The sequence below is a fragment of the Trichomycterus rosablanca genome, chromosome 6 (genome assembly GCF_030014385.1).
Source record: "Trichomycterus rosablanca isolate fTriRos1 chromosome 6, fTriRos1.hap1, whole genome shotgun sequence".
Taxonomy (NCBI): domain Eukaryota; kingdom Metazoa; phylum Chordata; class Actinopteri; order Siluriformes; family Trichomycteridae; genus Trichomycterus; species Trichomycterus rosablanca.
Genome location: NC_085993.1, coordinates 13,362,690 through 13,610,363, shown reverse-complemented (window position 1 = coordinate 13,610,363; position 247,674 = coordinate 13,362,690). Strand labels below are relative to the sequence as shown.

Here is a 247,674-nt window from a genome sequence, read left to right as displayed (position 1 = left end):
GCATAAATATAACCGGGCATTCAACAATAAGAACAAACTTTGAAGAGTCAAACATGACGGTGCTACTGTGATTATGTTGGGATGTTGAGCTGCTTTATGGCCTGGTCAACTTCCCATAATTGACATAATGTGGTAATTTGCTCTGTCCTAAAATGCTCTGAAGTAGCCTGTCACTGTCATTAGCTGTTCAAAACTCAAGTCCACCACTGACTGGGTTTTGGCTCAGTCTAAAAAGTCCTAGATTGTATCAGATTAAGATAATGTCTTATGACCTTAAACAAGTGGGTCATCATTTGTATGTAGTGTTTTTTGTTTTCTCATGTTCTCCTTGTTCTATATTATCTTTTGTTTTAGGACTATTAAAAGGACTATTATTAAAAGAATAATTATTAATAATTTTATTAAGGGAATCAGGTGGGGGGGGGGGGGGGTATTTTACTGCACTGTAAGAGCAGATCAGGTCATAATAATTATCTGATTATTTGTGTGCTTGTGAACCCACTCAAAACAATGTGTGACGTACATTTGTTACAGGTGGTAAAAAAGATTGTGGCAGGTGACTTACACAGAGTGTAATATTTAAGGAACTTTAAAAGACACAATTTTGAGAACCTTATTACTTGTTTCGATACAGTTGAATACAGTCAATTCTTATCACATGTCCAGTGAAAACATATGAAAATGCATTTTCTAGATTTGCAGGAATTACTTATTTTTGAACGTTGCACGTTACATGTTCATATCAAATTGGTGTGGAATTATATTATAGGCTTAAAGCCTTGGCTTACAATTGCAAATGTAATGCCTGTCAAATGTAACAAGTACTGGTAAAGAGGTCCACGATAGATGACAGCACACATTCATATGCGCACGTTTGTGTACTCAGCTTGACTGGAATTTCACACTGGAGCTGGAACAAAGCCCCAAAGGAAGGAAGACAAGTGTTGCTGTGGCAGTAGGAAGAGAGGAGATTGGACTAAAGCAAGAAGTGTGGGTGATCTTCAACACAATGGACCTCCTGGTGCCCTGAGCATTCACACACACTCATACACACACACGCACAGTCACTCACACCAAGCTTTCTGGTGCTGTGTGACAGCTGGGCTCATTGGTTCTTCAGAGGTTCTGTTACACACCACACAGAAAGAATTGTCACACAAACAAGAACTCTGTTTACTGTTTGTGTCTCACTTTGACCTCAAACCATACTCTAACTAGAAAGAAAACTTTATATGCAGAAAAAATATGTTGATAGCTTTTTGTGGCTCGCCTTCTCTTTTTCAAGTTCCATAACAATCAGATAGCAGGATGCAAATATGTAAGAATTCAGTCAGCAAGGCACAAATATTTAAGAAGATTCAAGACTGAGGTTTTAGAACCAACACAACTATGCATAACTATACATCTGCATTAAACTAGACCACAGATGATGATTATAATAATGATAAAAAATTATGTATCACTGTGAGTGTGTGGATCCTGGACTCATAAACCCAGCTGTCAGTGGCTTCACCTCCCACAAACATGCACTGCATCAGAAACACTTGACACACAAACAGGAAAGCCTGTTTATTGTTTGCCTTCTCACTTTGACCTCAAGCAGTGCTCAAGTTGGGTGGTGTTTTATTAAAAGAAACCCTTCCATCTTTAAAAATAACACCAATTCACTTGAACCCTAACAGACAAAAGGACAACGTTTTCCAGTGCCTGGGACAGAGGCATGTTTACCACTGGGTCACATTATCTTTTCTTTTATTAAAATTTTTAAATTGTTTAAAAACCAAAGATGTTGCAGTTTTGCAGGTGGAATTTTGACCCATTCTTGCTGTATACAAGACTTGAGCTGCTCAACAGTTGTGTCTGATTCTCTTCTTTATAAATTTTTAATAAGACACAGATCAGACCTGCAGGCAGGCCGGTCAAGCACACACACTCAATAAAGCCATTTTGTTGTAACTCATGCAGAATGAGGCCTGACATTGTTCTGCTGAATTAGACATGAAATTCCTGGAAAAAGATGTTATATGTCATATAACGGCAGCAGGTCTCTCCAAAATAGCAATATAAGCCTCCGTATCAATGGTTTGCACATATATGCAGATCACCCATGCCATCACAGATGCTGGTTTTAGCTTTTCATTGATAATAGTCTGGATGGAATTTTTCATCTTTGGCACACAGAATCCGATGTCCACAGCACACGTTGCCTTTGTCTGTCGGTCCATCTCAGATGACTTTGGACTCAGAGGTTATGCACATTCAGCAGCTGTTGGCCTTTATTCACTAGGATATCCCTTGACTCCCTGAATCTTTTCATTACATTATGAACAGTATATGATAAAAGACCCAAATTCTTTACAATCTCACACTAAAAAACAGTGTCTTTGAATTGACTGACAATTCTCTGTTGAACTTTGATACTTGGTGGATGCTCGTTTTTTTACTCAGTTTTGATGAACTCACCTATTACCACCTGTTACCAACTGCTAACTGTGGAACCTTCCAAAGCAGTGTTACTTGTATAACCTTAGTAGTATTTTTGCCTTTGTCCCAAATTTTCATGTGTGCTGCAGGCGTCTAATTCTATTGTTTTTATATTTACAGAATACATTAAGGTTTGTCAGTAACAGCACTAAGTATGTTTTCTTTGTACTTTAGTCACTTAAATAAAAGTTAAAGTGATTTAACAAATTTTAGCTTTTAGTGTGTAATATATATATATATATATATATATACGTATATATATATATATATATATATATATACGTATATGCAGATAGATCGGCTGGTTCTATTCTCCCCGTCTGTGAGGGTTCCCCCTGGGTGCTCTGGTTTCCTCCCACAAAGACATGCAGTCAGGTTACAAAAATAAAAAGGTAACACTGCTAATAAAGGATATGACCAGCTTTTGTCTCTGCAACAGCATTTTTCTTTTTGGAATGCTGTTCTACAAGTTAAGCACTATATGCGATTTGTTCAACCTTTTTTAAAAAGAAAATCTTCCAGTTCTTTGAGGGATAAAGAAGGTGGAGATCCTTGCAGTGTGTGCTACAGATTTTCCCACAAAGATACAATGCTTTACAAGAATAACAGGTGAAAAAATAAAAATAAAATTGAAGTGGCATGCAAAATGTAACCAGTCAGCACAAAAGGTAATTCTAGTGCTATGCATTTATGCTTGGTTAAAAAACAGCTACAACAGGTACAAAAAAAGGACCAAATTAAAATGTTGAAATAAGCCAAAGCATGTGTCCTGTCTAAATTTTGCCTTATTTTTTCAATGAAACGCAGAATTTTAAGTTTTAAGAAGAAAAAATTTTAAAGATATATAAACCAAATAAACATTTTGATACAAACAATTTGCTTAAACAATCATGACATGCCTCTAGACTGAAAACATATTTATTTTCTCAGGCTTTTGATTAGTATAGACAAAGGCGCAGAGCTTGGGGGTTCTTGGTCATAGAAACTTGTGGTGATCAGGGATGTTGGGTTGCTGTCGTTCTGCCTCTCTTGTCCAATCACTCCGGTTTGGGTAGGAGAGGTGGGCGCTGATGTCCTGTGAAAGCCTTCATGACCTTGTTACCTGCTCGCTCTCCCTTTTAGTTATGCTGTAATAATTAGGGCTGCCGGAGTCTAAAACTCTCTGTAAAACTGTTTTACTCAACTAGCATTGTACATTATTAACTACATTCTTTGTTGTTTTACTCCAAAGGCGTTCTGATGGAAACCTGTTCACCCGCCGAGGTTAAGGATTAAAGTCGAGACTGCCGTGACAACTATGCTGCTCCTGCCGGATGTGACTGGTCTGGAGTAATTGCACCAAGAATGACAAGAAATCACTACAGACATTATTGAAGACTACAGCGAAGAACAACTCTATTATTATTTATCTATTTATTACCAGTTATAAATTTTAGATCATTTAATTCTGTGTTCGTATGCTCTGTGTAAATCGTGTATTTATTTAAAGTATCCTCCTGGCCACCGAAGAAGGATGGGCCCTGCTGAGTCTGGTTCCTCTCAAGGTTTCTTCCTGTAATTTTCAGGGAGTTTTTCCTTGCCACAGTTGCCCTCGGCTTGCTCAACAGGGGTTTTTTGTATCTGTTGGTCCTGGATTTTGTAAAGTTGCTTTGAGACAATGTCTATTGTAAAAAGCGCTATATAAATAAAGTTGACTTGACTTGACTTGACTTAAACATTACTGACCAACAGTACATAGTACCACTGATGCTTATGCCAATTTAGATCCTCAAAAAGGCCAGCAGTACTTTTGATCCAAGCTCTGTAAATGCTTTTGTCCACTTTATTGGTAACAGTGTATCATACAGAGTATACACATAAGCATTAGTGGATACAGTGGGATGATTTAGGGGAATTAGATTTACTGATATGAAAAATTACGTATGTTATTAAGACTGTGCTAGTGCAGTTTTCTGTGATTTATTAAGGTAGCTTAAGTCTTAAAGTCCCATTTAGATTTCAATTAAACTTAATATTAGTTACTGCTGAGGTACCTAAACTTGAATTAATAATGGAAACCAGCTGTTAATAAGTTTACGTATATATGCATAATACGTATAATGTTGCAGTAAGGCAACTAAAATGTGTTTATCAAGATCTGAAAAAATCCTTTTGGGGTATTTTCAATGTAAGGGCACTACTGCTTTTGGGGTGCTGGGATGCTGGGATGCTGGGTTTAAATCTCAGCAGTGCTATCCGCCAGTTGGATGTCGACATACAGACGACACTGGCTAGGTCTGGATTTTCAAGGCCAGGATAAAATGGTGATAAACACGTGAAAATGAAATGCCATTCTCTTTGTAGTCAATAGTAGATTATTTAAGATTTGCCTTGATAGCCAGGTTTATGGCTATATTGTTTTCTAATGTTTGTTTAAGCTGGGTCTAAAGTGTTCAATTAAAACAGACCTGGCATTTCCTTTATTACAGCCATCATATTAATCATTATACTCTATTTTCATTATCTGTAGTTAGATTGTCCCAACAATAAACTATAAAAGAAGCCACATACAGGCACAGGCAGTGAGAAACACAGCACCGTTTCCTTTTATTCTTTCTGATGAGTCCTAACACTTCCAAGTGTTAAGTACAACCTGAAGTCATGTCACCTGTTGAAGTTTCGGATGATTCTGCTTTTGTTGGTCGTGTGGGGCCTGGCAGGAGAGACATGGTGGACAGCTGAATGGTGTGGAGAGAACCACCTGTAGATTAGCATGAAAAAGACAGAGAAGATGGTGGTGAACTTCAGTAGGAAGAGGATCTCACCTACTCCTGTCTGATTTCACACAAGAGACGCAACTACACTGAAGTATCTGATCTTATATTGGAAATAAACCAAAATCAAACTAGGCAATTTACAGAAAGGTTCGGATCTGATTCTATTCTGTGCATGTTTTAGGTTCTTAAGAGTTTCTTATGATTCATACGGAGTACTGTGTTTTGTTTTGTACTTTTTTATTGATTCTAATTGGGTTGAACAGCCAAGAGGAACAGTGTTCAAAAGTATGATGTTTACAAAATCAGTATATCCACCCCCTTCATAAGTCCAAACAGGAAAGGTATAGATAGTCATTTTTTGCTTATAAACTTTATTAATAAATTAAGTCTGGGCTTAGACCACATATTACCACATTGTCTTGAAATTATTATTTGTTTGTGTCTAGTATGTGTTAAACAGTTTATTAATAAGACTTAACAGACAGCTTCTTCAGTCATTTCTTTATTCTGATCAGGTTTGTATTGAGTTCAAAGGTCTTCCCTGAATACTGGGTGCATGGTGTACAGAGTGAATTACATATTTGCTAATTTACTCACTAAGTCTGTAAGTTCTTCTAGCTCTAAACAGACCAATAGGTAGTCTGACTACTCTAGATTACCCCTAGGTGTATATGCATTTATTAGCAAAATCAAGTAAATGGGCAACCTAATCCTAATCAAGTAAATGGGCAACACGGTGGTGCAATGGGTAGCGCTGTCACCTCACAGCAAGAAAGGCCTGGGTTTGATTTCCTGGCCCAAGTGGGTTTCCTCTGGGTGCTCCAGTTTCCTCCCACAAGTCCAAATACCTGCAGCCAGGTCAACTGCTGTCACTAAAATTGTGTGTGTATGTGTGTGTGTGTCTGCTCTGTGATGGACTGTCAACCTGGCTGGAGTGTTTCCTGCCTTTTGCCCAATGAATTGGACCCACCATGATACTGACAAGGATAAAAACACAAAATGAATTAATGAATAATCAAGTAATCAAATTATTTATTTAAATAAATACATTTAAATGGATTAATGTGGTTAAATAAAAATAGGTTTTGCACGCCATTTTTATAAATACTATTTATGCATTTTTTACTTTCTTGTATTTGTATTCAATTACACAGTTGTATCTTTTCTCAGTGCGGCAGACCGCTACCATACCTAGAACATATTCCCTCCGCCACACATGCAGTTTCCAACCGCTTTTTTTTTACCTGCATAGGACAGTATCGTGTACAAAGAGTCATGCACTGCACTCCATTATTCCTCATCTCTGTGCAGGCACTCTCAATCAGCCAGCAGAGGCCGCAATAGCAGAAGTAATAAGGAATCTTTGATCACCTCTCCCAACAGACATAGCCAAACATGTCAGTGTAAGCACCTGGCTGGTCATTGGCACAGCTGAGAATGAAAAGTCTGTAGCAAGACCTGAATATGGCAGTTCTCAGATGTTCAGGATCTGCCATAAAGAATGGAAAAAATTCAGGTGTGTGCTTTTGGAGCTCTTTTAAAGAGACTGATAGGTTCTTTCTTACTTCCCTGACCAAGGCCTTTCTTGTCCAGAAATTTAGCCAGACAGTAACAATGTTTTTTTTTTTTTTATTATCTATCCCCCCTATCTATTTTCTTCCCTATTCTAGTCGTGTCCAATTACCCTGATTGCGTCCTCTATACTGGTTCGACCCTTCACCGCTGACTGAGGACGCCTCTCATCTGACTTGCGCCCCCTCCGGTACGCAATCAGTACAGACTGCATTTTTTACCTGCACGAGTCGAGTTCATACACTAATGGACGCTGTGTACAAAGGGTCACACCCCATCAGCATTATTCCTCAGCCCTGTGCAGGCGCCATCAGTCAGCCAGCAGGGGCCGCAGTTGTACCAGTTATGAGGACCTATGATCCGACTCTCTACCCTCTAACCCTGAACAGCAGTCAATCGTTGTTCATGCTGCCGCCCAACCCAATGTTCATAAGAAAAAGCACTTAATTTAAATATGGAACAACAATAATATAAATTGAATGATAAAGTGGACCCAGCTTAAACAGAACAATATTTAAACACCATGTTTTGCATTATTTATAAGTAACATCGGATTTGGCAAAAGCTGACCAATAAAAATAAGAAACCCATACGAGAATAACCATAGTTGTCACATTTTAACTGCAATAAAGTCTTACCGAGTAGAACGTTTCTTAACATGACAATAGTTCTAACTTCATTGGAGATAAATGCGAGATACAGAACCACTAGATGGCGCAATTTCTCTAAATCCATTTTTATATCGGCCACAAACAGCTTGCCTGCTTTATCTCAAAAAGTCTGGAATCTATCTGGAAAAAAACTTCTTCCATTATATTTAAACAGAGTGCACATTATGGCCAAGAGTATGTGGACACCTCTTCTAACTACATACAATTGATTATATACTTATAACTTTTTGACAACAGTTTAAGAAGGTTCATTTCCTGTTTCAGGATGACTATGTACTATGTCCTTGTGCATGCAATGTGATAGGCTATACAAAGACATGGTTCGGTGTGTGGATGAGCTCGTACACCAAAATCTTGTAGAAAGGCTGCTCAGAAAAGTGCAGCCTTTTATAGGCGTATGGAATCTGCAATAATAATAATACAAGCATTGAAATGAAAGGTGGGTAGTAGTACATGCGACGTTTTCTCACGTAAATTCTACTCGTTAGGATCGCTTTAACTGTCGGCACCTTTAAGACAACAGTTAACTTTTACTCTGTTCTTAATTAACCTGCCTAGTAAATGGTAGCACAGTGCAGGTCACCAAATGAATGATTGGTATTAAGGTTTTTAAAATGTTGTTTTACAACATTAGATCAAAGACTCATGGACTACCCTCCATTATTCCTCATCTTTCCTCATCATCACAGAGGCCGCAATAGCAGTGTGTAGTATATGATAGTATATAGTATGTTGGTGTGTAGTATGGTAGGGTAGTATGTTGGTGTGTAGTATCCTATTTCAAATAAAGCCTGCTGTTCACAGGGAAAGTAATGATCTCTGTTTACCCTCTCTAGTGGAGTCAGATGGACTAACTAAACAAAGTTAAAAATTACATTGAAACACATTGTTGATGGCATTTTCAAACTTGTAATACTGTAACTGAACTCATTAATAAACCCAATATACGCCGCCGCAATCACATTTTATTGATTCAAAGACATAAAGTAAATGAATTTCTCAATTCAGTGTAAAACGAAACTACACGCGGCTGTGCTGGACCACTGGATTGGACTGCAGCAAGTGTGGCGCGCGCTGTCACGTGACCACGCACGCGGAAGCTCCTGTCACAGAGCTGCCACTCTGCAGTCGGCACGCTGTGCACTAAAGTACAGGTAAGATTGCTTTGAAGTTCTCTCACATTTATTCTTATTTTTAGTATGTTTGTATTGTTGCTCATACATGGGTTACTAACTCTTTTAAGTTTTATTTTATACATTAAAGTGAACTTGTAGTAAAGTAGAGCTGCTGTAAGTGTAAAACTGCTCTTCTCTGCATTGCTGTATGACTGCAGGACGATTATCTCATCAGTGTTGTTTTATAAGCTGATAGTTACTGATAGAGAAGAAACTTACTAATGATACTTTATGATGGAGTTATAAAAAAGAACAAAGATTATGCAGTGCTTTATAGCAGTGCTGTTGGTATATCTTTCAGGTAGCGAGTCAGCCAGTGGATATTGTACTTTATTTTACATTCACAGATGAAATGGGTTCGAATGCTGATAAGTCCCCACCTCAGAACTAGACACCATAAATACAGTTGCTTTGTCATTATACTGACATGTAGATGCTAAAACTGAGAAATCAATTCAAAATGTACAGAGGATATTGACTTTAAGTTACTTAGTTGAACCAGACCAATCTCAGTTAACTGGTGGATGTTTTGATGAGCCAATTGGACAAGATCCAACTAACAAATTATTTATTTTGTCCATCAGCATATTACATGTGCAAAATTATATTTGGTCGGTATCATGACAGACTTAAGTATTAAACATGTCTGATTGCAGCTATTGGAACTATGTGCCTTGATCGTAAAATGGAAGAATCCTGCAAAACACCCCAGGAAACATAATATTTATGATAAATAACTTCAATACATTCTTAGTCAAGTTGTAAAAAGTTATTTATAAGAATATTTATACTAATACAGTTCAATACTGTATAACTCTAAGATTAGTTAAATTGGTTATAGCTAACACACTTGTTAGAACTAGAATGTCCTGTTTTAACAAAGTATTCTATATAGTACTTTTTACTGTAGAATATTTATATTGTTTAGTAACACCGGGCAACATGGCCTCACAGCAAGAAGGACCTGGGCTTCGAATACCTGGACAGCCAGTGTCCTTTCTGTGTGGAAAGGCTTTGCCAGTTTCTTCCCACAAGTCTAAAGACATACACTCAGGAAAATAGGAGCTACTAGAAATCGCCCTAAGTTTGAGTCTGTGTGTGTGTGTGTGTGTTAGCCTTGTGATAGACTGATGACTTGTCCAGGGTGTTTACTGCCTTTTGCCGAATGAATTAGACCCACTGCAACCCTGATCACGATAAAACGCTGGTTAAACAGATAATAAAGGAATGAATGAATTCTGTATTGCAATAAAAGACAACAGTGTAATTGCAATGCTTGCAAAAATACTTAGTTCATTTTCATTTTGTTCATATTTATATAAAAGAAAAGAAAAGATATTAAGTGTAACTATGAAGTGGATATATATCCTAAAGCATAGTGATAATAAAACAAGGAATTGCATATTTGTTTGCTCTCAATGTATACTGACCTTTCTGATGTACAATTGCATCATCTCCCAAAAAGACATTTACCGTATCTGACGTAGTGCTTTGGTTAACTAAAGTTCGGAGAAGTTGTTGGCTAAGCTCATAGGCTATCTAAAAATTGTTGGCTTAACCTTTTTTATCTACACTTCATCCATCTGGACAGTGTTGATCATTAACCTGAGCTTCTTCTATGATCTACATGACAGTGGTATTGAAATTCAGATTCATCCAACAATTAGTATCTTAGTTAGACTAAAGACTGTTGATCTTACTAAACTATTGCCAAACTAAAGTTGATAGTTTTTAGACAGTACTTAGGCAATCAATGGGTATGTGTTAGAGACTTAGACTATGGGCATATTCTATTTTTGTGACACTTATTTGTTCTAGATTTTTAGGAAAAGCTTAATGTGACCAAAAACAACCTGAGTAAACACAAAATACAATATTTATACATTATCTTTTCATTTGTTACAGGAAGAATGTTTTCCAACTCCCAGACCTGTGTCAAAAGTAATTGTCCCCCTAGTTACTAAGTTAATTGATAATTGAAATTTTAAAAAGTTATTAAAATAGTCATTTCTGCACATGATTCATCAGTTGAAGCTCAATGTCAAACATCTAATTTACATGTCTTTGGGCTGTGGGAGGAAATGGAGCATCTGGAGGAAACCCACACAGACACAGAGAGAACATGCAAACTCTACACAGAAGGGACCTGGACCGTTCTATCTGGGAATCGAACCCAGATTAGTCAGTTTAAAACAGATTAACAGAACATCAGTTTTTGTTTGTTTAAGGTGTTCACTTTATTTTGGGATGCCAGATGAAACTAGGTACAAGGAACATTTACCACTAAGTTACCGTGTTTGCTCTTTTTATAGTGTATTGCATTTGTGCATAATGTGTTCATGAACTTTCCTTTTTGTTCTGTTTATCCATTGCATATCTTAATATGTTATGCTTTACATATATTATAAAAACATTATTCTATATGTTTTATTATTTAGTTTATTGGGTTATATAAAACCATAAAAACTATATGAATGTTCACGAATATATAATTTGGAAACAGCCATGGCCAATATCCCCCTGCTATCCCATAATAACAGGCTGAATAGGTACCTGCTCTGAAATTATGTTAGCTGCCTTTTATCACAGATAACAGCTTTGATTGCATGTTTATGTTTTTAATGGCGTGGCACAGATAGTCGAGTGGAGTCCTGGTCCATCCTTTCCTCCAGTCCTTCACAGTGAGAAGTTTTGCATGTTCTTCCCATAACTATGTGATTTTTCTTGGAGTACTCCAGTTTCTTTCCACCTTTAAAAAATAAACAGGAGGATTATTGGCTACTTTATATTGCCCACAAGTATGAATAGGTGTAAACAGGGGGATGTGCTGTGCCCTGTAATAAGTTGACATCCTGTCCAGGGTGTGTTCCAGCCCTGTGCCAGGTGTTTCTGGATGGTGCCATATCTAGCATAACACTAGCCGTTAGTAAATTAATTTTTTTCTACCATAAATGACTGCCTGTTCAGAGGTCAGAGTCTCTGGATGTAGGTAACAGTGCTTTGAGTTCTATGCAAAAAAAAATTTGTGAACACATTTTGTTATTTTCAGAAGGTGTTACTAACATTTTTATTCTGTTTTATTGTGCAGGCTTTGCTAAAACCATGTGGAGGACAACCTGGTGTTTGCTTCTTCTGGCCACGACATGTAGGCAAAGCGACCAAACCAAAGTCAGTGAGGATTCTCAAAGCCCAGGGCACATCTCTGTGGTTATCGTGGGTAGCACAGGTGACCTAGCCAAAAAATACCTTTGGCATGGATTTTTCCATCTTTATGCTAGTCAGGTAGACAAAGGCTACACCTTCTCGTTCTATGGAGGGGGTCTTTCCCCGGCTGAGAATGGTACTCAGCTGCTGTTTGAGATCCTGAAGGGACTGAAGTGTCCATCAGAACTCACTGCAGAGCGCTGTGCACTGGTTAAGGAACAGTTCCTGCGTCTATCACAGTACCTGCAGCTAAAGAGCAAGGAGGACTATGAGAAGCTCAGTGAGCAGATCCAGCAGCAGTTGAAGCAGGAAGGAATGACTGAAGCAGGAAGGTTGTTTTACATGTCTGTTCCAGCCTTTGCCTACGCTGACATAGCAGATAAGATCAACAGCACTTGTCGGCCCCCGGCAGGAGCCTGGCTCAGAGTTGTTCTGGAGAAGCCGTTTGGCCACGATTTCAGCAGTGCCCAGCTCCTCGCTAGTCAACTGGCCAGTTTTCTAAAAGAGAAGGAGATGTACAGGATTGATCACTACTTAGGAAAGCAGGTCACTATGAAATATGTTTTGTTATATGCTATAAGTTCTATTATATTTATTCAGATTTTTAGATTTTTATTTACTATTAAATTCTACTAGCACACCAGAGCTGACATCACAACCTGGTGAGTTCGAATCTCGGCTCTGCTACCGGTGCCTATATGGGTAATTGGAGTTGATTGAAAGGAAAACTGAGGGAAAATGCAAAGAAATAAATCTGTAAACTAGCTTTGTGCTTAGCTTTTGGGTAAACAGCTAAGTCATAACAAAGTCTGCACATCGAGCTATCAGACATACATGGTACCAGTTGCTTCAACAGTTTTGTTTATAGACATATTCACCTTTACAAAACATCACATTATATAATGTACCCCCCCATAGTCATATTCGATTACCCAATCACATTTTGCTTCTGCTGACCTCCTCTCTTTTTTTTTTAGTTCATGCATTTTACCCATTTTTCCCAAATTAGCACAGTCAATTTGTCTTCAGCTGTTGGAGACTCCGGTCTTATCCAAGGACGGTATATTCGCCTGCCTCACGCTCCCTCCAACGCATGCGCAGTACACCGACCCCTTTTTTATTCGCCCACACATTTGGTGAATTTGCGCCAGTATTCGCAGTATGATTCAGTATGAGGCCAGTATTCGCCTGCTCCACTTCTTGTACAGGTGCCTTGGGCTACTAACCAAGTTCCTTACACAGCGTTGAAGACCCCACTCACATTAGTCTGGTCTTTAACCCTCCCAGCAGACTTCAAATGGCCAATTGTCACCTACAGGCACTGCCAATTATGCCTGCAAGATGGTGCCCACCCGACCGGTAGCAGAGCTGAGGTTCGAACTCGGGAGTTCAGAATCTCAGCGCTGGTGTGCTAGCGAAATATCCTGCTGTGCCACCTGGGCACCCCTGACCTCCACTCTTGACCGAGAACTGCGATTAACGCCCTCTCTGACGTGTGCAGTAGCTCATTGTTTCTTTTCACCTGCATGAGGCGAGTTTAGGGGCTCAGTATTGTGCACAGTCACACACTGATCTCCATTATCTCTCATCTTTGTGCAGGCAGCATAAAGCAGCCAGCAGAGGTTGTAATTGCAGCAGTTATGAGGAATTTCCTTTTGGCAATCTCACCCGCGGATGAGCCAATCATTGTTGGTATAGGTGTCTGGCCTGTCAATAACAGAGCTGAGATTCGAACTCACGATTCGAGATGTCAGCTTGCACCACCCAAATGTCCCAAAACAAATTTACTGCTAAATTGCTTAAAATGTCTAATGTTTATACTTTTTTTAATGTAGATAATTGTGTTCACAGTTCCGTCTTTGTTCACATCCTATCCTGTCCTATTTACAATATAAATGTGGTTTTCTGTTTACAGGTCGTCTCCCAGATGCTACCATTCAGAAAAAAGAATCATAAACTTCTGGATCCCATTTGGAACAAGAACCACATTGAAAGAATAGAGATTGTGGTGAAAGAAACGCTGGATTGCAAAGGTTGGGTTGTACATCAGATCTACTACCACAACTTCTTTAAACTGGCTGCATTGTACAGTATAAATGCAAAACTGTCTTATTTACACTCTTATAGCACAAGTTAAGTGTGAATAAAGTAGTCAAGGAAGTGAAAATATTAATGAAAGGGAGCATGAAGGTCATAAAGTAGTACACTGAACACATATGGAGTGTAATAGAAGCATCACGGCTGTCAACAAGCTGCATCTCAAATTTCATAAAACATAATTTTATAAAGTAATGCAGTTGCTTTACTACTTGAACTGATACTGATAATCATTAGCTACTGATTTCCACTGTCGTTTTGCCTATAAGGCAAATTCATTACCCACATTTTCTGTGCAGCTTACTTGCATGACTAAATGCCAAGCATAGCGGTAATGGTTAGCACACCGAAAAGTCTAGTCTGGTATAGTTTGTGTTTGGGCTAAAACCTCATAGTGTCCACAAACTCTTAAAAACAATGTCGGTGCATTGTTCTGCCATCTAGGGATGATGTCACCTTTAGAAACGTTGAAGTTTATGGAAAATGTACTTTACCTAGAACCCAAAGTTTAACTGGTTTCCATTCTTTTGGTTTATATTAAATGAGCAGGGTTTTACAGACAACTAAAGCAATGTGCTTTTTTTGTGCTTGCATTTTACAGGCCGGATCCAGTTTTATGATCAATACGGAGTCATCAGAGACATGCTCCAGAACCACCTCACAGAAATCATGACTCTTTTAATGATGAATATACCTGATAAACTCTCCAACAGTAACAGTATCCTTCAAAACAAGCTGAAGGTCTTCGATTGGCTTGAGCCGCTTGACAGAAACAGTGTGGTTATAGGTCAGTACCTGGATTATACTGCAGAGGTCCAGAAGGAACTTAACAAAACTAAGGATCACTTCAGCTTCACCCCTACTTTTGCTGGTGAGTTTATCTCCACTGTTTATCTGTGACAAGTGTTTCATTATCATCTACTTTATATATACAGAAAAGTACATTTTAGGAGTTTTCCAAAGAATTTACAAGGAGTTTTTATTACATTTCACATCTTTAAAGCTGCTGACTGGAAGACTTAAGACTTTGGGATTGTAGAAACCCTATTTGGATAGGATAGCACTTCTGAACATAATCCTCCCTGGCATGGATTATTCTGAAGGCTTTGGTTGCTGAGAGTTCAAAGGCAAAGCTCTGTGTCCCAATCTGCATGCTACACACTAAATAGCTATTAAAATAATAACTACTTCTTTACTACTTACGCATTCTCTTTGATAATGTAGTATGTAATACGGATGCAGAATATATATTCCAAACTAACTGCTTTTTTTATTTGCCATAATTAGATGACAATGTTACAAATGACTAGGTGAGGACAAACTGTTCTCCAATATAAGCTTCAGTTAAATTTAGTTATGTTAACCACCTACTTAGGTCTATTTTGAACACCTGAACATTCAAGAGAAGTAAATGCACGATCGGAGGTGCTTTCCTTTTTATTATGCACATATTGTACATATTGTAAATGTTATCACCTGTTGTCATTATTTTAGTCTAGGGTCTATAGTATTACAGAAGTACTGTGAAAATGAAAGTAATCCTTCCTCAAATATTAAAAAGGAGGGTTTCAGTTTCACCAATGTCATCTGCTTTGTATGTAGCATAATAGGTAATGTATGACTGGTCAAAAAAAAAGGACTAGACAGAGTGGGGCAGTGGACTGGCAAATGAATTTATGACTTGTCCACCCCTACCAAATTAGGCTGGGTTAGTTTAATTATCAAATATCAAATGAAACGGTTTATTGCAGATTGCCATTAAAATCGTAGTTCTGGCACCCAGGTGGTGCAGCGAGATATTCCGCTAGCACACCAGCACCGAGATTCTGAACTCCTTGGTTCGAAACTCGGCATTGAGAGGGCATAATTGGCAGTGCCTGCAGGGAGGGATGACCGGAATATGTAGACAGGGTCTTCAAATTCTGTGTAAGGTCCCTGATTGGCGGATAGAGGCGCCTGTGTAGAGTGCATGGGTGGAAAAGGGTTCCGTTAAGGGCTGCGCGCGGGTCGGGGGATGTGTGAGCAGCAATATACCCTCTTTAACTGCAAAAAAATCTGGGATCCCAAGCAGCAGAAGACAAATTGACTATGCTAAATTATATAATAATTATAATTATATAATAATCCTAGTTCTAAAGTTGTCTGTACATATTTGTGCTTTCAGGTGTGGTCATCACTGGTGACTCTCCCCAATACGATGGCATTCCCATATTCATGTCATCGGGTAAAATGCTCGAAGAACGTGTTGGATATGCTCGCATTGTTTTTAAAAATGATATATTTTGCCTTCAGGACTACAACAGCATCCATTGCAAGCCCAAACAGATTGTATTCTATCTGGGGCATGGAGAACTCCAGCAGCCTGCAATTCTTGTCAGCAAAAACTTGTTTAAACCAGCTCTGGTACACAGTGATTGGAAAGAAGTTACTGAGCATAAAGACCTTTCTGTGCTGGGGTCACCACTCTCCGACTATTACGTCCAGTCTCCAGTAGTGACGACAGAGGCTTATTACACACTCATTTCTAATATATTCCATGCACGTAAGGACAGCTTCATCAGCACCGAGAACCTCATGGCATCATGGGCTTTCTGGACACCACTGTTAGAAAGCCTGTTCAGGGCTGTTCCTCGGTTTTACCCTGGTGGAAATGCCAACGGTGACCTATTAAACTTCAAGCTGCAAGGTCGGAAGGTTGCTTTCATTAGTGAGGAGGAGGTTAATGTGATTCAGCAAAGTCCAGAGGAGAACTTTCAGGTCATGCAAGGGAAGTTCCGCAGCGCTGAAATGGTGTCGGCCTGGTCCAAGGAGCTGGTGGAACGCTTGGCCTCCGACCTGCTTAACATAGCGGAGGAGGTCGTTCAGAGTGAAGGTCAGTTCCATCTGGCCTTGTCAGGTGGCTCCAGTCCCATTTCACTGTTTCTTGAGCTGGCTTCGCACCACTATACCTTTCCATGGAGTCAGACTCATGTATGGCTGGCTGATGAACGCTGCGTGCCACCAACTGAGATGGACTCGAACTTTAATTCCATTTACAGCCATTTGCTGCAGCATATCCGCATTCCTTACTTCAACATCCATCCTATGCCAGTGCAGCTCAACCAGCGCTTGTGTGTAGAGGAAGATGGAGGCGCACTGATTTATGAAAAGGAAATAAGCAGACTGGTTAACGGCTCCAGGTTCCATTATATACTGCTAGGTGTAGGTGAGGATGGCCACACTGCTTCACTGTTCCAGGACACGAAACTGGACGATAGTGAGGAAAGACTGGTGACCTTGACCGAAAGTCCAGTTAAACCCCACCAGCGTATGAGCCTTACTTTCAGTGCCATTAACAAAGCAAACAGGGTTGGTATTTTAGTGATGGGGAAGAGAAAACACGAGCTTGTTGTTCAGCTCAGTAGAATTAAGGGTAAAACAGAAAGGTACCCAGTCACAAGTGTACAGCCAAAAAATGGAACTCTAACATGGTATTTAGATTATGATGCACTTTTAGGATGAAAAGGATGCTAGGCTGGAAATTAGGAAATATTTCAAATGATTGATTTAAAGAAAAATTTATATAAACACACACAAGGAAAACATTGGGGGCAAGACACGAGTACTCTGGACAGGGTGGCAGTCTATCACAGGGCTTCAGCCATCCGCCCAACAGACATAGCCATTCATGTCTGTTTAGATGCCTGGCCGGCTGATAGCACTGCTGAGATCTGAACCCCGACCTCAGCAGCAGTGGGCTAGCATAACAGACCACTGAGCCTCTCAAGTACCCCCCCTATACATACACACACACACATTTATCAGATTTCAGGGATGTTTTGTAGCTGTTCGGTTAGGTTGCAAGGGAAATTTACTGTGAATTTGTAAATTAAATAGTCTTTTTTGCACTTAATTACTAAAAAGATTAAAGAAATATAATTTTTTAAAATAAAGTTGGGTACAATATATGCTGTATTTAGGTTAAAAAGGTTATAAAAGGTTATTTCTGCCTTATAAGATTGGTAGTGGCACCCAGAAATGACACAGAAGTGTGGCATATACTTTAGCACTATGAGCTTATTACTATACTGTAATAGCTCAATCATTCACACACACTGTATGGTTAAAATATATGTTCACACCCATTCTATAGTAACAGGTGTATGAAGTCAATTACATAAAATTAATTTTATGCAGGCCGCTTAGGTGGCGCAGCGGTAAAACGCGCTAGCACACCAGAGCTGACATTTTGAACTTGTCGATTCGAAACTCAGCTCTGCCATCTGGCTGGCTGGGCGGCTGCACGAACAACAATTGGCTTGTTGATGCAGTTATGACCTCTGCTGGCTGATTGACCTGCACAGAGTCGAGGGATAATGCGTTGATCAGGGTGTGGCTCTCTGGACACAAAGCTTAACTCGCCTTGTGCAGGTGAAAAAATGCAATTGGATATGACTAGATTGGGAGGAAATTGCAAAAAAATAAAATAAAATAAAAATAATACATTTTATGCTTCCAACTCCTTTTTAACCAGGTGTGTGCACAAAGTGAAGTCCATACAGTCATTTTTTGAGTTAACTGTGACCTGTGGTGCTAATGTGCTGGTGTGTAGATGCTTGAGGGCCTAGACAGTTTGACACATTTGCTGGGACCATGATGTCTGGTCATCAGTCCATGAACTGAAGTTCAATTATAAGAAGAAGCAACAAATGCAGCTAAAGATTAAGGTAGGAATTACTTTTTCACAGAGGGCCAGTTGGTTTTGAATGTATCATTGTTTTTTTTTTTATTGTTTTTTTTAACTTATAATTACATACTTTTTGTTAATATTTGGATATTTGGAGTTAAAATCTGTTTGTACATTTGGAGATGTATGTACTTGGAACATATGAAATAACAAAAACAAAAGTGGTTGATTATTGTTGGTTACCCTTGATTACAGTTGTAGCTAAAGGTAGGTTTCTGGCAGCACTGCCTTGGCTTTAAAGGCAAACATTCCAAACATGCCCATAATGTAGCAGGTATATTCAAGATACATTCCTTAGAAAAAGTGCCTTATCATTGCTGGTTTTGTTACTCGTGTTTAAGGACCTGTTTACACCACACAAATGCCTTAATGTTTTCATTAATTAAATGATAAACTATCCAATTTATTTTAAACCTGAGAGTAAAAATAAATCTTTGTTGACAACTTGGGTGAGAAGGGAGAAAGTTTAAATGTTTGAATGTTGTGGTTTAAATGTTACACAGATGACTATCCATTACAGTGGTGCAAAATATGAAAAAGGAAAAATAAATTTTATATGAATGAGTGATATTGTTATCTGTGTATTAATATGTGTGTTATTCGTGATTGTATTCATTAATTTACCTTTACTAACAACAATGTACTGGTCAAGATCACAAAAGTAAGCACTGCTTTATGAGCATGTTATCACACCCTGCCTCACATTTAGGGTCAATGCACGTGCCTCTATATTTAAGGAGATTGGAGGAAACCAGCGTGCAGATGAAACTGAGTAACAGATTGAACCTCTCGACCTTCATTTTAGTAGTTTAAAATCTTAACCTGTGTGTCTGAATTTATAGCACTCCAGGTTCCCCATCACACTCAGCGTATGATGCCCTGTCTAGGGTCTATTTTTGTGCTGTGCTTAGAATCAGAATCAGTCTTTATTGGCCAAGTATGCTCACACATACAAGGAATTAGTTTTGGGTTACACAGATGCTCACAGTGTGCGAAAAATACAATAAAGACATTCATATCACACACAACTCACTCTTTCTGTACCACACACATTCACACCTGTAAACATTAGCATGTGCAATTCACATTATTGGATAAAAGGTGCAGTTTTTGTGCAATAGGAACTATAGAAAGTTGTGTGTCATTGTATACATTAAATAGGTAATTTGTCGAAATGTCAAGAGGATTAACAGTTCTGTAGTGTTCAAAAGTTAATTAGCATAATGTATTGTGGAAAAAAGCTTCTGTGTAGCCTGGTCGTTCTACAAGTGTTCATGGGATAGATAGACTTTGGACCCATAAACTCTGATCAGGACCAGGATCGGTTAGTTTTGTCATTGATATAAATATTTTGTATTTGCTTTAATATGTAGCATATGCAGCGTGAGGCATTAATTTATTCTTGCGCCCAGGGTGTCTACAGGAAATCCACGCAGGTATAGAGGCAACATGCTAAATTCATCAGTCTGTGACTAAATTTGCGGATTGAACTAAGGTGCCCAAGGTCCTGATGCTTTGCGGGGACCTCACTACCTTCTAGCCACCAGTGCCACCCCAGTATAAAAAAATATATATACATTAAACTTAAAATTTAACAACGTAGGTATTAGTACCTACATATATTATTAAATATGTATTACATTTACATTTTTGTCATTTAGCAGACGATTTTATCCAAAGCAACTTAAAGTATACAGTCCAAGCAAATGAGGGTTAAGGGCCTTGCTCAAGGGCCCAACAGTGGCAACCTGGCAGTGGTGGGGTTTGAACCAGCAACCTTCTGCTTACTAGTCCAGTACCTTAACCGCTAGGCTACAACTGCCCCTGCAAATATGTATTAATCAGTTTTATATTTAGATAAAGTAAATCATACAGACTGACAAGAAAAGAGGTGGGGTAATTTCCTCATAAATACAAACAATACTCTGTGTTCTAGTCACTGTGTTCTGGTAACTCCTGTTTCGTAACAACTGAATGGATTAATTCTGGCTAAGTGGCTATGAATAGTATTTCACTTCCTTCCCTGCATATGGTCAGTACTGTAACAAAATACCCTCAGTAACAGGAGCCAACCAAGCTCAGCTAAATATCCATCTGAAGCTTACTGGGGATCTTTAAATAATAGATGGTTTTGTATGTGAGACAAACAGTAGTTCACTCACCAGCCTAGAGGCATGCTGCTTCTCTGAACCAGTTTGGATGCATTCTGTAGATCATCCAGAGGAATCCTCTTACTGTGAAGAACACTATGTGAAGACCAGGTTATTACAATTAGTAAATTCACAAACAATAAAAGAATAAATCATGCAAACTGAAACATAACAATACACTAAAATGTCTTCAAAACATGCAACCCAATGTATTATGGTCTATTCACTATTTTAAAATATCCATACACTTAATATTCCCTATGGTGTGCAGTCTGTATTCACACATTCCTGCTCACAGACCAGCGAAACAACTAACAGTTTAGAGCTAAAATACTGTAACTACAACTAAAGATGTAAATAAAACTAAATAACAAATGTTTCTACACAATGCTGTTTTACTGCAATACACAAAATGGAACAAATGTTGTTAAAAAATATCCAAATACATTTATTTTATTTTTGCTCCTGTATTTAAGGATCGCAAAAGCGGATCATTCTGGTCCACACAGCCGATTTGACAGTTTTTAGGCCAAATGTCTTTCCTGACGAAACCATCCTTATTATGTCTGGGCTTGGGACTGGCACTGAGAGCACAGCAACAGGTGCACCTCCAAATAGTTAGGCTGTTCAGCCATTCCCCTTAATCTCAGACAAAGCCAATTATGTCTGTGTAGATGCCCGAAGAGCCGACAGCAGTTTATTAGTAAGCTAGTCTGATTTTTGGGACAGTGGTAACCTAGTGGGTAGAGCTTTGGTCTAGCAATCGGAAGATTCTAGATTCAAATCCGGCTCTGCCATGCAGCCACTGTTGGGCCCTTGAGCAAAGCCCTTAACCCTGTCTGCTCCAATTGTACCGCACAATGGCTGACCCCAGCTTCCAAACAAGCTGGGATATGTGGAAAAAGAATTCAGGTGTACTGTATATGTGTATATGTATATATGAAAAATAATAAATGGTCTATTTCTATTTTACATCTGTACCACCAGAGTGCCCACATCCGAAAACACAATATAAATAAATAAAAAATAAAAAAGTAACATTGGTATAGACATGTACAAGTTTAAGATATATAATAAGTTTAATTTAATAAAAAGTTCCCATATGCCTTATCCAATTTAAATATTTGCAAGCAAAGTGAATTTAAATTACTAAGAAGTGACATACTGCTTTAAATACATTTGTCTTTTTTAATGGTTTAATGAGAATTAAACTGGTTTCAGCTAATTTACCTGTTGATATAATGCAAGCCCATGAAAATACCATTGAAACCAGATACAGCTCTGGAGTGGTCTTCTCCTAAAACACATCATCTTTATTATTTCTAAATACAAACCTCTATTAAGGCAGTGGGTAGAAGTAACTGCTACATGTTTGAACTGTTGAGTCATGTAATTTACTTACACACTGGTGGGCAGTGAAGGTCAGGAAGATGGTACAAAGTCCCTGGGTAAATGAAAGCACTCCAAATGTGTGGTAAGCTGCCCTGATACTCTTGGGCACAGGGTCAGTGAGAGTAAGAGTCACAGCTAACCCTTTAACAGAGACAGAAAGTATCACCATAAACATGCATATTTAATATTCATTAAGTAGTATTATTTACGTAACAGAGAATGACTACCTGTAGCCATAAAGGAGAACACGATAATGGCTATAAGATTGTTCAGAAGTGGCTTTTCACAGAAGCGGGAAGACTTGGGTCTGGCAACATGCAAAGAAATGTGCAGTTACTAACAATAGTTTGTGAAAAATTGTCTTACTCCTACCTAATCATGAGTCATAATATTGTAAATATCTTAATATCATCACTTTTATACCATAAATACACATTTAGTAACTGGCTTGACATTTAAATGTATTTATTAAACATGTTATTCCTCTGTTTAATAATGTGTTTCTTTTATTAACTGGAGTGGCTGCCACACAGCAACACTGGACCTGAGAACCTGTGTTTGATCCTGACCTCCAGTCACTGACTGTAAGGAGTTTTTCATGTTTTTCCATTGGCCATCTAGGTTACCTTTAGATACTTACATTTCCTGAGGTGGATAACGATGTGCTGTATAACTATTTGACTAGGTGACCAACCGTTCCTCTTTAAATAAAGTTAAGGGTTATAAATGCTGTATCACTTGCCTTGTCAATACATAGATCTGGGGTGTCAGGAAAAGCACCACGAAGATAAAAAGAACAATTTGACTGCAAGTTAAGATGAGATATACAAATATTTAAATATTTCATGTTAGTTGAAAGAACATACAAAAATTCATTTAGCATCATGTATCAATTGTATGTGTTTTGTAAGCAGAGTATTTCAAAATCCTTCCAGTTCAGCATCTTACAATCGTAGCCTTTGGTCTGGTGGAAGCCGCCTGCTGCTTTGAAAAGCTGCATGAACCAAAAAGTGATGAAACATTTCTTTTGCAAGCTGAGAAAAGCTGTAGAGACACAGAAGGTCATACATGTAGAAGGTCCTACATTAAATGACATCATTAAAAGAACAAATTAATGAAGGTGAAATAAGAAAAATAGTAATTCCACCCACCAGAGAGAAGTGCAGTTTTTCTTGTGAAGTAAAATGTAAGCCGTTTCACACGAGCACTGCAGGATTGCACCATCCAGTGGACAGACTGAACACTACACAGCAAAATATTCACTGTTATTCACTGGTAGCTGAATCAATCGGGTCTATGTTAATGCAAACAATATAGCCAAAAGTATGTGGACATTTGAACGTGACATTTATTCAAAAACAGTCACCAGTCTTTGCACAAAATTGCTACTGGAAATTTGTATCTATTCAGTCAAACAAGCATTCATAATGTCAGGCACTGATGTTAATCGAGGCTTACAGTCTAAGTCCCAGTTTATTTTTGTGTAGGCCACTAGAGATTTTCTACACCAAACAGTGTCTTTTTTTTGCACCTTTTACCAATGGATGTGACAGAAACACCTGAACTTAATAATGAGAATGGTTGTTCACATACTTTTGGCCAGATAGTGTACATAAATTAGTTAAAAAGGCACATATTAATAATTTATTGTGTTTGTAATCTTTAAATTACACAATGAAAACAGTGTAGAAATGTACACAATAAACTGTAATAAGACATGCATTTATCCATTCACTGTAACTGATCCAGAATATATCCAAAAAACTAAAATACAAAAATACAAATGGTCGGTGTTGCAGCAGGTTTTTATTAGCACTGGTACTTTGGGACTAAAGTTGGGACTTTATCTAATACAGCTAACAATAAATTTGGTATTTTATTATCTGGTTGGACAACTGGAATCAAATGTAGCTTCCACTTTGTTGGTATAAAAACCTGCAGCCAATCCAGCCTGTGTGAATATGATTGAACATCCCTGTCCTGCATGGTATGCCTCTCCATCACTTAGTATAAGGATAAGTGTAAAATAACTTGCATAACTGCTAAAGCAGTAAGGTTGGTGTTGGGTCAGCGGTTCAGGTACTAGACTAATTGTAAGGTCACGGGTTCAAGCCTGGTTCAACAGCCAGCTTGCCACTGTTTGTCAAGGTCCGTCCTCAATTGCTTGGACTGTATTTGGTCACATTATAAGTCGTTATAAATGTGTTTAAATATATGATTAATATCTAAACTTGTGGTTGGAACAACGTCATGATCATCTGGTTTTGTCTGATGGGATGTAGTCTATGCCAGTGGTTCTCAACCAGGGAGCCTAGAGCGGGGATCTGTTGCATTTGATTAAGAACAGTAAAAAAGAATGACACTTGATGGGACAGGAAAATCAATCGGATATTTGTATATTAAAGATTCCTTGTGATAATCTATTTCAATCTATTTTAAAGTGCCTATAGCCTACGTCATTAACCTGTTAACCCACTACATCAACCAAATTAAAAAATACCAAGATTATATACCTTCATCATTGATTCAGCAAATTTCACATAAACAAGAAAACAATAACTTTTGTTATCTTTGCTGTGACATGCTCACCGGTGGCCGATTTAGTTCTGCTGCGACCAAAGACAACCGACAAAAAAAGTCGATGTGAGTGCAGCTGCGAGCCTCCTCTAAAACCCAACAATAGGTGAAAGGCAGATGATGATGTAAAACTAACCCTCAATTATGTGCCAAACCCATTGATAACTTTCCATATAAGTTGGCTATTGTTTTTTTTTTTACTGCCAGCACTGTTGTGTCACAATATTGGTACTGTGTATCAAGACTATTTTGTCAAAGAGATGGTGAGTTGATTTAAAAAAGCTAAACATTTAGCAATACAATAACTGCATACCTTAAACAGTTCAACTTGCACACATTGTATTTTCGGTCCACAGCCAAACCCATTGTTCCTCCCCAAACATCCTTGAAAAAAGGGACCTGAAAGTATTTATATATAGTTGCAATTAGCAGCACAATGGCCCAACCAGTTATTTAAAACAGACATTGTGTAGAAGGGGTCACCCCTGCCCCAAATTACTACATACCAAGCACAGGACTGAAATATGACACATTACATCTGTGCCCTTTTACACACTTAAATTAGCTTAAATTCCAGCTGGTGGGTCCGTAAGTGTGCAGATACTGAAACAGCTTCTGACTGTTCACAGTGAATCTCAAGAATGCCAGCCAATTATAATGGAACATGGGACATTGTGGAAAATGAGAACTTTGAAGCGTACATGGTTGCTCTTGGTGAGTAGGATAATTTAAATATTTGTATGGAACACAGACATAAACAAAGCAGTATATATTTTTAAAAGAAATGATCACAGTCTTATAGTCTTATAGTAACATATCCGCAAAACAAATCAGTTTAGAAAAATACATTTAGTAAATACATTTAGTAATTTTACACAGAAGACCAAAGGATTGTTCTTAATCTAAGATGATTTTTTGGACAAGGTGACAATCACAGTGAACAAACACTTAATTACTTAAACACAAGCCCAGTTAATAGTAGCCAACCCTTTTCCTGCTTGTTTGTAGTAATCTGTAATAAGGCAGTATTGATTACAGTTTTTAATAGGTTAGAATCATCTGATTTTAGTTTTTATTATTATTATTATTATTATTGTTAGTGTCCATTACATTTACTGTTTTAAACCTATTTACATTCTTGTACTTAAATTCAGTTTGGTAGTGTTGTAAGTCTTTCTTCTTTTAACCACGATAACCATAAATAGTATTTTAGGACTTTAGTGGCACCATGGAGAGAGTAACAGGTGGTGTGAATGTTGCACAGCTCCAAGATCCCTGCATTCAAATCTCATTTTTGGTTACTGTACATGTCTGTTGTGATTATAATTTGCCTTTAGGTGTAGATAAGTAAAAGAGTAGATATGTGATGCCCTGCAGTCAATATACTTCTCCTTACTCGTGTTATTAAAGATGAATAAATCATCACAAAAACCAAATGTGTTTTTTCCACTTAAATACAGGGATTGACTTTGCTACACGAAAAATAGCTGGGGTGTTAAAGCCACAGAAAGTGATTGAGCAAGATGGAGACTCTTTCAACATCAGAACTCTGACCAGCTTTAGGAATTACTCATGCGTATTTAAAGTTGGTGAACAGTTCGAGGAGGTTACCAAAGGTCTGGACAACAGAAAATGCCAGGTCGGTGCACAAACATACACATTAACACACTATGAGAGGGATAATTTATGCAGAATAATACTTCGCTTAGTATGTTTTGTTTTATATCCAACAAGTTCCATAGAAACATCATAAATATCAGGATCTAAATGTATATTTTTCAGTTGTCGGAACATGTGATTTGAAAATAAATCATCTGTCTTTATGCTGTCTCATAGTAGTAGGCTGGTTAACTGCTAAGAATTTAGGTTAGCTTATGTTTGTCAGAGCAATTTATTTACCAGCAGCCAAATCTTAACTTAAACAAGCTCAACACTGCAATGCGTAACACTAGTCATACAGTCCTGACCTAACTACTCACACAAAATATTTTCATTAATATAAAACTATATAAAATATTTCATAAAATGTAATTTTATTCATGTAATGATACACATCTGATTCACTGTCAGCTAGCTAGTGAAAAATAGTAAGCCTGCAGTCTAGCCTTTATACTAGCATGAGTGAGGTTTCAGGATCAGTTGTGACACCAGTGATAATTTTATTGTTCATTTGCAGACGGTGGTGAACTGGGACGGTAATAAGCTTGTGTGTGTACAAAAAGGAGAAAAGAAAAACAGGGGATGGACTCACTGGATAGAGGGAGATACTCTCTACCTGGTATATTCATATTTCTAACTTAAAACAATGTTGCAGTGATTTTATACAGTTCACTTACCTGTTTTGTATCTTTATTCTTTTAGGAGCTCAGATGTGAAGACCAAATCTGCAAGCAAACCTATAAAAGAACAGCTTAATGTGAATTCTGTTTAGACATGTTCGAGTTTTGGACCTAAACTAGCAATTATTGTGATTAATATTTTGTTATAGAATACATTTTTATCACATGCATACTGTTTTATAATGACAAATATTTTGTAACAATACTGTAAGGTTTTACAGTGAAGACCAAATAAATTACACTATTCGAGTGCAAACAAATGTCTAACATTAACCATTATGTTTTCTCATTGTTCAAAGCACTCCAAACATTGAAGAGAATTATTATTAACACTATTAACACATCTAGTGTATATGTCAGAAAAAATGTGTGGTATGGGTGATACAAGTACAACACTTAGTCACATGCATTTTTGTGTCAAAGTCTATTATTTAAACACATGACGTCACATTACTCTACAATACATCACTTGTATCTATGTATCTGTGTATCTGTCTGTCTGTCTGTCTGTCTGTCTGTCTGTCTGTCTGTCTGTCTATCTATCTATCTATCTATCTATCTATCTATCTATCTATCTATCTATCTATCTATCTGGTAAAATATGTTACGGAAATAAATAAATAAATGAAATATCAGATGGTGTTACAGATAAGGCAAATAAAAACTACTAACAAAGTTGGTGTTTTAATGCATTTTGTGAATAAATATTTTTAAATTACTATTCCGAAAGACTTGAAACATTTTTAAATCTCAATTTTTAGTAACCCTTGTCCTATTTAAAGGTGCACAGGTCATAACCTTTGAAAACAAAGTTCTCTTCATGTTTGAGTTTGCGCCGGATGGTTTCCTCCAATCTGCGTCCAACAAGTAAATGGCATCTTATCAATGGTGTAGTTACTGTTTTAGGGTGGCATAGGCATGCTCTCACCAACAGCCTGTAGGAATTTCCAGCAGTGTTTCAGACTGTGTGTAAATCCCACACACGATGAGTGTACTTTATGGTTTCAGGGTACAGTATGTCCATTATCTGATCTTAGAGTAGTATGAGATTTTGGAATTGGCCTGAATCTGTTCAGCCGATGGGAGCCTGAAGAAGTTTGACTCCTCATCAGCAGAGGACGCTGCTTTCATTACTCAGTAACAGAGCTGCTCCAAACTAACGCCTCGTTTCGCGCAATTTTTAACCATCTGATCGTAAAAGTGCTGCTAGTTTCGTTTTCTAATCTAAATCTAAAGTAGTTACTTGTATAAGAAGCTGAGAACGCTTATAAAGATCACAATGGATGAGGATGAAGCGAATATACAGGTAAGAACATCACCGACCGGCTGGAGTAGCTGCAGCACTTCCACATGAAAGTTTATTTTGTTGTTTTTCTCTTCGCCTCTAACAGCTAACAGCTTTTAACTGATTGTGGAACTTAAAAACACTTTAATGCTTCAACTTTTTTTTCCTGAACACGATAACGCAGTGTCAGTTTGTTTCTTACACGTCTCCATTATACATGTCTCTATTATACAACGGATAGTTCCGGTCCTAAAATCTGATTGGCTGAGCCGCGTTGGAAGCCTTTGTAAAATCCCCCAATATACGCACACCTATGACCACCTCACATCATTCCATATTAATACGCCACTGAAAAGAAAAAGTACAAACTTGTTTGAACACTATTTGAAGTCATGTACTATACATGGAAATGTCCAGATTAATATAAACAGTAATCCTAATCATTAAGCGGGTGTTTCGTCCAAGAAATAGTGTAATAGTGTTTGTGGAGGAATGTTTATTGCGAATGTTATGTTAGCCCTGATGTTGCCTAGCAACACTGTTAACGGACTACCTGATTTCGCGGAAGAATGCTTTTTGTAAGTGTTTTTGTAAATAAAAACATTTATAAATTGAACATTGTTGTATTTTATTATATTTTATGTTCACCGCCGTTTTATAAAAGCAATAAGCCACTCGAGACCGTGCGTTACTGCTATGATAAAAATTGCGAGTCTCGAGTGGCTTATTGCTTTATTTTATTATTATTTTTTCTATTACACGTTATTGTGTTTGCAACAACAAGAAAAGTGGTGTCACTAATCCTGGAAATGTCCTATCTGCAATTAAAACCCTTATTTGTTTAATTTCAAGTTTTATTAAAGTTACAAACCAATATTAACCCGCTGTGACTTAAATAATTCAAACTCAAACCAAAACATTCTAAAATATGAATGATAGTTTTACTATTGAAACCTTATTGTAGACCTCTGTATCCATTAGCTATAATAAACACTGTTATTGTAGTAATCCATTAAAGCTCATATGGTTGACATTCCTGGAAATTGTTTTTATAGAAAACAATAAAGAAAGTCATAAAATCTTATTACTAATAGGTTAAATGGCAGAAATATCCAGTACAAATGGGTTATGGTAGTATAATAGTGGGTTGTTTATTCAACCCCAAGGATTTCTGTTTTGGGTTCCTTTGCCTTCTTTATCAGAAATTGTTTAGGGGTTAAATCCTTAAAATTACATTTTCATATTAGAAAATAGCCAAACATTTAATTTTCTCTTCAAGAAGCCAAAACCTGGTGTAATAACAGTTGTGACCTGTGAAGACCTGGACTCCACAAGACATCTAAGGAGTCCTGTGGTATCTTGTACCTGAAAGGATCCAGTAGTCGTAAGGGTAATCGTCCAACAGTGCATCCTAGTGCCATCACTTATGTGGGTAAATGATGCGCATGTGCACGACTGACCATGTGATATTAGAAAAAACAGGATCAACAGCATCAGAGCAGTTGACCATCTTCTATTGCCCCACGGTTCAGTGCTGATGCCTGCATTAGCATTGTGCTATTGGCAGCTGACAGGAGTTTGACTGGTCTGCGACTTTATAGACCCATACTCAAAAAGGTTTAATGCACAGTGTTGTGACCAGTGTTAAAATTATCTGCAATTTGAGCCCATCTGTTGGTCCATTCCAGACGCCACAGCCTTTATGTCCAGTCTTGGCTGCCTGTTGGTGGTTAGTGGATCGTCCTTCCTCAAACCACTGTTGTGGTACTCGCCACAGTGGCCTGTGAGCACAAGTTACTGTTTGAAAGAGAATTCAGTCATCTGGCAAAAATGATTTGGCCCTTATAACAGGCTGTAATCACAAAGGTTTTTATGTCTGATCTGATCTGCTATATTCAACTCAAGAACCACAGATTACTACCATCAGCCTAACATTAAATATATCCCTGAACATCACATGCACAATTGCTAAAAGATGCCATGCACATTTTAAGGGGTGGTTTGAATGTTTTGGCACATCTGTGTATGTTTATATCATCCATAAAGAAACAAAAACCTACATTAACTCTAACTGTACCATAACCATTTGTTTAGCATGGTAGTTTATTTCTGTTGTTTTCTCTATGTTGTGGTCACTTTCACCTCCATACTGTGATTTTTCATGCATTGTTGTTTTATTGTTTCAGAGACTGAAGGCTGCTGTGCACTACACAGTTGGAAAACTTTGTGAAAGCACAGCGGCAGAGTGCGAGAAACAGATAAGTCGACAGGCTATAGCTGCAATTGCTGAAACCACGTTTCGACAATGTGGTACGATTGATTTGTCTTTGTAGTCACAGGTTTGGCATTAATATAAATTTGTTTAACATATGAATCACTTTGTTTTTGAATTGCAGAAATATTTGCCAAAGATCTAGAAGCTTTCGCAAAGTAAGTTTTACAGCAGTTTTTCCTCAGTCCCTAACTTATTGTAGCTGTGCACCTTGGGTTGCCAAGTAAAAAACTATCCAATAAAAACTGCTATAACAGCCTCTGATACAGTCCTTCATTTATTGTCATGTGTATAAATGGTAAATACATGCTTACTACATTGGCTTTAAAAGCCGAACAGTATCAAATACTCGTAAATAGTAGCTAACCTTGTTTGTTTTTTACCGAATGTGTCTTGAGTACAAAGGCTATACAGGTCCTTCTCAAATAATTAGCATATTGTGATAAAGTTCATTATTTTCCATAATGTAATGATAAAAATTAAACTTTCATATATTTTAGATTCATTGCACACCAACTGAAATATTTCAGGTCTTTTATTGTTTTAATACTGATGATTTTGGCATACAGCTCATGAAAACCCAAAATTCCTATCTCAAAAAATTAGCATATCATGAAAAGGTTCTCTAAACGAGCTATTAACCTAATCATCTGAATCAACGAATTAACTCTAAACACCTGCAAAAGATTCCTGAGGCTTTTAAAAACTCCCAGCCTGGTTCATTACTCAAAACTGCAATCATGGGTAAGACTGCCGACCTGACTGCTGTCCAGAAGGCCATCATTGACACCCTCAAGCAAGAGGGTAAGACACAGAAAGAAATTTCTGAACGAATAGGCTGTTCCCAGAGTGCTGTATCAAGGCACCTCAGTGGGAAGTCTGTGGGAAGGAAAAAGTGTGGCAGAAAACGCTGCACAACGAGAAGAGGTGACCGGACCCTGAGGAAGATTGTGGAGAAGGGCCGATTCCAGACCTTGGGGGACCTGCGGAAGCAGTGGACTGAGTCTGGAGTAGAAACATCCAGAGCCACCGTGCACAGGCGTGTGCAGGAAATGGGCTACAGGTGCCGCATTCCCCAGGTCAAGCCACTTTTGAACCAGAAACAGCGGCAGAAGCGCCTGACCTGGGCTACAGAGAAGCAGCACTGGACTGTTGCTCAGTGGTCCAAAGTACTGTTTTCGGATGAAAGCAAATTTTGCATGTCATTCGGAAATCAAGGTGCCAGAGTCTGGAGGAAGACTGGGGAGAAGGAAATGCCAAAATGCCTGAAGTCCAGTGTCAAGTACCCACAGTCAGTGATGGTCTGGGGTGCCATGTCAGCTGCTGGTGTTGGTCCACTGTGTTTTATCAAGGGCAGGGTCAATGCAGCTAGCTATCAGGAGATTTTGGAGCACTTCATGCTTCCATCTGCTGAAAAGCTTTATGGAGATGAAGATTTCATTTTTCAGCACGACCTGGCACCTGCTCACAGTGCCAAAACCACTGGTGAATGGTTTACTGACCATGGTATTACTGTGCTCAATTGGCCTGACAACTCTCCTGACCTGAACCCCATAGAGAATCTGTGGGATATTGTGAAGAGAAAGTTGAGAGACACAAGACCCAACACTCTGGATGAGCTTAAGGCCGCTATCGAAGCATCCTGGGCCTCCATAACACCTCAGCAGTGCCACAGGCTGATTGCCTCCATGCCACGCCGCATTGAAGCAGTCATTTCTGCAAAAGGATTCCCGACCAAGTATTGAGTGCATAACTGAACATAATTATTTGATGGTTGACTTTTTTTGTATTAAAAACACTTTTCTTTTATTGGTCGGATGAAATATGCTAATTTTTTGAGATAGGAATTTTGGGTTTTCATGAGCTGTATGCCAAAATCATCAGTATTAAAACAATAAAAGACCTGAAATATTTCAGTTGGTGTGCAATGAATCTAAAATATATGAAAGTTAAATTTTTATCATTACATTATGGAAAATAATGAACTTTATCACAATATGCTAATTTTTTGAGAAGGACCTGTATACATATCTGTACACATCCATGCTGGATACAGTAGGTAGTCAGACCCCTTGGGTTTACACACTTTTAACTGTTTTGTAGATTTGATTTTAGTGGATATAATTGCCTTTTTACCCATTAATCTATACTTATTTACACATAATAAGTGAAAACATGTTTTAATAGTAATTAATTAAGTCAGAAACTTAAATCTCAGACCCCTAATCCAACACTTTGTAGAAGCCCCTTTGGGAGCAATTTACAGCTTACAAGCTTTACATGACTGGATTCTGGCTTTTTGTTTTGTACCCAACCTGTGGTGCCACAGACAAACTGTACACACAGAAATGCAGTTTCTGTTCATAACATTTAATTAAGGCTGGCTTACTCCAGGTTTAGGATGGGAAAACCACACGGAAATGATTGCATCTTGACAGACCTACACTAACTAAACTTTTGAATGTTACATTTTTTTCTAGACATGCGAAACGACACACAGTCACCACTGATGACGTCAAACTTTTGGCAAGAAGGAGCACAGCACTGGTATGATACCTAAACTATACCTTTTTTTTTAGTCAGAAAGAACTCCAATTACTGACTGACTCATCAAGGCACATTTTATATATTTGTACATGCAAACATGTCAGTGTGGTCGTTTCTTTACTAGTCAAGCTACATCGAGCAAAAAAGTGAAGAACTGGCTACAAACAACCAGGAGCTAAAGGAGAAAAGAAAGAAGAATGCCACCAAGAGAAAAAGCAAAGACATGGAGGGTAATGAAGCAGAGGTGCAGACAATGGAAAATGATAACTAATTAATGTAGCCATGGTAATATTGTCGAACAGGTCAAAATTATGGATTTTGGACAATGCAATATGACAGACTATTTTTTTTTTTTGTGAAGAACAGTTGCATTTTTCCAACAAGTCTTTCAATGAATTACTCACAGACATGCATCGTTTTTAAATTTTATTGTAATATAGAACTTCCAAAACACTCACTGCCTGTAAGAAATTAACTTTTAAACATTGTGACTTTGTTGACATACTTGGATAATACAACTGAAATTGTGGTCTGTTATTAACAACTTTCACAGTGTTGACCAATAATTCATCAAAAAAGACTTATTGTAATGTATTGTAATGTATAAAACACTGGTTAAATAAATGTGCACCAGATCACTATTTCTGGAACTTTAACAAGCCGCATTTCATTTATGTGGAACATGAACATAAAGGTGGTGGTTGTTAGCTACATTCTACAATACATTCTACTGTATTTCTGTTACCGGAGACGCTAATGATGAAAAGGGAAACCAGACACTCCTCCATCTTCCTCCATCCCCAAACGGACTTTCCACCTGGGGGTTCAGATGCAACCCGCTGCCAGCCATTTTCCAGGCCCCTAAATGTGTGAAGTCAGTTAGTTTTCTGCTTTCTTTTGCAATTTTAACACGAGGTAAAATCCAGTATAAAAAACACATAGCTATTCAAACTGTTTTATTGGAGCACTCCCTTCTTTTTACAAGCCATATAAAATGTCTGAAAACATTCAATAAACATTATTCAGAAGGATTCATTCCACAAACATTCACAGCACTCAACATACAGGTCACACTTACACATCACTTGTTCTCCCCCCTCAGGGTCCACTGAAGATGTCATCCACATTAAGTTCACACTCACGGGTCAAGTTACAAGGAAAAGCACACACACCATACGGCATTCAGATCAGTTTATAGAAGCAAGACAGGTATTCATCAAAACATTCTAATAGCTACTCAAAACACATCAGTATACTATAAGAGAAAAGCAAAATGGGCAGCCTTAGGGGGAGAAAAAAACCAAACAAACAGATGTTTAGGTACAGGTATGCTAAATGTCCATTTTTCAGCTTGTGTATAGGTGAAGCTGGGAAGTGTCAACAACTTTCATTCGCACACACAAAAGCCATCCACTGCAGTCACATCTGAGCTCTTATCGAACTCGCATCAGTCTTTTTCATGTTTGCTTCCACACCTTTCTTTCTCAGTTCGCTCACTCGCAGCTTTCTCACTCCACCACCACCAATCGCACTCCATTGTTGTTAAAAATGTTCAGTTTTTCTTAGCAGTTCTTGTCAATCAGAAAAAAGTTGTTTTCTTTCTTTTTTAAAAAAAAGAGACACCCACCATGTCAATGAGCTGAGCGATGAGAGCTTTTAGACATGAGGAACAAGGTGAATATGATCTCAGCCACACAGTGCTGCCACAGAGGGCCTTCTTTCCAGGCAAAACCTACAGATGGCAACTGCAGAAGAGATGTCAATGCAGGTTTTTAAATGCATCTCACAGCAAATAAAATATGTACTCAAAAAGTTGTAGTTTCAACAAGATTCTTACCAATGCAAGATTGTAAAAGTGTGCTTTGTAGAAGTACAAATTTGATGGTCTGTAAAACATGCTTTTTAGTGACCACAAATTATAATGCATGCATTTTCAAGAATCCAGTTAAAATAGCTTTTCTCCCCACTCCCAATCAACCAATACAATGAGTAAAAAAAAAACAAAAGCTGATGTTTGTGTAATAATCCACCCTGTTCAAACACTACAGTCAATCTCTTGCTCAAAGATAGAAAAAATTAGCTTTTCCCCACACTTCTTATTTTCTCCTACTCCCAATTCCAAAATGCACAAAAGCTAAAGTCCTTCAGAAAATACTTACCAAACACACACAGAACACCAACAGTTCAAACACAACAACCCCACAACTTACATACCCCACCCTGAAGACTTGGACTCCATACCAGAGCCAAAGCCTGAGTTAAAGCCACTCCCACCACTAGCCGAGTTAGCACCCCAACCCAGTGCGGCTGAGTTGGCACTGTAATTGCTGTTTGCAGAGCTGTACTGTGCCTGGTCGCGACCCGGGGTTGTTGCGCTCGTGCTCGATCCAGACGAAGCTGACTGACCCTGCTGCGCCAACATTCCCATCATGCCCCAGCTGCTCTGCAGGGCAGCCTGTGCAGCAGCCATCATGGCCGGGTTCAGGTTGAAGTTGCCGAAGTTGCCCAGGCTGCTGGAGGTGCTGCGAGTGGTGGTGCTGCTGCTGCTGCTTCCGAATGCCTGAGCACCGAAACCATTCCCGAAGCGGGCCCGGTCCATCATCTGGCTTCTGGCACTGTGCTTAGGCTCAGCATTGGAGATGTGCACACTCACTCCCTTAATGATTAGGTCCTCCCCACAAAGAGAACTGGCAATCTGCACAAGAAGGGAGATGGAACACAGAACCATAAGGTTTAGTTGACAAAGACTAAGCATGACTTTTTAAAGGTAGACTGAAGGGGACAATAGCTGCTTGAAATTCTAAATCTAAATTCTGGGAAAGAAAGTGACGTGTGTGTGTGTGTTATGGTCGATTTCTTTTTAGACAAGACTGATTATGTACATGAACACTGAGACCAAACTGTGCTTAAGCCAGTCATAAAGACTGACAATATGCATGACTTGTCAACATAGTCAACCAGATCTCTGTAATTGTCTGACATTAGCTTGTGAGATACTGATCCAAGAGTCACTATAAATTAGATTGAGAACAGTTCAACCTCACATGTGCCATTAGACTGACCTGTTCTTTTATTGAACCATCACCTACCTGGTCATCAGCAAAGGTAACAAAAGCAAAAGCACGGAAAGGCTTGGGGATGAAGACGTCTGTGACCTCTCCGTACTGCATGAAGAACTGGCGCAGGTCATCGGCAGTAATGTCCTCAGTGCAGCGACCAACAAACACCTTTCTGCTTCTCATGGGCTCATCAGGACCCTGCTGTCAGACATGTGGAATAATGTGCTCACATTTCCTTATGTATTAAATTTCTATGCATTTCTATGTAAATAATATAAAGCAGTTCTGCTTAGTAAGTGTACTCTATTAAGCTAGCCCACCACTGCTGAAAACAGGGTTCAAATTTCAGTGGTGTTATCAGCTGTCCAGGAGTCTACACACATGATTGGCTATGTCTAAACTAGGGAGAGTGGTGTCTATTGGCTACACCCTGTCCAGGGTATTCCTTGTGCTAAACTGCCACAACGGTAACCAGGATAAAGTGTTTAACAAAAATAAAATGGGAAAAAAGTTCTGTCCAGTTGATTTAACATAAGCAGCACCAAATGTTAGCAGAAATTTCAAAATTTCATTATCTGTGTTTTCTCTGTTAAAACTCTAAACAACTGCAAACTTGGGCTCAAAAATATAATCCTAGACAACATAAACAGGTTAATTATATGAATATCATAACCTTATCATATGAAAAAATAAAGTTATCTCCAAGCTGACCCTGGTGCACTGGTTAATATAAAAGTTTTTACTATAGCGACTGGGGTGGAAATATCTGGAGAAGTGCATCCTTAAATTTTAAAATGTGCAACTGTCAAGCTGGGCTGAATTGTTTACATTCCTCAAGCCACATTCCAGACATGCACCCACTAACCCTTTGCTCAGCTACAATCGCTGCAACTCAGAAATACAAATGAAATACAAATCCACTCATCTGCCAAATGGCTAGTTTTGTACTACTGTTATCGGGGAAACATTAACTATTTAATAAAGCAACCTCCAAAAAGTTACTGACCTTTGAGTTGGGTAGTTTGCAGTCACACCACCTCCCATCAATCATGTGACGTTGGGATATCACTTTAGTCTGCGTTTCCCAATCAGCAAATCTGACGAAGCCAAAGCCCTTTGAGTTTCCGGTCTTTGCATCACGCTTCACCTGTGAGGGAAGGAAAGCAAATAATATATATATTTATATATATGAACCTTTATGAATGCAAGTTCACTGTTCACATAACACTTGACTAGCAGACAGGCAGTGCATAATTTAAAGAGTTAACATAAAATATTTACCTGAACCATGATGACTTCTCCAAAGGTTGCAAAGTACTCTTTAAGATCCTGTTCTGTAGTTTTCCATGGCAGGCCCAACACAATCAGATCAGATGTCTTCTGATCCCCTCTCTTCATCTTTGCTGATGAGGCATCTATCTCATCCATCTTACGTTTATTGTCCGGAAGGACAGATTCTATAAAATGAGAACACAGGAAAATAAGGTTTAAATGTGTGACAGTCTAGCCATTGGGAAGTGCAATTGTCAGTGCGCTCACAGTGCTGGTCCCAAGCCTGGATAAAAGCAGGAGGGTTGCACCAAAAGGGAATCCAGTGTAAAAACGTGCCAGTTCTACATTAACGCTATACCGATTTCTATTAATAAAGCATAAAGAATGGTTGATATGAAACTCAGTGAATTTTTTTTTTTATATTTTAATGTCAAGTATTGGTTAACTGCCGACTAATGACATGATGTTAATGGTTTTAAAAAACTGCTTCCCTAAAATATTTAACAGTTATAAAAAATTTAAAGCTATAATATTTAGTGTTTTAATGAATTTACAGTATGGCGCTACCAGCAAAATGTCACTAAATACTACAGGACACCTACAAGCTCGCATTGTATTTGGAAACAATTGTTTGAATAAAGGCAGCTTCTAAATGTATTAAATATAAATGTAAAACAGGTTTGCTGCATGGTTTAAAAAGTCACAGATATATTTAGCTACAAGGTGGATGATCTTAAGTGGTGAACTGCAACTGATTTGTGCTACACTTTGGGTAAACGTTCCTAAAAACAAAGGTAGGTGTACTAGTGCACTTACACTACAGAAAAAGAGAACCTGACAATAAAAATGACTAGTATACTGATTATTTAAGGTGATGTGGGTACAAACCTTTGGGGTAATTGACCACAAAGACCAGGTTGCCCCAGCCATTCTCAGGCGCGTGCAACACACCGTCCACCAGGCGCACACCGCGCATGCACTGAGAGATCGGGCTCCGGTAGCGTAGGCCGCAAGCGCCCGGGAACTGAGCGGCTACTGTAGAAAGCAACACGGTACCATCATCCTCGGAGGGAATCTCCATCGGCTCTTCGTTCTCCTCCTCAGCCACCCGAATGTACATGTCCGCCATGTCTGCTCCTTTACTCTATATCAACAGCTAGTCGCGAGTTTCCAAACCTTAGCTAGTTAGCAACCTTAGCTTAACTAGCAACCTTGCTAATAACGCAATCCTTAAAAAAAAAAAAACTTAAGAGTACTCTTTCCAAAATATATACAGTATAAACCGTTGTAGTAAAAACACGCTGGTTTTGTACTCTGGGTGTTAAAAACGCCTGCAATACTGAATAAAGGAGTTCAGCTTCTTGCTATTCCTTTGTTAGCTTCGTGTCCAAACGTGCCGCTCAAAAATGAATGAAACAAACCTAGCAGCTGTTTCAAACTAACGGCTCAAATAACGTCCAACTAACACCACCAACTATATGTAGTAACGGTAAATACACAAACTTAATATTATCTTAATACTTATCCATTTTATATCATTCACAAGGTTTACTTTATATTTCCATCCACCTCGCGCTTGTTGTTGAGAATGGCATTACCGAAGTCATACGGGAAATACGTCATCAGAGGACCAGCTCATTACAGAAACGGGGTGGGGGGGGCGGGGGGTTAAACCAAAATCGTCTACGCCTACTGCATACTGCACTCAGTATATACTGCATACTGCACTCAGTATACACTGCATACTACAATTAGTATAAACTGTATAATACAATTAGTATATACTGCATACTGCACTCAGTATATACTGCATACTACAATTAGTATAAACTGTATAATACAATTAGTATATACTGCATACTGCACTCAGTATATACTGCATACTGCACTCAGTATACACTGCATACTACAATTAGTATAAACTGTATAATACAATTAGTATATACTGCATACTGCACTCAGTATATACTGCATACTGCACTCAGTATACACTGCATACTACAATTAGTATAAACTGTATAATACAATTAGTATATACTGCATACTGCACTCAGTATATACTGCATACTGCACTCAGTATACACTGCATACTACAATTAGTATAAACTGTATAATACAATTAGTATATACTGCATACTGCACTCAGTATATACTGCATACTGCACTCAGTATATACTGCATACTACAATTAGTATATACTGTATACTGCTCTCAGTATATACTGTAAGTAAGTAAAGTAAGTAAAATTTATTTATATAGCACTTTTCACAGATAAGAATCACAAAGTGCTTTACAAAAACATTGCATGACAAAATATACACACACATCTACATAATAAAACACAAGATAAAATAAATTTAACAATAATAATAATAAATAAATAAAATAAAATAGATAAATGAATAAATAAAAAAATAATTCATTCAACATTATACAAATGCCTGCTTGAAAAGATAAGTCTTTAGTTTTTTTTTTTTTTTTTTTTTTTTTTTTTTAAGAATCTACAGAATCTGCAGATCTTAAAAAGTTAATAATAATAATAATTATTATAATGCATTTTATTTATAGGATATTGAACAATCAAGTAAATTACTTGTAGGATAGTTTGAATAAGTGAGTCTTTAGGTGTGATTTAAAGGTGGAGAGGAAATCAATAGTTGATTTAAACGAAGAGTAAGCAGGAACAGATGCTGTGGAATCCTACATTTCTCTCTAAAGAGAATCGCGGTACCCCCTCCTCATCCTGTGACACGAGCTTCTTAGATGTAAACAATCTCAGGTGAAGTGCACTGATTCAGCTGGGAGAAATCAGCAGGTTGTTGCGATGTCTCCGTCAGGCAAAGGAAGTCCATGATCTTTCAGGATATCATAAACCAGAGGACCCTTGCCGAATAGCGAACGGATGTTAAGTAATCCAAAGCGGAGTTTCATGATAGTCAACCCAGCCAGCACATCACCAGTGCCATCAAACCCGAAACTCCCACGAGATCCCACGAGGGAGGAACGCGATATCCCGATGCAAGCACAAAGCCGAAGGTGGCCCGCGGGAGGGAAGCCGGAATCGGAGTCCAAGCAATTCCATTGCTGCACACAGCAATCGGCGTCCGCATCTTTCAAAATTATCCAGCACACGCCAGCCATCCAGTACCCAACAGACGCTGAGACCATCCGACAAAAAAGAAACAGAGCAACAGGAGCGGCGACAAACACAAAAAGACGAAAGCAAAAGAAAATGACAAAAATACAACAAAACACAGCAAAACATGACAAAAATACAACAAAACACAGCAAAACATGACAAAATACAGCAACGGCAGCGGCAGCCAAATGCGCCAGCGTTCACCATCACCCAACTACTGTGATCATATGTATACTACAATTAGTATATACTGCATACTACAATTAGTATATACTGCATACTACAATTAGTATACACTGCATACTACAATTAGTATATACTGTATACTGCACTCAGTATATACTGTATACTACAATTAGTATATACTGTATACTACAATTAGTATATACTGCATACTACAATTAGTATATACTGCATACTGCACTCAGTATACACTGCATACTACAATTAGTATATACTGTATACTGCACTCAGTATATACTGTATACTACAATTAGTATATACTGTATACTACAATTAGTATATACTGCATACTACAATTAGTATATACTGCATACTGCACTCAGTATACACTGCATACTACAATTAGTATATACTGTATACTACAATTAGTATATACTGCATACTACAATTAGTATATACTGCATACTGCACTCAGTATACACTGCATACTACAATTAGTATATACTGTATACTGCACTCAGTATATACTGTATACTACAATTAGTATATACTGTATACTACAATTAGTATATACTGCATACTACAATTAGTATATACTGCATACTGCACTCAGTATATACTGTATACTGCACTAAGTATATACTGTATACTGCACTCAGTAGACATTGTATACTGCACTCAGTATATACTGTACTCTGCACTCAATATATACTGTATACCGCTCTCAGTATATACTGTTCTCATTATATACTAGGGTAACCATACGTCCCCTTTTTCCCGAACATGTCCTCTTTTTTGGACCTAAAAAATGCGTCCAACCAAGATTCCTAAATCACCAAAAATGTTCAGGATTCGACACCTTCTGTCGAAAAAAAAAGTTACTGATAGACTATTTTATTAGTTATTATTATTGTTTAGGGCTTAACACTGAATTGAAAGACTGTCTAACCATAAATACATTTGTTAGTTGTATTGTTAAAAAGCAGCTGTTTGTTTATTTAAGTTCAATAACATAGTTGCATGGTTATTGATGCATTTGTTAAATACTTAAACCTCTACTTTATACACATTGCCATGGTGGCACCAATTACATGAAATTACCAATCCAACGAGGCCACATAACACCCCGAACCCCACCTGGACTAAACCTTCCACCCTTTGCAGGTGTCCGTCTGACCCATGCTGCCATCCTGCCAAGTGTCCTCTTTTTTGAAAACCAAAATATGGTCACCCTAGATACTGCATACTGGTTCCGTAGTAGTATGTCGTGTAGTTTCAAGTACAAATTCGAACCTTACGAGTGGCTTATCGAAGCTGGCCCCGTTGCATGACGGGATGCTGCACCCCAATAATAGAGCTCTGGCCGTGTACTAGAAGTTTTGGCCGGAGTAGCACGTCACATCCTGTATACTGCATACTGGTTTGGGGCCCTACAGTACGCGAGTAGTATGTAGTAGGCTATTTCGATCACAGCGTGTATCTTTAATGTAATGCTGTCTGACTAAACTAACACATTAAAACATCATTTTATTTAATAAACAGAACATACAATAAAAAATATTCACAACATAAATCGCATAAATAAGTGTTTATAACAATTGCTGCATTATTCTTTAGCTCTTTGTTGCCATCTAGTGATAACAATGCCACATAGAAAAGGAAACGGCTTTATGTTCTGTATCAATCAATATTGGGGTGGGGACTTAGGGTTGCCTAATAATACAATTTTATGCATTGCAAGTTTATTATATAATTACAATAGTGTGGCAAATTTGAGTATGAATCGATCAAAAACCTAATTAATAATCACAGTCAGACCCTTGCTTGTGAGATGTATTCAAAGCATCTAACACTTTTTTTTTTTTAATTTGTGGATATGTCTGTTATGTTGAGTTGTAAAATATCTGAACATCTGTGCATACTGATTGAGTCAGCTTTAGATACTGTATTTGATTTATATGTGTACTTGTGATAGTTGCAAAGTAGCTTACTATGAAATAATGACATTTTAATAGTAAAAAAAACAGTAAAATTAATAGTTTTAGGCACCTTTCCAATTGGTCAAAATATACTGTAAATTATTTACAATGTATGCACACAATAGGTAAAAAAGACCAAAATAACAGACCAAAAATAGTAGCCAGCTTTGTGTTGTTTGGTCAGTTAATATGACTCTGCTTAGGTTTCTAATATCCCTGCTTTGAGACAAAAAACAGACACTTTTATGATCAATATATTTATATATTTTACAAAACAATAAAAATTCTACTAATAACATATATTCACAGTCGCTGTTATGATACCACATTAAAATTTATATAAGTTACACCCGGTGTACAAAATGATGAGTCCTGGAGAACTAGCACAGTCTGTCCATTTCCTATTCAACCACACCTATTAGCTGTGACTAATCTGTAAAGCGCTATTTATATTGTTTAATCAGAAAAATTAACAAATTTAGCCAACCAGACATAACTCGGTGCATGCCCCTGGTGTGTTTCTTCCTTACTCATACTAGTCTGGTTTGACTTCTATCATAGGTGGAATCCCAAATGGTTTCCTACATTCTGCTCTGTGCACTACATAGGTTACAACATGATGACTTTCACACCTTAACTGGTGCACTTTGTAGCTATACAAGAAGTCATTTAGAATTCTGCTGGCCAGATTTTAACTATATTTATTTAATATAACTATTTATTAATATTCCATTTATTCACTCACTAATCCATTCATATCTGGTCACTGGTCAGGGTCACAGTAAGCCTTTTACCATACAAAAACACTGGGTGCTAGGCAGAAAAGCACCATGTACGTACATGGCTTTCAATCTACTGCAGGGAAACACGCCCCTCACTCACATTCACTCACTCACTCACATCTATTTACTCACACTCTCACATTTATCCTCTCATTCACTCACTCACACTTACCCTCTCACTCACATTCACTCACTCACATTCACTTACCCTCTCACTCACTCATACTCACCCTCTCACTCACTCTCACTCACTCACTCACACTCACCCTCTCACTTACTCACTCACTCTCATTCACTCACTCACTCACCAACTTAAGGGCAGCTTAGAGCAGCCAATGTACCTTCTGTGTGTTTGTAAAGAAGGTGGGAGGTACAGAAGCCAGATATATTTTTTTAGACAGTGACCCAGACTAGGGTTAAACCCAGGTCTCCAGGACCCATTTTGCTATAATGCAGTATATCATCTGTGCCACCATGACCCCACTACATTAGCATCTGCTCCGGCTCTCCAGGACTGTTGCTGTGCACCCCTAAATAAGACTGAAAATGGCATTTCTATAACATATAAATAAAACCAACGTTAATACAGTAATTTCTAGCATGAAAGGTTCATCATGGCAGGTAATAAGTTGAACATAAGAAGCTTTATTGAAAACATCTTGCATGTGTGATGCAGCTATCTATGTGCTAATGTGTTATCTCGATGTTGACCTGTAGTTGACTTCAGTCGAGAAGCAGTGTTGATCACCCTCCTAGTAGAACTAAAGAGCTAGTGAGCAAAGCTCAACAGTCAGAACAGGTAGAAATCAACGTGCATCAGGCAGTAACACTGACAGTTTAGTGCAAGGTAGACAGCTGCAGTTTGTTCTGTGTTTGTGTCTGTTGAAATAGAGGTGACACCCAGCAGGATAACAAAAAGCAGCAAAAATAAATATCAAAAGAATTTTTATCAGTATACAAAATGTCTCGATTTTATTTTTCATTTCACCATTGAGTGTGGCAAAAATAAAGGCCTCAAGGAAAGTCTGCCAATGAGCTTGTCTGTTCTTGGTTTGCAAAGTCCTTAAACCAGGGACTCCATGCTTTCAGCTGCATTGGCTTTGTCTGTTTTTGAAATCTTCCCATTTTTGTCCATATAGCGATACTGAAGTCCAGTGTCTTTACTTCTGACCAAGCTGAGCATTGCTTTGTAAAGATACTGATAATGCTCCTGAAAAAGAGGCAGAGAAACAAAGATTATTCATCAATTTATTTTTAATAACGTCTTTATATTGAAAACAATTGTGGTGGGTCTGGTGTCACCCTAATGTAATAGTGGGAAATTACTCACAGGGGCATATAGCAGCCAATTCACTGTTTGTATGTTTCTATAAGATGAGAGGAAACCAAAGAACCCCCAAAAACATCTGGACATAAGAAGATCACGTCGAACTCCTTTCAGAAGGGCATGCTTTTAGATTTCTTCCTTTGGGTTCTTCAGTCTTATCAACCATTAACGGTTATTTATTTATTTATTAGGATTTTAACTAGGGCTGTTGTTAACATGATTAATGCGTTAAATTAATCGAGATTAAAATGTTTAATCAAACGATTTTTTTGGGCTATGATGTACTACTTTAAACATGCATCACTGTAGTAATTTGTGCTGCTTTAACACAGCAACATTGTGTTTATACTGTATAATGATAACACGGGTCTTTTTCCAGTTTGCCTTCGTGAGTTACAAATTAAAAATGTGCATAACTTCAAATTTTGCTTAGTTATTTTTGCAGTTGATTAATTGCGATTAATTTGGTTCTTTAATCGTGATTAATCTCGATTAAAAATTTTAATCGTGTGACAGCCCTAATTTATTTATTAGGATTTTTCAACGACGAATCTTTGGTTTGATTGATCACACAACACAAAAGTTTAGTTTAGTCATTTACTGAATTTTTAAAAACAGAAAAGGCAATCCCAGTCTCTACGTGGCCACGGGTAGTTTTCCCTGTCTCAGCGAGTGAAAAAGGAGAACTGACCCCGAGCAGAATGCATGATCTTTTATCAGTTAGCCCTTTCTTGGTTCAGGGGAGAGCGGAATTTATTATGATATACGGAGATGTTTTTCACAATCTGCAATTGCCTCTAGTGGCCTTGATAGTTAAGCAATCACCACGTACCAAAAACTATGGTTGTGGAACATTGTGTGCATTCAGCACGTACAGCTACTATCTTTTGTCACTCTCTGTCACGGTCAATCAGAGCCTAAAAGTAGAGGGTATTATTTTAATTTCCCAACAACTATAATTTTAATTTCTTAACAATTCACTATTATTTTAATTTCCTAACAGATTTTAACGTCATGTTTTACACTTTGGTTACATTCATGACAGAAACGGTAGTTACCCGTTACACATGATTCATCAGTTCACAAGTTTAATGTCAAACACAGTCATGGACAATTTTGTATCTTCAATTCACCTCACTTGCATGTCTTTGGACTGTGGGAGGAAACCCACACAGACACGGGGAGAACATGCAAACTCCACACGGAAAGGACCTGGACCGCCCCACCTGGGGATCCACCCTTTTTGCTGTGAGGTGACAGTGCTATCCACTGAGCCACTGTGCCGCTCCAACCATTAAAGGAGAAGACCCAGTGTTGTTATTTGGCAAAGGAGGGTGGCACATTAAGATTAGATAAAAGGTAAGATTAAACTTATTGTAAGATTTAAGAAATTAATATTTATATAAGCTTTAAAAATTACTTTTATCTAAGAGACCATAATTATGGAGCGGCCTGTAAATATCTGTCTGGCATGCAAATGTCAAATCAATGTAAATGCACAACATTAAATAATTCTTACAATGTCCGTGAAAACCCCAGGTCGCATGAGGTTGATCATCTTGGCCACCTGGTAGACGTCCAAAGCATTTTCATTCTCCAGCTGATGACACAGGGTGATGAGAGCACACAGCATTCCTGAAGAAACTGCACCGAACCTGGAGAACAAAAGCAAGGGAGTCAAGAACTGAACATGTTTAGAAGCAATAATCACTTTAAATATTAAAATATTACTTAAAGTTACTTCTAGAAACTTCTAGTGTGGTCACTATGGTGATGCAAATGGTAGCTGTCAACTATTCTCAAATGCCAATTTTTCAAATGTCAATGATTCTCAGCTGTCAACCTCTCTCAGTTGACAATCACCTGTGCATTCTATCCCTCTGCGCTGCCTAGTTTGGCTGGTAGATGGGGCACAGAGGCACAGTTGCATGTGATCTGTCAATCTCTCCTTATTGACAGTCACCTGCCCTCATAGGCGATAAGTTGCTTCAGGTGGAAGGTTTCCTATATCATGGCTCTCTGTCTTCTTCTTTTCTCTGCACACTTGCATTTCTCGGAGGCTGTGGAGTCAAACAGCTTCGTCACTGATGAGTGTTGTCGGCATTTTGTTGATTGTTAGAGGTAGGTGGTTTGTGTTTTGTCTTTGTCCAGCTTGACGTTTAGAGAAGCAGGGTTGTTGAAATCTTGAAGAAACGTTTTTACCCATGGTGATTTTATTTTCAGTCTTCCTCGTTTATTATGTGAGTAGCAAAACTCCCAGTGTCCTGGATATGAAGTATCACTACAAACTTGATTAAAGTCAGCCTGATGCATTGCAAAATGTTAAGTGGTAATTCCAACTGAACACAAGTCAAAGAACTGTTTTTAAATTAAACGGGGCTTCACGGTGGCTTGGTGGGTAGAACTGTCGCCTCACAGCAAGAAGGTCCTTGGTTTGATTCCCAGGTGGCGCGATCCGGGTCCTTTCTGTGTGGAGTCTGCATGTTCTCCCCGTGTCTGTGTGGGTTTCCTCTGGGTGCTCCGGTTTCCTCTCACAGTCCAAAGACATGCAAGTGAGATGAAATGGAGATACAAAATTGTCCATGACTGTGTTTGACATTAAACTTGTAAACTGATGAATCTTGTGTAATGAGTAACTACCGTTTCTGTCATTAATGTAACCAAAGTGTAAAACATAACGTTAAAATCCTAATCATCCATTTTAATTGAACACCCCATTTTCTGACACTTCTCTCTAGAGAACATGCAGACACGTACTCGTCATGTACAACAGTGGGACCGTCTCTGCTTATGGCCTCCTCTTTAATGATATTGATGAGCTCCAGTGTGTGGCTCACAGGAGCACTGAGGTCAGGCCAGTTTGGACACTGGAAATGCCGAACCTCAAGCACATAGTCATCCTAAAAATACAGAAAAAACACAGCCCATAAACCACTGTCAGGAAGATGTTTTCCATTTAAATTTTAGCTTTATTAAACAACCGTTCTCTTTAAAGTCCATAATAAATATTTGAGCGATAAATTAACAATTGTTAACCAGATACAGTATATACCAATACAATGAAGTTTTTTTTTATTTAAACATGCTCATAGCAGGGTTTGAATTTGCACAGGTTGACAGTTCTAGTAGCATTTCACTATTTTTAGAAAAAACAGACTGGTATTGGAATAATGCAGAGGTAGAGTAAGTAACAGAAAGTTTGACAGCACACACATCTAAAACATCTGTAACCGTGTGTCACTTTCGAAACTAAATTTACACTTACATTAACATTTTCAGTATTTAGCAGACGTATCAGACATGCTTCCTTATGCCAAGTTCACACTACACGACTTTCCAAGTCGTCAGATTGCTGTACAGTTCACACTTCACAACTGGATCTATTGTAATCGGGAGTCTTTCAAGTCGGTGTGTATTTTACACTACACGACAGATCGGCAATAGGGGGTTTGACAATACACGATCTATCACCAATTGGAATCGCAGGCGAGCTTCTCTGGTCTCCCAAACTACGTTTTGTCATGAAAACAAATGCAAGAAGTGACGAGAGGTTTAATGATACCACGTCCAAAAATGCACGTCAACAAGTAGTGAGCATTCAAAGTTTGTGCGCTGATGTGCAGCGTAAAATCAAGGAGAATTAATAAATGAATCTGAGTGGATTTGGCTACGCGAGCAGCATGGATTGTTCTATAGTGAGGTGGAGGTTAATAAATATTTTTTGCAGTGCAACATTGGTGTTATGTTTTGTCAAAAACGATAAGGTCAGAAATATTGTAAAACTTGTGTGTGTGCCTGCCGATGTATTCTGATATAAACTATATTATGCCCCTGTCCCACCATTTTACAACTCCTCCCCTGTGTTTCCCACTCACACCGTATCTTGCGTTCTCACTGGCTGTTCGACATAGCACTCATTGCCAGTTGGGCGACTCAGATCCAGATATTTGACATGCTAGATATCTCTCTTCAATCGCCATGCACTCGGCGAGCTGCTCGGATGGAGTTGTTGAGTAGTTCACACATAGCGATTGAGAGCCGACTTTCGATCACCAAGCAAACACCGAGTTGCTCCCGAGCCAGCAAATCTAGCGCAGACCAGTCGGCGAGCGAAAATCAAGGCAAAAATTGTGTAGTGTGAACTAGGCATTAGTAAACATTTACTTACTCTAGCTAAATTAGACAACACCCATGCTTTCTGCACAGGCGCCTCTATCTGCTAACCAGGGTCCTTACACAGCGTTTAAAGACCCCACCAGTGTTAATTTCGTTGACGAATGATTTTCGTCATAGTTTTCGTCAACGAACCTTTTTTTCATGACGAAGACGAGACGATGACTAAATAAAAACTACAAAAAAAGATAAAAACTATGACGAAATAACGACACTTTCGTCAACGAATAAAAACGAGACGAAAATGTTTGGCAGGGACGACATCCAATCAGAACTGATTTAGTTTTGTGGAAGGTAGGGACAAGTTAGGAAGAGATCCAATCAGAACTACTTTAGCGTATGTGGAGGGGCGGGACAAGCCGGGTAGCCATCCAATCAGTACTAATCTTTTGCAGTACCGCGTTAAGTGCACACTCGCACAAGTTTGATCTAAACCCGTGAAGACCAGACTAGCCTGTGAACTTTCTTTACGCATGGAACTAGGTTAACTCCACGATGTCAACAGGGAGAAAGAGGAGAGTCGATATCTGGACACATTTCTCATTTCACGTCGTAAAAAAACAAGACGATGTGTAAACCATGTGGGGCGATCTAGGGTAAAAACACAACACATCTGAAACATCTGGCACCGCTGGCAGTATAATGGCAACATAATGTCACAGCTGCTTTTATGGTACTCAGTTTTATAAAGAATGTAATATGCAATTTGTTATGAACAATGCATATATTTTTCAGGCAGAGCAGGCTTACTGGTCATTAATATTTTGTTATTGTTATGCTCAATAAGCAAGGTCAGTTAAATAAAGATGTTTGAAATAAGTTAAATCTGGTTTTGTGTGTATTGCACATTCAAACATTAATAATATTCCATAACTGGTTAAAAATGTTTCATTTTGTGTAAGTGTATATAATGACTTAAATAATTTAAGGGAAGTGATAAAAAAGCATTTACATTTTACACCCTTTACATTTATTTTAGGGCGGCACGGTGGCTAAGTGGGTTGCGCTGTCGCCTCACAGCAAGAAGGTCCTGGGTTGGAACCTCAGGTGGGGCGGTCCGGGTCCTTTCTGTGTGGAGTTTGCATGTTCTCCCCGTGTCTGCGTGAGTTTCCTCCGGGTGCTCCGGTTTCCTCCCACAGTCCAAAGACGTGCAAGTGAGGTGAATTGAAGATACTAAATTTGTCCATGACTGTTCGATATAAACTTGTGTAATGAATAACTACCGTTCCTGTCATGAATGTAACATGAATGTAATGTGTAAAAACATGACGTTAAAATCCTAATAAACAAACAAATATGTATTTTAGTCGACTGAATCGACTGTAGATTTAGTCGACTATATTCTTATGATAATTAGTCGACTAAAACTAGACTAAAACTAAAACAATTCAGATGACTAAATTATGACTAAAACTAAATTACATTTTAGTCAAAAGACTATGACTAAAACTAAATCAAAATTTGCTGTCAAAATTAACACTGGACCCCACCCACTATATCAGCAGACACGGTGGCTAATTAATGTCTGCTGCATGCACTGCCAATTGTGCCCACTAGTGGGTACCCTGCCGACCAGTGGCAGAGCCGAGACTTGAACCGAGATGTTCAGAATCTCAGTGCTGGTATGCCAGTGGAATATCCCGCTGCGCCACCGGGGCGCCAGGACAGCCAATTATTAACCGAAAAGTTAATATGGGTGTTGAAAAACTTGTGTGTGTTGTGTTACTCTTAAGTTTCCTTTATGTAATAGAATTTTTTTTTATAGTGTAAAATCATTTAGTGTAACAAACAGACGATAACAATCAGAAGAAACAATTACTTATTCACAGCACTGTATAACATCCCTACGTCTTCTTTATTTGTTAATGAATAAATCCTATTTGTTTTGGTGTACAGAGGCCTTAAGTATGATACAGGTGCTTAAACTGATAAAGGTGTATAACATACCTGTGTAGCCTCCAGGATGAAGTCATGGATGATGAGCTGCTCTTCATTAGACAGACACAGTTTATTAGTGTTGATGAGTGTGACGGTGAACGCCACACAGTTCATGGCCTGTTCTCTGCTCGGCCAATACACAAACTCATCCTCTGTCTGCGGGAACAAACAAGCCATATTAGCAATCACAATGCAGTATTCTTGAGACTGTAGATGTAGTGTAAACAATGCATCCTGTTTTATTTAAAAGGCCGTATATGCAGTCTGCATTTAGTAGTATGAACATGACTTGAAGCTTAGTGCTAAGATGAATATACATATGAGGGTAATCAGACATGCACTACAGAAACTGAACCCTGCATACAGCATTCCACCAAATATTTCTAATACTGACTGCATTAGACACTTTTACTACATATGTCAAGTTTAGTTCAAGACAATTTCAATGAAATAAAACCAAATAAAAAATACTAAAATTACAGAAATAAAAATGTTATTTTTTTAGTGTTAAATTTTTTTATAAAAATTTAATAAATAAATATCTTAATTTTTGCGCACTTTCCTGCATATTTGAGTTTTTTTCAAATAAAACATTACAAAATATTACAATAAAAGTAATTCTACTTTTTCCTATCTGATTTGAAAGCATGCAGTTTTGTTAATGGAAAAACAGAAAGAAAAAGAAAAAAATATGCAGTGAGTGTTAGGGGTTTGAAAGCAGCTACAATAACCTGACAACATTGCTAATGTCTGTTATATTCACCCCTTTTATGGACTATTGTGATTTCTATTCTGTTATACAAAAGTCATTTATTTTTAATGAACTGGCAATTAACAAAACTGAAGCAAATAAGTAAATCTGAAATATCTACTAAAAGATATGTAAAAAAATATGATACTAATTGTTCCTTATGTAAAACATTAACTTTCTAACCCTAACTCTCTCTACTTACTAGACTAAGGTTGTCCGGCAGCATGACAATGACTTGAGCGTTGTGGTCCCAGATCATCCTCCAAAAGTCCATAGTTGTATGGGGCAAGGGATGCTGGGTAATAATGAACTCATTGCTCCTGTAGTAACCCTGTAATGGATTAAACCAGAATATCATTTAATTGGGTTAGAATACACAAAATACATAAATGATATTGTAAAGTGTTTGTACCGTTATGTAAGAAGCGTTTATGTAGTCTGTGCTCTTTGTTCCACGGAGAGGAGAGAGTGTGACTCGAGCTTGCTCCGCTGTGCAAAGAAAATCTGATTTATTACACTGAAAAAAAAAAAAACTGCTGCAAAGTTTGCAAGGTATATTAAGTTACGGTGAATAGTAACTTATAAAGCAACTTGGATGATACAAGTGGCTTTTGTTCTATATAAGATATTTGTCACGTCTGTTAAATAAAAATGTTTGTAATTTTAGACTTTAGTTTTAGAACACAGGTCTTTGTAACTTCTAGTTTACCTAAAACATTGGTCTGGGATTTGATTCCCCATATCTGAACACTATATGTCGCCACGAATACTCATCAAACAAATAGATTGGTTAAATTTTCACAACAACTCTCTTTGTCAGGGTTTACAGTGCATGTATAAGCTTATGTGTTAAAGTTAAATGCTGTATAATGATATACTGGAGCAGTGTGATTTCCACTATTACACCAAGTACACAGAGGTTAATGAATAGCTATTTTGGTACAGCACTCCAGACAGTTTAAATGCCATATAGTCTGCCTCTGCATGCAGTGATGAATGCACAGTTTGGAATTGTTCCTTATTGAACTGACCATTGGATTGTATTTTTGGCTTTCATCATTGAGGTGACCTGTCCAGTGTGTCCGTGAACTTTCACAAACTGCAAAATCTGAATCATTAACATACCTTTATGCCGCCAAAATAGGTCAGATTTTTGGCATGGTGGCACTTGACACCCATAGTCTCCCCAGAGCCATTCTTGATAATGACTAGGTGACTTTCATTACATTTGATCTTATTTGTGGCTTTTGCGGGAACGGTGGCTAAGTGGGTAGCACTGCCGCCTCACAGCAAAAAGGTCCTGGGTTCGATCCCCAGGTGGGGCAGTCTGGGTTCTTTCTGTGTGGAGTTTGCATGTTCTCCCCATGTCCGCGTGGGTTTCCTCCGGGTGCTCCGGTTTCCTCCCACAATGAGTAACTACCGTTTCCTGTCATGAATGTAACCAAAAGTGTAAGACGTGACGTTAAAATCCTAATAAACTAATAACCAAACATTTGTGGCTTTGTAATTTTTTTAAATGCATTCTAAATATATTACACTTTTATACAACAGGTAGTTCCGACCTTACAATCTGATTGGTTGAGGAGCGTTCTAAACGTGCTGATATTCGTGATAACAGCACGGTCTTTTCACACCACAACTGTCAACTCCGCTGACGCGTTGCCATTAACGACAAGCTTCATGCACACAAACACACACGCAGGCGACACAGACTTTATTTCCCGGTCGCGTTTTAAATCCGTTATCTGATACACAATCTAGCGCACTGTGTAGGGAACATAACCAATTGTCTAATTCACTATCTAGTGCACTATGTAGGGAACATATATCCATGATCTGATACACAATCTAGTGCACTATGTAGGGAACATTAATGTGTTTGTAACACGAACAGTTAGTTAAGCCCAGTTAGCAGCTCCTAGTAGTTCTGTTTTCATCCATAGCCTTTGATGTGTGCGAGAGGTTTTTTTATTTCTTTTTTTCCCTTCGGAGGTTCTTGCCTTCTTCTTCTTGTTGTTCTTACCTCCCTGAAATGAGTTTTTGCAACTTGGGATGTCTGCTTTGTAGTGTTAAACTTTATATTCGTTGTGGAACTACTTTTTGGCGGAAGGTATTGTCAATATTAAAGCATATTTAATATGAAATTCAGGGCTTCTTTGATTTATTTTCTTTCTTTATTTTGTAAAAACTGTTGTATAAAAGCAATAGAACACTCAAGGTTGTGATGTTATTCGCGAAAACACACTCCCTCTCGTGTTCTATTGCTTAAGTGTATTTTAATGGAACACTACCAAATTTGTTAAGGACAGTGTATTCATTATTCAGCCAACAATACAACAATACAATACATTTTTCATTACAACCCTGTAATGCTGTTAAAATAATAACAAACTATGACTCTTCCATGATTTTCAAGTGTACAACTTTATAATGATGTCATTAACGTTTAGGGTCATTAAAACTCACAAGGCACCACTGAAGAGTTGCGGTTCTTCTCTTTGTTGCAGTCTTTCTGAGCAGTGAAACAGTCCTGAGCATTACCCTGCATTAACATCTGAGGAAATATCAAAACTGACCATCAGGGGGAGCAACCTAACAATAAACTGAGCAAAGACTCACAGTCGTGACAATGTAAGGACCTTGTACACATAAAAGCTATGATTAATTTAGCTGTGATTGACACAGCTTTGTGTCGGGATAAACTATTTCACACATGAATAACACTGTTAATAACATGTTAACATGAATAACACTTTGTTTCACAAAGCTTTTTGTTCGGTGTTTAACTGCCGATTACTGAATTGATTTACTTGAAATTGACTAACAAAATGATTCCTCATACTAGGCTATAAGCAGTTAGCATGTTAATGTTTAAATATTTGCCCACGTTTTTAAACTGGTCATGTTTTGGCTTTTATTTATACATGAACTAACCTGATATTTACTCGGCAATTGTACTAGGTCTCAACCCTATAAGTTACCTTTTTAGTTTACTGACTGGTTTGTTTTATAAACCTATGTGTTAAACAGCCAGTAAAACCCAGTTAGGTGTGCATCTGTGCCAAGTACCATACAGTAACAATTCTGAAATGCTGTTCTTTTAAAATAGTGTTATAAAGCAAGATATACAACAGGTAGTTCTGACCACACACATTTCTTTTTATCATTCCATTTATTTAGTAATAGTAAAAGTTCTCCAAGTTTATTTTTGAATAACAATTTACACCTACAACCGTCAGTGCCTTTAATAAACACTGTGTACTTAATAAACAAGTATACCAATTCACATCTATACGCTATAATACCTAGTTTTATAATTATGAGTATCTCATTAGTTTTGTAGCTAGTTCACTATGTATTATTTCACTTTATTATTATTATTATTATTATCATCGTCATTATTATTACTTTTATGTAAGGTAAGCTTATATCCTATAGGACAAGACTATATTAATAAAGTGTATATCAAAAAATATTGAAACAAAAAGAAAATCAGCATTAGCACGGCATTCATTTATTTATTTAAGTAGTTACGTATTTATGTGACCACATTTCTGGCATAGAAAACTGTTTATTTTAAATACAGATATTTTAAACAGGGGCAGCACAGGGTGCAGTGGGTAGCATTGTCACAGCATAATACGCCTGGGTTTGATATCCCAAGGTTTTCTTTGTGTGTAGTTTGCATGTTCTCCCTGTGTTTGTGTGGGTTTCCTCTCGGTGCTCTGGTTTCCTCCCACAAATCCAAAGACATGCAGCCAGGTTATTTAGAGCTACTAGAAATTGCCCTAAATATGAGTGTATGTGCATGTGTGTTTGCCCTGTGATGGACGGCCGACCTGTCCAGAATGTTTCCTACTAAATACCCTGACCAGCTGTATTTACTTTAGAAAATAGAGCTTTATATCTCAAGTTGTACACATAGATCTGTTATCATTTCTTGTTATAACACAACAGACCCAAAACTATCATCCAAGTGTGAATCATTTTAAGCACAGTTGTGCTTTGAATCAGGAACTAAATTCAGGAACTGTTTTATTTTGCCCCCATTTTAATTTTTATCAATTTTGTTCCAGTGTTAGTGGTTGTTAATTCTTAATGTTGCCTGGCAGCTAGTAAGATGGGAAGTTAGAATGAATTCCATTATGAAGTGGTTATCAGCAGATCATTATGAAGATAATAAGTACAAGAATACCCACTATGCTGATTTACAATTTAGTGTGTTCACTTATTTGTAATACACTATTAAGGACATTTAAACTGTTGGGGTAATTGCATCTTATATCTGCTTTTTGTTGACTAGTGATAATCATGAACACAAGCAGTGTGCATTACCCTGCTTGCAGAACAATAACCAGGCATTTTCGGGGCTCCTTAAGCCCAAACACCCCCCACACACACTTTATCTTAGTGTTAAACCAAACAACTATTTCATTCTTTTTCATCTTTAGGATAACGTGTTCACTAGTTATTTTTAATTAAGTAAATTGACATGTTTCCACATGATTGATTCATAGATCAGGGTTTTTCTACATATAGTTCTACATTTATATAGTCCCCCTATATAAATTTCATAGCAGGAAGGCTCGGTATAGCCCCCTTTTTAGCACTGTCCTGGTTCCACCTATATAAGACAACACAGCAACTCCTACTTTTTATCTGTTTAACAACTGCATTACAGTAGCCAGCAGCTGGTGCAGAGTCTAAAGATATTTGTTTGACATTGATTAGCTCAGTTTAATTCTACTGGCTAGAGCTGTTTAATTATTTCATACATGTAAACAGTACAACAAAATTCTTTCTTCGCATATTCCAGCTCATTTGGAGGCTGGGGTCAGAGCGCAGGGTCAGCCATTGTACGGCGCCCCTGAGCAGAGAGGGTTAAGGACCTTGTTCAAGGGTCCAACAATGGCAGCATGGCAGAGCTGGGATTCAAAACTCTCAACCTTTTAACTGATTTTCCAAAGCTCAACCCAATATTATTATTCATAAGCATACCTCTAATTGCACCTGCACTTTATTGGGACTTTGTTTACTTAAACCTAAGCTGCTAATCCACTACCTCAGACCTGTCTATGCACCTTGCCTTGTCTATGCACATTGTCTATGCACCTTTATTTATGCACCTTTGTTTTTTTTTGTCTTTTGTCTTGCACTATTGTCTTTCGTTGTCTACACTGGAGATGTAACCTGACTGTGTTTCGTTATACAACCCTGTAATGTATAATGACAATAAAGTTGAATTGAATTATTATTTTATATTATTATTATTATTGCTAGTATTGCTATCATTATTATTATAGTTGTTAATAATTGTTATATTATGTATTTTATTATTATTATTATAGTTGTAGTTATAATTGTTATATTATGTATTATATTATTGTTATATTATTATTGTTGCTATTAGTATTATAATTATTATTATATATTATTATTGTTATTATATTATTATTATTAGTATTATAATAATTATTATTATCATTATAGCTTATTATTATTATTATTATTATTATTATTATTATCATGTTACAATTATTATCATTACAGGTATTGTTATTATTGTATTGAATTATTATTAATATTATTGTTTATTTTTGGTTCTTTATGTTGTTTATTTTGAAGCTACACTGTGGTGCAGCTAGTGACTGTCATGCTCCCTGGGTTCAATCCTTAGATAAGGACACTGCCTGTAAGGAGCTTTGTATGTTCTTCAAATGTCTGTGTACCCTTCCTATTGGTACTTTGGTTTCCTCCTACATCCCATAGTGTGAATGAGTGAGTGGTGAGTGAGTGAAGTTGATGTGTTGTCCTGCACTGTACTGTGTGCGTCCAGTGTTTCCGGATGGTACAGGGTGTACCACAGCTCTGACCAGGTTTAGAAGCTTAGTAAAGTTGAATGAATTAATTTATTTTTAATATAAATAAAAGTTATTTTGATGAGTGCCAGAGGGAAGTGTGTTACCTTAAACTGTTTCTCCAGGTGGGTAGTGCCATTAGAGCTCGGTGTGAGGATGCTCTTCACATAACTGTGCAGCTGCTGAACGGGGACCTCTGTAATTTTACTAAACACAGCCTCCATTAAAGCATCATGAATAAACACATACTGCTCCTGTAGAACACACACACACACAGACAACAAAAGACCTTTAAGACAAGGTTGTCAGCAATATTAACCTGGGCGTTGTTGACTTTCTAATTTGACTCGATTTAGAACAATTCAAATAATTTAAACAGTTTTTCTTAACACACATAATTGCTTAAAAAAGCCATTCTCTGGTCTTGTGATGTCTTAATGCCCACACATCCAAGGACAGGTCTGCACACACACACAGAATTCTCTCCCAGCATACTAACCTCTGTCTGCACAAGGTAGTTGCGCTGGGTACGGATGTGTTTGAGAAAGCCCAACACATTGATTGTGCCTTTCTCCTTTATCTGCTGAAGCATGCTGTCAATTACGATATACGTGCCTGTCCTCCCCACTCCGGCACTACACAAAAAATTAGAGAGTAAGAAAAGCAACACAGAGAAGAGAAAATTCACACTCTTACATACTGACTTCGCATTAAAACATCTTATATTTCCAGAGTACACAGTACCTGCAGTGCACAAGCACAGGGCCAGAGTTTGGAGCCACAGCTGCAGAAGATCTGGAGATAAATGTGAGCACTGGTAATGTGTACTCAGGCACGCCCATATCTGGCCACTGTGTGTAGTGGTACTGGACAACTATTCTTTCATTCTGTCTTCCCCTTTGCCCCTGGGAGAAAGAGAAAAGAAAATAAGGACAATTGAGTGACCGTAACTTAATAGATAGACAGACAGACAGACAGACATACAGATAGATAGATAGATAGATAGATAGACAGACAGACAGACAGACAGACAGACAGACAGACAGACAGATAGATAGATAGATAGATAGATAGACAGTTAGATAGATAGATAGATAGATAGATAGATAGATAGATAGATAGATAGATAGATATAGATAGATAGACAGATAGACAGTTAGATAGATAGATAGATAGATAGATAGATAGATAGATAGATAGATAGATAGATAGATAGATAGATAGATAGATAGATAGATAGATAGATCGACAGACAGACCGATAGATACTTTATTTATCCCAGGGTAAATTATTATTCTTCAGTATTTAAACAAGCAAAACTAAGAAGAACTAATAAGAAGAAGTAGGGTGTAGCGAATGTACAATGTGTATCTATACAATACACAGTTTGCAAAGTAAGAGCAAATTGTGCATCTGGCATAATAATAATAATAGGAGCAGTAGTGTATCCATTTTTATTTTTATGCCAGATAAAAAATGTGCACATACTTTTTTTGCATATATACAACACAAGCTTATGGTGTCCTCTCCAAATTCAACTACTGACCTTTTTGACTTTGGTGTTGCGTATGTGAAAGTGGCGTAGGGTGTACCATGCATGCATCTTGGTGCTCTTTAGTGTCACTACTATACTTCCATATTCCTCACTGTTCTCTGAGGGCCAGTACTGATCACATTTTCTCTGTTTGAAAGAAATTAAGGCAACAATAGAAAAAAACATTTAATGGATGAATAAATTGATAAATAAAAAAATCGAATTAAAATAATATTTTAAAATTTTAAAATTAATATTAATAATAAAAATAACAATGTGAATAAGAACTGGTTGCTGCTCTACACTACTTTCTGCTGCCAAATACCGACAGAACTGGTTTTATGCTGGTAAGCAAGCACCGGTTTTTGCAGGGTAGGTATGGTCCTAAAACACAAATTAGCCAAGGTGGCTCCCATAACATCAATAAAATATCTCTTCTTATAACTGAGAACACTGCTAAAAAAGGGTTCCATCAGCAGGTATTGGTAATGAGCAACATTTGTTATGTTTTGAACATGTTTATGTTTTTTTTTTGCTAGTGACCAACCAGCATTTGCTGTGTTCTGAACACCAACCACAGCTGGCTTGAGCAGCAAAAACCAACTAAGATCAGCAAGATGCTAATTTATTTTAAGCAGGGATGGCAGAAATATTGTGCTTTAATAAAATGATTAATTCTGGTTTTGGTTCACATTTTTTGTTGCAAATTACTGGCAGTGTTTCAGTTTGTTTTATGTAAAAAAAACTCTATAGGACAAGATACTGGTGTTCTAGATTGTGTCATTTTGTAATTTCTTTGTAGAGGAGAGACATGTTTTTAAAGTAATTGCTTAAAATACAACATGCATGACATTCAGAGCTGTTTTCACTAAAAAGCCATTAATAACATTAGATTAAAATTTTATGAATGTATTATACTGTCAGCACATTTTCAGACTAATTCCCTTAGTATTTAAATACTACTACAAATACCACTAGTACTACTGCTACTTTTACTACTGCTACCACCACTAATACTGCAATTACTAGTACTACTACAACCAACTTAATACTACCAAGATTACTATCACTACTACCACTACTACTATCACTACTCCCACTATTACTATCACTACTGCTAATGAATACTATCACTACTACTACTACTACTATTACTACAACTACTATTACCACTACTACTGTCATTACTGCTACTATTACTACAACTACTATTATCACTACAACCACTACTAGTATCACTACTACTACTACTATTACTACTACTAGTACTACTACTACTTTCACTACTGCTACTATTACTACTACTACCATTACTATTACCACCACTATTACTACTACAACCACCTTAATACTACTACTACTACTACTACTACCATTACTACTACTACTGATTATAATAATATTAATAAAACACTGATTTTTCCAGTTTGGTGAAGGCAGTATTTAGAATAGCTGCTTGTCAGCTGGACTCATTTAATTAAACATCAGTCTATTTGCTTCACACAGGCCTTTTATACTTCGCATTCAACGTTCATTTCATTAAGAAAATTACAATATGCAAATTTCTCCATTAATTTTTTTTAAATATCCATTTTAGTTTTTCTGTGATATGTGGGGTTGTTAACACAGTGACGCTGGCTCCTCTGTCACACTGTGAAATAGTGTAACTTATCCGTTTCTTTTTTAAATGTATTCAAAATATATTCTGAATATATATACAGTATATATGTATATATATACAGTGTATCACAAAAGTGAGTACACCCCTCACATTTCTGCAAATATTTTATTATATCTTTTCATGGGACAACACTATAGAAATCAAACTTGGATATAACTTAGAGTAGTCAGTGTACAACTTGTATAGCAGTGTAGATTTACTGTCTTCTGAAAATAACTCAACACACAGCCATTAATGTCTAAATGGCTGGCAACATAAGTGAGTACACCCCACAGTGAACATGTCCAAATTGTGCCCAAAGTGTCAATATTTTGTGTGACCACCATTATTATCCAGCACTGCCTTAACCCTCCTGGGCATGGAATTCACCAGAGCTGCACAGGTTGCTACTGGAATCCTCTTCCACTCCTCCATGATGACATCACGGAGCTGGTGGATGTTAGACACCTTGAACTCCTCCACCTTCCACTTGAGGATGCGCCACAGGTGCTCAATTGGCCACAGTTTTCGAAGGGAGGGGATCATGCTCTGTTTCAGAATGTCACAGTACATGTTGGAATTCATGTTTCCCTCATTGAACTGCAGCTCCCCAGTGCCAGCAACACTCATGCAGCCCAAGACCATGATGCTACCACCACCATGCTTGACTGTAGGCAAGATACAGTTGTCTTGGTACTTCTCACCAGGGCGCCGCCACACATGCTGGACACCATCTGAGCCAAACAAGTTTATCTTGGTCTCGTCCACAGGGCATTGGTCTCGACCACAGGGCATTCCAGTAATCCATGTTCTTGGACTGCTTGTCTTCAGCAAACTGTTTGTTGGCTTTCTTGTGCGTCAGCTTCCTTCTGGGATGACGACCATGCAGACCGAGTTGATGCAGTGTGCGGCGTATGGTCTGAGCACTGACAGGCTGACCTCCCACGTCTTCAACCTCTACAGCAATGCTGGCAGCACTCATGTGTCTATTTTTTAAAGCCAACCTCTGGATATGACGCCGAACACGTGGACTCAACTTCTTTGGTCGACCCTGGCGAAGCCTGTTCCGAGTGGAACCTGTCCTGGAAAACCGCTGTATGACCTTGGCCACCATGCTGTAGCTCAGTTTCAGGGTGTTAGCAATCTTCTTATAGCCCAGGCCATCTTTGTGGAGAGCAACAATTCTATTTCTCACATCCTCAGAGAGTTCTTTGCCATGAGGTGCCATGTTGAATATCCAGTGGCCAGTATGAGAGAATTGTACCCAAAACACCAAATTTAACAGCCCTGCTCCCCATTTACACCTGGGACCTTGACACATGACACCAGGGAGGGACAACGACACATTTGGGCACAATTTGGACATGTTCACTGTGGGGTGTACTCACTTATGTTGCCAGCTATTTAGACATTAATGGCTGTGTGTTGAGTTATTTTCAGAAGACAGTAAATCTACACTGCTATACAAGCTGTACACTGACTACTCTAAGTTATATCCAAGTTTCATGTGTATAGTGTTGTCCCATGAAAAGATATAATGAAATATTTGCAGAAATGTGAGGGGTGTACTCACTTTTGTGATACACTGTATATATATATATTCTGTATTGTAAATATTTTAAAGAACATCTTTACCACAGTGCATTAGGTTATGACTACATATATATATTTGAGCAAAATACTGTGAGCAAAATACTGTGCTTTTGTATATATATATATACAGTATATATATCTATATATATAAAAGCACAGTATTTTGCTCAGTCGTGGTTGTCTTATCCCATATTAAAAACCATACAATATATACTGTGATTTATTATGCAGGTGACACTACCTGTTAAACGCAGGATGTTAAAACACAAGTAAACTTAAGTAAAGTTAAGTAAAAAAAAATATCTCCTGACTATTTAGAATATAGAAACACATAGAATTTGTGGTATAATGTTATATAAATTAAAACCTAACACAAGAACAATGCTGCTGGCAACTTACTCTGCCTTGCTCCACCAGATTGGTGATCATAACAATAACACTGATGCTCTGTTCCCAGATCATTCTCCAGAAATCATCAAACGTGGACTTTAGAGGTCCCTGAGCAGCAATGTATGCCTTTGGTCTGTTATATCCCTAAGAGAGAGAGAAAAAAAACAACATGTTAAACCATAAGTATAAAGACAAACACATTCATATATGCAAATGCATACAATTACATAGCACACATACTTACATCAATATAGTTAGCATTGATGTAGTCAGTGTGTTTGGAATCTTTTCCAGGTAGGGGATGTAACTTCACTCTAGTATGATCATCTAATGAGAAGTAAAAAATGCAACCATAATTTTAGATCACAGGTAAGAACTCATACTTTGTTTTGCACAATAGATAGAAATAATGTACCATTAACAATAAAATTTTTGCATGATGCAGATTCTTAACGAAGTAATCCTTAAACAATTCTGAGGTAGTGGGTGGCTGATTTTAAGTCCCACACAAATATATTCTATTCTATACATTTATTAGTGTCAGATCATCACTGTTAGATTTAATTATAATATTCTGTATTTGTATTAGCAATTGTTTTTACCTGTAAATGTTTTACAAGTCACAGTCCCCTATTATGGCAAGTAAGCAGACAATTGTACCTCTTTGCCATATAAATACAATAACAACTTATGACTGATTGTAAGTTTAATAATGTTTAGATATAGTTGGAAAATATTCAACATTACTATTCAACTAATACTAAAATGATGTAGTAATTAACATATACATATTTAATTACCATATATTTAATGATCAGCCATAGAAACTGATGGATCTGCATGGACTTGGTTGTTTATTAGAAGGCCTACATAATAAGACAAACTGTCAACAAATAGAATAAATTAAATACCATTGCTACTCTTGCTATGAGTGATTCTGCATAAATCACAACTAGTGAGTTTCAAATCCTGCAGTAAATCCTGCTGAATTTCAAGTCTGTACAAATTTCACATTTCTGTTCATTAATTATAATGAAATACTAATGAAAACCACTACACTACCATAAATATCTCAAGTTTGCAAAAAAAAAATCATCATGGCCTGAACTGCTCATAATCATTGAGGGATTAAAATTGTATCAAGAAATTTAACAGAAGATGAAGTCTATTACCTGAAGCTGAAAATACGTGTTTAAAAGGACCAAATCAGATTACAAATATTAGTCATATTGAGATACTCCTCAATATTATGCGTCTGATTAGCATGTATGGAAAAGTTACTTCTGCCAGTGATTAAATACAAGAGCTTACATATATTTTCCAGCCTAGAGGAGCAATGATTATTTAGTTAAAAAAAAAAAATGGAATTCTGAACTCTGTGTTCAAATCTCAGCCCTGCTACCTGGCTGGACGCCCCCTAGTGGGCACAATTGACAGTGCCTGTAGCAGACAAAAATTGCCCACTAAAGTCTGATAGGTGGGAAGAGACCAGACTAAAAAGGGGCAGGGTATTCGACACTGTGTAAGGACCCTAGATAGTAGCCCGAGGTGCCTGTACAAAAGTGGAGAAACACGGAGGTCAGAGGCTTCATGCGCGAAGTATGAGCAAATGAGAAGGTGTTGGTGGACTGCGCACGAGTCAGAGGAAGCGTGTGCCAGGCAAATATACTCTCCTTGGACTTGATTGGGGTCTCCAGCAGCAGAAGACTAATAGGTTACGCTAAATTAGGAGACAAAGGGGAGCAAATGCATACATAAATTATTGTTTAATTTATCGTTTGTGTTTATTAGCTGCCAGGTGGTTCGGAGAGTAGCACTGTTGCCTCACAGCAAAAAGGTACTGAATTCAATTCCCAATAGAGCAATTGGGTCCTTTCTGTGTGGAGCTTGCATGTTTTCTCCCACAGTCCAAAGACGTGCACGTTAGGTGAACTGGAAATATAAATTTACCCATGACCCATGGTGTTTGACATTAAACTGATAGTTTAATGTAACTACCGATTCTGTCATGAATGTAAAACATAAAAATCCAATTCAAATCCTAAACAAAACAATGTTGGCATTGCAAAACCACATTTAATAAATTATAAGCTGATGAAAAATAAGAAGACATACAGGCAACTATGTTGATGTATCTGTTTTTGTGCTTGTTGTCTGGGTGGTTGGAGTGCTCCGCTGCAATCTTTATTTCACCTGTACAGTGCTGAACCTCCTATAGAGAAAAGAAGAAAAAAACTGTGAGAAACTGTGGTGTCTGCTACTACATGCTAAAAATCCTCAGCCTTTAATTTGGCAAAAGAAAATTAATTAATACTTGACAAATTCATAAAAAGATAAGACTGAGCACTTACAAGAAAATCATTTTGTCGTTATTCCCCTAATTAGCCACACTTTTGATAGCAATTTACATAAATCACCCTATTTGGCCAAATCCTTTAATTATCACATCAAAGCAGTGCTTACTATATTTTCTTCACCATCACTATAATTACCACCCTGGTGTGCAGTGACAGGGCTGAGATTACTCTAACCATATGGCTAATAGTTTTTCTTTTGTCCTAACTGGGATGTTACAGCTGATGTCTTACATAAACAGATTTTTTCTGAACAAGTCTGTTTGAAATCTCAGAGGGATTAAACTATCCCTAAATCTTAAATCAAGCCTGGTGTTTAAGGTATGGGTGGCTGATATGAGCCTACGTATAAATACATTGCACTATTCATTCAATGTATTTACATTACTGGAAATGTATTTAAGTATTTAATGTTTAGATTTAACAGGACCACCTGGGTGTGTCTATAGTTAACTGAGTAGCCAATGTGAAATCATATTTAAATTTTTTTTATACCTTTTAATAATATTTCAAAAAAGTTGATGTTTTGTAAATTGCAATATAAAAATAAATATGTAATTTGTTAATTCACTTGAATCTTTATTTACTTTATTTACAAGAGTAGAAAGAAATGATATCCAATTTTTCCCTGTTTAGCTTAACTGTTTTGTAAACACATTTAGAATTTGATGCCTGTAACACACTCAAAAAATGGGAAGGAAGCATCTTAACCTTTCTTATTACAAAAGGTTTTTAATGGTTTGAGAACTGAGGACACTAAGGGCGCATTTACATGAGAAGCGGCAAAACCGCTTTTGCGCCAGCTGAGCCATTGTTTCCCATGGGGTGTTAAGCTTGCAGCTGCGCTTTCCAGATTGAACTTTGACCCAGTTTGACGCTGACCTTTTCAAAGTGCCTCCAATAAGACGAACTATTTGATATGACGTAGTAAAAATGACTCGGACAGTACGAACAACGCTTAACGTGAACAAAACTTAAGGTGACGTAGTGTATTAAAATAATGACAGAGGAATTAGTGGAGAGAACTTATGAGCAGTAATAATTAAGATAAGTTTAGTGTTCCTGTGTCTTTCTTTTAGTACAATAAACCACGTTAACCTTTTAAAGGTAAACATCTCTAGGAAAAGCTGATTCTTGCAATTTCACAGCACCTCGAGCTATAACACAAGTTTAAAAGTGAAACAGTGAGGGAAATACAGCTAAACATAGATTTATGTGAATGCTTTTAGATTGGATGTGACAGTTATTTTATACAAGTGCAAATTCATGTCATTGTGCACTTTGATAACGTTTTACCACACCGCTCAAGCCAAGCGCTGAGCAAAGCGGCGATTTGCGGTGAGGTTCGCGGTTTTGACGCTTTTCATGTGAATGCACCCTAATTGTTGCAGTTTTGCAGTGTCTCTCTAAAATTCAAATATACACCTCTAGATCAATAGTATTTTGACACATATGCAAGTCCCCGATGCCATGGACACTGATGCATCTCCATGCCATAACAGAAGTTGACTTTTGCACCTTTCACCAATAACAGTCTGGAAGGTCCTTTTCATCTTTGCCACAGAGAACTCAATGTCACATTGAAAACCTTTTTTTAATCTAATAAATAAAAACTTAAGATAATTAAATATTAACAGATTCTTCTTTTTATTGCATTTCACAAAAATGTTTCAAATTTTCTGGAAATTGGATTTGTTTTTTTATGTATTTTATTTGACGTTGTCTGTTACATTTTGTTTGAAGACACAACAATGAAGTGTGATAACTACGCCAAAATAGAGGAAATCAGAAAGATCAGTCTCCTGGAAACTCCAGGAATACACCCTTGTAGTAACCAAGAGGGCAATTTTGTTTCCCACAGGTCCCACATAAGGGCTCACAGCAGATCATCTAGTCCACATAATGACTTGGCACAGTTTAAATCCGGATGCCCTTCCTGATGCAACCCTCCTTATTTTATCCAGGCTAAGGACCTCTAGGGTTAGAAAGTCACTGCCACTGTAGATAATTACACCAACTAGGCAAAACATTATGAGGTGAAGTGAATAATACTGATTATCTCTTCATCACGGCATCTGTTTGTGGGTGGGATATACTCCGCAGCAAGTGAACATTTTATCCTCAAAGTTGATGTGTTAGAAGCAGGAAAAATGAACAAGCGTAAGGATTTGAGCGAGGTTGTCAAGGGCCAAATTGTGATGGCTAGACGACTGGGTCAGAGCATCTCCAAAACTGCAGCTCTTGTGGGGTGTTCCTGATCTGCAGTGGTCAGTATTCATCAAAAGTGGTCCAGGGAAGGAACAGTGGTAAACCGGCGACAGGGTCATGGGCGGCCAAGGCTCATTGATGCATGTGGGGAGCGAAGGCTGGCCCATGTGGTCCGATCCAACAGATGAGCTACTGTAGCTCAAATTGCTGAAGAAGTTAATGCTGGTTCTGATAGAAAAGTGTCAGAATACACAGTGCATCACAGTTGCAGGACTATTTTGGCAGCAAAAGGGGGACCAACACAATATTAGGAAGGTGGTCATAATATTATGCCTAATCAGTGTATTATATTTGTTTAATATCACATATAAAATGTCTATGGCTGCTTACAATTCTAGGCTTCACCACTCAACAAACTATTGACTATCCTGGTCAAGGTCGTGGCATGTCTGGTTCCAGGGGGAAACACTGGTCACAAGGTCACAAGGCAGGAACACCCTGGACTGGATGACAATCCTTCTCAAAGCTTTGGCCACCACTTCCTCAATTATAGCCAATCAAGTCTGTGTAGACACTCAGCGGTGGTGGGCTAGCATAACAGACTGCTGCACCACCCGTTTGCACTGAAGGTTTGTGTCAGAGTAAATGTTTCCTGTTAGCAGGAAGCTGCCTGAAATAGAGTCATTTTTCCTGCACACACTTCAGCAGCTTAGGACGGATTTAATGAGCCTTGTCTTTAATTATCCATTTTTCATAGCCATCTGTGTTAGCAAGAAAACTGAAGCATTAACACACAACTACTTAAAAAAGTTCATACTCACATCAAATTCTTTAGAGAAGCCCTGTTGGTTGTTGGCGTAGAGTTCCATGATGTGTTTGATAAACTGTTTGACTGAGACGGCTTCCAGGTAATCTGCAACATACAAACAGCCATATAGTAAAACTTCAGAGACTCTGTATTTGTCTTTATTACTTTTGAAAAATAAAATACTCTATTAAAAAAGAAACAAGCATGTTATGTTTGCCATAATTAATATGCAATTTGGAATGTTTCCACTAAAGGGTACTAATACAATATTAAGCAAATGCAAATGCATTCATTTAGCACCTGCTGTGTGCTAATCTAATGGGCAATTTAACCCAGTGTTAAAAAAATGAATAGTTGTAGTTCACAAGATCAGTTCACTATCGGGCTCAATTTAAATGAGTGTTTTTAATATACATAAATGATTTTCCAAGTCTATAAATGAATGTACATTCTAATAGGTTTTTTTGCTCTGTTGCTCTTTACAGGAGTCGAGTGAGCACGACAATTAAGGCATCTATAACTGTCAGAGACTTTGGATTTGTGGATTTGTAAACTTTAAAGAGTTTTTTTTATGGAAACAAGTAATAACAGAATTCACAATCACTGAAATTGCCAGCTCAGTGGTGGCTGAGTGGGTAGCACTGTCGCCTCACAGCAAGAAGGTCCTGGGTTCGATCCCCAGGTGGGGCGGTCCGGGTCCTTTCTGTGTGAAGTTTGCATGTTCTCCCCGTGTCTGTGTGGGCTTCCTCCCACAGTCCAAAAACTTGCAAGTTAATTGGAAACACTGAATTGCCCTATAGGTGAATGGGTGTGTGTGCGCCCTGCGATGGACTGGCGTCCCATCCAGGGTGTTACTGTGTGCCTTGCGCCAATTGAAAAGCCCCCGTCATTTACTACCATAACCAGGTAGGTTCAAAACTTCCAGACAATACTTGCAATGGTGTCTTTAGGAATGTTTAAGGTCTTGGAAATCTTATTACACCAACTGCGCTTTTAGTGCAATAATATGACCTCCTCTCTCAGCTTTTGTGACAGCTCTTTAGTTTTCATCATGGTCGCAACACACCTTGAACACTTGAATCTCTGGCTGAAGTGAATTAAGGGTCGTTATTGGGTCCCAACGGTTTAATCATGTTGTAACCCAACATTAGGTCATACAGACTAGCAGTAGTTTGAAAGATCAGCAATATTATGTAGGGTTGACAAAATATCCTGCTACTCTAAAATACTACATCATTTTGAATTAGGTCTTCCACTACCACGGCCAGGTAGGTTAAAAAATTCCGGACAATACTTGCAATGGTGTCTTTAGGAATGTTTAAGGTCTTGGAAATCTAATTACACCCATGGCTCTTTTGGTGCAATAATATGACCTCCTCTCTCAGCTTTTGTGACAGCTCTTTAGTTTTCACCATGATTGCAACACACCTTAAACACTTGAATCTCTGGCTGAAGCAAATTAAGGGTCGTTATTGGGTCCCAACGGTTTAATCATGTTGTAACCTAACATTAGGTCAAACAGACTAGCAGTAGGTTGAAAGATCAGTAATATTATGTAGGGCTGACAAAATATCCTGCTACTCTAAAATACGACATCATTCATTTTCTTTGTCATTGTTAGTTGCAGAAGTATTCAACCCCTAAAGAAAAATAGGATTATAACCTATCATATTTTTAACACAACTAAGTGTGCATAAAGTCATGTGGTTTGAATAAATCAACTCTAAAGCTAGTATGCTAAGCTTACTAAGGTAATTCTAATTCTAATAAGTAATTAGATTAAAAACTAATAATTAATTATACTAATGATAATTAATTACAATAATTACTAATAATAATTACTAATAAGGTATTTGTAAAGTAGCTTCCCAAACAGCATTCTAGATTCTACACTGTATGGGTAATTAAGGGCACGACCAGTTTTTTGACATGCTCTGCACATCTGTTCACATCTGTTCACATGTTTTTGCTGTGCAACTGAATTTACATCAGGTTTTATTGCAACACACCAGCTGAACCCTCTATAAACACATTCAAGCATCTATGTTAAATGTGTATTCAGTTTTTAGCAAATTATATTAATATAATTTTTACATTAATGCATAATTTTCCAAAACTACAAATGTCTAGTGTAACGGAAAAGGCTTTTCCATGTTGACACATTTATTTATCTAAAATTCTATTAATTAAAACACATTAAATATATTAAATATATGCATGCAATTTTAGTCATGGGGATTTTTTTTTTGCAATCCCCCCCAATTTTCTCCCTATACTAGTCGTATCCAAACACCCTGATTGCATTATGCTTCCCCTCTACTGATACTACCCTCCACTGCTGACTGAGAAGCGCTGCAACTGACACATGCCCCCTCTGACACCTGCGCAGTACCGACTGCATCTTTTCACCTGCATGAGGCGAGTTCATATGCGGATCAGCTTTGTGTACGGAGAGCCACACCCTGATCACTGCATTATTCCTAGACTCTGTGCAGGCGCCTTTGGTCAGCCAGTAGAGGCCATCATTGCATCAGTTATAAGGAGTCCCTGGTCTGGCTTCCCAGCCTGTATGAACAACAGCCAATCGTTGTTCATGTAGCCGTCCAGCCTGCTGGATGGCAGAGCTGAGATTCGAAATGACATGTTTGAAATCTCAGCTTTGGTGTTAGTCATGGAGTTTTAAGAGCTAAACAAACTGAGCATTTTGTACAGAATTACAAAAATTGCATTTTGTAAAGCTTTAAACTTGACATTTTACTGCAAATTAGTAATTTCTATTATTTAATTACCCCACATGCAACTACCAAGTACAGCACAAATAGTATTAGTTATTTTGGCCTTTAGTAGGTCTAATTCCAAGCATGTTTGTCCAAGTAATGGATAATATTGTCTGTGTACAGACTGTACACATTAATCACACATTCTGCATTGTAAAAATAGGACAAGATGTAGTTAACAGCGTGCGTTACATTCACAGGAACGTTTAAGCTGCAGTTGCTGTGAAGAACGTGTAAAAATAGTAAATGTGGTAAATGATTTGCAAACCCCTTAGCAAAACAATAAAAGATTCTCAGAGGCATATTTATACAATACAAAAACATGAACAGTCTTTTGAAGTTTTACCAAAGAGACAAATGAATAGATCAAAGCAATTTTAACAGACTACAGATGTAGACGTTTAGAAGGCTGTGTAAGCACTGTACTGGTAACGCTGGTGTGTGATCTCTTTATACAGTGTATCACAAAAGTGAGTACACCCCTCACATTTCTGCAGATATTTAAGTATATCTTTTCATGGGACAACACTGACAAAATGACACTTTGACACAATGAAAAGTAGTCTGTGTGCAGCTTATATAACAGTGTAAATTTATTCTTCCCTCAAAATAACTCAATATACAGCCATTAATGTCTAAACCACCGGCAACAAAAGTGAGTACACCCCTTAGTGAAAGTTCCTGAAGTGTCAATATTTTGTGTGGCCACCATTATTTCCCAGAACTGCCTTAACTCTCCTGGGCACGGAGTTTACCAGAGCTTCACAGGTTGCCACTGGAATGCTTTTCCACTCCTCCATGACGACATCACGGAGCTGGCGGATATTCGAGACTTTGCGCTCCTCCACCTTCCGCTTGAGGATGCCCCAAAGATGTTCTATTGGGTTTAGGTCTGGAGACATGCTTGGCCAGTCCATCACCTTTACCCTCAGCCTCTTCAATAAAGCAGTGGTCGTCTTAGAGGTGTGTTTGGGGTCATTATCATGCTGGAACACTGCCCTGCGACCCAGTTTCCGGAGGGAGGGGATCATGCTCTGCTTCAGTATTTCACAGTACATATTGGAGTTCATGTGTCCCTCAATGAAATGTAACTCCCCAACACCTGCTGCACTCATGCAGCCCCAGACCATGGCATTCCCACCACCATGCTTGACTGTAGGCATGACACACTTATCTTTGTACTCCTCACCTGATTGCCGCCACACATGCTTGAGACCATCTGAACCAAACAAATTAATCTTGGTCTCATCAGACCATAGGACATGGTTCCAGTAATCCATGTCCTTTGTTGACATGTCTTCAGCAAACTGTTTGCGGGCTTTCTTGTGTAGAGACTTCAGAAGAGGCTTCCTTCTGGGGTGTCAGCCATGCAGACCAATTTGATGTAGTGTGCGGCGTATGGTCTGAGCACTGACAGGCTGACCCCCCACCTTTTCAATCTCTGCAGCAATGCTGACAGCACTCCTGCGCCTATCTTTCAAAGACAGCAGTTGGATGTGACGCTGAGCACGTGCACTCAGCTTCTTTGGACGACCAACGCGAGGTCTGTTCTGAGTGGACCCTGCTCTTTTAAAACGCTGGATGATCTTGGCAACTGTGCTGCAGCTCAGTTTCAGGGTGTTGGCAATCTTCTTGTAGCCTTGGCCATCTTCATGTAGCGCAACAATTCATCTTCTAAGATCCTCAGAGAGTTCTTTGCCATGAGGTGCCATGTTGGAACTTTCAGTGACCAGTATGAGAGAGTGTGAGAGCTGTACTACTAAATTGAACACACCTGCTCCCTATGCACACCTGAGACCTAGTAACACTAACAAATCACATAACATTTTGGAGGGAAAATGACAAGCAGTGCTCAATTTGGACATTTAGGGGTGTAGTCTCTTAGGGGTGTACTCACTTTTGTTGCCGGTGGTTTAGACATTAATGGCTGTATATTGAGTTATTTTGAGGGAAGAATAAATTTACACTGTTATATAAGCTGCACACAGACTACTTTTCATTGTGTCAAAGTGTCATTTTGTCAGTGTTGTCCCATGAAAAGATATACTTAAATATCTGCAGAAATGTGAGGGGTGTACTCACTTTTGTGATACACTGTAGCTCGGTATCTCACAGTTAAATAACAGGAGGAACTGAGTAATGGGGATATTTTGAGGGGAGCATCTGTGTGTGGTGAACCTCATCAGTTACCCCTGAATAAAAGAGCTCTGGTACACTGGTCGTTTTTATACATAATGACCCACATGAAGACGAGGCTCATTACTGACTGGGGAGCAACACAGCTGAGCCTGTCATATGATCAGGCTGAACAAAGACTGGAAAGCACTGATATGTTTGACTTTTTGCCATTGCTATGGATATTTATTCAATTTTTACTGCTTACTTCATCCAGTCCAAACATATACACATTTGTATTTCTATACTCAACAAACAGCTGAGCTAATTTGGCTCCAGTTAGAAACCAAGCACTGAGTGCAATGAGAATAAATCCAGCATTGTGTTTTCAATAATATTTTTTTTATATTTTACTTTATGAAACTAGTGTGTTACTTATACTTACCTCCCACACCGACACACACTACAATACCTAACAATAATTACAATCACTGGCAGACGCGCTGTGGCACAACAGTCTATTATGCTAGCAAACTACCGCTGAGGTCAGGGTTTGAATCTCAGCTGTGCTATCAGCTGGCTATGTCTGAGGGGGGATGGCTGAAGCCCTGTGATGGATTGAGGCCCTTAATGAGCCATGCCCACAATATCTTTTCCATCCAATTCCCAATTTATGCATGATTCCTTCTAACTGGCATATACATAAACAAAATATGTATTGTTGCATACATCTGACATTTCAATTATCCTTGATTTTAATATTATATATGAAGAAAACACACCACTGCAAACTGTGTATGTTGCAATGCATCAATGCAGTCTGTAAGCCAGTTGATAGAATTTCTGCCTTACTAAATCTGCCAAGGTCCTCCATGTTTTTTTTTGAAATTGTGAAATGGAAATGTAGTGACAACAGCTTAACAACAAAGTGACAGGCCAAACAAGCTCAGAGGACGGTAATGAGAAGTGCTAAAGTGCAAACAGTGTAAAAAAAGACATCTGTCCTTGGTGGCCTTGCTAACATATGAACGGTTCACTGGAAGCTTCAAGGATTGTGTTTCTATTGCTCAGCCCAGCAGTTGCACACAAACATTACATCTTTATGTGCCAAGTGTCAGATAAAGTGATGTGAAGCACACTGCCACTGGCTCTACACTTTAGCAGTATGTCTTGCACCCACCAATCTTGGCTTGGTGAATGCCAAAACACTACCATACCAGCAACTATGCATTTATTGAATGTAAAGTAATGTTCCTGAATAGATTTAGTGTGGGTCTTAGTTGCAGTGAAATAAAATGTCGATGTTACAATGTACAATTACATGGTTGAAAACTATGTGCTTCCAACTTGTGGTGACAGTCTGGGACAGGGGTTTTCAACCTTTTTGGACACGGCCCCTTCAGTGTGTCGACCTTGAACTTTTGCCCCCCCCCTACACACACTTCAACCCTCGCACATAAACCATTGCAAAAGCTCTTCATAAGGTAAAATAATATAATTAACATTATATTGCACATTATACATATGATGCAATTTTGCTGATTTACATATTTACTTCAAAAAGACAATACAACCCTACCTTATTTAATTATTGAATTGATCCACATCATAGAAATTTGTGGTTCACTTTCTTTTTTTTAAATGCATTTTCTCCCCATTTTCCTCCCGATTTAGCGCACTCAATTTTGTCTTCCGCTGCTGAGGGATACCACATTGCATCTGAGGAGAGCACGTCACTGTACACGCCTCTTCCAACATGTGCACAGCCCTTCTCTTCTCGCCCATGCATTCTGCACAGGCATCTCTTTCGCCATTCAGGGTCCTTTTACAGCGTATGAAGACCCACCCACCCACACATAGTCCGGCCCCCACCCTGCAGATACGGTGGCCAATTAGTATCTGCTGCAGGCACTGCCAACAGTGCATGGGCAGCATTCTGTGACCACTGATGAAGGTCTAGAAGATGACCAACTCAAACAGTAGCAATAGATAAGGCATTGTCTCTGACTTTACATATACAAGATGCACCAACTAGGTAGGAATGTCTAATAAAGTGGACAGTGAGTGGACACGGTATTTAAAAACTCCAGCAGCGCTGCTGTGTCTGATCCACTCATACCAGCACAACACACACTAACACACCACCACCATGTCATTGTCACTACAGTGCTGAGAATGATCCACCACCTAAATAAAACCTGCTCTGTGGTGGTCCTTTGGGGTCCTGACCATTGAAGAACAGGGTGAAAGCAGGCTAAAAAAGTATGTAGAAAAATAGATGGACTACAGTCAGTAATTGTAGAACTACAAAGTGCTTCTATATGGTGAGTGGAGCTGATAAAATGAACAGTGAGTGTAGAAACAAGGAGGTGGTTTTAATGTTATGGCTGTTCAGTGTATAACAGTTATTATAGCAGCATAGATGCTGCCTTTAGTTTCAACCTTCACTGTTTATGCAAAGATTTATGATTAAGTGTCTGATGTCAGGTGTCAACAAAGTTGCCATTTAAGGCCATTAAATGTAAGTACACACACACACACACACACACACACACCGCTAGTTTAATAGTGCTGGTTTGATAGGTTCTTTATTATGGAGACATTAAACTATCACCTGAAAACGATGTACTTGTAAAACTTAATGGCTTGTTTTACTCTGCAAGTGCACAGCTATATAAGCTTGTCAGTGCTGATAGAAGAGAGTAAGAAGAAAAGACAGGGGCGAGAGCAAAAAAAACCCAGCAGGATAGATAGCAGGTTCATACCAGCAGCAGCTGTCCAATTTAACAACACCATCAACTGCATGAATGCACAAATTAAAAACCTCTTGCATTTAGGAATATTATAAAACATGCTATGCTTTGCATCTTCTACATTTAAATATGCTCCCTCTGCATGTGTGTAAAGCAGGGGTGGTTAAAATACAGCTAAAATATTGATGGCTAAAGACTGAATACACTATCCTAAATGTATTCGGAAACAGAGAGCTGATGTCAAAAATGCACATATTCCTGTCTGGGAGTTGTATGGCAGGTGAGACTTGAAATGTCAATGATATCTGAAACTGTCAGGTGTTCAGGTGGCACGAGGGATAACTGTGCTAGCCCACTGCCACTGGGATCCAGGGTTCGAGTCCCCAGTGGTGCTACCGGCTGGTCAGGTGTCTGCATACCGACATGGTTGGCTATGTCGGGGAAGAAGGGGTGAGGCCCTGTGATGGATTGGCATCCTGTCTTGGGTGTGTTACTGCATTGCACTCAGTGACCAGTTGCAAACTTTGATACCTCTAACACTTAATGTTGCATCTCTGATTTTAATATTATATATAAGGAAAACACACCACTGCAAACTGCCTATGTTGTTCTTTGTTCTACATCACTCAAATAAGGTATTTCCAGTTTTGTCATACACTAAGTCAGTGACTGGATACTGTTTTTTATTACCTAACTGGACAATCAAACAAATGGCGCTTTACCTTGGTGTTTGCTTCAAATATTTGTATATTTGAACTTATTAGAACACAGGATGAGGATTCAATATTTAAATATTTAGGCTTTGCATCTTCTAGATCAGGGGTGCCCACATTTTCGTGGCTTGAGATCTACTTTTTCAGTTGACAGCTCATCGCGATCTACTTTTTAAAAAGGTTGGCCTCATCATTTTTAAAAAAAGCTTTGAAGCTTTTTTAAATGTGCTTCAGTTGCTTATATTGATAATCAGCTTTACAGGGCAAGTGACTGAAAAATCACACTAACCTTATTCTGATGATTTGCTCTGAATGGTGTCAGACAAGTTTATGTAGTCTGGACAATAGCTGCTGATACCAATTCTCAATCAGGCTTCCAAGTGTTTATCAGTAAGAGTGGACAGATACTTAATTATTTTCATGTGGGAAAAGGCTGTTTCACACAAGTAGGTTTGTTTGGATATTTTTCCTTAGCCAGCAAGTTCCAAAATTGTCCAGCAGAGGCCCTTGACTTCAGATAAATGTCAGATTGTAGAGTTAAAATTTGTGTAACGAGATCTGAATATTCTCCGTCAGCTTATTCCACATATGAATGAAACAGCCGTCTCTGCAGTGTTCTTGCCCGAATTGAAAAGTTTTTGGTTTCTTTGTGCTTGGTTGCTGACTCATCTTCACAAACAGTGTAGGTTAAATGCAGACTGGCTACTGATGAATGAAAACTTTCTAGATTTGCAGTGCTTTAGGCGGGCTGAGGCGTAGCTATGGCAACAAACCGCAAATTAAAAAAGAAACAGTGGCCACATTTCATGTCAATCACGCTGACCTGTTTGAATGAGGCGCGACCTACAAGTGTGCACTGTGCGATCTACTGGTAGATCGCGATCGCCGAATTGGGCACCCCTGTTTTAAATTAAAATATGCTTCCTCTATATGTGTGTAAAATCAGGGTTGCGTTTAAAACTATAAAATGTATAACATATAAATGTACAGTATATCTGACCAGGATAAAGAGGTAAAAAACATGAACATATAATTAAAAAAAATGACAAATCTGCTACTGTCTATTTTCTCTGACCGAATAAATGAATGAAAAATGTTTACTCATAAGTTTGTTAAGATTTTTTCTGCTGGATTAACAATTTAAACAGCAACTTGGATGAATAATTTGGATGTGTAGCATAACATGTAACACTGCTAATTAAACACAAGCTAATCCCTTCTTAATGACTGAAATTCACTACAGCTACTGACTTCTCTTTTAAATACAAACGGGATTAGTTTGTGCTCATTAGACCAAGCTGCATGCATTTTATGAGAAAGTCTAGCAAGTTCATAGATGAATTACAAGGTGTTTCTAAACAACTTCAGGTGTCAAGATTATTAGATTAACTGTCCAGGAGTGCAAAGTCCATGTGACTAGTGGTTTTATTGTCAAGGTCAGAACGAAAAACAAAACAGTTGACTTATGCTGAAAATAAATATATCTGGATAAAGAGATATAATCTAAAAACATTAATTACATCCTGGGTGACACGGTCTACGGTAAAAAAAGACACTGCTCCAAAATCAGTAACTTTGAATCTTGGCTAAACACCTTCTGTAGAAGAGACCCCTCCTTTAATAACTGTCACAGTTTGGATGTACTTGGTCACCCTGTGCACTCTGTCAACCTGTGCTGGTTTGCATGACATCCCTGCTGGCCAAAAATGGATGCAGACAAGCACGCGCCTTCTAAAACATAGCGTGTGGATGATGAAAATCACAATGGGTTACACTCCTGTTAGCAAAACAACAGGAATCTTCAAATTCTGCTGCAACTTGCACATAGTGGGATCAGAATTTATGTAAACAGCATGTATAAATGGACCAAACCTGCCTTGCGTTAACAGTTTTGGCTACTGGCTAATTTGGCTAATGTTAGAAGAAGAAGAATGCCTTTATTTGTCATATATACATATACAGGTGCACAGTACAACAAAATTCTTTCTTCGCACATCCCATCTTGTTTGGAAGCTGGGGTCAGAGAGCAGTGTCAGCCATTGTATGGCTCCTCTGAAGCAGACAGGGTTAAGGGCCTTACCAAGGCAGCCACTGTTAGGCCCCCGAGCAAGGCCCTTAACCCTCTCTGCTCCAGGGGCGCAGTACAATGGCTGACCCTGCGCTCTGACCACAGCTTCCAAACAAGATGGGATACGTGAAGAAAGAATTTCGTTGTACTGGTGTGGTAAATGTGTTTATTTATTTTGATGCTGTGTGAGTGTGTTTAAGAAAAATGTATTCAAAAAGAATATAGAGATGACAAATTATTTTTAAAACAATCTTAATGTATTTTGTACTGTTAACAAGTTCTGATTATTTATTTTACATACCTGAATTCTGTTAAGTTTGAGTGTACAGACAGAATGTCCGTATGCGTGAATGTTTTGTACTCACCAGGTATGAAGAGGGCAGGTAAGCTTTCATTTTGAATTACTCGAGGAGAGCTCCAGTCCTCTAGGTACAGATGACTAGTCCGGAAAACTCTCCTAACAAAGACAGATAGCATTCAGGTTAATAGACTGCGAGTTTCTAAACCTGGCAGTGTGAACAGAGCTGTTCCATCTTACTGTGCTGTAGAGGAAACTTAAAATGAACAAATCCCATGTTAGCTACAGTGAAAAAACACTGGGTGGTTTGTGATTAAAGTAGGGCTGTCAAACGATTAAAATTTTTAATCGCGATTAATCTCAGAATTTCATATAGTTAATCGCGATTAATCGCATTAAAAAAAATCTGTGTAAATGTTATAGAAAACAAGGATTTTTAAGTGAAATGTTACAATTACAATGCTGAACACATTTTATGCTAAATGTACTGATGTTAAAAACTGCTGGGACAAGAGAAAACTGTAAGGGAGTTTTATTCACTCACATAGGCAGTAATACTATCCAGTGGTTTAATGGACGTTTCTACACGAACTGAGTGTGTTTTGACTAGGGTGGCCAGATTCATAGTAACAAAAAGGAGGACATAACACCCCAAAAAGCCGGACATCATATTAGGAACAGGGGGACATGCTACTGCAACACACAGAATGAATCCAGAACCCATATAACAAATATAACATATTTATGACCAATTTAAGCAAGAATTATATAACAAATGACTGTTTTACTCACTAAATGTTGTGTCTTTTCATATTTAGGTCCGTTCATCGCTGCCTCAAAAGTTTACTTTTTGGCATTTTCACCGCGTTCCTGATCATGAGAGCTGAGTGTTTACAAAACAGAGAGGGCGGGCGAAATTCAACCACCCAATCACAGACTAGCATTTAGAGGGCGGACCTTCTCCGATTGGCCAGTGGTAGCGCTGTAAGCAGTGAAATGAGGCTGTTAAACCAATGAAATACAAAGCATTTGTTTTGACATGTACCTGAGCCAATGGCAAATAATATTGATCAAAAATGAAACCAGTTCACTCCAAAAGGAGGATTTTGAAGTGTCCATCCTAGCGTTACGTGAATGGAGGACTGGCAGCTTCTTTATTATACAAGTGCATTACTACGACACTACGACGCTCGGTTACATTATGTGGCAAGTCCGACATTAAAACGTTTGTTCTACCAGTCAAGTCTCAACATGAACTAGAATTTGAGTTATATATTCTATTTTTTATAATCGCGTTAAATTGAGAATGCGTTAATGCGTTATTATCGCGTTAACTTCGACAGCCCTAGATTAAAGATAAGGTACCCAAAAAAAATTGATTAAAATGAAGTACAAAATACAGTAAGTAAAAAAGTATCAAATAAATATACAGTATTTATTTGTAACACATTTTGTATGGGGGAACATGATATGTTTAAAGATAGGCATTTAAGGCCTCCCAGAGTCCAAGGACATCCAGTCAGGTTAATTGGAGATACTAAAGTCCCCCTAGGTATGAGTGTGTGTGTGTGTGAATGTGTGTGTGTGTGTGTGTGTGTGTGTTTGCCCTGTGATAGACTGGCAACCTGTCCAGGGTGTTTCCTGCCTTTTGCCCAGTGAATCAGACCCACTATGACCTTGAATAGGATGAATAATTTAAAAAATGTTGTTTTGAAAAAGCAGTACAGATACACAATATACATTATACATACTGATGTTTATAAAAGCATCAAATACATATACAAAAACTGTATTTTGCATTTTAAATCCATGTATCAGAAATAACTTTCATCCCTGTGTGTGACTCATTGAAGCAAGTTGGGTCACATGGCTCTTTTCTAAGCACTCACATATAATTATCTTAAAGTCCAGCATATTTTAGAAGCATTAAAGTACACCAGAAAAGCTTTTATAACAGCATCATACCTGTACCTAATGCAGAGCGCAGAGCAGATACAGTTCATCCTTCAGATCAGATGAAAAAGAGAGAAAGAAAGGGCTAAGAGAAAGGAGAGGGTGGTATGTCAAATGACGAGGACCCTGGGGATCACCCCCTAAACCTCATCAGTCCTAACAACTCTCCCTATAAAACGATTTATTGTTGTGTCTGTGTGGGGTTGCCTGCACTATACAATAGGTGTAAATTAGGATGTTTCAGTAGGGATGCCAGATTTTACCAACAAACAGACCAACATACTTGTAGAAATGATGCAGTGATTAAAAACAATGTTTTATTTTTGGTAGGAGTCAAAGAAGGTCTGAAGCCACCCACAAGCACTAGGCAGAAACACAACCCAGACAGAGTGCTATTTCATCGCAGGGTACCAAATATTTACATTTATTGTCTGTTTTACCACCACTTTATCCTGGTCAGGGCCGTGGTGAGTCTGATTCACTGGGCGAAAGGCAGGAAAGACCCTAGACAGGTTGCCAGTTCATCACAGGGCAACACACACACTCATATCTAGGGGGAATTTGGTATCTCAAATTAACCTGACTGCATGTATTTGGACTGTGGGAGTAAACACACACACTCACGCTTAGGTCATTTTTAGGGCAACTCTAGTTGGCCTGATTGTATGTCTTTGGACTGTGGGAGGAAACCGGAGCTCCCAGAGGAAACCCACACAAACACAAGACAAACATGCACACACACACACATACTCACAACTAGGGCAATTTTTAAAAATGCATTTTCTCCCTTTTTCTCGGCGTGTCCAATATTTACCCAATTGCGTTATGCATCCTCTCTACTCGTGCTGACCTCCGCCCCGATTGTGGAGAGCGAACTGACACATGCCGACTGCATCTTTTCACCTGCACGAGGCAAGTACATATGCGAATCAGCCTCGTGCATGGAGAGCCACACCCTGATCAGCATTATTCCTCTACTCTGTGCAGACGCCATCAATCAGCCAGCAGTGGTCGTAATTGCACCAGTTATGAGGCCCCTACCCTGTATGAACAACAGCCAAATGTTGTTCAGGTAGCCATCCAGCCCAGCCGGATGGCAGAGCTGAGATTCGATACGATGTATTCAAAATCCCAGCTCTGGTGTGCTAGCGTATTTTACCGCTGTGCCACCTGAGCGGCCCAACTGGGGCAATTTTTAATAACTCTAGTTGGCCTGACTGCATGTCTTTGGACTCAGAGGAAACCCACACAGACACAAGAAACACATGCATAATCCACACAGAAAGGACTCTGGCCACTCGACCAGGGAATCAAACTCAGGCCGGTCTTGCTGTGAGGCGACAGCGCTACCCAAAATTATAGTTAGGGCTAATCAGCCTACTGGCATAAGACCAAAGTATCTGGAGAAAATCCACACAGACACAAAAAGAAAATGCCAAACTCCACACAAACAGGCTCCTTGAGGAGAGGCAGTGTTAGATCATGTCCTTAGGACCGCTGTTGCTCTCTGGCACCAACTCTACTAGCCGTGCCACCCAAAATGAGTTTTTAGGACAAAGCCTTGCTCATAAATCTAGGCATGTTTTATATCATTTTCAGGGATATCATTATATTCATGGTATTATGCAAAAGCTTTTGAGAAGCTGTGTTTCTCCTATTTTATTCTATGAGATACACAGTACGCGTAACTGACAACAAATGACTTTTTTATTACCCACAAAGCCTGTGATTTCAAAGGGTTAATCTGTTTTTCCTAAATCCAATATTCACATCAAAAGAAATCAAGCACACAGGCTTGAAAACAAGCACACGAGATGCCAAGTGCTGTGTCTCTCAGCATCTGCGAGTTAAACCATCCAGATGGATTCCAGCCCACATAAATCCTCATTAGCCTTTAACCTTGGCCACACTAGAGCTTCTTTTCAGCCAATACAGCAAGATGGTGAATTTGCATTTGCAATTATATAAGTTTTCTCTCTCGGATACGGACAGTCACAAAAGTAAACATTGTTAATTAAAGACTGTTTAGGAACTCAAATATACATAAAAAATCCAACCGAATACCAGCAAAATATCAATATAAAGGCAAATAGTGGAACAGACAGTGTGAAATTTGTAATTTCAAACAGCAATCAATAGAAAAACTCAAAGGACTCAAAGGCGAGTTTAATTTTAAGCTCTGTCTATTTCTTATAGTATTACTGTATACTATTTGAAAATACACCTGGGGCAGGGTACCAACCTACTGCAGTAAACAAACAGTGAACAAGGTCAGGGCTCAAACTGACATTCCCAGGACCTGGGAGTTGTGTGGTACCCCCAGTACAGTAGATCTGGTAACGAAGGTGAATTACACTTAATATCACCACAGTTAATAATGGAAAATGTGTAATTATTAAAATTAAATTATTAGTTTACAAATAAAGTTTAGAAAAATTACTCTGCCTCAGAAAACACCCCTGCTGCAAGTCCTCATTCACTATTACACTTCTTGCTCATTTCTAGCATAGAAAATTATCTCAGTCTTAGTCATTAATAGATATTACTTGAGTTTATTTTACTTTAACACTTGTCCTTTCTGGGTGGCACTGTGGCTCGGTGGGTTGCACTGTCGCCTCACAGCAACAAGGTCCTGGATTCGATTCCCAGGTGCAGCTATGTGGAGTTTGCATGTTCTCTCCCTGTGTCTGTGTGGGTTTCCACCCAAGTCCAAAGACACGCAGACAGTGTGAAATTTGTCATTTCAAACAGCAATCAATTGAAAAACTCAAAGGACTCTGAGTTTAATTTTAAGCTCTGTCTATTTCTTATATACTGGATACTATATGAAAATACACCTGGGGCAGGGTACCAACCTATTGCAGTAAACAAACAGTGAACAAAGACGAGGCTCAAACTGACATTCCCAGGACCTGGGAGTTGTATGGTACCCACAGCAGATCTGTTGACGAAGGTCACTAACAAAAATCAATTACACTTAATTACAACGCAGTAAATAATGGAAAATAAGTAATGACAGCAGATGCTATTTAGTCTACCCAAAAACCTTGGAAAAATACACAGCCTCACAAATACACCCCTCATTCACTATTGTACTTTTTGCTCATTTCTGGCATGGACTATTATCTCAGTCTTGGTCCTTTAATGATATTATTTCAATTTATTTTACTTTAACACTTGTCCTTTCTGGGTGGCACATTAGCTCGGTGGGTAGCACTGTTGCCTCACAGCAACAAGGTCTTGGATTTGATTCCCAGGTGGAGCGATCTGGGTCCTTTCTGTGTGAAGCTTGCATGTTCTCCCTGTGTCTGTGTGAGTTTCCTCCCACAAGTCCAAAGACATGCAGTGAGGTTAACTGGATAAACACTATTGCTTTAGGTGTGTGTGTTTGCCCTGTGACTGACTGTCCACCTGTCTAGGGTGGTTCCTGCATTTTACACAGTGAATTGTACCCACTGTGACCCTGAGTTGAATAAAGCGGTGATAAAAACCGACAATGAATGAATGACTTTTCCTTTTCCACTGCGAGCATTTAAAAAATCTAACCATGTGACTTCTTTATATTGTCCTTTTATATGATTCCACATTGCCCTTTGATGAACTTCTGACCTGTCCGGGGTGTTTCTTGCCATTGGCCCAATAAATCAGACCCACTGCAACCCTGACCAGGATAAAAGAGGTAAAGCAGACAATGAATAAATGATTCCTGCACAAGTTGAGTTTATATGGGGCTCAGTATCGTGCACTGAAAGTCATGCACCTATCTCCATTAAACCAAGTCTCCGTGTATATGCCAGCAGAGGTCAACCAGCCAGCAGAGATCGTAATTGCAACAGATATAAGAAATCCCTCCGGCATTCCCACCAGCAGATGAGCTAATCATTGTCCATATAGGCACCCGGCCTGTAGTAGATCTTAGATTTAAACTCACAAGCTCTGCCATGCCAGTGTGTTGTACCGCTGCGCCACCTGAGCGCCCCACAGATGTTTTTTTGCTAGCAGTGCAACCTAATTGCCTTCTTTAATTGCATATATAAATAAAATACTTATAATAGGCTCTATCAAGTAGTAGTTGGTTTTTCAGACACATTCCTTGTTTTAAGCATGCTGACGTGCCTGCTGATATGCAATAACGCTTCATACAACACAAAACGCTAAGGATATTTTAATGACAAACTAAATGCATTCCACACTGTCTAGGGTGTAGCCAAATCCCCATCTCCTGCTCTTCCGCTCATTCATAACATAATTATTCATTAAATCCTGAAAAGCCTATAAAGTAAATCACAATTTCATTCATTTCACTATTAACTTCCTTCCACTGGTTAGATTGTCTATTGCCTATTACAGAGATGAGGCTGCCAAAATACGTGCACACAGATAATGACAGAATTCTCGCCTCTTATTGTTTATTGTGTAAGGACTTTTCCTGAGTAGTATCATTAAACCAGAAAGTGGATTTCACATGATTACATGTGATTAAATGCATTATTCATGTCTCATCTCTCCTCACATTAATGATGATCACATCACAACCTGAGATATTTATTAATTTTATATATCAAAAAGATCTGATTATAATTCCTTAGTAAAGACTAAAAAACAAAAATAAAATGCCATGGAATAGTCAAAGAGGGTTAAGGATCTTGCTCAAGGGCCCAACAGTGGCTGCAAGGCAGAGCCGGGATTCGAACTCTCAACCTTTCAGTTGATAGCCCAAAGCTCTACGCACTAGGCTACCACTGTCCCTATGGTGATCATTTATAGCATTCATTTATATTTTAGTGCTGACTGGTTTATTTTGTGGGTGGCATGGTGGGTAGCACTGTCACCTTACAGCAAGAAGGTCCAGGAGGAGTTGTCTGGGTCCTTTCTGTGTGGAGTTTGCATGATCTCCCCAAGGTTGTAGAAAATGTTGTCCTTGTTGATTACTTGTTGAAAAACAGTGTGTTTTCACTTTCCTATTTATTTTCCCCTAAATCAATGTCCTTCTTATCAAACTTGACAAATATTTCCATTTAAATAAACATAAAAATGAATCTTCTCAAAATCTCAACTTTATAATTCATCATTGCTCTGCACGCCTGGTTTTAATATTCTACATTTCTTTGCACTTTAATAGCACGCTCAAGTCATCGCGGCTGGTGCGTACTCCTCGCAGATTGGAACACAGCTTGGTTTCTCCCCCGAAATCTCACGGGTCATTGGGGCTCGGCATCCTCCACTCTTATGAATGATTGAGCACGTGACAGGGCAGGATGCAAAACTTCTGCTGATGATTTACTGTTGCCTGCATCAGCCACAATCATTTTCATCATCACTCTCCAAGGATAAGGTTTTAATTTTAACAATTTATTGCATAAATTGTTATAGAGCTAAGGGTAAAATTTTGCACGACCTTGTAAGGGTGTAAATAACGAGAAAGTCTTGAGTTGGTCATCTTCTAGACCTTCATCAGTGGTCACAGGACACTGCCCATGGGGCGCTGTTGGCTGGATATTTTTGGTTGGTGGACTATGCTCAGTCCAGCAGTGACAGTGAACTCATACCAGCACAACACATACTAACACACCACCACCATGTCAGTGTCACTGCAGTGCTGAGAATGATCCACCACCATAATAATACCTACTCTTAAAAATTAATAATTATTTATATATTTGGATTATCATAATGTGTATACATAATACATATCTATCTATCTGTCTGTCTGTCCGTCCGTCCGTCCATCCATCTATCTATGTATTTATCTGTCTGTCTGTCTGTCTGTCTGTCTGTCTGTCTGTCTGTCTATCTATCTATCTATCTATCTATCTATCTATCTATCTATCTATCTATCTATCTATCTATCAATTATTTGTCTTTTATGGACCATGTTTAAATAAGTACAGCCCGGTAAATAATAATATGTCTGACACAAATTTCTAGCTCTGTCATAGATATTACATGCATAAAGACTTTGGATAACTATTACAAGAGCTTACCTCCAGTAAACCAGGACAGACAGCAGAACGATGAGGCACAGGAGAGCCAGAGCTGATACCACCATCACAGGGATGATCCATTCCGTCCTAGTCGATGAAGATGTAGGCTCCCTGGCAATGTTGTTTCGTTCTGAGTGTTGAACATCCATACAAACAGGAAACAAATCCAGAAGTTAAAACACTAATAAAGTCATATTCTTTTAGTGGCAGCACTACAAATCAGCAGAAAATGAAATAGATTTTTGTAAGATCTACCTCTGAGACCAAAACCTTTTACAACTAAAGCCATGGATTACCAAGACTGTGAACAAACAATACAAATCTGCATAATCAGCAACCAGCCAGGCCGGTGGCACCACTGAGACTCTTAGGATTTATAATTGGTGGTGTTTAGCGCATTACAGCGCTGTGCTACTCAAGCACATTGTGGGTAGTTTACTCAGGATATTACACAGATGATAAAACACGCAAATAAACACACAAAAAATTTAAAAAAGCAAAGCTAAAATTTGAACTCATGAGTTTGAGGTGTCAGCTCTTTGTGCTGGCATATTTTACCTCCGCACCACCCGTGCACTGAAAAACTAAAATCTAAATACAGCTTGTTTTTTGTTGGATCATGAGTGATTCTGTGTGGCTGACCTACCAGTATGAATGTAGGAAGGCCAGTGACCTCTGTCTTTATTAGCTGGCTTTGTGGACTGTGTTGGGATGCTGACGAGCTGCATATCGGCCGTGTTATTTTCCGGCAGCCAGAATGGTTGGCTTGCCTCTTCCACTGAAGCATTGAGAGTAACAGTGGAGATCCGCTCATCTGTGCCACCAGGAGGCGCTGTGTATGTCTCAGTGTTCACAATCCCATCGTCTCTGCCTCTTTCTGTAGCCGGTGGGGCCGACGCAGGAACAGTTGTGTTTTGAGCTTCACTTTGCTCCTGGTCTGTAACCACAGTTTCATTCTTTTCTTTCTTTTTCTTTTCTTCCTTCCCGTCTTCCTTGTTATCTTCATTCTCTTCTCCCTCTCGTTCGTGCTCTTCCTCATCCGCCTCTTTGGTTCCCGCTCTCTCTTCTGAGGGTAGAGTATTAGATTCAGTTTTGGATGGCTCTGAAGTGGGGGGACCTGGTTGGCGAGTTGGGGTAGGACCCGAGCTGGTGGGCCAAAGAGATCCCGGGAGGGAAGAAATCACCCCGCCACTAAAACCCAGGCCGGCCAATAGCGTGCTAGTGACCAGAGATGCCATTGTGGTCGGCCCACCGCTGGATGGAGGACCCATGCCTGTCGCAATAGACACAAATGAAAAAGGGAGGCCGGAGGAAGACCAGGTGGAGGAGCCGGAGCTAATAGGAGCCATGTCTGCAGTGGAACCCGGGGACACCGTAGGCTAAAAAAGGACAAGAGAGAAAGTGACAGGGGTTATTTTAGGTTGTACTTATGTCAGACACCATTTTATTCATCATTCACACAACTTACCATTCCTGTTTTTACAATTCTTGTCCCTTGGAATATCCGTGTAGTGTTAGCTGAAACAGTACAGGGTAAATTACAGCATAATAAATAAAATTCGATTAAATCAATGTTTGGGAGGTAAAACAGGGTACAAACTCACCTCTAAATAAAAGTGTCTGGCTGAAGTCACTGCGCTGGTCTTTCTGACACAAAGCCTGTACTCTAAAGAGATACAGCACATCTGGGGACATGCGTGTGATCACTGCTCTCTAAAAAAGACACAAATATACATACTGTAGTTAGGCAGAATGTGGTCAAAGGTATGTCAAGACCTTGACTATAAAATTGCTGGACATGCTGGACATTTAATTCCAAAGTCATGAGCATTAATAAAGAAAGTGTCTGTGGGAATCTGTGCCTGTTTAGTCAAAGGAGTGTTTGTGAGGCATAATTGTATAAATGTTTCCATTTATAGGCAATGGGGTGGAATCAGAACTCTAAACAGGCCACAAAAGTTCTTCCACATCCAACTTCTCTAAAGAAAAGTCTATGCCTTCCCCAAACTGTTCCCACAAAAGTGGAAAAACTTTACATGCATAATTTTAGACACCTAAAAGCAAATAAAATATTGGGATGGGTGTCCTAATACTTTTGACCATAATATTATTAACTGTATTTATATATACAGTTGAGTCACATTATTATGATCACTACTTACTGTCGGGTAGCTCATGAAGGAAGTCATGTCTCGTGAGCTGGCATGGTGGGTATATAAGGTGTGCGAAAGGCTGTCTGCACATATATCCCTCATTCCTCATGGGTAAAAGTACCATGGGTAAAATTGTCTTCCCAGGGGTAGATAGGATCTTCCAGCAAGGCAATGCGACATGTCACACGACTATGGTTGGACAATGTCTGACATTGGTTGGAAGAGCATGACCAAGACATCCAAGTGCTACCCTGGCCCCCTAATTCCCCAGACTTGAACTTAATTGAGCATCTGTGGGACCACCTCGATCATCGTGTTCGCTCTATGGATCCTCCCCCATGTACCCTTCAGCAGCTGTGGGATGCACTGCAGTCAATATGGCTTCAGATACCTGTGACAACCAACCAGGATCTTATTGAGTCACTGCCAGCCCGTCTAGCTGCTGTTTGTGCTGCATACGGCGGTTACTCTGGATATTAGCTGGTCATAATAATGTAACTCTCTCTCTCTCTATATATACAGTGTATCACAAAAGTGAGTACACCCCTCACATTTCTGCAGATATTTAAGTATATCTTTTCATGGGACAACACTGACAAAATGACACTTTGACACAATGAAAAGTAGTCTGTGTGCAGCTTATATAACAGTGTCAATTTATTCTTCCCTCAAAATAACTCAATATACAGCCATTAATGTCTAAACCACCGGCAACAAAAGTGAGTACACCCCTAAGAGACTACACCCCTAAATGTCCAAATTGAGCACTGCTTGTCATTTTCCCTCCAAAATGTCATGTGACTCGTTAGTGTTACTAGGTCTCAGGTGTGCATGGGGAGCAGGTGTGTTCAATTTAGTAGTACAGCTCTCACACTCTCTCATACTGGTCACTGAAAGTTCCAACATGGCACCTCATGGCAAATAACTCTCTGAGGATCTTAAAAGACGAATTGTTGCGCTACATGAAGATGGCCAAGGCTACAAGAAGATTGCCAACACCCTGAATCTGAGCTGCAGCACAGTGGCCAAGATCATCCAGCATTTTAAAAGAGCAGGGTCCACTCAGAACCGACCTCGCATTGGTCGTCCAAAGAAGCTGAGTGCACGTGCTCAGCGTCACATCCAACTGCTGTCTTTGAAAGATAGGTGCAGGAGTGCTGTCAGCATTGCTGCAGAGATTGAAAAGGTGGGGGGGTCAGCCTGTCAGTGCTCAGACCATACGCCGCACACTACATCAAATTGGTCTGCATGGCTGTCACCCCAGAAGGAAGCCTCTTCTGAAGTCTCTACACAAGAAAGCCCGCAAACAGTTTGCTGAAGACATGTCAACAAAGGACATGGATTACTGGAACCATGTCCTATGGTCTGATGAGACCAAGATTAATTTGTTTGGTTCAGATGGTCTCAAGCATGTGTGGCGGCAATCAGGTGAGGAGTACAAAGATAAGTGTGTCATGCCTACAGTCAAGCATGGTGGTGGGAATGCCATGGTCTGGGGCTGCATGAGTGCAGCAGGTGTTGGGGAGTTACATTTCATTGAGGGACACATGAACTCCAATATGTACTGTGAAATACTGAAGCAGAGCATGATCCCCTCCCTCCGGAAACTGGGTCGCAGGGCAGTGTTCCAGCATGATAATGACCCCAAACGCACCTCTAAGACGACCACTGCTTTATTGAAGAGGCTGAGGGTAAAGGTGATAGACTGGCCAAGCATGTCTCCAGACCTAAACCCAATATAACATCTTTGGGGCATCCTCAAGCGGAAGGTGGAGGAGCGCAAAGTCTCGAATATCCGCCAGCTCCGTGATGTCGTCATGAAAGAGTGGAAAAGCATTCCAGTGGCAACCTGTGAAGCTCTGGTAAACTCCATGCCCAGGAGAGTTAAGGCAGTTCTGGGAAATAATGGTGGCCACACAAAATATTGACACTTTAGGAACTTTCACTAAGGGGTGTACTCACTTTTGTTGCCAGTGGTTTAGACATTAATGGCTGTATATTGAGTTATTTTGAGGGAAGAATAAATTTACACTGTTATATAAGCTGCACACAGACTACTTTTCATTGTGTCAAAGTGTCATTTTGTCAGTGTTGTCCCATGAAAAGATATACTTAAATATCTGCAGAAATGTGAGGGGTGTACTCACTTTTGTGATACACTGTATATATATATATATATATATGTTATATATGACTCGTTTGTGCTCTTCCTCATCCGGTTCTTTGGTTCCCGCTCCCTCTTCTGAGGGTAGAGGATTATATTTAGGTTTGGACAGCTCTGAAGTGGGGGGAACTGGTTGTCGAGTTGGGGTAGGACCCGAGCTGGATGAATAGGTGAGCACAAACAAGTCTACATATATATATATATATATATAAAGTTTGTGGCAAGTGCTATATTTCAGCATGACATTGACCCTGTGCACAAAGTGAGAGCCATCATGACATGGTTTGCTGGGCATTTGTTAGTCACAGCTCTCCTCAAACAGGGTGGAGATCAACACCAGTAGAGAGGAAGCGTAATGCAAAAGGGTGATTGGATACGACTAGATTGGTAGAAAAATTGGGGGAAAATGACAGGGTTTGCTGTGTGGTTTGGTGTGGACAAACTACATGGTGTTGTGACCTCACACTACTGGACTGTGAGTCAGTCTTTTGAGTAAATGGGATAAAACTCCCACGGCCGTACTTTATGGGGGAACTCCATGTAAAGAGCCAAAATTTTGAAATCGGATGTCCATTAAGCTAATGGTCAGGTGTCAACATACTTTTGGTCAAATAGTGTGTTTCATTTATTCTGTCCACCACCTGTAGCTCATGATTTCAAATAAGTCAGGATAAAAAATCCATGATAATAGAAAAGTCATGAACAGCGGTTACTGATTTTAAATTTGTATCAATTTGAAATTTTTCTACTGTGACACAAATTGTAAAGTGTAATTTTCCGAGACAGAAACGTAGACGCAAAATTAAATTTATGTCAGCATTGTGCAGGCTAAAATTAGATTTATTCCTTGAAATCTCTCGTTCATTCAATTACATCCCATCACTCAGAATCGGAGGAGCTCAGGAGAATCTCATATAATAAAATCGGACGTGACTCCCTTATGCATTCTACCCCCAAATTGAAATAAAAATGTAAATGTGGCGCAAAGACGATTAGGGAAGCAGAATGTGTTGGAGTGGAGCAGTAATTGGGCTTTGGCGGCGGTGGGTGGATTTCTCCAATTGAATCCAAATGTAATTCGGTCGAGCCAGAAGAAAAGATTGGCAGGTTTTTATCAGAGAAGTATCCTCGGCTTGCTGGGCCCTTCTATGTTGTCATGGAAACCACATGTAGAAGACCAATCCGGCGGAGTGACTGACAGTCTGGAGAGATTGGGGCTCTCATTCATTAGAATCCTAGTAAGACAAAGCACATCCTGTCTATATCGCTAAACCCCACAAATTCTTTAGGGGTTCAGGGGTTCAGACACTGGTTTTGAGGAGCTACTTTCCGATTCTTTGCCTGCTTCCTGGAGCTTTAGCAGAGTAACCGTATATGATTTGAGCTGATATTACTTCTTAGTAGTTAATCCATCCTGGAAATACAACCAAGCATAATAAATGATGAAAATGCTGGCACAGCAGGTAGTTTCATGATTCTGGGTCGAATCCAGAGCTCAGATTACTTACTGGGTTACTTACTGGTCCTCCTAATCTCCATGTAGGTATCTAGTGCAACTCTAGATTCCCTTAGGTACAGTGTAAGTGTGTGGTATAAATATGGATTTAGGTAGCAGTGTGGAAAGCCTGGCAACCCTAAGAAGTTGCAAATGCTGTAAGGTGGCATTTTGATGGGGTGGTTTGGGTCCACTTGTCTCTTTAGAGGGAAGGGTCACTAGAAATCAATAAAAAGGTATTCTGGCTGATCACCTGATCAATATGATCAAAGAGTTTTGGTCCCCTCCAGGATTCCAGTGCAGCCATGTACATGGCACGATGAGTTACTAAATGGTTTAATGATAATGAAAATCATATACCCTTACATTCACTAGATCTTAACCCAACTGAACATCTGGTGGCGCAGCGGGATATTTCACTAGCACACCAGAGCTGAGATTCTGAACACCCCGGTTCGAATCTCAGCTTTGCTACCAGTCAGCTTGGTGCCATCTAGTGCGTACAATTGGCTGGGTGGGAAAAGACTAAGTGGGTGGGGTCTTCAAACACTGTGTAAGGACCCTGGTTAGGAAAAAGAACAGGTTGAGGGACTGTGCAAACATTGGAAGGGGCATAGAACAGGCAAATTCCCCTTCTTGAACGCAATCGAGATTCCCAGCAGTGGAAGACTAATTGGCTATGCTAAATCAGGAGAAAAAGGGAAAAAATGCATGAATAAATAGAGAAAAAATAAATAAATATTCGCTGGAAGTATGGTGTTGGGTGGGACAGTGGCTCGGTGGGTAGCACTGTCACCTCAAAGCAAGAAGGTCCTGGATTGTTTGTTTGTTTATTAGGATTTTAACGTCATGTTTTACACTTTGGTTACATTCATGACATGAACGGTAGTTACTCATTACACAAGGCTCATCACTTCACAAGGTTATATCAAACACAGTCTTGGACAATTTAATATTTCCAATTCACCTCACTTGCATGTCTTTGGACTGTGGGAGGAAACCGGAGCACCCGGAAGAACCCAAGCGGACACGGGGAGAACATGCAAACTCCACACAGAAAGGACCCGGACCGTCCCACCTTACATTTACATTTTTGGCATTTAGCAGACACCTTTATCCAAAGTGACTTACATTACAGTTACAGTATACAGTCTGAGCAATTGAGGGTTAAGGGCCTTGCTCAAGGGCCCAACAGCAGCAACCTGGCAGTAGCTACCTTCTGATTACTAGTCCAGTACCTTAACAACTAGGCTACGGCTTCCCACCTGGGGATCGAACCCAGGACCTTCTTGCTATGAGGCGAGGCGACAAAGCTACCCACTTAGCCACTGTGCCACCCAGGAGGGCCTGGGTTTGATTTCTAGGTGGAGCGGTCAGGGTCCTTTGTGTGTGGAGTTTGGATGTTTTCCATGTGTCCGTGTGGGTTTCCTTGTGCCCACCGAGAGCCGGGATAGGCTCCAGCACCCCTGTGACCCTGATTAGGATAAGGGGCTTAGAAAGTGAGTGAGAGTGAGTATGGGGTTTCATTCTTTTAGTACAGTTTTAAAATCTATCAATGAATTTGTATCTCAGCGTATACATATATTATTAATAAAACATATTTATTATTTTTTTACTGTCAGATTTTATTACGTGTGCTATTAATTATTATTATGGTGTAATATGCTCTGATTTATTAAAAACCATTTGCCATAAACAATAGTGTGTATTAATATACTGATACAGTTATGCTATTTTCTCTTAGGTCTGCCGCTGGACACTTACAGGGTGCTGCTCACTGGTCTGGGTGAAGGTCTTCTCAAAGGCAATGCCGTCCTTATCCCAGCTGTAGGAGACAAGAAAGCCTAAAAGGGGTGGGTGGTATACGATCGAGGGTCGATCCCAGGTCAGCACCAGTGCCGTTCGGTTCAGCGGATGAGCCTTCATGTTGTCAGGGATGCTGCTGCAGACTGCAGAGATAATTGAGACGAAACATGTAACTTCGGTTCTCTGCTCACATCAGGAAGAAGAAGAGAAAACTAGAGCATTGCTCTCATTTGATTAGGGATGGTGTGATTGTGGATAAACGAGGTAAATTATGGTGGGAGCACAACCATGTTCTGGGGCGCTCGGGTCCCTGGCTACAGCCGGAAGGTGAGTCTAAATCTTTTATTGCAGTCTGACTCACTAAAGTGTTCCCAGCAGTAAACGCTTCAAAATAAGCCAAATAATACATGATTTCATTTGAGGCTGCCTTAAAGCTTTCAAGTCAGCCGCCGCTTCTGTTTGTGTGCTTGTCTTTGGTTTTGCTGGTGTACGTGACTATATGCATGCATGCGCGTTTATGCTCATATATATGTTAGCAAAGGTTTGGTCGTTCTAAACACGTTCTGTTGAGTTACTAATACAAATGAGTTGCTTTGCCAATCTCGAAAGGAATTAAACTTTAATATGACATTATCTATCTATATACAGTGTATCACAAAAGTGAGTACACCCCTCACATTTCTGCAGATATTTAAGTATATCTTTTCATGGGACAACACTGACAAAATGACACTTTGACACAATGAAAAGTAGTCTGTGTGCAGCTTATATAACAGTGTAAATTTATTCTTCCCTCAAAATAACTCAATATACAGCCATTAATGTCTAAACCACCAGCAACAAAAGTGAGTACACTTCTTAGTGAAAGTTCCTGAAGTGTCAATATTTTGTGTGGCCGCCATTATTTCCCAGAACTGCCTTAACTCTCCTGGGCATGGAGTTTACCAGAGCTTCACAGGTTGCCACTGGAATGCTTTTCCACTCCTCCATGACGACATCACGGAGCTGGCGGATATTCGAGACTTTGCGCTCCTCCACCTTCCGCTTGAGGATGCCCCAAAGATGTTCTATTGGGTTTAGGTCTGGAGACATGCTTGGCCAGTCCATCACCTTTACCCTCAGCCTCTTCAATAAAGCAGTGGTCGTCTTAGAGGTGTGTTTGGGGTCATTATCATGCTGGAACACTGCCCTGCGACCCAGTTTCCGGAGGGATGGGATCATGCTCTGCTTCAGTATTTCACAGTACATATTGGAGTTCATGAGTCCCTCAATGAAATGTAACTCCCCAACACCTGCTGCACTCATGCAGCCCCAGACCATGGCATTCCCACCACCATGCTTGACTGTAGGCATGACACACTTATCTTTGTACTCCTCACCTGATTGCCGCCACACATGCTTGAGACCATCTGAACCAAACAAATTAATCTTGGTCTCATCAGACCATAGGACATGGTTCCAGTAATCCATGTCCTTTGTTGACATGTCTTCAGAAAACTGTTTGCGGGCTTTCTTGTGTAGAGACTTCAGAAGAGGCTTCCTTCGGGGATGACGACCATGCAGACCGAGTTGATGCAGTGTGCGGCGTATGGTCTGAGCACTGACAGGCTGACCTCCCACGTCTTCAACCTCTGCAGCAATGCTGACAGCACTCCTGCGCCTATCTTTCAAAGACAGCAGTTGGATGTGACGCTTAGCACGTGCACTCAGCTTCTTTGGACGACCAACGCGAGGTCTGTTCTGAGTGGACCCTGCTCTTTTAAAACGCTGGATGATCTTGGCCACTGTGCTGCAGCTCAGTTTCAGGGTGTTGGCAATCTTCTTGTAGCCTTGGCCACCTTCATGTAGCACAACAATTCGTCTTTTAAGATCCTCAGAGAGTTCTTTGCCATGAGGTGCCATGTTGGAACTTTCAGTGACCAGTATGAGAGAGTGTGAGAGCTGTACTACTAAATTGAACACACCTGCTCCCTATGCACACCTGAGACGTAGTAACACTAACGAGTCACATGACATTTTGGAGGGAAAATGACAAGCAGTGCTCAATTTGGACATTTAGGGGTGTAGTCTCTTAGGGGTGTACTCACTTTTGTTGCCGGTGGTTTAGACATTAATGGCTGTATATTGAGTTATTTTGAGGGAAGAATAAATTTACACTGTTATATAAGCTGCACACAGACTACTTTTCATTGTGTCAAAGTGTCATTTTGTCAGTGTTTTCCCATGAAAAGATATACTTAAATATCTGCAGAAATGTGAGGGGTGTACTCACTTTTGTGATACACTGTATATATATATATATATATATATATATATATACAATGGGGAAAATAAGTATTTGATCACCTGCTGATTTTGTAAGTTTACCCCCTTACAAAGACTTGAACAGTCTATATTTTTTATGGAAGGTTTATTTTAACAGAGAGAGACAGAATATCAACAAAAAATCCAGAAAAAAAAACATTAAATAAAGGTTATAAATTAATTTGTATTTAATTAAGGGAAATAAGTATTTGATCCCCTACCAACCAGCAAGAATTCTGACCCCCACAGACCGGTTATGTGCCCATGAGGCACACAAATTAGTCCTGTCCCTGTATAAAAGACTCCTGTCACAGAATCAGTTTCTTTCATTAAAATCTCTCGACCACCATGGGCAAGACCAAAGAGCTATCAAAAGACGTCTGGGACAAGATTGTAGACCTGCACAAGGCTGGAATGGGCTACAAGACCATCAGCAAGAAGCTTGGTGAGAAAGAGACCACTGTTGGTGCGATAATTCGAAAATGGAAGAAATACAAGATCACAGTCAATCGCTCTCGCACTGCAGCTCCATGCAAGATCTCACCTCGTGGGGTAAGAATGATTCTGAGAAAGGTGAGGTCAGCTCAGAATTACACGGGAGGAGCTTGTCAATGATCTCAAGGGAGCTGGGAGCAGAGAAATGCTTTTTTGTTGATATTCTGTCTCTCTCTGTTAAAATAAACCTTCCATAAAAATTATAGACTGTTCAAGTCTTTGTAAGGGGGTAAACTTACAAAATCAGCAGGGGATCAAATACTTATTTCCCCCACTGTATATACAGTATATATATATATATAAAATATATTTTGTTTATGCATTTTCTTGCCTTTTCTCCCGACTTTTTAGCACAACCAATTGCCCGATTGCGTCACGCTTCCTCTCCACTAATGCCGGCCTCGGCTCTGATTTGAGGAGAATGAAGCTAACCCACGCCCCCTCCGACACATGGACGGCAGCCGTATGCATCTTTTCACCTACACTAGACGAGATCAGCTGCGGATCAGCTCTGTGTACGGAGAGACACACCCTGATCCGCACTCTTTTCCCCGCCTCTGTGCAGGCGCTATCAACCAGCCAGCAGAGGTCGTAGTTGCATCAGTCATGAGAGAGTCCCTATCCGGCTTAATGGCCCACCCCTACATGAACAACAGGTCAACCGTTGTTCATGTGGCTGCTCAGCCCAGCCGGCAGGCAGATGTATTCGAGATCCCAGCTCTGGTGTGCCAGAGTGTGTTTTTACCGCTGCACCACCTGAGCGGCCAATATGACATTATCGAACTATTCATATTTATTTTTTTAAATGAATAAAATAGTAAATAGAGCAGGCACCAAAGTAGATAGGTAGCCCTCTAGTTGGTCAAGTATTTTTTTAGTCCCTAAGCTAAATGACAATCTTTAAGCATGCTTTACACTTTCACTGTTGTGTTTAAACACACCAACAATGCACTTTCTGATCAGGGTGTGGCTCTCCATGCACAAGGCTGATCCGCATATGAACTCGCCTCGTACAGGTGAAAAGATGCAGTCGGCTACTGCACACGTGTCGGAGGGTGTGTGTGTCAGTTCGCTCTCCTAAAATCGGGGCGGGGGTCAGCACCAGTAGAGAGTAATCGTAACGCAATTGGGTAAAAATTTGACACGCTAAAAAATCGGGAGAAAAAGGGAGAAAATGCATTAAAAATAATGATAAATAAAGCCATACTTATATTTAGCTTGTCACTGAGCCTCAGCTTATAATGCAACACAATTTAGCCTCAGTACCAGTCTTTTAACCTCAGATTTGTAATAATAATAAGCAGAAATAAAACCCTAGACACTAGTTTAATTGGTTTTAAACAGAGACGTATTGGTTGAGTAAGCTACTGAAACCATCACAGAAACAATCTTAACGGCTGTTTTGCTTTTAAAATTCCTCATCATGTTCTCTGCACGTAGCACTTTCATCAGGCAGGGTGGACGGTACATGTAATACCTGATAAGGTCATTATTGTAAAAGCTTTTTTAATGGGCGTATCAGCACCAGCAACTGCTCAACAATCCAGAAACAAAAAAAAAGCGTGTGTGGACGGAGGAGGAAAGCAGATAGCGAGAAGAGACGACAGACTGAGTGGAGGACAGGGAGTGATTAGAAAAAGGACATCAACAATGGAAGTTAGACTTAATAGGTACGTCAGAGTGACTCAGCAAGAGACCATTACTCTCATCAGCTCAATCAGCGGCATGCTAATCAGCCCTACTGCCGCTGCCCAACCATTATATCAAGGGGGGACCACAGATCTGAACACACACTCACGAGCACAGATTTATTTTTAAAGTAAATAATACAGCTTGTCAGGCTGTAAGTGTAAGACAGTCACACTCTGAGACAAACAGCTTACGGTAACACAAACTGATAGCAAAGACCCAGAGTAAATGTGACAGACAGAGATTTACAGTCTGAGTAAAACAAAAACTGACAGGACAGAAATTTCTCTCACTGCTGGGTTTTTAAAATTGATTCTGCCAAAAATCAGTCCGGCAAAATTGCATCTTATTTCTGCCACACAGTAATCATTTGCTTAAGTTTATTTTTAGAATGAATATAAATGATGATTACTCTGCACAGACTGTTTTACATGGTCTCTATTCATCATCGCCCAGAGCAATCAATTCCCTCTGCAAGCAACAGAAACAACGCTCATCAGTTATAGCAAAAGCAAATCCAATCCAGGTCATTTGCTTTGTGTGGCCTAGAAAAGCTGCTCTGGGGAGGAATGGTCACTTCATGGTACAATCCACTACAGTACAGGTGAACTGGTCATAGGTTTAGTACATGAGGAAAAGTCATTCTACTGTGATAAATAGAGCCACATGGGCTTAGAAGCACTTTGGAAAACCATTGTCACTTGACACAGCTCGCCACTGCTTTAACAAACTGATAAACAAAAACAAAACTAGCCGAAACAATGTGCAGAACTGCATGCCCAGCTCTTAAGCTGTGCAGAGTGGACAAATACTTGGCCTAATAGCATAAGCATATGGACATAAATATTACTAACATCTAACAGATATCCATCCTGAAACTTTAGTATACAAGCCATATTAATTCAATGCAGATAAATGCCACAAATTCTCTGGGCCTGAGCTAATCTTAAATAGACCAATAGTGGAAACTGTTAAAACGTGTTTCTAAAAAGACATGGCCAAGTGAACACCTCAAACCATTCCTGAACCATTTTAGCTTTGTGGCAGGGTGCATTATCCTGCTGAAAGAGGCCACAGCCATCAGGGAATACCGTTTCCATGAAAGGGTGTACATGGTCTGTAACAATGCTTAGGTAGGTGGTACGTGTCAAAGTAACATCCACATGGATGGCAGAACCAAAGGTTTACCAGCAGAACATTGCCCAAAGCATCACACTGCCTCTGCCGGCTTGCCCTCTTCCCATAGTGCCTCCTGGTACCATGTGTTCCCCAGGTAAGTGACGCACACGCACCCGGCCATCCACGTGATGTAAAAGAAAACGTGATTCATCACACCAGACCACCTTCTTCCACTGCTCCGTGGTCCAGTTCCAATGCTCACATGCCCATTATTAGCGCTTTCGGTGTATTCTGACACCTTTCTATCAGAACCAGCATTAACTTCTTCAGCAATCTGAGCTACAGTAGCTCGTCTGTTGGATCGGACCACACGGGCCAGCCTTTGCTCCCCATGTGCATCAATGAGCCTTGGCCGCCCATGACCCTGTCGTCGGTTTACCACTGTTCCTTCCTTGGACCACTTTTGATAGACACTGACCACTGCAGACCGGAAACACCCCACAAGAGCTGCAGTTTTGGAGATGTTCTGACCCAGTCGTCTAGCCATCACAATTTGACCCTTGTCAAACTCTCTCAAATCCTTTCACCCATTTTTGCTGCTTCTAACATCAACTTTGAGGATAAAATGTTCACTTGCTGCCTAATATATCCCACCCACTAACAGGTGCCGTGATGAAGAGATAATCAGTGTTATTCACTTCACCTGTCAGTGGTCATAATGTTATGGTGTGTATATATATATATATATATAAATATATATATATATATATATATATGTATATACAGTATATATTAATTCAATATTAAGTTTTTTACTCTGACCTCTGGAGGTCTCTGTGTCTGTGGGACCGTGTCCATCAGCCATAGGGTCTGGAAGCCAGGCATCCTTCACTGCTGATTTAAAGATGAGTCGATTATCCAGAGCTTGAATGGGCCGATGGTTGTTTCTGAGGTACTCCACCGACTTTACATGGTCCTGCTGCTCAGTAGTGAAGATGGAGTAGAATGCTTCTAACTGTAGTAAAGACAGGAAAAAAAAGAAATGCTGATGAGCTGCGACCAACGTGGTTGTGACTTTTTAGTGACTTATAATGAACATACAATCTCTCACTCTCCAAGTGTCAGTTTCCTCGGCCGTATCAGGAAACTGATAGCTTGTGTTATGACAAGGCAGCCAGCGTTTGACAACCAACAGCGCATCAGCTATTAAGTGCACACGTCAAGAAAAATATCACAATTTCTTCAGCTGAGTGTGAGCATGTAGATCATCCAGACAAGCCTGAGTAAAGTGATACCCGATGTGAAAGACCCAACCATGAGGGCAGAACAGAAAGCATGCTGGGTAAGAATGGATTGGACTGATTAAGTGAAGTGCTTGAATAAAGTACAGTGATAATCCCCACTGGAGAGCAAATCTGTGGCCCTTTATTCTTCACATGGCCTTTTAGAGAATGATTTAGTGAAGCTTGTGATCCATGCAAAATGTTCTCAGGTGTGTGTGTGTGTGTGTTTGTACTGTGCCGCTCTAAATAATATTTACTGTAGGGTTGCATTCCTACAAATTTCACATTGGTAAATATATTATCTTGTTGATTTTGATACTAGGAACTCTGGGATCAATTCCCAGGTTGAGCGGTCCTAGTCCTTTCTGTGTGGAGTTTGCATGTTCTCCCCGTGTCTGTGTGGGTTTCCTCTGGGTGCTCCGGTTTCCTCCCACAGTCCAAACACATGCAGTCAGGTTAACTGCCGTAGTCAGGTCCCTAATTGATCTAATATGCATTGGGTCTGTCTGAAAACCTAGTGAGCTACATAGACGCATTTTACGTCGTCCTATGCACGCTCTGAGAAGAAGGCTGTTCAAATTCTTAGATGCCTTAAATTGCTGCCTACTAAGGTGCCTTATTATATCAAAGTAATAATCTGACTAAATAACAAGGGAGCATCTGATGCCTCCTTAGCACTGAAGGCAATCCCAGCATTCAGTGCAGCACAACTTTTTTTCACAAAAAATTACAAATATTGCGGACAAATACGGAACAACAAACGGAGTTATTTTCAATTGTAAAAAAATTCTTATTGATTTTTTATTTGTATAAAGGTGTACAAGTGTCTTTATTTGCAAATTCTGTGTTAGCTTAGTAAGCAAAAACTCTGGTGTTGTAATCGCTAAGTAGTGCGTCTAGATAACCTGCCTTATAAGTTCGATGTCTTATTAGAATCCTCTCTACTTAGGCAGCTGCCTAGGTAGGTAGTAGGCAGCAAGGCAGCTCACTAGATTTTCCAACAGACCCATTGATTACTATATTCATCTAGACCCGCAGACTCCAATGTAACAATGAAATAACAAAACATTTATAGACACACACTGTTTAGCTTTTCTACGTTCAGTACATCCAGTATTCTTGAAATTTGGGTTTTATAAATCATGGTTTGTATAGACATTTAATCTGAATAAACAACCAGTAGAACCCTAAAGTTCTACTAAAGCTTCACCTTCATTCTGTTGTGTTTGTTTTTTATATGATACTGTGCTGATCTGATTGAGTGAGATAGTGTAGGTGCTTATGCATGCATGAGTGTGTTACCTGATGGTAGGAAAGATAAACTGGTCGGTTAAAAATGATCCACTCCACTACTTTACTACACGGAGGAGTAGTCAGGGATCCAGTGTAACGATAGTAGCTCCCCAAAGAGGACGGCAGCAGATCCCGTAGTATGACAGGTCCAAGGTTCGTCTCCTTTTCTAATGAAAGAAACACACAACAAATATAAAACCCTGTTATTTTTGTTTTTTTCACTGTTCTATCTGTAATCATGCGGCGCCAATCCATCTCAGAGCTTCGGCCATTCATGTCATAGCCAATCGTCCCTGTGTTGACGCCCGTACAGCCAAAATCATTGCTGAGATGGTAGGCTAACGTAATACACCACTGCGACACATGAGTGCCTAGCTCTCAGTTATTTCAGGCTCACATTGCCATTTTCTACATTCATTTATTCATTCATTCACTGCTTTATCCTGGTCAGGGTCGCAGTGGATCTGATTCGTTACGCAAAAAGGCAGGAAACACCCCAGACAGGTCGCCAGTCCATCACAGGGCAGACACACACACACACACACACACATTCACACACACAAACTCACCCTTAGGGTAATTTTAAGTAGTGAATCCAAATATTTAATATATTATATATAACATGTATTGGAACTAGGGCGGCATGGTGGGTAGCACTGTCGCCTCACAGCAAGAAGGTCCTGGGGTCGATCCCCAGGCGGGGTGGTCAGGGTCCTCCTTTCTGTGCAGAGTTTGCATGTTCTCCCCGTGTCTGCATGGGTTTCCTCGGGGGGCTCCAGTTTCCTCCCACAGTCCAAAAACATGCAGTCAGGTTAATTGAAGACACTGATTTGGCCTATAGGTGAATGGGTGTGTGTATGAGTATGTGTGTGTGTGTGTGTATGTGTCTGCCCTGCGATGGACTGGCGCCCTGTCCAGGGTGTTACTGTGTGCCTTGTGCCTAGTGAAAAGCTGGGATAGGCTCCAGCCCCCCCCCCGCGACCCTAAGTGGATAAGTGGTTAGGAAAGTGAGTGAGTGAGTGTATTGAAACTTGTAACATTGATGTAACATTTCAGCATTTTTAACTTACCATGATGAACAACCCGTTTGAGACCTGAAATAATGGGCTCAGCTGCTGGATTGTTCTTTCTGCCTACCTAAAAAGTCAAACAGAAAAGAAAACTTACATATGCTAACACAGGTTATTATAGTTCAGTCATTATTACTGCCACAGGTGAATCATTAGTATAGAATCATCTAATTATCATATAGAATAATTTAGTATAGCTATTAGTTAGCTATTAATTAGCAAAGTAAAAGCAATACATCAGGACCATTGCGTAATATGCTGTCAAATAATCAATGAACCGCCAACACATAGACTCCACAAGACATCTGTCCAATACCAGCAGGTCATTTAACTTCTGTACATTGCAAGGTGGACGGACCTACAGTGTGTCATGGTGTCACCACATAACATTGAGGAAACTTCTATTTAATGTCCAGATGGCTTATACTTGCATGCCCAATGTAGATGTTTTTGACGGTGAACAGGAGTTAACATGGGCACTCTGACTGGCCTGTGATGTGATTATGCAGCCCCATACACAGAAAGATGTAAGGCACTGTTCATTGTGACGCAAATACCTCACCCGCAGTATACAAATTATCTTCAGTTTGAGCCACAGTAGCTCTTCTGTTGGTACGTACTAGACGCCATAGCCTTCACGTCTTCTGGCAGCAATGAGTCTTGGCTGCCCAACATCTTCTTAGTGGTTCATGGCTTGTCCTTCTCAGACTATTGAACTTTGGTTTTCTGGAGGCAACCCTTGCTGTTTAGAAGACACCTCAACACAGTTGTTTCGTCATAACGATTTGGCCCTTGTCAAAGTCACTCAAGTTTGTATGCTGATCATATCTGCTGCATTCAATACATGAACTATGAGTAAAAACCATCAGGCCAACATTTAATATCCCTGATAATTACATACTTAAGTGTTACAAAACTGGCATTCCCAAGCACGTTTGTATGGCGTGGTCCTAATGTCTTGATTGATTTGTATATCTCACAATACAAGATTGCTCGTGTTATCAGATCTAGTGTTTCTTTTTAATACAATTTGTGATTATGTATTTTCTTTTTTATTCTGTGAATACAATCACCTCCCCCATCCTTCCTCATTTCTCTTACATGAAATAGTATAAAGCAATTCTGCTCAAGTGATTTTAGATAAGCAGTTGTGAGTTAACAGGAGTTCTTTATAGATTTATTTTAACTGTAATTCATTTGTGCACTACTAACAATAAGCCTCACTGCTGTCAAAACATAACACATTTACCTCCATATTCTTACAGTTTTTACTACCTGAAAACAGACCTACATTCAACACACCTGTGCTCCACATTTATTTTTTTGAGAAATAGACCTGTTACCAGTGGGGCAGCATGAGAAAAGTGTGTATGTGTCTTTGTGTGAATTAAAAAAAGAAAAAAAAAAAAACCCCACACAGTGCGCATCACACTCTGCATGTTCATATCACAGATGTGTTTTAACCAAGGCAATTCATTGAAGCTGCTGCTATAATCGTCACTCTAATCACAAACACGAGCTAATTGACAGTACAAATCAAATCAAGCCTATTCAAAGAATGAAAAAGGCATCATGTTCTGTACTTTTCACTGAATAAATACAACCACAAATAATCACATCACACTTTGCCTCAGGAACAGGTTGAGAGGCATCATGTCTTGTTGTCTATGTTATTTGATAGCTACCAACAAAAAGCAGCTCTACTTTTAGAAGATAATGGCTAAAAGTGTCAGCTGGTCAACATGCTTCTCTTTTTGTTGTTCTTAGGTATTGCTGCCTTTTTGTTTTGTTTGGCCTGTACATTTGTAATTCAGTGCAATGATATTTTACCAAACGATATAAAGCCCTTTCCTTTAATCAAAAATATTCCAAGTTTTAAATATATACAGGGGTTGGACAAAATAACTGAAACACCTGTCATTTTAGTGTGGGAGGTTTCATGGCTAAATTGGACCAGTCTGGTGGCCAATCGTCATTAATTGCACATTGCAACAGTAAGAGCAGAGTGTGAAGGTTCAATTAGCAGGGTAAGAGCACAGTTTTGCTTAAAATATTGCAATGCACACAACATTATGGGTGACATACCAGAGTTCAAAAGAGGACAAATTGTTGGTGCACGTCTTGCTGGCGCATCTGTGACCAAGACAGCAAGTCTTTGTGATGTATCAAGAGCCACGGTATCCAGGGTAATGTCAGCATACCACCAAGAAGGACAAACCACATCCAACAGGATTAACTGTGGACGCAAGAGGAAGCTGTCTGAAAGGGATGTTCGGGTGCTAACCCGGATTGTATCCAAAAAACATAAAACCACGGCTGCCCAAATCACGGCAGAATTAAATGTGCACCTCAACTCTCCTGTTTCCACCAGAACTGTCCGTCGGGAGCTCCACAGGGTCAATATACACGGCCGGGCTGCTATAGCCAAACCTTTGGTCACTCGTGCCAATGCCAAACGTCGGTTTCAATGGTGCAAGGAGCGCAAATCTTGGGCTGTGGACAATGTGAAACATGTATTGTTCTCTGATGAGTCCACCTTTACTGTTTTCCCCACATCCGGGAGAGTTACGGTGTGGAGAAGCCCCAAAGAAGCGTACCACCCAGACTGTTGCATGCCCAGAGTGAAGCATGGGGGTGGATCAGTGATGGTTTGGGCTGCCATATCATGGCATTCCCTTGGCCCAATACTTGTGCTAGATGGGCGCGTCACTGCCAAGGACTACCGAACCATTCTGGAGCACCATGTGCATCCAATGGCGGTGCCGTGTATCAGGATGACAATGCACCAATACACAGCAAGACTGGTGAAAGATTGGTTTGATGAACATGAAAGTGAAGTTGAACATCTCCCATGGCCTGCACAGTCACCAGATCTAAATATTATTGAGCCACTTTGGGGTGTTTTGGAGAAGCGAGTCAGGAAACGTTTTCCTCCACCAGCATCACGTAGTGACCTGGCCACTATTCTGCAAGAAGAATGGCTTAAAATCCCTCTGACCACTGTGCAGGACTTGTATATGTCATTTCCAAGACGAATTGACGCTGTATTGGCCGCAAAAGGAGGCCCTACACCATACTAATAAATTATTGTGGTCTAAAACCAGGTGTTTCAGTTATTTTGTCCAACCCCTGTAGATTGTAATTTGGACCAGGTTTGTTGCAAAAGGCACTTTTTATTTAAAAAGAAATCATTTCAAACAACTACATCTAATGTACATTTGAATCACTAGGGGGCACTATGGAGCAGTACGAGATCATTCATTTAATGTTTGTTTTACATTTTACATTTTTAGCATTTAGCAGACGCTTTTATCCAAAGCGACTTACATGATGAGCTGAACACGATGAGCATTTGAGGGTTAAGGGCCTTGCTCAGGGACCCAACAGTGGCAACTTGGTGGTGGCTGGGCTTGAACCGTCAACCTTCTGTTTACTAGTCCAGTACCTTAACCACTGAGCTATCACTGCCCTGCCCTTTTACCATCGCTTTATTCTACTTTATTCTAACGGTGGGTCCAATTCACAAGGCGAAAGGTAGGAAACACCCTGGACAGGTCTCCAGTCCATCACAGGGCAACACATATTCACACATCTCATCCCTAAGGGTTCTTTAGCTTGTCCAATTAACTGCATAACCTTAACTGCATGTTTTTGGACTTGTGGGAAGAAACCAAAGCACCTGGAGGAAACCCACACAGACATGGGCAGCATTGCAACATTTAAACTCCAGAAGCATTTTCTTGGAGGATACAGATTTTGTTGCCAACTGTGTATTTGTAGATATTTAATATGTTTTGATAAGCATTTTATCAGATATGTCACTGAACTAGGACAAAATGTCAAGATTGTGATCCCACATGTGTACATATTGATCAACTGACCACATACATCGTGCCCGATGGCACACACAAAGTTGAGGAGGTGGAGAAGAAGGAAGACATAGTACATCTGTCAAGATGCCAGTTGTGGTAGTCAATACCAATACAAACAAATATGGAAATTCCAACAATATGAAACTACCAACAAACAGAATACTCTGATAATATCCAATATTAATCAAACTATATTGTGCAATTAATAATACTGGAATCTCGATTTAGAGAGAATAAAATTGTGCTTAATAGAGTTAAAAGAAGTATTATAAGCCATGGCTTTTAACCGATGTCTGTATTTAGTCGGTCTTTATTGTTATTTTGTGATACTTCTCCTACTAGGGGGGCACTGGAATTTATGAACTACTGAGTAGCATGAAAGTAAATATGCAGTGTTAGCTTAGAATAGTAGGCAGCAAAGCTTATTGGGAATTTTCTTATTAAAATACAGTAATTCATTGATGACTAATGATTTTAGTGCCCCATAAAAGCTATTTTTTTCAGACTATTGATAGCAAGTCAATTCCTACGGCATTATTATTGACATCTAATAACAAGCCAACTAGACTTATAAGAACAAAACAACACTTGGGTTCTATTTCATAATCAGGATCAGGAAGCTTGTACTTGAGGAAACACAACAGAGTAACATTAACAAACATAAACAAAAACACCAATAACATCTTATATTCAAGTTATTGCACAGCACAGTGGCTTAGTGGGTAGCACTATCGCCTCACAGCAAGAAGGTCCTGTGTTCGACCCCCAGGTGGCGCGATCTGGGTACTTTCTGTGTGGAGTTTGCATGTTCTCCCCGTGTTTGTGTGGGTTTCCTCCCACAGTCCAAAGACGTGCAAGTGAGGTGAACTGGAGATTATCCATGACTGTGTTTGATATTAAACTTGTGAACTGACGAATCTTGTGTAATGAGTAACTATCGTTTATGTCATGAATGTAACCAAAGTGTGTAATACATGACATTAATATTCTAATAAATAAATAAAATATTCAAATTATTAGAGCATGACACAGTAGCATGTAAGTTCCAAGCATGCTAGCTTCCAGTCTGTTAGCTATGCAATTAAGAATAAGAGTTTCTTTAGAAAAGGAATTTATTTTGGTATGTGTATATACAGTATATATACTGTATATATATATAGTATATATATATATATATATATATATATATATATAATAGGTAAATAAGGTCTGCAAATGTATTGAGTAAAACAAATCAGCATGCCAACAGTCATCTGAACATTTTCTTTAATGGAAACTATTAGACTGAAGAATCTGATCTGTACAACAGCACAGACATGGCTTATTCTACAAACACAATAAAATTTCCTGCTTGTGACTAGTTCCAAATGCTACAATATTTTGAAATAACAACACTTAAATTGTTATGCTAACCATATATATTGTAATAAAATATTAGATTAAATTTGAGAAAAATGCATAGTAGAAGATTGCTTGTGTTATCAGATCTAGTGTTCTTTTAAATACAATCTGTAATTATGTATTTTCTTTTTTATATTGTGAATACAATCACATCCCCCATGCTTCCTCATATCTCTCATGAAATAGTATAAAGCAATTCTGCTCAGTTGATGTTAGATAAGCAGTAGTGAGTTAACGGTTCTTTATATTTCTATTTTAACTGTAATTCATTTGTGCGCTACTAACAATAAGCCTCACTGCTGTCAAAACATAACATACTTACCTCCATATCCTTACAGTTTTTTACTACCTGACAACAGACCTACATTCAACACACCTGTGCTCCACATTTATTTTTTTGAGAAATAGACCTGTTACCAGTGGGGCAGCATGAGAAAAGTGTGTTTGTGTCTTGGTGCAAATTAAAAAGGGAAAAAAAGCCTAGTAGAAACATTTTCTTAGAGGATACAAGGACTTTTGTTGCCCACTCTATATTTGTAGATATTTAATATGTTTTAATAGCTTATATATATATATATATATATACTGTATATATATATATATATATATATTTTTTTTTTTTTTTTTTTTTTTTTTTTTTTTATGCATTTTCTCCCCTTTTTCTCCCGACTTTTTAGCATGTCCAATTGCCCGATTGCGTCATGCTTCCTCTCCACTAATACCGACTTCCGCTCTGATTTGAGGAGAACGAAGCTAACCCACGGCCCCTCCGACACGTGGGCAGCAGCCGTATGCATTTTGTCACCCACACTAGGTGAGTGCATATATGTGTACTGAGAGACACACCCTGATCCGCGCTCTTTCCAAGCCTCTGTGCAGGCGCCATCAACCAGGCAGCAGAGGTCATAGTGCATCAGTTCCGAGGAGTCCCTCTCTGGCTTAATACACCACCCCTATATGAACAACAGGCCAATCGTTGTTTATGTGGCTGCTCTGCCCAGCCGGAGTTTTAATAAGCATTTTATCAGATAAATCACTGAAATATGACAAAATGTCAAGATTGTGATCCCACATGTGTACTATTGATCTACGCCAGCTACTCGCTGTCTTTGCTGTGATGTATGATGCAATATCTTTAACCACATACATCATGTATTCACAGTATTTCAGAATGCTAACAATATTATTGCAAGTAAAATGTGTAGTATGTAATTGGGAGGCAACAACTATTTTGTGTGTTTATGCACCTCTGTTACTTTGGATAAGAGAGTCTATCAAAAAATACTAATCTAAAGGTATTCATAAAGTGGTTCTGAATACAGTGGTGGCTCACTGGTTAATACAAATCAAGATTAATTTATCCTCAAGACAGCATACACAATCTAATGGGCAGGTAAAGAGAGTGAACCAGGAGATCAGACATTTCCTCCAAATATACTGCATTAACAAAATCAGCAAGACTGGAGCTGCTTTCCACCATGGGCTGAGTAAGCGCAGAACTTTTCATCACAGTCTTTCTAGTGTGTGCTGGGATACCAGCCTCCACTCTTCCCATGGTTAGAGAAGCCTTCAGATGTGCCAGCACTAGGTTCAGAAGAAGTGAAAAACTCTGGGAGGAGACACACGTCCACATCTAATGAGCAATCAGAAGACAAAAACTCCAAGCAAATAGACATTGCAAATCTAAATCTGCCATCTGGGAGGAGATACAGGGGAATACGTGCCAGGACCAGTCGGCTCAGGAAAAGTTTCTTTCCCATCTCAATCACATTACTGAACACAGTGTAGCGTGTTAATACCACCAACACCCCGGACTACACACAGGATCTGTGCTTATTCATATGCTTATTATTATTATTGTTATTACTACTATGTATATATTACTATGTACATATGTAGTATGTACAGACATAATACCTTATAGCTATAGTCCATCCATCCATCCATCTATTCATCTATCATTCAATCTGTCTATCTATCCATCCATCCATCCATCTATCATTCAATCTGTCTATCTATCTATCCATCCATCCATCTTTCAGTCTATCTATCCATCCATCCATCCATCCATCCATCTATTTTCCATCCATCCATCTTTCTATCTATCTATCCATCCATCCATCTTTCTTTCAACTATCCATCCATCCATCTATCCATCCATCTTTCTATCTATCCATCCATTCATTTATCTATCTTTCTATCCATCCATCCATCATTCTATCTATCTATCCATCCATCCATCTATCATTAAATCTGTCTATCTATCTATCCATCCATCCATCCATCTATCTTCCATCCATCCATCTTTCTTTCAACTATCCATCCATCCATTTATCCATCCATCTTTCTATCTATCCATCCATCCATTTATCTATCTTTCTATCCATCCATCCATCCATCCATCCATCCATCCATCTATCTATCTATCTATCTATCCATCCATCCATCTATCCATCCATCCATCCATCCATCCATCCATCTATCTTCCATCCATCCATCTTTCTTTCAACTATCCATCCATCCATCTATCCATCTTTCTATCTATCCATCCATTCATTTATCTATCTTTCTATCCATCCATCATTCTACCTATCTATCTATCTATCTATCCATCCATCCATTTATCTATCTTTCTATACATCCATCCATCATTCTATCTATCTATCCATCCATCCATCTATCATTCAATCTGTCTATCTATCTATCCATCCATCCATCCATCCATCTATCTTCCATCCATCCTTCTTTCTTTTAACTATCCATCCATCCATCTATCTATCCATCTTTCTATCTATCCATCCATCCATTTATCTATCTTTCTATCCATCCATCATTCTATCTATCTATCCATCCATCTATCTTTCTATCCATCCATCCACCTGTCATGCTGACAGTTAAGTCCCCGCTTTATCCCCACATTTACATGTAAATTATTAAATAAACAGCTGAGAAAATGTTGATGCAAATTAGAAGTCTGATACTGAAATCCTACTTATGTTTGTCTGTAATATGTGTGAGCTAGCAATCTGATAAGCATTTAGCTGGCTTGCTGTGATAGAATGGCAAGAATACCTGATGGAATTTTTAATCTGCATATTCATGAATGTTTATGAATCCAGGTATTTTATTTGAGTTAAGGACATAGAGATGTTACTAGACCATTTTATTATTGCAAATATTCCTTTATTATTGTATTGGTTCAAAATGACATGTTTAGGGCATTGCAACCAGTTTTGATTTGACGTACGCTTGTTGCTTATGCTAACAATTGATTAAAATGATTGTTTATAGCTGTGTGGGTGTGAAGCAGCCCCTCACCTGAAAGAAGACAGCCATGGCAGCGATGATTCTCCTGTCCTTTATTGCAGTGCTGAGACTGTCAAAGTCGTCTGAATTATAGAAGAAAATCTGCATCTGTAAGCACACACAGGTAAATGTGATTGGCTCTTGGCCTTTTAATAAACTGACATAGCACAGATGAGCTTATACTTATGCACTGCTTTGCAATAACTGCAAAAAAAAGTATTTATTAAATTGCTATTTGTGAGGAAATTCTATTTGACTGATTTACAGCTTTTTGTCATGCAAAAAATCCCATTCCTATCCTTAAAGTGAATAAACAGTCTCTCATGCGTATCCATATTTAGAAGACGAGCCACTTTTTTGACGTTTGTGACAATTAGGGATTATACATTTTCTCTGAGAAAGGATTAGAAGAATATGCAGAGCTTCACATCAAATATAACATTGTGTCTGTTCCTTATGAATATTGTCTCAGTGCAGATATTTAAAAGAACAGTTTAAATTACTATTTGCTCCAGAAAATGTGCACAAAGTAAAAGAAGAGATAAAGACAGAGATTGGTAAAATGATGGGATTAGCATTGGCTGTGACTCATGTTCTGACTGAACTAATCTCTGGCAAGCCATCATCTTTCAGCATAATTCCCTTACCATCTTTGTGTTTACACACCATGTAAAATGGAAGACGTTTGTTCAGGGCTCTCAAAAAGAAGTACGCCATTTACTTGCTTTGAGTCGCATTTAGGCAAAATCTAATTCTGCTTCTTAATCCCTTATTATATGTTAACACAACACTGGCAAACCTCGCATGACTTCTATTACTAATTTGGGGTCAGAACAATCAGAAAGAAATCAAAAACAGGCAGAGATTAAAACCAGGAGATCACTATTTGAAGAAAAAAGAAACAGGACCAGAAAACACTGATCAGTAACACAAACATAAGTCAGGAAGAAGGACAAAAATCAAGAACTTGAATCCAAGGCGCTCAGGTGGCGCAGCGGTAAAACATAGCACACCAGAACTGACATTTTGAGCTTGTCGTTTCGAATCTCAGCACTGCTACAGGCAGGCTGTTGTTCATACAAGGTGGGAGCTAGACAGGGATTCCTTATAACTGATGCAATTACGACCTCTGCTGGCTGATTGATGGTGCCCGCACAAAGCTGAGGGATAGTGTGTGATCAGTGTGTGGCTCTATGTACACAAAGCTGATCCACATATGAATTCGCCTCGTGCAGGTGAAAAGATGCACACATGTCGGAGGGGGCGTGTGTCAGTCTTGGCTCTCCTCAACCAGGGTGTTCGCATATATGATGACAAACTCGGCAGGGCACTAATAAACACTAATTCTCCAGTTAGTAGAAAACAGATGATTACAAGGAACAGAACAGGGAGTAGAGATACAGATGTGAAGCACATGGGTCATTGCCTTGGGAATGAAGGACCAGCTTGGATCAGTGACAGGACCAGACAGCCGACTGGGCCCGACAACCAGACTGAAGGGTCAATTGGTGCAGTGAAGCTATCCTTGTAGATGTCGGGAGACGTCACAGTGGCAGCCACTGGACATAATAGCAGAGGCATGATGGTGGCTCGACAGAGGCTTAGCAACAGCCACTCAGAAACCAGGCAAAACAAGATAATGACCACTCAGAAGCTGGGTGATGGGTTAAGAAAATAAGTCACAAGACCTGCAAGTCTATTGCAATTGACTCATTGTGTCGTTTGCCCAGAAACTGGCCAGTTTATGCTGATGGCTGATTCCATTACTAGTAGATTGTCAGTGTACATTTTTTATTTTTTATGCTTTAAACAAGTGACAGTTTGGGAAAAATAGACAACTGAAAAAAACTGAGAATACTGGGGTCATAAACTTCAAGCAAGGTACTTCAAGAATTGTAATTGTAGGTTGCCCAAAATAATTAACTAATGCATCCATGTAACACAAGTCCGGATACCTTTAATTTGAATTAATGTTAAAATCCAAAACAATAAACATTTCTATTTGTAGTTTAAGTGCTCTACATTTGTAGTTCTTTAGACCCTTAATGTACAAGTGAATTTTAGAGACTGGCCTGCTATTAAGACCAACAGTGGTAGGTTCCTATTACAACACCTCAGAGCATCCAGGCAGGAGCAGCTAAACACCATCCAGCACTATCAAACAACATGAGCAAAACCATTTAAGAATAAAAATGCTGCAAAGGAATTAAACCTTTAATACAATAGAAGCAACAGAGCCAGAATCCCGCTAATGAGAACCGATCTGTCTCCCTAAGATTTTCTGTGACTGCAGCCCTAATGGTGCCATTTGTTGCCTGTCTCTGCAGTCACATATTTAGTCTTCATAAGGTTCACATTAGCCAAACTGTGCTCACAGAAGTGTTTAATTTACTCAGTTAGTGCTGACCTGAGGTCTACACATGTTCACTTACACATGTTTAGCCAATGTATAATAGGACACTGAACATAAGGGGCATACACTACCAAATATATTCTCAAGATATACAGTGTATCACAAAAGTGAGTATACCCCTCACATTTCTGCAGATATTTAAGTATATCTTTTCATGGGACAACACTGACAAAATGACACTTTGACACAATGAAAAGTAGTCTGTGTGCAGCTTATATAACAGTGTAAATTTATTCTTCCCTCAAAATAACTCAATATACAGCCATTAATGTCTAAACCACCGGCAACAAAAGTGAGTACACCCCTAAGAGACTACACCCCTAAATGTCCAAATTGAGCACTGCTTGTCATTTTCCCTCCAAAATGTCATGTGATTTGTTAGTGTTACTAGGTCTCAGGTGTGCATAGGGAGCAGGTGTGTTCAATTTAGTAGTACAGCTCTCACACTCTCTCATACTGGTCACTGAAAGTTCCAACATGGCACCTCATGGCAAAGAACTCTCTGAGGATCTTAAAAGACGAATTGTTGCGCTACATGAAGATGGCCAAGGCTACAAGAAAATTGCCAACACCCTGAAACTGAGCTGCAGCACAGTGGCCAAGATCATCCAGCGTTTTAAAAGAGCAGGGTCCACTCAGAACAGACCTCGTGTTGGTCGTCCAAAGAAGCTGAGTGCACGTGCTCAGCGTCACATCCAACTGCTGTCTTTGAAAGATAGGCGCAGGAGTGCTGTCAGCATTGCTGCAGAGATTGAAAAGGTGGGGGGTCAGCCTGTCAGTGCTCAGACCATACGCCGCACACTACATCAAATTGGTCTGCATGGCTGTCACCCCAGAAGGAAGCCTCTTCTGAAGTCTCTACACAAGAAAGCCCGCAAACAGTTTGCTGAAGACATGTCAACAAAGGACATGGATTACTGGAACCATGTCCTATGGTCTGATGAGACCAAGATTAATTTGTTTGGTTCAGATGGTCTCAAGCATGTGTGGCGGCAATCAGGTGAGGAGTACAAAGATAAGTGTGTCATGCCTACAGTCAAGCATGGTGGTGGGAATGCCATGGTCTGGGGCTGCATGGGTGCAGCAGGTGTTGGGGAGTTACATTTCATTGAGGGACACATGAACTCCAATATGTACTGTGAAATACTGAAGCAGAGCATGATCCCCTCCCTCCGGAAACTAGGTCGCAGGGCAGTGTTCCAGCATGATAATGACCCCAAACACACCTCTAAGACGACCACTGCTTTATTGAAGAGGCTGAGGGTAAAGGTGATGGACTGGCCAAGCATGTCTCCAGACCTAAACCCAATAGAACATCTTTGGGGCATCCTCAAGCGGAAGGTGGAGGAGTGCAAAGTCTCGAATATTCGCCAGCTCCGTGATGTCGTCATGGAGGAGTGGAAAAGCATTCCAGTGGCAACCTGTGAAGCTCTGGTAAACTTCATGCCCAGGAGAGTTAAGGCAGTTCTGGGAAATAATGGTGGCCACACAAAATATTGACACTTCAGGAACTTTCACTAAGGGGTGTACTCACTTTTGTTGCTGGTGGTTTAGACATTAATGGCTGTATATTGAGTTATTTTGAGGGAAGAATAAATTTACACTGTTATATAAGCTGCACACAGACTACTTTTCATTGTGTCAAAGTGTCATTTTGTCAGTGTTGTCCCATGAAAAGATATACTTAAATATCTGCAGAAATGTGAGGGGTGTACTCACTTTTGTGATACACTGTATACTGATATAAGTGTAACTGCTTCATAATACGATGATGAGGACCATCCCTTAAATATTTGCATTGCACTGTGCATACTAAATGTTGGGCTGATGATAGTATGGGCAGCATAAAAAACTAAATGACTATGATAAGGGCCAAATTGTTATGGCTAGGAAACTGGGTTGAAGCATCTCTGCAAAAGCAAGCAGTGCCAATCATGGTAAGTGCCCCCGCCATAAACCGCCACCAGGTTGTTGGGCAGCCAAGACTCAGCAAAGCCAAAGGACATATAGGCTATGGCGTCTGGTACAGACAAACCAAAGAACTACTGTGGCTTAAAATGCCAATACTGGTATTTGCATTTTGGTAATGAATGTGTCACAAACAACATCAAACCCTCCTGGTTATGAGGCTGCATAGAAGGTCAGTCAAGGAGCACCACCAATGGGCACACAAGCATTAGAACTGGACATTAAACCATTGGAAGAAAGTCAACTTGACAGATAAATACTCTTTTGTCCAAGATCATGGTGGGACAGCTGGGCATATAAGCATTGTTCAGTGTGTCAGTGAGAGCAAAATCAGAGTAAATATTGTACCAACTATAGGTCGTTTTAGTAGAGAGCTAAACAGATTATTAGGGTCAGAAAAGAGATGTTTATGTTTGGGCACCAGGGGCACAATTAATTTCAAATGTCTTCTAGAAGTGTGTAAGGCAGTAGTATCAGACGTAACAGATTTACGCCCTAGTACTGGCAACCAGCTACAGGTGAGTCCTTCCAAGACCCTTAAATAAGTGTCTGCATAAATGTCTCTTAGACTACTGACATCATCTAAGTCGTGACCTTGATAAAACATCAAATTGTTACATCAAAAACTTTTTAAAGGGCTTTGATAACCACTCTAAGAATTTGTGAAATAATGCCCTAACTAACCAAACAGCAAGAAGAATAAAGTTTGATGCTTGCACTCGCCAAAAATAGGTAAGAAGACATTTCTATGTCTGCACAAAATGAAAAGCCCAAGGATCCTAGCAAGGTCTGGTTCTGAGATTGAGGGCTGGCATCAACTTTCTGGGAATTGGACTTGGAGGCAGCGAGATCCTCCTTAGAGACTGTAAACAAACTAGTTTATTACTGATTTGTCGGCCATGCCGTGTAGTCTAGGGCCACGGACCGGTCATTTATTACCGGGCCGCACAGAAAGAATAAATAATTAGAGATTGCTACATCAGCAATGAAAACACTGCTTCCATTTCCAACACACGGGTGTTTATCATCTCCTATCACCCCCAGGTGGAAGCAGCGTCTCACTGCAGCAAAAAAAGCTAATTTGTGAGCAGTGTAGTTATTCTATTTTGAATCCTCCCGCCTGCCGGTCCGGAAAAATTTTATTTTATATGAAACCGGTCCGTGGTGCAAAAAAGTTTGGGGAGCGCTGCTCTAGAGAGCACTCTAAGATGTTCCTTATGCCTAGTTCACACTACACAATTTGTGCCCTGATTTTCGCTCGCTGACAGGTCGCAGTTAGATGCGGCCGATCGGAAGCGACTCGGTGTTCGCTCGGGGCTCAAAAAACGGCTCTCGATCGCTATGCGCGAACTGTTCAACAAATCAATTCGAGAAGCTCGCCAAGTGCTCGCCTATGTTAAAAAAATGGACCTGTCGCGATTTAAAATCATGTAGTGTGAAAGGTGTTGCAATCAGGTTGTGACTGTTATAAATGCAAAATGCAAAAGGGAAACCCTAGGGGAGGAGATAGTCAAAATACATCAACACACAAGCTTTACAGTATTTGTGACTTACACGCCAATACATAATACCAATGATGCATTGCAAAAAATATTCATTTGATTTCTCACTCTCTCTTCAGAACAGACAATCCCTGCCGGCCGCATAGCCAATTCCACTCCTTCACCCAGATTCATTTATTTTTCCCTTTGCTTTTACACTGCACATCAGCCCTCAAACAACTTTGATCGCTTGCTTATTGCTGGGTTGCCTTTTTGGACAGGGTATCATTGAACACCTCGTCAGTTCTCGTGTGTGTTTACTTGAGAAAAAAAAAGTTTGGGAGACCAGATAGACTTGTCTGAGGTTCCTCATGATGATAGATAGGTAGTGTGTGACCCCCTATAGCTGATCAGTCGTGTAGTGTGAAAACCACACCGACTTAATGAATCCAGATTACAAGAGGTCCAGTTGTGTAGTGTGAACTGTAAAGTGATCTGAACACCTTGAAAGTTGTGTAGTGTGAACTGTACAGTGATCTGAACACCTTGAAAGTCATGTAGTGTAAACCGGCATTACTCATAGCAGGATTCTTGGGTGTAACAGTAAAAATCCAACCCTATTCACATTACCTTTTTTCTCCAGCAAGCCTTAAAAAACATAAATTAGAGGCATTTTAAGTCAGAACTGGAAACACCCACTGTGCTATTTAACTTTAATGGCTTCATATTCCTGAAAGCAGGTAGGAAAAATAGCAGTATTGGAATTTGCAATTAAAAAGAAAAAACGGGCTAGATGTAAAAAGAAATCCATGACAGATGTGGAAATGACACGTTACTTTTAAGTAAGATAAGGTTAATTTAAAACGGTAGAAATCTCAAATTTATATGCTGATGTTTATACATAATGGAAGGTACAAGTCAAAACAGATGCACAATAAACACAACAATTATGATTTCTCTCTCCAATTCAGCATAACACATTTAAATATATCAGTAAACACAAGCTTAGTTCCAGAGAGCTAAAACTCCTACACAGTTCAGACGGGCCATCTCTAGGCAGAACAGCCTCATCTGAACCCTGCAGAGTTCATTTAAAACCAGCAGTTTAACTTTAAGTGTATATGCTTGAGCAAAGCTAATTTATTGAATTAACACATTCAGGCTGGAGCCAAATGGACTGAGAATAGAATCAAGCCTAGCTAGACAGCAAGTGTCTTTGGGCTAATTGTGTCCCATGTAATCGGAATCAGAGCACTTATTCTAATTGCCCCCCCTACAGGTTTGAGCTAGGGGCCTTAGCTAATCTATTCCCATTTATTATTCTATTCACCAGAGGTTATTTAGGAGGTGGATTATTCTCAGCACTACAGTGTCACATGGTAACAGCATGGCAGTGTGTGTTCTACTGGTATGACTGTATGGAGTACAGCAGTGTTGTCAATATTGTAAGGTCTTAATGTCAATGCTTGAAGTACAATAGTGCTCCAACCAAAAATATAAAGCCAACAGCGCCCTGATATCAGAAAGTACCTACTGATAAAAGACGAGAGGAATAATAACACACACTGCATGAAAAAAAACACCTCTAGTCTGTAACTGTAGACCTACAGTGAGTGCTATCAGGGTATCTATTCCTAGTAAAGAAGCCATTAAGTTTGAACATCGATTTGAAAATCCCAACCACACTGCTAATCCTGATACACTCATGCCAGTACAACACACACTACTATCCGACCATGTTAGTGTCAATGCAGAGCTGAGAATGGCTTACCACCCACATATCACCTGGTCAGTAGGAGTCATATGGGGGTTTAATTGCAATTGATAAATGAGATTCAGGGTTGACAAAGTATACAGAGCAACAGTCAGTACCATCAGTAATTTTAAGCATGGTTTTATGTTTATGATGGGTGTAGCTTATAAAATAATCAATGACTCTACATACCAGATAGGTGTACCTAATAAAGTGCTCAGTTAGTACGTATACTGTATATATACTGTATGTGTGTCATTGCAGTGCTGAGAATGCTCCATCACCCAAACATCATCTGGTCAGTATAGGGTCTTATGTTGGTTCCATTACAACTAATTATGGGGTACAGGGGTTGACAAAGTAAACAGAGCAACAGGTGAACTAAAAGCAGTAATTTTATGCACAAGTTGATGTTTACTGTGGGTGTAGCTTATAAATTTTTATTGACTGTACATACCAGATAGATGTACCTAATAAAGTGTTAATACGTATACTGTATATATGAGTGTCATTGCAGTGCTGAGAATGGCTTACCTCCCAAACATTACCTGTACAGTAGGAGTCATATAAAGGTTTCAATGCAATTGATAAATAAGATTCAGAATTGACAAAGTATGTGGAGCAACAGTCATTTTAAGCATAAGTTTATGTTTATGATGGGTGTAGCTTATAAAATATTTAATGACTGTACGTACTAGATAGATGTACCTAATAAAGTGCTCAGTTAGTATGTATACCCAAACATCACATGTTCAGTAGAAGTCATATGGGGGTTTAGTTGCAACTGATAAATGAGATTTAGGGTTGACAAAGTATACAGAGCAACAGTCACTAACGTCAGTAATTTTAAGCATAAGTTTATGTTTATGGTGGGTGTAGCTTATAAAATATTTAATGACTGTAGGTACCAGACAGGGGTACCTAATTAAATGCTTAGTGAATGTGTATATACTGTATATACAGTATGTGTGCCATTGCAGTGCTGAACTTACCACCCAAATATCACATGGTCAGTAGGGGTCCCATGTTGGTTCCATTACAACTGAAAATGAGGTACAGGGGGGTGACAAAGAAAACGGTGAGCCAGCATCACTAATTTCATGCCCAAGTTCATGTGTATGGTAGGTTAAGCTTTTAATGACTGCAGGTACCAGATAGATGTATCTAATTTAATAAGTATGACAATATTAAACAATGTAAGAAACCAGAAAGAATGGAGAATGGTCCATAAAGACAAGGTTTGACCAGTTTTGTGTGGAGATCACACAGGAAACTACATAGTAATGCTTGTGTTTTTGAAATGTGATAGAACTGGACATTGGAGCAATAGAAGAAAGATGACTTGTCGGACGAATCCTGTTCTCTTCAAGATCATGTGGACAGATGGGCATGTGTGCATTGTTCAGCTGCTGTGGAAAAGATGGCTCCAGGATGCACTGTAGGACTACTCATCTCCCAACTACCGAACTGCTGGTAATGTCCAGTGTGTCAGTGACAGCAAAATCAGGCTAAATTTTGTACCAACTACAGGTATTTCTAGTAGTGAGCCACCAAGATTATTAGAGTCAGGTAAGAGATGTTTATGTCTGGAAAAATGGGGGCACAAAACATTTAAAATGACTTCTAAAAGTGTGTAAGGCAGTGGTTGCTCAGCAGTTATGGTACTGTTAATCAGACGGTTATAGATTTATGTCCTACTACTGGCAACCAGCCACTGGTTAGTCCTCCCAGGACCCTTAACTATGAGTTACTCCAAATGTGTCTGGATAAATTTAAATGTGAGTCTTGTCTTGCATGGAGCAAGGTTTGACCAGTTTGTTGTGGAGATCACAAAGGTAACTACACAATAATGCTAATATTTTGGAATGTAATGTCCTACAAGCTCATGGTCAAGTGTGTACATACTTTTGGCCATACAGTCCCGCGTCAAATTGATACACTGTGCCCAGAGCAGAAATGCCCAGAGCAAAACACCCTGGACAGAGCACCTATCCATCTCATGGCAGCATTTACTCACACCCAGGGGGCAAATTTGAAGAAGCCAATTCACCTGCTGACATATTTGGGAGGTTGGATGAAATCAAAGCACTTGACAAATATTCTCATGTAATAGATATGTAATGAGGAACAGGTCACATATAGTGTTAAGTCAAGACCCAGTGACCCATGTTGCTATGCAGTACCCACTTTACTGACTGTGCCACCACAAGTCCTTTCCACCACAAGACTACCACTTTCTTTGCTCACTCTTTGCTATGTGTTGATTTCTCTTGCTGTTTAATCTTCTGAAGTGCACACAGTTTTATAGGCGACAGATTTTGAAGGCTCTGTGTCGATAGTTGTTACCATATTAAACCAAAAGCTTTCAAGTCTCTAGGCATTTGCAATAGCAAAATATACACTACTTCAACCAGTCCAGGCAATTTTTGCAATTTTGCCCAATCACACACCGCACTATTTCCAAACCAAAACATGTAAGTCAGTCAGAAGTGCTTTTAAATTTGTCACCGTGCATTCAAACCATGGTTAGAGCAAAAAATATATATTCATCAACAGATTTTTCAGATAAAAACATGGTAAAAACTCTTAAACATTTTCTTTAAAAGTGAGGGTTTTATACACCTTTATCAATGTAACACAAGCAAAAAAAAGACTTCAACTTTACCACTTCAAAGCATTTTCTATTTTATTTATGCATTTTCTCCCATTTTTCTCCCGATTTAGCGTAGTCAATTTGTCTGCCGCTGCTGGGGATCCCTGATTGCATTTGAGGAGGGTACATTTTCTGCACACGACTCCTCTGACCCATGTGCAGTCCTTAGCCGACCCCTTCTTTTTTGCCCATGCACTCTGTACAGGTGCCTTTATCTGCTAATCAGGGTCCTTGCACAGCATTTGAAGACCCCACCCACATAGTCCGGTCATCTCGCCCTAACAGACATGGTGGCCAATTAGTGTCTGCTAAAGGCACCGCTAGATGGCGCCCAGCCGATCGGTGACAACGCCAAGTTTCAAACCAAGGAGTTCAGAATCTTAGTGCTGGTGTGCTAGCGGAATATTCCACTGCACCACCTGGGCGCCATAAAAATTTTAAATATTTTATTTTTATTTACAATTTTCTCAGTTCTGCTGTGGATGATCTATCAGAAAGAGCATTCTGTTTATCTAGACACATCTGAATGCTTATTTTGTTTACAGGTAATTACACTATAAAAGTATTCAGACCCCTTTGTGATGTGAATTACATTTTGAATGGATAGAATTTCCGTTTTTCCCCATCAATCCATATCCATATCCATAAGGACATAGCAAAAGTAGAATCAGTAAAAAAATATGAAAAATTAAACCACTTCACAAAGTATTCAGACCCTTTATTAAATACTCGCTCGAAGCCTGTTTGCTAGCAATTACTGCTGCAGGTCTCTTAGATGCGTCTCTTAAGGTCGTACAGAGACTTGCCCTGAAGCCACTCCAGTGTTCTTTTAGCTGTTTAAAGGTGAACTTCCTCATCTGACTTCGTCAATAATGACTTGATAATATTTATATTAATATATTATATTATCAGATCCCTATTGTCATTAAGTCAGTGTATTTGTTCAGAGACATAAAACTGGTCAATATGTGCCTGATGTGTATAGTGTACGTGGCCTAAATCTATGTACAGCAAGACTCATTAAGCCAATGATGTTTAAGCTCTGAAAGGTCTTCAGCACAAAGCTTGAAAGTTTGAACCAAAACAAGACAAATACACATCATGTTTAAAATGTAAATACAAATGAGCAACATTATTTGCATTACCTCAACTGGAAACCGCTTTCCATTAATGCTGTGTTCTGATCCTGCTGATCCATTGCTGTGGCCCCAGTGAAACTCCACCTTCTCTGCCTTGAAGCGCCCAGGTAGATTCGCTCCCCTCACAAAGTAGTCATTCTTCAAAAGAATAGAGACTAGGAGGAAAAAAAGAGGAAGGGCAAAAATGAAGAAATCCCTCACAGATACAGTGAGTGGAAAGATTGTGGGGAAAATGTTGAATACATTGCTATATGCTATGAAAAGATTTTTTAGCTAAAGAATTAGTCCTAAATATATATATATAAAAGTAGGCACATTAAACTAGGTTATTGTATGATATGAAGCTTGTTGATAACACAGCTGTTTTATGGCATCACTGTATAAAAGTTAAATTACCTGAATATGAAGTAAAAAATTAAGGGAAAAAATAACCAAAGACTTTGAATGCTTTTAGAATCATTGTGGAGTTTTTAAAACTATGACAAAATCTGCTGGATATGCATACAGCAACTTTTCTAAGGCGAGTGTATCTGCATCAGTTACCAAGCACATGGAACAGTGGTTTAGACTGTTTTGTATCTTCTTTATAATGACTTAGCAGTCAAAAGCAATTTGGAAGCTTGGATGGGTTCCAAGGTTAATGGTACTGGGGTAGTTTTATGAATTCTTAAGGAAGCACAGTGTTTTAACAGCCTTTTAAAATACTGGACAGTACATATTAAGTTAAATTTTAATTAGCTGAAAAGGAGTGCTCACACAGCTTGTCCGGAGTCTTTTAGCTGTACTCCATGAACACCTAGGAAGGATACTTACTACCTCAGATCCTGTGTTTTTGTGCTTTAAATGCTAATTTCAAAGCAGCCTTTTTGCTGTATTAAAAAAACTTGATGCATTTTGAATGGTTTGTCATATAACAGATCCCATTTAAGTTTCTAGAATTAAGAGGAGTGGAACTGAACCTAGTAAATAAATAGTGTTGTAGAAAGTAAAACTGTAAACCTTAATGCTATTTTATGCTTAAGAGTCAAAGCCAGTCCATCGTAACTTAAATCTTGTTATCCATTTGCTCCCGTTTGGCACAAAAAATTGTTTCCTAAAAAGATTAAGTTATATTTCTCTATCCATCACATATAGTGTTACAGAGGTCAATGTTATTATAATTAATGTGGTTTTTAAAGCAATGACAGGCAAGAGAAAATCAAAACATGAAAATCATAAATAAAGCTCACATGTAACTCATTAATCTTGTAAATCAGAACATTGTTGAGCTATTTGTGAAACAGAAGGGTCATTAACAAGCCTGTTAAGCATCATGATATATTTAAAGCTGTTTTCGAGGTTATACATGACCTTTTAAACTGATCTTCTTTCTTTTAGGGTATTTTTATACTGGGAATCTTTTTAACAACCACCAGTGCTAATATTACAAGCCGCCCTCAAATGGTTAGAATGTGACTGGTTTTAAACATCATGCATTTTTAAACATCATGCATCACGCTTTGGCATTTCAGTGCTTTCTCTTGAAACTGACCATCAGCCTGACATCAGGACTACTAAGAGAACAAGAGTGGTACTCACCACTAGCAAGGAAGGATGCTGATATTTGATTGACCACAGTACAGACAAATCCTCTTCTATTGATTGGTTGATATAAAAAAGCTTAAGTTTGGGGTTGGAATATGATGTTTCCATTATAGGATTGGAAGCCACTTGAGTTTATAGTTTGTATTAAAGCTTCTTCAGTCAATGAGCAAGTTAGAACTACACACTACCTGTGATCAAAGTATGTAACTGCACAATGTATTTTCTATAAATCTAAGATACTATGTCATGTTCTGCAGAAAAATGATTAAACCCTGCTTTAAAATGACTGAGACATTGGGCTCTTGAGTGTAATAAATCACTGCTCTGCATCCAAAGGGACACGGCCAAGGCCTTGGCTCTTTCTGACAAAAAGTAAGATTAAATTGAATTTTGTCTCTTTTTTGTGTAATATTATGAAATGATCGATGATAGAAAGTAAAAAATGAATTAGGAAACCTCAAGGATTTAGGTTCCTACCATATCTCTTAAAAGGTGTAAAAAATGCCATGGAAAAGGTGAAAGGTACACTGTACATGTAGTCTCTGTGGTCCCTGTAAATAGCAATGGTCACACAAAAGGCCAGCAGTGCAAAAGAGGTTTTAGTTGGGTGCAAAAGTTTCTACAAGCTGAAAAACATCATTTCTCATACAGTAAAGACAATCAAGTCTGAAATTCTGCTAGAACCATGATGTACTGCAAGGTCCTCAAAAATATCTACAGTTACACACCAACAGTAAATAAAAAAATGAAATAAAAATAAAAAATATATATATTAACTTCTTCAGCAATTTGAGCTACAGTAGCTCGTCTGTTGGATCGGACCAAACGGGCCAGCCTTTGCTAACCACGTGCATCAATGAGCATTGGCCGCCCATGACCCTGTCGCCGGTTTACCACTGTTCCTTCCTTGGACCACTTTTGATAGATACTGACCACTGCAGACCGGGAACACCCTAAAAGAGCTGCAGTTTTGGAGATGCTCTGACCCAGTCGTCTAGCCATCACAATTTGGTCCTTGTCAAACTCGCTCAAATCCTTACGCTCGCCCATTTTTCCTGCTTCACATCAACTCTGAGGATAAAATGTTCACTTGCTGCCTAATATATCCCACCCACTAACAGGCGCCGTGATGAAGAGATAATCTGTGTTATTCACTTCACCTGTCAGTGGTCATAATGTCATGCCTGGTCGGTGTAGTTTATTAATAATATCATAATAATAGGTATAAGATAAATGTGCCAGTTATTAATACCTCATGCTGGTCCCTGCCATGTTTTTATTTCACGCCTATTTTGGTATGTACACCTGTTTTAGTTTTTTTTCCACCTGTTTTGATTCTTACACCCATTTTTAGTTTTTCACCAATTTTGTTAATGAATTTCTGCACAGACATTTAAGAATGTTTGTTTCCATAGACCAGTGTGAGGTATCAGCACCATTTCATATTAACTGCTTCTGATCTTGACCACAGCTTTGTATTTCCACCTCCTGCTAACTATAGCCTGTTTGTTGATTGACCAACCCTTGTTTGCTTTTAAATACACTTTTGCCTGCATCCTAAACCTGCCTGTGAATCCTTAGTAAGCCGATAACACGTTTTCAGTGTTTGTATTGATCATCTTTAGGCTCTGCTGTGTACCCCTTTTTGAGAATGGAGCATAGGCTCAATGTTATGTCTAAATGCAGCCTTGGTCTCTTATATAGCATGCTAATACTAATATTTGACAGAATTTTCGACAATCTTAAACTATGTTTTAATACCCTCTCACCGCACAATTCAATATTATTTTTTATTGTTCCCAATCTCCTGAATGCATATGCATTATTCAAGTGGTGAAAGATGAAAACTGTGTAGGCAGCTCTATCAATATTACTGCAAGCAGTTATAAAATTTATAGTTGTGAAAATAAACAATTGTGAAAATGAATTATCTAGAGAAAAGCACTAGAGAACTGTTAAAGCTTGGCCAAGAGGTGTAGAGGCTTAAACCACACAGCCTGCAGTGTAAATAAGCAAATAGTTATTCCTGAGAAATTTATTTGCATGCAACTTTAATGCAAACAGCACTTTTGTGCATTAAAAGAGGATTAAAAGCAGTATACACAATTACCCAAATTATGCAGTGAGCTCAGGATCTTAGGACTCATGCTGTTGTGCATCATCCAATTTGCCAGCTGTACCATGTGCTGCCTAAGCCTGCTTGGCACTTAGATTCATTCAGATTACTTCAGTGGTGTAAGATAGAATATAATTTTATTTAGTGGGGTGGTGGCTTCATTCCATGAGTTCTGCATGTGTGCCCAAATAAAGAGTAAAGCCGTTAGAACAGAACAGGTCTGGAAAATGGGTAAAAATGTTAGGCACCTGAAACCAGCACGGGACACCTTAAGAGGTTTTCTGCAGTTACATTTGTGATGTTTAGCCAGTTTTTTTTTTTACAGCAAATTAGGTTGCTGTTCATAATATTTTGGCCTATCTGTGTAAATTTCCTTATTATTAGTATTATTAAGTAAAACGAATATGGGTATATATTTTTTTGCATTTTTCCCAATTTTTCTCCCAGTCTAATCGTATCCAATTACCCTAATGCATTATGCTTCCTCCCTACTGATGCAGACCTCCACTCCTGACCGAGGAGAGCCGAGACTGACACACGCCCCCTCCGACACGTGCGCAGTAGCCAACTGCAACTTTTCACCTGCACGAGGTGAGATCATATGTGAATCAGCTTTGTGTACGAAGAGACACACCCTGATCAGACATTATCCCTCAACTCTGCCAGCAGAGGTCGTAATTGTATCAGTTACGAGGTTTCATCCGGCTCGCACCCTGTATGAACAACAAGCCAATCATTGTTCGTGTAGCCGCCCAGCCAGCCGGAAGGCAGAGCGGAGTTTCGAACTGACAAGTTCGAAATGTCAGCTCTGGTGTGCTAGCGTGTTTTACCGCTGCGCCACCTAAGTGGCAGAATATGGGTATTTTAAGGGTTGTAGTTTTTGTAGTCATTGCTTGATTATAAGATGTAAAACTTATTTATAATAAACAATAGATTTAATAATAAAATACATTTTAATACAATACATTATAACTTATTAAATCTAAAAATGTAATAGGGTGGTGGGTAGCGCAAACTAAACCCCAATGTTAAGAAGATTATAAGATGAACACAAGCGTAGAAATAAAAAGAAATGAAACAAATAAAAATAATAAATAAAGTAAAATAAAATAAACTCAATAAAACAAAGACAATAATAAAGAAAAGACAGTAATAATGATTGCACCTGAGAACTTGCTGACACATTTAAGTACATCTAGCCCTGTCAACAGAGTTTGCAATCTTCTCTCTCAGCAATATCAGCTTACTGACGCTGGTTGGTCTATAATCAAAGAAAACCTGTTCTTTATATTAAAACTTTTAATCACAATAATTAACCTTTTATTTTAATAATTAGATTTTTAGAGGGTGGTATACAGGCCTAGGTGTAGAGCAATATTCTACAAGATTATCATTGTTGATTGTTTTAATTTGCACTTTCTGCTGCTTAGAGATTCACCAGAACATTAAAACAATCCACAGAGATCTTTGATTTGTGTTTGTAATAATAAGCCTATACATTGCAAAGACCAGCATTACAACTGAGATGTCAGGTAGGCCTGTGTTTGAGATATATGTGGGCTTCTTCTAATCTGAAAAGAGAAGTATTGCAACCTAACATGCTTTTAACAAAGACTTAATTTAATTATGTGTAATAATAAAATAAGAGAAAAAACTCTGTCACTTAAAAAGGTCATTTTGATACTCATGTAATAAACAAAATTAGGTATTGTTGTTTGTAGGCAGTCAAACTGGCAACATGATCACTTTAGAAAGTATTGTGAGTATAGTTACACTAACAGATTAATTTTGAAACTGAAATTTCTTATTCACGGAAACCTGTTTACCCTCTCGAGGTTAAAGACTGCAAGTCGAGACTGCAGTGCCAACAATGCTGCTCCTACTAGATGGGATGGGAACATGGCGTGTTTGCACCAAAATGTCCAAAACTTACAACGGACTTTATCACAGACTGGACTGAACAATGAAGAACTCCAATTATTTTTTGCTAATTACAACTTTCAGTTCAATTTAATTTTGTGTTTTTTTGATTTGTGTAAATCCTATTTATTTAAAGTATCATCCAGGCCACCCAAAGTGGATGGGTCCCTGCTGAGTCTGGTTCCTCTCAAGATTTCTTCCTGTAATTTTAAAGGGAGTTTTCCCTTGCCACTGTTGCCCTCGGCTTGCTCAATAGGGGTTTTTTGTCTGTTGGTCCTGGATTCTGTAAAGTTGCTTTGGGACAATGTCCATTGTAAAAAACACTATATAAATAAATTTGACTTGACTTGATTCAGAAAAGTATTTAGAGCCTTTATTCCATAATTTGTAGAAGCTCATTTTAGATACATCTCATGTTCAGATGAGCTCATGTTTTATCTAGCTTTCAGGAAAAACTTAAGTCAAGTTCTCCATGCCAAAGACAAAATGGACCGTCCACACTGTTAATAGTAAAAGATGCAAAAGCCAGCATTTTTCATGGTATGAGCGTGCATTAGTACGCTGCCACAAAGGTGACCTCGTCTCCTGAGAAGTCCATCATTATTTCAGCAAGACAATCCTGTAAAAGCTACAACAGCATGACTTCGTAGATGCAGAAAGTGCCTGCCTGGAGTCTAGGTCTCTTTCTGATGAAAAATCTATGGTGCATTATAAAAAGAAAAATCAGAAAACAGCAACCACAGAACTGGACTTTTGAACAGCTTAATTATTGTATCAAGCTAAAATGAACAAAAATTTCACATGAAAAACTGCAACAATTAGTGTCCTCAGTCCCCAACAATTAAAAAGTGTAATTCATGGAAGCATGGATGTAACAGTTTTAAACACGCCTCTGTTCCAACATTTTAATGTGTTGCAGACATGAAGTTCTGAATTTGTTTAGATTTACAAAATACTATAAAGTTGGCCAGTTAAAATATTGGAAATCACAGATTCTTGTTTTTATCTGGCAGCAAAATGCCCCAACGTTCTAAAGAAAGGGTAAGCCTATGGTATTTGAGAAACTTTTAAAATTACAAAACAAATGCATTTAAATGACTGTACATGTGTACTTAATTGATGTATTCTGAATATGTATTTTAAATACTTGCATTTTGCTACTGAGCAGGTAAATATTAATGTTAGTATTAAACATTTCTGCTTTCTAACCTGTTTTGCCAGTGTTCTTCATAGTAGTTCTGTTAGACGACTTGATCTCAAAGCCCTCCAGTGTGAGCTCCTGGCACTCCTGAGAAACCCGAGCGGTTTCACTGCGAATGTCAACAGGTGACTGATTCCTCTCCCCACACTCAGGGTACATTGATGCCCATCTCCATGGTCCATGGGTCCCTATGTGCAGAAATAGAACCAGAAAATAGTCACAGATTCTTACATCACATCTGTATTACTGCAAAACTTACTTTTTTGCAAGGGAAATAGAGTCAAGAGTTAAGAGAGGCTTTATTGTCATTTCAGCTATATACAAGTACATATTGAAACTAGGGATGTCCCGATCACGTTTTTTTGTTCCCGATCCCGATCTTTAATTTTGATCCCGATCCGATACCGATTCTCAAACCGATACTTGTATTTTCTAGATATTGTCTAGATAAGAACTAGATAACACTGTTTACACAGTGCACACTTCAAGTACATTACAGTTATTCAAATTAATCCAATGTACATGTTTAACAACTGAATAGCTCTGCAGTGCTGTAGGAAAAAAATTGCCTGCATCCAAGCTATTGCTTAATGTTCTTTTACAAAATAAAAGTAAACAAACCTAGTGCAGCATTGTAGTAAAAATGAAGTGAGCTAATTACAGTTTCACTTTGAACTTTATATTCAAAGAACATAATTCTGTTTAATGCAGTGATACACTAAAAATGAACAAAAATCTCCACTCACAAGTGGTGTAGCAGCTTAACTTGAATATAAAAAAACAAATAAGTTACTTAACAGCATTACAGTAAAACCTGAATACCAAAATAAAATGGAAAGTCACTCTTTTGTTATGAAGGAAAGCCAGTTCTTAAAGTGCTTGTATTGTGACAATGGTTTGATGGACGGGTCTACGCAAAGTGAGTGTGTTTTGACCCTTTGGGGCTTCCATAGTGCATGGGATAGCGTGCTCGGCTCTGGCTGTTCGCTATTCGGAACAGAATAAGTTAATAAAGTGTTTTGCTCCCGACAATTTGTGAATATACCATGTATTTTATTTCTTTATTAAGCGAGTGCATCACTACGACGCTCGGTTACATAACTAAGCCAATCAGAGTGCTTGATACTGAGATGTCGTTCAGTCTTGTAACACGTAAACTCGTAAAAGCTGTATGTTATGGTCCTGAAGTTTTCATACTCGGATTAAAAGTTATTGTTTTGTAAACCGGAGTGATCCTCGACTCACACACCATATAAACAGTAAAATTCTACAGTAATGAACGCAGCTCTGCTCCCACCGCCTCGTGAAACGCTCGCATTACAGACATTACACCGCTGTTGGACTCGTTTCACTTTCCAATTTAAAGTATTTCCACACAGCGGACATGCTGACGTAAAACAAAAGATCGGGTTATGATCGGCATTAGTAAAGCCGATTTCCAATCAGTTAAAAATGCCTTGATCGGCCCCGATCCCGATCTGTGAGATCGGATCGGGACATCCCCAACTGAAACAAAACAACGGTCCTCCAGGACCAGGGTGCAACACAGAAGAAAAAGTGCAAGACAGTACAGTACACAGTGCAAATAAACAACAGTACAATAAATACAAAAAGGCCTACAATAAAAACAAAAAGGCCTACAATAAATACAAAAAGGCCTACAATAAAAACAAAAAGACTACAATAAAAACAAAAAGGCCTACAATAAATACAAAAAGGCCTACAATAAATACAAAAAGACCTACAATAAATACAAAAAGGCCTACAATAAATACAAAAAGACCTACAATAAATACAAAAAGGCCTACAATAAATACAAAAAGACCTACAATAAATACAAAAAGACCTACAATAAAAACAAAAAGACTACAATAAAAACAAAAAGGCCTACAATAAATACAAAAAGACCTACAATAAATACAAAAAGGCCTACAATAAATACAAAAAGACCTACAATAAATACAAAAAGGCCTACAATAAATACAAAAAGACCTACAATAAATACAAAAAGACCTACAATAAAAACAAAAAGACCTACAATAAAAACAAAAAGGCTACAATAAATACAAAAAGGCCTACAATAAATACAAAAAGGCCTACAATAAATACAAAAAGACCTACAATAAATACAAAAAGGCTACAATAAATACAAAAAGACCTACAATAAATACAAAAAGGCCTACAATAAATACAAAAAGACCTACAATAAATACAAAAAGGCCTACAATAAATACAAAAAGGCCTACAATAAATACAAAAAGGCCTACAATAAATACAAAAAGACCTACAATAAATACAAAAAGGCTACAATAAATACAAAAAGGCCTACAATAAATACAAAAAGACCTACAATAAATACAAAAAGACCTACAATAAATACAAAAAGGCCTACAATAAATACAAAAAGGCCTACAATAAAAACAAAAAGACCTACAATAAAAACAAAAAGACATTTCTAATCTAAAAAGTAATTAAGGGACACAAGAGTAGTGACAAGTGTTGGTCAGTACATGATAATGAGTAAAAAGTACATGAGGTAGGGTTAAAGATAATTAAAAACACTATTTTAATAATAAATAGGATGCAAGAGTAAAAGTTAAACTATAATATAGTAAAAATGCTAATAATTAACTATAAAAAGCACTGTGATCTAAAGCTGGGGAATTTTGTCTCCAAATTTTTTAACAAAATGTTCTGTTTATGCTGCAGGTGTGAATATAATTTATCCTGTCAATGTTAATAAAATCAGTTATAAACACTGGATATTTTACACTAAATGAAATCAGATATCTCACTCATGCAATTGCAAACATCTAATGTATTCATTTCTTAGTGCAACACTTCTAAACTTAACACGTTAAAAGTCACAAACATTTCAATTTAAGGTGAGAGAAAGGCAGCATCAAAGCTTGCTAGCAACACAATTTAAATAAAAAACCCACCTCTTTTACTCTCTCATTTTCATTTCACTTACTACAAATGTGCTTAATTAAGATCAGGATTACCCAGTCTTTTAGCTATTCCTTTAGGCTATGTTTGATGTTAGTCTTTTTCCAGCAAGCCTGCTAATAGTGCTAGCTAATCATTGACAGCAATGCTATCTCCAGCTAATAATATTAACATGCATAAGCTATTGTAATCCTGCTAGCTACAGCATTAGCCGAAGAAGCACTTTAAGAGCTCATTTTTTGGGACCAATCTAGCACTAGATGACCCAGTCGTTCTATTTTAAACATAAACATAATGAAACATAATGCCTTTAATTAAAGCTGTTGCATGGTTGTTTATTTTGCTCATTCCCCTAGCAGTTCAACCGTGCTGAATCCCTTCTAATAATCCAACAGTGTTAACTTTGTGGACTAAAACTAATATGAAAATCCAACTACTATTACAAAAGTAAAGTAATACAATAGCTATACACTGATCAGCTATAACATTAAAACCACCTCCTTGTTTCTACACTCATTGTCCATTTTATCAGCTCCACTTACCATATAGAAGCACTTTGGAGTTCTACAATTACTGACTGTAGTCCATCTGTTTTTCTGCATGCTTTGTTAGCCCCCTTTCATGCCGTTCTTCAATGGTCAGGACTCTTCAAGGACCACTACAGAGTAGGTATTATTTGGGTGGTGGATCATTCTCAGCACTGCAGTGACACTGACATGGTCGTGGTGTGTTAGTGTGTGTTGTGCTGGTATGAGTGGATAAGACACAGCAACGCTGATGGAGTTTTTAAACACCTCACTGTCCCTGCTGGACTGAGAATAGTCCACCAACCAAAAATATCCAGCCAACAGCGCCCCGTGGGCAGCGTCCTGTGACCACTGATAAAGGTCTAGAAGATGACCAACTCAAACAGCAGCAATGGAAGAGCGATCGTCTCTGACTTTACATCTACAAGGTGGACCAACTTGGTAGAAGTGTCTAATAGAGTGGACACTGAGTGGACACGGTATTTAAAAACTTTAGCAGTGCTGCTGTGTCTGATCCACTCATACCAGCACAACTTACACTAACACACCACCATCATGTCATTGTCACTGCAGTGCTGAGAGTGATCCACCACCCAAATAATACCTGCTCTGTGGAGGTACTGACCATTGAAGAACAGGGTAAAAGCAGGCAAAAAAATTATGAAGAGAAACAGATGGACTACAGTCAGTAATTGTAGAACTACAAAGTGCTTCTATATGGTAAGTGGAGCTGATAAAATGGACAGTGAGTGTAGAAACAAGGAGGTGGTTTTATTAGTATGGCTGATCAGTGCATAAAAGTACATGTAATGTGATGAGATTTTGCTTAATAAATAACAACAAATGTCAGAACATGTTAGAAATGGTTGAATGGTTAGAATTTGATGATTTTAGGGAACTCAAGTTTCCACACTTTTTTAACTCACAACTAACTAACAAGAATTTCAAAAACAAATGACATCACTTTTCTACAGTCACCTTCCAATGCATTTTTCCCAGTTTCGTATCAGGTTTTTAATGCCATCAGCAAAAAATGTGCGTAGCCACTGATGCACCGCTGCTTTCACATTATCACATGAAAATCTTCTCCCCCTTAAAGCTTCTATGAGCATCCAAAAAGGTAAAAATCAGCTGGCGCTAAATCCAGACTATAAGCTCTCTCTCAGTCTTTTAGACACGACCAATTACTACTCCTCCCACCCTCACCGTTTCCATCTAAAATATACAAGTGTGGAAACTTTTTGAAGATCCCTTGTATATTGCACTGAAAAAGGAAGAAAATCTAATATATCATGACATAAACTACCACAGTGTACTATACAGGAAATATAGAGCCATATTAAATTTATTCACCGTGCTTTGCTAGATGCTGCACCAATCTGTCTTGTTTTGACTGGTAATGTTACAGCTTTATGGGCACAAAAACGTCCTTATGACAGATAAACATATTATCCTTTTTCCACTCTGATATTATCTGTGTTATCTATGGGATTCAATGCTTTATCCTTGCAGAACAACCTTTTGCTTTTGTAGTGTGTAGTATATCTTTTATGCAAGGTCAACTTGTCAAAGTAAGCTAAATTGTCCCCAAAGTTATACTGAAACATGTTCTTTAGGTCTATTCAGGCTGACACAAAATTGATGCCATAGTATTTACCGGGTAAGTCAAAATTATGTTAACACTAATGGATCTATTCCTCACGAAATGTGTGTCCGGGCTTTAAATGGTACTCACTGGTTTTTGTGTGTTGAACATGATGGCGAACAGGTTGAGACCTGTAAATCATCCTACACATACACCGATCAGGCATAACATTATGACCACCTTCCTTAAATCGTGTTGGTCCCCCTTTTGCTGCCCCATACGTAACAAACTGTGATGCACTGTGTATCCTGACACCTTTCTATCAGAACCAGCATTAACTTCTTCAGCAGTTTGAGCTACAGTAGCTCGTCTGTTGGGTCGGACCACACGGGCCAGCCTTCGCTCCCCACGTGCATCAATGAGGCTTCGCCGCCCATGACCCTGTCACTGGTTTGCCACTGTTCCTTCCTTGGACCACTTTTGATAGATACTGACCACTGTAGACTGGGAACACCCCACAAGAGCTGCAGTTTTGGAGATGCTCTGACCCAGTCGTTTAGCCATCACAATTTGGCCCTTGACAAACTCGCTCAAATCCTTACGCTTGCCCATTTTTTCTGCTTCTAACACATCAACTTTGAAGATAAAATGTTCACTTGCTGCCTAACATATACCACCACTAGCAGGTGATAATCAGTGTTATTCACTTCATCCGTCAGTGGTCAAAATGTTATGTCTAGTCGGCGTATGAAGTATGTTTTAAGAATAAATGGTTTCCGCCATTCAAGTGTTAACATAATTTTGACTCACCCGGTATTTTGTATAACTGATGTTATACAACTTTTAGCCAGAGCTGTAGCTAAAACACCTAAACAACCCTATACTTAAAACGTGTGTCCACATACCTTCGGTCACAATGTGTATTTTAATGGGATTCACATGACAAATGGTGGTGCTTCAGTACAGTTTTGTAGTTACATCCTATCAAGTATAAGTCTAGAACTTTAAAATGGCCCACTTGTCCTATCTTTAACTGGGTAAGAGGGGTAATATTTCCTTTCCAAAGTAGACGCATGACATTCTTGCCTTTCATTGCAAAGTGATCTGACCTTAATCTGTCAGAGAGAGAAGAAATCTGTCTTGCTCTCCTATGAGCATCATGTCCCTAACCTAGAGGATCCGGCTTTGAATTTAATCAGTCAGGGCATCATCAGGGTTCATCAAAAAGTATCATTAAGTTAATTAGGTGGAACTTAACAAGGTCAGTTGTGTCACATAATTAGCATTATAACAGATAAATTAATTAACTAATAAAAGGAATGCACATTAACCTAGAACTGAAAGCCTTCAATCTTTCATTTGAGATGTCAAAACCCTGATATACTCCACTATTAGCAGTAAGCTTGTGGAAAGCTATTCCATTCGTAACCCTTCAAAATGATCTAAATTTCTGTTATGATTTGTTCTAAGACAGTGGTTCTTAACAAGGGGGTCGAGGCCCTCTGAGCCTAAAGGGCGGTCCAATTGCATTTAATTAAGAAGAGTAAAAAATCAATGGGTTGGGATGGGAAATGTTGGGTCTTTTGAGAATAACCACATAGTTGATTTGCCCATTACAAAAGTGCAAAGGTCAAAGGATGGCAACTATGAAAGATTCAGTTTCAGTTGTTGATGCAGATCACACTGAACGTCCCATCAAGCATTTGGTACAATGTATTATAAAAAGATGAGACAAAAGATGCTGGGCAGACATGAATATTTGTACGTCTGGAGAAAAGAATTGCACTGTGCATCAAACCCATATCTACCTTCCCACACTGTGAAGTGTGGTGGTGGAAGCTTTATGGATTGGGTTACATTTATCTTTACCTTTACAGGAGAATGTCAGGGTAGGATTACATCATCTTAATTTAAAATCAATGGCCAAAAACAACACACTGGTTAAAATGATCAGTGTTAGAGGCCAAACCTTAACATAATTAAGTGTGATATTCGGCTAGCACACTAGCGCTGAGATTCTGAACACCCTGGTTCGAATCTATGCTCTGCTACCTGTCAGCTGGACGCCAGCTGCTACCTGTCAGCACGGGCAAAAAAGAAGGGTTTGAAGACTGTGCATGCGTCAAAAAGGGCATGGAGTAGGCAAATATACCCTCCTCGAATGCACTTCACTGTTATTTCTTACTGACCAAAGATGTTGGACGTAATTCTACGTCTGGAGAAAATAATTGCACCGTGCATCAAACCCATATCTACCTTCCCAACTGTGAAGTGTGGTGGTGGAAGCTATATGGATTGGGTTACATTTATTAAGAGAAGAGTCAATACAAAATACCTTCACAGGAGAATGTCAGGGTAAGGGTAAAGGTAAAGCTAAAAACAATGGCCTAGAACTACACACTGTTTAAAATGATCAGTGTTAGAGGCCAAACCTTAACATAATTAAGCGTGATATTCGGCTAGCACACCAGTGCCAAGCTACCTGTCAGCTGGACGCCATCTAGCAGGCAGTGATTGCAACAGACAATAATTGGCCACCATGTCTGCTGAGTGGGAAAAGGCCGGACTAAGTGAGTAGGGTCTTCAAACGCTGTGGAAGAACCCTGGTTAGCAGATCGAGGTGCCTGTGCAGAAGTGGATGAGCCTCATGTGCGAATCCACCAAGCATAGGCAAAAAAAAAAAAGGGTTTGAAGACTGCGCATGTGTCAAAAAGGGCATGGAGGAGGCAAATATACCCTCCTCGAATGCAATGGGGATTCCTGGCAGCGGAAGACTATCTGGCTTTGCTAAATCAGGAGAAAATGCAAAAATAATAAATAGAAAAAGAAATTACATGGCTTGACGTGTCAAAAAATCATCTTCACTGTTATTTCTTACTGTCTGAGAAATAAATACTGGTAACTAAATAAAAGTCCACTGGTTACTAAACATCCAAACATCCAATTTATCCTGGACTGAGTAATAAATGAATAATTAATGATTTACTTTATGCAGAATATGTTTGTGTATTATAATGTTTTGAATAATTAATGCAGAATCCAGGTAATACCAAACATTTTCGCTGTAACGTAACGCTGTACGGGTGCATTTGGCTGCTGTCGCTTGTACCTTTGTGGTATTTGAAAGGTTTGTCACAGCTCTGTTTCTGTGACAGTGTTGTGATGGCACCTCAGCTCATTTGAGGCTGATGCAAAAGGGGACTGTTTTCACTCCTGCTTTCACCCTGGCTGTCGAGCATGGCACAGGAGCTCAGAGTGTGCGGTAATCATGATGAAATTAGAGTTGATAGTTTCTAAATTTTGTTTTGCTGAGAGTGTGAGGTTGCTATGGTAAATTCGGTGTGTTCAGAGTGTTGCGTGGACAATAGGAGAAAGCCAATCCTAAAATAGGAATGATTAGCTTCGGTCTCCAGCGTCTGCCTGTCCAACTTGGCAGTAATGTACAGAGTGGTATAGGTTAACCACAGTGGACAGGACAGAAATAACACAAAATAACAGCTGATGCTGTAGTTAGTGTAGCTTTATTAGATTAGGTCTGTATTTAGCTTCAGACTGTGTTTAAAAACTAGACATTTTTAAAAGCCGTAAATAAAAATAAACATTGTCCTTTTTTTTGGCTACTTAAAACTATGCTCAGTGATGGGTTTGTGGACTGTCCATTGTTTCTAGGAAAGCACCAGACCAACAGCAACCCTTAATAAGTATAAAGGTGTTTAATAAAGATAGATAAATGAACGATTAGTCTTAAACATACTTTTACATAACTGCATTATCATACTTAAATTAATAATAGCAAGGTGAATTGTTCCAACCTCAAATTTGAATGCTTATTATTAGCAGCTGTTTTTTTCTGTAGTTGGTCAAATGTAATACAGTGGTACCTTGTAACTTGACATCCCCTAAACTGGTGAAATCTGTACCCTTAAACTCGATGTTTCCCTTAAATTCGACGTGTTCAGCACTTTTTTCAGCAAAAAGTATTTATTTAATTTAAAATCAACAATGAACAGCCAGTTTTTTCAGCGCTCTGCTTGAGTGGTGCGGTGAAACGTAATCAAAGTGCGCATATGAGACGAATCTGCATTATAGCTGGGGGTTCTGAGAAATTGTGAGAATCACTCTGTAAGTCTCTTTATCTGTTGTCACTTTGACTTTTTGTATGCCACTTCTTGTATAATTGTTTTCTGCTTGTTTATCGTTCATTGTTCCTTGCATTACCAATCGTTCTTTGTAAGCGTTACTGAAAAGCGCTATATAAATGTGATGTATTATTATTATTATTATTATTAATCACCTTTTCTGAGTTTAAAATGCTTATCAAAAAACTAAAATAATAAAGCTTAACGTGGATTAATGTACTAAAAGAACGACACAGGAACACTAAACTTCTCTTAATTATTACTGCTCATAAGTTCTCTCCACTAATGAAATTCCTCACTTGTTGTTTTAGTACAATAACACTGAAATACATCTGAAAAACAGTTAAAAAAACCAATATAAAAATACAGTAAAAACCTGCAACCTTTACTTCTTTTTAAAAGTGCATTCACAGGCGGTGCACAAACGGTGAAAAAAGCAGAAAAGCTCAAAAGCTGTTGTGCCACTTCTCATGTGAATGTGCCTTAACTGAATGGAATACAATGTTTTCTAGATCAAGCATCTCCACAATTAAGAAACATAAGGAAACAATAAAGAAGTAAAGGTAAAGTGCAGGTTTTATTGTATTTTTATATTGATTTTTTACTGTTTTTTAATTGTATTTCAGTGTTTTCATATTATACTTGTATTATTTTCAGTGTATAAGCGTCAAAAACAACCCCATTATTTCACATTAGTCTAAAATATATGGACCATGAAACGTATTAACAAGTTTTTCATACATCCTTATGACAAAAAAAAATACCTTGAAACTCAACGCTTTTAAACTCAACACCACTCCCAGAACCAATTGACGTCGGGTTTCAAGGCACCACTGTAGTTAATAATGTGTTTATTTATTTATTTACACTAACCTCAGCTTTTTTTCCTATTCCTATTTTATTTCCTATATTTTTAAGCATTTAAACAAAGTAACTACTGTAGAACATTTAATGTATTATGTCTCTACCAAAATATTAAAATGCTGGTATATGGTAAGTGGAGCTGATAAAATGTACAGTGAGTGTGGAAACAAGGAGGTGGTTTTAATGTTATGCCTCATCGGTGTATAAGCCATTTATTGCAGCTTAAAAATGTATATTTTAGCCTTAACGTTTCACTAGACCTTATCAAGTGACCTTGTGGTCCAACGATAAACTCCTGTTTTTTAAACTTTCATGGACTTAGCATAGTTATCTGCCCAGTCACAGAACATTCTAGAACTTTCTAGGCCGTAGACTGAGGTAAACTGACATAAGGGATGTTTGAATGAGACTTGGTCGGTGTGACCCCTCTCTGCAGACTAGAATAAAGCCCTTTCCTTCTTACAACCCAGTCTCTGAGGTATTTAATTCAGGGTTTTTTTTCCACCACACCACATTTCTGGAAAGGCTTTCCATATCATTTTGAAATGTGCCAATGGAAATTTGTCCCCACTGAATCATTTGTGAGGTCTGGCACTTACACTTACGTTGAGTGGGCTTAGCTCACATTTGATGTTTCAACTCATCCCAGTGGTGTTTAATGGACCTTGATTTGTGTATTTGAGCAGTCATTAATAGTGAGCAGGGGTGTCCACATACATTTGGCCATACTGTGTATCCTGTATAGACCAATATATTTTACACTTCTCATTATACTATGCTAATGTTGGTAAATGAATAAAATACAGACACATTTAAGAATCTTTTAAAAATGAGTCATGTTCATATCAGCATGGTATTACTGGTCCCAGTCTTTTAATGGTAGACAATGCCAGGCTATCAAAAGTCTATATGCTTGCAACAGCACAGCAGTCAGGAAAATCAGGCAACAAAAGACAGTTGTCATAACCATGACTGGAAGTTCTAGAAGAGCTCTATGACATACATCTAATAGTCTGGTAGTTCACCCATCATAATCCATATGCCATTCATAAGCCAGTGGTGTCTGATCTCATCCACAAAGCATCAGTCTGGCTGTGGCTTTTTCATCCAACTAAGCACAAGCCTGATAATCAGTTAAGCAGTTGTCTTTGGACCAGGATCAAATAATTAAATGAGTGGAATCAGGTTTATTTTCTGGTTGGTTGGCATAAAAACTTGTAGCCACACCAGCCCATTGAGAATAAGATTGCATGGAAACCCCTGCCGTAAGCCATCTGGCACTGTGTTACACTCAGTCATAACTGCTGCAGATCCTAAACACACTGGAATACAGTCACTGTTATTCTGCTGTTATTCAGCCTGAACTTACAAACTCTTCTGAACACAAAGAGGACTAAACCATCAGTCGAGCAGCCCTACAGTACACACAGAACTATTGACTCACTGATTTAAAGACCAAATTCATACACAAAATGAAAACAGTAAAAAACTACCAGTGAGAAGGACAAAATAACATTACACCCCAAAAAGGAGAACGTAACACAGAGGACATGATCAGGTTAGGGGTATACAACACACAAAATTCAAATCAGACCTACAGTGGAGGGAAATAATTATTTACTCCTTGTTTTTGTTATTTAATATATTTCCAGTACATATACCCAATTTACATTTACATACATACTGTGACGAGACATAAGGAAACACAACGCTCTTTAATTAAGAAAAAAAAGCTCTTATGAGGGCGTGGAAAAGGGGGACAGATCTGTATATATAGCAGATCCCTCCCATTTCTGAAAAAAGTAAAAACAAACACACACGTCACCATGCACAACACACTCATACATGCACCATGCCACTCTGAACACATCTCACTCTACACGAACATTCCTAACACAATTCAACCATTGCATCATGAGACACAGTACTCCCACGGCCGGTGACGTAAGCTGGCAGGGCGTCCCAGGAGAAACCCAAGATGGCCACCTGCTTACCTTTCTATGACGGTATACTGTCATTTGCACTTATAAATATTCCCCCGTCAGTATACTCGTCAGCAGTTTCTGACTTCTTCCTCCCTGGACCACTGTCTGAAGGTACTCACCATGGCTGCCTGTAAGCACCCCTTGCTGTTTTGGAAATACTTCAACCCAGTCATTGTTCATGACAGAAAAAACCATCTGCCCAACATATTTAATATATCCCTCACCATTACATTCACAAGTGTTAAGAAAGAGGCGGTGGACCTGAGGTTTTGATCGGTGTAAGATATAGAATATATTCATTAATTAAAAAATGTACACATTTATGTTATTTTATTTTATATTTTTCCTAATTTACCTCCATTATTGCATTATGCTTCCACTCAAATGATGCTGATCCCCACTTCTGATTGAGAAGAGCAAGACTAACACACGCCCCCTCCAACACGTTTGCAGTTGCCGACTGCATCTTTTCACCTGCACGAGGCAAGTTCATATGCGGATCAGCTTTGTGTATGAAGAGCCACACCCTGATCAATACATTATTCCTCGAATCTGTGCAGGTGCCATCAACCAGCCAGCAGAGGTCATAATTGCATTGTTATGAGGTCCCTATCAGGCCTCCCGCCCTGTATGAACAACAAGCCAATTGTTGTTCATACAGCCGCCCAGCCCAGCCGGATGGCAGAGCTGAGTTTGCTCTGGTGTGCTAGCATGTTTTACCGCTGCGCCAACTGAGCGGCTATGTTATGTTTAAGTAAACTTGATTTTTGTGTTCCACTTGTGTCTGTATTGATTGTTTGCTAACTGCAAGTGTAGCCCATTTTATTATGACACACAATCTATATAAAACAATGAACTGCCCCAGAAATGTCCCAATCACCCCCATATCCCCAGTCTGTATTAAGAAATCAGTTCACTTCAAACCAAAGGAAAAAGTTGTGCCAGACATCAAAGAGAGTCTAAAAACTGGACTGTCTGGCCTAAAACATGGATGTCTGGCTATCCAAGTGTCCCCACACTGAACGACTGCTGAGCCTAAATAATAATAAAAAAGTTAAGTATTTTATTTTAATAGTAATAACACTTAAACTGTGCACAGGCCCTTTGTTTAAGGGTAATGCAAGTAACTGAAGTAATTAGCATAAACTTAACATATTCCAGATGGTGTAATTTAAACCATTAAAAAATCATAACTGTTAAGTAATAAATTGTGCAATATATTTTAAATGCCCAAGAAACTACTTGAAATAATCCCTGTGTGCACCTCTATTCTCATAAAGCAGAGCAAAAAATCTGAATAAGCAAGACTATATAAACTGGAATCCCTTTGACCTGCCATCCCATATTTGGCTGTTAATTATGATAACAGTGCATCATAAAATAAAACCATCATAAAATACTACCTGCTATATATTTCAACTACAAAACTGTTCAGACTCCACAGAGTCTGCATTTACAGACACTGGTAGTTAACAGCTAAAGGACTAGCACCCATCTGTCACTGATGGACAAACGCAGGATTTTAGTGTTAGAGTCATGCAGATCACACACTGAGCTCACAAGAATGAACATTATGAACATTAAATACAGTGGTACCTTGAGACTAAACATCAATTGGTCCTGGGACTGGCGTTGAGTTTAAATGGCGTTGAGTTTCGAAGTATTTTTTCCCCAGGTTCCATGGTCCCGTGGAACTGCATATAGTTTAGGCTTATGTAAAGCAATGGGGTTGTTTTTGTCGTTCTTTTAATATATTAAGTCCTGATAAGCAATAAGCATTTTAGACTCTCTCGGAAAAGCTGATTCTTACAATTCTGCAGAACCCTGAGCTAGAACGCAAGTTTAAAAGTGAAACAGGAGAAAAATCCAGCTAAACACAGATACATGTGGAGCTTTCAGAGTAAATTTGACGGTAATTCCACACAAATGCAGATTCGTCTTATAGTCGCACTTTGACGACGTCCTACTGCACCGCTCAAGGCAAGCGCTGAACAAAGCAAAGGTCGCACACACATTGAGTTTAAGGGTACAAATCTTCAGTGAAGGGCGTCAAGTTTCAAAGATTTTGAGTTTAGGGGACATTAAGTTACAAGGTACTACTGTATTGAGATACTAAGACAGTCTAGATTAGATCCAAAAGCAGACATGGTATTAGGACTACAACATAATTATACACCGATCAGGCATAACATTATGTTGTGTTGGTCCCCCTTTTTGCTGCCCCATACGCAACAAACTGTGATGCACCGTGTATTCTGACACCTTTCTATCTGAACCAGCATTAACTTCTTCAGCAATCTGAGCTACAGTAGCTCGTCTGTTGGATCGGACCACACGGGCCAGCCTTCACTCCCAACGTGCATCAGTGAGCCTTGGCTGCCCATGACCCTGTCATTAGTTTACCACTGTTCCTTCCTTGGACCACTTTTGATAGATACTGACCACTGCAGACTGGGAACACCCCACAAGAGCTGCAGTTTTGGAGATGCTCTGTGTCGTCTAGCCGTCACAATTTGGCCCTTGTCAAACTCGTTCAAATCCTTACACTTGTTCATTTTTCCTGCTTTTAACTTTGAGGATAAAATGTTCACTTGCTGCTCAATATATCCCACCCACTAACAGGTGCCAGGATGAAGAGATAATCTGTGTTATTCACTTCACCTGTCAGTGGTCATAATGTAATGCATGGTCAGTGTAGGTTGATTTAAAATTAAATTTGGCTGCTAATTGCAGAGACACATGAACGTTTGAAAGGTTTGATGAGCACAGAATCAGGCTTTTCTCATGACAATTGTAGTCACCTCACCGAACACTAAAAAACTGTGGGGTAAATCTTGGACCCTGGAGGACTTGAATAGTGTACTCTGATTTTAAACTCCAGAATCTTATTTTTATATAAATATACTACATATATGTATGAATCTGTTAATTTTACATTTACATCATTTAGCAGACAGCTTTATCCAAAGCGACCTACAATTATGACCATATGCAATTCAAGCAACTGAGGATTAAGGACCTTGCTCAGGGTTAAGTTGGCAATGATGGGGCTTGAACTGGCAACCTTCTGATCACTAAGTTACCGCTGCCCTCATATGCATCGTGTTGCTGTGCAAACATGGCATTACATATTAAAATGTAAAATATCTGCATTTTTACCCTGGAATTGACAACCAAAACTACCAGAGTCTAAATCCTTTTCAAACATATGCTGGTTATGTAATATCATAGGGCAACTAGGTGCACCTGAAGGGCAAAACATCTCCCCTATTTTTTATTTAAGCTTAGTGTCACTTTGATTAAATAGTGAGAATGAAATCCCAACCCTTCCACACAGAAAGTAGGGCAAGTTGTGCTCTCTTGGACTCCCAATCACAGAGGGTTAATGCATCATCTGGGATTGACTCTGAAATCTCCCAAAAATGGGGCAAACTCTTTACCGCTGCACCATTCATGACCCCTTATTGTTTTTTTTTTTGACAAAAGAGCAAAACTTTAGTCTGTCTGTACACAGCAGTCAACAGATTAGTGATCTGTAAAGACCAAAACACCAGAACAGAGAAGCTGGATGCGCTTCATGAGTCTCCTCCAAATCCACTAGTTCAGATCAAACTGAGACAGACCGTCATCAACCTGCTGAGTCCCAGGGCCTCTTCACTAATAGAAATCGTGTACAGATATTGGTTTACACTCTCCTACCCCATATTGATTTCTTCCCAAACTACTCTTCTCCATTTTGATTGATAAAAGTGTTGGCAGACTGCACACGCTGGCTGCTGTGTTAGGTCCTGGCAGGGGTTTGGATCTCCACATGCAGACACTCGTCCTCATACCGCTGATTTCCGTCCAATTCGGTTCCCAGACTTAATCTCCCAGCGTGCTGCCAGACTCCAGTAGAACAGCAATCAGCTTAAAAACTGAAGTGAAATTGTATAAAGATCACAGTATGACTTCATTATTTACTTTGTGTTGGTAATTTATTTCTTATTTAGCTATGTTGTATTTTGTAAGGCTTGAGGATCACATGTGGTCACCAGAAATGTAACAGGACTGGCGTGAAGCCAATCCACACACGCCTGCAAATGCTTTAATCAAGGTGAAACAATACTGTGACCACAAAGTCACTAATGAAAAAGAGGGATAATTAATATGTACGATGTAACACAAACATCCGCAGCCCACAACAGAGAAAATGAATAGAACAGGAATAGCGCAGAACTGGATGTCACTGTATGACTAGCTGCTACGACCATCTGTGACAAACCAGTTCTTGGAGAAAAGGAAAGATAACCAACCTTCCAAACCTGTGGGTGCACAAACAGCACCAACCCCACCAACTGGCACACCCTGAGCATAACTAGGATGTACAGATGAGGTCTGCTCTAAAAAAGAGACACAATCCTCCCCACCGTGAGGCCCAAAACGCTAGTACACTTGGATGAGCTCCCAGAAAGCTAAAGAATGCTGTAATCCCACGCCAGCAGAAGACCGGATCAGACCAGACCAAGCAACCCAGCATCAAGGCTTTAGAGAAAAGCAAGTGTGCCAACAACAGAGCTGGCAAAACTGAGAGGGAGAAACCACGATACATAAAAAGAAAACGTCCACCTGGACCAAATTAACGCTCATGAGGCACAGGTGACTGTCATTCTAGAGAAACTGACACATCAAACACAAGTGCCTCCGTGCACCCTTTAATGGCCAATGCTTAATGTGACTCACAGATGAGCCACATTACAATAAACTAAAAATATATATTCCGACTTAACCACTTAATTTTAGAACATTTGGGACATATAAAATGTAATATGTAAAATTATATTAGAGACAGAAAGCAGTAATGTGTAGATTATATAACTACAAAAATTATATTTAAAAAAATGTGTGTATAAATACAAACATTTTTTTTTTCAAACAAAACTGCAGTGCATTCCAAAACCATTTATACTGATTTGCTTTTTCTTTTATTTGTAGCTTTACTATCATACACTCCTCTGAAAAGCCTTTCTACAAGACTTTGGAGTGTGTTTGTGGGAATTTATGCCCATTCAGGGCTTCACAGAGTTAGTGTGGTCAGGCAGTGATGTTGAATGAGAGGGCCTGGCTCTCAAAAAAGCGTTTAGTTGGGGCTTTGCATAGGCAACTAGAGATCATTTGCACACAACCAGTCAAACCATGTCTTTATAGACTTTGCTTTGAACATAATCAAGAACACAATCATGCTAAAAGAGAAAGCGGAATATTATTTACCGTATATGTAAGGCCCTACCTTAATCACTGTCGCAAAAATCGTGTCACGGATCGTGAAATGAGCTGTTTCCCGTGTAATACGCCATTTGCTGTGTAATTCAAAATGTCAGGTTTGTGTTTAGCGATCTAACGTTTTTTATTCGCATAGCATTCAAATGACTCGCGTGTACTGGTTAATTTGCACTATGAGGCGGTCCTAGCAATCCTACGGCAATTCAGTTAGCAATCAATTGGTCAAAATGTGTAAGATGTAAAGCAGCTAAAAACACGACTCGGGCAACTGAGTTTGGAAAACTACTAACCAGTTCTGTGGACACAGATGTGGGGTGTCAAAACATGGACTTTTCAGAATTCTTGCACCGTCGCTGAATGTTTCAGGTTTACATTTAACCTTTAAGGTAGCTGTGCTGTGTATTGCAGCTTCCATTTATTCTATTATTATTATAATTTTTTTTCCTATTTATTTGTGCATTTTCTTCCATTTTTCTACCGATTTAGAATTGACAATTTGTTTTCCACAGCTGGGGATCCCTGATTGTATTTGAGGAGGGTATATTTCCTGCTCACGCCTCCTCCGACCCATGCGTAGTCCTTAACGGACCCTTTCTTATTCACCCATGCTTTTGCACAGGCGCCTCTATCTGACAATCAGGGTCCTTGCACAGCATCAGAAGACCCCACCCACATAGTCCGGTCATCCCGCCCTAGCAGACATGGTAGCCAATTAGAGTCTGCTGCAGGCACTGCCAATTATGCCTGCTAGACGGTGCCCAGCCAACCGGTGGCAATGCCGAGTCATTTATTCTATTTAATTTAATAACTGCCGTGAATTTTAGTAGGGCCCTATGTATATGATTTTTTATCTGTTAGCAACTAAATTTAATCATTAGGAAGGACGTCTACATACTTTTGTCCATATAGTGTATTAGAAATCCCAAGACAGCCAAAACATGCATTACTTACAAGTGCATATAAATATCTGACTATAGTTGTTCAGGATTGGTCCAAATCCTGAGCAACTACAGAAATGTCTGACAGCCACCCTTACGTTTCCATATAGTCAGAGCTAAAAACAGAATCATACACACTGTGTTAGAGATTTCGTCAGCTAGTTTGTGTCCATTGAATGAAATAAAAGGGGATTTTCCTCGCTTATGTGATGTAAAGGCACGCCAAGCATTATCACTTCCATTGTGTCTGGCTTCCTCTGTACAAATCTTCATCGGCCTGTTTAATCTTCCCCTGTCTGGGACTAAACGACTGGCTCGTGCTGCGTCGCTGCCAGTGACAGCGGCTCCGCATCCGTTCCGCCAGCCCGACTCGTCCTCCCTCTCTTTTATATGACAGTGTGACTGGCTTCCCCGACGCTGCCACCGGGGTCTGCATTCTTTAAGCCTGGAACACTCGCAGCATCCAGAGTGCACTGCTGCTGTGTTCTTATGAAGGAGCGAGTAAATGTGTCACAACATGTGGTCTGCTGTCAAAATGCTTCATATGTTCTGATTATGTGAGGTCTCTGCGTGATAGACGGTAGCGCCGAGAGTGACAAGACTAATGGTTATTGTAGAGGCAGAGGCTGTGGAGAGTATCGCTGTGCTTCTTTAATTTTCTCTGCACCTAGCAAGACTTATCAAGATAGAACATTTAGACTGAAGAGTAAAGATTAAAAGTCTAAATACACATGGTTATAAGACACACAAGTCTGGTCAAATATTACTGCTTGTCTAGGAATAGATGGGTCCACAGATAATTAAAATTGTACAAGTAAATACACTATATTGCCAAAAGTATGCACTCACCCATCCAAATCATTGAATTCAGGTGTTCCAATCACTTCCATGGCCACAGGTGTATAAAACCAAGCATATGGGTCGCTCTCAGGAGCTCAGTGTATTCCAGCGTCGTACCGTGATAGGATGCCACCTGTGCAACAAGTCCAGTCATGAAATTTCCTCGCTACTAAATATTTCACAGTCAACTGTCAGTGGTATTATAACAAAGTGGAGCTGATTGGGAACGACAGCAACTCAGCCACGAAGTGGTAGCCACGTAAAATGACAGAGCGGGGTCAGCGGATGCTGAGGCGCATAGTGCGCAGAGGTCGGCAACTTTCTGCAGAGTCAATCGCTACAGACCTCCAAACTTCATGTGGCCTTCAGATCAGCTCAAGAACAGTGTGTAGCGAGCTTCATGGAATGGGTTTCCATGGCCGAGCAGCTGCATCCAAGCCTTACATCACCAAGCGCAGTGCAAAGCGTCGGATGCAGTGGTGTAAAGCACGCTGCCACTGGACTCTAGAGCAGTGGAGGCGTGTTCTCTGGAGTGACGAATCACGCTTCTCCGTCTGGCAATCCGATAGACGAGTTTGGGTTTGGTGGTTGCCAGGAGAACGGTATTTGTCTGACCGCATTGTGCCAAGTGTAAAGTTTGGTGGAGGGGGGATTATGGTGTGGGGTTGTTTCTCAGGAGTTGGGCTCGGCCCCTTAGATCCAGTGAAAGGAATTCTTAATGCTTCAGCATACCAAGAGATTTTGGACAATTTCATGCTCCCAACTTTGTGGGAGCAGTTTGGGGATGGCCCTTTCCTGTTCCAACATGACTGCGCACCAGTGCACAAAGCAAGGTCCATAAAGACATGGATGAGCGAGTTTGGTGTGGAAGAACTTGACTGGCCTGCACAGAGTCCTGACCTCAACCCGATTGAACACCTTTGGGATGAATTAGAGTGGAGACTGCGAGTCAGGCCGTCTCGTCCAACATCAGTGTCTGACCTCACAAATGCACTTCTGGAAGAATGGTCAAAAATTCCCATAAACACACTCCTAAACCTTGTGGAAAGCCTTCCCAGAAAAGTTGAAGCTGTTAAAGATGCAAAGGGTGGGCCGACATCATATTAAACCCTATGGATTAAGAATGGGACGTCACTCAAGTTCATATGAGTGTGAAAGCAGACGAGCGAATACCTTTGGCAATATAGTGTATATTATATGGAGTTTTTACTCTTAGTCTGTATTCTGTGTGTGTATCTGACATTGATTCTGGGCTTTTTTTAAAAACAGAAATAGCATCTTTCAGAGCACCCAGGTGGCACAGCGGGATATATCCCACACCAGCGCTGCTATTGTGAACTTTCCGAATTCTAACCTCAGCTCTGCTTCCGGTTCGATGGACGTCCCCTAGCAGGCACAATTGGCAACCTGCAGCTGACAAAACTGGCCACTAGCCTGTTGGGTGGGAAAAGACCGGAATAAAAAGAGGAAGGAGCTTAGATGCTGTGGAAGGGCCCTGGTTAGTAGCCCAAGGCAAAAGTACAGAAGTGGAGGAATGCAGCAATCAGTGTGTGACTCTCCATGTGCGAGACTGACCTCATACGCAAATCCACAGAAATATGGGCGAATAAGAAGGGAGTCTGAGGGAGTGTGGGTCAGACAAATATACCCTCCTCGGACGCAATCAGGGTCTCCAGCAGCGGAACACTAATTGATTACGCAAAATTAAAAGAAAAAGGAATAAAATACATTAAAATGACTAGCTGCTTCATGCCATTTGCGACAAGCCATTTCTTAGAAAAAAGAAAACGTAGGCAACCTTTCGAACAGCACCCCAACCCCACCAACTGGCACACCCTGAGCATAACTTGGATTTACAGACGAGGTCTGCTCTGGAAAAGAGACGTCATCCATCAACTGAGGCAATTCTCCCCACTGTAAGGCCTAAAACGCTAGTACACCGGGATAAGCTCCCAGAAAGCTAAAGAATGCTGGAATCCCATGTCAGCGGAAGACTGGACCAAGTGGCCCAGCAAGTGTGCCAACAACAGAGCTGGCAAGACTGAGAGGGAGAAACCGTGATATAAATTAACTCTCATGAGGTGCAGGTCACTGTCAATCTAGAGAAAGTGACACATCAAACATCAAATATCAAAAAACACATTTATATGTATGTATGTTCCCTGTGATGGACTGGTTACCTAAGCATGTACAGTTCGTACATCAACATGGATCAAACACTCAAACATTTCCTTTCTTTTTACACTTTAATTGGGGCTGCTATGAGGAAAAAAAGGTCATACACTTATTTGGTCTAAACTCAGGTGGCGCAGTGGTAAAACCACATGCTGGAACCAGAGCTGGTATCTCAAATACATCGTATCGAATCTCAGCTCTGCCATCCGGCTGGGACTGAGCGGCCACATGAACAACGATTGGCTATAGTAAGCCAGATAGGGACTCCTCGTAACTAATGCACTACGACCTCTGCTGGCTGATTGATGGCACCTGCACAGGGGTGGGGAAGGAGTGCGTTGATCAGGGTGTGTCTCTCCGTACACAGGGCTGATCCGCATTAGCATTCAACTAGTGCAGGTGAAAAGATGCATACGGCTGCTGCCCTCATATCAGAGCGGAGATCGGCATTAGTGGAGAGGAAGTGTGATGCAATTGGGCAATTGGACGCGCTAAAAGTCGGAAGAAAAAGGGGAGAAAATGACTAAACAAAATATAAAAAAAAGGCTGCACAAGGTTTTAAATGCAGGAGCGTCTATCATTGTAACGTGGTTTGGGTAAAATTTTTGTTTTATTGATAAATTTTTTAAAATTAATTTACCCTCATTAAAGGTAAAATGTATCTTGAATTTTAAGAGTGCGATTGAGCTAATAAGTCAGTTACCAAGATGTTAGCATTCTAAAGCTGACTGTATAAGAAGTGGTCTAGCAGACTTTTAGTTCATTGGATGCTTGGGTAAAAGCAGTTGGAATGTTCAAATTCAGTGGCAAACAAGTTTAGGTTTCAATTCACTGGGTCAGAAAATAGACTCTTACCAAAAATAAGCTTACTGCAGATTTATGAACAACAATCAACTTATTTTATAGGCTTGCTGAAGTCGTCTTCATTTTATTTTATTTATGTATTCAATTTTTTTTACAAATAAGAAGTTCTAAAAACGTTCAAACTGTTTTTGCAGACGAGTAGTTTATGTGCAATTATTTTGAGGTAACACAGGATAGATGGAGTAGGACAGGTCGGGAACACTTGCATAACATCAGCGAGTTTATTTAGGACAGAATCTCTAACCAAAATCTATGAAACAGACACAGGTCAAGACCAAGAGCTCAGTATACAGTACATAATTTAGTATATCAGTATAGCATAAATTGTAATTCCACCACTCAGGTGGCACAGCGGTAAAACACGCTAGCACACCAGAGCTGTGATTTCAATCACATCATTTCTTATCTTAGCTCTGCTTAGCTGGGCAGCTACATGAACAACAATTGGCTGTTGTTCACACAGGGTGGGAAAGCCAGACCAGGGTTCCTCATAACTGATGCAGCTATGACCTCTGCTGGCTGATTGATGGCGCCTGCACAAAGTCGAGGAATAATGCATTAATCAGGGTGTGGCTTTCTGTACACAAAGCTGATCCACATATGAACTCGCCTAAAACAGGTGAAAAGATGCAGCTGGTACTGCACACGTGTTGGAGGGTGTGTGTGACAGTTGCGATGCTCCTCAGTCTGAAGTGGAGGGTTGTATGGTACAGAGAAAGCGTAATGCAATCAGGGTAATTGGATAGGACTAGATGAGGGAGAAATTTGGGGGAAAATAACAATTAATAAAATAAATAAATAACTTGTAATTCCATTTACATACGTAAATGATAAATAGAGTATAAATAATAAACTAGTCAAGACGAGATTCAGAAACAAACTGGAATGTACAGAATAAGTATGTAAGAAATGTACTAGACTACACTACTCAGACATCACAATCAAACAGGACTATACAACAATATAGTAATTAGGGCTGTCAAACGATTACAATTTTTAATCGCGATTAATCTCAGAATTTCATATAGTTAATCGCGATTAATCGCTTTTTTTTTTTCTTAAAGGAGGTGGTTTTAATGTTATGGCTGATTGGTGTACATACACTAACATACACAAAAACTCATTCACAATCAACACAGTCTTGTTCCCTGGGTTCTGACAACTCATACTAGTGACTATATTACTTGCATCTTTGCACAATATTGCATTGTTTTTGCACCTTATTCTCACCTTATTCTACCTGCTGCTATATAAACCCTACGCTGCTAACTGGAAGTTAACGCGATAATAATAACAACGCGTTCCAGTGTTGCCAGATTGGGCGGTTATCCACCAAATTGGGCGGATTTTGTTGGAAAACAATTTAATAGCATTTAAATAACACTTCTGTTTAAAAGAAAATATTCAGTTTTAAGAAGCACCAGCATTGTAGAAGGCTATTAAAAGTAAAGTCAATTTTCAATGCTGATTTGGCTTAATAGTGTTGGTCAGTCTGTATCATATTCTTGAAATGATAAAGTATTGCAAAGGAATATCTTTGAAATTCTTCCTCATAATGTTAAGGTTGCTATATTTTGGTTTTTAACTTGTCAGGGAAAATTAAGAGAGAAAAAAGCTTATTATTATCATGCGTGTGATATATATAATTTACGTGATCTGCGTATCACGTTACCACTGTACGTCACTGAGTTGATATGTGTATCAGGTGACCAGCGTGTAACGGCGTGTTATGTTTAAGTGTGATAGCAATGTGTAAGTGTGTAAGCAATAAAGACAACACGTTCTCCACATAACTAGTGTCATTTGTATTTCGTGGCTAAGTACAAAACATAACAATGCGGGTCTTCGTGATGTAATTCTACATGGCACTCACTGCCTGTATAGGTAAATTTTTCCTGTATAGAATTTGCGTTATCGGCACTATTTTTTAAAATCGCGTTAAATTGAGATCGCGTTAATGCGTTATTATCGCGTTAACTTCGACAGCCCTAATAGTAATATACGAACCGGAACAGACAAACTAACAGGACTTGGAATTAAGCACGATACTTGACAAGAATACCCTTTGTGTGCAATTGGCAGTAGCAATGGAAATACTCAGCCCCAAACAAAGGCACAAACAGGGGTGCATTTATACAATCTAATAATCAATTCAATAGAACGCAGGTGAAAACAATAAGCACAAGCAAATGATACAAGGGGCAAACTCAGGGCAGAGGAAACAGAACCGAAAACAAATAGAAAGCACTCTGAGCACTCGCCATGGGAATGACACAGGGGAAGAACAGGGAGGTTGTGACACATAGAATCACTAACTGTATTTTTTTGTTTCATTATTTAAACTAACCTTACAATTACAATGTAAAAGCTTTATGCTTAATAGAAGCAAATATATTCACTTATGATTAATAATTATTATCTTCAGTCATCTTGTAATAATTTTTGAGTTTGATGGAGACTAAAACGCTAAATTTTGCCGTGGCTTTTTAAAGAAATCGTCAAAAAGCATGAGTTTGAACCTCAGCTCTGCTAACGGCCAGCTGGGCACCTACACAGAATATAATTGGCTGATCCGTGGGAGGGTTGGCCATAGGGATTCCTTATAACTGCTGCAATTACGACCTCTGCTGGCTGATCAGTGGCACTGCACAGAGATGGTGAATAATGGAGATTAGTGTATGACTTTCCGTGCTGGTGTAACTGCCTCATGCTGGTGAAAAGAAGTAGTCAATACTGCACACGTGTCAAAGGGGGGCATGTAGGGGATGCAGCAATAGAGACAAAAATACAAAATCGGGTAATCGGATATGACTAGATAGGTAGGTAGGAAAATTAGGGGGGAAATGCATATATATTTTCCCCCCAAACTAGTTATATCCAACTATCCGATTGCATTACACTTCCTCTCTATTGATATTGTCCCCTACTCTGACCATGGAGAGCCGTGACTAATACAAGCCCCCTCTGACACTTGTGAAGTAGCCGCTTGCATCTTTACACCTGCACGAGGTGAATTCGTATATGGATCAGCTTTGTTTACAGAGAGACACACCCTGATCCCATGCAGGCACCATCAAACAGCCAGCAGAGGTCGTAATTGCATCAGTTATGAGGAATCCCCTTTAGCACCCCTTTAAAACAACAAGTCAATTGTTGTTCGTGTAGGTGCCCAGCCTGCCGGTAGCAGAGCTGAGATTCGAAACGATAAGTTTGAGATGTCAGCTCTGGTGTGCTAGTGTGCTTTACAGCTGCGCCACGTGAGCGCCAATTAGAGCCCAGAACAATTAGTGCCCGCAAATAGTGCCCAGTAGCTTGGCAAAACAGTGTCGCTGTTGTCCAGAGGTTGCAAGTTCAACCATCAATGGTGCCTCAAGCCACAGGCTGAGTGGGCAGAGTGATGGAAATGCCATTTTTGTCTTCACCAGCTGTAATCAGCCAGTATCTGTCATCTTTAAGCAGCATGACATAGAACAGGTAAAAGGCTGAACCTTGGTCCCTGAATCTGAGCTGCACCAACACTACCTTCTCCCCCATCATGCTTTACCTTGATAAAAACATTTTGTGTGATTTTTAGACAAAAATACACTCTGTGTGACTGATAATATTCACAGCTCTGCCTAGAACAAGATCATTTAAATCTGGCACTATAAGTTACAGAGCAGGAGAAAAGCATTTCTGTCACATTCAAAGTACTCACAGTCTGAACCAATTCATTACGACCTAAACTCTGCTAACACCGGCGCTTTTTTAAACACGTGTTTGAAGATGTAGCTTCTGAAAAAATGTTTTAAACCATATTTCAGTGCATTACCTTGAAAGGTTTTACAATACTGTAGGACTAAAAAGCCGTTGAAGACTACATGTGTCTATTTAAAACGAAATTCAATTTCACTGCTGCACTTTACTTTTAGTTAAAATGGACCTGAATTTACCCGAGTCTCGTTTTAAACGCTAAAAGGTTACATTTAAAATACATCGTCATACAGACTATACATTACAGAAGTGCAATAGTCAGTAATGCATCTGAATAACTGCACATGCTCAGTCATATATACATATATACATCAACCAGGTATAACATTATGACCACTGACAGGTGAAGTGAATAACACAGATTATCTCTTCATCACGGCACCTGTTAGTGGGTGGTATATATTAGGCAGCAAGTGAACATTTTATCCTCAATGTTGATGTGTTAGAAGCAGGAAAAATGGGCAAGCGTGAGGATTTGAGTGAGTTTGACAAGGGCCAAATTGTGATGACTGGATCAGAGCATCTCCAAAACTGCAGCTCTTGTGGGGTGTTCCGGGTCTACAGTGGTCAGTATATATCAAAAGTGGTCCAAGGAAGGAACAGTGGTAAATCGGCGACAGGGTCATTCATGCACGTGGGAAGTGAAGGCTGGCCCGTGTGGTCCGATCCAACAGACGAGCTACTGTGGCTCAAATTGCTGAAGAAGTTAATGCTGGTTCTGATAGAAAGGTGTCAGAATACACAGTGCATCACAGTTTGTTGCAGATGGGGCAGCAAAAGGGGGACCAACACAATATTAGAAAGGTGGTCATAATGTTTTGCCTACCAGGCACCTACACAGACAATGATTATCTGATGGAGGGATAGCCATAGGGATTCCTTATAACTGCTGCAATTATGACCTCTGCTGGATGGTTGATGATGGCTGCACATAGTCGGGGGATAATGGAGATTAGCGTGTGACTCTCTATACGCGATACGGATCTCCATATGAAGCCACCTCATGCAGGTGAAAAGAAGAGGTTGTCAAAGGGGGCATATGTAATGTATGGGGTCATAATGTTATGCTGATCGGTGTATTTATGACTTGTATTACTGTTTTGTTCATTGTGCCTTATACTCTTCTACCAACCGAGCATGGTGGCTCTGTGGGCAGCACTGTTGACTCACAGCAAGAAGGTCCTGGGTTCAGAGCATTCCGGGTCTTTTCAGTGTGGACTTTGCACGTTCTCCCAGTATTTGTGTGAATTTCCTCCCTAAGCCCAAAGACATGCAGTCAGGTTAATTGGAGATACAAAATTTACCCTGTGATGGCAACCTGTCCAGGTTGTTTCCTACCCTTCCCCTAGTGAATTGGACCCACCATGACCCTGAATAGAATAAAGCAGGCGTAAAACAGACAATGAATAAATGAATGAGTGAATATTAAGATTGCAGTTGCAGACAGACGACAAAATGAAAATCCTAAATAAACAAATGAAGAAACACATTTTCAGGCAGCTTGTTTGCACTGCAATTAAGCAATTAACATCCCACTGTTCCCTGGTGTGTATAAACACTATGAGCATGCCACTCAACCTCACCCCACTTAACCTCAACTTCATCCCAGCCAATTTTGTATTAAAACGGAATAAAAGACTTTGACCTCAAAGGTTACAAGATTTCGCCCTGGTTAACCCCACTGAACACCTCTGGGATATTATTTATTTATTTATTAGGATTTTACCATCATGTTTTAAACACTTTGAATACATTCATGACAAAACAGGTAGTTACTGGTTACACAGGATTCATCAGTTCAAGTTTTAATGTCAAACAGTCATGGACAATTTTGAATCCCCAATTCACCTCACTTGCATGTCTTTGAACTGTGGGAGGAAACCAACACAGACACGGAGAGAACATGCAAACTCCACACAGAAAGGACCCGGACCGCTCCACCTGGGAATCAAGTGCTACCCACTGAACCACTGTGTCGTGTATAAACACGATGAGCATCCCACTCAACCTCAACCTCATCCCAGCCAATTTTGTATTTACATGGAAAAAAGAACCTGACCTCAAAGGTCACCAGGCTTTGCCCCAGTTAACCCCACTGAACACCTCTGGGATATTATTTATGGATTTATTAGGATTTTAAGGTCATGTTTTACACACTTTGGCTAAATTCATGACAGGACAGGTAGTTACTGGTTACACAGGATTCATCAGTTCAAGTTTTAATGTCAAACAGTCATGGACAATTTTGAATCCCCAATTCACCTCACTTGCATGTCTTTGGCGTGTAAAAGGGAACCCACACAGACACGGGGAAACGAAACACAGAACGGACCTGGACCAATCCATCTGGGACTCATAACCGGGACCTTCCAGTTCTAAGAAGACAGTGCTACCCACTGAGCCACTGTGCCGTGTATAAACACAATGAGCACCCCACTCAACCTCAACCTCATCACAGCCAATTTTATATTAACATGGAAAAAACACCCTGACCTCAAAGATCACCATGTTTTGCCCCAGTAAACCCCACTAAACACCTCTGGGATGAATTGACATGTTGATTGAAATCGAATTCTTCCCATCCAACATCAGTCCCTGACCTCACAAAGGCAATTTCGACTGACTGGGCACTGTTGGTGCAATTAAGCAATTAACACCCCACGATTTCCTGGTGTGTATAAACACAATGAGCATCCCAGTCAACCTTAACCTCATCACAGCCAATTTTGTATTAACATGGAAAAAAGACCCTGACCTCAAAGGTCACCAGGTTTTGCCCCAGTAAACCCCACTAAACACCTCTGGGATAACCTGAAATATTCATTGCAATCCAGTTCTTCCCACCTAACATCAGTGCCTGACCTCACAAGGGCAATTTTGTCTGACTGGGCATTGTTACTGCAATTAAGCAATTAACATCCCACTATTCTCTGGTGTGTATAAACACAATGAGCATCCCAGTCAACATCATCGCAGCCAATTTTGTATTTACATGGAAAAAAAAGACCCTGACCTCAGAGGTCACCAGGTTTTGCCCCAGTTAACGCCACTAAACCCCTCTGGAAAAAATTTGAATGTTGATTGCAATCCTGTTCTTCCCATCCAACATCAGTCCATGACCCCGCAAAGGTACTTTCGCCAGACTGGACACAAACTGGAACCTCTTTAATATCAGTCAGAAGTCCACATACTTTTGGACAAATGGTGTATATTTTGCCAAGCCATAATTACTTAAGCATAAGATGAAGTACACAGAATTAATTGCAAAATATCTGTTATATCTTTTTTTCTTGTTGAATCTAGACCCCCCAAACACCCATCTTTGTCAAGTCATATTTTTTTCTCCATGTATTTTAATTAGCACTCTCACCAAAACAATTAAAGCACTGAGTTATATCCCCGGCTAATTAACAGAGATGTTGGTTTAATTCTGCGTGATCTGTTTTCCAGGCAGACACAGTAGCACAGAGCCAATGATAATGAGAATAAAAATAACTTTTAAAATAAGTAACCTGGTTTTTATCCCAGCTGTGATACTGACCGAGTACTGATACTGATATTGACCTAAGTTATGTCAATAGCTGGTAGGTCTGTTGACTGACTAATGTCAAGGTTTTGGTGACTTGGGTTTTAATTGCACAGGCACTTGGTTTCCCTCCTCTTCTAAAAAGTCATTGTCTGTCATGGATCAGTGAGTGTATGATGCCCTGCGATATATTGACATCCTGTCCAGGGTCCATTCCTGCCCTGCACCCAGAACTCATAAACCTAGGATGATATGGTTTTTGTAGAAGAATGAAAAATATTCATTTTTAAATGTACACATCGTGTGGCTACTCGGAAGGAGGTAAAAGTGCGCTAGTCCACTACTGCTGACATCTGCGGATCTGGGGTTCGAATCTCAGAGGTAATATTGGCTGGTCGGCCGTCTGTGTAGACGTCATTGGCCAATTTCCAAGGGGGAGATGGCTGAATTAGCCTAGCCATTTGGAGGCACACTTGTCAGTGCACTCTCAGTGCTGATCCCAAGTCTGGATAAAATAGAGAGGTTGGGCCAGGAAGGGAATCCGGTATAAAAACTGTGGCTCTAGCGACCCCTAAATATGAGTGCAGCTAAAAGGGGAAAAATGTACATAAATATGTCTGTTTGAAAACCTAGTGAGCTGCCTTGCTACCCACTGCCTACCTACTGCCTAAGTAGAGAGGATTCTAACTGACAGCAGAGAAGACGAGTATTTAGCCACTTTTTTTGTTATTGTTATTAAGAAAACAGATACTAATTGATGGGAGTGATATGGGAGTTGGGAAACGTGTTTCCTAAATGAAGGACATTAAGGGCAATCAGTGTACTATACACCGACAAGGCATAACATTATGACCACTGACAGGTGAAGTGAATAACACTGATTATCTCTTCATCACGGCACCTGTTAGTATGTGGGATATATTAGGCAGCAAGTGAACATTTTATCCTCAAAGTTGATGTGTTAGAAGCAGGAAAAATGAACAAGCACGTGTAAGGATCTGAGCGAGTTTGACAAGGACCAAATTGTGATGGCTAGACGACTGGGTCAGAGCATCTCCAAAACTAAAGCTCTTGTGCCAAGGAAGGGACAGTGTTTCGATCCAACAGACGAGCTACTGTAGCTCAAATTGCTGAAGAAGTTAATGCTGGTTCTGATAGAAAGGTGTCAGAATACACAGTGCGTCACAGTTTGTTGTGTGTGGGGCAGCAAAAGGGGGACCAACACCATATTAGGAAGGTGGTCATAATGTTATGCCTAATCGGTGTATATTGTATGCACAATCTGAAACTATTCAGTATGACATGCAGTAGCAATAGAAATTAAGGAGGTGGCACCCAAGTGGTGCAGTGTATAGGATAATCAGCTAGCTCCTCAAACCTCAGCCCAGTTACTGGACGGCTGGGCATAATTGGTAGTGCCTGCAGCAGACAAAATTGAAAGGGGATGAGGTCTTCGACGCTGTGTAAGGACCTTGGTTATTAGCCCAGGGCTCCTGTACAGAAAGTGGAGGAGCATGGGGATCAGTGCTTGGCTCTTCGTGCAAATGTGGGCAAATAAGTAGGGGTCAATGGACATGAGGCAGGCAAAAATACGCTTCATAAACATGACCGGAGTCTCCAGCAGCGGAAGACGAATTGACTATGCTAAATTGGGAGAAAAGGGGAGAAAATAAATAGAATATAGCAAAAAAAAAAAGCAGACAAATGAAAAGGAAGGCAATACTTTTTTTTACACCTGTGTATTAAATTTAGTTTTTTTTTTTTTTTTTTTACATGCTTCTTTACCTTAAACATGTTTTTTTAATTTAGCTTTTTGTCATACAAACCAGAAAACTAGTGCACCCATGCTAAATCTTTATGTAAATTGTATACACTGCATTTTATTATCCATTATAATAGAGTTACATGTTTCTGAATGTGAACCTAGTAGGTGATGCCAATTCTTTAATAGATTGCTCCAAGCTTGCAATTGAACTCCCGAGGAGAGCTCATGGCGTATTAACCATAAACCCCTTTTTTATTGCCTGGGCATGCGTTGTGTGCCATCTGTTCTAGTAAGTCCAGTCATTTAGTTTGACAGGCACCACTCTCGAGTCCCACGGCCGGGTGTTTGTCTCAATCCGCCACCTTTGTTACTGTGCTGCAATCCCATTAACCTTGGGGATAAATAAGCCCACTGCTGTTGCCAAGGGAATGCTGACAATGTGGAGATTGCCTTGTCATGTCCGGTTTGTCTCTTGAGGAAAGGAAACACTAGCACACTATTTGTCAGCCCTCACACATTTTGGCAGAGCATCGCTCACAAGTCGTGTTCAATCTAACCTCTAACGGTCCACAGGCTGGGCATGGACAAAAGAAAACAAACACAGCATGCTGACATGATTGAGAGAGGCAGGGGAGTAGATCAGGGTTTTGATTGGACACCTCCAGTTATTGACATGTGAAGTAAATTAGAATTAATAAAGAATAAATAGACCATTCTTCTATGTAAATAAGAATCAAATTCTTGTGACTATACATAAAAACGGCACAAACTATGTGGACACCACTTTTAATTACTGAGTTAAGGATATCAGTTATACCTAAGGCCTTACCTAATTCACGGCTGTAAAAATTAATGTGTAATTTGCTGTGAAATCTAAAATTTTAGGTTTGTGTTTAGCGATTTAACATGTTACATTCGCATAGCATATGAAGTATAAGGCGCAGTATGCAATATGAGGCGGTCCAAGCAATTATACGGAAATTAAGTTAGTGTAACAGACTTTTCTGTGCTGACAATGTTTAATGTAATGTGTTTACATATTGGGTGTGTTCGAAAACCTAGTGAGCTGCCTTGCTGTCTTACTGCCTACACAGGCAGCTGCCTAGAGAGGATTCTAATAAGTCATTGACTTATAAGGCAGGTTATTTGACCGCGCTATTTAGCAATTCCATCAGTTTTCGCTAACTAAGCTAACACAGTTAGCCTCATGCCATTCAAACCAACAAGCCCAAATTTGCAAATAAACGACACTTGTGCAAGTTTTTACAAATAAAAAATCAATAATAATTTATTTATGTTTGAAAATAACTCATATTGAGGTACTGAGGTTTTTTTTCTTTTTCTGTGAGAAAAGTTGTGCCGCATGGAATGCTGGGATTGCCTTCACCGTTAAGACAGCATCGGATGCTCCCTCATTCTTGAGTCAAACTAGCGTTAAATACCTTACTAGTGAGCATATTAAGGCATCTAGGATTTCGAACAGCCTACTTCTCAGGAGCGCGCGTAGGATGACGCAAAATTCTGTCTATGTAGAGAGGTCACTAGGTTTTCAAACACACCCATTGAGTGCATTTTGTCCTTTTGGGAATTCCATAATTAATAGAAAAGTGTGCTTCTCTGCACACGTGATCATCTCCGGTTAGTCTGTGCTGCGCCTCAAACGAATAAGCCAGTAAAGTATTATACTCCAGATAGTTTGTTTATGTACAATTCATTTCTTTCTTTATAAACTCACCAAACTCTAAAGACGCTTGGTTACACTAGCAATCGGTTATACAAAATGCACAAGATGTCAAAGTCTAAAGCAGCTTAAAACACGAGCCGGGTAACTAAGTTTGGGTGTAAAAACATGGGCGAGAATTGTCGCTGGATGTTCTAGGTTTACATTCAACCATTAAGGTAGCTGTGCTGTGTATTGCAGCTTCCATTTATTCTATCATTTAGTTTATGAGTGTTATTTAATGGCTGTCATAAAATGTGGCACTTTCCTCTAAAAATCTGTGAAATGCCGCTCAGGTGGCGCAGCAGTAAAACACGCTAGCACACCAAAGCAGAGATTTCAAACACATCGTTTTGAATCTTGGCTCTGCCATCCGGCTGGGCTGGGTGGCTACATGAACAATTGGCTGTTGTTCACACAGGGTGGGAAAGCCAGACCAGGATTCCTCATAACTGATGCAGCTACGACCTCTGCCGGCTGATTGATGGTGCCTGTGCAGAGTCGAGGAATAATGTTGATCAGGGTGTGATTCTCCAAACACAAAGCTGATCCGCATATGAACTCACCTCATGCAGGTGAAAAGATGCCGTGGGTACTGCACACGTGTCTGAGGGGGTGTGTGTCAGTTGCGGCGCTCCTCAGTCAGCAGTGGAGGGTGGTATCGGTACAGAGGATGCGTAATGCAATCAGAGTAATTGGGTAGGACTAGATTAGGGAGAAAATTGGGGGAAATCAATTTGAGAAATGAGGTCTGTAAAATTGAGCACATTTCATCATGAATTTAGTAGGGCCCTACATATACCCATTGATCATGCGAATAAGATCAGTTGTATAACATAAATGATATACTTCCCGCTTTGTACCAACATTTTGGGAGAGGCATTTTCTTGTTCCAGTGTGATTGTGTCCCTGAGCACAAAGCAAGATACATAGACCTGATCTGATTGGTTTGGTCTGGAGGAACTCCAGCGGCGTTTGTTATATTAATGCCCAGTTTTTTAATAGTATATTCAACAAGCTCATGGTCAGGTGTTCTATTTTTACACATATGGCATATACAGTATATGAATGTGTAAGGGCAAATATACTCAGGTCTGAATTTAGTTAGGCTTTCAAACTATTCACTAAGAGCAACAATGAGAAATTAACCGCTGACCTGCCTCTGCCACAATATAATTATTTGGACAAATATCTACCTGGAAAACAAACACCGTCTATTTCAGATGAACGTTTCTATTAAGCTCAGTGTGGCTTGGCTCTATTTGTAGACATGATCATTACATGTTAGGAAACAATAAATCAATGGGCTATTTACATCTAATTAACTGTCCCAAGGCAGTTTCAAACTAAACAAACCCTTTTTCCTGTGCTATTATGTTGAGGAAAGGGCTGTTTCCTGTTCTGATGCCCGGTGGAGGCTGAAGAGGAAGACGTTTGAAGTTCCACTCCCTATACAAACCCATTTGAAAAAAAATACAGTTTTTCTATAAGCACCCCTGACCAGACCCAGGCTATTATTTTACATATTAACTTTAATGGTTTACCCAACCTGGACTGCTCTTAATCCTACTTGATGGGGAAGATAATCAATATAACTGCTGTGTTACCAGTATAACTGTGTGTGTAAGTGAGAATTTGGGTTTATACAGCCAAAGGTGAATTTGTGAGTTTATTCAATATAGAAGAAGGCCTGGCTTGCAAGTGACATTCCAATTCATCTCAGCTCTGTGCAAACTTAAGATTCCTTTATTGACTCCCATGGGGGAAATTCGAGTGTTACAGCAGCTCCAGTACAGTGTAAGTACAGTAGATAGAGTAAATTAAATAGAGTAGAATAGAATAAAAATAAAAATTATAAAAAATATTAACAATGAAATGCAATTACTATAATACAGCAGTTTGACAATTACAACCATATGATAAAACACTATATATTCTATATGTAAATATATACACATATGTGAAACTAACTTGTCAAACTAAATATCATACATAGCGTTGCCACTGGTCGGCTGGGTGCCATCTAGCGGCATAATTGGCAGTATCTGCAGCATACACGGTTCTGCTGGGGCGGGATGACCGGACTATGTGGGTGGGGTCTTCAAATGCTGTGTAAGGACCCTGATTGGCAGATGGAGAGGCGCTTGTGTAGAATGCATGGGTGAAAAGGGGTTCTGCTAAGGGCTGTGCACGGGTCGGAGGAGGCGTGAGCAGCAAAATACCCACTTCGACTGCAATCAGGGATCCCCCAGCAGCGGAACACAAATTGACTACGCTAAATTGGGAGGAAATGGGAGAAAATGCATAAATAAATAAAAAATAAAAGTTCAGTGGGGTTGACGTCAGAGCTTTGTGCAGTTCCTCTACACCAAACTTGTCAAACTAAATATCATATATAATAAATATAATAAATAGACCTGGCTTTTTGCACCGGTACATCAATAGTAAAGGGCCTCTCTAAAGTGTTGCTACCAAGTTCATTTTAAATAATTTATTTCAGAACCGTTAGCAGTGGGCATGGCTAAAAATACTTTTAGTGTTTTCGTTATATAATATGACATCCATCTTCAAGTGAATTTGCTCCAACTGGATTTGCTTAGCTTTTTTACACATGCCATTAAGCATGGGGAAGATAATCAATATAACTGCTTTGTTACCAGTATAACCAACCATTAAGCATGCTTGGATATTGATGCCTAATCATTTCATGATGCATTTGACTGGATAATTTTAAATGTATTGTTTTATTCTTTCATTTTGCCTTTAATAGTAATATTGTCCAGTTTTATAAGTCAGATGGCAGCAATACATCTTGTTAAATGAGCATTTGCAACTTACAAATCATCCAAACCTTGTGAGCACTTCAACCTAATGAGGTCCATGTGGAACAATGCCTCATCAGGTCACCTTTAAAAAGCATTCAAAATATAAACTGACAAAAACAACGGTCAGGCCTATTTGCTTGTGCATTTCATTAAATGTGTTAGAGTTCTTCCTCTCCTGATCTATGTCTGTAGAAGGGACGAATTCTATTTAATGCTTTGTATAATTTGTATATTAGTATTATACAGGTGATAATAACATGTCTGTCGTTAAGCTGTTGGAAAATGTTGTAAGCAGATAAGAAACGACAATTAGCACAGAATGGAGGTTCCAAAGTCCAACACCCAAGTGTTGAGACCATAACGTGACTGAAGTTGTATAAAAAAAAGCCCACAGTTCTGTTCTTTGTTCTTCAGCGTACATACTGCTGTAATAACCCACAATGTGTCATAGGCATGAGTCATGAGCCATAGGCATGCTACAGACAATAAGGATGTAAAGGTTGTTTTATATCCTGGGTTGCAATATGACACATGTTCCAAACGAAATAGAGGAGCAAACATTACAATGGATTTGTTATAAACACATATAAAGGCATTTACAGAGACACAGAGAAAATCTGTGCATGATTAATGCACTCTCCTAAATGCTTACATTTACTTTACATTTGGGCGGCACGGTGGCTAAGTGGGTAGCACTGTCACCTCACAGCAAGAAGGTCCTGGGTTTGATCCCCAGGTGGGGCGGTCCGAGATTTTTCTGTGTGGAGTTTGCATGTTCTCCCCATGTCTGTGTGGGTTTACTCCCGGAGCTCGGGTTTCCTCCCACAGTCCAAAGATGTGCAAGTGAGGTAAATTGTAGATACAAAATTGTCCATGACTGTGTTTGATATAACCTTGTGTGAACTTATGAACCTTGTGTAATGAGTAACTACCGTCCCTGTCATGAATGTAACCAAAGTGTAAAGTCTTACAAACAAACAAACTTTACATTTACATACATAATAAGGTGGCACCTACACTGTGTTTTAACCCTTTTTTTTCTTTCTTTTTTTTTACCAATTTAGTCATTTCAAATTCCTTATTACAATTCCACTGTTGCTTACACCAGCCCCACATTGACTGAGAGTGGACAGAGATTGTCATCCATCTCCTCTGACACCTCCTTCTTTACACCAGCCAGCATTAGATTCTCACTGACAGAAATATTGCTTCATGTTTCATCTGTCACAATCAGACAGGAGTTGCTGTTGTAGGGCCAATGAGGAGAAGCTTTATCCAACCTTCCATCCATCTGTCAAAGCTTTGTTGTTTGTCAGGCCCATAGTATCCCTGAGAAAATCTTCGCAATGGTGTGTTGGCATATTTAACTGTGCTTGCCAATGTGAGCAATGCTTAAGGTTTAGGGTTCTATTCAGGTCAAGGCTTATAAGTTTGTGTTTAAATAATACAAACATGGTGAGGTCAGTACCTGGAAATTGTGTTGGGAAGTTGTGTTGATAAACCAGATACATGATTTTGTATCAATCATCCAGGCCAGGTTTTTGGTGGTTTCAGTGCTACACATAAACACCGAGCACTAAGCAGCAATACAGCATTAACATGCTTCACTTAACCATACCTAGGCACAGGTTAATGCATAAAATCTACCTTCTGCCACTGAACTGACATAAAAGCACCCAGGTCACTAATGTACCCATGGTAAACATGATGAACTCCTCACAGACGGTGTACATTGGTACATTTCTATCCTGATTAAAGTGTCTTTCATAAGAATTACAATGCCCCCTTTCAAAGGGTGCGAATGATCACCTAATAGATACTACTACTATTAACTCACCAGATCTCTTCGAGAGATTTTAGACCTACGTGTCAAACTGTGCCCTCCCCCAGTACTACCCTGTCTGTCTGTCTGTCTGTCTGTCTATCTATCTATCTAGCTATCTGTCTGTCTGTCTGTCTGTCTGTCTATCTATCTATCTAGCTATCTAGCTATCTATCTCTGTCTATCTGTCTGTCTGTCTGTCTGTCTGTCTATCCATCTATCTATTTGCCTGTCTGTATATATGTCTGTCTGTCTGTCTATCTATCTATCTGCCTGACTGTCTGTCTATCTATCTATCCTTCTAGATTACTTTTTTAAATTAAATTATGTACTAATCAGTAGAACTGGTTATTTCATTTATTAAATATAAGCATTTTAGTCCTTCATAATTTCTGTACCTTAATTTTTCAGGTTACAGGAATTTAAAGGCCATTACACTGTTTGAAATGAAACGGCTCCCTGGTTGGTCCATGACTCTGCTGGTCTAAAATCACAGAAGTTCAGCACACGTTTAATTCCAGCGTGGAGGAAAAAGTACAAGTCAAGTGGGAGCAGAATGTATTGATTTACAGGGTAATAACTGTGAACTCCTCTGCTAATACAGGTTATATGCAGTGTTTAGCTTTGCTGTGCTGACTCTCTAGAGCGCCTGGTCTGTTGATCTAGTTTTCTGTTAAGGTAAGCAAGATGTGGCCGGACCCAGCACTGCTATAATCAAATTTGTAAAAATCTGTACACAGTAAAGCAAAAGCAATGCACAACTGAGTAATAAAATATAGAAATATGCACCAAAACTGGAGTTCATAGCAAAATTATGCACATTTATATTTAGCTAATGTGGAACATAGGACACTCTTTGGATCAAGTGTGACGGACCCAGTAAATTACAGCAGTGTGTGTCTCAGTTGTGCAAGATAAAAGCTTTGAAAATGCTGAACTATAGTCATAAAAATACTACAGATTGCCCTGAAGTGCAGAAAATACACTGCGGTGAAAGCAATCCCAGCATTCAGTGTGGCACAGCTTTTTTTTTTTACAAGAAATGACAAATATGGTGGACGAATGCAGAGCAACAAACAGAGTTCTTTGATTATTAATTTGTGGTAATGTAATTGGAAATGTAATGTAATTGTCGTAATCACTGTCTAAGTAGTGCGTCTAAATAATCTGCCTTTTGAGTTCAATGTCTTATTGTTCTGTCTGTCTGTCTGTCTGTCTGTCTGTCTGTCTGTCTGTCTGACTATCAATCTGTCTGTCTATATGTCTGTCTATCAGTCTACCTGTCTATCTATCTATCTATCTATCTATCTATCTATCTATCTATCTATCTATCTGTCAGTCTATCTATCTGTCTGTCTGTCTGTCTACCTATACATCTGTCTATCTGTCTATCTATCTATCTATCTATCTATCTATCTATCTATCTATCTATCTATCTGTCTGTCTGTCTGTCTGTCTGTCTGTCTATCTGTCTATCTGTCTGTCTATCTGTCTACCTACACATCTGTCTATCTGTCTATCTGTCTATAGGCAGTAGGCAGCAAGGAGAGAGTCCTGATCCATAATCAAAATGTATTCAGATGGATTGGAGAAAATCTTTGCATGTAAGCATTTTTATATTATTTATATTTATTTATGCAGCTCATACTAGAGTGGATCACCCCAGAGTGTGTTTTATTTTATTTTTTTGTATGATTTTTGTATTGCTGTGTTTCTCAGAACCTCAAAATCAACTGATTATTTAGTGACTGTATAAATAATACTGTAGGCTGTTTAAATAATAAGTCTATTTTTGCTGGCATGGTGGGGTTATTGCGGTTGTAAAGCTTTTCTACTCGTGGCCATAATTATGCTGGTAAATAGCACTTGTGCTCTTGGTGTAGTGTTTTACCAAGACAATCATTATTTATTTCTTAAAACAAACATTTTTGCTAGCCGTACACTGAAAGCCACACAGTCCAGGACAGATCTGATCATTGATAACTTTACTACAAACAGTAACTAGTGTTGTACTGAACTGAAAGTCGCTAGCTCTAAATATGTGCTTTTTGTAAATATTAAGGGCTGATAGTTTAGCCCATTGTATTGTATACAACATATTCTTTATTTAAAAAGGTTTTAGATTGAATAAGGTCATTCTTCCTAAATGTATGTACCCTGATAAGCTAAGCATGCAGTTCCATCTTTCAGAGCCCAACCCACCATAAGCCTGATATCCTTTTCCTTCCAGACAAAGAGATGCTATCGTGGTGCACATTGTGTCCAGACTATAGTAAGGGTGGGGTAGGAAAATGGTACAAGCATACACCCTTCTCAAAAGGGCACGCTTGAAAATTCTTAAGAGCCGATGTAAAGCTAGCGTAGCCAACAAGTGCCGAACTCTGAGTGCACGTCAACAAGCTACTTCTACTTATAATCCTGACGGCATCTGAATGAGACATTTTGCACACACTGTTACACCCTAAATATTTTGTAATTATGCCAACAGGCATATAAATAACAGAGGACTGAATAATATTTAGTCCATTCAAACATACACTTTATGGCCAAATGCATTTGGACACCTGACCATGAGCTTGTTGGATATCCTATTTAAAAAATGTGGGGAAAAAACGAGAAGCCATAACCTAGTACTGGACTAGTGATCAGAAGGTCGCTGGTTCAAGCACCACCACTGCCAGGTTGCTGCTGTTGGGCCCTTGAGCAAAGCCCTCAACCCTCAATTGCTCAGACTGTATACTGTGAGTGACCTCTATGTGACCTTTTTAGCTATAACAACAGCCACTCTTCTGATATGGCTTCTCACAAGACTTGAAGAATGTCTGAGGGAATTTGTGCCAATTTAAACAAAAGAGCATTTGTATGGCTGGGCACTGATGTTAAACAAGAAAGCCTCGACTGATGTTCCAGTTCATTCCAAAGCTTCATTTTCTTAAAAACAAGCTGCTCTTCATGTCTTTATAGAGCTTGCTTTGTGTACAGAGGTACAGTCATGCAGTAACAGGAATGAACCATCCTTAAACTGTTGCTGTAAAGTTAGTATATAATTTCCTTAATAATTCATCTATTGCACCTGTTAGTAACTGTTGTGGCTAAAACTCATGAATTCAATAATTAGAAGGGGTGTCTAGCAGACGCTATTATCCAAAGTGACTTACAGTACTGTAACAGTATATTGTCTAAGCAGTTGAGGCTTAAGGGCCTTTCTTAAGGGCCCAAAAGTGGCAACCTGGCAGTGGTGGGGCTTAAACCAGCGATCTTTATATTACTAGTCCAGTTCCTTAACCACTCTAAGCTACAACTGCTCTTTCTTCAAATGTGTTTTTATATTTTTGCTTTTGTTGTGGATTAGTGTATTCTTTAAAAATTTAAATCTGTAGGAAATATGGATTTTGGGATGTAGTCACATCTTCTTTCACAGCAAAATCCAAAGTTTATGATGATGTCAGATCTTAACCCTAATAATTTAGTGAAATAATTTACACTGACCTTGTAATACAGGTTTTATAGGAAGTTATGTGTTTTGTCTTCAAGATCATAAGGATGACATAGGGACTGGATTCCTAATAGTAATCGCTTCCTATCAGAAAGTTATTTATTTATTTTATTTATTTATTAGGATTTTAATGTCATGTTTTACACTTTTGGTTACATTCATGACAGAAACGGTAGTTACTCACCACACAAGATTCACCAGTTCACAAGTTACAATGTCAAACACAGTCATGGGCAGTTTTGCACCTCCCGCTCACCTCACTTGCATGTCTTTGGACTGCAGACACGAGGAGAACATGCAAACTCCACACTGAAAGGACCCAGACCGCCCCACCTGGGAATCAAACCCAGGACCTTCTTGCTGTGAGGTGACAGTGCTACCCACTGAGCCACCGTGCCGCCCCCCCCATCAGATAGCAAATTCTCTGTGAATTAGTAGTCTGGGTGGCTACCTTGATTGGTCAATCAATAGGTTTACTACATGGCCAAAAGTATGTGGACAAGCATAATCCACATGTGCATACTGTACATAGAGTTGATACTGCCATTAGTGTGTAATATCTTACACCTTACACTCAGCTGTATGCATAATTATACGTCTCTATCTGACAAAGTATCTGAATACACACACACACACACACACACACACACACTTTAAATAAACTGAAACCTAATTTAATTGCTAGTTTATGGCTAGATTTCCTACCAGCTTTCAACCCTTCTGATGACCGCGTGTAGCATCTTTCTCTGCTTAATTACATTTAAATTACCTAAACGACCTCCTTTATATCTTTTAGAGGTAATTGACTTACTGTTATACCCACTGTGATCATTCTCATCTGTGTTATTATCACTTAAAACAATACACGACTGTTCAGGAAATATAGTTGACCGAGGCATAGTTTAGATTAAGGATCGAATGAGTTTCCAGCAGAGACGAGCCCATTTCAATTTGCAATTAAATGCAAAACTATAATAAGAGGCCCTGAATGATTGGCTGGGAGAGTAATAGCATGTGAAGAGAAGGTAGGGGATCATGGGGTGGGTTGTAATAATGTGTATGTCATTGCGTGTTAAGGTGAAAAACAGTGTGGCATAGATTTGAAAAAAAAAAAAAAAAAAACTATGCTATGGCCCAAATACTTAAAGACAAGTACTTTCATGAGACCTTGTGATTAATACAGGTGCTCTTTCCCCCCCATATTTTTCAGAATACTTTGACCTGCTATTTGTGACATTTGATGGATTTGATTCTGCAATCATTTTCTAAGACTCTTTACCCTAAAGGAAAACAAAGTCAGCGTTTGTTTGTTTGTTGATGCACCTCTAATTTGGACCCCCACTGTTAGTGTAATAGGATGGGTCGTGCCTTGCTACTGAAGCACAAGGTGAAGCCTCTCACCTGCAAGTGAGAAGTAGAATCCATGTGCAAATGCTTTAACCAAGCTAGAACAATACTGTGGCTAAAGAAGAGCAAAAAATAAGGTGGACAAAATAACGGAAACCAAGCAATAACATCTGCAGGCCGGAACGGAGAAAGTGGATAGAACAGGGATAGCGCAGAACTGAGAACTGGATTTCATAATATGACAAGCTGCTCTAGCCTCAGTTCTCTGAGAAAAGGAAATACAGGTATGCTTTAGAACCAGGACCAGCAAGGCACGATATATGGACAAAAGTATTTTGACACCCTTTCTAATTATTGATTTCATGTGTTTCAGCCACAACAATTGCTAAAAGGTTTACTAAATAAATTATATAAAGGAAATTACACAGATCAGGCATAACATTATGACCACCTTCCTAATACTGTGTTGGTCATCCTTTTTCTGCCAAAACAGCCCTGCAACTGTGATGCACTGTTTATTCTGACACCTTTATATCAGAAATAGCATTAACTACTTCAGCAATTTGAGCTACAGTAGCTCATCTGTTAAATCGGACCACATGGGCCAGCCTTCGCTCCCCATGTGCATCACTGAGCCTTGGCTGCCCATGACCCTGTCGCTGGGTTACCACGGTTCCTTCCTTGGACCACTTTTGATACATACTGACCACTGCAGACCGGGAACACCCCACAAGAGCTGCACTTTTGGAGATGCTCTGACTAGCTCTGATCTGACTAGATCGTCTAGCCATCACAATTCGGCCCTTGTCAAACTCACTCAAATCCTTACGCTCGCCCATTTTCCTGCTTCTAACACATCAACTTTGAGGATAAAATGTTCACTTGCTGCCGAATATATCCCACCCACTAACAGGTGCCGTGATGAAGAGATAACCAGTGTTATTTACTTCACCTGTTATTGGTCATAATGTTATGCCTCGTTGGTGTATATGCTAACTTTGCAGCACCAGTTTCCTGCAGAGCCCTGAGCTCAGCTCTACTAAACAGCTTTGCAATAAACTAGAACATCAATTGAGGCTTTCTTGATCAACATCAGTGCCCATCCATACAAATGGTATAGCTAAAAGGATCACACAGAGGATCTATTTTAATATCATTTGTTTGTGAAATATGGATGTCCAATAAGCTTAAGGTCAAGTATCCAAATACTTTGTAGGGTTGTGTATATTAAGATCAGTCCCTACTTTCAAAAGTGGCCTCTATGGGCAAAGAATCAAACTGTCTCTTCAACAGCCATTAAAAAGCTTTACTGGTGTACCAGGGGGAATTTAAGTAAACCTGATAACAGGTCACAAACTTTTGATTACTGTATCAACCTGAAGGCACGTTTATTTATATCAGCATTTATTCTTCTTTCCACCTTTACATTTTCCTTTGCTGTACTGAGACCGTAGAAATGGGTTAAGCTACAAAAACGAAGATAGAAGTGCCCACAGAACCCCCCTGGCATAGGAATAACTCAGAGAACAAAAGGTACAAGCAGTATATACTCACTTACACATCACACACACACACACACACACACAAAGAAAGACTCGCTAATTAAACGCCTCAAACATCAGAGAATTTGAAAGGTTCATAAAGGCCTTAAACTAAACTTAGTTGCTGAAAACCTTTATGAAATTTGCAGTAGCAAAGACTTCACAGGAGATTGTTCTAGGTCTTCTAGGTGAAGTCTAATCAAATGGTTCTTATTATATGCTAATGTAGTTCAGCTACATCAGGCCCTACACACCGATTAAACATAACATTATGACCACTGACAGGTGAAGTGAATAACACTATCTCTTCATCACAACACCTGTTAGTGGGTGGAATATATTAGGCAGCAAGTGAACATTTTATCCTCAAAGTTGAAGCAGGAAAAATGGACAAGTGTAAGGATTTAAACGAGTTTGACAAGGGCCAAATTGTGATGGCTAGACGACTGGGTCAGAGCATCTCCAAAACTGCAGCTCTTGTGGGGTGTTCCTGGTCTGCAGTGGTCAGTATCTATCAAAAGTGGTCCAGGAAAGAAACAATGGTAAACCGGCGACAGGGTAATGGGCGGCCAAGGCTCGTTGAAGCACGTGGGGAGCAAAGTCTGGCCCGTGTGGTCCGATCCAACAGACGAGCTACTGTAGCTCAAATTGCTAAAGTAGTTAATGCTGGTTCTGATAGAAAGGTGTCAGAATACACAGTGCATCACAGTTTGTTGCGTATGGGCCAGCAAAAGGGGGACCAACACAATATTATAAGGTCATAATGTTATGCCTGATCGGTGTAGATATCCCATTTTCAAAAAACTTGATTGTTTTTACTTATTATAAATAAGATACTAAATCTAAGAAACATGATTAATGATGCTGCATCATTAAAGCACCTGGAAACTGTATAAGCACATAAAAACACTGAGCCTCGAGGGCTTGTCTATTACATTCTACGGCAGTGGTAACTCAGTGCTTAAAGTTGACGGACACCGCCAAGGTGCCACCGTTCGGCCCTAGAGCAAGACCTCAATTATTTATAGTTATAAGTCGCATTGGATAAAAGTGTCTGCCAAAGGCTGTAAAGGTAAAATTACAGTCACGCCCCAGGAGCCTTTGACTCTCTTGCTACCTTACTAAGATTTTAAGATTGTATGGTTGCTGGGAAAAATCCACTGTTGCTATTAAGAGAGACAAGTCAGAAAAAAAAAACATTTTATATGGGCAAAAGTAATGTTTCACTGAAGCACAGATTTACAGAAAATATTGGCAATAATAATAAAGGCATAAAAATCAAGTCTTTCCACTATAAAAAACAGTTACAGGATGTACTAATTTCAAAGGCAACCACAGTGGCTGGCAAGATAAAAAGTAGTTTTTACACCGATCAGCCATAACATTAAAACCACCTTCTTAATTCTACACTTACTGTCCATTTTATCAGCTCAACTTACCATATAGAAGCACTTTGTAGTCCTACAGTTCTGTAGTTCTGTAGTTCTACTGACTGTAGTCCATCTGTTTCTCTGCATGCTTTGTTAGCCCCCTTTCATGCTGTTCTTCAATGGTCAAGACCACCACAGGACCATTACAGAGTAGGTATTATTTAGGTGGTGAATCATTCTCAGCACTGCAGTGACACTGACATGGTGGTGGTGTGTTAGTGTGTGTTGTGCTGGTATGAGTGGATCAGACACAGCAGTGCTGATAAAGTTTTTAAACACCTCACTGTCACTGCTGGACTGAGAATAGTCCACCAACCAAAAATAATCAGCCAACAGCACCCTGTGGGCAGTGTCCTGTGACCACTGATGAAGGTCTAGAAGATGACCAACTCAAACAGCAGCAATAGATAAGCGATCGTCTCTGACTTTACATCTACAAGGTGGACCAACTAGGTAGGAGTGTGTAATAGAGTGGACAGTGAGTAGACAAAGTATTCAGCAGCACTGCTTTGTCTGATCCACTCATACCAGCACAACACACACTAACACACCACCACCATGTCAGTGTCACTGCAGTGCTGAGAATGATCCACCACCTATCATTGTGTAGAAACAAGGAGGTGGTTTTAATGCTACGGCTGATCAGTACTCACAAAAAACACAATAAATAACAAAAAAATACCAGCTAATAATATCTGTGTTTACTTATATCAGCAGTTCTCAACCTTGAGTTCGGGACCCCACATGGGGTCTTATTAGTGGCAGATTTGCATATGAGTAGCAGTTTGCAAGAGCTTTTTGACTAATTGTAGGTGGATAAATCTAACTTTTTACCAGCCTCTAATTTCACTACCTCAGGTGATTTATGTAATTCATTATATGAATATCAGCTATGAAATACTGTACATTCTGATTATAAATATAACAGTATGCATGCTTTTGAATTTTCTAAGATTACTGCAAATGGGTGTCATGGACAAATGTAGTGAGAATGCAAAAGAAGTCAAATGGTACCAACGGACTGGATTGAAGAAGATTTATTAAAACACAATTGTGGGTTCTTACAGCAGTATGTATGCTGAAGAACAAAGAACAGAACTGTGGACCTATTTTTATACTACTTTAGTCACATTACGGTTTCAACACTTGGGTGTCCATTCTGTGCTAACTGTTGTTCTTTATCTGCTTACAACATTTTACAACAGCTCAATGGCAGACATGTTGCTTATCTCTGTGCATTTCACTCCCAGTCACACCTCAAGCACCTGTAAGGCTTTAAAGCTTTAATGTACAAAAGAGCATAATACTAACATTTAGATTATACTAAGCATAAGATCTAAACTTTTCAGAACATGGAAATGAGGGTGTAAATTCCTGTCCTGATTGGCTAAATGTAAAGCAGTGGCCTTACTCCTTCCCTAATGATCTGTTAGAACGCAACTTGTGCAACCAGCTTTATATAATAACTTTTTTTGTTTAATTTTAATGGTTTAAGACTGCTTTATCCTGGTCAAGGTCAGAGTCGGGGTCGATGGGGCTTCTCTGGAATCACTGGGCGCAATGCAGTAACACACCCAAAACAGGACGCCAATCTATCAAGGGGCCTTGGCCCTCTATGACTCCCCCAGACATAGGGTCTGTTAGGGTCAAAGACCTAGTGAGCTTTCTTGCTGTCTTACTGTCTACATAGGCAGCTGCCTAAGTAGAGAGGATTCTAATAGGTCATTGACTTATAAGTCAGGTTATTCGAACATACTATTTAGACAGCAATTTCACACAGTTAGCCTCATGCCATTTAAACCAATGGGATGAGGTGGCACAACGCGCTAGCATGTTAACTAACATCTCCCTCCGTGTACCAAAAATGGTTAAATTCGCTGACAAGCCCGAATTTGCAAATAAATAACACTTGTGCACGTTTATACAAATTAAAAATCAATTATAATTCATTTACGTTTGAAAATAACTTTGTTGCTCCGCATCCGTCCGCCATATTTGTAATTTTTTTTTTTGAGCATAGTTGTGCTGCACTGAATGCTGGGATTGCCTTCACCGCTAAGGCAGCATCATATTGCTCGCTTGTTATTCAGGCAAAATACCGTTCACATTTAAGGTGCCTTACTAGGCAGCAATTTAAGGCATCCAGGTATTAGAACAGCCTACTTCTCGGGAGCGCGCGTAGGATGGCGTAAAATGCTGTCAATGTAGAGAGCTCACTAGGTTTTCAAACACACTCATAGTCAATTATGTCTGTATGTAGACGCCCGAACCTTGGATCCCAGCAATAATGGGCTAGCAGGTTTTAAAAACATATCAAATTTAATTTACTGTTAAAATTACATTCTGTAAGCACCCAGGTGGCGCAGCGGGATATTCCGCTAGCCCACCAGCGCCAAGATTCTGAACCCCTTAGTTCGAAACTCGGCGCTGCCACCGGTCGGCTGGGCGCCATCTGACGGGAATGATTGGCAGTGCCTGCAGCAGATACTAATTGGCCACCGTATCTGCAGGGTGGGGACCGGACTACGAGTGGGTGGGATCTTCATACGCTGTGTAAGGACCCTCATCAGTGGAAGAGACACCTGTGCAGGGCGTGCTCTCCTCGGGTGCAATCGGGTATCCATCAGCAGCGGAAGACAAAATTGAGTGCGCTAAAGCAGTTGGAAATTCTGTACAATTTTGCGCCTTTAAATTAGGGACATTGGTTAAATAAACTTGAGATATTAAATTATACTGAAATTATATTACAGTATGATTTTCTTTTTCCTAATTCCAGTGTCTTCCTTCTGCCTCTTTTGTGCTTTCTTCAACTGGATTGCAACATTTTATTGCCAGTGACAGCTTATTGCTGGTTTAGCTCTTTTGCATGGCTGTTTTTATCCCGCTCAGGGACTTGCAACAAACAAGCAACATTTATGTCTGTGGTCTCAGCAGGCTTCTGGCAGCGAATGATTTTTTTAAGTACTCTACTTTTTCTGCCGTTGCACTCCTTGGCCATTATCAGGAGTATTTACCCTATAGAATAGCTCTCAGGGTGCCCCTTTTCTTAGTCGCTGTCTGGGAAACAGTATAAGCTAGTTTAAAAAGTCATCTCAAAAACTTCAAGTATTTCATTCAGGGTATGTTGTTTGTTTCTGGTAGGTTTCTGTCTTCTGCAACCCCATCTGTCTATCAGAAGACCCCTTATGGCACACAGGTATTTGCGTTCGCAGGTATTTACCATCACCCACGCTACAGCTGCTTATAAATTATGGGAGACGTGCTTACGATGGTTTCTGAATTAACTCTTACCATCTGGACACTCTTCCTCTCAGCATAAGGTGACTGTAGTTTACAATTAGTGCAGTCAAACTAGTTTATGTGGGCGCAGAAAAGTCACCCGCTATAAGCCATCATAGTCAGAGAGAGAAGTATACAGTGATTTACACTATATTGCCAAAAGTATTCGTTCAACTGCCTTCACACGCATATGAACTTGAGTGACATCCCATTCTTACACTGATGTTAGACGAGAAGGCCTCCATCCTAATTCATCCCAAAGATGTTCTTTCGGGTTGAGGTCAGGACTCTGTGCAGGCCAGAGTTTTAAATAAAACCTATCATGAATTTATGTGACTGAATGAACAAGAGAACAAGTATATTATTTTAAAAAAATCAATTTAATTATTAATCTTTAGAAATTGTAAGTCCAGAGCTTATTTGTTAGGCACAATATGTCAACATTAATTATCTAAATTAGGTTAAAAAAAGAAAATACAGATGACGTTTTAGACTCTTTGTCTAAGTTCAGCTAGTTTTGTCTAAAGTTACAGTTTTGCTAACTAACAATGACCCCACCCCACCCAAACTGCAGGTTTTACCTCTTCTTTAACCTCTACCTCCAAATAAGCATCTCATTTCTGGTACGTATATTTTTGGCTGAGCAGATTTTGTCATATTTTTAAATACCCACAGCTATAAACACATTGAAGGAGTTAAAAAAAAAAAAATTTTGAAACACAGTTCTTTTAAACAAAAACAATGTGTTCCAACTGTCTGTCAGAAAAAAATCAGTAAAATCGCTCACAAGTGTATTGAAGTTTATGTATGAAATCAATGTTTTTATTTTTACTGATTTACCCAGAGTAACCAGCTGTTTTAACTTCTTTTACTTTCTTATTATATTCTTTACACAGGTGTACACACAGAAAAAAACAAACAAAATAATATTTTCTTTTTATTCATTTAAATTATTCAGCTATTTTAACTTCTTTCACTTTTTTCGTTTAATCTTCACACAGGTGTACACACACATTTTAATTGACACTTATGTTAAATCCCAAATGGCTTCCAATTTACCGCACGTAATTTACTTGAGTTACAATTTTTTCAGTCTAAGTGGAGCTATAAAAACACCCAGTAAATACACATTTCAGAAACAGCCACATAAGTATAACCTAACATAAATTAACGTGACTGAATAAACATATATTGAATAAAGTATATTGAATGAAGTATATTAATTTAAAAAAACCTATTTAATTAATAATCTTTTAAAGTGTGTCATCCTTATTAGGGTGACGATGAGTCCAGAGCTTATTTGTTAGGCACATTATGTCAACATTAATGATCTAAATGAGGTTAAAAAAAGAAAATACAGATGATTTGTAAATTATTCTGCGGACATTTTAGACTCTTTGTCTAAATTCAGCTACTTTTGCCTGAGGTTACAGTTTTGCTGACTGAAAACCAACAACCCTCCCCCACACCACCCAAACCGCATTTTTTACCTCTTCGGGAGGAAGGGGTCCAAGTAATAAATAAAAAAGTCACACCCCCTAAATCGCTCCCATAATTAGAACCATAATCATAATTACTAATGAGAAATAAGGACGTCATGCTACAAAGTTTAATGACATTACACTGTACATCGTTTTATACCATCAAAGTAATGATCTAATTTGTCGTATGTGTATTTTTGGCCCAGCAGATTTTGTCATTTTTTTAAATGCCCACAACTATAAACCTATTAAAGGAATTTAAATAAACTTTTTTAAAATAAGTTTTATTGGAACACAGTTCTTTTGGGCAAAAAATGATGTGTCCCAATTTTCTGTCACAGAAAAAAAAATCAATAAAATCTCTTACAAGTGTATTAAAGTTTATGTATTAAATCAATGTTTTTACTTTTTATTGATTTACCCAGATTAACCAGCTGTTTTAACTTCTTTTACTTTCTTATTATAATCTTCACACAGGTGTACACTCAAATTTAAATTGACAGTTATGTCAAATTCCAAATGACTTTCAGTTTACCGCACGTCATTTACTTGGGTTATAATGTACCTGTAACAGAATAAGCAATAAGCACCCAGTAAAACACAGTTAAGAAACAGCCACAGAAATAAAACATATAAACAAAAAAAGTGTATTTAAACTTCATGTATTTAACCACTGTTTTTATTTGTATTTATTTAAATTAACTTCTTTTACTTTCTTATTTTAATCGTCACACAGGAGTAAAGTAATTGACAGTTATGTCGAATCCCAAATGGGTTTTAATTTACCGCACGTAATTTACTTGAGTTACAATTTTTTCAGTCTAAGTGGTGCAACGAAAACACCCAGTAAAAACACCTTTCAGAAACAGCCACAGAGATATAACATAACATGCATAACACAGCTGAATGCACAAGTAAATACATTTAAAAAACGAATAAAAAATAAAAATGTATTTAATTATTGATCTTTAGAAAGTGTGTCATCCTTATTAGGGTGACGATGAGTCCAGAGCTTATTCGCTAGGCTCAATATGTCAACATTAATGATCTAAATGAGGTTAAAAAAAAGAAAATACAGATGATTAGTAACTTACAGTTTTAACTGCAGTTTTTACCTCTTCCTTAGGAGAAAGGGGTCTAACTAATAAATAAGAAAGTCAGACCCCCTAAATCCCTTCCATAATTCGAACCATGATCATAATTCTAATCAGGAATTAGGAGGTCACATGCTACAAAGTTTAATGACATTATACTGTATATCGTTTTATACCACTAAAGTTATTATCTACTTTGTCATATGTATATTTTTGGCTGAGCAGATTTTGTCATATTTTTAAATACTACAGCTATAAACCTATTAAAGGAGATTTTTGGAACACAGTTCTTTTGGGCAAAATATGAGGTGTTCCAATTTTCTGTCACAGAAAAAACTATTTTATTTTTATTCATTTAAATTAATCAGCTATTTTAACTTCTTTTACTTTTTTAGTTTAATCTTCACACAGGAATAAAGTAATTGACAGTTATGTCGAATCCCAAATGGGTTTTAATTTACCGCACGTAATTTCCTTTAGTTAAAATTTTTTTAGTCTAAGTGGTGCAACGAAAACACCCAGTAAAAACAACTTTCAGAAACAGCCACAGAAATATAACATAACATGCATAAAAAATAAAAATGTATTTAATTATTGATCTTTAGAAAGTGTGTCATCCTTATTAGGGTGACGATGAGTCCAGAGCTTATTCGCTAGGCTCAATATGTCAACATTAATGATCTAAATGAGGAAGAGGAGAAAATTAAATACAGATGTTTTGTTATTTATTCTGCAGATGTTTTAGGCTATTTTATTCATTTTAAAATGTTACCTTTTATTGATTTAACAGCTGCTGCCAATTAATCACTAGTCTCTAGGGTTTTGACATTTTAAAATAATTTTCTTAAATAAATCCATTTCAGTGATCAAATCAGTTAGAATAAAAAAATGGTTTAAATACACATCTCTGATTTAAAGCAGCCAATCCACCTGTTGGCATTTTGGGAGGATGGAGGAAGCTGGACTGCTAAAAAGAAACACTAATATACAAAATATGCATGCGAGACTCACATAGAAAATACCCCCCAAAAAACAAATCAAATTCAGAGACTTAGAACCCTGAAGCTGTGTGGCGCCCACACCACCTGCCCTACTGTGAACATCTACTGTGGACTAATGGCCTTCTGCCAAAAAGTGAAAATCTGGGCTTATTTACAGAACTGCATCTCAGAACAGTAATAACAACATTGTGGTGCTGTTCCTGTGCTCTCATTTAAAAATAAAATAGACTTAGAACCTGAAGGCAACATTAATCCTGTTTCTTTTTTAAATAAGGTTTACAGACCTTGTTGCAGTGTTCATGGTGTAAAGATTGAATTACTGATCCTAATTTCAACATAAGGGACTTCTAACACATTCCAGGCAACTCATAACTCATAACTCGGGTATACAGTATGAAGAAAATGCCATCAGTGATAACGGTGAAACTATATAACAACATTACACCAGGATCCTGGTAGTTTTGGGATAAAGGCTGATGAAATCAAGTACTAAGTGTTTATAACACAGATGGCAACCTGCTACAGTATTTTTTTAAATCATTCAAAATAACATTAGCAATCATGACCTGTGACTGGTCCATCTGTCAGGTTCTGGCTATTTTATACCATTCTGCATGATTCATATATTGTCTCCTTCATCTTGTCCTTAAAAATAATTATACCATACGTCCTGACTGACCTGAATACGCCCAGTAGGGTTCCCCTGCTGCCCTTCTCTCTCTCTGATTGGACATTTCTCCATAATCCGTAGCTCTCAAAGTTGCAGCTGTTAAAGACATAAACACAAAGAAAGAACAGGAAGTTAAAATGCTGAATAAAAAAAAACATCTATTACACAAGACTTATGTTCTTGTTGCCTAATCCGATTGGACATATTAGATGGTGTGCTATCGTGATTTACTGCTGTGCCACCTGAGTGCCCGTAAAAAGTCTTTTCAGAAGTGTGGAGGCTGTTATAGTTGCATTGGGGAGGGGGCAACAATGACTATCTATTAATGCCCATGGTTTTGGAATGGGATGTCATGGTCAAGCTCATAGTCAGGTGTCCACATGACAGTGCTGGTGCTGGTAATTTAACACTGTTATAATACAGATAACATCAACTGTTATGACCATTAATGACGGCATATGACATCGACTATGACAGGTTAATGTAAAACGTAGGGATGTAACGATGCACCACAAGACCGGTGCACATGTGCCATGATTCGAATCAGTTATTCATTTAAGATGAATCGATGTTCACTTTAAATAGCAGAGGGCACTGGCGCTTTTCATCCTGGTTGAGAGCAGGATGCCAGGTAGGAGATTTTCCAGCCAAATGTATTTATGTGAGGATACTTTCTTTATTTGCATTATTCATTTATTTATTTAATGTTGCATTTGTTTTAAAATTTCATTTCAGTTTTTTTACACAATAAGCATTATTTGGCATAGTTTGTACCCACCTCAGAAATAAAAGGGCATTCATTATTTAGATAAATAAAAGATAAGCACAAATACAGTATTTTTCCACCCCTATTTCTCCCACTTTTAGCGAATCCAATTTCTACCCGTCAATCATCCTCTCACTAATGCTGGTCCCTGCTCCTGATTGGGAGGACGAGGCCGCTCCACGCCCCCTCCGACACGTGCACAGCAATCGAACATCTTATCACCCACACTTGACGAGTGCAGTGCAGTACAGCGCTGTGTACGGAGAGCCACACCCTCTACCGCACTCCTTTCCCATCTCCGTGCAGGCACCACCAACCAGCCAGCAGAGGTCGTAATCGCACTAGTCCGAGAGAGAGTCCCCATCAGGCTAAATCCCGCCCCTATCTGAACAACAGGCCAATCGTTGTTCCTGCTGCCGCTCAGCCTCAGCCGGCAGGCAGAGCCGAGATTCGATACGATGTATTCGAGATCTCAGCTCTGGTGAACAGCGTGTGTTTTTACCGCTGCGCCACCTGAGCGGCGTATTTTTTTAAGAGAAATAATAAAAGTCATTGTCATAATTTGTCTTCAATTTCATTTTGTTTAAAAATATCGGGGAAAAATCGTATCGTGAACCCAGTATCGTGAATCGTATCGCATCGTGGGTAGAGTGTATCGTTACATCCCTAGTCAAACGTATTACTGTGTGAGAATGTTGTAAAAAAAGGGTTAAGCACAATTAAACCTTAAGCACCAGTGGCCTACTGTACATGTTTTATGTATGAAAAGAGTGTATTTTTACATTGTATGTACCTTGTTAATGAATCTGTATAGTACCAAGTTTTCTGACAACGTATAATTAGCACACTGCTAGTTGTTCAAAGGTAGCACTTATTTCCTGTACATTTCTCTATCTACAATACCTATAATAATCTATAATAATCTATAATCTGGGTCAGGGTTGTGGCAGATTTTCCACTTCGCATGGCAGGTTTTGTAAATAAATCCTTTTCACTTATCTAAATTGTTCAAATACACTTTGTTTGCTATTTTAGGTAGCAAATCCACCTATTGGTATATTTTGGGGAGGAGAGATATGGCTGGATTACCCACACAAAATCAAACTCACATAGAAAATACCCCAAAAATAGGATCCAATTCATATACTTAGAACCATGAAGCTGTGGAGCCCACACCTCCTACCCTACTGTGGGAATCTACTGTGGACCTTAACTTTATACTGATGGCCTTCTGCCAAAGATTCTTTCAAGTGAAAATCTGGGTTTTTTCCAGACAGTAATTACGACATTGTGGTGCTGTTCTTGTGCTCTCATTTTAAAATAAACTACACTTAGAACCTCCCATTGAAAAAAAAAACATTTATTTAAAACTCACACTCTATTAATTATCTACTTATTAATTAATTTTCTCACACCAAGCTGTGATCAAGAACCCCAGTCATGGATCGAACCCATGTCCTCAGGACCAATGTTGCTACGTGGCACCCTCTTCATCAGCTGTACCGGTGTGCAGGCCAAATTTATAATCCCAAAAACATTCTTCTTCAAGAAACACTAGACCGCAGAACCCAGATTGAATTTAGTAGGGGGACAGTGGTAGCCTAGTGGGTAGAGCTTTGGGCTATCAACTGAAAAGTTGAGAATTCGAATCCCAGCTCTGGATTCTGTAAAGTTGCTCTGAAACCATTGTAAAAAGCGCTACACAAATAAAATTGACTTGACTTGACATGCAGCCACTGTTGGACCCTTGAGCAAGGCCCTTAATCCTCTCTGCTCCACCCCAGCTTCCAAACAAGCTGGTATATGCAAAGAAATAATTTATTTGTACTGTACACCTTTATATGTATATATGACAAATACATCAACCATAACATTACAACCACCTCCTTGTTTCTACACTCACTGTCCATTTTATCAGCTCCACTTACCATATAAAAGCACTTTGTAGTTCTACAATTACTGACTGTAGTCCATCTTTTTCTCTATATATTTTTAGCCTGCTTTCACCCTGATCTTCAATGGTCAGGACCCCCACAGGACCACCACAGAGCAGGTATTATTTAGGTGGTGGATCATTCTCAGCACTGCAGTGACAATGACATGGTGGTGGTGTGTTAGTGTGTGTTGTGCTGGTATGAGTGGATCAGACACAGCAGCGCTGCTGGAGTTTTTAAATACCGTGTCCAATCACTGTCCACTCTCCTACCTAGTTGGTCCACCTTGTAGATATAAAGTCAGAGACGATCGCTCATCTATTGCTACTGTTTGAGTTGGTCATCTTCTAGACCTTCATCAGTGGCTGGATGTTTTTGGTTGGTGGACTGTTCTTAGTCCAGCAGGAACAGTGAGGTGTTTAAAAACTTCAGCAGCATTGCTGTGTCTTATCCACTCATACCAGCACAACACACACTAACACACAACCACGTCAGTGTCACTGCAGTGGGGAGAATGATCCACCACCCAAATAATACCTACTCTGTAGTGGTCCTGTGGGGGTCCTGATCAATAAAGAACAGGGTGAAAGTAGGCTAAAAAGGTATGCAGAGAAACAGATGGACTACAGTCAGCAATGGACAGTGAGTGTAGAAACAAGGAGGTGGGTTTAATGTTATGGCTGATCAGTGTGTGTGTGTGTATATATATTAGGGCTGTCGAAGTTAACGCGATAATAACGCATTAACGCAATCTCAATTTAACGCGATTTAAAAAAATAGTGCCGTTAACGCAAATTCTAGTTCATGTTGAGACTTGACTGGTAGAACCAACGTTTTAATGTATGCACTTGCATAATAAAGAAATAAATACACGGTATATTCACAAGTTGTCGGGAGCAAAACACTTTATTAACTTAATCTGTTACGGCACAGAATACCGGAGTCAAGCACGCTAGTCCATGAACTATGGAAGCCCCAAAAGGGTCAAAACACACTCACTTCGTGTAGAAACGTCCACTTTTCACATTTCACTTAAAAATCCTTGTTTTCTATAACATTTACACAGATTTTATTTAATGTGATTAATCGCGATTAACTATATGAAATTCTGAGATTAATCGCGATTAAAAATTTTAATCGTTTGACAGCCCTAATATATATACAGTGTATCACAAAAGTGAGTACACCCCTCACATTTCTGCAGATATTTAAGTATATCTTTTCATGGGACAACACTGACAAAATGACACTTTGACACAATGAAAAGTAGTCTGTGTGCAGCTTATATAACAGTGTAAATTTATTCTTCCCTCAAAATAACTCAATATACAGCCATTAATGTCTAAACCACCGGCAACAAAAGTGAGTACACCCCTAAGAGACTACACCCCTAAATGTCCAAATTGAGCACTGCTTGTCATTTTCCCTCCAAAATGTCATGTGATTTGTTAGTGTTACTAGGTCTCAGGTGTGCATAGGGAGCAGGTGTGTTCAATTTAGTAGTACAGCTCTCACACTCTCTCATACTGGTCACTGAAAGTTCCAACATGGCACCTCATGGCAAAGAACTCTCTGAGGATCTTAAAAGACGAATTGTTGCGCTACATGAAGATGGCCAAGGCTACAAGAAGATTGCCAACACCCTGAAACTGAGCTGCAGAACAGTGGCCAAGATCATCCAGCGTTTTTAAAGAGCAGGGTCCACTCAGAAAAGACCTCGCGTTGGTCGTCCAAAGAAGCTGAGTGCATGTGCTCAGCGTCACATCCAACTGCTGTCTTTGAAAGATAGGCGCAGGAGTGCTGTCAGCATTGCTGCAGAGATTGAAAAGGTGGGGGGTCAGCCTGTCAGTGCTCAGACCATACGCCGCACACTACATCAAATTGGTCTGCATGGCTGTCACCCCAGAAGGAAGCCTCTTCTGAAGTCTCTACACAAGAAAGCCCGCAAACAGTTTGCTGAAGACATGTCAACAAAGGACATGGATTACTGGAACCATGTCCTATGGTCTGATGAGACCAAGATTAATTTGTTTGGTTCAGATGGTCTCAAGCATGTGTGGCGGCAATCAGGTGAGGAGTACAAAGATAAGTGTGTCATGCCTACAGTCAAGCATGGTGGTGGGAATGCCATGGTCTGGGGCTGCATGAGTGCAGCAGGTGTTGGGGAGTTACATTTCATTGAGGGACACATGAACTCCAATATGTACTGTGAAATACTGAAGCAGAACATGATCCCCTCCCTGGGTGAACTGGGTCGCAGGGCAGTGTTCCAGCATGATAATGACCCCAAACACACCTCTAAGACGACCACTGCTTTATTGAAGAGGCTGAGGGTAAAGGTGATGGACTGGCCAAGCATGTCTCCAGACCTAAACCCAATAGAACATCTTTGGGGCATCCTCAAGCGGAAGGTGGAGGAGCGCAAAGTCTCGAATATCCGCCAGCTCCGTGATGTCGTCATGGAAGAGTGGAAAAGCATTCCAGTGGCAACCTGTGAAGCTCTGGTAAACTCCATGCCCAGGAGAGTTAAGGCAGTTCTGGGAAATAATGGTGGCCACACAAAATATTGACACTTCAGGAACTTTCACTAAGGGGTGTACTCACTTTTGTTGCCGGTGGTTTAGACATTAATGGCTGTATATTGAGTTATTTTGAGGGAAGAATAAATTTACACTGTTATATAAGCTGCACACAGACTACTTTTCATTGTGTCAAAGTGTCATTTTGTCAGTGTTGTCCCATGAAAAGATATACTTAAATATCTGCAGAAATGTGAGGGGTGTACTCACTTTTGTGATACACTGTATATATATATATATATACGTATATACAGTATATATTCCCTCGGTATTTCTACTGTTTTTTTTATTATATAATGTATAATTTGTAAACGGTCCCTCTGTGAAATGGAAAAGTGTTGTTGATCTACAATCATTAAAATGTCATCAAATTCGCCTGACTGCAGATAACATTATGGTTGCTCCCCAAGCCACTTCTGCTTCTAGACGCAAAGTGTTTTAAACACACACACACACACACACACACACACAGAGAATTATATTAAACATGCAAGAAAATCTGTAGCAGAAGAACTAACAGACTAAAAATAAAGTGAGAGGGGAAAAAAACTGAGTCAGTGAGAGAGGACAAAAAATACAGAATGTAACTGGCGATGTTTGCACACCCCTGCACATGTATCAAAAAGCTTCATGCTGAGCAGAATCAGGACTCCCATCCAGCCTTTATTATTCTATTTAAACTGCAACCCACACTCCTCTAAACGCTCACTATAAAGCATGCGTAGCAACATCTGTCCCGCAATTCTCTCTGCAGCTCGATAATTGTCCTGTTTATCTTACTCGCTGTGTTTCAAAGCCGTAGCGCACCTGTGGGAGACCTCCTGCACACGGGAAAATGTGAAGAGACATCTAAAAAACGTAAAGACCTAACGTCCTTGCATACATGATTAGCAAAATATAGTGGCTGCTTCATTTGGATTAGGCTTGTGTCAATTCTGTAGCCCACACACTGTGGGTTGAGCAGAAATACATCTGACACAAGGCAATAATTCATTGTAGGTCATCACGTGCTTACTCAAACACCCACTTCCTTATAATTAGGGCTTTTTTTGAGTAGCCAGTTCACCTCCAGGTATGTTTTGGGCAACCCACATATGAACACAATGGAAAACTCATCACAGTAAATGGCTGGAAGCTGGGATCAAAACCAGGTTCTGAGGACCCTGGAGCTGCGAGCTGCTGTGCTGCCCATTAACAGATACGCCTGAGAGAAACAATAACTGACAGCCTACTACTGCAAAGACAGGATAACAAATAAATGGTACACTACATGTCAAAATCTATTAAGACAATTCTTTCAGTTAGTGGATTTGCTATTTCAGAAACACCTTACTAGCAGGTGAATAAAACCAATTTTTTCCTCAATCTAGTCGTATCCGATTGCATTTCGCATCCTCTCTACTACTGCTGGGTTGAATAACACACGCCCCCTTTGACACGTGTGCAGTAGCCGACCGCTTCTTTTTACCTACATGAGGTGAGTTAATATGCCGTTCATCGCATACAGAGAGTCACGCACTGATCTGCAATATCTCTCTGTGCGGGCACCATCGATCAGACATGCCTGAGAGAATCAATAACTGACAGCCTACTACTGCAAAGACAAGAATAACAAATAAATGATACACTACTAGGGATGCATCGATACCATTTTTTCCCAACCGAGTACGAGTACAAGTACATGTATTTTTGTACTTGCCGATACCGATACCAATACCTATTTACAATACCGTTTTTTTTTTTAAACAAAAACACACGTGAGAAGTGACGTCAACAAGTAGCACGTCAACAAGTAGCGAGTGATCAAAGTGTTTGTGCGCTAATGTGATGAAATCAAGGAGGAAAAATAAATGAATCTGAGTGGATTTGGCAACACGAATAGCATGGATTGTTCTGTAGTGAGTTGGAGGTTAATAAATATTTTTGCAATGTTGGTGTTTTGTTGTTATGTTTTGTAGAGAACGATCAGGTCAGAAATACTGTAAAATGTGTGTGTGTGTGCCGGTGTATTCTGATATAAACTATATTACCCCCCTGTCCCACCTGTTTACACTCCTCTCCTGCGTTTCCCCTCACACCGTATCCTGCGTTCTCATTGGCTGTTCGACATGTCACTCATTCCCAGTCGCACATCTGAGATCAGATATCTGACGTGCTAGAAAACTCGAGTGGTCGGCGAGCCGGTCGGATCGAGTTGTTGGATAGTTCACACTTAGCGATCGAGAGCCGAGTTTTGATCGCCGAGCGAACGCCGAGTTGCTCCCGAGCCGGCAAATCTAGCGCCGACCAGCCGCTGAGCGAAAATCAGGGAAAAAATCGTGTAGTGTGAACTAGGCATAACGCAGCAACATGCACTAGGCACACGGTATCAGATGTTTAGTATCGGAGCCTCGTTTGCGGGTACGAGTACAAGTTAATGAGCGTGGTATCGGGCAAATACCCGATACCAGTATCGTTACTCATGCATCTCTATACACTACATGTCAAAATCTATTAAGACAATTCTTTCAGTTGGTGGATTTGGCTATTTCAGCAACACATTACTAACAGGTGAATAAAAGCAACCATACAGCTATGTTACCCCAATTTTGTCCCTCAGTTTAGTCATATCCAATGCCCCGATTGCAATTCGCATCCTTTCTATTGCTACTGGCTTCTACTCCTGACCACAGAGGGCTGTGACTAACACACGCCCCCTCCGGCACATGTGCAGTAGCCAACCGCTTCTTTTCACCTACATGAGGCAAGTTTATATGGGGCTTAGTAACACGTCTGAAGAGTCATGCATCGATCTCCACTATCCCTAGTCTCTGTGTGGGCAGCACTGATCAGCCAGCAGAGATCGTAATTACATCAGCTCTGAGAAATCCCCTCCGGCAATCCAACCAAACGGACTAGCAAATCATTGTCCATGTAGGCACCCAGCCTGCTGATAGGAGCACAGGTACTTTCAATGTGAAAAGTCACCTTTTCAACAATTCACTCTGCCGTTCTCTCATGTGGCAAAGCGGGATAATCCACTACCACACCAGCGCTGAGATTCTAAGCTCCCGGGTCCGAATCCCAGTTCTGCTACTGGTTCGACTGGGTACCCTCTAGCAGACACAACTGGCTAACGCCTGCAGCATACAAAATTGGCCACCAATTTTGGGTGTGAAAGAGTGGACTAAGGGGCGGGGATATCAATGCTGTGTAAGGACTTTGGTTGCCCAGGGAGCCTGTACAGAAAGTGGAGGAGTGCAGAGATCATGGCATGGCTCTATGTACATGAAGCTGACCTCTGCCGCAAATCCACCAAAGTATGGAAGAATAAGAAGGAATTGGTGGACTGCGCACACGTTGGAGAGAGTGCATTTTAAAAGAATAGTTTGTCACTTTTCTGCCTTGCTAGAGCAGCCATGATCAACTATAAGTGCTATTATTGTAAAGTGGAAAGTTCTAGAAGCGGTAACAGCTCAATCACAAAGCTGTAGGTTGTTTCAATATACAGGACTGTCCTGAAACATGAAGGTAGGTCTAAAAATAGTGTTTCTATTTATTATCATTTATGTGCAAAGTACCTGTAAAAGCAGTCATAACAACAAATGTTTTGTCTGGATTGGGGTTCACGAACCAAACAGAAACAACAAAAAAAAACTTAGGCTAAGATACAAGTGGGAATACACACCAATCCTGAACTCTTGATAAATTAAGCTGATCAATGAAAACACTGGAATTTTTTTCTTTCTACTTTTGTCAGTTTGTTCTCCCCATGTTTGCGTGGGTTTACTCTGGATGCTCCAGTTTCCTCCCACAGTCCAAAGACATGCAGGTGAGGTAAATTGGAAATACAAAATTGTCCATGACTGTGTTCGATATAACCTTGTGTGAACTAATGAACCTTGTGTAATGAGTCCCTTCACTTTGTCCTCTCTTTTACTGCATTTTACTTAGTCCCTTCACTTTGTCCTCTCTTTTACAGAATTTTACTTAGTCCCTTCACTTTGTCCTCTCTTTTACTGCATTTTACTTAGTCCCTTCACTTTGTCCTCTCTTTTACTGAATTTTACTTAGTCCCTTCACTTTGTCCTCTCTTTTACTGCATTTTACTTAGTCCCTTCACTTTGTCCTCTCTTTTACTGCATTTTACTTAGTCCCTTCACTTTGTCCTCTTTTTTACTGAATTTTACTTAGTCCCTTCACTTTTTCCTCTCTTTTACTGCATTTTACTTAGTTCCTTCACTTCGTGCTCTTTTTTACTGCATTTTACTTAGTCCCTTCACTTCATGCTCTTTACTGCATTTAAACATCCTTTTTCTGGAAATGGGGTTTGTAGAAGCAATGGAGAACCAATTCAGTACTAATACCAACAGTATAGGATGTAACGTTCTAGTTTTTGGTGTCCACAAACATTCAGTAATTTCATGAATATAAATGTAAATAAATATATAAAAACACACGAAGGCTTATGGAGTTCTAATGTACTTGCTCCCTCCCCCTGCGATGAGCTTGGATCGTCTTCTAAGGGCCAGAAAGGGATTCCTGTATTTATTTCTCACTTCAAAGCTTTCTCCACCACGCTACCAGCAACTCAATCTCAGGAGAAAACGCTGCGTTTGCACAAACACATTTTCCTATTCTCCACTCTGTTCTTACTCCCGCTTGCATCATTACATTGGAGATTAATTAGAAGCTGAACTGTCAATTCACTGTCTCAGCAATTAAGGACGCCCTTATTGGTTAGCCAACAATTAGGCACACTATCATTGGCTAGCCACCTGCCCTGCCTCATTTGCTATTTAATCCCTTGACAGACAGAGAGGCAGATCACACTGGCAACTGGACTGGAACGGTAAACAATTACTTGTATCTATTACAGCTTTCAGAATCCAGACTGAAATGCAGACTGGAGGCTGGGGCCATTATTGTTTTCGCATTATGTTATGAAGGGTGAACTGTTTGGTTTGACCTCTAATGAAGCACAGGAGCTGGACTGCAGCCCAGATTGTATATACTGTATATGATTATAATCATGTTGCTTAATCAGAAGTGGCACTCCGATGCTGAAGGTGGTGTGGATGCCTGTGGTGCAGGGCTTTAATCTTCAGCTTTGGTATCTTTAGATTATGTTTGCTGTTTTTTTTATAATGCGTATGTGATTCCTGTGGGTAGTCTGGTTTGCTCTAACCTCAAAAATATGCTGAAGGTGGATTGGCTATTCTAAACAGCCCGTGTAATTGGTGCATTATCCAGGGTTTGTTTTCATAATGAAAACATAAAAATGGTCAGAAATGTACTTTATCAGGTTGATTAGAAAAACAGTTCCATTATTTTGTCATTAATATAGAGTTCAGGTGTTTTAACCACACATAACAAATGTAGAAAATCTACTAATATAAAAGACATCATTAGTTTTAAACCTATTCCAGCTATTCTGCGTCATAGTGCTCAAAGCTAATTCCATAAAGACATGCTATGGGTTTAAAGGGTTTAAAGAAACATCCATGACAGACCTGACCTCAACATCCCTGAGCACATCTGGGATGAACTTGGGACCATGATTGCAAACCAGGCCTCTAACATCAGTGACTGAATGGAGAGAAATTTCCATTAAGACCCTCCAGAACCTTATGGCAATGCTGCCTAAAAGAGTGGAGGGCACGGTGACTCAGTGGATAGCACTGTCACCTCACAGCAAGAAGGTCCTGGGTTCGATTTCCAGGTGGAGCGGTCCGGTTCCTTTCTGTGTGAAGTGGAGATACAAAATTGTCCATGACTGTGTTTGACATTAAACTTGACCTGATGAATCTTGTGTAACAAGTGATTACCTGTTCTGTCATGAATGTAACCAAAAGCGTGTAAACATGATGTTAAAATTCTAATAAAATAAATAAATTAGGGCTGTCACATGATTAAAATTTTTTATTGAGATTAATAGCAATTAAAGAACCAAATTAATTGTGATTAATCGACTGCAAAAATAACTAAGCAAAATTTGAAGTTATGCACATTTTTATTGCAAGAAAATGTTTACCAATAAAAAAATTATAAAATTATGATAAAATTATTAAATCTAAATTATCTTTAGAAAGCCAGCCAATGCCTATATAGAGTTGTTAACAGATACCCATCTTTCAGCCAGTTATTTAAAATGACAAGTCTGTTTACATTATCTGGCAATATCTTGTAACCCTGCCACTGAAAACAGGCGCTCAGGGTACCAATATGAACCATTTCTAGATGCAACACGTTTAACATCATGTAGACCCACATCGTTAACTATGTTAAAGCCTCTACAGTCCATTGCGATCCATTTAACAGCAGTGTTTGTAATGTTCCCACGACGTGTATAGTTCATGGGCTTTACATCCAAATTCCTCTGAAATAAAGTTAGACAGAGTCTGAGCTTATTTTGCCTGTAACACATATCTGTGCGCACAGAAGCCTGAAGAGAACAGGTGCTTGAACAAAGATGGTATTAAAGCGTCAATTAATAACTAATTTTGTCTAGTGATGATTTCTCACACTTTTATTTTATTTTTATTATTTAAAATACCCTATATTTCACAAGATGTAGCAGCAGCAGCTAGAGTAATTTGTAACTCACGACCACAAACTTGAAAAAGACCCGTGTTATCATTATACAGTATAAACACAATGTTGCTGTGTTAAAGCAGCACAAATTACCACAGTGATGCATGTTTAAAGTGGCAAGCATAGCCCAATTAAAATCTTTTCTCCCATTTTAGCGCATCCAATTTTTACCCGTCAGTCATCCTCGCACTAATGCTGGTCCCTGCTCCTGATTGGGGAGGACGAGGCTGCTTCACGCCCCCTCCGGCACGTGCACAGCAATCGAACATCTTATCACCTACACTTGACGAGTGCAGTGCGGTACAGTGCTGTGTACGAAGAGCCACAACCTCTACCCACTGCGCCACCTGAGCGGCATAAAAATCGTTTGATTAAAAATTGTATTCTCAATTAAAAATAAATAAATGAGTGGAGGCTGGTAAAGCCACGAAGGAGACACAAGGAGACACAGGATCTCCTACAAGCTCCAATGGTTTATTAGCTCATAAGCTACATAATTTTGGCCATATACATTTGGTGTATTGATTATTACCTATTTTATTGAAAGAAGGGATCCTTAAGCTATTAGCCAATTGAACTTTCAACTGACTGAGTACAATTTGAGGAACTGAGGATTTAACGCCTTGCTTATTAGCCCAGCAGTGGCAGCTAGGAGGTGCTGAGCCACCAATTAAATATAATTAATAATTCAGTAAAGATTGTAGTTTTAATTCTTTCTTTGATTCTTGAGTTCTTCAGTGATTGCGAAAGCTGACAATACTGTCAGTTAGAATTAACCCCAAGATTCTTCACAACCAGCCATCATCCTCTTTCAACAAGTTTGTCAGAGCTGGCATTATTCTTCCTGGCATCTTTTCCCTTTAGCCCCGACATGTTAGATATATAAAGTGTTTATTGTTTTCTGACAAAATTGGAAGGTCATTGAAAGGTGAATCCCCAAAGTATTGAGATTGGGAAACGGTGTGTGTGATTTATGACTAGAAAAATCCGGAGCCTGCACAGCCCACACAGTATTTTTCATCCAACACCAAACACACTCTGATTTGATTACAGCAAAATGAGAAAATCTTTCTCATCTATCCGAACAAAGATCATGTAAATTACAAATGAAAAACATACATTTTAATTATTGTTTTTAATTCCAGTGGATACAGCAAATTTCCCAAGGTCGCCTGGTGTACCGGCTGGAGATGCTCCAAGTAACACCTTGAGAAGCAGTGGTGTGGAATAATATGCTAAGAAAACATTCCTGTCGCAGGGAGGGAGCCAATTATCTCCAATTTAGTTGAGTCTGTCACATTTAGTTTTTTTTTTCCTCTCTAACCTTGATATGCATGTTCTGCACCTTTTCAACACTTCAACCTGACTTGATGTTGTGAATAGTAATAAATATCTGAGGCACCCTGTTGTTGACCCGGTTCCCTCAACCATTTTAAGAAATGTGCTTAAGATCTGTAGCTGCGCTGCAGCGGAGGCCGTTTGAAGTGCTCTGCATCCCTTGGGTCACGTAACGATAGCTACAAGTCAGCAGCCTACACGCGCGCGCATGAGTGCATGCTGGGTCGGGAGTTTGACAGCAACAGAAGGGAAGAGACATAGTGAAGCGGTGAGGGAGATGATGCCCCAGCTTCTGAAGTGATGATGACAGCAGCAAGGTGAAGCATTATTGTACAAGTCCCAGCCTCTCGCCAGCTGGACACAAGATTATGAGTAACACTGACATCGCGTCCCTACCTGCCTGCCAGCGTTGGGCAGGAGCACTGATACAAGTAAACTGAGTGGGTAGAGTCATTAGTTTTTAAAATTAAGTCATTATTTTCTGACCCAGTTGCTAAGTAACATTGATAACTGATACATTGCATTGTTTTACACAGTACGTACAGTGAAAACTTGTAACCCAACGTCCCCTAAACTCAAATCTTTTAAAGTCGACACCCTTTCTCAAGAAATTTGTGCCCTTAAACTTAACGTTTCCCCTAAACCTGACGTGTGTGTGACTGCTGCTTTGTTCAGCTTTGCTTGAGCGGTGCAGTAAAACGTCATCAAAGTGCGACTATGAGATGAATCTGCATTTATAGAATAACTGTCAAATTCACTCTGAAACCATCCACATGTATCTGTGTTTAGCTGGATTTTCCTTCTGTTTCACTTTTAAACTTGTGTTAAAGCTCGGGGTGCTGAAAGATTGTAAGAATCAGCTTTTTTCAAGAGTCTAAAACACTTATTGTGAAAAAAAAAACATAGAAACACTAAACCTCTCTTATTTATTACTGCTCATAAGTTCTCTCCACTAATGAAATTCCTCGCTCTTTGTTTTAGTAAAATAAGTCACATTAAGCTTTGTGCACCGGCACAGCCAGCACAAAAGCAATTTTGCCACTTCTCATGTAAAAGCGCCTTTACTGAACTGAATACAGTATTCCAAGATCAAGCCATCTCCACAATTATGAAGCATAGGAAACAATAAAGAAGTAAAGATAAAGTGCAGGTTTTATTGTATTTTTTAATTGTATGCCAGTGTTTTTTTATATTACACTGAGCAGGCATAACGTTATGACCACTGACCAGTGAAATGAATAACACTGATTATCTTTTCATCACAGCACCTGTTAGTGGGTGGGATATATTGAGCAGCAAGGGAACATTTTATCCTCAAAGTCGATGTGTTAGCAGCAGGAAAAATAAAGGGCCAAATTGTGATGGCTAGACGACTGGGTCAGAGCATCTCCAAAACTGCAGCTCTTGTGGGGTGTTCCTGGTCTGCAGTGGTCAGTATCTATCAAAAGTGGTCCAAGGAAGGAACAGTGGTAAACCGGCGACAGGGTCATGGGCGGCCAAGGCTCAGTGATGCATGTGGGGAGTGAAGGCTGGCCCGTGTGGTCCGATCCAACAGACGAGCTACTGTAGCTCAAATTGCTGAAGAAGTTAATGCTGGTTCTGATAGAAAGGTGTCAAAATACACAGTGCATCACAGTTTGTTGCATATGGGCCAGCAAAAGGGGACTAACACAATATTAGGAAGGTGGTCATAATGTTATGCCTGATCGATGTATTTTCAGTATATAAGTGTCAAAAACAACCCCATTATTTTACATTAGCCTAAAATATATGCAGTTCCACTGAACCATGGAACGCATTAACAGGTTTCCACAACATCCTTAAGGTTAAAAATACCTCGAAACTCAACGCCACTCCCAAAAGTAATTGACGTCGAGTTTCAAGGTACCACTGTATTTGAAATATACAAACTGAGCTGCCTTGCTGCCCACTCCCTACCTAGGCAGATAGGTAATGAGGCTTAGTAACTGTTTGGCAGCTTAGTTAGTTATTAATTGTTATTACAAAGGCATAAATAACAGATGTGGCTTTTGCGAAGGTTATCTACCTTTGCTATGTAGACTAAAAAAAAGGGTGTTCAAGTCTCGAAAACCTTTCCCACCCCCTTTCCCATCTCACTGGCTAACCCCCCTCAAGCATTAACCATGTTACAGAACGGAAAGCTGACAGCAATTATAAGGTTTTATTTTTAACAAAAATAAATAAATGCGGTCAGTATATGTGTCAGACATTCAGATCCTACATGGACCACAGGTACGTCAGAGCAGCTTATCTGTGTATGGATTAAAAGGGGAAAAAAGAGGAAGCGAGCATGAGCACACACACACACACACACACACACACACACACACATTCACTATCTTATCACCGAGCATCGCACTTGACATTGCAGTTGCAGCTGGAAGGACGAGGGTCTCACCAATTGTGTGTCGCTTGTGTGCTTTTGCAATTAAGGGCTTTGGTGGGTAGCTTCCCATGTATTACGATCTTTTGCTCTAGAAGTTCAGTTTCGGGATGTCTCATTTCATGACGTCTCTTCATTTTGACTGGTTTTAAACTCTCATTCACCAGAATATCACAGCAGTGCATTGTGGGTGTTCTATTTCATTTCTGACTTGGCACATGAAGCCATATTCTACACCGATCAGCCATAACATTAAAACCACCTTCTTGTTTCTACACTCACTGTTCATTTTATCAGCTCCACTTACCATATACAAGCACTTTGTAGTTCTACAATTACTGACTGTAGTCCATCTGTTTCTCTGCATACTTTTTTTAGCCTGCTTTCACCCTGCTCCTCAATGGTCAGGACTCTCCCAGGACCACCACAGAGCAGGTATTATTTGGGTGGTGGATCATTCTCAGCTCTGCATCAGACACAGCAGCGCTGCTGGAGTTTTTAAATACTGTGTCCACTCACTCTCCACTCTATTAGACACTCCTACCTTGTTGGTCCACCTTGTAGATGTAAAGTCAGAGACGATTGCTCAACTATTGCTGCTGTTTGAGTTGGTCATCTTCTAGACCTTCATCAGTGGTCACAGGACGCTGCCCACAGGGCGCTGTTGGCTGGATATATTTGGTTGGTGGACTATTCTCAGTCCAGAAGTGACAGTGAGGTGTTTAAAAACTCCATCAGCATTGCTGTGTCTTATCCACTCATACAAGCACAACACACACTAACACACCACCACCATGTCAGTGTCACTGCAGTGCTGAGAATGATCCACCACCTAAATAATACCTACTTTGTGGTGGTCCTGGGAGAGTCCTAACCATTGAAGAACAGCATAAAAGGGGGCTAACAAAGCATGCAGAGAAACAGATGGACTACAGTCAGTAATTGTAAAACTACAAATTGTACTGTAAGTCGCTTTGAATAAAAGCGTCTGCTAAATGCTGAAAATGTAAATGTCTAATCTAGTCGTATCCAATCACCCCGATTGCATTACGCTTCCCCTATGCCGATACCAATAGCGCTGCAACTGACACACGCCCCCTCCGACACGTGTGCAGTAACGACTGCATCTTTTCACCCGCACAAGGCGAGTTCAAATGCGGATCAGCTTTGTGTACGGAGAGTCACACCCTGATCAACGCATTATTTCTCGACTCTGTGCAGGCGCCATGAATCAGCTAGTAGAGGTGGTAATTGCAACAGTAATGAGGAATCCCTGGTACGGCTTCCCACCCTGTACAAACAACAGCCAATCAAGCAGGCGCCCAGCCAGCCAGATGGCAGAGCTAATATTTTAAACAACGTGTTCGAAATCTCAGCTCTGGTGTGCTAGCGTGTTTTACCACTGCGCCATCTGAGCGCCCTGACAACACCCCCCACCACCACCACCGCCACCATTTTTTAAGTTGTGCTCTCTAGTTTAAGAACCACTGGACTGCAGTATAGTTTCAGCTGTATGCAGAAGTTTAAGCACTCCTGGTCCATTCCAAATTTTGTTAATTGTTGAAGAAAAATGAAGTAAACACAATGTCTACATTCAACTCTTTAATTAATGCATAGTTACTTCTTTAAAAAAACCATGTTAAATGAGTACTTAATAACACTCTTTGCCAAATGTCACAGCTTGCAAATACTTTTTTTACACAGCTAAGGGGCCTTTAAATCTTGTGTTAGAATTGCTTACCCACTCTCTACAGAACACCTCCAGTAATGAGACATTCTTGGGCCAGCATGCATGCGCAGAATGTTAAATAGACCCACAAAGCTTTGGAAGACCATTCCAAAAACTTCAGCTTGCATTTCTTAAAGGAGCTCATGGTGAATTTTGCCTCTTTTCAGGTTTAGTTTCTTAATTGAACTGTGTCTCGTTTCCCTCCAAATTCTGCTGATATTTAGTAGAATCCATTGTTTAATCTACACATGCAATGTTTCTTGTGCCACTGGCTGCCACACTAACCCATAACAAAACAGATCCAATAAGTCCATAATACACCGACTAATCATGACATTATGACCACTGACTGACCACTGATCATCTCTTCATCACGACACCTGTTAGTGGTGGTATATATTAGACAGCAAGTGAACATTTTATCCTCAAAGTTGATGTATTAGATTTGAGCGAGTTTGACAAGGGCCAAATTGTGATGGCTAGCATCTCCAAAACTGCAGCTCTTGTGAGGAGTTCCTGGTCTGCAGTGGTCAGTATCAATATCAAAAGTGGTCCAGCGAAGGAACCAACGACAGGGTCATGGGCGGCCAAGGCTCATTGATGCACGTGGAGAGAGAAGGCTGGCCCGTGTGGTCCGATCCAACAGACGAGCTACTGTAGCTCAAATTGCTGAAGAAGTTAATGCTGGTTCTGATAGAAAGGTGTCAGAATACACGGTTACACAGTGCATCACAGTTGCAGGGCTGTTTCGGCAACAAAAGGTGCACCAACACAATATTAAGAAGGTGGTCATAATGTTATGGCTCATAGTTCTCCTCACAGTTCTCCTCAACTTTAATGTTGCATATCACATACTGCAACAACACGTACTGTTTAGTACATACTATTCCTACTGCATACTACATATTACATACTATTCCTGGCAGCTGTATGCAGAACTATAAAGCTACACTAATAATTTAGTATACCGCAGTCAACTTCCAAATTGTTTGTATTTACCTGTGGATGTAGTTAGCTTAAAATGACTTCAGACAGCTTCAATTTTATGCAGAAAATATTCACAGTTATTGTCACTACAAATATATTTCCTTTCCCTTTGGCTGAATACAAAATGAAGCAATAATGCGGTAGAGAATGGCTTTATGGTAGTTTGGAACAGGAGTGTAACATAAATAGAGTTTTTCTTAGCCAGCGTTAGCTTATATTGTGCTTGTTTCAATAGTAAGCTATTACCAATGGTAAAAAAAAAAAAAAGCAAAATGATTAAAAAAAAGGATGAAAAGGAAAAATATTAAAACGTTTATTCATGAATTAATTTATTTACACAGACAGGACACCAGTTCCAGGAATTAATTCAGCCTGGTGAGCGTCGCAGTGGGTTTGGTGCCACAGAGTGAAAACACAATACCAATCCATCCATCGCAGTAGGGCTGCCACTAACGACTATTTTATCCATTAGTCGATTCATCTAAACAATTAATTTTCCTCCAAAAAATTTAATTCAGAATCTTATTTAAGCTTTTATTTTAACAACAAACTGTATGGCATAATAACATGGCACAAAACTAAATGTAAACAGGGTTTATGTCCATATGATCAAATTCTCAAGTGCTCCATATTACACAAAGTGCAACATGTGTTTATGGCATTCTGTACACAAAGCAAAGTGCTTAAACTTATAGCAGAAATATAATAGTTAGAGGTAGGCACGTATCATTAAGTTCAACGTACAGTAACAACAGAATGAGCCCAGATCCTAACCTACACATTCACTCAAAAATTACTTCACATTCTGAGCGATGTAAACAAAGTGGTAAGTGAGCACCGCGGCAACCTCAAAAATCACGAGCCCAACGCAGCAAAGTGCGCTGCAGTTCGCTAAGAAATACGGTATTCCAAGATCTCCACGATTAAGAAGCATAATGAAACAATATAGACGTGCAACATTGCGCTAGTGCTGCTGTGGTGCCATCAAAGCTTTACACAGTGTACAAACCACCTTTTTGTTTTGTGCCAGTTTTAAGTATTCCCAAACTTTTGATGATTTGGGTCTTGAAAAACCTCTGACTGCTGCAGATGGCATTTTTTAAGACTGCGCTTAATGCAGAGAACCAATGAGTAGAGCCAAATACTACTGACTTCACACACGCAGAAAGTAGTGTTGTGGGAAATAATTAGTTACATGAATGAAAACCTTGTAGAAAATAAAAAGTAACATTATTAAAGCTAGTTTTAAAAACGATGAATCAGTTTAAAAAATTGACGTTGATGCATTTTTAGCATTGATATCATTGATTACGACGACCAATCACGACAGCCCTAATTAAAAAGTTTTTTCATTAATTAATAATAATGTAATGTAATAATGTAATAATTAATGTATTTACACAGACAGGACGCCATTTTTGGGAATTAATTTAGTCTGGTGAGTAGGGCTGAAACGATTCCTCGAGAAACTCGAGTAATTTGATTACTAAAAATCATCTATGCAAATTTTTCGCATTGAGGCATCGTTTAATCCATACAACTATATACAGCTCACGGTGTTTCACACGGACGACTTTTACTTTTGCACAACGCGTTCACTCTGTAGGCAGGTGTCGTGAAGAAGCTGAGGGCTGCATCCAAAATCACATACTTAAACAGTACTTAACAGAACTTAAAGCGGGTACTTTTCACGTACAGTTCAATGAATACTACGTATTTGGACACGTTCTGTGCTCCAGCATACTGTTCAGTATGAAAGCGCGATTTCGGACACAGCCAAGATCTTATAGCACGGACTACGAAATGGAGAGAGAAAGAGAAAATAGCGAGGGGCGAACAGACGAGACTGGACAGAAAAAAACACAGAAAGTTTGAGATCATTTTAAGCTGGAAAAAACGAAAACTCAGAACAACATCCACACCATCAGAGCGTGTTGTTGATACACTGACTTTTCTTCATTACAACCACCATGGGCTTTTTTGAAGGCTTAGGCAAACACACATGTACACGCACACAAATTTACCTCATCTAGGAGATACAATCCTGACAGAACCTCCTACAAATGCCACAAAGCCTCCCAACAGAATATTAAAGATTTATGGTGTGTGTGAGCTGTAGCTGAAACTTTTAGCTCTGAAAGTTGCACAAATTAGAGGCTTATGTTTATGTATTATTGTTTATTATACAACAATATAATAAACGCTCTGTACCACGCAACCTCCGAGCCACTAGTCTCGCTCGACTTGAGCCTCCACCCAGGACTAAAGGAAGACAAGCATCAAGGCTCTTCTCTGTTCTAGCACCCAAGTGGTGGAATGAATTTCCTCTGTCCGAACATCTGAGTCTCTTGCTGTCTTTAAAAAACGATTAAAAACCCACTTTTTTACTAAGCACTTAAGCTGACTTGTACTTATTTACTAAAAATTTTTTCCATTTCCAAAAAAAACCAAAAAAAAACCCACTTTGGTTCTAACAGGTTTCAGCAGATTTGTGTTCTTTGACTGTTGTTTACTAAAACTTGAGAAATGAAATGTTTACTATGGAAGCACTTCTGTAAGTCGCTCTGGATAAGAGCATCTGCTAAATGCAGAAAATGTAAATGTAAATGTATTATTATTGTATATTATTTATGCCTTAGTTTTAGGTTGCCTATATACGTTTTTAAAGTAATTTGATTTATTTTTTATGTATTTGTTTTTGCATTTCAAAAATGTTCTCTTTAAACTGTCCTGTATGCACAGAATAAAAGTGTACAGTTTGTTTTAAGAGAAACGTCTTATTTAATCTTTTATGTATTTATTTTTGCTCTTTATTAAAGCAAAAGTATTTCTTATTTGATTACTCGATTAATCGCTGGAATAATCGATAGAATACTCTATCACAAAAATAATTGATAGTTGCAGCCCTACTGGTGAGCATCGCAGTGGGTTTGGTGCCACCCAAAACTCAGAGCACAGAATGAAACCACAATACCAATCCATCGCAGACCAACATACAAGTTCACCTAGTTGTTTACTGTCCACTATCAAAAGTATAAACTTAACAGCAACATAAAAACACCAAGTCTTTCCTCTTTCAAAAGCCACTGGTGAGAACAAATTGATGAAAAAAAGAGATACAGACGTGAGCAGAGCAAATGGGGGGTACTGAAAATAAATATGAGCACAGAATTCAGTGGCATTATGTGTCATCAGCAGGTATATCCAGCCTGAGTGTCGCTTCCTCTAAAAATCTATTCTTCCATCTTTTATTCTGAAAACAACAACAAAAAAAACCTCTTCCACTGTGTGGATGCAATACGGCATGAAAACTGCTCTGACTGAAAACTGGAAGATGCATCGTGAATTATACATCATCCAGACGTACTCAGTGTAATGGCAATATGCACTTTACAGTGTGTACTATACACAGCCTTGAACAGTTGAATTGTTTTATATACTTCATATGGCCAAAAGTATTCGGACATGTGACCATGAGCTTGTTGGACATACCGTTTCAAAAACAAATGGTATTAAAACAGTGACCTCTATGTGACCTTTTCAGCTTCAACAACAGCACCTCTTTTGAAAAGGCTTCTCACAAGACTTTAAAGAATATCTGTGGGCACTTTTGCCCAGTCAGTCAAAAAGGCATTTGTATGGCAGGGCACTGATGTTGGTCAAGAAAGCCTCAATTGATGTTTCAGTTCATTCCAGAACTCTTCAGTGTGGCTGAGCAGACTATGGAGTTTCTTTAAACCAAGATTTATAAACCATGCTTTGTACACAGGGGTGCAGTCATGTTAAAACAGGAAATGGCCTTCCCTAATTGTTGCTGCAAAGCTGGATGCATATAATTTCCTTTATATAATTACATTTACATTTGCAGCATTTAGCAGATGCTTTTATCCAAAGTGACTTACAGTACTGGGACAGTATACAGTCTGAGCAATTGAGGGTTAAGGGCCTTGCTTAGGGGCCCAACAGTAGCAACTTGGCAGTGATGGGGCTTGAACCGGCAACCTTCTGATTACTAGTCCAGTACCTTAACCACTGAGCTACCACTTACACCGACCAGGCATAACATTATGACCACTAACAGGTGAAGTGAATAACACTGATTATCTCTTCATCACAGCACCTGTTAGTGGGTGAACAAGTGAACATTTTATCCTCAAAGTTGATGTGTTAGAAGCAGGAAAAATGGACAAGCGTAAGGATTTGAGCGAGTTTGACAACTGTGATGGCTAGACGACTGGGTCAGAGCATCTCCAAAACTGCAGCTCTTGTTGGGTGTTCCCGGTCAGTATCTATCAAAAGTGGTCCATTGAAGGAACAGTGGTAAACCGGCGACAGGGTCACCTTGCAACTTACAGGAGTTAAAGGATCGTCTGCTAACATCTTGGTGCTAGATACCACAGCACACCTTCAGGGGTCTAGTGGAGTCCATGCCTCAACGGGTTGGGGCTGTTTAGGCAGCAAAAGGGGGACCAACACAATATTAGGAAGGTGGTCATAATGATATGTCTTATCAGTGTATTTATTTCATTTAATACATGTTAGCAACTGTTGTTGTAAGAATTAAAAAAACTGGAGGGGTGTCCCAATACTTTTGTTCTTATATTGTTAATCATATGAACAGACTGCTACTTAAACACAGCCCATGACTTGTTTATCTTTTAACAGATACAGTAAGTCAGAGAACCAATTCCAACTGACACCCACCTATCATCATTTAGCATCACCAGCCCCCTGATTACCAGCTGCACCTGTTTCTGTTTAGAGACTCATTAGCTTGTGTATTTATACTCTCAGTTTCCCACAGTGCATTTCTGACTTCTCACCATATTCCTCTGCAATTATCAGCTGTGTTTACCTTTTACTTTTCAAAAGAGAATGCTGTTTTATTTGTACACGTTTATTTTCACGACTTTGCCCAACTAACTAAATTAGTTTGCTTTGCCTTGCAAAATGGGGTTTAAAACATCACGTCCCAGTCAGCTGATAGTGCCAATGACATTAATACCCAGATCTCAGCGGAGCAGTGGCATAAGATATATACGAGGGATCTTCAAAAAGTTTCCGCAATTTTACCTTTTGGTTGGAAACGGTGAGGGTGGGAGAAGTAGTAATTGGCGTGTCTGAGAGACGCTTATAGTCTGAATTTAGCACCATCTGATTTCCACCTTTTTAGACGCTCAAAGAAGCTTTAAGGGGAAGAAGATTTTCATGTGATGATATAAAAGCAGTGATGCATCAGTGGCTACGTGCTCAACCAAAAACATACACTGATTAGCCATAACATTAAAACCACCTCCTTGTTTCTACACTGTCCATTTTATCAGCTCCACTTACCATATAGGAGCACTTTGTAGTTCTACAATTACTGATTGTAGTCCATCTGTTTCTCTACATATCTTTTTAGCCCTCTTTCATGCTGTTCATCAATGGTCAGGACCACCACAGAGTAGGCAGGGCTCTAGAGTGCGACCAATTTGGTCGCACATGCGACCTAATTTCTCAATGGTGCGACTAAAAAAAATCTCAGGTCGCACCGGTGCGACCAGGCGTCCGAGGGAAAAAAACAACAACAGACACACATTAGGCCAATATCATGGTCTAAACCAATCAGAGATGGTGAAGGGCGGGACAATATTGTAGCGGCGATATGTGAGCGACATTCAGCTCAGCCAATCAGAATGCAGCACCAGGTTTATACACGTGCGTTCGGACGTTCTGCAGTAAGTTTAGTTTTGTATATGAGACTCGCCGGATGTTCCAGAATGGAAGTTCGGGTTCTGGAGCTCGGCGGTGTAAAGTGTTGTAACGCTCACTTAAGTCCTGACTAAACAGTTAAAGTGACTCGACCCTGTCGTGTGCCTTTATTCCCACACCTCCACCACCGCACAGCAAAAGACCCGCAGCATCCCCACCGGACAGCGGCTAGGTGAGCCGACCCTCTAGTAGCAAGTGGCTAATGCTAGCGGTAAAGTGCCGCGATAGTGAAAGTAAAAACACGACAATATTTTCGTTAAGTAAAATATAAAAATAACTAAAAGACCAAAATATATTACAATACATGTAGTCAAAATACGCAGTGAGTGCACCGCAAGCGATTTTGGGAATCTGTGTAAAAGATTCAGTAAAGCCGATAATATAATGCACTGCATTTAAGATTACACTCTAACACACACACAAACATATACATATAATTTTAAATATACACACATATAAGTGTGCTATAATTAGTCTGTAATACTATAATTAACTGTAAAGAAGACAGTGGCCGGCAATAGTATATTTGTGACTGGTTCTAATACATTTTGAATTGAAAGGCTGAAAAAGCCCAATGCATCTATAAAACACATTACATGCCGCGATAAATGCACTGCCCAAGTGTCCCCCTCTCCCCACTGCCCTTCATTGTCAGGCAGCAGCAAACAGATCATCAGACGAGGCCATGTTGACCAGATTGTTAGTTATTTACAAGTCAATATTGCCTGTATGGACAGTGATAAAAAAAAAAAAAAAAAAAAAGTGAACCTGTAAAACTGCGGTGTTAAATGCGATGCGGTCGAAAATTTGGGTGCACCTAACTTTTGTGCTGGTGCACCTAAGAAAAAAAGTTAGGTGCACCAGTGCAACCAGTGCAAAACGTTAGTCTAGAGCCCTGGTAGGTATTATTTAGGTGGTGGATCATTCTCAGCACTGCAGTGACACTGACATGGTGGTGGTGTGTTAGCGTGTGTTGTGCTGGTATGAGTGGATAAGACACAGCAGAGCTGATGGAGTTTTTAAAAACCTCACTGTCACTGCTGGACTGAGAATAGTCCACCAACCAAAAATATCCAGCCAACAGCGCCCCGTGGGCAGCGTCCTGTGACCACTGTTGAAGGTCTAGAAGATGACCAACTCAAACAGCAGCAATAGATGAGCGATCGTCTCTGACTTTACATCTACAAGGTGGACCAACTAGGTATGAGTGTCCAATAGGGTGGAAAGTGAGTGGACACGATATTTAAAAACTCCAGCAGCGCTGCTGTGTCTGATCCACTCATGCCAGAACTACAAACACTAACACACCACCACCATGTCATTGTCACTGTAGTGCTGAGAATCATCCACCACCTAAATAATACCTGCTCTGTAGTGGTCCTGTGGGGGTCCTGACCATTGAAGAACAGCATGAAAGAAGGATAACAAAGCATGCAGAGAAACAGATGTACTACAGTCAGTAATTGTAGACCTACAAAGTGCTTCTATATGGTAAGTGGAGCTGATAAAATGGACAGTAAGTGTAGAAACAAGGAGGTGGTTTTAATGTTATGGTTGATCGGTGTATATTACAACACAAATGCAACCCCCAAGCAGAGGAGCTTTTATGTCAGCGGTTTGACCTCTATTTAAAACCTGAACAGTTTCTTTAAAGAATACAGTTATAGATTATGGACATTAAAAAATTAGTATCCGTATCTGTGTGACCCCAGTTTTGGATTTTAAACCCTACCACAGGCACAAAACCACAGTCTGCCACACAGCCCTAGGTTTATTAATCTACAGGGAGAATTTCTGATAGCTGTAACTGTTCAGTCATACAGCGTAAGGCTGTAAACCGCCAAATGTCACACAGAGCAGTGAAGTAAATATAATGTGGTTAGTCTGACTGATTTAAAACAAAGGACAGACATAATGAATATATTTCCCTGTGTTCCTGCAATTAGCAACTCATGCATGTTTTCATTTATTAAAATGCCTCACCAGACTGCAGGACATTTAAAACCCTGAAGATTCTGAAATGCTCACAGTGTGGACACTGAGACACAGAACCACCAGGCTGGGACAGATACAGTCTGTGACCACTGGTTACAGTTTAACATAAGGACTAATACAGTAAGCAAAATCAAGCAGGATAAAGTTTAAATCGGGTTTATAAATTGGGTTTATAACTAAATACATTATTTCATTGTAAATTCAATAACTGCTTTATTCTGTAGCAGTAGTAGAAAACACATTCACACATTTATTAACATGCATAATCTACCCACTGGCATGGTTTGAGAGGTAACAGAAAATTGAAGTAAGCTGACATTACACTGGCTTGTTTTATTGCTGCTTTTAAACTGCTCATCGTAAAAAACTAATAAATAAATAATAATAATAAATACATTTTTGGTCATCAAAAGGAAGGTCACTCACACATTCTTAACCGCTTATTCAATCAGGGTCGCGCGGGGTGGGGGTAGCTGGAGCCTATCCCAGCTTTTCAATGGGCGCAAGGCACACAGTAACACCCTGGACGGGGCGCCAGTCCATCGCAGAGCACATATACAAACACACACAAACACACACACACACACCTATTCACCTATAGGGCAATTCAGTGTCTCCAGTTAACCTGACTGCATGTTTTTGGACTGTGGGAGGAAACCAGAGCACTCTGAGGAAACCCACACAGACACGGGGAGAACATGCAAACTCCACACAGAAAGGACCCGGATCACCCCACCTGGGGATCGAACCCAGGACCCTCTTGCTGTGAGGTGTCATTGCTACCCACTGAGCCACCAAACTAATTATGCCCGCTAGATGGCGTCCATAATTGATAGCCTAGTGGGTAGAGCTTTGGGCTATCAACTGAAAGGTTGAGAGTTCGAATCCCAGCTCTGCCATGTAGCAACTGTTGGGCCCTTGAGCAAGGCCCTTAACCCTCTCTGCTCCTAGTGCCCCATACAATTGCTGACCCCAGTTTCCAAACAAGCTAGGATGTGTGAAGAAAGAATTTTTTTGTATTGTACACGTGTATACATATACGTATATGACAAGTAATGGCATTCTGTAAGATTTCTTTCGGGCAGTGGTAGCTCAGTGGTTAAAGCCCTGGACTAGCAATTAGCCCCACCATTCCCAAGTTGCCACTGTTGGGACCCTGAGCAAGGCCCTTAACTCTCAATTGCTCAGATTGTGTCCAGTAATAATTGTAAAGCGTCTGCTAAATGATGAAAATGCAAATGTATAATTAATCAATTATTAGTTGACATTTTACATGTAGTTCGCTAATAGGGACAGTGCTGGCCTAGTGGGTAGAGCTTTGGGCTATCAATCGGAAGATTGGCGGTTCAAATCCAGGCTCTGCTATGCAGCCTTGAGCAAGGCCCTTAACCCTGTCTGCTCCAAAGGCGCAGTACGATGGCTGACCCTGAGCTCTGACCCCAGCTTCCAAACAAGCTGGGATATGCGAAGAAAGAATTTCATTGTACTGTACAACTGTATATGTATATATGACAAATAATATATATCTATATCTATCCTATCTTAATATGCTAACTTGGGCTAAGCTAAAAAATATTACTAAGTATGAAGTTTAGTTATTAGTTAAATGACATGATTGTTTTTTAATGCAATAACAGGATGTAAAATTAACCAGTAACAGAAACAAGTGTCCTTAATTTGTCTTTTTTATTCAAGTCTTAGAAGGTAAATCTATTTCCTGTGAGCGCTAGTCTCCTATTAAAAAATCCTTTTCTTTTTTCAGTTTTTAGCAAAAGCGCTAAATTTGCTGAACAAACAGGCAGACTGGCACAGTTCACATTTACACAGAGCTGTGAGGCTCTCAGAAGCCGGGAGCAGCATAAACAGACCTCGGCACTGGAAAGGGCACGGAGACTCGCGGCTACAGTCTACAAGACGTTCCTTTTCATCATCACTCGGTGACACGGATTACTTTTAGTGTCCTGTCGGGGAAACGGAAATTCAGGAATCGACCTTGGGGATGACCAACCGGGTCGGCGGCTCCGACAAGGTGTTGACAATCCTTTAACAAACCATCCGACGTTCTGAATGACTTTTCTATCTGTGTGTCTGTCAACAATGGAGAGTTATCTGCTTTAGTGCTTTAGTTACAGTGGCTTTGTGCAGCTCTAGAGAGTGACGAGCTTCTATCGGTTCATCACTTCCCAGCTTCCACCTCCCACGCCAGCTGTTTAATCTGTTCTTCTGCATTGTGTTTACACTGATGGGATGCTCTGAAGGGACATATTTACCAAACAAAGGCACAAGGTTAAAAGCTGATTAGGTTGTACATATGGCTGGATGATACTGCAAAAAATAAAATAAAATAATCAAATAAAATGAAATTTAATTTTTGAAATGATTCTCAAACACAGTTTCTTTAATTCTTACATAATGCAGCTGTACACAATTTAATAATTATTTTATTTATAAGAAGGGAGGGCGGCACAGTGGCTCAGTGGGTAGCACTGTCACCTCACAGCAAGAAGGTCATGGGTCCGATCCCCAGTCGGGGCAGACCGGGTCCTTTCTGTGCATAGTTTGAATGTTCTCCCCGTGTCTGCATGGGTTTCCTCCGGGAGCTCCGGTTTCCTCCCACAGTCCAAAAACATGCAGTCAGGTTAATTGGAGACACTGAATTGCCCTATAGGTGAATGGGTGTGTGTATGTCTGCCCTGCGATGGACTGTGGGGATCGAACCCAGGACCTTCTTGCTGTGAGGCAACAATGCTACCCACAGAGCCACCGGTATAATTACCATTGTAACACCATACATACGCTGCAATTTTGCTGATTGAAATATTTACTTCAAAAAGATAATACGGCTCTATCTTATTCACTGTGCAAACTCAGCCTATTCTGCAAGCACATTATAGAAATACGTGGTTCAATATTAGTTACAGCTAGTCGTAAATAGTAAGTGGTACTAGCTTTTGATGAGAGCAGAAACGTTACTTCAAAGAGCCAAGTGGAGGCAAAAGTTCATCAATTGCTAAGTTTGCTGGTTCAGGATAATCTGCTTTAACTGAAGTAACTCAGGTGAGTTAACTTTTAGCTCCACAGACAGAACAAGTCTGACCTTTCTACCGCTCGGTGGTAATAGCCAGTTTAATTAAGCCTTCGACCTGAAAGAAAAGTGAGTAACACAAGGTGTTCTGTAGTAGCTGGTGTTTATTTAAAACAGCAACATTCATTAATAACAGTAGAGAAACTCAGAACGTGCCCAAGCTTCGCTTCATACGAATCGACTCCTGAATCACTTGTAGCCATATTGTAAACAGAGCATCTCCCACTATACACCTCTCTTAAAGACACACACACCCACATGCCCTAACGGCAGTCAGCGCCTCACAGGTTGAAAACCCCTGGTTTAAGGTATTTACACATGTAAGATCTTGATTGTCACATTTCAAACATCGTGTGAAAATTCTAATTCATCATCCAGCACTACTTTTATGTGCAAGGAAGCGATTTAACAGGGTTTACAGAATAAATTGATCTCAGTCAGTCTTATGTGAAATGGGGTAAGCAGTGCGGTTTACATTCCACTGACACTGAACAGCTTTTAGCGTACTGCAGCTGTTTGTTTCCTCCTGGATCTTACCCAGTCGTGAGAAAATGTACATATGGCGAGAAGCATATGGCATCAGAACACAAGGTAATACATTAAGATAAGTGAGAAAGCAACTGGCAAATAGTGAAACGAGGAAGATTCTGACAGAAGGCAAGTAGAGAGAAGCTAGCAGAGCAGAGAACTGAAAGGAAATTAAGATAAAAAATAATTGTGAAAGCGTACATGAAAAATTCTGTCTGTTAGCTGTTGACTGGCTGTAATTGTGTGATGTGACTTCACATAGATGTAAAGGAATACACAGATAAAGAGTAATTAATGCTACAGAGACTAATATTACAACCAAACATAAATGTATAATATAATATAATATAATATATATATTATACACATTATGTTATATATTATATTATATTCATATTATATTTATAATATAAAAAGTAATGAATACAGTATGAATCAAAGTAATCCAACATGCAGATAAATATTGTGAAAAGTAACTGTCCATTTAGTTACTACATTAACCAGTTCACCTAATTCAATTAGTTAGCCAGTTCAGCCCTATTTAATTCATGCCAGCCCTGTAGAGCCCTGACAGGCTCATTTTGAGCTTTACCATTAAAATCAGTCACCTTAAAGATTTTGCAAGGACACCATGATTATAAATTAAGAAAATTCCAGAGGATCTGCTAAGTATTTGTTGATGTTTTTTCAGCAGTAATTAAGTATTAAAATGAAGTAAAATTCATATAATCAAAATATAAAAACTATGTCAAAGTTCATAGTAAAAAAGCAAATTAAAATTTGTGACCCTATAGAGATGAGATCTAAAATAAGCTATTTATGCTCCATAATTCAGCAATATATAGTTTTTTCAAAAATGCACAGCACAAATTCTTTCACAGTGATTTAGAAGACTAACAAAAATAATACATATTGCTTACTTGCAATAAATGATCAGTGAAATATGTTGCAACCTCCACTTTAAATGAGTCCAAAAGCTTTGTCGCTTAAAATTAGAGATGGGACGATCGATCGGCTATGAATCAGTATCGGCCGATTTTTAATCAAAACATGCTATCGGCGATCGGACGATATTTCCTAAAAGTAGCCGATCCGATCGTGTGATATATAAAGATCACGTTAAGTTAACAGCTCAGTGCATTGATCCAGACTTTGAGCTACGAAGCGCCAACCATCACATCACCATTCATCAACCATCGTACAGAAACCACAGTGAAAACTCTTCATGACCTAAAATAACATCATTAACGTTGTGCATCATACATACGATGTAATTTTGCTGATTGTAATATTTACTTTAAAAACATAATTCAATCCGGTCACATCTGAGTCGATTCTATCAGCACGTTATATAAACTCCTGGTTCACTTTGGTAAATCGTAAGCGGTTCTTACTTGTGATGTAGATGAGAACAGAAGACGTTACAGAGCCAATCCGAGGCAAAAGTTTATTCATTAGCAAATTCGTTAGTTCAGGATCATCTGCTGAACTTTTAGCTCCTTAGACGGAACGAGTCTGACGGTCGGTTACAGATCTGTGGTAATAGCAGTTTAATTAAGCTTTTTAATTAAGCTTTTTAATGTAAGAGAGTCACACAGAATGTTATGTAGTAGCTGGTGTTTATTTAAAACCACGACATTTAATTAATAACAGTAAACACGGAGAGATAACTGAGAAGAGAAACGAAGCTGGGGAAAATGCATTGGAAGGTGACTGTATAAAGTGATGTCATTTGTTTTTAAAATTGTTAATAAATAGTTTTAAAAAGTGCTGAAACTTTTTGAAGAACCCTCGTAGTATCATGAAATCATTTAGTGTGACGAATAAGCAATATTTGACTATCAGACACAATGCAAAAGGTGGACTGACTGCTCAAGACTGCAGTGATGGGTTACTGTTTGACACCCAGTGAAGGATTGGCTTGCTTTCTACGTTGTGTTCCCTACTGCCCAGCTGTAGTTCCAGGAACAACTAATCACAATCAATATGACTGAATGTTGCTTTCATGATGAGAGCAGTTTCTTCCAGGATGAAAACACATCAGGGAAGACTGAATAGTTTCCATATACTATGACCTTTACACTCACCAGACCTCAACTCAGCACTCAGTACTCATCATCAAAAATAAGAAAAGCAATTTTGAGTTTCACTGACCATGGTTAATTTTTTAATAATACAGTAAATCTTTAAATTTTCCTCATATGCTGTTTAAACTGCTTCTTTAGTATTTACACAGATGAGTGTGGATACTCCTGTTTAAATGGTATGCAGAAAAAAAGGAAAGAAACACAGTCAGTAATGGAATTCAGTCGTTCTATTGACCTGCACATAATTAATATAAAATATAACAATAAAGGTCAACTGCATAAGCAATGAAACTGTATGGAACACTGTGATCTGCATTATTGGATATTTTGTTTTCCTCGTTATAATAACAAAAAGGGCAAAAACAAAATTCTAAATTGGTGAATTCAGATTTTTGACTAAGTGGATGTCAGTAAAAAGGTCACAGTGTTTAATAATTCGTTTTATTTTTACTGACCATTGCTGACAATTCTGGAAGAGTTGAAGGTAAAAGAGTTAGAGGACGGCCAGCAACAAGGTGAATGGATACAATTAGGGGAACAATGAACGAGCCATTAGGAAGCCTAAAGACCAAAACAGAAAACAGGATGTTCTGGAAATACACCATCCATACGGTCGCCGGGAGTCAGAATCGACTTGACGGCACTAAATAATAATAATAATTAGGTCCATCCAGGTTCCCAGCACTAAACTACCAGTGGTGCCAAGATCACTTTGTGTCACATGATGTCGTATCATAATGCAATTTATGCTCCTTAATTTCTCCACATATAATTATTATTTCATCAAAATTTTGTATATTTTCATCTCGTTCATCTTGAGAAAAGTCACCTGTGTACTACTACATGGTACTATTAGCTTGAAATGCTGTTGCCAAGGGTTAAAAAGTATTATACAGTAGGTACCTTGTAACTCGATGTCCCCTAAACTCAAAATCTCTGAAATTCGACGACCTTCGTTGAGAAATTTGTACCCTTAAACTTGACTTGTGTGCAACTGCTGCAGTGTTCAGCGCTTGGCTTGAGCGATGCTGTAAAACGTCATCAAAGTGCGAATATGAGACGAATCTGCATTTGTGTGGAATAACAGTCAAATTCACTCTGAAAGCGTCCACATGTATCAGTGTTTATCTGGATTTTTCTCCTGTTTCACTTTTAAACTTGTGTTATAGCTCGGGTTGCTGAGAGCTTAACATGATTTAATGTATTAAAAAATGACATAGGAACACTAAACCTCTCTTAATTATTATTTGTGTTATTTTCAGTGTATAAGTGTCAAAAACAACCCATTATTTTACATTAGCCTAAAATATATGCAGTTCCACGGGACCATGGAACGCATTAACAGGTTTCCCAAACATCCTTAAAGGAAAAAATACCTCGAAACGCCACTCCCAGAACCAACTGAGCTGAGATTCCAGGTACCACTGTACATTAAAATATGATACATCCAAACGTGGGTCCTGTTTGGAATTCGCCCCCTGTCACTGTCTGTAAGGAGTTTTGCACTTACTCCCTGTTTTTGTGGGTGTTTCCTCTGGGTTGCTTTCTAATGCCGTGCTGAACGTGAACTGACAGCTCTAAAATTAGCCCTAGGTGTCAGTCAGTGAGTGAGTGTGAATGTGGAAGTGACATCTGACCATACGCTTGGACATTCACTTCTGAAGTCCTGCCCCCTACAATCTTCTGGTACGATTCTCACAAGATTTTGAAACCTGCCTTTGAAAATTTGAGCCAGTCAAAAGAGTATTTGTGAGGTCTGACACTAACGGACTGTTGCACCAGATGGGCTGGCTTAAGAGTGACATTCCAATTCATCTCAAAAGTGTTTAATGGACCTCTATTTGTAAAGTGGCACAGTCAAGTCTAAACTTAACACAAAGTTCACTCACTCACTCCCTTTCTTAACCACTTAATCAATTAGTGTCAAGGGGGTGCTGGAGCCTATCCCAGCTTTTCAATGGGCGCAAGGCACACAGTAACACCCTGGACAAGGACACATATATACACATACACACACCCATTCACCTATAGGGCAATTCAGTGTCTTCAATTAACCTGACTGCATGTTTTTGGGCTGTGGGAGGAAACTGGAACTCCTGGAGGAAACTCACGCAGACACAGGGAGAACATGCAAACTCCTCACAGAAACGACCCGGACCACACCGCCTGGGGACTGAACCCAAGACCTTCTTCCTGTGAGGTGACAGTGCTACCCACCGAGCCACTGTGCCACCCTTAACACAAAGTTGGAAGCATTTAATTTTTTGTGTATAATAGATTTTATACACCTGTTAGCAATATGTGTGGCTAAAACACCTCAATACAAACTATAAAAAGAGGGATATACACTGTGCAAACTAAAATAGACATATTTTATAATAACTGATTATGTAACAATACAGGAAAAGCATGACCACAGATCACCCGACCATACATCTCTAATAGAACCACTGTTGACAGCCTGTCTGGGTATTTTATCAGACAGATACGGCTCAACATCTACATCACTTCATCCTGCCACCATTCTTTCACTATTCTTGGCAACGTGTTCTTTCTTTCCAATCAAAATTGACATTCAAGACTTTTCAGCTCCACATTAGTTGGCATGTGGGGCCTCAGGTTTGACATTGTGAAATATTCGCTTGCATTCAAGCCGTATTACTACAGACAAGCGCTCCAGAAAATAACTATAGACTAACGTAAACTGTAACGTGCCCATCTGTTGTGCCCACACGTGCAAACTTATAACATTCTGTTTATAGCTATGTATACTAATATACAACATTAAAACCACCTCCTTGTTTCTAAACACATTGTCCATTTTATCGGCTTCACTTACCATATAGAAGCACTTTGTAGTTCTACAATTACTGCATACCTTTTTAGCCTACTTTCACCATGTTCTTCAATGGTCAGAACCCCCACAGGACCACCAAAGAGCAGGTATTACTTAGGTAGTGGATCATTCTCAGCACTGCAGTGACAATGACATGGTGGTGGTGTGTTAGTGTGTGTTGTGCTGGTATGAGTGGATCAGACACAGCAGCGCTGCTGGAGTTTTGAAACACCATGTCCACTCACTGTCCACTCTATTAGACACTCCTACCTAGTTGGTCCACCTTGTAGATGTAAAGTCAGAGACGATCGCTCATCTATTGCTGCTGTTTGAGTCGGTCATCTTCTAGACCTTCATCAGTGGTCACAGGACGCTGCCCACAGGGAGCTGTTTCCTGGATGTTTTAACACACCACCACCATGTCAGTATCACAGCAGTGCTGAGAATGATCCACCACCTAAATAATACCTGCTCTGTAATAGTCCTGGGAGAGTCCTGACCATTGAAGAACAGCATGATGAGAGGCTAACAAAGCATGTAGAGGAACAGATGGACTACAGTCAGTAATTGTAGAACTACAAAGTGCTCCTATATGGTAAGTGGAGCTGATAAAATGGACAGTGAGTGTAGAAACAAGGAGGTGATTTTAATGTTATGGCTGATCAGTGAATTCTACTTTGGTTTTACATTGTACATTGTATTTGCCTCTTTGTATCCCAACTAACACGCTTGTACATTTTCATACGATCACATCACTCACATATTGTCCTTTAGTATAGTGTAGAAAAGATCTTGATGTCAGGGGTGGGGAACAAACTGGCTCCATCCCATTCTAAAGCACTAAACTGTAGACAAAGCAATGAGGCCCACATTGTTTGCATAAACCGGCAACATCCTGGCTTCATCCTGTATTTCTGAAGGAACATTTGTCCTATTGTGTCGTTGTTTCATAAGTCGTCTGACCTATTTTAAACCACAATACAGTTGCACTTCCTGAGAGGGAAAGTCATTAGTGAATGGGATTTTTTTAAATAAACTATCCAAACTCTTCCCAGTACAGGCTTTTAGCTTCAGGCTAGTTAGCTTGGAACTCCTAATGAAAAATTGTAACACTACATTATTATACAAGCCAGAAAGTTATAGAAAATATAGTGACAATAAATAATTACCCAGCAGTTAAGATCCCTACAGGTCGTGTCTTTTACATCTAAAGCTGCCAAGACATACATACCAAACGTGGCTACACAGCCCACTGACTAAGTCCATCTAGGCTTTTAGGTGAATCCATTAGCAGGATTAATCATATAAGGTTATAACAAAGGCAATCAATTTCCTTTTTTAATTATCTTGCAATTGAACAAAGATGTATCTGGGCAATTACAGTATAATCACATAATCACACAGATTACTGAATGACTCAGAGAAAAAGTACATTTTTAAGCAGTACTTAACACTAAATCAGCCATATTTGAATCCATAAACCCCATTCCCAGAGAAATTAGGGCTTTTTGTAAAATGCAATAAAAACAACAAGTTGTGATTCGTTATTTATCTATATTGTTGTTAAAAGTAGTAAGAAATTACTTTTAATGTTTTGGCTGACCAACTTGATTGTACAGTGGTACCTTGTAACTCAACGTCCCCTAAACTCAAAATCTTCTTCGTCGAGAAATTTGTACCCTTAAACTCAACGTTTCCTTTAAACTTAATGTGTTCGGTTTGTTTTCCAAAAATTTATTTATTTAATTTCAAATTAACAATGAACAGTCGCTTTGTTCAGCGCTCGGCTTGAGACAAAGTGTGCATATGAGACAAATCTGCATTTGTGTGGAATAACCATCAGATTCACTCTGAAAGCATCCACATGTATCTGTGTTTCGCTGGATTTTCCTCACTGTTTCACTTTTAAACTTGTGTTACAGCTCGGGGTGCTGAGAAATTGTAAGAATCAGCTTTTTATTTCAGTGTTTTATATTATATTTGTGTTATTTTCAGTGTATAAGTGTCAAAAACTCTATTTTTTTACACCATCAACCTTCAAACATTATTTTACATTAGCCTAAAATATATGCAAGTCCACGGGACCATGGAACACATTAACAGGTTTCCCATACATCCTTATTGGAAAAAATACCTTGAAACTCAACTCCTTTTAAACTCAACGCCACTCCCAGAACCAATTGATGTTGAGTTTCAAGGTACCACTGTATTTTGTCATTATAAACACATATTGACGTCTATAACACACTGATAAAAGCAGGGACAAGAACAAAATGAGATTGAAACATTTACAAAATATCTAAATTGCATTGTATTGAAATATTCCACAACAAGCAGGTGAGTTAGTAAGTAGTGAAGGAATCATAATTGGGTATAAAAGAAGGATCCACCAAAGGCTCAGTCTTTCCAAGCATACATGGGCTGTGGCTCACCAGTTTGTGCCAAACTTGCGCAATAAAAAAAGAACATTGCGCAATAATACAAATACTACAAATAATTTAGTTCATTCACCATCTACCATACATAATATTGTGAAAAGATTCTGTCTAAGACAAGGCCAAAAACCACCGATGACTGTGTGCATCCTTCTAGCCTTCAGATTGCATGGGCAACAATCATGATACTGTGTAATAAATACAGCCACATGGGCTTGAGAGTACTTCAGAAAACCATTGTCCACTTATCCAATCAGGATGGGGGTTCTTGAGCCTATCCCAGCTTTTCAATGGGCGCAAGACACAGTAACACCCTGGACGGTGCACCAGTCCATCATAGGGCAGACACACACACACACACACATTCACCTATAGATACACCAATTCAGTGTCTCCAGTTAACCTCACTGCATGTTTTTGGACTGTGGGAGGAAATTGAAGCTCCCGGAGGAAACCTACGCAGACACAGGGAGAATATGCAAACTCTGCACAGTAAGCTAAATGCCAAAATTGTAAAATGTAAATTGACTGTATCATGGCTCTGAAACCAAATGGTTTATAATGACTCACAGCCTGGATGTTTCTCAAAGCAGCATTTAATCAACTGTTCATAAGTGTGGACGCCAGTCAAGAAAGAGTTAATCCCACACAAGATTAAGTAATAATGTATGAAATGTGTTTAGAGTTATGCATGACCACGTTCAGGACCGAAGTGCTTATTCACAGCTCCAAAATTAACTGCAACATGAATTAACAAATAATTCTTTATTTAATGTTTACACTCCTGCACTAGCAACAGTGAGGCAATTAGTCTGACTTTTTGGTTAAACCCTCGCTGATATCAAACGTTTTAGTTTCTCAGATAAAACAGATCTTAGACATTTTTATTTTACTGGCTTTTCTCCGACTGATTGGGTGCCCAGCAGGGTAGCCTAGAGTAATGAAAAGGAATGCCAGTTCTAAAGCTTTAATTACAGCAGCAGACTTTAGCCCCTGAACTACATCATTTTCTTTGAAGACTTCTCAGCCTACACCTCTACCTGTTCAAAAATGTCCCACTGCTGTATTGAAGCTTACTGTTACTACCATTATTGCATGGAAAAACATTCTACAGCTCGAGGCACAATTAAAATAAGCAAAAAATTAAAATAAATAATATAAAATAAAAAAAAGACATGATAGAAAGAAAAAGATCAACTGCACTGATACTGAAAAAGCTTAAAAACCATGTCTGTAGTGGTTAATTCTAATTATATTGTATATAAAGTATTTTTATTCATCATTAATCATGTATTATAATTTTTTGATTAAACAAATAATTATCACAGTCCATATACACTGATCAGGCATAACACTATGACCACCTCCTTGTTTCTGCACTCACTGTCCATTTTATCAGCTTCACTTACCATATAGAAGCACTTTGTAGTTCTACAATTACTGATTGCAGTCCATCTATTTCTCTAAATACATTTTTTAGCCTGGATCATTCTCAGCACTGCAGTGACAAAGACATGGTGGTGGTGTGTTAATGTGTGTTGTGCTGGTATGAGTGGATCAGACAAAGCAGTGCTGCAGGAGTTTTTAAACACCTCACTGTCACTGCTGGACTGAGAATAATCCACCAACCAAAAATATCCAGCCAACAGCGCCCTGTGGGCAGCGTCCTGTGACCAGATGACCGACTCAAACAGCAGCAATAGATGAGCGATCTATAAGGTGGACCAACTAGGTAGAAGTGTCTAATAGAGTGGACAGTGAGTGGACATGGTATTTAAAAACTCCAGCAGTGCTGCTGTGTCTGATCCACTCATACCAGCACAACACACACTAACACACCACCACCATGTCAGTGTCACTGCAGTGCTGAAAATGATCCACCACCTAATAATAATACCTACTCTGTGGTGGTCCTGACCATTGAAAAACAGGGTGAAAGCAGGCTAAAAATGCTTCTATATGGTAAGTGGAGCTGATAAAATGGACAGTGAGTGTAGAAACAAGGAGGTGGTTTTAATGTTATGACTGATCGTGTATAATTTTAATTTTAATTTAATTAGGACACTTATGAGAGCTTTTTGCAAAAAATAATTAGAAGGGTTTGACGTTACTAAACAAATAACATAATCTTTAGTCAATCACATCCTGACAGACAAATCAGACAAATTTAAAAATGTAGTATTGGGACACCCCTTCTATTTTTTTAATTCATTGCTGTTTCAGCCACAACTATTGCTAACAGGTGTAATAAATCAGTTACATAAAGAAAATTATACGCTTCCAACTTTGCAGCAACAGCTTACGGAAGGCCCTTTCCTGTTCCAGCATTACTGTGCCCCTGAGCGTGGCCTGAATGAATTTGGAACTCAATTAAGTCTGTCTTGACCAACATTAGTGCCCAGCCATACAAATGCTCCTTTGACTAAATGGGCATAAATTCCCACAGACTAATTTAAAGTCTTGCTAAAAGAGTTACATAGAGGTCAGTATATTTTAATAGAGTTTGTGCTAAAAATGAACTGTCCAACAAGCTCATGGTTAGGTGTGCAAATACTTTTGGTCAGTGTATGTGTTTCTAGTCTTCCTTCTGCAAATGCATCTAATATATTTGCCATAAAGCTTGCTTGACTGTGGAAGGTGTCACTCGTTTGAACAGTTTCTCATTCATGGCAGACCTGTATTTTTTTAACCAATGCTTGAATGCTACGTGAATGAAAAACGTTAATTAGCTAAACACAAACCGTTTTAAATTTTAAATTTCACAGCATGAGAAACAGCTCATTTCACAGCCCATTACGTGATTTTCATGGCCGTGAATTAGGTAGGGCCTTATTTATAATCATATAAAAAAAATTGAATTTGTACATGTGTTCCAGTTATTCAGATTTAAAACAGAACAAATCGAATTTCAGGACTGCATGACATACTTGTACCTTAGACGTGTATGTAAACATTTTAATGATGTAAATTTAGTCTCAGGTTAAAACAATTTAAATTACAAAAATCTAGGATATATTTGTCATAGTTAAAATACATTCTTTAATCACATAACCCAGTAAACAGTGGCCGCTTAGCAGAGATTCAACACAACCTTCCAATTGTTAGCCCAAAGCTCTACCTACTGTTATGCTATGCATTAGCTGTTATGCTAATGTTATACTATGCTAATTTGTAGGTACTTTTCAGCCTGTGTGCTTTATGTCTACATTACCTATATAAAATTACAGCCATTCTTATAATATTAAGTAATGACCATTCAATCATGTACCTTAACAATGAAACTGCAAATTAGCAAGCTAGCTAGCATGTTAGGCTGCTACAAGACTAATTACGCTTCTATAAAGTAAAGTACTAACAACACCCTGTGTAGAGCGCTAATTTGACAGACAATTCTGGTATTTTAAATAAGGGCAGAGCTGTAAAAGAACATGTAATTAACTAGTTCTGATTTATTTATTTATTTAATGGTTTATTTATGAGAAACTGTTAATTTTATGCTAGTTAATAACAGACAGTAAAACGAGGCAAAATGTCAAACTAGGATTTATGCATATTTGGTAAATGGCTCGCTGATGCAGATAATTGGCCATTATACAGCCACAGCATGTTCCAAGTTTGACAGATGAAGCTTTAACTATAACCTGTGTAATAAATACAACAAATTGCACCAGTGCAACCAGGCTGGATAAATTGATCTTTTAGGAACCAGACTTTATGTGTCTGCTACTAAGATCAATGGAACTGTAAAAATGTTTTACCAATATAAGTGCTTTACATTTTAATGGTGTCTATTAATAATCAAATAAATATTATTATTAACAACAACAATAATAATTATTATTGTAATTAATAATTATTAATAATAATAACACTACTACAACTACTACTAATAATAATAATTTATAGTAATAAATAATAATATTATTATTATTATTATTATTATTAATAGGCATGTGTGCATATGTTTCTCTGCATGCTTTGTTAGCCCCCTTTCATGCTGTTCTTCAATGGTCAGGACTCTCCCAGGACCACCAGAGTAGAAATTATTTAGGTGGTGGATGATTCTCAGCACTGCAGTGACACTGACATGGTGGTGGTGTGTTAGTGTGTGTTGTGCTGGTATGAGTGGATCAGACACAGCAGCGCTGCTGGAGTTTTTAAATACCGTGTCCACTAACTGTCCACTCTATTGGACACTCCTACCTGGTTGGTCCACCTTGTAGATGTGAAGTCAAGAGACGATCGCTCATCTATTGCTGCTGTTTGAGTTGGTCATCTTCTAGACCTTCATCAGTGGTCACAGGACGCTGCCCACGGGGCGATGTTGGCTGGATATTTTTGGTTGGTGGACTATTCTTAGTCCAGCAGTGACAGTGAGGTGTTTAAAAACTTCAGCAGTGCTGCTGTGTCTGATCCACTCATACCAGCACAACACACACTAACACACCACCACCATGTCAGTGTCACTGCAAGGCTAAGAATGATCCACCACCCAAACAATACCTACTCTGTGGTGGTCCTGTGGGGGTTCTGACCATTGAAGAACAGCATGAAAGGGGGATAACAAAGCATGCAGGGAAACAGATGGACTACAGTCAGTAATTGTAGAACAACAAAGTGCTTCTATATAGTAAGTGGAGCTGATAAAATGGACAGTGAGTGTAGAAACAAGGAGATGGTTTTAATGTTATGGTTGCTCAGTATATATATATATATATATATATATATATATATATATATATATATATATATATGATTATATGATTATAGGTTTGATTACTGACAATTATTAGTATAATTATTATGATTCATGATATTACATCTTACTTTAGTTTTTATTGTATCATATTGTATTGTATTATAAATTACTGTATTGTGAAGTACTGTCCTGCATCTGGTCCACACTACTTGGAAGGTCAGGTAAAGCATTACTAACCCAATGAAATGTGCTCAGTTCTAACAGTTGGGCAGCCAAAACACTTCACCCTATAATAACAGCTAAAGCACTTTAAAGAAAGAAATAAAAAATCTTCCATAAAGCCGGAGTAAAGTGAGCCAATGACATGTGTAACAGTCACACCCATCTTGTGGATATGAAATATAGATCTGGATCACCGCATTCCATTAGGTTTAATGCTTCCTTTGTATTGATTTTTCACTCTCTGCTTTCAATTAAACGATTTACAGACTCTTTTATGCAGGTCAAGCTATGCAGGATAGACAGATTGGAAAAGGAGAAGGAGAAAGAATTCCTTTCTGATTTCATTACATAGACGACCATTCAATCACCTTGTAGAAGAGTGCTCATTAGTGGAAAGTGGGAGTGCTGCTGAGGAGAAGGAAGGGCAAGGTAAAGCATTAAAAACCAGCGTCTTTTGACAGGCTCTTAATGGATTTGGTTGTGTCAGGCTGGAGCTTCCAGCAGACCTTCATGTCTGTTTGACAGAGAAGCTGAGAGTCAGTCAGTCAGTACAGTGAACTGTGATCTCTGGCTTCTACTGGATCCACACAACATTAATGCAAATGCAACTGCTGTCACACCCACTTACACACAAATGTGGGGGCAAGTATATGCCCAACATAGATCTTCCTGCCACATCATTCATGAACCTAGACACAAATCAGTCCAACCTGGATCTTACAAACGTATCGGGATAATTGTTTTAGACATGAATGCTTGACTATGCTGTGGGACTGTTAGAGCCTGAACTAATTCTCCATACAGCCATTTTTAGAGAGGAGTGGAACTGCCAGTGGAGAGAAAATTCGGATGAAGTATGAGCTGCTATATTAACGTCCACAGCAGCTTCACACAGCAGAACGACACTGTATACATTCAGAAAATATAAACCGATCAGCCATAACATTAAAACCACCTCCTTGTTTCTACACTCACTGTCCATTTTATCAGCTCCACTTACCACATAGAAGCACTTTGTAGTTCTACAATTACTGACTGTAGTCCATCTGTTTCTCTACATACATTTTTAACCTGCTTTCACCCTGTTCTTTAATGGCCAGGACCCCCACAGGACCACTACAGAGCGGGTATTATTTAGGTGGTGGATCATTCTCAGCACTGCAGTGACACTGACATGGTGGTGGTGTGTTAGTGTGTGTTGTGCTGGTATGAGTGGATCAGACACAGCAGCGCTGCTGGAGTTTTTAAATACTGTATTTTAAATACTAAACACTTCTACCTAGTTGGTCCACCTTGTAGACGTAAAGTCAGAGACGATCGCTCAACTATTGCTGCTGTTTGAGTTCATCAGTGGTAACAGGACACTGCCCACGGGGCGCTGTTGGCTGGATGTTTTTGGTTGGTGGACTATTCTCAGTCCAGCAGTGACAAAGAGATGTTTAAAAAAACTCCATCAGCCTTGCTGTGTCTTATCCACTCATACCAGCACAACACACACTAACACACCACCACCATGTCAGTGAATGACCCACCACCCAAATAATACCTGCTCTGTAGTGGTCCTGACCATTGAAGAACAAGGTGAAAGCAGGCTAAAACAGTATGTAGAGAAACAGATGGACTACAGTCAGTAATTGTAGAACTACAAAGTGCTTCTATATGGTAAGTGGAGCTTAGGGTTTAGGATTGTTTAGGTTTTATGTTTCATGTGTTTAGTGATTAGTGTTAGCAGTAAGCATAGCATTTAGTTTAGCTTTAGCATGGTTCATGTGTGATTATATTAGCATTAGCATTTAGCATAGGTCGTGTGTTTGTGTCTGGTCTTGTCTTGTGTACTGTTCTGTCTTGTTTTGTTATTATTAAACTTTGTTAAACAGCATCTCTGCGTGTCTGTCCACCCCTCTTGTCCTGTTAGCCCATTCCTTTTAGCCCATTCGATACTCTCTCAGACACCACCAATTACTTCTCCTCCCGCCCTCACCGTCTCCAACCAAAATATAAAAGTGCGGAAACTTTTTGAAAATCCCTCGTACATGTGCTGGCAATTCTGCATTAAAACAAAAACATCATCACACAATGGTATGTGTTTGTAATCATTAGTAAATATCGAATGCACACAGTCCACCTCAACACATAATTACTGAAATCACATCCCAGCAACCGCCTCCGACCACATAATTAAATTCAAACCCTAACAGTATTACAGAATAGGAAATCCCAGCCCTTCCTGAGCTAAATTATTGCGTTTGCTATTTTATGTTTCTGTGCCGCTTTGATGAGTCGATGGTAAAAGGCCGAGGTCATGCAGAGCTGCATTGTGCTCTTTAGTACACAGTAGCCACTCCTGGCCAAACAGTCTGCAATTGCCTTTAAAAAGCCTTAATGTGTTTAAACCCAGTCAGCTCATCCATAACCAGCACTGACCAACAGAAATAACAGCTCGACCACTGCTCTCATGACTGTTAGAGCCTGAGCTAATTCTCCATACAGCCATTTCTACTGACGGGTATGAGGAACTGCCAGTGGAGAGGAAATTCGGATGCAATATGAGCTGCTATATTAATGTCCACAGCAGCTTCACACAATGGGAGAACACTGTGTACATTTGGGAAATATTGACCAAACCACTGGATACAGTTGGATACAGTTTATAATAAATAAGAATATAACATTTATTATATATATATACAGGTCCTTCTCAAAAAATTAGCATATTGTGATAAAGTTCATTATTTTCCATAATGTAATGATACAAATTAAACTTTCATATATTTTAGATTCATTGCACACCAACTGAAATATTTCAGGTCTTTTATTGTTTTAAAACTGATGATTTTGGCATACAGCTCATGAAAACCCAAAATTCCTATCTCAAAAAATTAGCATATCATGAAAAGGTTCTCTAAACGAGCTATTAACCTAATCATCTGAATCAACGAATTAACTCTAAACACCTGCAAAAGATTCCTGAGGCTTTTAAAAACTCCCAGCCTGGTTCATTACTCAAAACTGCAATCATGGGTAAGACTGCCGACCTGACTGCTGTCCAGAAGGCCATCATTGACACCCTCAAGCAAGAGGGTAAGACACAGAAAGAAATTTCTGAACGAATAGGCTGTTCCCAGAGTGCTGTATCAAGGCACCTCAGTGGGAAGTCTGTGGGAAGGAAAAAGTGTGGCAGAAAACGCTGCACAACGAGAAGAGGTGACCGGACCCTGAGGAAGATTGTGGAGAAGGGCCGATTCCAGACCTTGGGGGACCTGCGGAAGCAGTGGACTGAGTCTGGAGTAGAAACATCCAGAGCCACCGTGCACAGGCGTGTGCAGGAAATGGGCTACAGGTGCCGCATTCCCCAGGTCAAGCCACTTTTGAACCAGAAACAGCGGCAGAAGCGCCTGACCTGGGCTACAGAGAAGCAGCACTGGACTGTTGCTCAGTGGTCCAAAGTACTGTTTTCGGAAATCAAGGTGCCAGAGTCTGGAGGAAGACTGGGGAGAAGGAAATGCCAAAATGCCTGAAGTCCAGTGTCAAGTACCCACAGTCAGTGATGGTCTGGGGTGCCATGTCAGCTGCTGGTGTTGGTCCACTGTGTTTTATCAAGGGCAGGGTCAATGCAGCTAGCTATCAGGAGATTTTGGAGCACTTCATGCTTCCATCTGCTGAAAAGCTTTATGGAGATGAAGATTTCATTTTTCAGCACGACCTGGCACCTGCTCACAGTGCCAAAACCACTGGTGAATGGTTTACTGACCATGGTATTACTGCGCTCAATTGGCCTGCCAACTCTCCTGACCTGAACCCCATAGAGAATCTGTGGGATATTGTGAAGAGAAAGTTGAGAGACACAAGACCCAACACTCTGGATGAGCTTAAGGCCGCTATCGAAGCATCCTGGGCCTCCATAACACCTCAGCAGTGCCACAGGCTGATTGCCTCCATGCCACGCCGCATTGAAGCAGTCATTTCTGGAAAAGGATTCCCGACCAAGTATTGAGTGCATAACTGAACATAATTATTTGAAGGTTGACTTTTTTTGTATTAAAAACACTTTTCTTTTATTGGTCGGATGAAATATGCTAATTTTTTGAGATTTGGGTTTTCATGAGCTGTATGCCAAAATCATCAGTATTAAAACAATAAAAGACCTGAAATATTTCAGTTGGTGTGCAATGAATCTAAAATATATGAAAGTTTAATTTTTATCATTACATTATGGAAAATAATGAACTTTATCACAATATGCTAATTTTTTGAGAAGGACCTGTATATATACTTTATTTAGCGTGTCCAATTGCCAGATTGCGTCATGCTTCCTCTCCACTGATGCCGACCCCCGCTCTGATTTGAGGAGATCGAAGCTAACCCACGCCCCCTCTGACATGTGTGCAGCAGCCGTATGCATTTTCTCACCCACACTAGGCGAGTGCATATATGCGAATCAGCCTTGTGTACGGAGAGACACACCCTGATCTATACTCTTTCCCTGCCTCTGTACAGGCGCCATCAATCAGCCCGCAGAGGTCGCAGTCGCATCAGAGTCCCTATCCAGCAAAATACCCCACCCCTATATGAACAACAGGTCAATCGTTGTTCATGTGGATGCTCAGCCCAGCCGGATGGCAGAGCTGAGATTCGATCGATGTATTTGAGATCCCAGCTCTGGTGTGCTAGCGGCACATTTATTATATTTTTAATATATCCATCCACATAAATGTTTTTTTTCACAGCAATGTAAAAAATAAATGACTCTTTGTTTGTAGAATTCACTTTTGTTAAAACTGCCAGCATAAAGCCAGTTCATCACTGTATGAATGTCAATACAAGGGTAATAACGTCAAATCATCACAGAATTAAGGAATGATTGATTATGTCCTTTAGGGAGAATACAAGGTCACTGCTTGATCACCGTGTGCATTGTAAGAAAAAAAAGACATTTGTTGTTGTGCCTCTTATAATAAAATGCAGTAAACTGTGCTGTGCTGCTATGAAGAATAGCAATGTTTAAATTGCCTTTTGTGATTAAATTTAGATAATTTGTGGCTGTTACGCTTGTGCAAAAATTAAAGCTGTGCACCACAGAAAATGTAAAGTCTTGATTCTGTCCCAATTCAAAAAATTACAATTATTTGTCTACATTTAAAATGCAGGCACGGTCACACCAGAGCTGACATTTCGAACTTGTCGTTTCGAAACTCTGGTTGGGCTGCTACGTAAACAACAATTGGCTGTTGTTCATACAGGGTGGGGAGCTGAATAGGGACCTCATAATTTATGCAATTATGACCTCTTCTGGCTGGTTGATGGCACCTGCACAGAGTCGAGGAATAATGCATTGATGAGGGTGTGGCTCTCCGCACACAAAGCTGATCCGCATATGAACTCGACTCGTGCAGGAGAAAAGATGCAGTCGGCTACTGCACACATGTCGGAGGGGGCGCGTGTCAGTCTCGCTCTCCTCAATCGGAAGTCGAGATCAGCATCAGTAGAGAGGAAGCGTAATGCAATCGTGTAATTGGATATGAGTTGGTGCAAAAAGCAACCAGGGTCCTAAGAATCTGGGTTCAAGCCTCACCTCTAAATAACATTATTAAAAGGTTTGGTATGTTCTCCCTAGGTCTGCCTGTCCCAATGTGGCAAGTGCATTGCTACAAAAACCAATTCAAAAACATGCTGTGCACTTACTATTTTTCTTCCTCTTGTTTCATCTGTTCCTATTAGAGGTCGCCACAGTGGATCATCCGTCTCCATCTTGCCCTATCCTGAACATCCTCCTCTGTCACCCCGACCATCTGCATGTCCTCCCTCACCGCATCCATAAACCTCCTCCTCCTGCCTGATGGCTCTCACCCCTCAGCACCAAACTCCCATCCCTCCTCTAAACTGCACATGCCCAAACCATCTCAATCTGGTCTTCCTATCCTACCTGCACTGCTCCTCTAATAACCTGCTTCCTAATCATGTCCATTTTCGTCACACCCAATGAGAATCAGCATCTTCATCTCTGCCACGTTAAGCTCGGTCTCCTGTCTTTTAGTCAGTGCCACTGCCTCCAAGCCACATTTCATAGCAGGTCTCACTACTGACTTATAAACTTTCCTTTTAACTTTGGCAGATACCATTTTATCACAAATCACTCCTGCTACTCTACGCCAACCACTCCACCCTGTCTGCACTCTTTTATTCACCTCTATACCACAATTTGCATTACTTTGTACACTCGACCCCAAGTGTTTAAAATTCGGGGACTTTTTTGCTCTTGACAGTTGTGAGAATTTTAGGGGTTTGATGTGTGATGTGTCCCTTGTAAGACAATTAGACTTGTTTGCCATGTAAGGGAATGCAGGGACTTACTTGCTTTGACCCCTGTGGATATGTTTGGGGATTTAATTAATGCTTTTTGGGAACAGGGACAGTGGTAGCTCAATGGTGAGGGTACTGGAGTAGTAATCATGAGGTTGCCGGTTCAAGCCCTATTGTTGCCACTGTTGGGCCACTGAGCTTAAAATTTATTCATTGATAACTGGAAGTCACTTTAAATAAAAGCATCTGGTAAATACAGCAAATGTAAATAGAATATAGGGATTAATTCTGCACTTTATTAGAAATTAGGAAACTTGCTGCTGCAACGTCAGGGAAATGAAATTTGTTATATGAGTACTATTTTCACCCTGTGTTTTTTTTTTTTTATTCATTTTCTCCCCATTTTCCTCCAGATTTAGTGCACTCAATTTTGTCTTCCACTGCTACCAGAGATACCAGATTGCATCCAAGGAGAGCACGTCGCTGTACACGCCTCTTCCGCCACGTGCACAGGCCTCCTCTTCTCGCCCCTGCATTCTGCACAGGCGTCTCTTCCGCCAATCAGTGTCCTTACACAGCGTATGAAGACCCACCCACACACACATAGTCCGGCCCCCACACTGCAGATACGGTGGCCAATTAGTATCTGCTGCAGGCACTGCTAGTTATGCCCGCTAGATGGTGCCCAGCCGACCAGAGGCAACAGCGAGTTCCGAACTGAGGAGTTCAGAAACTCGGTGCTAGTGTGCAGGCGGAATATACAGCTGCGCCACCTGGGCGCCTCACCCGGTGTTTTAATAGAAGAAGAAGATAGAAGATATACTTTATTTGTCATTTATACATATACAGTTGTACAGTACAATGAAATTCTTTCTTCGCATATCCCAGCTTGTTTGGAAGCTGGGGTCAGAGTGCAGGGTCAGCCATCGTACGGCGCCCCTGAAGCAGACAGGGTTAAGGGACTTGCTAAAGGACCCAACAGTGGCTGCATAGCAGAGCCTGGATTTGAACCGCCAATTTTCCGGTTGATAGCCCAAAGCTCTACCCACTAGGCTACCACTGTCCCACTGTACCACTGTCCCACTGTACCACTGTCCCACTGTCCCTTTTAATATTTTAGGTTTAATAAAACATGCTTTGTTTTCTTAATTTAATGGTCGGTAGATTCTATTTAATACAGGAAAGTATTTTGGGTATGGCTTTAGTGCTCTGGCTGTCGATATTGAGAGAACAACACTCACTTTGTGATATTTTTACACTATCTATTTCTAAAATTCCTTCCTGTGTGTTTAATAAGACAATAGAGAGTATAGGTAAGATTTGACAGGAAAGGAAAAAAGGCTGATGAATCACATCTATCAAGAGCAGAGTGACTGCCAAGTCTCACCTAGTGTGTCCTTATATGACAGGGCCTTTTATCCTGAGCATTCATCAGCCTTCTAATAAAGCCATCAGAGCTTAATACAACAAGTGAAACCCAACAACAATGATCTACACTCAGCTACACTACACAGTAGTATGTGGACACCTGATCATCAGCTTGTTAATTAATTAATTTATTAATAGTGCTGGGGTCAGGTGTGCAATGCAAATCTGTTCTGAAACACCTAAAACTCGTTTAACTCCGCTGTAATAAGGAACGGTACAGGAGATCGTTTGTACCAGCAGCGATCATGCTGTATAACACTTCACTGGTTCGGGACATCATTGAACACTGAGCTACTATCAGGATAGACTCATGGAGCATGATTTGGCTCTCTGTTTAAGCCTACATTACACTCCTGTTAATATCTACTGCACAGAACACTTCACAACAGTTTAGTATACACAGACCAGGCATAATATCATGACCACCGACAGGTGAAGTGAATAACACTGATTATCTCTTCATCACGGACCCCGTTAGTGGGTGGGATATGTTAGGGGAGCGAAGGCTGGCCCGAGTGGTCCGTTTCAACAGACGAGCTACTGTAGCTAATGTTGTAAGTTAATGCTGGTTCTGATAGACAGGTGTCAGAATACACAGTGCATCACAGTTTGTTGCGTGTGTGGCTGTCAGGCAGCATAAAGATGCTGTGGCTGACCAGTCTGGGTGCCCATGCTCTTTCATGGACACGGTATTCTCTTTCAGCAGGATAATGCGCCCTGCCACAAAGCAAAAATGGTTCAGGAATGGTTTGAGAAGCACAACAATGAGTTTGAGGTGTTGACTTGGCCTCCAAATATCCCAGATCTCAATCCAATCGAGCAACTGTGGGATGTGCTGGACAAACAAGTCCGATCCTTGGAGGCCCCACCTCATAACTTACAGGAGTTAAAGGATCTGCTGCTACCATCTTGGTGCCAGATACCACAACACACCTTCAGGGGTCTAGTGGAGTCCATGTCTCGATGGGTCAGGGCTGTTTTGGCAGCAAAAGGGGGATCAACACAATATTAGGAAGGTGGTTATAATGTTATGCCTGATCTGTGTATTATCTATCTATTATGTATAGAGATGGGACGATCGATCGGCTACGAATCGGTATCGGCCGATTTTTAATCAAAATATGCTATCGGCGATCGGCGATATTTCCTAAAAGTAGCCGATCCGATCGTGTGATATATAAAGACCATGTTAAGTTAACAGCTCAGTGGATTGATCCAGACTTTGAGCTACGAAGCACCAACCATCACATCACCATTCATCAACCATCGTACAGAAACCATCGTGAAAGCTCTTACGATGTAATTTTGCTGATTGTAATATTTACTTTAAAAAGATAATTCAACCCGGTCACATCTGAGTCGATTCTATCAGCACGTTATATAAACTCCTGGTTCACTTTGGTAAATCGTAAGCGGTTCTTACTTGTGATGTAGATGAGAACAGAAGACGTTACAGAGCCAATCCGAGGCAAAAGTTTATTCATTACCAAATTCGTTAGTTCAGGATCATCTGCTGAACTTTTAGAAAACTTTTAGCTCCTTAGACGGAACGAGTCTGACTCGGTTACAGATCTGTGGTAATAGCAGTTTAATTAAGCTTTTTAATGAAGCTTTTTAATGTAAGAGAGTCACACAAAATGTTCTGTAGTAGCTGGTGTTTATTTAAAACCACGACATTTAATTAATAACAGTAAACACGGAGAGATAACTGAGAAGAGAAACTTACGCTTCACATAAAAACGAATCAACTCATGAATCAATGAATCACTTATAGCGATACAGTGAACAAAGCGTCTCTTCTAAAGGCACAAACACACACACACACACGCGCGCTGCTCCGGTTTATCTTTACTGTGAGTGACTTTTTAAGTTTATTTACTGCTAAAACTATGTATCTATCTTTCTATATATCTATGTGTCTATCTATCTATTCCTCAGTGGAGAGTAAAGTGTTTACGATAGATTTATATAAAAAAAAAAACAGTTCCAAATGCAATCGATGCACAGAACAAAACTGTCCACTAACCCTAAGGAATAATAATGAAGTAAACGAGGAGTTAGACAAAGTATTGACTGGTAAGCTAAAAAGTAAGCCTACTACACAGCCAATTAATCACGCTAAATAAACACATACAAATCTAAACGGACACTTACGACATTGAAGCTGTTCTGGTTACAATTCTGCTTCCAGCAATTCTTTTACTTCTTAATTTAAGTTCTTGTCCATGCGCATAAATAAATCCCCACCTCCCAGAATCTACAGCAAGTAAAGCTTATTTGGGAAGGTCTGGTAGAGAGTTATTCAATTCCTAGCCACTATTATGCCAACTGAACATTGTTCTATCAGTAATTATAATTATTAATATAAATCATCAATTCAGAGCAAGCGTTGATTAGCTAAACATGGTAGTCACATTGCATTCACACCAAGGAAGCAAATTTTCCAGAATGTTTTAACCCATTAATGACTGTTTATACTTCATGGTTAACTTCATTACTTTATGGTTAAATAGCTTAAAGTGAGCCACTGAAATAATAACACTGAGTATCATGTAATCATGTAGACAAGTAACATGAACATAAATATTACACCCAGAGCTAGTTTTCAGAATGTAGATTTTTAATAAGTTAAGTTCATAGCAGCACTCTGGTGGGACAGCAGTTAACTGCACTAACCCACTACTGCTCAGATCCAGTGCTCAAATCCCTAGTTTTGCTATCAGCCGGTCAGGCATCCATGTAGAGACATGATTGGCTATGTTGGCTATGTCTGAGAGGGTGACCAAGGACTTGCGGTGGATTAGCATCCTGCATTCAGCCAATGATTCCAAACAACTGGACCCACCACAACTATGAACAGTAAATGCAATGGTAAAACATGAAAATGAATTAAAGTTTGTAGCTAGTAGTTAGTATTACAAATGAACAGACTAATCCAACCATTGAAATTCAGCTGGAAAAGCTGAATGTTATTAAAACCATTTTATTTAACATAACCAGTAGTTTTCTACCTTTATACTGGACAATAAGGCTGTATAGTGAAATTACATATACAGTACTTATTATTGGGTAAAACAAGCTGTAGTGAATTTGTGCATGTGCACCAAGGGTGTTGAATTACTGCTGAGACAGATTTCAACACAACACTAGCTCTTTCTACAGGGCTGATGAATGTGATATCTGCAGCCTTGCTCTCAAATCAAACATCAACCTGTTGCTGCTTAAAATCGATTCATGTTCTTTTTAACCAGCAGCATTAATCCAACTATAACTTACTGATCGGTTCTCCATTAATCAGTTTACTATTATTATTACTAATTTACACATGCTTACATCAGAAATCATTTTATTCACCTTCTACACAGTATGTTATGACAAGTAAACTATACAAATGAGACACATTTAAAAAATGAATGGTAGATTTATTTTTGAGGGGAAATGAAGCCAACTCAGGAAACAATTTTACTCCCTTTATGCACTGTAGGTTCGCAATGGGTGGCCCACAATGGGTTTTAAAAATTGACAGATGGGCCAAGTGGATATGGGGGTGGGGGTTTGGAACTAATATAAATTACATGTGAAACTCATGTGAAATCTAAGAAGTAAAGATTGCCCACCTACCTTATTCAGTTTCAGTGGGAACAGTGTTGTTGGTCACCCAAAGTGCACGTTTACACATGTGTGAATGTCATTTTTTAATGTATTTTTTATTATTTTTATCTTTGTTTCTACTTGGTGTATTGCCGTCTAAACAAAACCAATTCAGCGTTAAAAGCAGCACTTTCGACATAAGTTAATGGTTTATGTGTGACGTTTTAAACCATCCAAGTGGTTAGATCACGCTGGCGTGATAGTCGACTCCAGAGGGGTAGTAGGGCTCAGTGCAATGGCAAATGTGACGAATGAATATCTATGTGTAGACCAGATAGACTCGGCCTTAGCAAAGGTCGGTAGTGTTTGGTGTGCGCCGTCTAGTGGAATCCATTGAAACGCAGGGTATGGCAGGGAAAAGGTGAAATGAATGTGGTTTTAGGACAATTTTGAAAATACTCAGCGGGCCAGACTAAACAAGTGGCCCGTGGCCCGTAGTTTGCCCACAACTGCTCTAAAAGCTTCTTTCTCGACTCACTGTATCTAATTTGCACAACACTCGATAACGCTGTTTGTGGCAAACAATATTATATGATTTGCTGCCTACTGAACCCAAACAGCTGTTGTTTTAACTGTGCTACGGTATGGCAGTATTTGAAAAATCCATACAGTATGAGGAATTTAAGACGGTATACCAAATGTACCGTCATACTGCCCAGCACTAGATGCTAGCAGTTCAGTAAATCAGCTGATAAGATACGAACAGCTTTTCCGAGCTTAAATACAGTATCTATAAGATGTCTTTTTAAGGTGCTTGCGTTGATCACATTGCTTTAACGACTATTTTATTGTGCTTTTGAAATATTGCCGCTCAATTTATGTTACTAACAACCAGCCAAAAAATATTGGTGACGATTCTACCCAACACAGCTGTAAATGCATCAAGAGTGCTGAATAATGATGAGAAACTCATGAAAAACTCGATCTATGCAAAAAATGCTTAATATAAGTTAAAATATGCTATAAGATACATTTATATTTAATTATTTTGTTATAAAAGATAACTATATCGCGATTAATCTCAGAATTTCATATAGTTAATCGCGATTAATCGCATTAAAAAAAATCTGTGTAAATGTTATAGAAAACAAGGATTTTTAAGTGAAATGTTACAATTAAAATGGTGAACACATTTTATGCTAAATGTACTGATGTTAAAAACTGCTGGGACAAGAGAAAACTGTAAGGGAGTTTATTCACTCACATACTAGGCAGTAAATGTCAGATTGTAGGTTAGAATTTCTCCATCAGCAAACATTGTAGATCAGCGGTGCTTTAGGTGGGATAAGGTGTAGTTATTGTATCAGACTTGTCTGTGGTTGTTGGACGATGGTTTGATGGACGTTTCTACACGAAGTGAGTGTGTTTTGACCCTTTGGGGCTTCCATAGTTCATGAACTAACGTGCTCGACTCAGCTTTCCGGTATTCGGTACAGAAGAAGAAGTTAATTAAGTGTAATAAAGTGTTCTGCTCCCGACAACTTGTGAATATAGCGTGTATTTATTTCTTTATTATGCAAGTGCATCACTACCACGATCGGTTACATTATGTTAACAAACCGCAAATGAAAAACGGTGGCCAGTCTGACATTAAAACGTTTGTTCTACCAGTCAAGTGTCAACATGAACTAGAATTTGCGTTAATGGCACTAATTTTTTTAATCGCGTTAAATTGAGGTCGCGTTAATGCGTTATTATCGCGTTAACTTCGACAGCCCTAATTTTAATTAAAACTCCTCCAAAGATTCCGTGTCAGTGGTGTTACCAGATAGGCAATATCCTTAAAAACAAATTACAGAGGTCATACAGTAATCCACCTTATTGATGGCATGACGGCTTTCAAATTGTCCTTTAAAACAACGTCAAATTTTCAGACCAAATCTATATCTATTTTTTACATTTAGGGTTTTTTTTTATATAAATGAGATCAGATCATGAAAATTTAATCCTTCAACTTTGTATCTTGTCAGGATGCTAAACTGGTGTTCAGCTATTTTTAGAAACAAATGAATAATTGAGTACAGCAGTATTTTGTGTTAGTCTCCAATGATTTAATCTTTCATGGTAGAGAGCTGTCTCTGGTCCAGCTAGTCAGGCCACGAACACACAATCAATTCAGTATTATAAATATAACTTGATATATACAACAATCAGACATAACATTATGACCACCTTCCTAAAATTGTGTTGGTCTCCCTTTTGCTGCCCCATACGCAACAAACTGTGATGCACTGTGTATTCTGACACCTTTCTATCAGAACCAGCATTAACTTCTTTAGCAATCTGAGCTACAGTAGCTCGTCTGTTGGATCGGACCACACGGGCCAGCCTTCACTGCAATGCCGCTCATGACCCTAATACCGGTTTACCACTGTTTCTTCCTTGGAGCACTTTTAATAAATACTGACCACTGCAGACCGGGAACACCCCACAAGAGGTGCAGTTTTGGAGATGCTCTGACCCAATCGTCTAGCCATCACAATTTGGTCCTTGTCAAACTCGCTCAAATCCTCACGCTTGCCAATTTTTCATGCTTCTAACACATCAACATTGAGGATAAAATGTTCACTTGCTGCCGAATATATCCCACCCACTAACATATAGCCATAATCAGTGTTATTCACTTCACCTGTCAGTGGTCATATTGTTATGCCTGGTCAGTGTATAGAGGATGGACGAAATAACAGAAACAATATGGTAATGTGAACAATATAACAGGGGTCCAGCAAATATTTGACTCCAGGGTAGCTTTACTATCTGAAAGGCTCTCATACAAAACCTGAATAGTTTATGATGTTGGATTATTGAGGAATAAAGAATGTGATCACCTTCATTTCATCCTAGTCACTTTTAGATCACAATCCTGGAATATAGAACCAATCATCAGGGAAGAGTGTTTGAACCATAGGGTAGATCTGATCCTGTAAAATTCTCCTCATATTTGTTGGTTGGTGACTGTCCTCTAAACGTAATAAGACGGGAGACTAAAAACGTAATGTTAATTATATATCAGAAGTTTTTTTTTGTGCTTCTTCAACCAAGTCATGTGCCTTTGCACATCACCCTTTAATACAAAATGTTTTCCAATAACAGTTCTGTCAGAAATTCCAGCTTTGTAATGTGCACTGTACAGTCTTTGTTGAGACTGGGTCATAGATGTATTATTTAATTCTGTGATTAGTGTTGTGGTTGTATTTTTTGGCCTTTAATAACTATCCTGTAAATGTCATTTATTCCGTTGTGCTTTTGAGCATTTATTAACTATCCTGTAAAGTGTCATTTGTTCCTGGCACTAAACTGCACGGACTGTTTCTTTTTGCTGCTGCAATTTTCCATGTTTTATATACGGTCTCACACTGGACACTTCAAACAAAGCAGACACCATGCAGACATACACCGATCAGCCATAACATTAAGACCACCTCCTTGTTTCTACACTTACTGTCTATTTTTTCAGCTCCACTTACCATATAGAAGCATTTTGTAGTTCTACAATTACTGACTGTAGTCCATCTGTTTCTCTACATACCTTTTTAGCCTGCTTTCACCCTGTTCTTTAATGATCAGGACCCCCACAGGACCACCACAGAGCAGGTATTATTTAGGTGGTGGATCATTCTCAGCACTGCAGTGACAATGACATGGTGGTGGTGTGTTAGTGTGTGTTGTGCTGGTATGAGTGGATCAGACACAGCAGCGCTTCTGGAGTTTTTAAATACCATGTCCACTCACTGTCCACTCTGACACTCCTACCTAGTTGGTCCACCTTGTAGATGTAAAGTCAGAGACGATAGCTCATCTATTGCTGCTGTTTGAGTTGGTCATCTTCTAGACCTTCAACAGTGGTCACAGGACGCTGCCCACAGGGCGCTGTTGGTTGGATATTTTTGGTTGGTGGACTAGTCTAAGTCCAGCAGTGACAGTGAGGTGTTTAAAAGTGCAGCAGTGTCCAGCAGTGACAGTGAGGTGTGTTGTGCTGGTATGAGTGGATAAGACACAGCAGCGCTGGAGTTTTTAAACACCTCACTGTCACTGCTGGACTTAGACTAGTCCACCAACCAAAAATATCCAACCAACAGCGCCCTGTGGGCAGTGTCCTGTGACCACTGATGAAGGTCTAGAAGATGACCAACTCAAACAGCAGCAATAGATGAGCGACCGTCTCTGACTTTACATCTACAAGGTGGGCCAACTAGGTAGGAGTGTCAGAGTGGACAGTGAGTGGACACGGTATTTAAAAACTCCAGCAGCGCTGCTGTGTCTGATCCACTCATACCAGCACAACACACACTAACACACCACCACCATGTCTGTGTCACTGCAGTGCTGAGAATGATCCACCACCCAAATAATACCTGCTCTGTAGTGGTCCTAGGAGAGTACTGACCATTGAAGAACAGCATGAAAGCGGGCTAACGAAGCATGCAGAGAAACAGATGGACTACAGGCAGTAATTGTAGAACTACAAAGTGCTTCTATATGGTAAGTGGAGCTGATAAAATGGACAAGGAGTGTAAAAACAAGGAGGTGGTTTTAATGTTATGGCTGATCAGTGTAGAGCAGACATATCATGCTGTGTAAACAGTGCACAGCTTCATTAACCTGGGTTCAGACCTTACTTGCACATACTGCCCGTCTGTGAGTTTTTTTATTGTTTTTGCCATGTGGGTGGTTTTATACTTGGGTCTATAGGTATAAGTAAGTGAATAGACAAGTGAGTGAGTGAATGAGTCACTGTGCAAAGCCACAATGAACTGGTGCGCTGTCCAGGTGAATGATATTTTTTACAGTTGCAACCAGTGCTTCTGCCCAAAGTTCCAGGAACATCATTACCCTGATCAGAATAAAGCTAATTCAATAAAAAAACATGGTGTTTTCCATTTTGCATGATTTGCTCCTGAAATACTAACCACACAAACAAACAACACCTAATTAACACCTACAGTCCTGGACACAAGCTTACACTGTCAGAGTTGAATTAGCCATGCATAGACAAAACCCTGGCCATGACTGTCACCCACTCTCTATCTAACCATGGAAAGGAACAGCACGGTGGCACAGCTAAGTGTGGGTACTAAAAAGCAACATGAGTCCTCGAGACTTGGGTGTATTTTTTGCTTTCAGTCACTGTCCGTGAAGAGTTTTGCATGTTGTAACTGTGTCAGCATGGGCTTTCTCAGAGTACTCTAGTTTTCTACCAACTTCCAAAAGGCATGCAGATGGTAGAGTGACTGCTCTAAATTGCTCTTAGGTGTGTGCGCATGAGTTAAGCTGTGCATTTGTGTTGCTCCAAGATGGATTGACCCCCTATCCAGGGTTCATTCCTGTCTTGCAGCCACTGTTACCTGACCAGCATTAGTTGGTCATTGAATGAATAAACAAATGAAAGAGTGAATGAATAATTGTATGAGTAGTCATATAAAACTAACATGAGCTGTCAGTGTTTGTGTTGACAAATAGACGTTGCATTTTAATTTTAATCAGATTGCACAGTCACAGGTGCATCCCTCCCCATTAAAATAGCAAACAGATATTTTATTGTCTACAAGTATGCTGATAATAAATTATTAAACCACTGTCATATATACAGTCATATATATATATTTAGACATAACATTATGACCACTGACAAGTGAAGTGAAGAACACTGATTATCTCTTCATCACGGCACCTGTTAGTGGGTGGGATATATTAGGCAGCAAGTGAACATTTTATCCTCAAAGTTGAAGTGTTAGAAGCAGGAAAAATGAACAAGCGTAAGAATTTGAGAGAGTTTGACAAGGGCCAAATTGTGATGGCTAGATGACTGGGTCAGAGCATCTCCAAAACTGCACCTCTTGTGGGGTGTTCCCGGTCTGCAGTGGTCAGTATCTATCAAAACTGGTCCAAGAAAAGAACAGTGGTAAACCGGTGACAGGGTCATGGGCAACCAAGGCTCATTAATGCACGTGGGGAGCGAAGGCTGGCCCGTGTGGTCCGATTCAACAGACGAGCTACTGTAGCTCAAATTGCTGAAGAAGTTAATGCTGGTTCTGATAGAAAGGTGTCAGATTACACAGTGCATCACAGTTTGTTGCTTATGGGGCTGCAAAAGGGGGACCAACACAATATTATAATGTTATGCTTGATAATGTTATGCTTGATCGGTGTATATACATTTATATATATATATATATATATATATATATATATATATATATATATATATATGTATATATGTATTCTAAACTGTATATTTGTATATATAAACATATATATAATATATATAATGTTATATATATATAACACACATGCAGTTTAGAATATATATATATATGTGTGTGAGTGTGTGTGTATAAATATATATATATATATATATATATATATATATACATATATAGACATATATATTCTGAACTGTATATATATATATATATATGTATATTAAAAAGTGTATATATATATATATATATAGACATATATATTCTGAACTGAATATATATATATATATATATATATAAATATATATAAATACCTTTAATATATACCTTATTATTATCCTTAGCATGCTTATTAATGGTTTTGTTCACTGTTTTGCTTGTTGTAAATTTGGTCCTGTGTGTGTTTGGGTTTCCTTCCACCTCTCAAAAAGCTGCAGGAGGTGGATTAGCTGCCTTAATCTACTTTAACAAATACACGAATAACTAAATGGAATAGGTTAGGGTGTACTGCTGCGTCCCCACTGTGACCCCGATCAGGATAAAGTAGTTATTTAAATTAAAAAATAAAAATGAATATATAGGGTAAATTACGCAAACTCTAATCCTGACATAGCTCTTGAGGAAGAAGAACAAGTGTTGTGGAACTTTGTGCTGGGAGCAGATAGACTGATATTAGGGGGTGCAGGGGGGGGTGCAGGGTGTAGCAGGTACTTACCGGGGTGCGAGCTGATGACCGATGACTGGATGAGGAGCAGGAACAGAGTCCAGCCCGGGAGCCCGTACAGGAGCGGAGATCTTACACTCCTCATGTCCGTGCCAACCAAACAGCCGAGCAAATTCAGTCAGATCGAAGCGAAAAACGGCGCCTGGAACCAGCGAGCAGCTTTAAGTGAATTTCAGCGCAAACGAGCAGTTTAGGGCTGCAAGCGCAGAGCAGGAGATTTGATGGGACATGTCGCGCATCCCGCAATCACACTTCTGCTCCTCTTTCAGAATATTCCGCTCAGTCAGCATTAATCGGACTGAAAACTGTTCATGTCGGCGTGTATAAACAGAACTAGATGTTGGTAATAAAGGCGAGCGTGCAGCTCCGTGCAGGAAGTTGAGAAGTGAAGCGCACCAGCTCATACAGGAATCTGCTACTTTTTCTTTTTTCAGCAGCAGCAGCAGCAGTGATGAGGCGGGAAGCAGAACTGAACCCTCCCTCCACCTCCACCCTCCATCCCTCCTCCCTCCTGGATCCTAGCGCCCTGAGGCTTCCCTAATGTACACACACACACACACCACATTACCTACACACAGACCTCAAACTGCTTGGAAAGGGCCTTACAGCATTTAAGGAATGGTCAAAACAAGCAACAGTTCTGTGATTTATCATCAGTTCTTATATAGAGCTTTATTATTACAGCCATCAGTCTGTTTCAACATGACTGCACCAGCTCCACACACCTAAATGAGGGAATATTTGCCTATTGGGCACCAGTGGTAGCCTAGCAGGTCGAGCTTTGGGCTATCAATCAAAAAGATTAAGAATTCTAATCAGCTCTGCCATGTAGCCACTGTTGGGCCCTTAAGCAAGGCCCTTGATCCTCTCGACTCCAGGGGTGCCGTACAATGGCTGACCCTGCGCTCTGACTCCACCTTTCAAATAAGCTTGGTTAACGGAAAAAGGAATTTCATAGTAAATAGTAAATGTACACCAGTATATGTACAGTGTATCACAAAACTGAGTACACCCCTCACATTTCTGCAAATATTTTATTATATCTTTTCATGGGACAACACTATAGACATGAAACTTGGATATAACTTAGAGTAGTCAGTGTACAGCTTGTATAGCAGTGTAGATTTACTGTCTTCTGAAAATAATCAACACACAGCCATTAATGTCTAAATAGCTGGCAACATAAGTGAGTACACCCCACAGTGAACATGTCCAAATTGTGCCCAAATGTGTCGTCCCTCCCTGGTGTCATGTGTCAAGGTCCCAGGTGTAAATGGGGAGCAGGGCTGTTAAATTTGGTGTTTTGGGTACAATTCTCTCATACTGGCCACTGGATATTCAACATGGCACCTCATGGCAAAGAACTCTCTGAGGATGTGAGAAATAGAATTGTTGCTCTCCACAAAGATGGCCTGGGCTATAAGAAGATTGCTAACACCCTGAAACTGAGCTACAGCATGGTGGCCAAGGTCATACAGCGGTTTTCCAGGACAGGTTCCACTCGGAACAGGCTTCGCCAGGGTCGACCAAAGAAGTTGAGTCCATGTGTTCGGCGTCATATCCAGAGGTTGGCTTTGAAAAATAGACACATGAGTGCTGCCAGCATTGCTGCAGAGGTTGAAGACGTGGGAGGTCAGCCTGTCAGTGCTTAGACCATACGCTGCACACTGCATCAACTCGGTCTGCGTGGTCGTCATCCCAGAAGGAAGCTGACGCACAAGAAAGCCAGCAAACAGTTTGCTGAAGACAAGCAGTCCAAGAACATGGATTACTGGAATGCCCTGTGGTCTGACGAGACCAAGATAAACTTGTTTGGCTCAGATGGTGTCCAGCATGTGTGGCGGCGCCCTGGTGAGAAGTACCAAGACAACTGTATCTTGCCTACAGTCAAGCATGGTGGTGGTAGCATTATGGTCTTGGGCTGCATGATTGTTGCTGGCACTGGGGAGCTGCAGTTCATTGAGAGAAACATGAATTCCAACATGTACTGTGACATTCTGAAACAGAGCATGATCCCCTCCCTTCGAAAACTGGGCCTCATGGCAGTTTTACAACAGGATAACGACCCCAAACACACCTCCAAGATGACAACTGCCTTGCTGAGGAAGCTGAAGGTAAAGGTGATGGACTAAACCCAATTGAGCACCTGTGACGCATCCTCAAGTGGAAGGTGGAGGAGTTCAAGGTGTCTAACATCCACCAGCTCCGTGATGTCATTATGGAGGAGTGGAAGAGGATTCCAGTAGCAACCTGTGCAGCTCTGGTGAATTCCATGCCCAGGAAGGTTAAGGCAGTGCTGGATAATAATGGTGGTCACACAAAATATTGACACTTTGGGCACAATTTGGACATGTTCACTGTGGGGTGTACTCACTTATGTTGCCAGCCATTTAGACATTAATGGCTGTGTGTTGAGTTATTTTCAGAAGACAGTAAATCTACACTGCTATACAAGTTGTACACTGACTATTCTAAGTTATATCCAAGTTTTATTTCTATAGCGTTGTCCCATGAAAAGATATAATAAAATATTTGCAGAAATGTGAGGGGTGTACTCACTTTTGTGATACACTGTATATGTAGATACACTGCCTGGCCAAAAAAAAGGTCACACACTCTAATATTTGGTTGGACCGCCTTAAGCTTTGATTACGGCACGCATTCGCTGTGGCATCGTTTCCACAAGCTTCTGCAATGTCACAATATTTATTTCTGTCCAGAGTTGCATTAATTTTTCCCCAAGATCTTGTATTGATGATGGGAGATTTGGACCACTGCGCAAAGTCTTCTCCAGCACATCCCAAAGATTCTCAATGGGGTTCAGGTCTGGACTCTGTGGTGGCCAATCCATGTGTGAAAATGATGTCTCACACTCCCTGAAGCACTCTTTCACAATTTGAGCCCGATGAATCCTGGCATTGTCATCTTGGAATATGCCCGTGCCATCAGGGAAGAAAAAATCCATTGATGGAATAACCTGGTCGTTCAGTATATTCAGGTAGTCAGCTGACCTCATTCTTTGGGCACATAACGTTGCTGAACCTAGACCTGACCAACTGCAGCAACCCCAGATCATAGCACTGCCCCCACAGGCTTGTACGGTAGGCACTAGGCATGATGGGTGCATCACTTCAGCCACCTCTCTTCTTACCCTGATGCGCCCATCACTCTGGAACAGGGTAAATCTGGACTTATCAGACCACATGACCTTCTTCCATTGCTCCAGAGTCCAATCTTTATGCTCCCTAGCAAATTGAAGCCGTTTTTGCCGGTTAGCCTCACTGACAAGTGGTTTTCTTAAGGCTACACAGCTGTTTAGTCCCAATCCCTTGAGTTCACTTCGCATTGTGCGTGTGGAAATGATCTTACTTTCACTATTAAACATCTCCCTGAGTTCTACTGTAGTTTTTCTACCATTTGATTTCACCAAACATTCAAGATCATTCAAGATTTTTTTCTGACCACATTCCTTCCTGGAAGAAGATGTTTCCCCACTGTCCTTCCACTTTTTAATAATGCGTTGGACAGTTCTTAACCCGATTTTAGTAGTTTCAGCAATCTCCTTAGATGTTTTCTCTGCTTGATGCATGCCAATAATTTGACCCTTCTGAAACAGATTAACATCTTTTCCATGACCACACAATGTCTTTCGACATGGTTGTTTAACAAATGAGAAGCTATTTACTGCATCAGTTAGGGTTAAATAACTTGTTGCCAGCTGAAACATAATCACCCATGCAGTAATTATCCAATGGGAGGCTCTTACCTATTTGCTTAGTTAAATCCAGGTTTTTTTGGCCAGGCAGTGTCTGTATATATGACAAATGGTTGCAGTTGTAGCCTAGAGGTTAAAATACTTGACTAATAATCAAAAGGTTGTTGGTTTAAGACCCACTGCCATGTTGTGCAAGGCCATTTACCCTCAATTGCAGTACTGTAAGTCGCAGA

The 247,674-nt window shown here is 39.4% G+C and overlaps 6 protein-coding genes across 12 annotated transcripts; 3 read left to right on the top strand and 3 right to left on the bottom strand.

Annotated features, from left to right (window-relative positions):
- Positions 1–5,060: 5,060 nt before the first annotated feature.
- LOC134316908 (uncharacterized) lies at positions 5,061–28,534 on the bottom strand. Of its 4 annotated transcripts, XR_010013141.1 has the most exons (12): positions 27,942–28,142; positions 27,141–27,200; positions 25,118–25,203; positions 23,379–23,470; positions 23,176–23,271; positions 22,970–23,032; positions 22,455–22,534; positions 22,238–22,368; positions 22,066–22,132; positions 20,848–20,931; positions 12,106–12,360; positions 10,733–11,407 (listed from the first exon to the last, which is right to left on the bottom strand). XR_010013141.1 is itself a non-coding variant. In XM_062997445.1 (11 exons), the coding sequence occupies exons 5-10, from the start codon at positions 23,247–23,249 to the stop codon at positions 20,852–20,854; spliced, it is 495 nt and encodes a 164-aa protein (XP_062853515.1). In that variant the 5' UTR covers positions 23,250–23,271; positions 23,379–23,470; positions 25,118–25,203; positions 27,141–27,200; positions 27,942–28,142; the 3' UTR covers positions 5,061–5,224; positions 20,848–20,851. The 4 variants fall into 4 exon arrangements, 3 of the variants coding, with proteins under 3 accessions (XP_062853515.1, XP_062853517.1, XP_062853514.1); XM_062997445.1 differs by lacking the exons at positions 10,733–11,407; positions 12,106–12,360 and adding an exon at positions 5,061–5,224; XM_062997447.1 differs by lacking the exon at positions 12,106–12,360 and having other exon boundaries at positions 27,942–28,145.
- On the top strand, positions 11,760–19,249 carry h6pd (hexose-6-phosphate dehydrogenase (glucose 1-dehydrogenase)). The gene is made up of 4 exons (XM_062997441.1): positions 11,760–12,408; positions 13,778–13,895; positions 14,561–14,830; positions 16,124–19,249. The coding sequence occupies exons 1-4, from the start codon at positions 11,761–11,763 to the stop codon at positions 17,458–17,460; spliced, it is 2,373 nt and encodes a 790-aa protein (XP_062853511.1). The 5' UTR covers position 11,760; the 3' UTR covers positions 17,461–19,249.
- On the top strand, positions 25,419–27,797 carry rbp7b (retinol binding protein 7b, cellular). The gene is made up of 4 exons (XM_062997448.1): positions 25,419–25,518; positions 26,265–26,443; positions 26,981–27,082; positions 27,166–27,797. Exons 1-4 carry the CDS (start codon positions 25,446–25,448, stop codon positions 27,217–27,219), a joined length of 408 nt encoding a protein of 135 aa, XP_062853518.1. The 5' UTR covers positions 25,419–25,445; the 3' UTR covers positions 27,220–27,797.
- cenps (centromere protein S) lies at positions 28,235–33,698 on the top strand. The gene is made up of 5 exons (XM_062997449.1): positions 28,235–28,449; positions 30,615–30,738; positions 30,825–30,858; positions 33,181–33,247; positions 33,372–33,698. Exons 1-5 carry the CDS (start codon positions 28,423–28,425, stop codon positions 33,516–33,518), a joined length of 399 nt encoding a protein of 132 aa, XP_062853519.1. The 5' UTR covers positions 28,235–28,422; the 3' UTR covers positions 33,519–33,698.
- Positions 33,699–33,894: 196 nt separating this feature from the next.
- tardbpb (TAR DNA binding protein b) lies at positions 33,895–39,149 on the bottom strand. 4 transcript variants are annotated; one of them, XR_010013139.1, is made up of 6 exons: positions 38,467–39,149; positions 37,588–37,763; positions 37,313–37,453; positions 36,337–36,507; positions 34,875–35,942; positions 33,895–34,108 (listed from the first exon to the last, which is right to left on the bottom strand). XR_010013139.1 is itself a non-coding variant. In XM_062997442.1 (5 exons), the coding sequence occupies exons 1-5, from the start codon at positions 38,705–38,707 to the stop codon at positions 35,454–35,456; spliced, it is 1,218 nt and encodes a 405-aa protein (XP_062853512.1). In that variant the 5' UTR covers positions 38,708–39,149; the 3' UTR covers positions 34,189–35,453. The 4 variants fall into 4 exon arrangements, 2 of the variants coding, with proteins under 2 accessions (XP_062853512.1, XP_062853513.1); XR_010013140.1 differs by lacking the exon at positions 33,895–34,108 and having other exon boundaries at positions 34,189–34,992; positions 35,085–35,942; XM_062997442.1 differs by lacking the exon at positions 33,895–34,108 and having other exon boundaries at positions 34,189–35,942.
- Positions 39,150–43,120: 3,971 nt separating this feature from the next.
- ca16b (carbonic anhydrase XVI b) lies at positions 43,121–243,840 on the bottom strand. Its single transcript, XM_062997440.1, is given in 29 exon segments — positions 43,121–44,871; positions 46,508–46,643; positions 47,746–47,888; positions 51,109–51,255; positions 52,053–52,181; positions 52,263–52,339; positions 54,317–54,404; positions 57,816–57,962; positions 58,208–58,343; positions 58,453–58,613; positions 59,255–59,389; positions 62,895–63,029; positions 63,130–63,212; positions 65,001–65,097; positions 68,269–68,360; positions 79,047–79,138; positions 86,917–87,018; positions 87,508–88,295; positions 88,385–88,434; positions 88,521–88,629; positions 94,493–94,677; positions 100,964–101,156; positions 102,727–102,884; positions 103,788–103,854; positions 112,379–112,474; positions 123,780–123,928; positions 130,603–130,782; positions 183,482–183,568; positions 243,718–243,840. Coding segments are annotated over 29 exon segments (4,203 nt in total). The 5' UTR covers positions 243,812–243,840; the 3' UTR covers positions 43,121–44,724.
- Between the last annotated feature and the right edge of the window lie 3,834 nt (positions 243,841–247,674).

Coding starts and splice junctions, on each gene's coding strand:
- h6pd (XM_062997441.1), top strand. CDS start 11,761: ATGTGGAGGACAACCTGGTGTTTGCTTCTTCTGGCCACGACATGTAGG. Junction 12,409..13,777: donor ATCACTACTTAGGAAAGCAG/GTCACTATGAAA, acceptor TTCTGTTTACAG/GTCGTCTCCCAGATGCTACC. Junction 14,831..16,123: donor CTTCACCCCTACTTTTGCTG/GTGAGTTTATCT, acceptor TTGTGCTTTCAG/GTGTGGTCATCACTGGTGAC.
- rbp7b (XM_062997448.1), top strand. CDS start 25,446: ATGCCAGCCAATTATAATGGAACATGGGACATTGTGGAAAATGAGAAC. Junction 25,519..26,264: donor AGCGTACATGGTTGCTCTTG/GTGAGTAGGATA, acceptor ACTTAAATACAG/GGATTGACTTTGCTACACGA. Junction 27,083..27,165: donor AGGGAGATACTCTCTACCTG/GTATATTCATAT, acceptor TTATTCTTTTAG/GAGCTCAGATGTGAAGACCA.
- LOC134316908 (XM_062997444.1), bottom strand. CDS start 23,249: ATGTTTCATCACTTTTTGGTTCATGCAGCTTTTCAAAGCAGCAGGCGG. Junction 22,369..22,454: donor GTTCTCCTTTATGGCTACAG/GTAGTCATTCTC, acceptor TCTCTGTTAAAG/GGTTAGCTGTGACTCTTACT. Junction 20,932..22,065: donor GGCTTGCATTATATCAACAG/GTAAATTAGCTG, acceptor GTCTTCACATAG/TGTTCTTCACAGTAAGAGGA.
- tardbpb (XM_062997442.1), bottom strand. CDS start 38,707: ATGGCGGACATGTACATTCGGGTGGCTGAGGAGGAGAACGAAGAGCCG. Junction 37,764..38,466: donor TGTGGTCAATTACCCCAAAG/GTTTGTACCCAC, acceptor CTCATTTTATAG/AATCTGTCCTTCCGGACAAT. Junction 37,454..37,587: donor GAGAAGTCATCATGGTTCAG/GTAAATATTTTA, acceptor CTTCCCTCACAG/GTGAAGCGTGATGCAAAGAC.
- cenps (XM_062997449.1), top strand. CDS start 28,423: ATGGATGAGGATGAAGCGAATATACAG. Junction 30,859..33,180: donor GATCTAGAAGCTTTCGCAAA/GTAAGTTTTACA, acceptor ATTTTTTTCTAG/ACATGCGAAACGACACACAG. Junction 33,248..33,371: donor CAAGAAGGAGCACAGCACTG/GTATGATACCTA, acceptor TTTCTTTACTAG/TCAAGCTACATCGAGCAAAA.